Here is a 268,153-nt window from a genome sequence, read left to right on the forward strand (position 1 = left end):
ACAATGGTCAGTTTGCGCTCCTTCATGGTCGAGGTTGGTTCGAACATGTACTAAACAGGTCATAGTCGGTTTAGTGTCGATTTGGTCGAAAAATCGACTATAACTAACCGATGCTCACCCTTGGTTGTTTAAGAAGAATTTTTGTTTCATAATGGAATATGAGGAATGTTAATATTCTTGTACAAGTTAAATGAAATGGTTAGGTCACTCCGGGTCTTTTTTACTTGCTCTTATAATCATTTTCACCCTTGATATGATTGGTTATATATATGTGTGGTTGTTTGTATCTAAACATTGATACTTCATTAAATAATATCTACCAAGCCTTTTATTCACCACATTAGATTTCCTTTTAGAGAACAAATATTATGTATCCTAGTGTCTCTGTCGAAAGGCTTGTATTTGTTGTCGATGAGCTAAACCACTTAAATAAAGCGGAGGTCCAACCTATTCTAAAATAATCACTCTATGAGTTGGATGCCTACTTATAATATATGCGGTACAAATTTAGACATCAAAACAATAATAACTAAAGTATGTTGGTAGGTTTGAAAATGAGTATGAAATCCAACGCGAATAATAAATGAGGTGGTAAGAGTATGAACACTACAAATTTGGTAACATATTCAATCTAAACTCATAAACTTGTATGAATTCATGATATGTTTTGTATATTTTCTTAAAAACCTAATAAGTTGACTTTTTGTTCGGTTCAATAGTGTGGGGTGGAGATTAAATTATTGATAGTTGAGATGATAATTAATATCTATTCACATAACTACGTCTAGATTGGTAATCTCACAAACTGCTTACTAGTTATATACACTTATGTTTTTTTTTACCTAATAGGCATAAGTATAAAATACATAAATTTAAGATTCGATACGAACTTGGTAACGTGACTTGAACAAAGCTCAACACAAATTTGGTAACGTGACTTGAACAAAGCTCAACACAGTTTCAGTTTAATTTGTATAATTTTTTGTAATTCCAATTTTTATTCCACTATATAGTCAACTTCATAAATAATGGTTCTCATGGTTAACATTTTATAATTTTTTTGCTCGTATATGATAGTTTGTTTTGTCGTTAATACGTAATGATTAGGGTGCATCTAGCACATATATATACACTTTTTTATTAAATGAGTAGGACACAATTTAGAGACTTAGATCAATTGAGAAAGGAGTCCATACCAACAAAAACCATCGCATTGAAATTTCTAATTGAAGCAAGATAGAATTAAATTAAAGAAAACTTATAAACTATTAAAAAAACTAAAATTGAAATTATGTCCAAATATTGAAAACTAAAAGTGTAATCTAACTCAAATATTTGAGTTGGATGGAAGGTAAAAATTTTCTAATCATAGATTAGTATTATTTCTACCGGTTATTTGACATGTCATTAAATAATTTATTAATTTTAAAAATATTTATTATGTGAACTTTAGACAAATTTTAATAGCTGCTTAGGTAACCAACAATAAATAAATAGTGGTGTTTGTAGAAAATTTTCATACTATCGTAGTACTAGAAATTAAATTTATTTGTGAAATTTAAGGTCCTCACCTAGACATTTGTGACAACTAGCAACGATCTCTATGTTTTACTACTTTTTAATATTTCTTATTATAATTTCCTTTGTCTTGACATTTGATGGAAATTCATGATTCACTAATTATAATGTTTTACTGTTGAGACAATTGAATAAAATAATTTAATAACGTAAAATAAAATGTTAACGTTTGTATTTATACTTTAAATTTGATTATGATGTCCTTTTGATAAAATTTAATCGATTATTTCAAAAGAAAAAATAACTAAAAGCATAAATTAAAAGACTAAAATAGTTGCATTTTAACGACTAAAACGAACTAAAAGTAAAAACAACATTTAAACAATAACATTTTTTGTTTACAAAAATACAATTGAGGTTTCCTATATTTTTTTCCTTTAAATCTAAATATGCATAAATTAGCTTGGAATCTTTATTTTTAACTAGTAATGTTTGAATTGTTTTTGTGGAAAAAAAGGTTACACTTCAATTGATAAACAAACGTATTATACGTATTATGAATATGTTGATATAAATGGTAAATCTAATGAGGTAGATATTGATATTAAATATCGATGACTAATTTAAACCTCTTCTATAAGACTAATTTAAATCTCTTCTATAAATATTTGCAAAGAACAATGTATCATCTATTTAATCTAACATGAATAGAAATACTAATAACTACATTCGTAACTTAGTTCAGAGAGAAATTTTCATGAATTGATATCTTATCGACAAATTATAAAATTAAAATTTTGATATCAACAAAAATTATTAACAAGTAATAAGAACAGAGTAAAGAATGGACATAAATTCTGGTACAACCCGAAGCCTTGTCGATTGTTTTGTCTCGAATTTTGGTTGCAAGGGCAATGAATGATGCATCTCAATGAAACAGAGAGAGAGAGCGAAAATGGAGGATCGTGTGGGGCAGTGCCGCGTGGAAGGCCATTGCCAAAGCTGGGGAAGCAAGAAAAGGATCGAATCACCATTTCCCACATGTCAGGTCAACAGAATGGATTTTCAAACGAACAAAAAAGTCGTCAGCTTTGTTAATTTCTTGAGGTCCCATTCTCCTCTTCTTTCTTTTCAACAAATTTTACCTCCTACTCACATCACAAAACGGAATTTCAGATAACATTGACAGAAAAATTTTCTGATTTTTTGGAAGAAAATCATCAGGAGAAACTGAAAAGAAAAGGGGAATATATGGAGAATCATGAGGAGGTTGAAGGTGAGGAAGAATATGAAGTGGGACCCAATACCGTGGAGGAAGAAGAAATTGGATTTGTGGGTTCGAGCTTGACTTTGGAGAAGGTTGCTGCAGCCAAACAGTATATTGAGAATCATTACAAGGCTCAAAGAAAGCACATTCAAGAACGCAAAGAGAGGTTTGAAATCTCCCTTGTAAATCTGTTTCTTCTATGATCGCCTTCTTATTTGTTTCTTTATTTGTATTTGCACGTATTTGGAAGTAATTAATCAGGCTTGTCATGTTCAAAATCAATCCAAACATGCCTTAATTGGTCAAAATTAATTTAATATTCAATTTTATGCTTTTAAATGTAATTTCCATGTCATGTAAATTGGTTTCGAAGGATTAAGAATGTGTTCCGAAATGATTTTGAAAATGACAAAAGTGATTTTCGTCATTTTAGAATCGCTCTCAAAACACGCCCTCAGAGAACTTGGATTTGAAGTTTTCTTTTAACACAACACCTGCAATGGTTTTATGAGTGGATGTTCATTTTCTGTGATATCGTTTTTTTTCTTCATGTTTCTCACATTTGATACATTTTGGGAGATGGGTTCTGGATGGCTATTTCTCGTATTGGTTCTTCGTCGTTGTTATGGTTATTATGTGGCAGCTACGAAATTAATGTCTTCCAAATTAACTTTCTATATAAATTATGTGTTACTTATTGCATAATAGTTATAGATTAGAAGATAGAGGTGTATAATTGTGGAAAAGTTAAAGGAAGAAGAAGCTTTTAGCTTTTGACTTTATTCCTTTTCAGGTGTATGGGATCCATTTGTAGTGCACTTTCTTCTTTTGTTTTGTACAGTTGCATTTTTTCATTTGCTCTTAATAAAAGGTGAAACATTATGTGATCCTTTTAGTATCCGAAGTGCATGTCACTTGATTTTTCAAGAAACAGGAACTGCATTTTAGTATGTTCTTCATGTGTTGTGGAACTAGCAGAAGATATACTATGTGTTTATGCAATTTATGGTACTTGAAAGAGTGTCTTTCTTCCTCCCTTAGCCCTTCAAAGGATGAATGCTGGTAGATGCTAGATGCTAGAATAAGTTGATGAATTGATAGCTTGATTATAGTAATCGAGCATTTTTGTTTACCAACACCAATTTGGTTTTTGGTTTTTGAAAATTATGCCTATTTCCTCTTAATTCCTTGTCATTGTTTTCATATTTTTTAAGTAAAAGAGTTGAAGTTTTAGCTAAATTCCAAAATCAATTTTTTTTTTTATTTTCAATCAAAATTTGGCTTTGTTTTTTAAAACATTGATAAAAAGCAGATAGCAAATCGGAGATGGAAGTAGTGTTTATAGACTTAAAGTTTAAAAACAAAAAACTAAAATCCATAAACCAAATAGTTATCAAACGGGGCCTAAGTGATATCTAGAATTGTTTGTATTTTTCTTCTTGCTTCCTATTCATTTATGCAATTGAAAAGTGTTTGCTTGGTGGTAGAGGCCCTTAAACTCAACTGAGTGGGAATGAAATGTTTGAACCATCAAATATTATAGGTTCAGACTATGATCTACAAATTTCTACCTAATAAACATGGGTTCTATAATTCTGGCACATAAGTTGTCTTGTTTCTTCTCTTATTCATTTGAGAGTGTTTTGACTTTTACTTGCTGTCCACATTGTTCTTGACCTCTCAAGTTGGTCAAGTCCAAGGCCAGAGTGCGATCTAACGGGTTCATGAAAAGTTTGGGATCTAACATGTGTCTCACCTTTGGCGCATAAACTCAGTAAAATGTATGATATTTTGTTAAGCTCTCATTTTTTCTGTTGCCTGCTTGACATATTGTTCCAGCGAAAATGATTTCGGAATTTATACTTGGATCCATGTAGGTTGTTGATTACGTTGGGGACTAAATTATGGATTTTGTAATAGATGAGGCATGTTTCTCTTAACTTATTATCATATTTGTAGGCGCTCCGTGCTTGAAAAGAGGTTGGCATCTTCAGATGTCTCAGAAGAAGAACAAATTAATCTATTGAAGGATTTGGAACGCACAGAGACTCAATACATACGACTGAAAAGGCATAAAATTTGTGTTGAGGATTTCGACCTTTTGACAATTATTGGGCGAGGTGCTTTCGGGGAGGTTGGAAGTAGAAATTATTAATTGTGGCATATAATTAGGACAATTTCTTGTAAAGATTCCAAATGCTTTCTCTGTTCTATCTTATTACTATACATTTATGTTAATATCTCTTGAGAACTAAAATGATTTATCTGATTGGATTAAGACTACACAAACAAAATATGCCCACAAGTTGTTTGCTATGAATTTTTTAGTCAAACATGTTACGTTTTTTCCAGATTTTCCATTTAAGTTTTACTTTCCTTCTGGGAGTTAACATAGTTTAATGTATATTCAGTATTATTTTACAGGTCAGACTTTGTCGGGAAAAGAAAACAGGGAACATATATGCCATGAAGAAGTTGAGAAAATCAGAAATGCTCAGCAGAGGACAGGTAAGATCTGACTTGTATATTGTAGTTTCAACTTCTAAATGTTTTTTAACTCTATGAAATACCTCCATTAAAAAATTTTCTTCCCATGTTTTGGTGAATGCTTTTTCTAATAAATGTTAGAAAATTCCATAGATGAGAATAAAGTTTAACAAAGCAGAAATTGATTTTTCTTCCTCCTTTGTTATTCTCTCCTTTTTTGGTAAATATACCAGTTTCCTTTGTTAAAGAGAAAATTTAAATTAGATATTCGGAATGATTGAGTCAAGGTATCGACAATTTTCTACTATTAGATATGGTCTGTGGGGTTTCATCAATTTCCGAGGAGCCTTCCATCTTTGAAGAGAGATGAAGTGGAATCATTTTCATGCTGCTCTTTTTTTCAGTGTGTTTTGTGTCCTATAGTTCTGTTCCTGTCGATGTAGACTTCATTTTTCTTTTCTACAGAAACACAATTCTGGCCCAAAGTACCTCTTTTGGAATGCTTAAAAATAATGCAAATAGGCATTGGCCTACATTTGATAAGCATTCATACTGGCAATTAGAATCTGTAGAAAGTATACTATAATAAAATAAGTTGCTTCGAACTCCCATCTGATCACCAATCATAATCATTATTGTCCTTAATTTCTTTTGTATAACTTGTTGTGGTGAACATGCTTCTGGAAAGGACGATCCCTTTCTCTTGATTTTGAAAACTTGTTCAATTTCAGAATGGCTATCTGCACCATTGTGGAAAAGATGTCAAGTTACATGCTTTTTCAAGAGCAATGTTGTTGGCTATTCAATTATGGAACATTATAGCTTTTGTGCTATGAGAACAATCGGTTTACCTTCTCTCACTTGTCAGTTATTTACAACATAGGTTGAACATGTCAGAGCTGAAAGGAATTTACTTGCAGAAGTTGCGAGTCACTGCATTGTGAAACTCTATTATTCCTTCCAAGATGCCGAATACTTGTATCTGATCATGGAGTATCTTCCAGGAGGTGACATGATGACTTTACTGATAAGGGAGGAAACTTTGACGGAAACTGTGGCCAGATTTTATGTCGCCCAAAGTGTTTTGGCTATAGAGTCAATTCATAAACATAACTACGTCCACAGGTTGGTTCATTATGCTGGTGCACATTCACTGATGAACTCGATTGCATCTATTATACCTTCAAGTCATTATGCATTTCTGAATAGATGCACAATTTTTTATATATTATAGATGTGTGTGGGGTTATGTGTTTTTACACAACTTTATAATGTGCTTTATGCGTAGTTCATCTAAATTTTCAGAGACATAAAACCTGATAACCTTCTACTGGACAAAAGGGGTCATATGAAACTTTCTGATTTTGGTCTTTGCAAGCCTCTTGACTGCACAAATCTATCTGCTATAAATGAAAATGAAGTCCTTGATGATGAAAACTTGAACGACACAGTGGATATGGATGAGAGCTTTCCAGGTAAAAAAAACGGGAGGCGCTGGAAGAGCCCCCTTGAACAACTTCAGCATTGGCAGATTAACAGAAGGAAACTGGTATAAGAAAAACTCTCTTCATGTTCAAGAACTGTGCAGTCCCATAGATATTTGGTGTTTTTTTACTTCCTTTTCAGTAACATAAGCTAATCTTTTAATTAACAAGCTCTAACTTTAGAGAAAGGAGAACCCCAAGTGGTAAGGTCCTAGCGGGCAACTCGTTTAGTTTTAAGAAACTAATAATACTCCTGTTTTATTTATTTATTTTGATTGTCAGCACCTTGATATCTATTTATATTTTCAAATTTGACCATAAAAATTTGTTAGAGAACGGAGATAGAGAAAAAGTAGCATTTATCTTCACATATTATATTTCATGGTCCTTTGTAATCATCTTACAGTTCTATATTTTTGTCTATTAATGGTAGGCATTTTCCACGGTCGGCACTCCAGATTACATAGCTCCTGAAGTATTGTTAAAAAAAGGATACGGTGTGGAATGCGACTGGTAAGTTAATCCAATTTGACTGCTTGACATTTTCCAATGAAATTCTCCAACAGTAGTCATTATATTGAATTTCCAGCTAATGTCCAAGAGAAATGACTAGATGAAAATGTAAAGATGAGTGAGATAAGAGTTGATTACTTTCTTTTCGTGCCAGTATGAGCATAGTTCAAGTGACATGAACTTGTACTATCAACCTCAATGTCTAAGATTCAATCTTTTTGCCACACATAATATCAAACAACAACAATAACAATAAGTTACTCTCTCTTCCTTGTGCCAAACATCATCAGAATGTTAGACAATTTCTGTCCAATTAAGTTAGCCAAATTCTTTGTATTCAATTAAAATATGGTTGTCCAGTGGAAATTCTCAATTATGATAATCTTGTCATTGAATGAGGTTTGTTTGCTTCATTGGTCCCTATACCTATACCTTATTGCGTATTCATTTTTTCTTGGGAAGAATAATAATTGCTTTTGCTTCAATGTCGTCATCAGAACGAATTCTTATACATATCCTGGTTGCAGGTGGTCTCTTGGTGCAATAATGTATGAAATGCTTGTTGGTTATCCACCATTTTATTCTGATGATCCAGTGACAACATGCCGAAAGGTCTGATCTAAATTACATTTGTGGACTTGTTTATGAAAAGGACATCTGGCTTTCCTTTTGCTTTTTTCTTTGAATAGTGTGACCACTCCAGCTATTCATTTGGGCTCTATTCGTGCGCTTATAGCTGATGATTCTTTCTAATTAGAAACTAGCAATATTTAATTAAACCAGTGAAGGATTCAAAGGAGGAAGAGAAAAGTTAGCCCATGGTAAAAGGAAGTTACCAAAAATCCCTTCCTATTAGTACATATAGTTTATAGCTATCATGCTAAGTGGTCTATTCTTTACGTTTCATTTTCCTTCTATCTCGTGGTTCAAATTAAATTAATGCTTGTGCAAGACCCTAGTTATGGCTATATTAGGATTATTAGTATGGTTATTAGTAAGAGACATGTTATTAGTAAATAGTTAGTAAGTTTGTTAGGACAAGGTTATAAATAGATGGAGTGGGTTTGGAGCAAGGAGTGAAGAATTCTGTGGGATTTTCTTTGGGAAATTTGGGACAGACTACCCCTCTTGAAAGTCTAGGTTATCTTGTTACCTTGTTACTTTTCTTATAATATTACAAGATATTTCCATATATTTCCATACTTGAGTGTTCTTGATGCATTAGGTATCCTAACAGCTTGCTATTGAATTTTGTTATATCAGATTGTGCATTGGAAAAATCACTTAAAATTCCCTGATGAGATAAGATTATCACCTGAAGCAAAAGATATGATCAGTAGGCTGCTTTGCGATGCTGAGAATAGGCTCGGTTCTGGAGGTGCAGACCAAATCAAGGTCAGCATATAGTAGTTTCCCCAAATTAAATATACGCTGATGGTTTATTCTTATTGTTCTATATATTGACAAACAAACATATTAGACTCATCCTTGGTTCAAAGATACCGATTGGGACAAACTCTATGACATAGATGCAGCGTTTAAGCCCGAGGTCAATGGGGAACTTGATACTCAGAATTTTATGCAATTCGATGAGGTGAGGTCAAGATAATCTTCTTTTCTTTAAATCTCACTCCATGGATCCATTATTGTTTCATGGTGACTGACTTTTAATTGTATGAACATTCCTCTAAGGATTGGACATGGTTTCTAAAAGATAGCCATTTGAGTCAAACAAGAGGTTCTTGATCCAAATCTCCAAATTGTGTTGTACCTGCGTTTTAAAACACATGTAATTAATATATTTACATGAACTCATTTTGGGACTCTTTGATAATAAAGAAAGTGAACATACTATATATATGTTACAAGATATACAACTTACAATAAGTCACTAGTCCCCTAAGAAGCATGGGTACAAATATGAGACATGGACATGACACAACATATTTTTTTAAAAAAAATTAGGACACAGACACATGAAGGGCATGTTTTTGAAATATATGTCATTTTTATATCAAAAGAAAATTCAAAATAAATGGGCTAATGCATTTATATGCTTAAAAAGTTAATTTGATTTATTTCAGCCTTAAAATTTATTATTAGTCATATATGTGCCTTTTCAGTCCTACTTAACTAGCGTTCTATAAATGTCTATAATATTTGTTGCACTAACAAGTGTTTGATAGTTGTCTAAACAGTGTCCAGCACGAACAAGCCAAGCAAACTAAAGTGTCTATGCTTCTTAGAGACACTTACCATAGTAATCTAGTTCCATTCAACTCATAATTGACAACTATTTCATTCAAGAAATTTCATGCAGTTTTTGTAAATAATGTGCTTTGGATTATACTATGATCAGGATAGGAAATAATCTCTCACATACACACAAATACAATAAAAATAAAAAGGAACAAAATAGATCAATTATGCACTTAGATTGTTAGCAATAACTCTCTCTCCTCACCTAGATTTCTAGATCCTGACAGTGGTTCTGCTGTGTCATAGGTTGATCCACCGCCAACTAGATCTGGATCTGGACCAATAAGGAAGGTACACAATTTATTATCTTGAGCATTAACGGATGCAAGTAATAAAAAAATGCACCTTTCTACATGAAGAGCATCTTCCATTATTAAGTTAACAGCGTACATCAGTCATCTTAAAATTTATGTTATTTTGCACCATTGCTTTGAATGAAATATTATAAATCTATCTAGTATTTACTCTTCATTTCAATTACTGCTGTTTACATTACTTAGTTGTTTTGAACTTTTGATAAAATCATAAAAGTATTTGATATCTTATTGTCTCCACTGACCTTTTGTTAGATGTTGTTGACTCCCAAAGATCTCAGTTTTGTTGGTTATACATACAAAAATTTTGAAGCCGTCAAAGGGCTACACCATTCATTTGGTAAGAGATCTATGTCTTTCCCGATTTGATTCTTGATTGAATCATCTTCCTCCCACGCCTCATCATGTAACATGTGTAACAACCTGTGCTACGTGATGTGCTTATGCTACTGTGCATTTCTCTAGTTCGGCCATGGATTTAGCCTAATCCTTCCAATTGATGATCACTTTTAGGGTTATTTCTGCGTCCTAACCTCTCTTAGATGTATTATATATGCCAGCATTTCTCTTTCAACAGGCTAGAGCTTAAATGCTTTTACGCAGACAAAAAATGGATCTTGCATACTTACTGCAGTGTGCAAAATTGTTAAAGTAATTTACCATTTGAAAACTATTTGCTTATCAAGTTGTCTCATAATATGAGTTGGGTGTCTGGATTCCATGAGCGAATTCAAAAAGTTGGATCTAACTCAGTTGAAGTAATGAGTTGCATTACTTTGATTACTCTTCATGTTTTTTGAATGAATCTCATCGAATGTATCCCAAACATATTCGTAAGCGGCAGAATTCAATGCCGCATATCAAATTTTACTCTCATTACTTTCTAAGTAGATATCCTCTTCTGTCACTTTCTGCAAAGCTCATAGGTTTACGTCGTATCACCTGGACTCGAGTATTGTTAATAAATGTCCCCCATATATCAACAGTTAGTTTTGCCCTCTTCTCACTTTAACTACTTGATTCTTCTATCTGTTGAACAGTGACAAATTCTTACATGAAAATATAAATATGCACATGCTTACCTGTATAATTTGATGTTTTCTATGATAATGGTTTGAGTTGAGGAAACATGCCAGGACCTTTTCTGACATTCTTGTCTGTCCAATTCCTATTTCAGATGTGAAGTCAAACACTGCCCCCATTCGAACGTCGTCTGTAGACTCAACTAAAAGTAAGAGATTTGATCAAACTATACTTGTCAATTCGAACTCGAGCTTTGAAGTTGTTTTGCAATAAGCTTCTTACGGACATGAACATCTTGTACAGGTGACTCGGCATTGGATAACTACACAACCACCTACTCAAGAGATGACATGGAAGCCATATTGGCATCATCCGGGGATGCTTTGTCACAGTAAAAATATTAAAGAGGCCATCTGAAGAAGATAATGGCTTATACTTAAAAGCACCTGTTTATTTCTTCAGTGGCAAAGGAATTTCAAAGTTCCAAATTGTTTTGCAAAGTTCATGTACAGATTTTTTGGTTTAGGAACTCAAGATCTCCCCCTCCAAATGGCTGCTTTGGAGCGTGTGAGATTTTGAGTTTTTTGTTCCTGAGGCCTTGACTGCCTAGGTTGGCTGATAAAAACTAGCCTTCTCTTGTGGCCGTTTCTTGGGCCTTTTTTTTTTTTTTTTTTTTGCCTCGTTCTTCTCTCCCTTTGTATTTGAGAAATTGTATTGCTGCATTAACAATCCATAAAGCTTTTGGTGTCTCATGTATCATTTTCATTTTTTTCGCAAGTTGTTCATAATATCCCCATCTGTTTTTGGGAGACAGGTTCGCTTTTATTTGCGATAAGTTGAATGTATAATCTTGTTCCTGATGTATACATCATTTTTCCCTTATAACTCTTTTTTTTTTTCGGTCACCTTCTAGTATTCTTTTTGAGTATTAAAAGAAAAGATCCTTTAAAGAGATAAAATGCTCTTACATAGTCTTGTGATATTGACAGAAAAAACAAACAAAAAACGTAGACAATAGAGAATCGATAAAAAGATTTACGTGATTCATTAGCAATATGTTAGAGATACATCCACCTTGCCGAGGAAGGGAACAATAAAAATAAATTAAGTTACGGGTTCTGAGAGGTGCATATGAGTTAGAGACTTTATATAGTTCATTCCTCTAAAATCTATAGCAAAAATCGTAAATAATATAAACACAAATACAATTTAAGTTTCAGGCAACTAGGATGTGTCGTCCCTAGACTACAACTAAGTACTTGGTCATTTAGAGCACTAGATAATAAATCTAAGATATTTTAATTGGTAGAATAATGATGTAATCGTATATTCTTTGTATCTTACCTTTGCGACCAATATGCGGGTCAATCAATCGTAACTCAAACACTAATGTACCCGCGACTCCTATATATATTATGAGTTTCATCCTATATTACGTGTGTGGATGGTACTTAAATGTCAAATGTTTAAATAGAGGAGTGACAAAGGTTGAAGAACTAAAGTGAAATAGATATTACAAAGTAAACAAAACAAAAAGGGAAAGTAAATGTTTAAATAATATGTAGTAAGCCATATTTGCGGCTACAGCTCCAATTCTAGTATGCTTCCAGATATTGACTTTTATTAAGATAACTAAATTGAAAGTTTATTGTTTTTTCTTCCTATAATATTTATGAAACATTCATACCATGAACGATGAGACCAATTGACCTTGTAGTAAGTTGTCAACACTATATTTGTTTTTCACTTTCTACACCACATAACTTTATTTTTCTAAGGAGAAATTAAACTAATACATTTTTCTAAACTGCTAGGGACCGTAAAAATATTAGCTACAAATTGGATCTCATAGGTACAACTTGGGAATGAAAAAAATAAGACTACAATACCATTTTGGTATGTTTTCTTAGAGTGGTTCAAATTAGTTCTAGTACTTTCACTTGTTTACTTTTAATAAACCATAAGTTTAGTCATTTGTACGAGTGAATATGGACCAAATGAAATAGTTGACGTTTAGAAAGAACAAAGTTGGAAAGAAGCATGATATTGGTTGAAAGTGACAACTAAAAACCATTGTAATTCTAGTAAAAAGAGTTGGTTTGAGCTAGATCCAAACCAATATCCCAACGGGTATATTTTACACATACCCCAATCCAAAGAAATACTTTAAGTCTATGATATAACTAAAGAAAGACGCTCGACCGAGGTTGACTCTAGCCAAACATGAAATTGGGCACTTGATATGGGTAAGCTAATTATCTTAAGGTGACTCAAAAACCTTAGAGAACACCCTATGTCAACTTTTTCTATAAATACAAAATCTTAACTTCATACCTTGTAAACAGAGTCACTCTAAAACTCTTTTTGACTTTCACACTCTCTTAACTCTCTGACTTAAGCATCAAAGTGTATGTGACAAGCACCACACCAGTGTACAAGTTTCATCTTTTGCGGGTCACGTTATTCTCCTCTTCAAACAAATTCATTATCGGTGTCATGTGAATGTCAAATATGTTTGCCGATGTGGCATCGATAGTCCCTACATTTTTTAACAAAATTAATTAAATAAAAACAACATGGCCATGCAAAAAAAAAAAAAAGCAAAAAAAAAATACAATATCTCACCATGTATCAAGATTTATTAGTAAAAATGCTAATATTGCAATAAAGTTTTTTTCTTTTAAAAATCAACCACAAACTACCCAGATTAAACTTAAGAATTACCAAATGTGCAACAACTAAAATTAGACTTAAAACCGAGCAATTTCAAAATATAGGGACCAAAATGTTATTGAAAAAAAAAAACCTATATATGTAACATAAGTTCCATACATTAGATTTCTTAATCTTTGTATGACCACCCCCCTATATATCATTGAAGCATAAATTAATCAAAATTATTAAAGAACAACTAAAACCATAGAAATATATAAAGTGAACTATATAAAGTAAGTAATAATTAATGTAACATGTTTGGTTTAATATGAATTAATCACAAAACAAAAAACGATGGACAAAAATAAAAACATGTGATGTACACTTGATGATTATTATTATTATTATAAAGTACTAATTTTCATAGTTCCGGTTCAAAGCCGGTTCAACCGGGTCGAACCACGAACTTCCCAAAATACTCGACTCCCAAAACCAAATTTAATTTATAGGCCAAATAGTAGCATGGGCATATTCGTAATTTAGCACTGCCAATTTTCATTGCCGATCAAAGCAATGAGCTTCCTCCTCCATGGCTTCGCATGAAGTGAACAACCTTCAATCTGGAGCTTCAACTCGTAAATGAAAAAATAGAATAAAATAAAATAAAATTTTTGTTCGTTTAAATTTTTTGATTTTTTTTTCCTTTTTTGTATTTCACTACTATCCGATTCTGTTGGAATTTTCCAAACCTTTGAATGTCTTGGATCGTAGTAGCTCGAGCTCAGCACGAATATCAACGATTAATTTCGGATTGAAAGTTGAGGTAGATTCATTTTTTTTTTTTTAGTTTAATTTTTAAAAATTTTAATCGAATTGAATTGTTGTATTTTTGTTGTACATTTGTTAGTATTTCCGGTTGTTTGAAGTTGGATTTGAGGTGTTTTACGTATCTCGAGAATTTAGCTTCTAGGGTTCTTTCTTTCAAATGCGTGGTTTTCTGTTTATTTCTCGTTGGGTAGTTATTAAATAAAGTGTAATTAACATAAGGTCAACGAAGTAGAAGGGAAACATTCTTTAATTATTTTTGGTGCTTCGAGCTGGAAATACTTTTGTAGCGGAATCAAGATGGGTATGTCAGTTGGTTATCTTTCCAGAAATGAAATGTAGAAATCTCCTAAAGTTAAAGATATTTTAAAGTTGGAAATTTTTATTTGCTTGTTTTCTTTAGACATAGATTTTAGTCCATTTGTATTACAATTTGTGGATTTTGGATCTTGGAGACTCTTCAAGTGATTGGAACGTTGTTGAACTGTGTTGGGGTGGTGTTAATCATTAGGCTAGCCATATGTGTATTGAAATGAATTGGTTGATCCAACTGCGTGTTTTTTTTAGATTTCTCTACTACGGTGGCCTCAAATGGTTGGTAACTTTGTTTTTTTGACCCCGAAACTATTATGCTAGCTCTTAAAGTCAATCTTTTTTTAATACTATTTCCTTTTGATTATAGTCCATTTGTCTTAGTTTGCGTTATTGCTGGTATAATCGCATGATACTGGTTTGATGAAGCTGCAACTATGTCTATGCTGGATTTTCACTTCTAGGATTTTTAAAGAGTGGTGTCTATGGGCAACCGAAGTACAACACAACTAGTTAAGGTATTGTTAGAAGTTTGAATTTTCACTCACTTATGTTATTGAACTTACAGAGTAGTGTCTTTGAGGTTATTTTTATTCATTGGAGGGGAGAGGTATATGCACTTGCACATGATCAATTGCTGTAGATCGAGTGCATTGAATTTCTGCAACTGTATCTTTAGAAAAGTTGAGTTTCTTGTATATTTTTTCATCTTACAAATATTTAAGATTCCTGACTGGAACTTATGTGCATGTTTTACATGAATGAAACATAGATGGGATTTGGATTCTAAAGACCGTCAGTGTGTGGGATAAATGCGTTCTGTCTTAAATGTTTTGCAATTTGATCATGCTTGCATTTGTTTTTTACTTAAAACAGATAGTTTCAATTCTAAAAAATGGTTTCACACTTCAATGTCAGTATCCTCACGTTGGGTGGTGGGGGGTTATTATACACCAGTTCATTAGATATTTTGTTGAGATAGTTTTATCTTACTATTCTATGTTAGTTGGAACTCTTGGCCTTAAGAGGACTCAAGCAGTTGAGTGAAGAGACAATCTTTAGTTTCTGACCCACAGCTTGTGTTCCTCAAATTGAGATAATCATTCAATGGGATTCCAGAGCTGTGCTGCTTGGTCAAGTATGTTTTCCTGTATTTATGTACTGAACTGCTAGTAATTTTTATTCCTCTGAATATTAAGGCAGGAATTCTGCCCTTATCTTCTTTCTTATTAATTTTTTTCCCTTACAATCTCGAATAGGTAAACGATCCTTTTGTTTCAAAGTATGAGTCCAAAACTCCTTGCTGTGTGTTACTTTGCTTGCTATGGCATGGATGATGCACGGACTTTAACCTGATGGTGATGTCTAGCAAGTTTGAATTCACTTCAAGTAGCCCAGATAGACCATTACACTCTAGTGGGCAACGTGGAGCCCACATGGCCGTTCCACTGGACAGATCTGGTAGCTTTCGTGAGTTGGAGAATCCAAATTTATCTACTCTTCCAAATATGTCAAGAAGTGCTTCTGCTGTTTCACAAGGGGAAGTTTTAAATTTCTTGCAATGCTTGCATTTTGGTCGAAAGTTGGTTGCTACAGATGAAAAGTCTAATCGTCAAGGGGACTTTAGCAGACAGTTACAACTTGCTCTTAGTATGTCACCGGATGATTCTCCATCTAGTTCTTCAAAAGGTAAATTGCCATCTGTGATGCCAGAAGAAATCAAGCGGATGAAGGTTAGCCTACGTGAGTGCTCTATCAAAGCCAGGTAACTCTTAATAAACTTTGTATTTTGAATCAAATTTGTCCAATTTATTTGTCAGATCCTTTGATTTTTTTTATTTTCTTCAGGGAACGCTTAAAACTTTTCAATGAAGCCTTATCTGTATTTAATAAGTTCTTCCCAAGTGTACCATCAAAAAAGAGATCCCGGTTAGAAGGTTATAACAATGAGCGGTCCAATTTCATTTTATCTGGTGAGCGGTCAGCTAGGGGGCAAGCTGGTAAGTTAGGAAATCAGAGTCATGCAATCCCTGGTGTTTTTGAGCATGAGATGCAGAAATCTGAAGAACGAATAAAAAATGCTTTGACGAATAAACGCACAAGAACTTCATTGGTGGATGCAAGGGGGGTTTGTACCTTAGACCTCTTACATATTTATGTGCTATTATGGCATTTTATTCACTATTTTGACCATTTTCTGTTATGTATGTGTATACTTTTCGTGGTTCATTACAATGGTTTCTTTGTAGTTGTCCTAATTTTCTTGCGTTTTTATGTTTGACGAATCTTTGATACCCATATATTTCTTTCTTAAATCTTATGTCATACTTCTCTTGGTTACTAGTAGATTTTCACAATTTTATTCTTATGTTGTAGTTATCCATGCATTTGTGCTGAAATTTATGTGAAATTTAGCTCCTTTTCTGTTTCTTGACAGTCTTCTTGGTTTCATAATCTACAGATGGATGTTCGTAATAATCCTCCTGTGAGACCATCTGGAGCTGCAGATAGGGAAAGAGATGCACTAAGGCTTGCTAATAGTGGTGCTGTTCCAGGTGAAGATAGGAGTTTATCAATTGGCGTCGATGGTTGGGAGAAGTCAAAAATGAAGAAAAAGCGATCTGTAATAAAGCCAGATGCCTCTTCAAGCAGTCAATCGACAAAACCAGTGGATAGCTATGATGAAGTTAAACAACAATTGCAGCAAAGACCTGTCTCTGATGCTCGATCGCGAATAAATAAAGATAACCATGGGTTTAGGTATGACTTATTATGTCTTGTGAACAGCCCTCTAATAGTCACCATTGGACCCCTTGTGGCATAATGACTTATATTTGTGTATCAATTTGATGACTAAATTTTTGGTAAAACAGTTGAATTAGTTATGGTCTATAACACATTTAGTCATATACTCAGATTAATATCTGTGATATTTCTGATGAAATCATTGATGATGAAATAAGCATGCAAATCCTTGCCACTTATATTTTACTTTATACTATGGTTCTATGGTTGAATCTTGCATAGTCAAGAATTGCCTCACAAAGAGTGATAATTATAATGTGGTTTTTATAGGCCAGGGGTTGCTAATGGAGCTTCTGCTGTTGGAAAATCTGATGGTGTTGCCCAACAAAATAGCTTGGGTATTCGTTCATCCATGTCCAGGAGTGACTTGGACGGCAATTCCCTTGTCAATGACAGGAGAGATAATTCTATTGGTTCAGACAAAGAAAGAGTGAACCTTCGGGGTGTTAATAAGTATATCTCTTCCTTGCTGCAAATACTCAAATATTTTCATTTTATATGTGGTCAAAGCCATCGATTGCATGCTACATTTTTCCCTTTTCACATGCACTTTCCTTCTGTTGGATTCTTGGATCTTAGTTGGTTTAATCTCTTTTCCAAGCATTATTACAAATTTGAGATTTGAAATGTCCTTCACCTCCGTTCCCTCTATTTTGATCATGTACTTGCAAATTTTCCATTTGTCAATTGGTAGGTCAAATGTCCGGGACGAATTTGTTTCAACTAGTCCTACATCAAATGCTAAAGTTAATCCATCTGTTCGAGCTCCACGGTCCAGTTCAGGCATCGCTCCAAAATTTTCTCCAATTGTTCATAGAGCAGTTGCTTCTAATGATTGGGATATGTCAAATTGCACAAATAAGTCTATTTCTGCTGTTGGTGTGAGCAATCGGAAACGTATGATATCAATGCGGTCCTCATCCCCTCCAGTTTCCCATTGGGCAAGCCACAGACCACAGAAGATCTCCCGCTCTGCAAGGAGGACCAATCTGGGTCCGATAGTTTCAAGCAATGATGACAACCCTTTGGATAGCACATCTGATGTTGTGGGCAATGATACTGGCTTGGGATTTGGTAGACGCATGTCTAGTAGTTCTCCACAGCAGGTGAAAATAAAAGGTGAACCATTATCCTCAGCTGCTCAATCTGAAAGCGAGGAATCTGGGGCTGTTGAAATCAAATCTAGAGAAAAGACACGAAAGTCGGAAGATTTAGACGATAAATCTGAACAAGGTGTTCAAAAGGTACCTGCTTTAGTTCTGCCTACTAGGAAGAATAAGTCGGTTGATGAAGATATTGGAGATGGGGTTCGGAGACAAGGAAGGACTGGCCGTGCTTTTACTTCCACTAGATCTCTCATGCCAATAACAGTTGAGAAGATTGATGTTGTAGGAACTGCAAAACAGCTTAGAAGTGCCAGACTTGGATTTGATAAAGTTGAAAGGTTAGACATATTTTCCATACATAGCTTGAACCCCATTTCAGGATTTCATTTAGTTTCAAAATTCTCTCTATTTTTCAAATTCCACTCAGCAAGGCAGGTCGTCCACCTACTAGGAAATTTACTGATCGCAAGGCATATAAACGTCAAAAGCATTCAGCAATGAATGTGGGGACAGATTTTCTTGGTAATTGCACTTCAGCTTTGAACAGCAACTTCAGCGTTAGTATGAGAATTATTCCCTCATATCTGCCTTTGTCTAATCATGTTCTGGTTGACTGTTCTTAGTTGGATCAGATCATGGGCATGAAGAACTATTGGCTGCTGCTAATGCTGTTACAAATCCTGGTTTGTTCTTAGATTGCATACAAACATGTTTCTCTACAGATGTCAAATGTGTTTCTTTTTTTCCCTTTTTCTTTTAAATAAGGAACTGAATGTTAAATGCTATTTTATCTTTGTGTTGCATATGCTAATCACACTGCTGCATCAGGCCGCACTTTTTTCAGCCCATTTTGGAGACAGATGGAGCAATTCTTTCGTTTTATATCTGAAGCAGATATTACACACTTAAGAAAACAAGTATGATCTACTTTTTCTATCTACCATTACTTTTCTTTTCTCGCTCTACCGCTTTATTTTAATCCAGCAGATACTGCAAAGATGGTTATTTTCCCCTTGAAGTGCCATGAATATATATTATATTACTGCATCTTGAAATAAGTAAAAGATAGAGGGAGAGACACGCTCACAGTTCAGTTTCATTTCAGGTTATTGAGCTGAAGCTTATAAGCAAAACTTTTGTTTTAATGGATTGCATAATCTTCCCAAAATATGAGGCTTCATTTGAAATTTGCGCTGTTTCTTGTCATCCAGCTGTAGTGTTCTATTTCATCTGACCTCCGATTGTTTTAAATTTTAATTACCTTGACATGCTTGGTTTCTATGAAGAAATCATTTCTTTGATTGCCGTCTGAGTTAGTTTTTCTTTTAACTACTGTAGTTTATTTCAAAACTATCCTAACTATTTTCTTATTAAAAAAACGAAACAAAACAAAACTATCCTAATATTTCTAAGTTTCTGATCGGTTTCTCTTTCAGGGTGACCTTGAAGGTGCTGCATCACGGCCAAAAATTGTCTCAGACAAGAACGCTTACAACATTAGTCAGGATAATTTTGAGCACATTGAAAAGGAAGCAAGCAAAGTTCCTTTAGAACATATAATTCAAGAGTCGAAAGATCATACTGTAATTCCTTTATACCAGAGACTCTTGGCCTCGTTAATTCCAGAGGAGGTGGCTGACAACGAAAGTGAAGACACCCAGTTTGATAGATACAGAATGCCCGAGTTAGATGAACATTATAAGCCAAACAAATTGAGTCATGAAATTTCACCTAGTTCTCAGTTTTCTGGGCATTCTGCTAATGATGATTATAACATGAGAAGAGGATCCGGATCAGATCAATATATGCCTGAAACAGATAGACAGGGCATTCCAAATTCTGTGAGGAATTCCCTAAATGGCTTGATCTCCAATCAAGCTTTGATGCCTGGAATGGCCTGTTCAGAGTTTCAGTATGATGACATGCCGTTAAATGAGAAACTTCTCTTGGAGATTCAAAGTATTGGAATCTTCCCAGATTCGGTGGTACATACACATTCAACTTATTGATTTTCCAGTATCTGAAGTGGTTTTGTTTCATATGTGAATGAACAATTAATATTTAACCACTTGGTGAAATTTTCTAACCCAAATGTTAAAAATGGACTTGCGATTCTAATAAATATTATGGAACTGCCAAATGTCTTAGAAGTATCGATGCTCGACATAAATGGATATGGCTCTTGGTATAAATATCACATTCTTTTTATTCTATTGTAAGCCATTTATTAAGTTTTGGCTTCTGCTCATACTTTCTGCAAGTTCCATTCTCCGTTTTATCCCTTGTAATTATAATAAGTTGAAATGATTGTCTGTGTTTTTTCAGCCTGAAATGTTACAGATAGAGGAGGAGGAGATCACTAACGACATACGTCAGTTGGAAGAGAAGAAGAATGAGTTGGTATGACTTTACTCAGTTAGTTAAAACTTGCAAATTGTAACAATTCTTGCTACATTAGTATCTATATACTTGTCATGGCTTGGTACCTGCCTTTTGTTTTTAATTCTCATCTCATTGTATTAAAATATCTCACATTACAATGTATTCTTTTCTGAGCAATTTCTGGTTTCATTCATTCATGCAAATAGGTTTCAAGAAAGAACTCTTTGCTCCACAAACTGTTGCAGTCTGCCCTGGGCACAAAGCAGCTTCAAGAAAAGTATAGTTTTCTCTTTGGACTATTTAATGCGTAGTAGCATTTTAACTTCCATCAAATCTTCTGCATATTCAAGGTGTTAAAAAATCTTTTAAATCCCTACAGAGAGTTTGAAAGGCTTGCCATGGATAAACTTGTTGCAATGGCCTACGAGAAGTATATGGTATTCTTCCCTCTCAACTTTATATGTTAGCTTTTCAAACTCGACTTTTTCTAGGAGTTTCACTTTTACTCCATTGTTTTAATTAAGCACCTGAAACCATATATGAAATATGCTAACCTTTTATAGTTAGACAATGGTTTCAGATAACTGATGAAGATGAAATAGAAAATGGAGAAAGCAGTTTTTTTATTCCACATACCGGTTCTGTTTTTTCCCCTAGAACACGAACTATTATCTGGTTTTATTATTTTAGTTTTTTAGCAGAAGTATGAGATGGAAATTTTGATTTTTATTGGCAGTTCTTATTTTTTAATTATAGCTTGTTTCATTTAGAATGAGCGGTTTTTTCAACTTTACTGATACACAAGCCCATTACGCTCTGAAATGTTGTATATTTTGTTTACCTCTCTGTATGAAAATATGAGTTACAAAATTCTTTGGTGAACAGGCTTGCAAAGCTTCTAATGCGTCTAGTGGAAAGAATTCCAATAACAAAATGGCAAAGCAAGCTGCCTTGGCATTTGTTAAGAGAACATTGAACCGATGTCATAAATTTGAGGACACAGGAAAGAGCTTCTTCAGTGAGCCTTCATTTAGAGAGATGTATTCTTCCTGGTCTGTCAATCCCAATGGTGAAAGACAATCAGATCCTGTGGAGGGTGAGTCAGAGAAATCATATGCCTCCATTCAATCTCTGGATGCCAGAGTCTCAGGTGTCTACTAAGATGCGTTATAGTAATTTGTGAATTATGTTCATAATCCTGTGATATCTTTGACATGAACCTCTTTTGCCATTCTGATTTTTTTTTTATTTGATATATTGTTTCCATTATTTTCTTGTATATTGTGTGTGTGTTTTGGAGTAACATATTGTGTGCAAAATTGATTTAGCAGAAGTCATCTATAAAATCATCTCTCTTCTGCAGCTTTGGCAGGCTCACAGAATAGCCCTTCACACTTTAGTCAGAATCTGGAAAACCACGATGTTACCTCTGGCAATGTGCTTCCACCTGCTAATCACCAAGCTGAGAGAACAACCGGAAGAGAAGAATTATGGTCAAACAGGGTGAAAAAGAGAGAACTGTTGCTTGATGATGTCGGTAATGCAGGTGCCCCATCAGTCATTGGGAGTTGTATTTCAAGCAGTGCAAAAGGGAAGAGGAGTGAAAGGGATAGAGATGGTAAAGGGCATAACAGAGAGGTGTCATCTAGAAATGGAACTAAAATTGGTAGGCCAGGATTATCAAATACTAAAGGGGAAAGAAAAACTAAGACAAAGCCTAAGCACAAAACTGCCCAGTTATCAATTTCTGTTAATGGCCTTCTAGGCAAGATGACAGAGCAGCCAAAATCGACATTGTCTCCTCTACCAAAATCAAGTACTTCAAATGTTGGTTCAAAAGAAAAAGATCAATTTGGCTTGGATGGACTTGATGACCCCGACTCAATAGATTTATCTAATCTTCAATTACCAGGAATGGATGTATTAGGTGTTCCTGATGATCTTGATGGCCAGGGTCAGGATCTGGGTTCATGGTTAAATATTGATGAGGATGGTTTACAAGATCAAGACTTCATGGGCCTTGAGATTCCAATGGATGACCTCTCAGATTTAAATATGATGGTTTGAAGTTTGTCCTCCTTGTATAGTCTTCAAGTCTTGTTTATTAATACTTTACAAACTAAAGGGAAATCCTACGTAAAGAGTGACTGGTAGTTGCATAGTTATTGGCTACCGATCCAAATTAGGTTACTAGATTCTTTGAGGCTCCTCTTCAAGTTATTTCAAGTAAATCTTTCGGATGTTTGGAATTTTGCTCCTGTATTTAGTTGGTGACTTTGACTGTAAAGATAGTCTTGTTCAAGCTACAAGTTAGTATAGTCATAGTGATATTTAGGGTACACAGTATCCTTCATGTAGCTTTTTGATCAGAGAATGATACCTCTTGTACATAAGTTCATATTTGAAATAAATCAGCCTTTTATTCTACAAGGGTCTGGAAATTGTTTGTAAACTTTATTTCCTAATTTATTGTAGTACATAATTCTTTTAGCATAGTTAATCTCAACTGCTGCATATCGTTCCGCGATACAGAATGTCTGTGTGCATAGAACTTTATGTGTAATTTTCTATTCGCATTGGATCTCCTTGTTCCTTGAATGGTAAGATGTTTTGGGGACAAAGTAGATACATTCGGCTATTCCTCTGAATCTGTGCTGTAGCAGATGTCATGATAGATACTGCTATACATATGGGAAATGACCATCAAGATCTGCTTGGGAACATTAGGTAAGTTTTGAAGTTGCAATTTACAAATTGAATATTTCGGATGTTATTACTTTCACTAGGAGATCGTCATTAATGATCTGGGTTTACTAGTGTATTATTATCCTTAACGATCTTAGGCATTCAGAAGTAACGGAGCCTCTCCATCATGGTATGGAGGATTCTAGCATTAGAATGGAAAGGAGTATTAACTAATCGCAGACTTCTAGAGAGCTTGCTTCGGTAAGACAAAATTTCATTTCCCGGTTTATGTTTAAAAGGATTTTCTTTTTAAATTCATAATGTTGCATTTACAATCCATATAAAGTGTATATTTCCAGGAGAACCATGAAAAAGACAGTTATAAATTAATCTGTTACAAGACATATTTGTAATTTCTCTCATGTTTATTTTCAAATTTAAGGGGTATTTGAGAGTTTCAACGTTGCAATACATTACTTGAGTTTTTCTAGATAATTTTTTATGTACTGGGATTATGGACGGAGTCCTTGTTGCATTTCTATAGCTTGATGGGTGTTGCTGATGGGTGTTGTTGCAGATCCTTCAATCCATTCACTTAGGGAACTGCTTCACACTTTCCATAGCTTGATGTTACCAAAGAGAATCCATTTGCCTGGTAACTACAAAAGCTTGAGGTATAAACAGAACTGAAAGGAGGGAGGGAGGGAGAGAAGAGAGAAAGAGAGAGAGATGTAGAAGGGACACTGATAGCCTTTCGTTTCTTTTCTTTCTTTTCTCTTCTCTTCTTCTTTTTTCTTCTAATTAGTATGCGTGTTTCTCTTGCTGCAGATCTCCAATTCATTCGGCTAAGACACTGATTTCAATTTTCCATACTTTGAGGTAATACCAAACGAAATATACATTCCTAGTCACTACAATAGCTTGAATGAAGTAAATAAAATTGAAAAACTAGGATGTTAGTTTATCATTTTCATCCAGGTCCTTTAAGCTCAAAACTGGGAATTTGTTCTTGGTTAGTTGAAGTGTTGATTGGTCTGCTGCCACCTCTGGATTTCTTTTACAAGCATCTATTCTTCCTCTGTTAGAAAAGAAAAAACAGTTAAAAGTGTTGTCAATACTGATCATTGTTATTTTTAGAGGAAATGCCGCAGACACATGAAAGTTCGATTACATGCAGCCAATGAGATTTGAAAATAACTGTTTAGCCATCAAATTGTAGTCCAGGAAAATAACTCGTCCAAATCCAAGGAAAGAACAACAGTCGGTTCCTCTGATATGTAGTAACCTAGGGATTATTTTCTTAGACTGCCTTTGGCTCTTTACTTCACTTTGGCCAGTTATTTTTTTTTCTTTTACCATAAAACTATTTGTAGACTGCGATATTTACAAAGAAATTGTAATCAATGGACACCATCAGGAGTGTGAACTTTGTTAAGACTTCATACCAGAACTTTGAGAATTCCTTCCTGTAAATTCGTTATTCTTTCCTTAAATGATCACTTCCATGGAAAATTAGTGTCAGATTGCAACCCCATCTCAGCCACGGAGGATCTGAAATCAAAGGAGGGGGACAGGCTAGCAGCAGACAAATGGCAGCTCGCCATCATGAAGCTGTGGTGCCGTGGATGTTGGATGATTCTTACAAGTGCAATATGGATGCAGCAATCATCTATTAGAAACTCACAGGAACCCAATGTCACAATGGAGAATTTTTTAACCTCAAATGGGCAATGTTAATCTTGGAAGACGATGGTAGGAACTCACAGGAAGGCGATGTTAGCCTTCAGAGAAAAGTCAGTCTCCAGATTTGGGAGTGGTAACTTCTTTGATTGTTTAGAAATTGCTTTGACAAATTTTCAACATGCTACAACCTTTCTTTGATGTCCTGCTAGATAAGCAACAAATGGATGATAGGTGGTCTCCTCACAAATAAAAAATGCAACCAAATGGCCCATAATCTGGCAAGCCATCTTAGAACATCAACAGAACTAGTGTGGATCGAAGACGATTCCCTTAGATGCATTCTGCCGTCAACCTTTATGTTTCTTTTTCTCATGTGATCTTAAGTTTTTTTTCTCCAAGCTTTCTGTACAATTAGTATGATATTAGAAAAGGATATTATACGTAATTAACTAGTAGTGTGTTGATTATATATAGGGTTCAGTTGTGGACTTTAGAAGGTGAATCATTCTGGTGAGAGTTTATATCGTAGGACTTTGAAAGAGAGGCCTGTCGAAAGGCTACTGATATATTGTAATTTTTGTTCTAACGACAAACATTCAAACATAATTGCAATAATGGTATGAAATTACTAAAGGGTGATAAGAAACTTTCGTAATGTTCCACTGTGCTATAAGAAGAAGATTCCGTTCCTTTGAAATAAGCTGAAAGTGAATGTTGTTTATTTCGTGCAATCCAAATTCTCTTATATTGCGTACTTGTGTTCTTTCTCTTGTCCAGTGATTCCTAATAAAGAAATTTTATGAACTTGATGGTTATGGCCATCCTAATAATCTTTAGAAGCTACATGAGCAAATTTAACTTGAGATAACAATACAAGACAGAAACTTGAGATAACAATATGTATTTATTTTCCTTTGATTCTTCAAATTTTACATGAGTAGCGGTAGAATTGGATTACAAAATGTTACAAGAAATGGCCACGATTTGAAATCTCTTTACACAACATGATATCCCGTTTAGCATTCTGAACCATCCACAAGAAGGATCAGAACCATCCAAATTCGTGACCAGCATAGGAACAACTATATCATCCAGTTTTGATTGAAACCTCTTTCATTAAGACACAAACTGAAGTAAAACAAGCAGCATTCATGAGAAACCGAGATCCCAGCATATTCCTCGTCCATCCTTGCAAGCAGCAAACAAATAAGATTCCAATGTACGAGCCAGAGACGATCAACTGTCGAGAAAATGATGCATTATAAGCACAAACACCAGTTAATAGGTAAAAGCTTGAATGAGAAAGGAGACAGAAGGGCGTGTGTGGGATATCCTAGACAATATCAGAACTTCCAGCTTTCATTAGTTCTAGGTATTTCAATTGGCCATGAGTGTTGGAACCATTGACCATAGCATAATATTTTTACCCAACATTTCAATATTTCATTATTCAAGTAAAATGATGGTCAGAAATTTCACCATAGCATAGACATAGATTTCCATTTCTACGGACTTTCTGTAGATCTGATCTTTTAAATTAACCTACCATACAAGTATGAAACAGGATTCATCTAAAGCCCTTAAGCCGCTTGTCCTTGTGCGTTCTTATATGGCCTAAAGGTCAGGAGTTTGATCTTCATCTTGCTATACATAGTCAAATGCAGCCAACTTTAAGTCTATTGTCCCAAAGAAAGCTGGCGTACTTAATTTACTCATATTAAATATGCACACAGTCATACAAAGCTATGCTAGCGAACTGACAAAGCTGAAAGCAGAAGAATCTCTAACTACCAAAGGAGATAAACAGTGGGTTAAAAATAAAATAAAAATTTATAAACGAGCCATATAAGGGAAAACATAGTTTAAGATGCATGTTTAGCATGCAAATAATGAAGACAGAAATTTCCACTTCATTACACTTAATGATAGCTTCGGTTGCAAGAAATGATCACCTCAATCACGTAATTCAAAACAGAATTCAAAAAGATATCAAGAGGAAGCTTTAAAAGAGACTAGTTTTTTCTTTCGTTCTTTTGAAAGGTAAACTTAAAAGGGATGTAGTTCCTAACTTACCAGATAAAATTTAGAAAGTTGCAAGTGGAGATCCTGCATCATTGAAGTAAGATGATAGGTCAATATCCCTATCTTCATACATCTTGATGAAAGGATGTTCCTGAAAGTCGCACAAAAAGTGAAGACAAAATTCAGATTTATTTTTTCTATTGTGCTGACATCTTGCTTATCAATATGTAGAAAGGAAGAATTATATACCAAAAGTTCACGTGCTGACAGTCTATTCTTTGGGTCTGTTTGCACACTGATATTCATAAAGATTATGGGTTTCTGAGTCAGAAATCTAATAATGTAAAAACACATGAAATAAGCTTAGAGTATAAGAAGATACCTACTTACAGTTACAGATAGAAGTTCCTACTTAAAGTACATATAATGATTGTCATAATCTCAGGAAAAAAGACTTGGAAAAGTTGGGTCCATACCATGCAGAAATGAATGAACAGAATTCAGGAGTAAATTGGTCGGCTGGAGCAGAAGGAGGTTCGCCTTCAACAATGGCTTCCATAAGCTCATAAAAATTAACCCATCCTTCATCTTGCCCAGGTGGAGAATAAGGAAATTTTCCGGTTGCACACTCAAGTAATATCAGACCCAGGCTCCAAATGTCACTTTTATTGTCATATCCCTCTCCCACAATTCTCTCTGGCTATAAACGACAATGCATAGAGACACCAGTCAGTTATACACATAGGTATGGAAGGAAAAACGTACAGCTTTACCAGAAAAGATAAAGGAAAGACAGAGCCAGAAAATTGTATTTATCCAAATATTTTGAGAATTGATACTCACGGACATATAGTTATACGTGCCAACAAAAGTATTAGCCTCTTGATATGTGTTTTCCATAATTGCACTCACACCAAAGTCAGTAATCTTGACTTCCCCTCTATGGTTTATTAATAAATTTGAAGGCTTTAAGTCCCTATGGATGATGTGTCTTTCATGGTGAAGGTAAGACAACCCCTTCAGCACCTGAATGGAAGGAGAAAAGGGTTTAAAAAGGAAATCTACTATTATCTCCTAAAATTGAAAAATAAATTAATTACAAGAGAATTCTCCAAATCCAAGCAAAAACTTATGCTACCAACCTGCTTACAAAGGGCAGCAAGATATGGCTCTTGAATTTTTTTAACCTTTTTTAAAAAATCTGCTAAAGATCCTCCATCCATGTACTCTAGGATGATATATATTGATCCATTATCATAAAAAGATTGGTAACAGACAACAATATAAGGGCACTGCGCTGATTGATTGATTTTCAGTTCTTGTGCAATCTGCTTGCGGTGAGACTCTTCAATTTTCATCTGAATTACCTGAAAGAGTAGACGAACTGATTTGATATTTGGTACGGTATGAAATATTTTTTTTTACTAATTAATGCAGATAGTTTCTACTTTTTTTTCTTGATTCTAAGATTTCTAATGGGTAGTGTACGAATAGGAATGTGAAACAGCTGGTGAATGAAAAATATATCTTCTTCTTTTTATTTATTATTAACCATCTTTTCAGTTCACAAGAAAATAAGCTAAGAAATTCTATCCACTAAAATCCTCTCATTTCGATAAAGAAATCAACTAATGATGTAGTTGTAAAGAAATTTAAAAACCTTATATGTTAGTTTCAGAAAACTGCAAAGACAAGTGAGGGGGAATAGTTGTTCATAAATCATAGACCTTCAATATAATGATGATTAAGATGCTCTAACCACTTTTTGAAGCATCAAATATAAAGTATATAAATCATAGAAGTCAGAGATGGACAATTTCAAAAGTTGTGCAGTACCTTCAATGCAAAAAACTGAGCAGTCCATTTGTGCTGAACTAATTGCACAGTACCACCATTTCCTTTTCCAATGACTTTAATAATGTCTATGTCTGCTAAACTCAACTGATCATCTGTAGGCTTAATCGGAGGTGGCTGAACACATAGGTAGAAGGAAAACAAGTTAGTAGCCTAATATACACAAGATAGTTCACAAGGCAAAATATCAACCACTTTTTCACTTTGTTCCCTATGTGTGAAAAAACAAACAAGTTCAGCATAGGAATCTCACGTACTATATACCTCAATCAATTCGCCGGAATCTCGATGATAACCACCTAGTTCTTAATATTCAAAAATAAAGATTACAAACACTACTTCCACTTATGAGTTTCTTTATTTTGTCATCTACTCCCTTGAAAAGTTATCCAATCCAAGTTTTTGAAAACTAAAGAAAAAAATGTAGGTTGTGATTTTGTTTATTTGGAACTTGGCTAAGAATCTAAATGATTATTAAAGAGAAATGAAAACCATAGTAAAGAAATGATAAAGAAACAAGCACAATTTTCAAAAATAGAACCTAAAAATGAAATCGATATCACACAGAGATTTAGTTAACTAGGAGTTAGTAACAAATGAACAAATGAAACCCATAGTGAAGTGAGCACAGTACATCAAGCATATTTTAAGGATTCGTAATTCCATACTTCACTGCAGAATACTTTAAGCAACTCAACAGAAACCAAACAAATACTTAATATGTAGCAAGAAAACCCATACTTGAAAAGTTAACGAGCTAAAACCCAAATTCCCTCAATCATAACATTGAAAACCACCGCACATTATAGTTCTCTAAAGTTACACTAAGCTGCAAAACTAAGAACTCTTACTGCTTCAACTTCGCTTTGAGAAACAATCCGAACCCCATCTCTGTTTACAAGCAGATCACCATCTTTAAACGTACCACTCTGCGTTCTACACAAGAAAAATAAACCCAGATTCCAGATTCATCAGAAATTTTCACTTCCATACACACAATCACAAACACACAGACAGAGAAAGATTACAGGAACGTCGCTATGGATTGCTCTTCTTTAGGAAGATTGAGCTTGAGGTTGAGGTTGTTGCTGAAGCCTCCCTTCCTCATTGATGGCTGATCTCTTCCAGACTACAACCGTGTGTGGAATTGAAGCTTTTTGCGATGATTCTATGATTTGTAGAGAGAGAGAGAATTCCACAGAAATGTCAAGAATTTCTTTATATATGTGAATTTATCTAGTGTTTAAGCAGTTGTTGAGAATGAAATTGATAGATTTTACAAAAAAAATCCAAACTCAAAAACCCTAATTTCACCATTTTTGTCACACTAAGAGCTGATTTAAACTTTTAAAAGAAAAAAAAAAATACGGCTGTTCTTGGTTGGATTGGATTGGCGGATGCGGGACCGTTTACCTTTCTTCTTTTGAATCTTTGACTTTTCTTTGTTCTTTGATTTTTCTTACAAAATTCCAACTTTTCAAACAACCAATATTGGAAAATCCAATTTAAATATGGCTCAACTACATTAATACCATATCATAATTCAACTATACCTAAATTGTATGAACCTAATAATGTTAGGATTTAGAAGAAATAAATATAAAATATTGATGTAAGAGTAACCATTTAGAAAACGACACATATGTAGTTATTATATAGTCGTAGATTATAATAGTTTGTGTTTTTGTGAGATAAATTATTTTAGTTTGAAAAAAAATAATAATAAATTCATCCATTTGATGGCAGATGTAGAAATTTTGTCGACATTCAATGAAACCAATCTAAAAAATTGTAAAAACTTACCTAAATCTAAAGCAAATTGAGAGACCAATTTATCACCCAATCAACTAATTATCAAAATCAGTTTATTTATATATATATATATATATATATATATATATATATATATATATATATATATATAATATATATTAATCAGATGGTTTGGGACTCCGTTATTACGTTGTAGTAAAAAAAAAGTGCAATTTAGACGTGGTGAAAAAAATTGCTATTTTTACGTGGAAAGCCCATACATAAGCCCAAATTTAAAATGGGCTGGGCTGGAAGTGTCTTAAAGGGTTGGTGAAAATATGAGTGTTTTTTAGAAAATTTTAGCACAATTTACAAAACCACCCTCGTGAAAATGGTAAAAATGAAATTATCAATCTGCATAAATATATGGGGTTTTTCTTTAAAAAATATATATATACACTTTGTGGAAGAAAATCTATTAAAAGTTAAAAAATTCATTACATTTTATTTAGATTATTGAGTTTTTAAGCTCAATAGTTCAGTAATTGAGGTTTGCACGTAGTTGTAGACATCGAGTATAATTAAGATGTAAATGTAATTTAACTCAAACTTTATAGATCAAAGATGTAGATTTCTGAATTTTTACTAATGAAAAAATTAAGAACTTTTATTGATATAACAATCCTAGGACTTTTTGGATAGTTCGTTTAGTATCTAAGTAATTAATAATTGTTTGTGCTTTTTTTATTTTACAAAAGAAAAGTAGCTAAGTTCTTTAGATATTTGAAATCACAAATGTATTGCATTACAAATATTCATCTTTAGTAATCATGTTTGATTTTTAGGAATGTTTTTTCAAATGTACGAGAATAGTTAGATAGTTGTATTTGACACGTACTAATTTTGCCAATGCAACTATTCATCAATTTAATATATTTTGATTGAATATTAATTTTTACTAATTTTATTTTTTTCTTTTAAATTAATGTATTGGTAGTTATATATATATATATATATATACAAATTCTATCAAATATTATAAAACATGATATTATATAATATTTTGTAAATATTTTAATTTATTTAACTATATTTGGAGATGTAATTATTAGATTGGTTATTAGGTCAAATTATCAAATTAATTTGATTAAAGAATCAATTTATCTTCCTTTCATATAATTGATTTCAATCAATGAGCAAAGTAAAGTAACTCCATTATTCTGTTAAAATAAAAATAATAAAATCCCAACTTATTTATTTTTAAAATAAAAATGAACTAAATAGGAAAAAGAAAAAAAAAAAAAAAAAGAAGGGGGGGGGGGGGGGGGGTGTCCTGTCCAACGCTCTTTGGTTAGATAGAGAATTGGAGGTGGGACCCGTTGTGGGGGGCCTACAGCGTTTCGTACTGGTGTCAGTTGTTCGACCTTTTTCCACGCTGTCACCTCTTTCCTTTACAAACAACAAATCTAATCCACGCCTTAGATGTCCACGTGTAGAAACACGTATGGTTTGGATTCTGTGGATTAGAGCGTGAGGGTCAGTCGCTAGTGATGTATGATATGATACGGTTCCGTTCCCCGCTACCCTTCAAAATATATCTTTTCTTTCTATAAAACAACCCCTTCATTTCCTTTTTTTTCTTTTTCTTTTTAATTTTTAAATCCTTTATATATATATTTAGATGATAATTAATTAATGGCCCCAAATTCCTTCTTCCATTTAAGGATTTTGTTTTGGCCTTTTTTTTTTTTTTTTCTCTAACATACTTTAAAAATCCCCTTTATATAACTTATTATGATTCACTTTACAATATTATTATGATATAGTTGCTTAACCGAATTTTTGGGTTTTTTCTTCTTCACATTTACAAAATTTTAGGTTTTTTTTTTCTTTTCTTTTCTAATATTGCAAATTTAAGAAAAGATTATTGAACCAATTATAATTTATGGCAATTTTAGAATTAATATTAAGTGCATAATAATATTTTTTTAATTTGCAAACGTAATAAAATCTATTTGCAATTACAAATATTTGCATTTTTTTAAAAATGTTGATATATATATATATATATATATATATATATATATATATATATATATATATACTGTAACTTTGAATCTACTTGTTGTAGTTGCAACGGTCTGTTTCAAATCTAACCAAACGAAACATAATATTTACAAAATATAGCAAAATTTTATATTTTATAAATGATAGACGTTGATAGACTTATATATATATATATATATATATATATATATATATATATATATATATATATATATATATGTCTAAACGTCTATTAGTGATATTGATAGAAATATATTAATATTTATTTTATATATAAATATATTAACCATCATGGGTTGATCCACTAGTAAACAGACATAGTCTCAGTATTTAACTAAGGAGTCAGTTTAATTCAGGTGGCCACCTACCTAAAAATTAATTTCTTATTTGTTTCTTTCTAGCTCGAATACTCTCTATATATATATTTATATATATATTGAAAAAACGAAATAAGGATCTTTACCAACTATTAATTAAAATATTTGTAAAAAAACAAATTGAATAATCACAAGACATAAGAAGTCAAAACAACAACAAAGAAAACGTGTAGATTATTTCTTGTCTCAAATTAACAAATTAATCTATGTTTTAAAATAATTTGTTATATTAAGCACTAAGTTATTACAAATTTACTACAAAAAAAAAATCAAATTAGGTTTTCATTCCTAAGGAATGAAATGACCCTTCGGTTTATCTATAGACAAAAAAACAACAATCCATAGAAAGTTTGTTTCGGCTGGCAAGCATGATTTTTATTTTTATTTTTTAATAAATAAATAATTGTATTTTAAATAATATTAAATAACAAATTGTGTTGATATAAAGTTGCTTTTTCTCACTTGAAAATTAATTTGAAGGCCATAAAGCATTCAATTAGACGTTAACCAATTGTCTAAAACCATTTATATTATTTACTTGTTAATTTAATATATATATAAAAGTTGCCTTTGCATTTGAGGAGAAAATGCTACCATACATCTTTTCCACTCATCTTCAGTTACACTTTAAACTATTGTATCAATTAATACTAATTTTAATTAAACTTCTTAAAAACACAATAATCTATTCATCTTAACAAACATGTGTTTTTTCACTATAAGTTTATAATTTATAAACATTAGCTATTTATTAATGAATCTCTTGATTTTACTTTTTGTTTTGTTTTGTTTAATAAGTCATTGAATTATTATGTATATTAGATCTAGAATTGAAAAATAATCTCAAATATATATTTTATTTAGGAAAGTTTATGAATCAAAATTATATCGAAAGATCAAGCATAGATGTGCGATAGAACCACAATTATTTATCAACACAATTTTACATATCACGAAAAAAAAGTCATAGATTTTTTTTCTAATATACGGAATTATATAATCAGATATTTAATTTCAAGATCAATAATACTACGCTCGAATTAATATTTTGGATAACGATAAAAAGTAATTTAACATTACCATGTAGGCAATTATGGGTGTAAGAATAACCCCAACAACCCGAACTACTTGATCCATATTATATGGGTTGGGTTGGGTTAGTTTAAATGTATACCGAGTTGGGTTGAAAACTTTGGTTTTTTCGAGTTGGTGGTTAAAAAATTCGGGTTAACCCAACCCAACACGACTTAAGAATATATTTATTTATTTATATATATTTATTTTATTATTTATTTAATATTTATGAATAATGTTTGGAATGTTAAATTTTTATGAATGTTTGAAACTATGAATTTATAGATGTTTGAATTTTTGGATGTGAGTGTTTATCGATGTCATACAACAAATTTAAACCATACAAACATTAAGAATGAAAAAATAAACAATACAATTCGACAACCTAACTCAACCCTACTCATATTTTAAGGATTGGATTGAGAATATAATTCGAGTTATTCGGGTTGGGTTAACTCAAAAATATGGGTTGGGTTGAGTCAACCCAACCCATTCACACCCTTATAGACAACGTCCACTCCACTTTTTATGCCCACAGGATAAAGGGATTTTTAATAAATCTTAAATTTAAAACTTAAAACTAATATTTAGAAATTAATTAAAGAAATGCAATAATTTTCACACAAAGACAGTATAATAATAAAATTGTTAATGGAAAACATTATTTTATTCAAATTTTACAATAAATTAATATGAGATGCTAAATTTAAAATCGACTGAAAATATAAAATTAAAATTATATACTTATAAATATAAAGATTAAACTTAGATGCTAGGAGCTCAGCTTAACTACACCTATTTGTATGGAGAACAATAGGTCTCATATTCAAATTCCCTCCCTCCCAATTATCTTACACCTTTTAAAAAAAAATTAAAATTAGATAAATTATAAAATTTATGGAGATGTTTGGGACAATAACTATTTAATAATACAATAAACATCTCTTTTATAATAAATAAATTTAAAAGTCATTTGCTAACATCAACTACTATTTGATATTGTTTTTATCCTTTTATATTTATTGATGTTTTATTATTTACTATCGTATTTACTATTTATTTCTTAAATACATATTACTATAACACAAACTAAAATAATTTATAATCCAACTCACTCCATACGGCAAACGTTCTTTAAAAGAATCAAACTTACAAAAAAAATTATATGAAAATATCTGAAACTATTATTTTTACAGAAAGAAAATTAGAAACTTATATAAATATAGCAAAAAAAAATTAAAACTATTTAGAAACGTTAACAAAATCATTAAATTATTTTATTTATTATTATTATTATTGGCTGGATTTTAGAAATAGGTTAATAGAATTTGTCAATATATAATTTGAGGTAAATTTGTTAGGGACAGATATGGTTGATTTAATTTCTTAGTTAATAACAAAAACAAATAAAATATAGAGTGGTGTTTTGGTGACGTGGCAAAAGCGACGTGGATTTTGATTTGGGATTCAAATTCGAATGATTTCCCCCACGCTCCCTCCTTTGCTCCTGTTTGGATACTCGAATAATGTACCCCTACTCCCACTTTTTCATTCTACACGTGGCCTTTTACGTGGGCGGGTAGGGCCCGCCCCCTTTTATAGCCTCTCTTTTTAGTCCGCTGTAATCGATCAAAACAACCCTCCCTTCACTTTATCCAATACATTTTCATCATTCTCTTTAATTTCAATACTAATTTACCATTTTTCTCTCACTTTCTTTTCCATCCCTATTTGTTCTATAACCAAATGTTTGAGCATTCCTAATGTAATGCGATGTACTTAAAAAAAAATTATATCTAAATCCACTGTTTTAAACTCAAATGGTTATTAAAAGCTTATTTTGTTTGTATTGTTTTTAATTAAATCCTATTTTTCATTGTTTTCACTTTTTACGATTACATTTTTGTTCAAACCTATTTAGATTATTGCATAAATATTTTATTAAGAGGCTAAACAAAATTAGTAAATTGATAGAAACTTTAACATTTTTTTCTTAAAAAAATTTATCTAAAATACTATTTATAAAAATTATAAAGATTTTTATGGATCATATTTCCTATTACAGTATAATGTCTAGTGACTTGAGGATTATAATTCATAAATGTCATGTTCGATGTTGACATTATTTTAAAATTTAAGTTAAATTTATTAATAATTTACTATTACGAATTAAGTTTTGAAGTTTGTGGATGCGACATAATGAAATTTGGTATTTTAAAAGTTTGTTGAAATCTAGAGTTTAGAATTCTATTAGATATAATATTTAAATTTATATTTAATAGATCAAATAATTCAAAAAATAAATAATAATAATATATTAAATGTAAAATTCAAAACTAAACTTGAATTAATTACATCATTGAAACAAACCTAAATTTTATATATTTCATTTATATAATCCATACACTAAATTAATTGTTTTTCAACTTTAAAACTTAAATATAAGTAAATCAATTTACGTATCCATTCTATTTCGTTTAATCACACTTGTAATTTTATCGATTGTTATTTATCTACTCTAAATAAATAAATAAAGGTATTTATTTTCGATATATTTCCATTTTTTTTTTCCCTAAAGAACCTTCTTTTATTATAAAGAAAAACAGCAAAACAAATTTAAATATTAAATAAAAAAGAATCATAATCACATATACACGCAACCACAAAATAATTGATTTAATCATAGATGTTTTTATCAAGAGACATGAAATTTCTGTCACATTCACTAAGCATGCATATTAATTTTTTATTATTATCTATTCATATATATATATATAGAAAATAAAAGAAGAAAGAAAACCATTTACGTAAAATACTCCCAATTAATTAATCAATATATTAAATTAGAAACCTTCTAATGAATTATTGCCCCAAATAGTGGGATTACATATTCTACATTTCCCTACACTCTCACCTAACCAAAACTTTGTCCTAACCCATTTATATATATATATATATTTGTTTCATTTTTTATTTTGAACCAATTTAAAATAAGAAAGAAATATCTTTTAGTGGTTAGGTTTTGGATTTTTTTCAATGTATTTCTCTCTCCCTATATATAAACATCTTAAACTTCCATTTGATAGTGTGCGTTAATTAATTTAAAACAACTATATTATAAAATTTTAGAATTAATTTAAAATCATCGTACATAATGCATTATGTAATTTGCTATAGTTTATCGAAAATAATTGAGTTTATTATGCTATATTTAAAAATAACCTTTTAATTTAACAATGTTGAAAATGGTAAAACTTAACCGATTAGAAGTATTTTTAAATAAATTAATAGACGTTGTTATTGAAGATAAGAAATGAGTATTATAAAAAAATTTAGTTGAAAACTTAAAATTTTTAAATATAGAATCGAGATTGAAATAAAGCTAAATCTTAATATATTGGAAAAGAAATGTTGGAACAAAATTAGGAATCAAAGAAGTTTAATATATTGAAAATGAAGATTAAGAATTCAACAAAGATTAGACCCAAAACAAAAAGAATTATCTTTTAAAAAGAAATTAATAATAATAAAATAAATAAATAAAAGAAGTAGAGTGGAAGTCCCAATTTTGTGCTAACATATAATTTGTGTTCTTTCGCATTACCTTCTTCTTCAAAATCACAGCTCAACAAAGCTGTTCCATGGAGCCAAACAGCGACCCACCACCATTCTGGTCGCCGTCGCCACCCATCCGCCGCCCTAGATCCTATTCTCCACCCTTCATTTCTTTGCCGCTTTTGATTATCCTCTTACCCACGCTAGCTTTGATTCTCTTGTTCTTTGCTATCCGTCCGCTTCTTTCACTCACCAATCAAGTTTACAAACCTACTTCCGTGAAGAAAAGCTGGGATTCCTTCAATGTTTTCCTTGTTCTCGTTGCGATTATCTGCGGCATTTTCGCTAGACGAAACGACGACGTACCGACTACCGCCGATGCAGATAGCCGTGGTTCTGATCAAAGGACGGTTGTTGACACTGGTGGAGTTAAGGTGAACGGAGACTCGGAGTTGTCGCAGGAGTGGTTTGGATTTTCGGAGAGGAGATTTTCTGATCCGATGGGGAGAGCGCCGGTGACGACGAGGTTGAGGAGGAATAGCTCTTATCCAGATCTGCGGCAGGAATCGCTATGGGAGAATGGTAACGATGGTATCAATCAGTTCCGATTCTTTGATGATTTTGAAATAAATAAGTATCGTTCGCGATCCTTCGTGTATCGAACGCGAGGAAATGAAAGAGAAGAATCTCCGGCGGAGATTAAGGTTATTCCGGTTGATTCGTTTGTGGCGAATTCCTCGCCGGCGCCTGAGAAGATAAAGTCTCAGTCTCCCAATCCTCCGCCTCCACCACCGCCGCCACTGCCGGTAACTCAGAGGAAACCGAGACGGACGTATCAGAATATTCAGAAAAAGGAGGAAATTCCAGAGAATAAAGCTGAATTCACGCCGCCGCCTCCACCGCCACTTCCGCCGCGAGCAGTTATCCCACCGTCGCCGGTTCGTGTTAGATTGGAGGAGAAATTTGGAAAGAGTGTACGAAAGAAAACGAATGTTAAGAAAGAAATAGCAATGGCGTTGGCTTCACTGTATAGGAAGAGAAAGAGAAAACAAAAAACTAAAGATGCCTACGACGTCGACCGACGATCTCCAACCGAACAACGACCACCGCCGCCGCCCCCACCTCCGCCTCCTTCCTTCTTCCGCATATTCAAAAAATCAAGCAAAAACAAGAGAGTTCACTCCGAATCTCCCCCACCGCCGCCTCCGCCACCACCGCCTGCCCCATTATCATCCCGTTCGACAAAGAGGAAAATCCAGATCCCGCTTCCACCTTCACCACCGCCACCACCACCATCACAGCAGCGAAACTCCACCACTAATCGCCGACCACCTCTACCAACGAGCGTCCGTAATTCCTACATCGAAAACCAAAGCATTAACAGCCGAACAAAGAGTCCCATACGAACTATTCCACCGCCGCCGCCCCCTCCTCCTTCGTTCAAAACGACGACGGACGTGAAATCCACAGTTGGAAGCGACACTGTCGGGTCACGAAGCTCCGAAACCTCCCGTTGCGGATCTCCGGATCCGGAAAACGTCAATTCGCCGGCCAGCAGCGGGGCCGGAGTGGGGCCGGTGTTCTGTCCTAGCCCGGACGTTAACGTAAAAGCTGCAAATTTCATTGCGAGGTTGAGAGATGAATGGAGGTTGGAGAAGATGAATTCGGTTAGAGAGAAAGAAAGATTGGGCCAAGGCCCAAATTATGAGATAACAACGGGCCTTGGCCCAAATGTTTAAGATTTGGGCTCTGATTGTGGTTTTTTTGTTCATCTCTCAGAGCAAAAAAAAGAAGAAAAAAAAGGTGTGTATATTTTGGGTGAGTGTTATATTACAAATTATTATAAGGTAATATGGGGATTTTATACTTCTAATTGGGTTTACTTCTAAAAAAAGAAAATTTATATATAATAGGGTTAGGTTCAAAATTCTAATTGTGTTTGACTGATTTGTGTTTCTAATGTAGAGCTTGATTCTTGGAGAGTGAGAAAGATATATATATATATATATATATATATATATATATATATATATATATATGTATGTATGTATGTATGTATGTATCCACACATATGGTTATTAAACTTTGGATTTTGTTATAAGTATCATTCGGTTTCATTCTTCAATTATTGTGTATCATATCCATCTGTTTTTACTAATCGAGAAAATTGGATTTAAAAGGTACCAATAAGTTTATGAATAGAGCTAAGTTTGAGTGTATTTGAACTGATGAGGCATATAGTTGATACTTAAGAAATGTTCGATCTAGTAGAGACGAGTTCACTAGTTAAATTTAGTGTGAAAAATATTTTGATGATGATTTAAAAAAAAAAATGATATTTAGAGGTTCGGCGTACAACAAATAGTTTAAAATTTTTTTGAAGGTTATTGCCTGGTGAATTGAATTGTGGGCTCAAGTGTAATTGTGGTCGAGATTATAACTGACTAAGAGATTTGAGATTTATACATATATCACCACATATTATTGAACTAAACAGTGAAAGACAATTAGTTGCATAAAAAACTTTAGAGATAGAAGACAGTATCCAAACTTTACTTTATAGGTAAGAAAAAAAACCCAAAATGAGAATCGGAAGTAAATGATCTTTGAGGAGAGATGTCCCAGAGAAAAGCCAAGGTCCAAGTGTGTAAGGTGAGCCTTGATCGACTAGAGCTACAGGGATCAACTCGAACCCACTCGAGAGGACTAGCATGATGAAGGCAAGCCTAACTTTAATACGTAGAGAAGACGAGGTAATCAAGCCTATGAGTGAACATTTACTTAATCGAACAAACTAGTTTAACTAACTAAGGGTTAACTTCAAAGAGTATTGAGTGCCACATCGAGAGGCTAAAAACTCTACGTAAAATCTATATTTCAAATAGAACGGCCTTAGTTATAGCTATATCAACAAAATCCATAGTCTAACTTAACATCAAATCACACCTAGCATATATTTTATTATTTGAAGGTAATAAATGTTCTTCCGCTATTTATTAAAACTGTACGTATTAAGTCAATTTACTGATGTCAAATTTACATTTCAATCGACTATATCACTTATGCTATGATTCTATTTCTCTTTATCTAAATAAAGTATCTATTAGGTCTCAAAACTTATAATTTTATACCTTCTATATCTAAGTTCCCAATTGTATGTGAAAATAATTGACTTGTTAGATGATATTAAAGATACAAATGTTAAGCATAAAATTCAAATGTAACCTTAAATTTTATGAAGTAGTTATTGAACCAAAAGTGGAAAAAGAAAGTAAAATAGTAATCATTGAAAATCAAAAGTAATAAGCCCTAATAATGCCCCCTTCAAAAGAATACTCACTATTTAAAAAAGCAAACAAAAAAGTGAATCAGTTTAATAGAGTTATCTTGAAAAATCGTCGATACATCGATGCTTACATTCATATATACTTTATGCACATGTTGAATTAACAAATGGACAATTATAATTATTCACAAACAGTTTCTAAAGAAAATTCTAAAGTCTAAATTGATTCGGTTATGAAATTTTGAGTTTAATTGATAACATTACAAACCTCACTCAATATTTATACAAACCAATAGAGAGTATGCGTGAATACATTCATGACAACTCAAAGTTATCCAAAAGCCACCGTAAACTTTTATTTGTAAAAGTTGAGTCTCAAAACTTATATATCCGCTAAAATTAAACTCTCAAACTTACAATAATCGTACAAATGAAGTTGTCAAAATGATAACCATTTAACCCTCAAACTTATACAATTATTTACAATATCTTCCGTTACGTAAACTGAATCATATATGGACCAATTTTAACACTTAAAAATAAGTCCAAATATTCAATTATAGCAAAACAAACTAAAATATCAATATATCTGCATTAGACACAGAATAATTAATTATGATATTTTGCTATATTTATAAATATTGTCATTTAAAATTAGAATTTGTTTCTCTAACATTAAAAAAAGAAAAAGAAAAGAAAAGAATCCGTACAGCGACGTCGTTTCATTGTTCTTTTTCCACACTTGAGAATAGAGATGGTAACTATCCGACGTGCGCTAGGGCTCACTGTGAAAACACTGACCAAATGAAACTCGCCGGTCTCAAATCCGTTGAAAACGCTCACGAAGAGTCCGTATGGGCGGTCACTTGGGTTCCGGCCACCGACAATCGTCCTTCTCTCCTCCTCACCGGCTCCCTTGACGAGACTGTCAAGCTATGGAAGTCCGATGAGCTCGACTTGGAACGCACCAACACTGGCCACTGCCTCGGCGTCGTCTCTGTTGCTGCTCATCCTTCCGGTTTCATTGCTGCCTCTGCTTCCCTCGATAGTTTTGTTCGTGTATTTGAAGTCGATTCCAACTCCACTATCGCCACTCTTGAGGCTCCTCCTTCTGAAGTCTGGCAAATGCGCTTCAATCCCGAGGTACTTCTTCCGAATTCCTTTCTTCAACTGTTCTGATCTATGAATTTGAGAGATTGTTTGTTTTGTCGTTCACGGATTAATACTCAACTTACTTGACTTTCCATTAGAGGATTTCGCAATCTACGTAACCTGATTACTGAGATGAAAGTCCTTTATTGCTATAATCTTTCAATTGATTTTACATTTGCTTGTGTCATTAAGTGCTCTGAACATTCTGTAATTATTAAGATCTTTTAATTTTTTACGAGGAAGAAAGCTTCCTGAACTCATCTTTACCTTACCAACCAATTGAATCATTTTGTCCTACTTTAAGGTGTTCATGGATATGTGGTAAAAGAAAATTCATTATCCATGATTTTGTATATAAATCACTTTCTTGGACAGACGTTTTCTTTTGTTATGGGTCTTTCTTGGTACAAGATGGCTGATTCAGTTGATTATTGGATATCGGTTTGTTCATTAACTCGGTTCTTGAATGAAGGAAACGTCTGTTGATGATTGTGTTTTGGTGAAGTATAGCTGTTCATTGTTCATTCTTTGTCCCACTAGTATAGCTTTATTAATTTCACTTGGATCCAATGGTTCACTTCACTTTAATTGAAATTTTACTGGAAAGGTAGTTTATGGAATTTGATGAGTTCAATTGCATGTTGGTATTCCATATTGCTGATGATGATATCGGTTAACAAAATACCAAAAAAATTGCATGTTGGTATGCAAATTAATGGTCGGTATTGACTCCCGAGTTATGAATCATAACATGTAGTTATCAATTCTTTCTATATGCAAATTCGCCCTTCAAATCGAAATTAAAAAGCCATTGGTAATTGCGACACTCGATAGAGGGTATGTTTTTGATAGATATTTATTTGTTGACTGAAAATAATATTGATAGCCAAAATGAGCATAATACAACTTTCATCCAGATATGACTAAAAGGTTTGACTAAGAGGCTTGTGGTTCAAATACCCTGCAACATTTTTCTTTTTTCACTTAAAAAGAGAAGAAAAAAAGTCTGAAGTATTTTGTTCTTTAATAACTTTTGCACTTCCAAGCTATGTGTGAGCCTTGTATACATATTTTATCATGTCAGACACGTGTTTAGAGTGTGTGTAGATGTAGTTCTGTCTGATACCGACACTTGCCTTCCTAGGTTGAGGACATATATAATTCTGATGGTTTTCGAACTCCTATAGCTGTTAAAATTTCCAATCCATTCTCTGATATATACTTAAAATCGTGGCTCCAGTGACCTTGTCCTTGTTTTCCTGAACATTTTTTGATGTCATGTACGAAATCTTGCACTGTTTTAACTTTATGCAAACTTGTTCTCTCTTCGAACATAACAACTTCGTCCTGTATGACTAGATGAACTCAACAATCTAAATCAAAGAAATAATGTTTCATTTAAATTCAATCAAAAGAAAATTCACAAAACTCGTTTAATCTTGGCTCATGTCATGCCTAAACTTAACAGTAACCTTTGCATCAGGGTACCATGTTAGCAGTTGCTGGTGGAGGTAGCGCATCAATTAAGCTTTGGGACACAAACACATGGAAACTGGCTGCAACTCTATCAATTCCTCGTCCAGAAGGCCCTAAGCCCACCGATAAAACTGCTAGCAAGAAGTTTGTACTTTCAGTAGCATGGAGCATTGACGGGAGAAGACTCGCTTGTGGTTCAATGGACGGGACCATTTCAATCTTTGATGTAGCTCGTGCGAAGTTTCTACACCACTTGGAAGGCCACTTCATGCCAGTGAGATCCCTCGTGTATTCACCTGTGGAGCCACGCCTACTCTTTTCTGCCTCTGATGATGCTCATGTCCACATGTATGACGCAGAGGGTAAAACTCTAATTGGAGCGATGTCAGGCCATTCAAGTTGGGTATTGAGCGTTGATGCAAGCCCTGATGGCGCTGCTGTTGCTACCGGTTCAAGCGACAGAACCGTTAGGCTTTGGGATCTCAACATGAGGACTGCTGTTCAGACAATGACTAACCATAGTGATCAGGTCTGGGGGGTTGCATTTCGACCACCTGGTGGGGTTGGTGTGCGATCTGGTCGACTTGCTAGTGTGTCTGATGACAAGAGTATCTCCTTGTATGACTATTCTTGAATCAGACCGGACGGCAAGAGCTATTTGTGGTTTTTTAGAAAGATCTTGAGCTGTTGCCAAGACTATTCGTTTTACTTCTTCATAAAGCTACTTGTCCTTTTAGTTGTTATAACAAGGAACGATTCAATGACAGTATTGTGTTGTGAACTTATAACCAATGTTCGTTTGCTATGTAGATTTGGAATCAAGGATAATAGACCCCAATTTTTTATTAGAGGAAAAGAAGAGCAACAGAACCTACAAAACCCAGAAATGGAATTGAAAGCAATAATCTACAAAGTTAATACACTTTAGACTTTGGAGCCTTATTTAGTAAATAATCTTTGAGTACATCCATGACACTTCCAAAATCAGCCTTCACTTGAACAGGTGGGTTAGCAAATTGGCAAGCCATGTCTGGGATTTCCTTGGAATGATAATCAATTTTGGATTGTGCAAACTTCAGACCATGAGCAGTACTCACCACCACCGTCCGATCAGTCGGTCCGATGATCCCTTTGTTTCTCAGCTTGATTAAAGCAGTTAGTGCAACCCCAGTGTGAGGACAAATGAACATCCCAGTAGAATCAGCTTGTGCCATTGCGTCCATAAGTTCCTCCTCGGTTGCTTCCTCAACAATGCCATTTGAATTCTGCAATGCGTAAACAGCTCGGTCTATAGAAACCGGATCTCCAATCTGAATGGCGGAAGCAAAAGTTGAACTTGCTTTCACAGCCTTGAAATCTTTCCAACCAGATTTGTAATGTAAATACAAAGGATTTGCATTGGCTGCTTGAGCACAAACAAGCCTTGGAATTCTATCAACGAGGCCAAGTTCTTGACACATCTTGAAACCTTTGTAAAATGCATAAATGTTGCCAAGATTCCCTCCAGGAACAATCACCCATTCAGGTACTCCCCAATCAAATTGTTGTAGAATTTCAATAGCTGCTGTTTTTTGTCCTTCAAGTCTCAAACTATTCAAAGAATTAGCTAAATAAATTGGCAATTCTGCTGTAACTTCTCTTATTAACTTCATACAGCCATCAAAATCTGTGTCTATACTCAACACAAAAGCTCCATTAGCAATGGGTTGAACAAGCTGTGCCATGGAAATCTTATTTGCTGGAAGGAAGACAATGGAAGGAATCCCTGCAGAAGCGCAGTAAGCCGATAATGCAGCCGATGTATCGCCGGTCGATGCACAACCGACTCCGACGACAGGACGTTTCAATTTCCTTAACCGATTCACTTGGCTAACCAAAACAGTCATACCCAAATCCTTGAAACTTCCAGTATGGCTAATCCCACAATGTTTCACCCATAAATCATTCATACCCAGAAACTGTTTGCCAAAACGCTCAGCCCAAAACAAGTTTGAGTTACCTTCGAAAGCGCTGACGATATCGTCAGGGTCGATCTCCGGCAACACCCATTCCTTCTTACTCCAAACGCCGGAACCATAAGGCCACGTAGTTTTCCCCACGCGCGAATCGAAGAGGTTTCGCCAATAGGCGCCGTCATATTTCTTCAATGCCTCCATGTCGTGTTGAATGTCGAGTAACCCACCAGATCGGCTTCGGTAAACGATCTCGTCGAGAGAGTAGCACTCAGTGGAGTCGGGGCCAGCGTTAAAAGGGACGTACTTGGCCGAGAAGTTGCTCCGATCTTCTCCGGAGGCTGCACGGTGGCGACGGGCTTCATCTTTGATGTTCTCGTCGGCAGAACGGCGGTTCTTGAGAGTGGACAATGGGGGAGAGCCGTTAGTGGGTGGAGAGGGGGAGGAATCAGAGGTAGCTTTAGGGATTCTGAGAATGGGGTTGCGGAATTTTGGGGTGGATTGAAGCTTGGGGTTGCGAGAAGGGAAAGAAATGGTGGGGTTGAAGAGGGAGGAGGTAGCCATTGTTGGGAGTGAAGGTTTTTGGGTGAAGATGGAGGAGGCAGCGGTGGCGGCGGTGATGGCTTTCTTCTTGTATAATGGTTGGAAGAGAAACAAACAGGGCTTCTTTGATTATTATAACCTCCACTTTCTTCTAACCTACTGATTTTAGGGGAAAGAGAATTAATATATTCAATTATTAGTTATTGTTTTTACATCATAAATGGCATACAAAAGACTGAAAATAATCAAAATGTTTAAGAAAGTTGTGAAGAAAATAACATAACATGACTGTCTATACCTTTATCTTAGATATTTATCAGCACATTTTGTTGTATTTATAAACAGAGAAAATTATATTTTTTAGTATATCCATTGACTTATTGAATATTGACTATATACATTTTTATTCTCCAAGAATCACAAGAATAAGTTCCTTGGATTTTTAAGTTTTCAAAATGTGCCTTTTTTAATTTATGAGTTTTTTAAAAAGAGCGTTTGCAAAAGTAGCAAAATTTTATAATAATGTCTCATGTCACTACATTCTTAAATTGTAAAAGTTGCAAATTTAAAAGTCATATGATAGCATTTGATAGGTATTTGATATATTTAATTACTTGTCGTATTTGTGATATTGACAAAAAATGTGTTATGGACTGTTTCTTTCTTAAAAATTTTTGTCATATAATGCAATTTCTCTTTTTAAGATATGTTTAAAAGTTATTTTTTTAGAAAAGGTATTGAAAGTGAGAAAACTGTTGAAAATATAACAAAATATCCGATTCTATCAACGATAGACACTGATTGACATGAACAAAGATACTAATAGAAGTCTATCAATGTCTATTAAATAGATTGATAGATAAGGATAGAAGTGAATGTATATCATTGATAGAATATGAAAGTTTGTTATATTTTGTAAATATTTTGATTTATTACACTATATTTGAAAATGTCTCAATTTTTTTTAGAAATAATTATTTGATATTTAAAATTTGAAAATTAACAATTTCAAAAAGGATGCCATTGGTAGAAATGATTATTCTAGTTTAAAACGCCGCCATATAGTTATTTAAAATAAAAGTATAAAGTAAATCAAGAGACTTTTTAAACCTATTTATAAGAACGTAAGGATTAAAAAGATACATTTTCAAAATGCAGGGACCAATTGAATTTGTTTTTAACATATACTAAAGAGGTACATTTTTAAAATTCAATAACTAAATGCACATATTCTTCGAAACTTGAGAACTATAAAAGTAGTTTTCTCCCGTAAAATATTTTCAAAAACCCATTTAAAACAATTTTCTTCAAATAAAAAAAAAGTCATTAAAATTATAGATGTTTTATAATATTTGTTTTACCAATAAAAAAGGAACGGTTCGATTTTCTCAACTCACATGTTTCAAAAGAAAATTACATATATAAATTTTGATGTCGCCGATGTTTCTTCAAGCCCATATAGTTATTGAATGTTCATATTGCAATAACTAATATCATAGATTCTTAGACCAATGAGTGAGAAAACAAAATCCACATTCAAATCCTTAATATATTTTGTGTGGATTAATACCACTTTTCACACTTTGCTTGCAAATTTGGAATTGTGTAATATTCAAACAAATCAATTCAATCCAATTCAATTTAAATATTGCATGATTATATTTAATTCAGTTCATAACTCAACTACGTAACTACCCATTCAATATATAAACAAAATTATATTTGCACCCACCAAATTGAGTACTCAATTTGAATCTAGATAAAAATTGTCTGATAGATTCGAACTAAAAAAACTCTAGGAATCTAAGGTTTTTCTTTTCCTGCATTGATTCAACTTATAGTAGATATGTTTTGTTTAAAGTAACGTAGAGGCGGAGAATCGAACTTACATTCCTAAGACGAAGATTATGTCAACGATTGTTGAGCTAAATTCGTTTTGGCTCCTGCCATATGCATGTATTAGATTAAGAACAATAATAATATCTATTTAGAAAACAATCGGACAACAAAAACTTGAACACAACCAATGAAATAGAAAATAGAGTTGTTGTGGGACCCGAGTTTTATTAGAAGGGTTATTTTGGAAATAAGAAGCTAAGTAGAGGATTTTGAAGAAAGAAGGTTTTGTGAAATTAGGCGTTTGATGATTTTGACATTGAATTAAGACGACAAAAGGAGAAAGAGAAGGTGAAGCAAGATTAAGTAGGAGGTTTGAGGTTAAACACGAGCTAAAGTTAGGCGTTGAGAGGTAGAAAAATAATTTTCCTAATTGTACTTGATGGGCTACGTGTAAGAGTTTAAGTTAAGTATGTGGTTTGAAAAGTTATTAAACTTACACAAGTAACACTTTAAGTAGGAGCCGACAAATTTATGAAAATTTAAGGATGACTAATTTTAGAGAGGAGGAGGGTAAAGTTAAAATTCCTAAGAATTACTCCGTTGAAAAGAAGAAATACCACATGAGAAGAAAAGATATGAAATTAGTGTTTGTGAGTGATTTTCTCAAAGTGTTTTTAGATTTCTAAAGCTTTCTGACAGTAATGATTATAAAAGAATGATTTTAAAAAGAAATGTTATCTTATGTTAAATGATTACATTGAATGCTATGTTTGTTTGTAAACCATTAGTCGTATTTCTATTAATGAGATAACTATTACATGCACGAGGAGTAAAGGTAGCTATGTAGAAAAGAACTACATGGTGAAATGAAGCTGGCTAATGCATAAAAGGAGCGTATTGAACCTAGTGGCTTGAACAACAGGAAAAGAACCAATGAATTCTCCAAAGGATATTGTTGATGAAAAAGACAACACAGTAGTCTATACGTGGGAATGGTTTACAATCCTGGCGAAAGGAATGTGGGGGACTAGTGTGTGTTTATGATTTATCGAAATGAGGCGTTGATGCCTATTTGATGAAAAGTTTTAAACGCTTTGTATGCCAAAGTTTTCTAAAAGTATCACTCACTAAATTTTTGACTTATGTTTTAAGTTTTTCCTTATCAGGTGATTAGACGATGTTAAGGCCAAGTAAGGAAAGATACGATGGGTTACTATGCGTGGAAGCTGAGGAAGTGATCTAAGTGCTTTTACTTTGTAATTTCTATAATTAGAAAGATTTTTTGTATATAAATGCCTTGTACTAAAAGGACCGCATCTCATTTTTATGGGAGCTAGATAAGGCGTTTAAGTCTAATTGTTTAGCTCTTGTACTAAGGAAGCAATAAAAGTTATAGAATGCTTGGTTTAAGTAATAAGAAATGGTTAGTTTATCAGTAATATTTGAAGTGTAATAATTTTTCCGCTACTTGTTAACGTTTAAATTTAAGTTTAAGTAGAAGGACTTAAGTGAGCGTTGGAGTTTCAACTTGAGGTATCATGGCTGCCTAAGTCGCGTTGCGTAACACATAGCGAGGTTCAAATTGTGTACAGGACGGAGCGTGATAGCTGTATTCGGTGACAACTACATAAATTGGATTGTAATTTAAACAATTGTTTGAGATGTGTTTCATGATATATTTATAAATCATAAAACTAGTTGTAACAAAATATCAAGTTGAATATAAACCATGGTTAATTATTCTGTGCAAAATAGAACAAAACAACCAAAACAGCAAATCATAAGCAAAGAGTAGACTTCCCCATGAAAGGAATGTCTTCAAGCCAAACAACATAATAATCTTTTAGCATGGACAACTGAATCATGGGCAACAAAGTTGTTATTGCGGTTAACCAATAGAAAGCCAATAGCAAAAGTGCTGCAAAACAACAAAGATGAAAGTCACGAATATAATCAACAAACACTCGAGCCTCATTCTCATATCATAATTTTTCTACCAGCAGTAATTTCCAAACGATAAGTACCTCATCGTTGATTAATTTATGAACATGCTTAAGCATACGATTCACAACATTACAGATAATTTAAATTTAACTACAAATGAACTGAGTTCGTAACATGAAATACTATATTTATCAATGATTTTATTAATATACTTCCACAATATAAAATTTTCAAATTCGAACCGTAAATAGATTAAAAACATAACTTAAAAAACAAACCATGATTCCAAATTTTACTGTATTTGAATAAATTTAGAAAGCATAAAATAGACACGTCTTTTTACTTGACATAATATTTTAGGTAAGAAAAGTCCATTTGAGATTGAATAGATCGATGAAGAATGACCTAAATTTCTCCTTAAAAAGAATATTGGATAGGAGAATGTTTGTATGCAATAGGAAGAAAGGGAGAAAAAGAAAGAGACTTTAGAAGAAAAAAAATGTGACTAAAATTATTACCAACCATATCTTATACTTAACCTTCCCGAGTATCAAGGTGACAACCAATGATTATTAGGCATCACATTGGAGTGACGTCAAATATTCCCTTTCCATCCCAATTCCTTTCTATTTTAATTTGTCTTTCAAATAATTTAATTTTTCAAAAATATATTTTCAAATATTTAATTTATTTATAGATATAGCAAATTTTTAATTTTTTATTTATATTAAACTACGATAAATTTAAATAGATATCTGTCACTTTTTTGGGTCTATCACGAACTATCATCAGTATAAAGTAAGTTTTTGTTATATTTGTGAATATTTTCTAACAATTTTTTCAAAAGTTAAAACTGTAAATTTGGTTGAATTGCTCAAGAAAAGTTAGAATTTTGTTAAGTCTTATGGTTTGATAAACTATTATAAACGATCCTTACTATAGGGATTGTTTATGGACGAATTATCGTAAAATATAAATATAAAAATCCTAAAAGTTTTGTCAAATAAAAAATGGTTAAATTCTAACTTTCTAAAGTTGTAATCATGGGTTGACAAAAATTATGAACTTACTTAGTTCAAATGTTTTTATATTAATGCAATTTTTATAGACAATATATTTGATTTGTTACAATTCAACCATGTAAGTATAGGTAAAATTGAGTATGTTTTACGTAGATAATGCAGTGTTACTATATTAGAGGTCGGTGATTTGATCCCTTACCTATATTTTGATCGAAAAAAAACACATAAAATATGAAAAATTCAACATGGTTTTGAAAGAAATGCATTTACTTAGATATTTAATAATTACATCATCTGATTTCCATTGTAGTACATTGAAATATATCATACTTCTTTTACACCATCATCGCTATCCATCGAGATGAAATAGTAAAAATTTCACGTCTTATATTATTATTATTTGAGTTTTATAAATTATTATTATTTGAGTTTTATAAATTATGGATAAGGGGATTTGAATCATAAATCCCTTGATTTTTGTTACATGCAGATGTCAATTGAACTGAGTTGTTGTTGGATATAATATATTTATTACATTGAACCTAACGAAATATATTTGAATGTGTGCATTAAAATACAACATGTATCGCAGCCACACAAGTTGCTGAAGTACATTAAATATATGTATATTAGATGATAGAATGCTAATAGTTACAACACAATTAGATAAATATCTCTAAGCTCATAAATTAAAGTATACACATTTTCGTATACTGTATATTTAGGGTTTGTTTGGTCGAAACTTCAATGACGTGGAGTGAAATGTTATGAACTACTTCATGTTTGAGACTAAAATTGCTCTGGTGATTTCAACTATTATGATCTACAATTAGCAAAAATATTATTGTTTTAAATTTTATTTTATCATGGTGTTTACTATTGGTTACAATGTTTTTTTTGTTTCCTACGCATCATTTATTTTCCTATGTCCATACTAAAATAGTTTGCACCATAAACCGTCTTTATAAATATAGACTAAAATAATATACACCATACCATTATAACTTAACTATTATAATCTACTGACTATAATAACAAACCCAAAACCACAATATCGAGTGTGTTTGGCCAGGCCAATTGAGAAGTAGAAATTTGGAAGTATGAGTTGTGAATTTCACTCGTTATTTGGCCCAAGAAGTTGGTAAATCACATCACTAAAAACTATTAAAATATATTATACAACTTTTTGCATTATGGTCTCTAGGAATTCACAACTTCTTATTTTCGCTATTTTACTCCTTATCCCCAAATACCCATTAGAATTTCAGACTCCACTGATCCATGTGAAATGATTTAACACTGTACATCATGCAATTGAGTTATTAACAAAAACATAAAGATTCATACTCTTATAGTCATCACTTATGAGTTGGAATTATAAACAATTTATTTATTGTTAGTTTTTTTTTTTGTAGAAGTAAGTATTCTCACACTTACCCTACTCAAAATTTTCTCTATATCTCGTCAACGTTCAACTTTTTTTGTTTGTTTAATACACATTCAATATCGAACTTTGGTTACATTCCTAATATTTCCATCATCACATCCAAATTGCTATATTTATAAGGAAATAACCAACTATTGGTATTTGATTGATTGAAAATTTATTAAGGAAATAACTGTGCAATATAACAAGTAGGAGTGATTATCAATTAGTTGGAGTTGTTTTTCTTTGACAAAACCACCACCAAACTGATCATAGTCAGTTTAGTAAATACTTAAACCAACCTCGACATCAACGAGTAAAGTTAGTCGAACAGAATGGGTCAACAATTAAAAATACTTTTTCTATTATGCTCAGCCCTAGTAACAAGGGAAGGCATCAAGGAAGGTTATTGATAACTTGAGAGGGTAAAACGACTAATAGTTGGAAAGTAAAAGTAAAATAAAAAAATAGAATGGCAAATGTCGTAAATAAAAGTGAAGAAAGGGGCAAAGACCATAGGGCCCTTGATTAGCTCTCTAATGTCGGATTAAGAGCATAATTATGAGTAATTGAGACATACAGTATGTGGAGACCACGAATGTTGAACCAGCGCCAGCTGAGCTCTCACAATTTCACAACACAACCCCAACGAAAGTTATACCCAAAAATAAAAAACAACAAAATTTTTTAACTTTTAGAGAGAGAACTTAGAGAGAGACCCTCTTCACCAGAGAAGCTGCTTCAACCTTTTTTGCCTTCGTTTATAAACAATCTCATCTCAACTTTTCTACAGAGAGAAAGGAGGAAGAAGAAGAAGCTTTGAAAATAGGGGTAACTCACGAAAAAATTAGAAAGAAAACAAGGAAAAAACAACTTCCTTGTAGGCAGCTTTGTTTGGCTTTATTTTTTTCCTTCAAAGTTGCCAATTCAATCTTCTGTATTTCTTTTGTCAATATTTGGTCTTCCTGTTTCTTATCCATCAGCGGTTTCAATCCGATCTAACTCGGTTCCGTTTCTCTAGGATTAGTTTGCAGCTGAGGAAGATCTTTTGAGGGGTTTTTATTGATACCCTTTTGTGAACTTCAGCTTTGGTGGCGTTGTTTTTGGCTATTTCAGCTGTTGAAGCTTTGTGGGTACTTGTTTGTTTGCTCCGATCTGGGTCGCCGAGTCTTTTGTTCCTTTTGACTCTTTTCTTAATTGGATGAGTTAACGCGGAAGATCTCTGTTTACAATCACCATGGTAACTTCAATGGAATTTTTTATATTTGTTTTGTTTACATTGTAATTTGATGGATTTATTCGGCTCCATGACCATTTTGACTTCATTTCTTTGTATGTGGGTTGGATAGCTTGCTATATTTAGCTGTTCCGACAATTAAGTTGAATTTGGAATTTGAAGTCCTACTATTGGGTAGGATTTTCAATGGAATGTGGTTTTAACGCCATTTTTCTTCTTCATTTGAGCTCAAACTATATTGCCAATTCATGTTGGTCTTATTTCCATTTTTCCGGACCATGGGTAGCACCGGCGGGTTTAGTATAGGTTCGGGGGCTCAAGCCCCCTCAACTTTATCGTCCTTATGTAATATATATAAAGCAAACTAATTTATTTATAATACTTATCCGTAGCTTAGTGGTTACTTTGCCTATTAGCCCCATTTTCGACCCAATTTCATATCTCACTATGTAATTTATTTTATTATCCAGATTTTTCTTTTTTTTCCCAAATTACAACTCTTGATTTCCACCCAAGAAATAAAGCCCTGTCAATAAATTTTCTGGGTAGGAATGGTTGTAATTTTTATATGGAATACCTCTGGAAATAAACTGAACTGGAGAATGGAAGCAAGCCCAACCTGTTTATTAGCCAATTCGACCAAAGAAATTGTTGGTTCAGTGCATATTTAGATATTATACTTCAGATTGGCCTGTAGTTTCCTCCCTTGGTTCTATGTACAAACAGAGTTTCCCTTGTTAGGCGTTTGTTGGTGGATGACATGTACATGGAGTCATGCGTTTTACCCTTTAGTTTTTATTAGAAGGTGCATGCGCTTAAATACAGTCATTTTAAAGTTAGTAAGATACCAGTGGAAAAGTATGAATGATTGCACAAATGCTTATGAGAGGGAAACTTGAAAAAAAATTGTCGTGGTACTAGCATGGATATTTTTGAATTTAGTAAGGATTTATCATGGCAGTGAATCAAATAATAGTTTGTGTTTTGGTTGACTTCTAGCAATCATTTAGTTCTCTCCTCCTTGCCTTTTTATGTCAAATGATGGACAATCCGTCTAAGATACGGAGTAGGGGCGTAAATGGGTTGGGTTGGGTTGTGTTAGGGAGACTTTTTGGACCAACCCAAATTTTCGGTTGGTAAAATTGAGAACCCAAATAGTCCAAATAAAATCTTCAACCCAACCCAACCCAATCCTCAAAATCCGGGTTGGGTTGGGTTATGAGGTTATTTATTTATTTATTTTTAAGTATATTATTTATTAAGTTAAAATAAAATTTTCTACCACCAATTAACTAAAATTTCATAAAAGTCAAATGAAACTCAAATGTTAAATATCAAAATTCAACATATCTATTACAAACTTAAAAAAAACTTCATAATAATATGTATGAATTATAATATTTATAAGTTGTAATATATATTTTAATAATATAAAAAATTCGGATTGGGTTGGGTCACCCGGATTTTTAAAAAATGTATCCTGAACCCAACCCAAAGTAAAAACTAACCCAAACCAACCCTTACAATTTAGGTTGGGTAGTCCGGGATATTTGAACACTCCTAGTATGGAGTGATTGCTTTGGAGTTAAGTTCTTGAGGCATGAATTGATAATTGATTCATATCAGTTGATCTTGAGTAACGTAAGTACAATACTCTGTTAGTGGTCACAAATGGTTTTGAAACTTGGCCTTTTTGTTGTATAACCTATTCATTTTGTTAAGTTAGAATGTGTTCCAACTCTATAATATCATTTATCATCTACTACAATTGCTATTACAGTTCTTCCTGGTGATGTTTCTATTCATTATTATGATCGTCACCTGTATGCCCTGTTCTATCATTAAACTTATGATTACTTAGACATTTAGAGGGGGTTCTGCGGGATTGATCTTTTTTGTATGCTCTTCTGCAAAAAGAAGAAAGATTCCTTAGACATCACTCCTTGTTTCTTATGTAGTGTGAATGCATGTGTCATTCATAAGATTCATCAGAAGTATTGAAAAAGTGAAAAATTAGAAAAGAGGAGGAAATAGCCAAGAGAGGGTACTTCAGTTGGTATCTACTATCTCTCAAAGAAGCACTATAGTTGCAGCAAGAGTACTTTAAATGGAAGTGAGCAAATGAACAATATCCCAAAATTCTGACCAATCTTTCTCCCAATTCAAAGAAAATTCTTGAGTTCCCCTCTCCAAATTTTGAACATAGATAGACTACCCAAGACCTGAAGATTGTAACTAGTCAATGCTGTAAGGTAGCTAGTCAATGCACAAATTAAAATTTCTGTAGAAGCACCTAGCCATGCCAAACTCTTTGGATAACCTCGTGTCCCCTTTCAGTATACTGACGAGAAATAAATTTCTTCTATTTCCTGAATGCCCCCATTTCAATTGGAAAAATGAAGAACTTTCACTATACAACCAAATGTAGCAACCAAAAATCTGAGATATGAGAAGTCCCCTTGCTACTTCTAAATGTGTGTTAGAATCTAAGGATCTGCTGAGTCTCCTTGCTATCTTATAAATCCTTTGCACAAATATGGCACTGCATGCATATAACTTAAACTAGGAATTTGTTTTGAAATCGGTTAGGGGTGTTTCAGCTACCTATATCAAGAATCTACATAGAAACTCAAATTTTGTTTGGTATTCCAGTCTTCCGTATGGCTCCAAGCCATTGGTTTGTCAAGAATGCATTTGAATTCTTTGCATTTATAGTCTAGTTCTCCTTTTCTGTGTATTCCTTTCGTGAAATCCATCTTATTCAGTTTCATGCTCCATATAGTTCTGTTGATTATATTTGGATGAAGTAAAAATTTATGTTTAATATAGTTTTTTGAATTGCGTATGTTTATTGAATTGCATGTTACTAATCTTGGAACACTAACACTTCCTTTTGCTGCTTCTCTTTAAATAGAGTGGACCAGTTAACATCATTGTAGGTTCGCATGTCTGGATCGAAGATCCAAAACTAGCTTGGATTGACGGTGAAGTTTTCCGCATCAATGGCGAGGAAGTTCATGTTCGGACTACCAATGGGAAAACAGTGAGTCAGGCACTCAGCATATGAATCATTTCCATGCCAGTGTGTCTTTTCAGATGATGCATGCCATGAATTAAAATTTTAGTTTCAATATTAAATTTAATGAATAATAGTTAATCTCATCTGCGGCATCTTACCAGGAAGTTTAAACGTGAATAGACGACCATTGACTTATATGCATTTGATCTGTTCTCCATTACTTTTCCTCGACATGATGATTTCCTAGATAAAATAATAAATGATTTTGATGCATCGTAGTCAGTAGTCACACTAGTACCATTGAACTGAATCCAACTGATACTTGACTATTAATTGCAGGCTGTTGCCAATATATCAAAGATATTCCCCAAGGATACTGAAGCACCTGCTGCAGGTGTCGATGACATGACAAAGCTTTCATACTTGCATGAGCCTGGAGTTCTGAGCAACTTGGCAACCAGATATGAACTCAATGAAATATATGTAGGAAACTGTAATCTTTTCTTCTTGTGCATGCAGTAAGAATACTTTCAGATGTTAGATATTTGAATTAATTGCATATTATACCTCTGACTTCCCTGCAGACATACACTGGAAATATACTTATTGCAATAAATCCATTCCAAAGGCTACCTCATCTTTATGATACTCACATGATGGAGCAATACAAAGGAGCTGGATTTGGAGAACTGAGTCCTCATGTCTTTGCAGTTGCTGAAGTGGCATACAGGTAATCTTTGGAGGGGGAGGGAGGTGGGATAACAGGAAGACATGATTTATTTTAATTTTTGAGTAGGTTAAGTAACAATTCAATAGATTTGGTATTCTTTAGGCTTTGGTTGTTGCAAGGCCTATGATTTCTTGGTCTAGTTGTACTTTAGTGGGCAGACTAGTGCTGCCATGTAAGTATTTCACGCTGTCATTCTTTATAAACCACGACACCACGTTAAGTTGAATTGAAAAAAAGAGCAAAAGAATGAAATTTGGACAAAAACTTCTGTTCATTCGTAAAGCTATTATTAACACATACACATCTTATGTTCTTTAATGTCTTGTAAAAGTCGTCATATTTATGGAATGTAATTCTTGGTATATGTTAGCAAGGTTTTTTAAGTTAAACATTTGATCGTGCAGGAGAATTTTTTTATTTAGAGTAAAAATGCTGTTAACCATGTGTTTCCTCTGCCATTTTGGCTTCACTAGCTTCTTCTATCCATTACAGAGCAATGATTAATGAAGGAAAAAGCAATTCAATTCTAGTTAGTGGAGAAAGTGGTGCTGGTAAGACTGAGACCACGAAGATGCTCATGCGGTATCTTGCATACCTTGGAGGTCGGTCTGGAGTGGAAGGGCGAACTGTTGAACAACAAGTCCTAGAAGTATGATAAGGATCTTTTTATTATAATTTTAAGCATGCCAAAGTTTATATTTACTATGCAGTATAGAGATCTACTTGCATTCCATAACTCAAGCCTGTGATGATTATTATTCCTTTTCATTTCCTCCCAGTCCAATCCAGTCCTTGAAGCATTTGGCAATGCAAAAACTGTTAGGAACAACAATTCAAGGTGAGTGGTTCTAAACGGAAAAATGTGTTTGAATCTATTGAGTTGGATGTAAAGTTAAGATGTGGTCTTGCTGAGAAAACAAATAGGAATATCACGAGAAATAATTATCTTCACAGATGATAGCAAATTAATTTTGGGACCTCTATGAAATCATTCACTTTTCAATTCTCACATTTGGTTTCTAGCAAGGTTCATGTTCATGATATATGAAATTATAATTGTCTACTTCTCACAAGTCCAATGATTTGTGAGAAAAGGAAAACAAAACTTTATAATCATTCCAATGATTATTGGTAGTTGGTTTTAACCAAGCCTTGAAACTCCATATATCTTCACTGCTTCATTATCACTGAATGTTCTCATGCAAGGGACAAATGCTCTTAAATGCTAGCTACTTAATTAACTTGCTCAAGAAGTTTATCCGATAGTTGGTAATTGTGGTTTGAAATGCAGTCGTTTTGGTAAATTTGTTGAGATCCAATTTGATAAGAGTGGGAGAATATCTGGGGCAGCTGTCCGAACTTATTTGCTTGAAAGGTCTCGAGTATGTCAGATCTCGGATCCTGAGAGAAATTATCATTGCTTTTACCTTCTCTGTGCAGCTCCTCCTGAGGTACAATTATCAACTTTAAAATTGTAAATCATTCACATATAATGGACTGATTTGTTAGTAGTGATGGTAGCTTATATACCTGATTCTAATCAATGCATTGACAAAAATCAGGAAAGGGAGAAGTATAAGTTAGCAGACCCTAAATCGTTCCACTACTTAAATCAATCTAAATGCTTTGAGTTGGATGGAGTGAACGATGCCCATGAATATCTTGCAACCAGAAGGGCTATGGATGTAGTTGGAATCAGCGAGGAGGAGCAGGTTGATTTTCAGTAATTTTTTGTGTTGTTGTGGTGCATCATGTTGCGTCAGAATTTTGATAACGAGTAATTCATTTCAGGAAGCAATTTTTAGGGTTGTAGCTGCAATTTTACATCTTGGAAATATCGAATTTGCAAAGGGAGAGGAGATAGATTCTTCAGTCATTAAGGATGACAAATCCAGATTCCATCTTAATACTACTGCCGAACTGCTTAAGTATGTTTTCTGAAGCTTCTACTTAAGTTGATTTAGTCATTATTAATACTTCAAAAGCTATCAATTTCTAAATGTTTAATTTAGGTGTGATGCAAAGAGTTTGGAAGACGCACTGATTCAACGTGTCATGGTAACGCCAGAAGAGGTTATAACTCGAACTCTTGATCCTGTGGCTGCTGTGGGTAGTAGGGATGCCTTGGCTAAAACAATTTATTCACGACTCTTTGATTGGTAATGTCTCTTGTCTCGAGGTTTGGTTTGAATCCTTGGGTCCTTCCTTCCTCTTACACATTTTTTTCTGCCTCGTTTCTTATTCTCTGTCTATTCTTTAGTCCATATGGACGATCGGTCAACCTAGAAAGATCTTTCAAAGTTTTTCTGTAAATGTATTAAATGCTTCTTCATTCTTTGTGAACCTTTCCTGTAGGCTTGTGGAGAAGATCAACAATTCAATTGGGCAAGACCCAAATTCTAAATCATTGATTGGAGTTTTGGATATTTATGGATTTGAGAGTTTTAAATTCAACAGGTAATGGTCACAAGCGAATTCTTGAGTTAAATCATATATATTTACTAGCCATTGATTAATATTTTTTTTATTTAATAGTTTTGAACAGTTCTGCATCAATTTCACAAATGAAAAACTGCAGCAACATTTCAATCAGGTTGGTTGACTTGGATCTGTAAGCTTCACTTTAAGACAATTTTTACTTACTAGCCTGATTGAAGTTCTGGTTGATTGTGTATATGCAGCATGTTTTCAAAATGGAGCAGGAGGAATATACCAAAGAGCAAATCAATTGGAGTTATATTGAGTTTGTTGATAACCAGGACGTGTTGGATCTGATTGAAAAGGTTTTGAGCTCTTCTTCCCCCACCCACCCCACTGTTATTTATCATTTTGCAGCTATTCTGATCATGCATCTCAGATCTTAATATTTATGCGAACTTATGTTTTGATGTGAACGAGATTTTTAATAAAGCACTCATTTTAGTCGGCATTGACGTTTTTGTGGTGTTTGCATCCAGTTAAGGGAATAAAGCACTCATCTCTTTTATTTGCCAAGTACAAGATTTAAGTAATTAAAATATAGTTCTTTATTCACAGAAACCGGGAGGAATTATTGCACTTCTGGACGAGGCCTGGTATGGCAGCTAATATTTGATCAGTATAACTTTTCAATGTTTCATTTACTCAAAATATTTTTGATTCTTCCTTCCATTCTCACGTTCCTTTTTTATTTTTTGCTCCAATCAGCATGTTTCCTAAATCTACACATGAAACATTTGCTCAGAAGTTATACCAGACTTTCAAGAACAACAAGCGCTTCATTAAGCCTAAGCTATCGCGTACTAGTTTTACAATATCTCATTATGCTGGAGAGGTGAAATATATTAAGCTTGTTTCTTAGTTTCTTATGCTCCAGGCTCAAATGCACCCCCTCTCAATTTTTTCTTTAAAAAAACTGCTTCAGGTGACTTATTTGGCAGATCTATTTTTGGACAAAAACAAAGACTATGTGGTAGCAGAACATCAGGCCCTCTTAACAGCTTCAAAATGCTCCTTTGCGAGAGCTTTATTTCCTCCTCAACCAGAGGAAACAGCAAAATCCTCAAAATTTTCTTCCATTGGTTCACGTTTTAAAGTAAGTTTTTCTTCTTTATTTTAATATTTTTTTTCCTTTTCTAACTTGAAATTCATGTTATGTTGTGGGTTAGGTATAGTTTGACAAAGTATTAATGCTTTCACTTTCTTAATTACGCAGTTACAACTTCAATCCTTAATGGAGACCTTAAATTCAACAGAACCTCACTACATCAGATGTGTAAAGCCAAATAATGTTCTCAAGCCTGCTATTTTTGAGAATTCAAATGTTATCCAGCAATTGCGTTGTGGTGTGAGTATACAGTGTCGAATTGGCTTTGTTGTGCACCTATACTATATCTGGTCTTATCATTTCATAAAAATTAGCAATGGTTTATCATAGCCTTTTTGTTAAGTTTATGTGGTTATTCCATACAATTTAGGGTGTCCTCGAAGCAATTAGGATCAGCTGTGCTGGATATCCTACCAGAAGAACATTTTATGAGTTCCTCCTACGTTTTGGGGTTCTTGCACCAGAAGTTCTGGATGGAAAGTAAGTTAACTTACCGCCCTATGTAACATATTTCTCTCTTAACAAAATTAAAGAAAAATGAGGGGTTGAAATAGGAGAGGAGAGACAAGTTTAAGTATTCTTTGTGCCCTGGCAGTCTGATATTACTACCATATGTGCAGCTATGACGACAAGGTAGCCTGCCAGATGATCTTGGATAAAATGGGTCTGAAAGGTTATCAGGTGATTTCATTATTGCTGTAAACTTGTATTTTTTAAGGTCCTTGGCCATTGCTCTGGTTGGATTTGAAGCCCATATCTCCAACACTACACCACACCCCCATACCTTTTATGAGATTACTTCTTGAAATCCAATGGGATTGATAGATTAAAGCAGTTGATTCAAATTATTTTGATAGCTACAAATGCTCACATCTTTTGCTTATTTCAAATGATTGCTTCATTAATCAATCCCTCTTGCTGCAGCTGTTATGAGTTTTAGTTGGGTGATTGTTGAGTGGGGTTTGTTAATGTGCAATACGGAAAACCTCTTTCTTGTATTGTGTTTAACATTACATACTTTTTCTCAAACTTTGAGTCTAATGTCTAAGGTCCCAGATGCCTTCATTGGGATTGATAATTGTACTTGTTTGATAATCATGATCTCACTTGAAAGCTCCTGAATGCGTTCTAGTTTCTGAAGGTTTTGCGTATCTCCAAGATTAATTTATCGGTTCACTTGGTTGGGCAGATTGGTAAGACAAAAATATTCCTGAGGGCTGGGCAGATGGCTTCTCTGGATGCAAAGAGAACAGAGGTGCTTAGCAACGCTGCCAGAACTATTCAGATGCAAATTAGAACGTTTATTGCACGCAAGGAGTTTGTTGCATTACGTAAAGCTGCTATACATGTGCAATCATTTTCTCGAGGTACTTTCTTGGACTGTCTCAGAAATACCGCATGCTCATTTCTTCTGTCTTTTTTTATTTTTAAAATATTTTTTAACATAGCAAGAAATCATGAAATTGTTATGAGTCCGTAGAGACATGATGAAACATTTGGCTTACATCATTCACGGTCTCAGAATCTCATGTTCTCATTTTTATAAATTGTTTGATCACTTGTTACCTGTGTTCCTAGAAGTATGCGTATTGCGGTTGTCTGGAGTCTTAAGATATCTATGTTGGGATGTAATTGGGTTCTTGTTTTGTATTATTGTGATATTTTGTTTTTGTGTTGTGAAAAATGAGAGTCCGAATCACTTTTTGGTTAATTGCTCCTCTTCCGGAAGTTCTTGGGAGAAACTCTTGTTGATCTTCTGCCTTAGTTCATGATGCCTTCCTTTTCAGATAAGTTCTTTCAGATTGACCTCACTTTTTCCATGAAGAACTGCTATTCTTCTGTGGCCGAGTTTATGCACGACGGTAGGGGAAATGTTGGAAGATGTTTGTGAGAAGGAGTTGATCTAATGTTCCTTGATGGGACTTCCCCATTTGATAATTGTGGTTTGCTAGAAGGAGATAGTCCAATAGATCTCTAACCCTTTCAAGGGCCGTGTATCTAGCTATATATATACTTTTTGGGATAGTGTAACCATTCATTGATATATCAAAGTACGATACTAGAGAAGGTCATATTAAGAGATTATTACAAAAAAACACCTCCACTGATTAGTAAGGGTGTTAAGATTATAGTTACAATGAGGAGATAACTTGCTCCAAGTGATAGTAAAAAAGTGGATTCAATAAAGAAGTTGTTCCATTAAGATTATGATTATTAGTATACTTGTTTGTTTCCTACATCAAAAAGAAGTCGCTTTATTATCTCAAAGATTTTTTTTTTAAAAAAAGTCACCTTCTTCGATCTGAAAAGTTATATTTTCCCTCTCACTGTAAAAACATTAATTAATCCCCTTGGTTTGAGATTTATGAAGTTAGTTTTTTCCTATTAAAAATCTAATGTGTGTTTGTTTCAAATTATGATTAGGTGTTTTGGCTCGAAAACTATTTGAGCAGTTGCGACGGGAAGCAGCAGCTTTAAAGATCCAGAAGTGTTTCAAGCGATATATTGCCAGGAAATCATACTTAGATTTGCTCTCATCTGCAATCAAATTGCAAACAGGTTTAAGGGCAATGAAGGCTCGTGATGAATTCAGATTCAGAAAGCGTACCAAGGCAGCAATTATCATTCAGGTGCTGTTTCTTGTTTGTTTTAGAGTAATTATATGAACATATAAAATCTAAAACATCTAAGATTTGTAATTGAGAACTATGTTCATTCTGCAACATTAAGTTTATCAAATCAGTTTGTAGTACCTAGGTGTTGATCGGATTCTGATTTCTTTTGGTTGACTTGCAGGCACGTTTGCGTTGTCACATGGCGCATTCTTACTATACGAGACTCCAAAAGGCTGCACTATACACACAGTGTGGTTGGAGGCGACGAGTTGCACGGAAGGAGCTAAGAAAACTGAAAATGGTTCAAATACACTGTTTATTCTGACTTTGTTTTATATTTAAGACAACTTTTGAATCAAAGGAAGTTGTGGGAGGAATAAATCAAGGCACTCATATATGCTTTCTGTGCACTTAGGCTGCAAGGGAAACTGGTGCACTCAAAGAAGCAAAAGACAAATTAGAAAAACGTGTAGAAGAACTCACCTGGCGCTTACAACTTGAGAAGCGGATGAGGGTATTTTCTTGATTACTTTCTTTCGTTCAATGTAATGTGTGGATCTGAGTTGGGGAAACAAAATGCTCTACATTGTTCTGCAGAAATTGATATATTTCTTTTTCCCTACTGAATTGTAGACTGATCTGGAAGAGGAGAAAGCCCAAGAAATTGCCAAATTACAAGATACTTTACATAGCATGCAATTACAAGTTGAAGAAGCAAATGCTCAAGTTATCAAAGAGCGAGAGGCTGCTCAGAAAGCTATTGAAGAAGCACCTCCAGTTGTCAAGGAAACTCCAGTTTTTGTCGAGGACACTGAAAAAATCAATTCCTTAATGGCTGAGGTGGAGAGTCTGAAGGTAGGTTTCAACCATTTAGCCAATCTATACATTTTACTCGAGTTGCAAGTCTATATAATGCATGTAGGCAGGAATAACAAGGCCAAAGTATTGGAGAATAATCTGCATGAAAACCTTTTCATGCCCTCTAAGTATATCTTTTCAACAAAATAGCTCTAACTATTCTTGATTGCTAGAGGAAAATCTAAAATGAATTTGGATTGTGAAATTGGCCATTCTTTAATAGATTTGAAGCTAAAAAGTAATGGTTGTCCTGGTTTAGCAAATATTTTTTTTGGCAATAAGGGGGATCAGAGGGTCTGGGGTTGGTCATTGATTATTGGTAAATTTCTCTGTATTTCTTGCTGTTCTTTATGGTCGCCAAATGGTAAAGCTTCTCACGTTTTTTCTTAAATCATGAGAATGATCTAACCCCAGAGATTTACAGGCTTCGCTGCTCTCAGAGAAAACGTCGGCTGAAGAAGCTAGAAAAGCTTGTACTGATGCTGAAGCCAAAAATGTGGAGCTGACTAAAAGACTTCAAGATGCAGAACAGAAGGTGGATCAGCTTCAGGAGTCGGTCCAGAGGTTCGTAAGAGTGGTTAAATCTTTGTGTCGGTTGTTTATTTTTCATCAAATTGAATTTCTTCAAGTTATTGTGCTACTTTAATATAGCTGGCTCGACCTATTCCTTTCTCTGGGGGTGTCAAGTTCAGATTATGTTATTTCTTCTCTTGAATTTGTTGGATCTTCTGACAACATTTCTTATCACACCGTTGAAGATTATACCAATCTTTGTAATTTTGGTTCAGTTTTTTTTATTGTCTCAATGATTCCCTCTTGTGTCTAATTGTTTCTTGAACAATTATATTTTCGTTCCATTTTCTTTCATGCGTGCCCGTTGTTTGAAAAATTCAAGTTTCTTGCTTGCTTAAAAGTTTTGTAAGTCAGGTTACAAATACATGCTTTGAAAGTCAATAAATGAAACTTTATTCTCTGCATTAGGCTTGAAGAGAAGCTTTCAAATTCAGAATCGGAGAACCAGGTACTTCGTCAACAAGCCCTGACGATGTCGCCAACAGGAAAAGCTTTATCTGCAAGACCCAAGTCAATGATTATTCAGGTATAGTGTGATATTCATATGATACTCTGGTCTTTTAAATAAAATATTATTTCTGAGAAATCCCACCAAATTTTTGTTGAAATTTCAGAGGACACCAGAGAACGGAAATATTCCACATGGAGAGGCCAAAGTATCATTGGTAAGGAAAATTAACTTTTATAGAACAAAAGAACATTTCTAGTATAGAGAAATTTTATATCTTAAATTCTACATTCAATGTATCAGGATACAACTCTTGCATTATCAACTGTACGTGAGCCCGAATCAGAGGAAAAACCACAGAAATCACTTAATGAGAAACAGCAGGTAAGAAAGGCATCTCACTGTAATTTAGACGAAGCAGAAAAAACTGGGAGCTTTATGCAAACTTGATTCTCCTTTGTGTTTGAGAGTAACTTGTCTGTCTTTTGTGATGCATTATGATGTTCAGGAGAACCAGGATCTGCTAGTGAAGTGCATATCTCAAGATTTGGGATTTTCTGGAGGCAAACCAGTTGCTGCTTGTGTCATCTATAAATGTCTTCTTCACTGGAGGTCGTTTGAAGTTGAAAGAACTGGCATATTTGATCGAATCATTCAAACAATAGCTTCATCCATAGAGGTGAGATGCTGTGTTTGCTTCTGCAACTGGTACATTAAGTTGCCAGTTTGTATTAGTAGTTCTTTCCGGTGATGGAAATAAATGAATGTCATCTACATATTATTGACACTTGTGGCTTTAACTCTACTGAAGGTCCCGGACAACAATGATGTATTAACTTATTGGTTATCTAATACATCCACTTTATTGTTGCTGCTTCAACACACTCTCAAAGCTAGTGGAGCTGCTAGCTTGACTCCTCAAAGGAGGAGAACTACTTCAGCTTCTCTTTTTGGAAGGATGTCTCAAGTATGACTCTAACTATGTTCCTTCAGGCCTTTATGTTTTATTGTTATTTCTTCTTAATCGTCTTTCTTGTCCTCACTGCACCTTATAGGGATTAAGGGCATCTCCACAAAGTGGTGGACTATCGTTTCTTAATGGTCGGGGGCTTGGTAGATTGGACGATTTTCGGCAGGTTGAGGCAAAGTATCCAGCACTGTTGTTTAAGCAGCAGCTTACAGCATTTTTGGAGAAAATATATGGAATGATAAGAGACAACTTGAAGAAAGAGATCTCGCCCTTACTTGGACTATGTATTCAGGTAATTGTCAAATCTTATCGTTCTTCTAACTGTTTATAAAAAGTGTTGGAATGCCTTGAATCCCTTATATGACGCTCCAGATGACTAAGCACGGGTCTCGCTTGTCCCTAGGGTTTAAAGGAATACATTATATAAACTCTAACTTTATTGATGCCTCTAAATTTGTAGTCCGATATTGTCTCTCTAATAATAAATTGCTTTCTCTTTTGTCGTGGACATAACTAACTTTTTGTTAGTAAACCATGTAAATTTCAGTTTGGTTTCTTTACTCTTTATGTTTTGTTTGTTGATTTTATAATAAAAAGATGAAAGAAACTTCAAACTACTGTCATAACGTTATGTTAACAAGCGAAGCTCCTTTTGTTATCATATCTTCAAAGATTACTTCTTTCATGGTTATGGTTCTTTGGAGCAATTTTGTTTCCTTTCCCAACATTTCATTTGTATCGACTGTTTTTTCAGTTGCTGTTTTGATTGTTTTTCCGTCTTATTTGGAGTTTGTTAAACTCTTGGTTCTCATTTAGTCTCATTTCATTATATTAATGAACTAGCTCGTTTCTTGTTTTAAAAAAAGTTATCAATGATGAGACTTTCCTCCTAAGTAGTGAGAACTAAGCAGCTACATTTAATTCAATTAGGCTCCTCGGACATCCCGGGCAAGCTTAGTGAAAGGACGCTCCCAAGCAAATGCCATGGCTCAGCAAGCCTTGATTGCACATTGGCAAAGCATTGTGAAAAGCTTAAACAATTATTTGAAGATCATGAAAGCAAACTATGTGAGTTCTGAGTTTAGCGTTATATACTAATAATTCATCATCTTTATAGCAAGTAGAACTGTGATCTTACGCCGGTTTTGACAGGTTCCTCCATTCTTGGTCCGTAAAATTTTCACTCAGATATTCTCATTTATTAATGTCCAACTATTTAACAGGTAGTTATTCAACCTCAACATTTTGTAATTGGATTGGCTATCTTTCAGGCCAGTTAAATTTTCTATTTTCACATCAGAAAGTTTAAGGCGTCAATTAATTCTTTTTGCAGCCTTCTTTTGCGACGCGAGTGTTGTTCATTCAGCAATGGCGAGTATGTGAAAGCTGGCTTGTCTGAATTGGAACAGTGGTGTTCGGGAGCAACCGAGGAAGTAAGTAATCACAAAGCGAAATTGATTTCAATAATTTATGTGCCCTTTCTAACGCCCTTCTCCTGTACAGTATGCAGGGTCTGCCTGGGATGAGTTAAAGCACATTAGGCAGGCTGTTGGATTCCTTGTATGTTTATTTAAATAAATCTCAATTCTTCAATAATCTACAATTTTGCCAAATTTATTTGAACTCTTTTCCTTTTCAGGTTATTCATCAAAAGCCCAAAAAGACATTGAATGAGATAACAAAAGACCTATGTCCTGTTAGTGCTTTGCTTCCCTTTTCTCTTGTTTTCAAATTATTTCAGCCTTGACTTTCATTGCTTACATATTTTCCATATGTTTATACACTGCTTCTCAGGTGCTTAGCATACAACAGTTATATAGGATCAGTACAATGTACTGGGATGACAAATATGGCACGCATAGTGTATCTTCAGAAGTATGTTAACTTGATGGAATTGGTTCTAATCAGTTCTCTCTTAGCTTTTGAATTACCGCTTTTTCGAATACTACCGATTCTCAGATCGCTGTACCTCAAAATTCTCTTTATTCTGACACCCTTCTTCATAGTGCAGGTTATTTCGAGTATGCGAATTTTGATGACTGAAGACTCCAACAATGCTATCAGCTCATTCCTGTTAGATGATGACTCTAGGTACAATCTTCATTCAAATTGCCACTCCCATTTAATCTCTATGGTCTGATAAGTTTCTTTATTATCAGTGTTTTAAAAAGCTCACCCAGATTAAAAAAGAAAAAATTCTGAGCCTAAATACAAGTCTTCTTGTGTTTGCTTTCTCATTTTTATGTTGCACTTTTATGTATGGTGCAACTCACAGGAAAAGGCCCATATTCTTTACGTTTTGCACTTAAGACCCAGAAGATTGTTGCCCTTTATCGTGCCTTGGGATTACAGAAATGCTGATTGTTATGATCGCTTTTTTGTTAATGCAGTATACCATTTTCTGTGGACGATATCTCCAAATCCATGAAACAAGTAGATGTAACAGATATAGATCCTCCACCGCTGATACGAGAAAACTCTGGGTTTGGGTTTTTGCTTCAACGTGCAGAGTAGTGCCCTATGTGTTCATGGATCATGGCTTATGAGGGTGAAAATCTTGTCTCTGCACTAGGAAGACAAACTGCAGGTCAAGTCTCTGTGCATATACTTAATTGTTTTGTCACCATTCCATGTGTATAGTTATATTAAATTCCATCCTCCCAGCGACCGAGTTCGAATGGTCATCTTGGTTGAATTCGTTTCGCCTCTCGTGTTATATCAACACTGGGAGGGTCTTCGTCCAGATTCAAAGGCATGTCACTGAGCGTGATCATGTGCTTCATGGATCGAACAAAGAAGTCTAGAAAACGATCACCGTTGCAGTGGTCTTTCTTATATTCATTTGGTTTTTTCTCCTAAGGTTCTTATAGTCTTTGGGTGTATGGCTGTTTTTTAGGCCTCTTTTTTGGGTTAGATTGTGGAAGCAATTTGTATTTAGTGTGATGTAATTTTTTATTTTTTTTAAGAAATAGGAACAAAAATGATAATGCATCTCTTCATTGTATTTTTTTTTCTCTTCTCATTTTCCTTTTTTGGGGTTTTTAGTACAGTATTATTTTGTGATATTGTTGCTCATATGTCTTAGAACTTTTAGGCACCATGAATAAAAAGCTAGCAATTATTACCATATTATTATTCAAATGATTTGAGGTTAATTTGTTTCCATTTAACAACCATTTTTTATATGGTTTTGCTATTAGAAGATGATAATTTCAGTGGAGTGATATCAGAAGAAACGTAATAAAGCAATGGTTATCTGAAAAAGTAGTTTCCATTTGATTATGTTTGTAAATAGTTAGGTCTGCTTTCAAATCCATAATCAAAGAATGCGATGAGCAAATGGCGTAGTTTGATCGTCTTTAAAATTTACATGTGATTCATTAGTCGATATCAATATGAATATGAATTATGAACAAGTCAGATATCGTTAGGAATTATGAATGAGTTTGTGATTGCAGTCCATTTTGCAATTACATCATTTTTAAATTACAAAGTTTTTCTAAATTTTAAGAAGTTCTAATATATTTTGAGTTTTGGTTAAACTCTATATTTATTTTTAAAAAAATTAAATTAATTAAAAAGGAGGATTGTTAAAATATTCAAACTAAATTGAAATAAGTTTTTAGAAGTTTCGTTGATTTTGCTTCGTCACTATTTTAAAATATGTATCGATTTGAAAATAGCTTTCTTACTTTTAATTTTAAAACTAAAAGTTGAAGGCTAAGTTGCTCCAAATAATTAAAATTTCAAATTTAACAATTGTGTATAAGTATGAAGGACTAAATCAATTTGGTTTCAGAAGGCTCAAAATCTTAAATATCAATTTTCTCTAGGGCTCAACTTTTAAATATCAATTGCTCCAAATAAATCTAATTTATAGCATAGGTCAAATTCTGAAATATCATGAAGAAGAAAATCAAAGAGCAATGACACAAACACAAAATGAAAGTAAACAAATATTCTCATTGATAGAAAAAATAAAAAGGTATCGACATACACAAACCTTACCAAAGTTTGCGATGGGTATGTATGGATTAAACAAATGAAACGAATGGAGAAATCTTAAAACGTTTAAAGTAAAACCTATTTTTCACACCCATTTCCAATGTCTATGAAATGGAAAAACACAAATTAAAAGAAAAAGAACTACTTCATCTCTCTCCTAAAAACACCACTTTGATTATGAAAGCTGTAATACAATACTTACAACAGTCATGGATCAAAATCGATATATATATATAATTAGAGCCAACAGCCTAACATGTTTGAGAGAAAGATCAAACCGGGTACAGCTGCTGATTACGACTGCAATGGCTCGCTCGAATTGATGTCACCTCCGTTTTCGTCTGCGGGAACTGAAGGATGATGATTTTGATCGTCTTGAAGCGGTCGTATCTCTGTTTTCTTCTTCTCTTTCTGAATCACCTGCCGTGGCATGACCTCTAACAGAAAGCTCCCTCCATTCCAGACCGCGGCTGAAACCTTTAGCAACTGGAAAACTACATGCAACCGATAGGATAGGAAGATCGGAACGGCTAATGCCATTGTCAATACCGTAAATATTCCCTGGAATAAGATGTACATGAATAGACGATTCTGATCTCCAAGTAAACCACTTAATTTCCACCATACATTGTTTGTTTTTTGTGCCCTTTTAGATAGTTCCCTAGAAAGAAACCACAAAAGGAGGGTGTTAGCTTGAGTTAAAAAGAAATGCAAATGCTTTTGCTGTTGATGCAATTGATTTTTAGTCACATAGGGAAAACCTGTATGAAGTCATGACTTCGGGATCTCGTAAGAACCGTTGACGACGCAACACATTGACAATCAGAAAGTAAAGAATCTGCCAAAGAGTGTAAGCAACCAAGGGAACTAGAAATAGCCATGTCCATAAGTATGACTTGTCCTCTACATAGGGCCATGAAGCCCGGCGGGAAGTTCCTTCGGGATGCATGGCTTCAAATGTTGCCTCGTTCCACCATCGAATGGTGAAGAAAACCAAACCTGGAAGAGCAACATCGAGCATATCATTAAGTTGTAACACATGGCTCTAGAGTACCAGTTCATGGGTGAAGTACAGCATTCCAATCCAACCCGGAAACAGAATTGTTATCAAACAAGGGCTCGATTTAAATGGTTAATGGTACTACAAACAGAGCATAATCTGTTGTGGTTTTAATATTGGAGTATTCAAGCTACAAGTGGATCCTTCACAGCATTGGAAGCATACTTCCATCTAGCTTGTACCTAGGCTTGTGCTCAATTATTGCATAACTTGTGAAGCTATGTTTCAAAAATCTGAAAATATCTCTTGCAAGATGAAGGATTACCACAAATTGAAGTTCAAGTAATTAAATCATGAATGTAGATTACATTTGATTTCATCAATCGAAAAATAAGATTTCCGAAGTTGACAGAAGCAGGTGAATGCTCAGTGCACCCCCAATTACTATATTTTTTAGCAACTTCTTCAGCTATCAATAAGATTCCTTTAATTAATTTTTCTTCACAGGTGACTTTTACGGAAAAATGTTGGTAAAAAAGAACAAGAAACTCACCAGGAATTAGATGTATAAGAACGCTAACTATTTTGTCAAAAGAACTAAAAACCAAGCTACAACGCCAAACTATGATCGCCCAAGCTAATGGTCCCTACAGCAATAGTTGGAATGTCAAAATGGAAGTACATGAAAAAAATTCCCAGTCAGATTACAAAATTGCGCAATACTAACCTCTGCAAATGAGAAGCAAATCATGAAAAGTTTTTCATTTTTTGGATACAGAAGAAGGTCAACAATGAAAATCGTGTTTGCATAATAGCAAAAATCCTGAGTAAGGAATATAAATATGTTAGCTCTTCAGCATGAAAGGCTTCCTGATGAAATACAATAAAAGTGATAGCAGCTATCCAAGCATATGTATCTTAGGTAAGTTGGAAATTTATGAAATGGGTTGTGATTAAAAAAAACCAAAGGAAGAGTTCCAATGGACATTTATCTACCGAGATGCACCTATCCCCCTATGAGTTCTCCCATTACACACAAAAAACGAATTAAAATATTTAAAGAAAGATGTAAGAAGAATTTGTCACATGACAATAAATCGAAGAATTTAATGAAATGCACAAAGTTAGGTGTGGCTTGAGATGCACTGAAATACTTTTATATCTATTGACAAACAGTATAACCTCGAGAGATTTGAAAATCGACCAACTCTAATTCTCAAACAAGACCTGCCTCCTCATAATTCCACCAAACCTGCTGCGGAAATTGCTTTACTCGAATCACATTTAAACTATCGAATACACGAAACTTTCAAACATCTCCTTCCATCCAACCACGGTTCAAGTCGATGACATCTTCTCGATGGATTTTAAACATATATGAAAGCCCACTAAATGATGTATCTCTTTCTATGGTTGCTGAATACCCAGCTTCTAGACTCTACATCCAAGAAAATGCCATTATCCAAACCCAGCAACAACAATAGGCGATTTAAATTATCTGAAGTCTCAACTAGAGAAGGATTTTATACATTTTATGTTGTATGAGAATCACGTTTACAAATTGAAGGGAAATGAAAAAACAAGAAAAGATGCAAAGCTTACCAAGAGGTAGTAATGCCATTTCTTGAACCGATAGTATATCCAACGAAGAGGAACAAAGGTAACATAAAAGAAACAATATACATATGGAATATCCTGAGGTCCTGATCAGAAAAAATGGCGAAAAAAAGGAAAATCAATCCAATATTGCAAAAAGTAAAAGCATCGCAATCCATTGATTCAGATGATTCAACTCACTCGCTCCTAAGATGAAGCAGAATCCTCCGAAACCAAGAACTCCAAGCAGGTGCGTAACCTAAACAAGTTGGAAAAAAAAACCAACCGCCTCACAAACTCAGATTTAAATGCAATAGAATCATTCTCGTGATGGCGGTAAATGGAAATTCAACAGCATCAAACCATCTAATCGACTCGATTCGGCACTACGGTGAGAGACAAACCTTATTGATGAATCGTTCGTGTTCTTCGGCCTGCTTAGCGATCTTTACCGCCTGTTTAGATAGAATCTCTTTTGTTTGAACTGCTTGTTTCGATAACATCTCTTTCGTTTGCGCCATTTTCTACAAATCGAATCAACAAATTGCAAAACTTAGAGAAAAAGACAAAAAAAGAAAAGAAAAAAGAATGAAATCAAATCAAAACAAAACAAAACACACCTTGGATCGGTCCTTCAGCGTCTGTTTAACCTGTTGATACGAGTCTCCATCTATATCCTCCATGTGATCTTCGTTCTGCGCCATTTTTGCTATCATACAACACGGATTTCAGAACTCGGAAAGATGAATTTACAGAACGGAATTTGAAGGAATAAAAAATGAAACGACCAAGAAAAACTAGTTTGACAAAGATTTTGTTCTTCGTGTAATTTTCTTAAAAAATTTAATATCGTTGAATTGAATTCCAAATTAAAAGACTTATGTATAGAATCAAAGAACTCGTGAATTTCCTTTTTCTCACATTTCTAGAAGCTACGGATTCATTTGGACTCACGTAAATTAAAATCGAAGCATGGGATTCCAAGATGGTTCTACACAAATTTATTTTTCTTGTTTATCATTCCATCTCTATACCAAATTTCTAACATTTCTATAGTTTGATTTAATTTTGTCTCGTTTAAATTTTGTCAAAAGATTGAATAGAATAGATATGTTTAGTTTATTTTTTCAAAGATTTATTTAGATTTGACAAAACGATATTTAAAAAAAAAAATTTGTAAGGAATGAAAAGAAATTAAAACGTAAAAAAAGAGAGAAAAAAAAAACTATCTATAGGACAAACTTGAAATATTTAAAAAGTATACCAACTTTATTAATGCGATAAATATTTTAATAATTTGTTATATTTAATTTATTAAAATATTCAACACATTTAAAATATTAGAAATGAAAAATATTATTTGTTATATTTATATATATATATATATATATATATATATATATATTCATTCCTTTTGTTTAAAATGGCGTAATATTTAGAGAAATATAGAAACTTTCTTAATCTATTTGTAGTAGAGACTAATAGACACTAACGGACATTTGTTAATATCTATTAACATTTATGAATAATGGATGATAATAATTTATCATCGTATAATAACGATATTTATTATATTTATAAGTATTTTAGTCTATTTAAAAATAAATAAAAAGTATATTAGGTAATGAGATTGACAATAAAACCTAAACAAAAGTGTGGTTTAAAAAGAAAAGAAGGACTAATTTTATGAATTTAATATGATTTATGTGGTTAGCAAAGCTCTATTATATGTTTTCTCAAAAAAGAAAGAAAAACTTTATTTTATGATGCATTGATTCTTTGTCAAAAATGTTCTAAAGTGATAAAAATTATAATTTTATTAATTAAGCATGCCTATAATATTACATCAATATAAAAAGTTATATGTTAGATATCGGAATCTATTGTTTTTTTTTCACTATTTTCTATAAATGATTTTCGGATAGATTTTTTAAAAAAAAAATATAACAAATCGATAAAGTATTTATATTAGATAGAAAAATTTTAAAAACGGAAAAAATCAATAATGAAAAATACCAAAAATACCCCAATCAATATGCGATTAATCTTCTTCTAAACAATCTTGTACTTCAATCTAAACTGATACTTTACTAACGTTTAGCTCATGACACAAGATCGTGTGTTCTTTTTTAACAATGAAAAAAAGTTTCAAATTTGATCGTGTTGACCATGACAAACGATCGTGTTGACCATGAAGAACGACCGTGTTGATTATGGTAAACGTTCGTGTAGTCTAATGTAAATAATCATTAAACTTCAAGTCTAACGATTGTATTGACTATACTAAACGACCGTATTTATCATGCTAAACGATCGTGTTAACTATCATAAGCGATCGTTTAAATCATGTCAACACGATTGTGTAGATCATTTTAAACGATGGGAAAAAGGATTCAAATTTAAATGATCACGTTGACTATAGTAAATGATCGTATTGACAATGATAAACGATCGTTTAGATCATATCAAAATGATAACTAGACGATCTTGATATTTCGATATTATTGAATAGGAGAAAGATTATGTAGCTTCAAAGAATCTTGCCAAAAACGGTGAAGATGGAATAAGAGATTTAAACAGAAAAACGAATCGTTTAAAAATAGAAGAAAAATATATGGAAGAGGAGACGAGGAAATCTGGAAAAGAAAATGAATAAATCGCAAAGAAGAAAAAAAAAAATAAGTGACGAATCGTACGTAGCATTCAAAGACAAATCTGGAATTTATAAAAATATTCTACCGACTTCATGAGTTTTTGCCGGCTGTAATTATTTGTTGGTTTTGTTACATTTATGAAAATTGACTCTTTTTTTTTTTTTTTTTCTAGATATGGTAGTGGATGTAAAGTTTAATTTGAACCAAGGTTTAGAGGAGATTGGAAGACTAATTTACTTTTGAGTCAACTAATGATATTGATACAATGTTTTATATATAAAGAGCACAAAATTGAGGAAGGCTTGAGTAATCATGAATGACTAGACCTACGCTAAATCTGCCGGTAATCCTTAAATTTGAAAATGTTATACTTTTAGTTTTAAAATTTGAGTTTCATTTAAATTTATGCAATATATTTCAAATTTTACATTTCCAACTCAATTTATTTGACTACATATTCATTTTTCATATTCGATGCTAATATTTGTTAATTAAATTTTTTTCGATAAATTATGAAAATAGTAAAATAGACAAAATACTTATTCTTCGTAAAAACGATAGAATCTTTATTTCTGTATTATTTTTCAAAAAATCCTAATTTTTTAATTAGAAATTATAATAAGTTAAATTACATTAGTTTTTAATCACTATAAAAAATTTACTTCATAATTATTTTATCTTAAATTAATTAATAAACATTAAGGTTAAAAACTGAAATGAGTATTAAAATAAATAAAAAGTTAAAAGAGTAAAGGTAAAAAAGAGAGAATAAAATAAAATTCAAACTTCAAACATATAAAATGATAATATTTTAAAAATTAAATACTAAATTCAAAATAAATTCAAAATTGAAGAAGTAAGATTTTCCTTTTTTTCACTAACGAAATATTTAATAGCAAAAGGAACCTTGATGTTGATGTTTATGCTTCACGGAGTGAGCACCATGTGGATACATTGATGACGTAAATGTCTCCTGATTGGTCGATAATTGTGCGCAAGTACACGTGTCAGATTTAGATACAAATGTCGTTAGAAATCTCTTCACCCACTCATTTCTCGCCACGTATTTCCTACGTGGCCGTATATGAAAAAAAGGGAATACGATGCCGTATTTGAATTGGATTTCATAGAGGAAAAGTTAAAATTTTTGTTTTTGTAATAAATTGAGAACACAAAAAAATATATATATTAAAATAAATATAATATAATATATAAAAATAAAATAAATAAATTATAAAACCACAAATTTTCATAATTTTCCAAAAAATTAATTTTAAAGTTCATTTTAAATTACAAAAACATTCAACCACCTTTTTTGTTTCACAAATTTTCCATATACTTCAAACAAACATTCATTATATTTGTTTATTTTTATATAATTTCACTTTTAAAAATCCAACATATTATTATTCAATAAACTTTTAAATTCTTTTGAAAAATATTTTTTAATACTTTACAAAAGTGTGAAATTTTCATGTATGAGAGATTAACAAAAAAAAATATATATATATATAGCGTAATTAATTTATAAATCAAATGTGAATCCTTTTATTATTATTAATTTTAATTAATTATTAAATATAAATAAATTTCCATCAATTTTTTTACTATTAATATTTTATGATATCTTAACTGTATTTTAGGAATGTTTTAATTAATTTATATTAATTTCTAAAATATAGGAGAGTCGTAAAAAAATGATAAAGTAGATGAAATATTTTCGTTCAAAGAAAAATCAAGAGTAGTGAGTTTTTGTAATGATTCTTTTAACATAAATTATGAGCAGACTTTATATTTATTAGATGACCAAATTTAAAGTCATCGTGTTAGTTAAATTGATAAATATGTAGTAGATATAGAAGTCTCAACATGGAGAAACTTTTTTCCTTATATTCTTTAAGTTTAGTTTTGTGTTCCAAATCACTTTTTGTTGTTTTATGGTAAATTTATTTTTAATTTTTTTTATAATATAATTAATGATGAAATTTATTCTCTTCTACTAACTTTTGAATTAATTATACTCTAAGTTTAATGGAACTAAAGTAATTAAAATATGCAAGAGGTGAAAAGTTGGAATAAAATGGTTTTTCATCTACATTTTAAAAATTAATTAAAAGTTAAATATCTTATAAAATCATTCACATCTCTCAATCTCCCACTTATTCATATTTTCTTCTCTCATACTAATTATTTTGTATCTTTTTCAACATTTCAAATTATTTTTCTTTTTCAAATATTTGGGTATAAATATCTGATTCTTTTTCTTTTCTATTCATGTTCACAAGTCACTAAAAAAAGCTGTAGGCGTCAAGAAAAAAAATTCAAATTATGTTTTTTATTCTCTTCTCATTTTCTTTTTCTTAATTTTAGTTTGTTATCTATTTTTTATGTTTATGTATATTTCTTTATTTATAGATTTTTGCGATGCCTGGAAGCAAGCAATCGACCCAACAAAAAAGATACATAGAAATTGATGAGGATTCAAAGATGAAGAATGTAAAAGTGGAAAACTAAAGAAATAACGGTCTGAAGCGTCATTTCCAATTTTGCAAAAAATAACAAAGTTGCAAAGATGCCAAAGAACTAGGTTTTTCAATTTTTTATTACTGCTTTGTAATTAAGTATGATTTTGATGTAAAGATGTAGGATGTGCTTACTGCTTACCACTATAGTATATTTTGAATCTTATAATTGAAGAATTGAAGTGAAAAAATTGTCTTCTCTATTTGTATTATTTCAATAATATATTTTTATTTAAATTTAATTATTTATTTTCGAAACAATAACTAATTATAATTTTTGGAAAATTTTCTAAATAATTATACTTCTTGAATAGGGTAGGAATACATAAAATATATAGAATTAGAACAAAATGTTCAAATAATAATCAAGTCAATGTCGATATTCAATCCAATCCATTTAAACATTCGAGATGTAGTTGATATACATATATAAAAAAAAAAAAAAAAAAAAAAAAAAAAAAAAAAAAAAACCTACTCACTGATCTAAAGTATGATTGAATGGATTGTTTCATACTCATACTATCAAATTCTTTATATCTTTTATCTCATTTGATTTATACACATATATATAACAAGTCGAGAGAAAGAAGTCTCTCAAGAATGAAGCTGAAAACAAAAAATCATGAGTAAATAAATATAGCTTCATACTATTTGTGTAATTAATTACTATCTTTTTATTTAGTCAAATAAAATTAAAAATTAACGTGCCTAGCACATGTTACCAACTAGTAACCAATAAAACTTTGTTAAATTTATCCTATAAATCTTTTATGCCGACTCAAAAACATGATCAATACATTTGAATCAATAAACCCAAAAATGATTTTCTTATTTTTTTCCTCCAAAACTCAACTCTCTCATATTCACTCCCCGACCTCCCCGCTCTTTATTTTTATTTATTTATTTATCCAAATTGGTATCTTAAAGAAAATGACAAGAAAATTGAGTCCAAAAATAATAATAATAACTAGCATATTGGTGTTAACATCCGTGAGACAAGGTGAAATAGACAAAATAATAATAATGATAATAAAATAAAATAAGAACAATTCATATAAAAAAAAACTTTACGAAATTGTAGATAAATGTTCTCACAATAAGTGTACTCAACCAATATGAAGAATCTAAAACACAATCATTCAATTATAGAAGCCACCTTATTCTAATGCTTAAAGAGTTAAAAGAATTTTAACGACATGAACAAGAATAAGGTTTTTTTAAAAAAAGTTGAGATTAAAACAGTCGTTTATAAAAGTTTAAGAACTAAAATAGAACAAAAAAAAAATAAAGTTTTGGAACTGAAATAAGATTTAGGTTAATTTAAACCTAAGATATAAATTGTATTACAATTTTTCAGAAATCTTAATTTATAATTTTTTTTTATACAAGTTGAAAACAAAATGAATTTAAGAATAACATAAGTGGAACCGAATAACAAAATCAACTCATGGGACGATTTTAAAACCACACAATCAAGAAATCAAAATGTTGAGCACGAGAAGCTAAAACATGAATGACAAAGTTACATTTACGATTAACTCAAAGAAATCTCTCCATTGAACCCATTTAAATGGAGCTCCCGAAGAGAATTTTCGAAATCCTAAGCTCGTTTGCAAAGTTAGAAATTCAAACTAAAAGGTTTCGAAAAAAACTTTGGTGTCTGTTTCGATCTAAATAAGAGAAAAATAACAACTTTATGAATCATAGTAATTAAACACTATAATAATTAACCTCGACGAGATCCATAAAACCTTACGGATATTAACATTATTAATAGGATATTGAAAATTAGTTAAAAAGCCTAATACTTGATCTTATTCTTCATACAATTTCCTCATCTAATCTCTAAAATTTGCCCTAATTCTTCAAACACTCCATCAAAACATTTCCAAGCTTCCCTTCATCAATGGCTTCCACCACTTTCTCAATATCTTCTCCAGGGCTAATCTTCTTTGCTCCACTCAACAGTTGAGTCCCCAATTCATTTCTCACGAATCGGTAGATCGGGTAAGTGCTGCATTTCTTGATTCTATTTTCAATTTCGAAATCACCATTCTCGAATCTCCCTCTTGCATTTTCAACGTCTTTTTCCAATTTCGCCTTTAATTCCTCAAGAAACTCCGGAATTTGCTTGAATATGGCAATCCCTGTTTCGTTTCTGTTATCTTTTTTGTCTGTTGCAACTCCTTTCAATGCTTTCTCAACTAAAACTTCTAGTAACTTTGGGATTAAGGTGTAGGATGTGTTGGTGGGATCGTCGATGTAGGAGAAGACTTCCTCGCGCTCGATTACTTGCAAGAGATCTTTCTCGCAAAATCTTGATTCCAGAAGAGAACCATATTCTGCCATGTAGAGTGTTTTTCGGATGGTTTGTAGAAGGGCATTTTTCACTACCTCCCTCATATTTTCTTCGTATTGTCTTAAATCGATTGCTTGGCAAAGCGCTACCATGTATGTTGCAGACATGAGCTTTAGTATTTCAATGGCTTCAGCGGATTTTCTGGCTGAGATTAGACCTAGAGAGTTTACATCTTGATTGTGTTGTTCTGCACTTTGGACATGGGTTGTGACAGGATTTGCTAAGTATTGGAGCTCAGAGCAATAAGCGGCCATGGCGATTTCCGCCCCTTTGAAGCCGTAGTCCAAGCTAGGATTTGGTCCGCCGCTCAAATTAGATGGTAATCCGTTATTGTAATGATGACATACGAGTTCAGAGAATTGGGCAAACATTAGCTTTCCAATTGCAGCGATGGCGATTCGAAGATTATCCATGGAGACTCCAATTGGGGTCCCCTGAAAGTTTCCTCCATGTACAGCTACATCTCGACTAACATCAATTAATGGGTTATCATTCACAGAGTTGATTTCCCTTTCGATTGAATGAGTTGCCATTCGAATGACTTCAATTTGGGGTCCGAGCCATTGTGGAGAGGTTCGAAGTGCATAACGATCTTGTTTTGGCTTTGTCAATGGATCATTTTCAATGCAGATTTTTGCTTCTTTCATGAAATCGCTTTGGTTCAAGAGGAACTCCATGACTGCAGCGGATTCAATCTGGCCAGGGTGGTGCTTAAGCTTATGGGTTAACGGGTCTGTAAATTCTGGCTTCCCAAGCATGGCTTCACAGAACAAAGCAGAGAGAACACTGGCTAAAAGAGCCAAAATGTTGGCGTCGTAGCAAACCGTAGCAGCAACAGCTGACCCAACAGCAGTTCCATTGACTAGAGCTAAACCTTCCTTTGCTTGAAGCTCAAATGGGCCTGCAATTCCAGCTCGTTTGAGAGCTTCAATGGCACTAATCTCATCACCTTCAATGGTAGTAACCTTGGAATTATGCCTTCCAGTGACAACGCCAGCAATATAAGACAGAGGAACAAGATCTCCAGAAGCAGTAATCGTCCCTCTCAAAGGCAACTTTGGGATCAAATTCCAATTCATCAACTTCACTACAGCTTCCAGAATTTCCCAACGAATCCCTGAGTAGCCTTGCATCAATGTGTTTGTTCTAACAAGCATCGCTGCCTTCGAGTAGCTAGATGGAAGGTTCTCCTTTCCAATGACACCAGCATTGAGGAATCTAATAAGCTCTGTTTGGAGGTCGGATATTTTGGTCGTACGGCGATGAGAGGTGGCACCAAAGCCAGTGGTAACTCCATATATATCGATTCCACTCGATACTTTCTCAGCAACCCATTTTGCACTTTTGGCCACACGATCATGTGCCACAGATTCATTCATGATGACTTTGACATTGCTTCGACGAGCAATGGCGGTTACCTGAGCGACAGTAAGCTTGGTGCCTTCAACGTCAACAGTTTGAGCCTCTTGAAACTCTGATAACATGCAACAAACCTCCTCAAAATGGGTGCGGCTGAGAGCGTTGGCAGCTTTGACCCAATGGTCGGAGGTCGAAACGGAGGAAGCCGATTTTGATAGAGGAACAAAACCGGTTTTGGAGCGAGCTGAAGAGCAGAGAAATTGAGAGTTGGCCATTAGGAAGAAGAAGAAACTTCGGAAAGAAAGGAGAGTGATTGGATTGTGTAGAGTTCTAAGATTGTTGGATGAGTTTTGTGGGATTTGGAAGAAGAAATTGGACATGAATTTATAGCAAATTTTAATGGTTTGATTTCTAATTTCTTGCTGAAGTTGAAGCTGAAATTCTGAGGAAATTACACAAAACAGAAGCTTCTACTTCCCTTTCATGAAAAATCATCTCTTTTTTTTTTCTCTCTTTCAAAACATTTTGTTTTTTCTTTTGTATTTTACATTCTAGTTTCTTAGTCTTTTTTCATGGACAAATGAGCATTGACTGATGGTGAGATCTCTCTCTATTACAAGACTCCTTGCTTTTTCGTTATTATTAACATAATTATCTAATTTTAGGTTGTGCACACACACACACATTAAGCACTTAAAAGAACCCAAATAATAGAACAACTAAGTTGAACTGTTCTTTCTTTTTTTTCTTCTGAAATAGAGTTGAATTAAGGTTTTGAAAAAGAATAAAGCTTAGTTAATATCAAAGGTCTTATGCTGGTTGTTTTATGTTCAAGAATTAAAATATTTATTGATTTTTCGATATATTTGTAAATTTAAAGGTTCGATATTGATAAGTATCTATGAATATCTTTCCAAAAAAATGCTGATAAAATACAAAATCTATCGATTATTTAGTCTAATATAAGAATACTAATAAAAATCTACAGCTTAGTCTCATTAATTATTAATCTAAATAAAATTTCATAAATTTTGTAACTTAGATATTTTTCGTATATCCATAAAATTAAAATAAAATCTCTCTGTAGCCTTAAAAAAAACATCTCTCTTGCCTTATAAAAAACTTTTTTCTTATAACGTACATATCAATATATATATATATATATATATATATATTTTGACATACACTTTTTTAAAAAATCAGTAATTAGAAAATGCAGTTTTTTTTTTTAAATTGACAAAATAGTTAAGTATAATAAATTTTGTGTTTTAGTAATTTTTGATGTGATACTTAAATGCTCTTTCTTTTTCTATTTTTGGAACTTCCGTTTTTTCCCTTTATTTTATTTATTAATTACTTTTTGGTTACACTTAAAAAGTCTTTCTTTTTCTATTTTTGGAACTTCTGTTTTTTTCCCTCTATTTTATTTATTAATTACTTTTTGGTTACACCAACTTTTGATGAACAATGGCTTTTCAAACTCAGAGTTTGAGATTGACATATTTTTCTAAAAAAAAAAAGGAAAAAGAGAAAAAGAAGTTTGAGATTGGACGTAAGGCAATGGTATAGACATAGTGGGGAGATTTATATCATAATTATTTAAATGTTAGTTACATATGAATCTTCCCTTCACATTTACTTTTAGAAAAATAAAAATATTTTGGTCCTTTCAAATTCTATGGAACAGGAAATTACACTGAATATTCTGCTGTTTTTCTTTTCAATTTCAAAGAAATTTTGAAAAATATGGTTTTCTTTTGTGTGAACAAAAAAAAAATAAAATAATAATAATAATAATAAAAAAAAAAAAGCAGAAAGGAAGGAAGGAAGGAAGGAAGGAAGGAAGAAATTAGACTGTTGAAAATAAAATGTTTTTAAGTCATACCTTATAACAAAATTATTATCGTAATCAATCAAACTTCTAAAATATTTATAAAATATAACAAAATTTTAGATTCTATAATACATAATTTAGATCGATAGAATTTACTAGAATTTAGAAATATTTTGGTTTATCTTACTGTATTTAAGAATTACTCTTTAATGCACCTTAAGTATTCTTAATTTAAAAAAAAAACGTTTTTTTTTTTATTAAATACTATGATGATTTTGAAAACAAAAAAGTCATGTCAATTAACATTAAACTAAACTTGCTATGGCAATCAGTAAGTGAGTTGAATTAGGTTCATTTTGACTTACACTAAGTAGCATTATACTTAATAATTGTAAATATATTATTACAATATGTTTATAGGTCAAATAAATTAAAACTATTTTCTCTTTCGATATATACCTACATGATAACAATATGTAGTTTTCTTAGTATAATTAGAGGTGGAGATTTGAACCACATATCTTTTGGTCCTTTTAACGTATGTTGTTGTAAGTTGAGCTAAACCTTTTGACAAATTGTTTATTGTTGCGTTTTGTTATCTTTTTATCATTTTCACCCTAAGTTTTTTACTTTGCATAAGATTTATTAATTTTATTTAACTAATTTCGATAAAAATTAATGTTTGATACTAACATTTATTTTAACCTCAACCAAATAAATATCTTATTTCAAGTTTGATAACTATTTCACTTTTAGTATTGAATTTTTGAAATTTAAGTTTATAAATAATATTTAAATCTCTAAACTTCTTTTATTGTTTTTAATGTTCGATTAACCAAATCCATACCAAAATCTTTACAATTTCTCTTTAATTTCAAACCTATAATCTTTGTTTTTTTTAAAAAAAAAAAAAAGGGAAAAAGAAAAAAATAGAACAAAGAACAATGTCATTGTGGAGACCCACTTAATAATAATTATAATTTTAAAAATTAAGTTATTTAAAAGTAGGTAAGCAATTTCTTGTTCTTCCCCATTGCATTTCTAAACTTATCCCTTTCATATTCAACAAACTCTTGATTTTAATTCAAAGGTAAATTATAAAGAAATATCTCAAACTTTTTTTTTTTTTTTAAAATATATTTGGATTAGAAATTCTTTATAATTTTATACAAAAATTTGTACGTAGCAACTTCGAACAAAAACTTTGGATCACCGTATAAATTTAAATCTCGATTTCTATTTGAAATTCTAAAAAACTTCTAGCTACCTCAAAGATATATTTGATTTAAAGCAAATATCGGTTTACCCCATTAAATTTTGTAATTGTATCAATTTAAACCTCAAACTAATAATTGTATAATTTAAACCGTAAACTTTCATAAACATATCAATTTAAACCTTGAATTCTCAAATTTCATAAGTGTATCCAAGTAAAACATAATAGATAGTTTAAATCGATACACTTATATAAACTAAAGATCTAAATTGATACATTTGTAAAAGTTTAGAGTCTAAATTGATACAAATCCCAAAGCGTAACGTTAAAGGGTATAAATTAATATTTGTTATATATATATATATATATATATATATAATTTTAATTAAACAGTAAAATTCAAGGAATTTATTATAAGTGAGACTATTAAAAACCAAATTCAAAATAACTTTGATTATAAAATGGATAATATATGAAACTAATATATAGTACAATAATAATTAAGATGCTAAAATTGTCATCAAATAACAAGTGGTTGTAATGTTTTGCAATTTTGTTATGACTTTTGAGGCAATGAAATGACCACACAATATGGAAAGGAAAAAACTCTCTTGGCCCATGCAATCATTTCAAATCAATCCCTAATACTTCAACTTCAACCCAACAAAAGTTTATATATATATATATATATATATATATATATATGTTCATTTTTGGGAAGTTAAAAGCTCAAATCTTCCTATCTAATTAACAATAAATAACAAAATAATAATCATAACACATCATAAAAAGTTAAGTCTCAAAGTGAGTTGTTTATATATATATATATATATATATATATATATATATATATATTTATATATTTAAGTTTGTAAGGTTTTGGTCTAATTTTAATTATTTGATTTGTAGGTCTATGATTTGTGAATAAATTAATCTTAAACATCCACATCATGGAAATAAATAATAATAATAAAAATTAAGTTGCTTTGAGCAAAACAAGAACGAGAATATGGAAAAAATATACCTTCTTTTTAGTTTTTCTTTCAATCGTCTATCTGTTTGTGTCATTAGATTCTTAAAATGTTACGTATTTTAAGTGATTTTTGTCTTTAGGTTTTTGAATGTTACATATTAATCTTTAAATTTTGAGTTTTGTTTTTATTTGGTGGGTTTTTGGAAAACTTGTTCTTATGACGTTCATTTTTTTTTCTTTTTTTTTTTTTTTATCATTACTCACCTTTTTCTAGGGGTTGTTAATTAGTGTTGATGTTTATCGGTTAAATTTTAAAAAATATATGATTAAAGTTTGTTAGTTTTCATTAATTTTTCATCACTAATAAAGTTAATTTTTATAATTTCACCTCATGAGTATTTTAAATTAATTAATCAACGCCAAAAGACGAAAATAGGCATCGTTGAAAAGTGAGGCATTCATAAACCATACAATGCTAAAACCTAGAGACAATATAAACTAATGTTTTGGAATCCATATATTAAATGTGTAATTACAACCTTTCCAAACCTATAAAATATATTAGTTTATATAAAGTGAAAATAAGATTTAAAATTTAGAGATAAAAGAGTTTTTCTTGTTTAGAAAAATACATGTGGTGACAACTGACTATGGCAGCTCGATCACCGACAAAATCCCCGAATACCTCTTCCATCGTTGTTCCAACGGACCGCATCGTTCCGAACTTTCGATTTCTTTATTTTTGGTACTCTCCCTAAACTTACACTCTTTATTCATCATTACAAATTGCTTTACCTCATCTATTACTAAGGCATCTCTCAGAGAAATTATAAACACTATAAAAATAAATAAATAAAAATATATACATGAAATTAAAATAACAATAAAATATTTCCTTTGAGTATAGGTTTGTGTGGCTTAAAATCTTAAATTAAATTAATATCATTTATTTCAGAAGTACCTATATACTTTTTAAATTACACTACTATTATTCAAAACTATCCTTAAAATAATTCTTTTTTCAAATTTTCAATTGCTTAAAATTGTATGATAATGAATTAAACAATGTGCTGATGATCCAAACTTTTCGTTACAGATCATTGTTGCATCATTCGTATGAAATTATGTCCAAAATTCTAGAGAATTTATACTCTAACGACAATATATTTTTGAAATGTTTATAAAATTTTAGATAAATGTAAGAAACATTTTTTTTTAAGAAGAAATAGCAAAGTTCCAAGAGTATTCTTTTTAATTATATAACTTGACCTAATTTTTATCTCTGCTAATAATTTATTGTTTATTTTGGAGCAATATCCGCAAGCTTTTCTCACTCTAACGTTTAAAGAATAAAAGCAAACAAATTACAACCGATAAATATAATGATATTTATTTTCTTCAAAACTCGTTACTGTTCAGTGATTGATTCGAAAATAAAGTTTAATTATATATCATCTAACATAGAGAAAAAGGTATTTTATTAATAGAACGACACCTATTGGACCGAGATTTGTCCAAAAAAGGGAGAGCAAAGAAGATAAACCAAGCATCACTTTGGCACGGCAACGGAAAACAACCAAACTTACGCGGAGTTAATATGTATGAAGTTAGTAAATTTGTGTTTGGGATATAGAGTTGTAAGATGGAGTTTCTCGATACATACTAAAATTAGAGAGAAAAATGATAAAAGAAATTTCTACGACTTATTAAACTAGCAATTCTCGTTACATAAAATTATATAATGGTGAAGAATAGAGATGAAATAAAAATTTTCAATAAAGAGAAATATAGAAATAGTTCGAAGAGTTACCAAACAAAAGTCCAAACTTAAATAGTGTTTATTGTTGAAGTCAAGTTATTTAGGTCAAAAGATAGACAACCAAATACATTATTTCTGAAAAATAAAAAATGAGCAAGGAATTTAGTTGAACCCTACCAAACAAATGAGTTGTTTGTTTGTATAATCTAATGTATTTCAAAACTTTAAAATCGTTAAATTAAGAAGTATAATGTCTATAATTACTTCTGTCCCTTTTGCATATATTTTCCAACCAGATTCTAACTGTAAAATAGAAAAAGAAGGCTCTCAAACTAAGTCCAAACGAAGTAGGAGCAAACATTAAAAACTGAAAAACCAAACCGATTGAACCAAAATCGATTTGTGTGGACTTGAAAAATGTCCAAATCGAAAACTTCAAAAAATTATTTCAAAGAATGAAACTGAACGACTTTTACTCCTCGGCAACTAACGTTAGTTCGAACATTTACTAAACCAACCATACTCGGTTTAGTCCCAAATCCAAGTGAGTGATTGAATCCCTACTTCCAAAAAAATAATAATTAACACCTGCTTGCAGCTGATTCCAAATGCATAATATAAGAAAAAAGACAAAAACAAAAAAAGAAATTAGCCTGGGCTTTTTCTTTCTTCTTGTTGCCTTTCAAATTATCATACAACTAAATTAGTTGGAGTTCTTTTTTTTTTTTTGGTGTGAAACCGAAGTGTTCGAAATCCAAATAGTACATACCAAAGGGCACTCTCACTCTGACTCTCTGCCATATATATGAAGCCTAAAATCAAAAAACCCAAAAAAAAACCTCTCCAAGTGAATATTTGATTAACACTACTACTAACTACTACAGCACATTCAATTTGCTTGCTCTCATAAATCTCTAACTGCACCCAACTTTGTTACAGAAGAGAAAGAGAGCTTCCTGTAGTTCCTGAATGATATGCCACAGATCAATTTGGAGAAGGAAGACCAAATCAATATAATTTCAAAAACCCCACTTCCCACCAACTCATCATCTATCTATCTACTGCCATAACCTGAAACCAACACAGCAACACAAAGGATAAATATCCTCAGCTTCATCAAGGAGAAATGAAAAAGCAACGTCTATTAACACAAGAGCTTAATAAAAATGTAATGGCAAATCCAAGGCTCTAATCTATGGACGAATGGCAAAAAACGACAGTACACATTCAACACAAGGAACTTATCCACTACTCAACTCAAATCCTATTTTCTATCTAAGAAGCATGGACAATCTCCATTTTAGGTCGTGTGTCCATGTTGGACACGCAAATTTTCGTGCTCTATTTTTATTTATTTATTTTTAGTTTCAAACATGTGGAGACACGTTTAGGATACTTCCTGGACATGCTTGAGAATTTTTTTAAAGAGAAATGGTCCAATTTAAAGCTCAAATCAATTATATGCTGAACTAAGATTTTTGAGAGAGAGAGAAACCATCTTTTTAACCAAAGATTAGCATAAACATAAAAAATTGAAGTTAGAAAAACTTAAATGATTCATCACCTATAAATGTTAATTAACTTGACATTTTATGTTTTTTAGGGGGGTGCACTTAGTATTTTATGTTAAATTTATATATATCCTAAAAAGTAATAATAGAAAAAGAGAGTATCCCCAATGTGTTCGTGTCCTAGTTTTTTTTATACATATAAAAAAAATTGGCATATTGGTTTGCTGTATTGTGTCTGTCTGTGCTTCTTAGCCTATACTTTGGGTGTTGGCTTTTCCATCTTTAACTAATCTAATTCGTGTGATTTATAACTATTCCTATCCTGACTTTATATCATTCTATGTGTCCTATTTGAATGATCTATCAAACCACTACAGTGACTACACAGTTTAATAAGAACTGTGGGGAAAGGAGTTCCATCATTAGTTATGTAGAAAAACTCGTGCAACAAACTCTATATTTGAAATCTTTGTCTCTTAAACAAGAAATTATCAAACCTTTATCGTCTCCTGATGATTCACTTTCTCTATTCTCTGGCACATTCTGATCGATGAATTGCTGAATTGTTCTCCAATAATGATCGCCGCCAGCTAGCCAAGTGTCCATATGCATGCCAGAGGGGAAGTCGACGAAGAGACAACGGTTGTTATGAGCAGCTGCTTTGGCATACAGCATCTGCATGTGGACTGGGGGAACCATCTCATCTTGTAATCCAGATAAGAAAAGAATTGGCTGCTTAATCTGCAGAGATGGTTTCAAAAATAGCAACTTACAGTTACAACCAAAACAAGTAAACAGTGTCGAAAAGAATGATAGTTTGAACTGTTAAGCCCCACCTTGCCAACTACATCAATGGTGCTCCATGGAGAACGCACAAGAAAATTGAGAACCTTGGGACCTTTTGATCCAGGGCCTCCAATAAACCACTTTAGAAAGGGTAGCAAAACTCCAGCCATATCCAAAATTGAAGTAAAAGTATTTTCTAATATTAGTGCAGCAACCTGTAGTTCAGAATATGGTAAACTACTTACAAAATGCAGAATAAAAAGCACAAAAGAGCTTGAAGAAGATCAACGCATCTTAATGTAGTTTATGACAGTAAAAAATTGACAGTGACACTGAACAAAGAACACTTTGATTCGAAAAAGTCGACTAAATCTCTAGGAAACTTTATCACGATCGATAGAGGCTATACAAGCAGCTGTCATTAGGCAAACCATAGCCCTCCAAACAATACCTTGTCAGGGTTATTTTTGGTAAGAACCGCTCCAACTGCACCCCCAAGTGACCTTCCAAACACTATTATCCTAGACGTGTCAATGTCGGTCCTTTGAGAAAGATGATCCAATGCAGCCTACTCAAGTGAAATAAGAGCATAATGTTTTCAATTACACTTGTTGTAAAAAGAAATAACATTTGAAAAGAGAACAAGTGTAATCACACAAAGCGGCTCTGTAAATCTATAGAAAAAAGATAAATAGATTCCTATGAAGATGTCAAAAAAATTGTTATTGGTTCTATCATAGCATCGTCGGTCACCGCTCTTGAGCTATCGACGATGTGGCATTGAACCGATGTTGGACTAAATAAATAAATAAAACCAAAGCACACCTGAGCATCTCTAGTAATTCCATGCTGAGAAGGATAACCATCACTTGCTCCATAACTGCTTGAGGTCAAATGGCAACAGTGATCATTCCATTAAAGTAGCAGCAGTATATGTATATCAATGAACATATTTGCTGCTGGAATATATTAAAAGGTATACTTGCACTTGCCACATTTAAGTAAAATACATACCCTCTATATGAAAGCATGAAAACATTGCACTGTAACCTCTGTATCATAATGCGGACCATTTCAAGACGATGGGCGATATCTAGAGCAGGAAGTCAAGGTAAAAAAATAGGAATCCATCCCGAAAAGCCATCAGCATAACCAATATACACTAGACTATTTTTTTTATTACCAAATATATACAGCTAAGAGTAGAGATTTCAGACATCCATCATGAATGAAATTCTAATCATGCTGTTTAAAAAATGCTACAACATGTAGTTCACAATAATTTCCTCATATCTAATTTTCACAAAGATGGCGATGACAATCAGGATACTTCCAGCATTTTCTTGGAAAAAAAGGATGGTAGGACCTGCAAGACAGCAATACCACAAAGTAAGCCTTGAAAAGCTACCCCCACATTAAGGTAAATATGTAAACACAAAGAGGGAACAGAAAAGTAAGCAGTATGAATTAAGCTGTTGATGGGTGAAAAACAGACAAATATACGGTTAAAATAACCAGGAAGAAAAATATATGAAAGAAGAATATCCCTATAAATAATAAAACAATTGATAACAAGGATGTATGAGAAAATCCACTTTAGGAGTTATAACTAATAAAACAATTAACGAGAGTCGAAAGATTTTAGAATCTGCAAGGGAAAATCTCTATTTCTTAATTCAAAGTAAGCCCCAATCATCTAGGAAGTCCTTTAAAAAAAATTAGGTGACTGTGAATCTGGATTCCTCTCTAGAAGCATTTCATTACAATCTTGATATGCCACCACCACAAATATAACAACAAAAAGGACCTCATAAACAATGTTATCTATCTTCAGTTTTTCTGATACCCCTTTTGAATCAGCATTTTTATCATTTCAACCTTCAACAGGAAATATTAAACTTCACCATTGTCCATTTAAATCCAGTATGTGATATCCAGCAACGTGAATACTAAATTCCATATACATCCAATACATTGCTCTCTAACATTTAAAAGAACTTTTACATGCCCAGGCACAAATACCCATCGCGAGATTCCTGAAACAAGTACACCACCATCTTAACGCAATGCCCATGTCCCAAATATCTACATTCTCAATCATCCTCAATTTCCCTTCACTTTTAAGCTAAGTTTATATTCCACAGATTTGATCAGCTAAGCATTCAAATTTACTCACAAAGAAATGATTAATCGACCATCCCAATAAACCTAATCATCAATCTCCTCCCTCCATTATACACCACTCTCTTCAGAAAGAGAAACATGAAACAAATTCATCTCGATAACTAATCAAACAATCCAACCATAAAACAAAACTAAGATCCGCCAGTTCCAGGACCAGAAATTAGCTCAGAGTCGCAACATAAATAAATAAAAAAAAAAAAAAATCAGAACATACCCACATCACCTAAACCCTACCAGCAAAATCCATCATAATTCAATCAAGAAAATTCTCAAAAAGAGAAGAATCAAACCTCGGCAATCGGGGAAGAGTTTAATGAACCACGAGTGAAGCCGGACTCCATCAGAAGATCGAAGCCAAACATCCTCATAAACAAGGCGAAGCCGAGATGGTGTAATCGCATAAGATTTAGTAAGTCCAGGAAGAGCCGGCACATAAACCAATCTCTCTTGAAAAGCGACCAGCAACGCCATTCCTGCGACCACCAAACCTCCAACGCCATAAAGCAACGCACTCACATAAGAAACCATACTCGATCTCTCCCGTTGCCGTCGTTTTCCACCGATTTGAGAATTGAAAATTGAAAATTGAAAACTGAAAATTCAGGGTCGGTGGGAAATGGGGAAATTCATGAGATTTTGAAGAAGAAAGAAGATGTAAGACCTGAAAAGATGAATTGGGTTTGAAAGTTCAGAGGAAAACTAAAGTTGGGACGGTGTTGGATTTGCCATTGAAGGGTTATACAGTGAGTGCCTGTTCGTGTTCTTCGTACAGTGACATCGGCAAGCAGTGGTTATGGACTCTATGGCTATGGCTATGGCGCTACTTCTAATCTCTTTTCCTTAGCAAAAAAAAAAAAAAAAAAAAAGAAAAAGAAAAGGAGAAATGATTTTCGATTATGAAATATGATTCAAAGTCTTTTTTTTTTCTTTTTTTTTTTTTATAATGGAGGACTCATTTTAAATTGGAAGATTGTCTAAAACAACAATTAAAATAATTTCATGGTTACTTAAAATATAGAAGCCATCCATAATTTTATAAACACTAACTTAAAAAATACATTTTTATAATTAAATTTAAATTATGATTTTACTTTTATTTTATCATAATATTTTAATTCAATATTCGGTCACTCCGTGTGTAATTAGCAAATATTTTTTATTTTATTTTGGCTCGCAGAGATAAAAGATTTACGTAAGTCACGAAATTTATTGATTTTATTTACATTAAGAATTAGGTTGTTTCTATTCTCAAATTAAGATAATATTATTAGGAAAACTTTTATAAATAAAAAAAAAAAAAGCATAAAGCTAGCAATTTTTTAAATATTTTAGATTTGCTTTTATTTGTTTCTTTCTTTTTTTACAATTTTTTTATCGTCTTTCTCCCTTACTCTCATATTTTAAGTAGTTTAGATTTGGTTAAATCTGATTTTTTTCTAAACTCTTTTAAAATAGATATTAGATTAGATTAACTAAATCTAAAAGATTGTGTATAAAAATTTTGAAAATGATTACGTAACTAACCAAATCTAAACGATCTTTAACCAAATTAAATGATATAATTGAAAAAAAAATATAAACAATAGTGTACAAAATAATAGCCAAATCTAAACGTATACAAAATATAATAAGCCTGTTACCAAATATATTAGGCACATTATTGATTGAGTATTTTCGCTAGCGGACGTGTGAGGTTGTTTTTAGAATTATTTAAATATTCTGTCGCTTTGTTATATTTTTTAAAAGAACCCATATTATTATTCATATAACAAAATAGATAAACTTTTTTTTTTACCGGCATTTATAAAAGAAGAGAATATTTATGGATATTTAGCATCAATTTATAGATATGTCGACATATTGATAGATATTTACATCTTTGATCACAACTAGCAAGCACCCTTTTATTAAAATCTCGATGGTTGATCTCAATTTAAAATGACTGAGACAAGCTATTTCAATGAATCTTCTAAAAGTATGCTAATTGTAAAATATGAAAAGATTTTAAGGTTAATTATGACAATTTCTTATTTTAATTTTTAAAAGGGTGCTAATTCTGAATGGTAATCAATATCAAATTCTTTCTTAAAGACCGAAGGTTCAATCTTCATCTCCATTATTACTATACTATAAAAAATATGAAAACTTATTACAATCACATATAGCTTTTATACGACTCACACCCAAACCAAACAATACAAAAAGGAGCAAGAGTGTTTCTTAAACTATTTAAAACCAAAGACATGAACTCCCTTTACAGTCCTCGAAGACGACTTTCTCAAACTTTTCTATTGTGAAATAATTACCCTGTTGATATTTTTGCCAAAACTCAATTGATGTAACTTTCTAAATAGTTGTTTTATGTTTTTTTAAAAAATCGAGACTTTCTAGTATTGTACTAAAATACGATCGTAAATTTTAACATCTTAGAATTTGTTTTAAATCGTTGATTATAAAGTGTTGATCTAATATTAAATTTACCTTATCGTCTATTATTCATATTGTTAGGTTAATTGTTGATTTAACAACTTGTATATGTTCGTTTTCTTAAGTTGAACAACGATCAGAAGTAAAAATCCAGACTTTTAACCTAATCAACAATATGTTTTACTCCGTTGAACTATGTTTATATCGATTAATATATCAATTAAATGGTAGTTAAAAAGGTACTAGGGGAAGGTAACCATTAATTATTTTCCACTCATGTTATTTGAAACTTTTTAAAAATTAATAAAGAAAATAATGTTCTTTAAACTTTTTCTTTTGGGTCAAAATGGTAAAAAGTTATTCCTTAGAACATCAATGGGTTCCACAAAGTGTTAATGTGAAATAAGTTTTCTTCTTTCATTACCATATTATTGTACTTTTGAGTACTAAAAAAAAGACCCATTTTGAAATAACTTTTCCCTTTATACTTCAAAATAATAAATAAAAATGGCAAAATTAATGTCAAATTACAGATTCACTTTTTCAACTTTTAATATTCAACTTGTAATTTTATGTTTAATAAATGTATGAATTAAAAAAAATGGTAAATAGGTTTGTCGGGTAAAAAGTCATTTGGTTTTAGTTTTAAATTTTTTGAAATAAATTAAAACTTATGAATATATTTTTAGATTTATCAGATTAGTACTCGATTCCACTTGAATAATCTTATCTTATAGGTATAAAATGTACCTAATCGACGTGTCCCAACACACCTAAAATTGATACATCTATAACTAATTATCTTCAATTAGAGACGGCCTTGTCTCGTGGGCATATAAATAGTATCTGTTCAAAAATTTCTCAATAAATAGTTAGAATATAATGCAAATGAACCAATTCATTGTAACCACCTCCTCTCAATATTTGACTTTAGCGAACAACTATAATTGTAATACCTATTGATTTATAACAACCTCTACTCGATTAGTTGCACTTCGTGGGCATAAGTTGAATCTTTTTTTGTTTTTCTCAATGAACGCATCAGTCAATGTGTAATCATCTCCAATCGGACAGTCGAGTCCTATGAGTAAAATTCACATATTTGACTTTTATAAACAAACATCTAGAATGGACAAAAATTCATGGACGACCTCCTTGGTTCGAGAAGTTGTATCATGTTGGCATAAGTCATACATATTTGACTTTCATAAAGGACATATTGAATCAATTCATCAATTAATGTACAATATTCACCTTTGGTTCAACATGCCTTGAGGGCTTATTGCCCTTATTTGACTTTTTCTACATACACTTAAACTTAATGCACCAATCATGTGTAACCACCACTAATTTGAGTTCTAGATTTTTATATGGTGTTGTCTACTTTATTTTTTTCAAAAATTCAAATGTTTCTTAAAAAAAAATTATGAGAACCAAGGTAAGAAATTTGGGGGAGAAAAACATAAATTTTAGGGGAAAATAAAAAATAAAAGACAAGACTTAAATGGTGAATCATTTTGGGTTTAAAATATATAAAGGTTAAAAAATTTGAGAGGCTAAAAAAAGTACTAAACTTGAAGGGGTAAAAATATAATTTTAGATTAAAGAAAAGCAAATGAATAGGATATGATTATGTTTATATATATATATATTTATTTTACTATTTATGTAAAGTTAGAGTATCACCAATAATAAAATAAATAATTGATGGTCTTTTATTCCCATAAAAATAGAAGAATTTTCACCTTTTGATCTGTCTCTTGAGACAACCAAGCAAGCAATGGAATAAAAAAAAAAATTCAAGAGAAAATAGAAATTAATGAAGAATCAAAAAGAAAAAAGAAAGAAAAAAAGAAAGAACATGTGAAGAAAGTAATTGGTTATCATGCTAGTGGACCTTTATATCAAAGAATTAGCTGGTCAAGCCTAAAAGCCACCTAAACCATAGACCAAACTCTAAAATTACAAAATTGACCAAATGTGTAAACTTGGAAAGACACGACGATATAAGAAAGAATAGGGGTTAATTGGGTAATTAGTTATTAATTCGATTATTATCTCACTTGTAATAAAAGTCTATAAAAAGGAGTATTATCTTATTGTACGAAGTATATTATCATTCTCATAAAAGATATAAAATCTTGATTATGTGAGGTTTCTCTTCTTTTGAATATTTAGGCTCCATCAATTTGTTATCAGACTAACCATCTAGATCGACGTTGATTGTTGTCGGTGGAAGACTGGAAAACTCTTGTTAACATCGATCATGAGAGGGAGTTTTGAGTATTGTGCTTGTTTTCCAACCAACACATATCTAATTAAGGGAATAATTGATTAAAATTTCAAGAAAGAAAGAAGACATCGAAGATTTTCCAAGAATATATGTACTATTACCGATCAATTTGGAAGATGTCCAAGAGAAAATTAAACGGTTGGTACAAGCAAGAAAATCAATTTTACTTCAAAAAAACAATGTTGGAATTCTTATTCAAGTGATTCAAAAGAAGAATTTCAACCTACCAATTTTGGTTATGCTCGATTTTCTCAAAAAACCTATCATTGTCCACACATTAAAACTTTGATTTTATTGACCCTAGTGACATTTTAAGGCACTTTGGAACAATTCTTCTTATTGATAAACACTATTTTCTTACAACAACATTAAAAATAAGTTTAAAGAAAGCAAACCAACGATCCAATCAGACCCATTTTTCGTTAGATGAATTAAAAAATCTTCAAGAATCATCGAGAATGAATTTTTACAACTTAAGAAGAATGTTCAAAACTCAAAATTACTCTTTTGGTTATAAAATACGATCAAGAAAGATTGATTCAAGGAAATCAATGGATAAGTCCTATACTTACTAGGAGACTTAAGCATATTCAAGAATCCAACAAAATGGCTACTTTGATCCCATACCCTTGAAATTAAGAAAACAACCAAAGAAATCCAATGTTCATGGAAGAAAATGAATCAACCTATTGAAGAGTATGAGAAATAATCAACTTTGTATTAAAAAACAAAGGAATCTCAATTAGAAACTTTTCACACAGAAAATCTTGAAGATGAATTTGGAGAAAGTCTTGTTTACCCATGTAGTTGAATAGAAAATAAAAAAGAAGAATTTGACTCGAGAAAAATCTAGCAAAGAAAAAGGAGAAGAGGTATTGAACATCAAAACTCTAAAGGTTGAGGCGAAAATCAAAGAATCGAACAAGAACAACACACCAATTGTGTTGTTAATTGATTACCCGCAAAGAACTCAAAGCAAGTAATCCTATGGTTAAAGTTTACAATGAACTCAATAGAAACTTCTCTTTTGGGTTTATGGCCGATCAAAAACTTCTATCTTTTGGTAGCATTAGCTATTTTAAATTTTTTATCTTGAATTTATCCTTTTGATCTTATTATTTTTGTTCAAAATATACAGGGTTGATTTGACCATACGTCCTTAAATAAGTTTTTAATACTTAGAATTGTTTCTGAAGGGATAGGATGATGCAGGAAGAAGAGGAGGTTAATCGAATAATTAATTATTTTTCTAAGTCATTTCTTACCACCATTCGTAATAAATAAAAAAATTCAGGAATCGGTCCTTACAAAAATCATGACCGTTAAATAGATAAAAAATAAACTTGATTTAAAAGAATAACAAAAAAAAAAAATTTAAGTTAACAAATTCAAAATTTAAAAATAGGTACAAACACAACAGTAATTTAATTTTCTTAAAAAAATAATGCAAGAGAGGGCAATAATTAATGTTCCCATTAAACAAAATTCAAAAATGGTTAATTGGTGATTTTTTTTTAAAAAAATATTATTATTTAATAAAAATGATAAAAATAGTGAAAAAGGAAAATATTTTAGAAAATAGGTGTCTCCCTTCATAATTTCTTGCCCAAGTTTACTTTGGATTGCTATGAAAATCTAAAAATTTTATTATGTTTTAAAGAAGATTAACATAGTGTTTTTTTTATCTTATGGTTCCATTTCTTGCTACAAATAGGTGTATATGAGTGGCAAGTACACAATTTTCACACTTATTTTTATTAATATTTTTTACTTTACCTTTTATTAGTATTCTTTTCATTTATTTAAAAAATCAAATATTCTTTTAGAATTAATCCTTAATTTTGGTCTATACATGTATTTTTAAAAAAATTCAATACATAGATTGTGTTTGTTTGGAGATAGGAATACATGGTATTTTTCTAGGTTATCTTTGATTTCTAATGTGGTGTTCAAGTAACCAAGTTCAATGCAGAATGTATTTCCTCTCTAACAAATTCTTCCTCTTAGTTTTCAACTATACCAATTTTTCTTTCTAAAGTGGAAAGCTATGATAACATAGTTTTGTGACTCACTCATATTTACTTTTTTTTGTTCTTCTGGTATATTTTTTTAAAAAATATTTAACACCTTTTTCTTCTCTTTCGAGGTTGAAAGAAATTTTAAACCTTGAAAGTGATTTATTTTTAACGGATTAGCCTTAAATCCTAAATGGCTTGGAGTGATTAAACCTGGTTTGACTTAAGTATTTTGTATAATTTATAATTTATGTTGTTGTAAAAAATAATGTTTATCATTGTTTAAATTTTCTATATAGTTTTCATATTTTCTCCTGTGAATTATATTTTTATTGTGTGATTCCATATAAGCATGGTTGAAAATGGATTTATCTTATTCATCCATAATATTTTGGAAGTATTTAGTCAATCTTATAGTCCACACAAATGTGACTCGTTTGATCCTTTGGTTTTAGAATTGAATTGTATTGGGCCAGGTCTGGCCCGCCTAACGAAGAGGGTTAAATGGGGTAAATTTAATTTAATGATAAAATTATTTTAAATTTATTATGAATTAGCAGGAAAAGAGATTAAACCTGTGGTCACTAATATGTTAAGCACTCGGTCTTTTTTGTATTCCACTAGACACAATAATCATTTTATAGCTAATTTGATTTTAAATTAATGATAAATAACTTTAATGATATTGAGGTTGTTTTAAAACATTTTATCTAGCCATTTCATGAATTAGTGAAACCCAAGCTTAGAAACTAAATACATGAATCATAGATTAGGATTAGTGTGGCCGGTGCAGAGCAAAAGTTTGCTACCAGTAAAAGAATGTCAAAGAAAGAAAAGAGTGAACAAAATTAAATGCTTGTGAGCTTAAGAGCAATAAAAAAATTGCATATAAAAGCTCACAAAAAAAAGTCGTAGGATTTCCTTTGTGATCCGTTAGGGTTTCTGATTTTAGTGGGATAAACGCCTAGAATTTCTTAGTTAGCTTTGATATCTTGAGGGAGGACTGAGTCATCATTCTTTCCGTTCCAAAGTAGACGGAAAATAAACATGGGATATTTTTAATCGTTTGAAAGCATGTATACTTAGTTGTCAAACCTTGAGTTTGCTAAAACATATGCGTAAAGAATTATGCAACGAAGATATTGTCGTTATTAAAGTTCGGAAATAAAAATGGTTGAAAATGGGTGTTTACCTAGATTCGCTTTGACAAAAAAAATATTTGTAGTTTATCCTAGATAGATGCAAGCACGTGTGGAACCAAGAGAGTGGAGCTAATTTCTAGAATAAAACCTTCAAATAAATAATTTGTGGAAAATCAATAAGGATCAAGAATTAAAGAAATTTTTCAATTGGAACTCATTCATAGGTTGAAACTCAATAAGAAAAAATAAAGAATGAACTTAGAATCTATTCTTATCATTAAATCAAAATAATTAAAAATTAAATCATGCTTAATTAAGAGGGGTTCTCGATTCAAGATTTGGAAGAATTTTGATCAACACAGGAAAAGAGATGATTTCCATAGTAAATTAAAAATGAATTCCTTTACGATTTTGACAAATCAAGAATTAATTGTGTGCTAAAAAATATACTGAAAAATGACAAGAAAAGGGAAATTAAAGAAAAATTTCGCTTCGATGGACGGAAATTTGGATAACATAGATTAGGTACTTTAATTACTTTTATCTTTTATCTAATATAATAGGTCTATGGTCCTAATATTAAGTTATTTGATACACATGATGGTTATTTAATTTATATCAATTTCATCCATTCCTACCACTTGCTTTAATCACGTAAAACTTCTCTCTCTCAAATAATTAGATTCTACTATTTTTCTTACTAAATTTTGGTTGGAATTTCTATGGATCTGTTAATTTTTTAATTCCATGAGAATTTTTGTTCTTCTAATTGCTTAATTCTTTAAATTTCTTGCATATTGAATTTTTGTTATTAATCTTGATCAAGTTAATTGCATGAATTCCTCTTTAATTAGAAAACCCTAAAACTTAATGCAATTGATAGAATTGTGGAAGATGCAATGGTGGAAGCATGATTATTATGAATTAATTAACCAATAACTTAATTTAGCAATTGCATTTTGATTCATATAGATTAGTGGCAATCACACTTCATTTTTCCTATTCAATGATTGAGCTTTGTCTTTTAATTATGGAAGAAAACCCCTTAAAATTGTTAATACAAGTGTAATCCTTCTCTAGTAGCAATTGAATTTACTTTATTGCATGTTAACACAAATAAAATTATACTTACATGATGATTTTTTTTCGTATGTTCTTGAAAATTACTAATCATTTCTATTGCTAAGTTTAAATATTTTTGTCGATAGTTTTCTTTGGGTTCAATTACAACTTATCCTTACTACCCTAACTCTATTAAAGTTGGATTTACAAGCTAATACAATTAAAAGTAGGATTTACAAATAACTCGTAAGATTTGCTTGGTAGCTATAACTCTTCCTTACTCTCAAATGCAATTTTTCTAAATTTTATACATATTATTATATCAATTTCAACTCTTTGCATACCACGTGCATCACACACTTTTCTAATAAAAACTTATTAACTTGGAATTTTGTCAAAATCTCAATCACCTCGTTTTTGCTGTTTCTACCCATATTTATCATTTACAGATAAAAAGTGTAACCGCAACTATCACCACATCTTAGATGTCTTTTTCCGATTTTTTTCAAAATAAACATGATACATACACACATATATATATATCCATGTTCAATAGGCCATAACTCAACAGGCCAATTTTTGGTTCAAAGATTATGGGCCGAATCTTTATTTGGGCCCAATAAGAAAGCCCAAGAAGAAATAAGATGAAGTTGGTGGAGCCCGCCATTCCAAGTAAAATATTTGGATATTTTCTTAATTTTTAATTTTAGTTTTCTTTTAATATTCTCTTTTACAATACCGCGTAAAGGAAGTTTCTGAGGAGACCAGAAGAGAAGAAGGATTCGGAGAATCCTTTTCCACAACCCACCTTAAAGAAATTTCATTCAATCAATTCATACACAAACCAAAATTCATTGATCCGATCGTCCCTCTATTGAAATTTTGATTCATTCCTTTCACTTCGGATTTTTTTTTCTACAATTCGATCGCCCGCAATGAGTTTTCTCTTCGGCAAGCGCAAGACTCCCGCCGGTAATTGCTCTCCGATCACTATTTTTCTCTCTTCCCATGACTTTTCAGTTCCATTTGCTTTGAATTTCTTATAATCCGCTTCTTTCTGACTGAACCTTTTTATTGTGTTGCATTTAGTAGTTGTGGTAATTTGTTTCAATTCGTGGAGTTTATGGTTTAATTTGTAGTTGATCATAGCCTCTACGAGATTGGAGTTCTTAATTTTACCTACTATTGGAAGTTCATTTTCCAATCTGTTTATTGTTTTCCGATGCTGGTACAGTGTGAACTGTTTATACGATCTGCTGATTCCTCTTATTTTTGTGGTTTGATTTCTAGATATTGAACCTTACTTGATTTCGAATTATTGATTGTCTTTTGAGAAATGGTTTTTTAATGCACGTGTTCTAAGCCAACTGCATTATTTAATTGCAGATTTGGTATATCTAACTATGGTTTATAATTAGAATTTAGTTCTGCAGTTTGATAAGATTTTCCAATCCGGCTTCGATGCTGAGGCATTAAAAGTAATAAATCACTTTTAGTGTTTGAACTCTTTGAATTAGCAGCAAATTAATCTGATTTATAAAGGTTGGGGTATTGAGTTCATATCTGAATATTGTTATTTCTTTTTCTCCTTGTTGAGTTAAATATGAAATCGAGCTCACATGTAAGGAGTTCTAAGAATTAACATGGAAACACAAACATCACAGTTTAATAGTTAAAGACTCTCTAGCGTAGATTTGTATCATTAAACTATTAATTATAGTAGTCAATCTCATAACATCTGATGTTGTATACATTATTGACAATCCAGAACTTCTCCGGGAAAATAAGAGGATGTTGGACAAATCGATCAGAGAAATCGATAGGGAGAGACAAGGTCTTCAAACACAAGAGAAGAAACTCATTGCAGAGATTAAGAAAAGTGCCAAGCAAGGGCAAATGGTGTGTATTGTTTAATTTTCCTATCTATAGTTCATATTTTCTTTTGTGAGATTCCATTCTTATTTTGGTTCCTTTCTTTTACTGAATGAAATTCTCTAAAGTTGGGCAGTTGGTTCGTCATGGTTGGAAGGCGAATATTTCATTAATCAATAATATTTGGAAGGAATTATCTTAAACAGAGCATATATCATCTGACTTTTGTCATTCAACTTGTATCTCGTTAGGTTGATGATATAATATTGAATTTACATTCACTCATCAGCTTGAGTTTTTGGGTTTATCGATGATTTAACAATTTTATTAGCTTGTCTTCTCTCTCTATGACAATAAGTGTCATTTGGTGGTGTATGTCATATTTGGAAGTGTCAAAGATGAAAAAAACGAAGGGAAAGACATTATTAACGCACTTCAAATGCTCCACAATTTTTGTTTCTAGAATTACATCCCAATCTGATATGATGTGTTACTGTTGTAGGGAGCTGTGAAAGTGATGGCAAAAGATCTAGTAAGGACCAGGCACCAGATTGAAAAATTCTACAAGCTTAAATCACAACTTCAGGGTGTATCTCTTAGAATTCAGGTACAATTTATGCCATGACTTGGTCTTTTCCATTTGTGCATCTCATATTTTGTACAACATTTTACATATTAGTTCTTAATAACTCAACATTTTTGTTTAATCCACCTTTTTAGACTTTGAAATCAACTCAAGCAATGGGAGAAGCAATGAAAGGAGTGACAAAGGCAATGGGACAAATGAATCGACAGATGAACTTACCATCCCTGCAGAAGATTATGCAAGAATTTATGAAACAGAATGAAAAAATGGAACTGATGACTGAAGTGATGGAAGATGCCATTGATGATGCTTTGGAAGGAGATGAAGAAGAGGAAGAAACAGAAGAATTGGTCAGCCAAGTTCTTGATGAGATAGGAATTGACATGAACCAAGAGGTAACTTTTATCTTTGAAAAAAAAAACCCTGTGCAAGTATCAACCTTACTTGAAATGGATAACTGATCTAACCATTTTTGTATTCGAACTCACAGCTCGTAAATGCACCGTCAACTGCTGTTGCTGCACCAGCGGCAAAGACGAAGGTTGCACAAGCAGAAGCAACGGGGAATGATGATGGTGGAATTGACAGCGATCTTCAAGCCAGGCTAGACAATTTAAGGAGAATGTAAATGTAAGATCTTCATTTCTTGTTTTATATCGATACCCTCCAACCTGACTACAGCTAGGAGAGACCATTTATGCCACTGCCATAGACCTAATGCCATGATTTCCAACCTTGTTTTGGATATATGAAAGAAATGGGAATGATCGATGTTCAAGCATAACTTTCTGACTGTATATACATTATACATATATTGGTTTCTTTTTATATGTTTACAACATGGAAATAGTTAGTTAGTTTGACTCTATTGTATTCGGTTTCAATTTGATTCTTACATTCCGTAAGGTACAACATCATGATCGATTTCAATTTAGTCCTTATATATATATTTTCTTTTAAGGTTTCTATGTATATTTGTAGTTTATATTAAATCCTTCCGTATAAGGTAGAGGTGCTTTTTCGAAGCTTTTAAGTTTTAGGAATGTCGATAAATATTAATTTAATGTAAACAAGGAAAGATTGAAGTGTTTCATATGAATTTAAGTGGTTGTTGTTAGGTAAGTAGGATCTTTCGTGAGTTTTTTTTTTTTTTCTCCATTAATAAAATTTTAGATAAAATTTTAGACCAAATTTTGGTTGCACTAATGTCAAATGATCTAAATTAAGAAACTTAACTTTTTGTCTACGTCATATTGCACCAACCAACTTTAAATTCTCTTTAAAGCTCGTTAACGATCGTGAGTTTGTATCTATCACAAATTAATTAAACTTCGAACACAATTTTAAGGTGCATCACGATTATTAAAATTTTACGATTTTATAGGACTTTTCTTGAACATGTAATTCTTAATAAAAAATTTAACATTAGTCGTTGTTTTGTGATGTAAGTAAAATATTTAGTCGGGTCATTTCAATCCTAGCAAAACTAAATTTGTATCGTAAAAAGATTTAATATTTCATTACATAGCATATAATGGAGGAACATAGTTACCACAAATTGTGATTGGGGTGTACTCTTTCTCAAATATTCGAAATGGGGTCTACTTAATAACTATACCCCATTTAAAACACCTTCCAACTTTTTCACAAATTCTTCATTATCCTCATCCTTTGAATTGAACCACCCAACAAACATCATCATCACAAAACAAAAGAATCAGAATTTTCCAAATCCAACCACCTATTTCAAAATTATTATCAACATCTTCGGTTTCAAACCTCCAACAACACATGACCTGAATTCTCGTCTTGCTCCGCCGTGGTGGTTTCGTGTCGGCTCACCCCCGGCACCGCCACCGGAGCACGGCAGAGCGGGCAATCGGAGTGAGAATAAAGCCACATATCTATACAAGAAGCATGAAACGTATGCGTACATCTCGGCAATTTCTTAACCTCTTCACCATCCTCAAACGCCGACAAACAAACTGCACATTCATTCCCATTCCCTTCTTCCGCTGTCGCCGTCGCCGCCGCCACCTTCTTGAACTTGAAACTGCTCAAGGAGCTCTGGAAGCTACGGCTTGAATTCATCATCTCCTCATAACTTACAGCCATCCGCCGGCGGTGGCGGCTGTCAGAGCACCACTTGATAACGATGAAATTGTAGAGAACTAAGACAATCGCGGCCGTTCCGACAACGACAAGGCCATAATACAACATGGGTAAGCTTGATTTTGCAGGATGAGGGGTAGAAGTAGAAGAATCACTCATTTTTGGATTCTGAAATTGGAGAAGAAACAGAGGATTTTGTGGGTATTTTTAGGAAGAAGAAGAAGAAGAAGAAGAAGAAGAATTATCATAATTGATTGAAATTGATAATAAGATGATGTTTTTAGAGTCAAAGATGGAAGAATTTTTATGTTTAATTCATTGAAGTAGATAAACTGTAGAGCTTTCAAAGAATGAAGACAAAACAGAGTACAATCAGGACAGAGAAACAAATATGGATGAAAAGGAACAAATTTGTTGATAAGAAGAAAACATTTATTTTATTTTTTTTCTATCCAATTTGTTTTATTTTATTATTTTTTATAATTGAATTGTTCTATGAGAAAAAAAAATTAGTCTCAAAAGGACAAGGGATAAAGATAGTATCAAAGTTTTGTAGACATGCTCATATATTTGCACATTTCTATATGTTTGACACCAATTGATAGAGTGAATCAATATTTTAAAAAATATATGAAACATACCAAATAAAACATCAAAAATGTCAGTAATTTACATTATTTTCATCGTATGGTTGAAAGTTACATGAAATATATATATATATAAAAAAAAGAAACTAAACAACAAAATGTTATTAATATAAAAGACAATGTTTAAGCACAATATTATGCAACCTCATTTTTATTGATTAGAAAGTAACAATTCAATTAAAAAATTATGCAATTAGAAAGAAAATTACCTACAGGGACAATGAAAATGTATTCAAATATAAATAATAATAGATATTTAAACTCAAGTTTATTATTTATTATTTATTTTATAATTTTTTTGGAAATGTCATATTATTATTATTTTAAAATAAGATCTCACATTTTATTGATATTTTACACCAAATTTACATCAAATTAAGACTTGAATATGTGAGATTAATTAGGCATATTAATTGAGATTTGAAAGTCTCATTAATAAAAGAGATTTTGTATTTACTTGTGGAGTATAAAGTGGGTTTTTGCTTCAAATTTAATTCAATGGGAAGTACGACATGTCGTATTCGGCGTTCACACTCCATTAGAAGAAGAGAAGTCAACGTGACGTGTCGTTTGGTGGAAGACGACATGACCGGCCAGCATTATTTCAGATCAATTTGGTCCTATTTTAATTTATAATTATTGCAAGAGGTTGATTCTTGGATTGTTCTTTATATCACTAATTGCAACATACTTGAATGAGATAACGTATAAGTTTGTTGGCGTACAAAACTCCTATGCAATTCTCAAATCACTACTTCAATTCATTCGATTTGAAAGTAAATCGACTAAACTGTTGTATACTAAAGTAAATTGTGATAAAATCAAAGTGTTTTAGATAAAATGTACTTATGGTTTTCGACGTTCGAAGTTGGTGTCTATTTAGTTTTTTTTCAAAATCAACGTCTTAGTTTTTGAAGGCCACAAGGGTTTAAAGGGTTTAGAGTGTTTTTTTTTTCACTATTAGTTGACTAACATTAAAATATTTGTTAAATATCATCGATCTAGTTTGGTAATGACCCACCCTCTTTTGGCCAACCTTTTGTTGTTTTTGCAACAAAAATCCAAAATGTTGAAAAACTAAACATTCGATTAATCTAAATTGATCTATTAGTTTGATTTGGATGTTTAAGATACAATTGGATTTATTAGATTGTATTAAAATAAAACCGAAAATCATTGGTTCAGATCGATTTTCTATTGAAAAACTCAATCAAAACCAAATCGAGCCGAGGATATATATACCTTTAAAATAAAATATACACCAATTATTACTTTTTTTTATCTATTTTATTATTTTGGATGAATAATTATTATTTTTACTATTTTAATAATTCATCTATGTTTGTTATTTAGAAAATAAATGACAATATTATCTAAAAGAAAGAAAAAAAAGACAACAGAATTGAATGATCCAAAAAAGAAAAACACAGCCAAATTTTAATATGATAAAAGGAAAAAAAAAAAGAGAGAGAAAGAAGGAAAAAAAATGAAAAAACATAATTGGAACCGAAACCAAATTCCAAACCCATATTGATCTAATCCGATAAAGAATGGAACTATTGGTTTTGTCTTTTTATTGGTCATTGGTTTGGATTTCTATTCCAAACCAATCAAATTGGATTAGCCCTTGATTGACCTTGAAACCGAACTACTAACATTCCTAGATGTTATTGTATCGTACAACACCCGAGTGAATAATGGCCAAATTAAAGAAATAGATCACAGATCGAAAGTAAAAGTTTAAGGGTATTATTATAAATAAAAACTAATGCTTCCTATACATATAATAGTAAAAGTATGTTTGAACTATTTTTTAAAAAAATGATTAAAGTTATTTATAAAATTTATGAAAATTCAAATCAATAAATTTTAAAACGACTTCCACGACATCAATTATTATATTTTAGTTCACCAAAGTTTAACTTCAAACTAATAAAAAAGAACTGATTTTTATCAAAGCAAAAACAAAATTTTAACATGGGAAATTTTTAAAATAGTAAGGTGAACTAAAATATTTACTAAATTGGTAGACTTTTGTCGGTGTCTATAAGTGGTGTCGAATCTAAAATTTTACTATATTTTGTAAGTATTTTCAGCATCTTGTCATTTGTAATAATTTACCTTTTAACATGGTTAGTGAATATAAGATGACCTAATAAGTCAGATGTACAGAAATAATATTTTAATCATAAATATATAATCTTATATTTTTCTTGTTACCATATTGCAAGACTCCGACGTTATACAAAATTTAGGACAAATATCCATTTACACCCCAGGGTGTTTATCAATCTAAACCATAAACTACTAATTGCAGCAATTCAATCCCTCCATATATCAATTAAAATCATAAATTAATAACGATGTCGATTTAAACCTTAAATTTTCATATATATATATATATATATATATATATATATATATATATATATATATATATATATATATATATATATATATATATATATATATATATATATATATATATATATATATATATATATATATATCAATTTAAACATTTAACTTTTATAAGAGTGTTTTAAATATAACGAAGGGTTTAAATTAATACATATATAAAAATTCTTGATATATCGTAAAAGTTTAAAATTTAAATGAATATAATTATTAATTTGGGTTAAAATTGACTCGAAGTGGTAATTATAATGGATAACAATTTTTAGAATAATTATTAAGTATGAAGTAATAGTTTTAAAAAATTACTAAGATAGCAAAATCTATAGGTGATAGATTTCTATCGTTGATAGACTCTTATTGTTTATCAGTGATAGATCAACATTTGCTACATGATTTATCAGTAATAGACTCCTATTATTGATAAATTTTGACAGAGTTTGTCATATTTGTATTTTTTTTTTTAAATGTTGCTATATTTAAATATTTTGAATATAATTGCTACACTTGTAACTATCCATCGAAAGGATAGTTGGAAATATAACAATTATATTCAAAATAATTAAGTATTTAGCAATATTTTAAAGAAATTGCAAATATAGCAAAATCTGTCAAAATAATAGGAGTCTATCGCTGATAGACTATGTAGCAAATATTGGTTTATTACTGATAAACCATAAGAGTCTATCAACGATAGGAGTCACTGATAAACCATAAGAGTTTATTAACGATAGAGTCATAGACTTTACTATATTTGCAATTTTTTAAAAATATTGCTATGTACTCGATGATTATTCTAAAAATTGTTACCTATTATGATTTCCTTCCCTTTGTTACTTTTAAAAGGAGAGAGAAAGGGCGTGGGCTTGTGAGAAGACATATTTGGGCCAAATGGGCTTGATTTGGGCCTATAAATAGTTTGCAAAACTAGAAGGTGGAAAAATTAGGATATTCAACTAAATAATCAAACAACCTTATAAAATTAAAAAAAAGAAACAAAGTAATTAAACCAACACAGTTAACTATGATTGGATAAAAATATAATAATAAAACAATTATATAATAATTTTGCATATAAACCTAATTACACAAAACCAACAATTTAACAGATTTACCTTCCCTTTTTTACCTCACTATAAAAACCTTTAAATTCTTTTTATATTTCATTCTCAATTCATTTCACTTTCCACATAAATTCACTAAATCTGCTCTTCTCCACCAAAAAAAAAAAATTACTGCCATCCAACACAAGGTAAAAAAAAAAAACTTTCATTTTATTATTTTTCTATTTATTTCTCTTTATACTTTTATGATAATTTTATTCATTTTTTTAGTTATGGGCTTTAAACATATTTAATTCATTAATTACTATCCCTTTTTTTTTTTTTATGGGGAAGGGAATATTTCTTTTCTATGATGGATTGAGTATAGGTTTGAAGAAAATATACTTATTTGAATAAATTAATTGCACAAAATTATTATAAGGAAATCCTATGTGTTTTGACTTTTTTTTAACTTGTAAAATTAAAATTAAAATTTTTGAAGTTGTGTATAAATTATTAATTTGATTTAGTAGGTTTCACATCATAATTTTGCTTATTTCCGATAATTACTTGTATTACTTTTTATTTTAAGCTAATTAACATATAAACAAAGTCACTTTCAAATATATATATAGATATAAATTGAAACAGCATGCATAGCTCACATATATTTGCAAATTAAGAGATTGGAAAGATGAACGAATAGATTTTTACCCTAATGTTATTCTCGGAGAAATTCATTTTTTATTTGTCACTTCAACCTCATTTAAGAAGTCGTGTGTGAGTGAAAGAGAATGTTTGTCTATTTTCGTACTAATAGAAAAAAAAAATTGTTTTTTACAATATTTCCTAACTTGATTTTTCATCCAATCCATGCTTGCAACTTTCTAAGCTATTATAATTCACAAACTATAGTAATTAATAGTAATACTGATGGGTACAAAATTTATAGATATAATGAGGTTATATCAACATTTAAAAGAAACTACAAATAGAAAAAAGTCTATTAGCGATGGATCATCAACAATATGAGTGTCTTCTTTAGCTAATGGGATCTACTATGTTTGTAATTTTTTTTTTAAATATTACAAATATTTTAAATATTTATTCTTATTGCTATATTTGCAAGTGTTGAATTGTCCCATAACAATAATAATTTTTAAGAAAATTTGTCAAATATAGAAAAAGAGAACAAATACTTAGACTTCATACAAAAATGAAGTTTAATGATTTTGGTTTTTTATAAATAGTTTGCATTTATTTATGTGTATTTTTAAAAAAAATGAAATTACAAAAGTGTAGAGTTTTTATTATTTTTATTTTTTGGGAAGCGTAATTTAAATAAAAGTTAAACCCGCGAAAAAGCAAATGGAAACTCGCCGTCGCCGTCGCCGTCGCCAGTGCTCAGCTCTACTTCGGTAGCTTTCTGTTCTTCATTTTTTTTCATCACCTTCACTATCTTCTTCTAATTCTAATTTGGATATTCTAAGATTTCGATTTGTTCTTTTGTTTCTTTTTCACTTTAAGTTTCTAACCTGAAACCAGTGGAAAGTGGCCACTCTTATTGACTTTCTTTTGCTTTTCTCGAGAAACCATTGCATAGTCATAATCTAAGTGCTTCTTCTAGCCAGTTTTGAATTCTCTTTCATGCTTTTCAATGGCGTCCAGCCATGTATATATATCTCTTGCATTTAAGCCTTTGATTTTACTGAATTTCGTTTATGGTCTGAAATTGAACCTAGAATGTTGTTTTTCGGTTTTTTTAGGCTTTTTGGATTGCATTGTCTGTTATGTTAGTAAGAAGTTAATTAAGAGGTGTAAAAGCAGAAAATGGCGGATAAGAAAGGAATGGAACAGCTTGTTTTACGGATTTTGGAAGGTGAAGAAGGGGTTCATGGAAGTAGTAAAGATCTTAATAAACCCTCTGTTGGTTCTTTTCCTGATTTTGACCTAAAAGAAACTCGGAGTTTTAGGTGCACGATTCCACGATCCTTGGTTGGGAGTTCTCCTTCACATGAGATTTCCAGAATGACTCCTCTTAAACCTCCAAAAATTCCAGGCGAAACGGTGACACGGCGTGCATCATTTGCTTGTTCGTCATTTTCGAAGCCGAAATCGAGGCTTATAGAACCTCCTTGTCCCGATGGTGAAAGTTTAGCAGAAGAAAAAGCTCTAGCAAAATCTTCACTGTATGGCTCTCCTAAGGTGGATTCTCCAGCTAAGATAACCGCTGTGACTAGTCCTAAAGAAGCTTTGAAGGCGACCCCGATAACTCCGAAAACACCGTTGATTGGAACTACTGGGAATGAGGAGGAAGATGATGAAGAAGTTTACAAAACTGCAGAACTGAAAGTGAAAGAAAAATCTGAAAAGAGATTGAAGAAAACAGTTATAGTGGAATGGGTTGCATTTTTGTGCTTAACAGGGTGTTTGATTGCTAGCTTAACTATAGACACGTTGGTGACCAAAGAGATTTGGGGATTAGGACTGTGGAAATGGTGTGTGCTTGTATTAGTTATTTTCTGTGGTCGTTTGTTTTCGCAATGGTTTATCAATTGTCTGGTTTTCTTGATTGAAAGAAACTTTCTACTTAAAAGAAAGGTTCTTTATTTTGTCTATGGGCTGAAGAAGAGTGTCATAATTTTTATTTGGCTGGCTTTGGTTCTTCTAGCCTGGGGTCTATTATTTGATCAAAGCAGCAAGAGATCTAAGAAAGGCAACGAGATTCTGAATTACGTTACACGAGCTCTTGGTGCTTCTCTAATTGGAGCAGGACTATGGCTGGTTAAAACTTTGTTGGTGAAGATACTCGCTGCTTCTTTTCAATGCACTAGATTCTTTGATCGGATTCAAGAATCGATCTTCCATCAATATATACTACGCATCCTATCAGGACCTCCGCTCATGGAGATGGCTGGGAGGGTCGGGAGAGCGGCAAGCACAGGACAGTTGAGTTTCAAGCATTTGAAGCAAGAAAGTGATGATGGGAATGAAGGGAAGGAAGAGGTTATCGATGTAGATAAACTCAAAAAGATGAAGCAAGAAAAAATCTCTGCTTGGACCATGAGAGGGCTAATCAATGTTATAAGGGGTTCAGGATTGTCCACCATCTCTAATACAATAGAGAATTTTAAAGAGGAAGAGGTTGAGCAAAAGGATAAGGAGATTAACAGTGAATGGGAAGCAAGGGCTGCAGCTTACCAAATTTTCCGAAACGTTGCAAAACCGGGTAGCAAGTAAGAATTTTACCTTTTGAAAGATCTTGAATTTCACACTTCTTGATATTTGGAGAAATTTGTTAACGATGCTTTTAATCTTGTTCCCATGGTTAGGTATATTGATGAAGAGGACCTCTTTCGTTTTATGAGTAAGGAGGAAATTGATAATGTGCTGCCGTTGTTTGAAGGAGGAGCAGAAACTGGGAAGATAAAGCGAAAAACCCTGAAGAATTGGCTGGTAACTTTTTAGCATTTTCTTTCGAAGTGAAATTCTAAGCAAACCTCTTACAAACTTGTGCCTTAGAAATGTATTTTTGATGTTGCAGGTGAATGTTTATGTCGAACGCAAGTCGTTAGCTCACTCATTGAATGACACCAAGACTGCCATAGAGGAGCTAAACAAGCTTGCTTCTGCAGTTGTACTGATTGTGATTATCATTGAATGGCTACTTCTCATGGGTTTCTTAACTACACAAGTACTCGTCTTCATTTCATCACAGATTCTATTGGTGGTTTTCATGTTCGGTAATACTGCCAGAACTGTATTTGAAGCCATCATATTCGTATTCGTGATGCATCCATTCGATGTTGGGGATCGTTGTGTCGTAGATGGTGTCCAGGTAACTTTCATTTAATTCACAACGTTTTTGGTTTCTATGGAAGCAATCTTACCTGGTTTAACTCTAACCCATGCAGATGGTTGTTGAAGAAATGAACATTTTGACCACAATCTTCTTGAGATATGATAATGAGAAGATCTTCTATCCAAATTCTGTTCTAGCCACCAAACCCATTAGTAACTACTACAGGAGCCCCGAAATGAGCGACTCGATCGATTTTTCCGTCGACTTTTCCACCTCAATAGAAAGCATTGGAGCTCTAAAAGCAAGAATAAAGACGTAAGTTCGTTCCGTTCAGTTTCTATATGTTTGTTGGTAATAAACTACAATCGAAAGCATTGAGTTTGACATATCATTTCAAATGTATATATTGCTCAGATACTTAGAAAGCAAACCGCAGTTCTGGCGACCGAACTACAGTGTCGTTGTGAAAGAAATCGAGAATGTCAACAAAATGAAACTAGCTCTATGTGTTAATCACACCATAAACTTTCAGAACTACGGCGACAAGAGCAATCGTAGATCGGATTTGGTGTTGGAGCTGAAGAAAATTTTCGAAGATCTGGGTATCAAATACCATTTGTTACCTCAAGCAGTTCAGCTCAACTATGCGAGTTCAGCAGCTGGTGGGGTTCCACTTCCACCCTCTCAAAGATGAAGGTGCGAAAGGTCATTTCTTGAGTTTTGCTCATTTTCTTACAAAACTCTCAAATACAAAAACAATGTCTATTCTCATGAATGGCTTTGAAGTTTGAATCTTTGATAGGAAGGGAACAAGTTTTGAGGGTCTAGAGTAAGGCAAAAAGAAATTAATTGTAAAATATTGATTAGTTGTTTTCAACAAATTTTGAATTTTATTTATGGAAATTGTAAGAGAATTGACTATTGAAATTTTACAAAAATTTCTTCTTACATGGAGGACATTTTTAAATATCGTAAAAACATAGATAAAACTAAAAATTTTGTAAATATTTTTAACAATTTTTTTCTTTTTTTTACGATAGTTTTAGTTTGAATTTGTTTTGTATTATCATAAACAACAAAAAGCTTAGAAAAATGATTTTATTTAGTTTTTACAACTTCAAATCTTTAATTTAATTTTGATTTAGATTATTTTTAAAAGTTCATACAGACATGAAGTTTAGAATTAATTAAGAATTTTACTAGACAAAAAATTTTAATTGATGTATGATATAATAATTAATGAATTTTGAATATGTAAGTGTTATATTACACAATAATGAAAGTTGAGAACTTTTATGGGTACTCTTCAAATTTCAAAAACCAATAAACAAATAAAAAGTTTAGTAGTCGAACTTTTAATTTAACTTAACAAGATCCAATTATAAATTTAATCCCTAAAATTTTATATGTCTAATTACTTTCTAAACAGTAAATTTAACTCTTAGATTCTTACTCTTCCAATTTTGAAAACCTATTAAATATGCAATCCCTCCAATTAGGAAAAAGTTGGAATTTAGCTATGGCTTATAATAAGAATTGTTTTTATGAATTAGGTCAAAGTTTCATAAATAGTCCCTAACAGAGATTTCAGATTTTATCAAATTACAAAATTATTTTTGAAGTTTAATCAAATTATATTACTAAATTCTAATCTAAAATCCATCTACAAATTAAAATACAATATAATATTACTCCATTTTTAGGCTTCCCAAATCTACACTGCAAATACAGCTTTCCAAAAGCTTGACTTCCTAAACATGCACCCTAAATACGGTTTTTTTTTAAGAGACTTGGCATTTTCAGGTTTAATATTCCAAATTTGCACGTCTAATGACCCCCTAAGATTTTCATTACATCCGATAACCAAATCGTAAACACTACACCAAATTTGCATCTTAACCAAAGCATTTTTTGATAGATTAGTGCATGAAGCATAAGCAATCTGCACAGTGATCGGTTGAAGTCAATTTTCTAACCGAACTATCATCAAACTGACTCTGATTAGTTTTGTAAATTAGATGTTAAAACCAACCTCTCCCATCATCGGCCAGTGGTGGATTAGTTTTATTGTTTAATTTCTTATAAAAATATTGTCCAGCCGTAGGAAGGGAAGGAACGAACAGTAACGTAGAGACTATGGAGGCCCAAAAGAAGGCCCAAAATTATAAGAAGACCCTACCGGAGGATTTGAAAGGAGATGATGATTGGACCAATAAGATAACCTTATCCACCAATAAAGCATTCAGAACTTGCCACGTCAGACCAACATCAAGATTTCAACCTCACCAAAAATCCCCAATTTCCACCGCTTCTACTTCTCACTGGCCCACTCCCAATTCCCAAAAATCCCCTAATCCCCAATTCACATCTTCCTCAATTTTCCACAAAATCCTCAATTCCCTTCACCTCCATCCATTTCATCCCATCAATGGCTTCCACTTCCGCTGTTTCAATGGCCTTACCATTCACCCACGCCACCCACAAACCACTCTCCAACGACGCTTTCTTCAACCCATTGCCTTCTTTTAAGTCCCGCAAGCCCATCGCTGCTGCTCCCATTTCCAACGGAAGGATCGTCGCCGTTCGATCGTCGTTGAAGGAGAAGGCTGTTGCTGGAATCACGGCTGCTGCTCTGGCCGCGTCGATGGTGATCCCAGAGGTTGCCGAGGCTGCCGGATCCGGAGTGTCGCCTTCGTTGAAGAACTTCTTGCTAAGTATTGCGGCAGGCGGAGCGGTGGTGGTGGCGATATTTGGGGCGGTCATCGGCGTCGCGAACTTTGACCCGGTGAAGCGAAGCTGAGTGGAAATGTGAAGTAAAAGAAAAAAAAAAAGAAAGTAAATTGTAATTTTTGTGTCTTTCGTTTATTTAATCGTTGTGTTTGTGGCAATGTATGGATTTTTTAGCTGTAAACCTTTTTCATTCAACTCTAAATTTCTTCATCAATCTCTTCATTTATGCCCAAATGAATCTTTATTCATCTCCTCAAATCACAAGATTTTTAATTAATTATTTATCAATCCTTATACCCTGAACTTAAAATTTATGTTTAAATAAAAAAAGGTAAGTTATTTTAAATCACAAGAGTTTTTATAGCAAAATATAATCGTATCAACATCTTTTTTTTTCTTTTTCTTGGGGTGAAGGGATAGTTATAAGTTTCTGTGTTGTGCATTTTAAGTATTCATTCTACTTAATAGTTTCTATTCTAATGAGACTCAAATAATAAATTTAGAAGGGGCATTTTAAATCTAAAAAAGTCTGTCCACCAATTGAAAGTTGGAGATTTAAATTTGACTATAAATTTGCTTTATGGCTCAACAAACAAGAATATTGATAGGTTATAGAACGATTTAGGGACTAGTTAGGCATCTTTTCAACCCATGAAAGCATATAAACATCACAATAACTTAAGTTTAATATCTAATATCTTGTGATTGTGGTATCTAGACATAAACTCGAGTCCATAAGACAAGGAAGAACTGTGGCTTGAGAGAATAAGGATTTGTTACAAACATTTTCCTTTTATCATCGATCAATAATTCCAGTTCAAACATGTACAAAGAGATGGTCATTAAACAACTTGTTTGCAGAATTTTTTTTTTAAAAAAAAATCCATGAGAAATCGAAAAAATAACAGAGAAAGCCAAGTCACCAAGACTGAAACACAAGGGCCGTAGTTGTACAATCTATGAAACAGAACCATTTAGAGCAAGATCGTTATAGAGACACAACAAACTGCAACTTACCATGTTCATCACTGGCCATCTTATTCAACAAAGTGAACTCCGCCCACCTCCAACCTCCCATCATTCAACATATGCATGCCATTATTTTCTTTTCTTTTTTTCATGTGTACACTACCTAAGAAAAACCGCCGATGTCAAAAACGTTTCTGACACCGATTGAATCAAAAAGCTTCACACACTCCACCATCCCTTCTTCGATACTCCCCAATCCTCTCAGCCCTAACCATCTCACCAACGTGAACTTGTTATGTAATATGTTTATATGCATGATATATATTAAATTTCTTTTACTAAATAATCAGTATCTGTGCTTCCTAGCACACTAGGCATCATGTTGCACGATCACCACGAAATCTGTTTCGCTTTTCTAGGCCACCACATAGTAGGGAACAATGAGAAATTCATAATCAGTAGAGCCTGTACACGGTCAACTTCCATTCAAATTTCAATATTGACCGAGAAGGACCAAGAAAAACTATTCCCACGGATACTCCAAAAGGAGCTAATTGTGAAAGATGAAAGCTTTTTAGTTCACTTCTGACAATTTCCAAATAAAGCAACTAACAAACTTGGTAAGAAAATAACATCAAGGGTGGAGACATAGGCATTTGAAGAAATATATTTGTGACAACTTCTACTAGAAAGAGGTACAACCTTTCAAAATGTAGAAGCATCACAGTGGATGTTGTCATCTTCCGACACAAAAATTGGTATACAAAACAACCTATTTGCTTTATGGATGACTGGAACATATCAACTAGTCAAAACATGATTATTCACTCATTCAAAAAAGAGAAAAAAACTCAAAGTAGCAATAATCAAATTTTCAAACAGAGACATCTGAAATGTGTCGACAACCTCTACTTGAAAAAATGGAGGGAATTTCCAGGTCTTCAAAATGAATAGAGGATTGCCTAATTCATATCGTCATCTTCCGACACAAATTTGGTATAGAAATATCCTATTTGCTTTATAGATGACAGAAAAAATATTGCCTCGTCGTTGAAAAAGAGAATGATCGATCTAATCAATGAGAAAGATAACCATGTTTGTTATCAATCACCTGTACACTTGATGTAGTAAAAAGTCAGACAAGGATGAAGAAATTTGTATCCTCCTTGTGTTACAAAGTCAAAACAGTTTCACAAAGAATAATGGTATGGAGGAACTTCATTTCGTCATCCTCAGACACAGAGTTGATACAAGATAACCAACCTGCTGTAAAGATGACAAATATTGAAACAAAAATGAATCAGTATAAGGGAACAATCCTTCTATAATACTCCATTTTAATCTCAAACCCTCTTGCTAACAAGAAAAGAACAACCATTGAAGCAAAATATATCACAGAATATTCAATCAATGAAAATAAATCACTACTCCATCAAACAGACGGACAAATAAACCAATCTGATCGATTTACCCAATCAAATCCAATGAGCATTTGAAAAACTCACGGAATCAAGCTTTACAACAACTGTAATTGACGAATCAGCAACATCAGAGCAAACCAAAGACGAAGAATTAACGTCTACAGATCACTGTAATAACTCAAAATCATGAAATTAAAAAAGATACAAACAATTGAACTATGAATAAAGATTAAGAACTAAAGAACGGTAGGAGAAATGAGAGCATCGTTCATCATGAAGTTGGAGGAAGGAATGTTCTTGAACTTCTGAAACCCTAATTTGGGTGCCGTAGGGTTCTTTGGCGAAAATTGGGATCTTATAGGAATTAGGAAACAACGACTGAGGTTATTTTTAGGGTTTTCATTCTTTCTTTTTTTTATTGTTAGAAAAATAACCCAATTCTCGAGAGTTTTTGAAAAATACCTTTTAATTTAAAGATGGCTTAAAAAAATTTAAAACAAATCCATATTAAAAAAATTAATCATTTTTATATAATTTCTAAGTTATTGAATTAAAATTTCGATCGAATATTTCTGTGTTTCTTAAGATTTGATATCAACGTAAAATAATTATGAAATATAAAATTAAGCATAAAATGGCGCTATTTTGTAGTTTATCAAATAACGTTAAAAAGAAAAGAAAAAATTCTTATCGTTGTTTTAATATATTGTGAGGGTCATAAATCTCAAAATAGAAATAACATATATATATATATATATATATATATATATATATATATATATGAAAAAAGACAAAAAGAAAAAAAAAAGAATATTGGTAGATATAATACAATAAATTTTTGTTGTTAATATAGCAAAATTTAAGTTCATGCCAGTAAAAATAGATCATATCGCCGATAAAAGATATGTTTTAGTTTATATATTTTTAACATATTCATTTTAGGTTTAATTTTAAACAACTAATTTATTATATTAAATTAATTTTTATTATTTATTGTCATTATTAAAATAAATTTAAAAAAATAGTCAAGGTAAGCCTCTAATCTAAAAATTTATGAACAAAATAGAAACTTAAATTAAAATTTCTACCTACCACAAACTTAAAATCCAAACATAAAATTGTAACATTTTAAAATTTAAAAAACGTTATTATTAGGGGTTTGTTCAAAACAATCATTTATTTTATTATTTTCAAATATAACAAAATTGATCAAAATAACTAAAATATCTAAAAAATATCACATTCTATCTTCGATGAAACTAATCTATCATGTCTATCACAAATAGATGGTAATATTTAATTATATTTTGTAAATTTTTTTAGAAACTCTTTTATTTAAAATAATTGTCATTATCATTTTGTTTAATGTTATTTTCAAAAATAGAAAAAATGAAATAAAATATTTTAAAATATAACAAAATCTATCAAACTACTCTAATCTATCAGTAATAAACTCATGTCTACACTACAATGTTGACATTCACACCCAATTATTCCTTAATAATAATCTTCACCCAATCGATCTAAGACCTATTTTATCTCGATCTTCGAATGTCATTTCGAAGAATATGTGAAAATTTAGGGTGTGTTTGGTACAAGGATTTTGGAAGTAGAAGTATGGAGTTATAAACTACATTTCTTGTTTGGTCTAAGAAGTTAGTGGATCACGCTACTAAAAAAACGTCAAATTTATACATTATCAACTTCTTACGTAGTGGATTCTAGTAGTTTTGAATCTTTAAAATTCATAATTTTTATACATGGCTATGTCACTCGCACCTCAAACACTGTTTTAGGGACTGCTTAAGTAATTAGTTTAAAATTAAAAATATTCGATTGATTAGGTTAGATTTGTTGTTGATCGGTAATACATCCCTCTATCTCTCTATTCTCACTTTAAAATCTCATATTTTTCTTCCAAACCCTTTTTGTTTTTTTAAGTTGTGAAAAACTTTAAAATGTATGGCAGGTGAATTATGAATTGCATATGTGGTGATTTTTCTTTTTTTAATATTAGAAAGTGTCTTAAGAAATGATTTATTTGTTATAATTATTTTATTTAACAAAAAAAGTGTATGAAATTATATATAAAAAAAAAAAAACTTTAAAATTATGTTGCTTATTGGAACGTAACATTTTAAGATAACGTTTTTAGATAAATGTAAAAAAACAAAAATAAAAAAATAAAAGATGAAATTGCTCAATAAATGTAAAAAATGGAAATCGAGTCTAGATGTCACGATTGAATTCTTTGATAAATACGAGAAGTAGAAAAAAATACGAGAACATTTAGTTTTTCAATGAATGTACAAATTTCAATAGCAATAAGTTTTTTAGTACTATTGGTCATTAGAGTACCATACTCCCTATGTCCGCATCATAAAATTTCCTTTGCAAATATTTGTGAACCTCATGTATTTATGTTAGTGATTTTTTCCCTATTTTCTTAAAAGTGCGTTAGCTTAGCATTATATGACACACAACAAGTGGAGATAGTATAACAAACTTTTACTTATCGAAATTGAGTTGTTTACATCAACTTAAGAAGTTAGTGGGTCAAACAGCCTCTCATTAATTTGCATTTTTGATTTATGGAATAAAAAGACTAACTTGATATGATAGGACAATCGTTTGTTGTTTCGGCTATTTATTAATGGTGTGTGAGTTTATTAAATTATTGACTGTGGTAGTGATTTCAAATTTAATTTTAAATGTTTCATTTATTTTAATTACAATAGTGGGTGAGGATTCAAACCTCTAAGCTTCCTCTAATTCTAATACATGCGATGCGTTGTTTGAGTCACGTTCAATTCGATTTAAAAGTTTCAATTGGATATCATGTAATTTTAGGTAACACTCTTACAAATAAAAATATTTTTATCAATTAAACCCATAAATTAATTATCCTATAAATTAAAATTGTAAACATTTTTTTAATTAAATAAGAGATATGAAACCGAAGAATTATATGACAAATTAAAAATCGCATGTATGTGAATTACAAATGAACAAGCAACCCAAAACAAATGTCAGTTGCAATTATATACTTAAACATGCAAGTGTTAATATCAAACTCTCCAACTTTACACAATTGTGGAATTTGTACTCAAATACATTTTAACGGTAAGAACCAAATCCTCAAACTTATAAATCGTTAACATTAGGTTCTCAATATTTGCAAAGTTGTAGAAATTGACCTTTAAACATTATTCATTTAAAAAACAATTAATTAATTATATATATAAATCATGTGAAATCGTTTTTAGACTATTTTCAAATATATCAAACTTAACCTAAACATTTACAAAATATAGCAAAATGTGATGAACCGCGATAGAACAAGATGGACTATCACGTATACCTATCTTTATCATAATAGACACAGATAGTAGTCTATCAAAATAAATTATGATATTTTATTTTATTTGTAAATATTTTTAGAAGTTTTATCATTTAAAATAATTTTTTCTTTTTTTACGATTTAGCTTGATATTTTTAATACACTACCTAACGAAAATTAAAAACAAACATTTATAGGGAAAATAATAGAGACCTTTTGAAGCTTAGCAATTAAATATCTTTGAAAGCATGGTCAAGCTTTTATTTATAAGTTGTTGGAAAAAAAAAACACAGGGACTAAAAAAAGTAATAATAATTAAACAAAAATAGACTTTAAATTAAGTAGGACCCACAAATTCAAGTTTCAAGAAATGGTCGAATACTAAATAATATTTGAAAATTCGAATTACAGATGTATTGGTCACTAAAACATACTGTATGTCAATTGAATTATGACTAATTTAATAATAAAATTTCAATTAAACCTAAAGTTCAACGAGCGAGGAAAATAACATTATGTATTGATCATTGACTAGTCATTTTGACACGTGGAAATAATGTAAAAGATAAAAATGGAAACTTTAACAAAATGAGTCAAAGTTAGCTTAGCAATGCTATTTGATATAAATCTTCTTTCTTTAAAGTTAAAGGTTTAGTTCTCTATTCCAACAATTACATTTTTAGATATCTTTTTTTGTGAAACTATGAAAACCAAATACAAAATAACATAGAGTCAAATAGTCGTAGAATGAGATAACTTTTCTTCAAAATTTTAATAAACGAAGAAAGAAAAAAAATCCACAAAAAAAATGTATAAAAATGATTGATTTTGACCTAACCTTATTTAATCATATCAATTTAAACCTTAAATTTATAGAACTATAAGCAATTTAAATGCTAATCCATTTACTAATTTTATTTCTAACCAAAACAACCAAATGTAAATTTTTTTCATAAACTCATAAAAAGAAAAAAAAACTTTTTTCCTTTTATATACAAGGAAGCTCACTTTCACCAATATACAATAACATTTCAAAATTTCATAAATTATAATAGAAAAAATAGCTCTATTTTTCTCTAAGAAAAATCATCCCGTCAATAATTTTAAGTATTTTATAATTCATTAAACTTGACAACTAAATATTTTTTTAAAATATTTATAAAATATAACAAAACTTCCTGATAGAAGTAGATAATAATAAAATATTTAATTTTATCGATACCTATCCGAATTTTGTTATATTTATAAGAAAAAGTAATTTAGTATATCAAATTGGACCCACCATAACTCTTGTTGTAAAATTAAAAAAGAAAAGAGAGAGAAGATGTTGGTATGAAAGGCACGTGGGTGGATTATTGTTGTTATTATTATTATATTCCAACAACCATAGTATATGAACTCAAATAATTATGCTTTCTACCACTTCATAATTTCATATTACCCCTTTTTCAAAACCCAACAAATTTTCAATCTCTTTCCCAACCACTTTTCATGGAAACACTTTTTTCTTTTTTTTTTTAATTTAAATTTTGTAATTCCTTTTATTACCATTTTATCTTAAAAGGAAACTTCAACAATGATGGAGTTCATTTCAATTATTTTCCAAAAGGGGTATTGGTAGTAGAAAATGGGAAAAACAAAATTTGATTGATTTTAGTTAGTTCCATTGGTCTAGTTGTTTTAAGTATAAAAACATAATAGTAAATATTATCAATTATGACTTTGTTCGATTTTTCGTCTCAAGTTCATAATTGCTCTTGTCGAATGTCTGAATGAGGTCAATTCTCGAAACGCTCAATTCATGATTGTCTTTAGATAAATATCATGTATAGTTGCACAAGTTTAAGGCACCAATTACATATTTCAAAAGTTTACCCGTGGATCTTAATTTTTTAACTTAAAATAAAAAGAAAAAAAACACACACATACATTACTAGTCTCGAGTTGTTTTCATTTGTTATTTTATTTTTAAACGGTTACTCTTTTAAGTTTTTAGTTTGATTTCAATTTAACCCTAAACTTCAAGATATTACAATAATCTATTAAGAAATTTGATTTTCGTTCAATTTGGTACTTAGATTCCAAATTTTTGTCTTTAGCAATAATGCCTATTGGTAAATTTAAGAAGAATTTAAATTAATTAGAATTTAAATCAATTAATTAAGTTTCATTGTTTTTTTTTCTTGTCACTATTTAAAATTCAAATTCACTTTATAGTTTTTCTTAAATCTAAAAGTCATTATGTTAATAAAAATTTAAAATTAAAAGTGCAATATCTTCAAACTTAGGAATAAAATCAAAACAAAACTTAAATCTCAAAACTAAATCGTAACATTTTCAAACTTAGAAACCAAATAAAAACTAGACTGAATTAGATATATGTATATGTTTGTGTGCACGCGTATATATATATATTAAAAATTATGTTTTTAAAAACTAAAAAGCATCCAACTTCTTGGGGTTTGTTGGGCATAAACTTAAGTACATCTAATATCATAGTCAAAAAGCATAGTTAGATCTCTCAACTATACAACTAACTATACACTCAATAATTTCAATGAAAAAACCCAAAATCAAGTTTATATGAAATGGGCCCACTAGAAAAGAAAGGAAAAGTTCAATAAAAAAGATAAGAAGGAAAAGAGATGGTTGAGGAATCAAATCATCATCAAACAAGACTTATAGGACATAACTTGTTTTTCTTTTTTTCTTTCTTTCTTTTTTTTTGAAGAATATACCTTTTATAAGTTGAGAGAAGGAAAAAAAAAGTGTGGAATTTGAACTCCTGTTCCTAACCAACGTTTAAATGTCGATTCTGATGGAATATTTTTTTAGAAAAATATTATTAGTGTCATTTTGATGCTTACTTTTTGTGGTTCGTCGATTTTTCTATTCCTCATATTCACACCTTTGAAATATCGACCATGTCCTAACCCACAAAACATGTCCTTGTTTTGGTACTTTGTCTTCTAGTTAAGAATGGCTGTTTTCACATCTCTTTCTTATCTCTTTAAATCTTAGTATTTTGTTTGAACTCCCTAAGGAATACTATAATTTGCAAAGCAGAACCCAACCAAGAAACAGTAACTGATAACATAGAATGAAATGCAAAATATTTCCATATCTAAATCCAAAACAAAACAAAACCCAAAAGAAAAAAGGGTCAAAAAGCCAATCATCCTTTATCTCAGATTCTGTTTGGTTGGTGTGTGATGGAGAACAACCAAACAGAAACTAAGCTAAAAGCTGTTATTTTTATCATCAGTTTCTTTTTCAATTCCCACAGCAATTCTGTAGTAAACACAGTTCATCACAATCATGGATAGTAAAAATCATTTAACAGTAAAACTTTCTGAGCAGAAAGCAACAGCAGAGATTTGAAGTTCTTGGCTTTTCATAGAAGAAGACCCAAAACAGTAACCTATAAGCTGAACTAATGGCTATGGCTATGAATGTTGAGGGAAATTTGGGGAAGAAAGCTAAAAGCCAGATGAGATTTTGGCCCGAAAAATGTTGAAGAGAGAAGTTTTGTGAAAAGGGCATCTTATAAAAGCTTCATTAGAAACATAAACGTTGAAATATGCTTTTAATGATTTAAAATATGAAAATTTGCATTTAAAGGCGTAAAACAATTTTGAGTGATTAAAGACTTTGTTTGAGAGTGATTAATTTTTTAAAAATAGAAATGTTTCATCAATAAATGAAATTCGAACCTAAAGGTAATTACAAAAGTGATTCTAACAAATTTAACGTGTACTCAATGTTCTGAAAAGTAGTTTCAAAAGTTAAGCAACTCAAAATTATTATGTTCTCATCAAACACATATAAGAAACTAAAATAGGAAAGAAAGTGCTACAAATCAACTCAAAGAATCTTTAAAGTACAGGGAATAAAAGTTGGAACCAAGACCAGAAATCAGATGAGAATTTGATGCTTAATTTTGTCAAGTAGATCCACAGTTAGGCAGAAAAGCAATTAAATACAGAATCAGGACAATTATTTTCTCTAAGCAATGCAGGAGAGGGATGATAATGACGATAATGACGACGACGATGATCAAGAACTAAGTAAAAACTAGATAGCTAAATCATACAAGAAAGTTACAGAGAATCTATTTGATATACTAGCCTTTTTGTTTTTGACAGAGATGAGAAAATATGTTTGTTCTTCCTCCTCCTCCTCTCCCACCATGCCAAAGAATGGAGAAGATGAATTTTTGTTGATTTAAGCAGCCCTATTTCTCTTCTGACCTGCTTTTCCATCTGATTTCAAAGCGCCACTTGAATCACCTTCTGAAGAAACTTCCATGGATCTGGTGAATGAACATGATAGATCAGCATATAAGTCAACAACCCTCCTGATATTGTTGTTTAATTCTCTGATCAGACCCACATTTCTGTTAAGATTGTCCGGGATTTTTGACTCGTGATTCTGGTTTATCTCACTAATAAGCAGCTTGTTTTGATCCAATATGTTTTGAACTTGAACGAAATTCTTCTGAAATGTTTGTAAAATCTTGCTATCAATCTGTGGACTACTCCCAAGCCCCGAAAATGTATCACCCTCCATTCTTTTACAGATCAGAATTCTATCAAATCACAACCTTCTCTGCATCAGAACATGGAAGAACAAGGAGAAAAAGAAGAAGAAGAAGAAGAAGAAGAAGAAGAAGAATATCATGAGAAAGAGATAATGACAGTTCATTGGAATGTAATTCATGAATTTCTGTTTTAACTAAGAATCCATAAATGTGAAGAAACATGTGGTACTTTTTTATGATATTTGCTTTTTTTTTCCTGTTAATTTGAAATGTAACCACATGAGACAAGAACTGTAGAAAGAAATCATGATAACCACAGTCCAGTTTTGAAACAGAGGAATCAGATAACAAAGATGGAGGGTTTTAAATTTTAATTATATGGTTTTCTTTTTTAAAATTGATTTATGATGAGATTGAGAAAAAGCAGAAGCATTTCCATAAAAGGGAACCTTTTTTAATGTGCTCAGAGAAAACCCAACTAAGGCTCAGAGTTCTAAACAACAGATATCCCAAAGACCCAAAAAAAATCAGTCAATGATGCAGAAATATGAACCCATGAGGAGAGCACCTCAATAGAGACAGCATTATTGATCCACTCAATTATATATTCAACCTATAAACTCATCAACATATTAAAATAATCAAAATCCCAATTGACATACAACAAAAATCTTGAGACTAGGAAGGATTCTAGCCTCCAAATTCCCAAACCCATATCATATAAACTCCAATTTCAAACCCCCCCCCCCCCCCCCCCCCCCAACAATCACAAATCCATCTCCAACCCAACAAACCCATTTGAACAAAATCCATAACCCATAAGCCAAAATCTTCAAATTACAACACCAATTCCAAAAAATCTCAACAAATCAGTTCTTATTTCTCACAACAACAACAACAACAACAGGCATATAAAATCAAAATCAATGTCTCAGAGAACGCATAATCAGTCTGAAAAGGGAAACTCACAAGTCATCTACAAACAAGAAAGAAGTGAAATAATAGATTGATTATGATTTGTGATTCCTTTTTTACTGCTAAAATAGAGATTCGGAAAGATTGAAATAGTTAGTACCTCGAAAATCTGGAACATTATATTGGGAGAGAAGAAGAGATACAGGGATAGAAATGAGAAGAACTCAGAAAAGAAGAGATTTCCCAAAGGCAAAAAAATAAAGGATGAAAAACAAAATCAAGAAATACCCAGAAATCTAAAAAGAAAAAAGAAATAGAAAAAATAAAAAAAGGATCGCCGCTTCAATCGAATCTCCCAAACAGGCCCCTACCCTCTGAATCCTTGAGAATTACAACAGAGAGAGGATTTTAGAGAGAGAAACTGAAAGAGGGAAAGTGAGAGAAATAGAAAGAGGGAGGAATATATAGGATTTGACAGTCACGCTCTAACCCCTTCATATACAAAAATTAAAAAGATAAAAAAAAAATTTAAAAAAAATTGAAACTTTCTTCTTTCTATATATTATAATAATGTAGATCCACCTGTTGAGAAATTATTGTAAATTTGTGGCGATTATTTTGCGTCGTTGGATGTACAAAAGAGTTCGTAGAAGAAAGCATAATGTGGTAACTTAACAACAATATATATACACCTCAAACTCAAGCTGAATATAGCTCAACTATTTTTGTACAATAATATTAAATATTTTTAACATGGTTTATTTATTTATTTATTTATTTATTGTAAATTCAAAACAATGGGTGAGTTTAATCATTTAAAAAGGATTAAGGTGAAGATAGGTATAGGTATATTAAAAATAATAATTATAAGAAAAGATGAGAATTAAATTGAGAGAAGGAAAGAGTCAAATGATAAATTAATTTGAAATGATGATGAGATGTATGTTTAAAATGAAAATTGAATATGATATAACAAAATCTAATAATTTATCTTAAAGAAAAAAAAAATAAATAAAGTGAGATGTTGGAATAAAAGGCTAAAATAAAATAAAAATGAACTCAAAAGGAAAAGAAAAGAAAAATCTATCTCTCCACCGTTGTATTTTATTTTATTTGAAAAAAGAAAAGAAAAGAAAAAAGAAGAAGAAGAGAAGAGAAAAGAAAAGAAAAGAAAAGAAAAAATGTTTATTATTGGAATATTGATTCGGGGGGCTGCAATCGGGTGTGTTTCGCTGAGATGCAAATCTGGGATTGTTTCTGGGGGTGTCCACGTGGAATTAAATGTGGACAATGGTATATAAATTAAAAGAATAATAATAAAACAAAAACAAAGGGGGAAAAATAATAATAATAATAATAATAATAATAAGAAAAAAAAGGGGAGTCTCTGACCAAGCAGGATGTGGGGTCCACCGTAAAAAGAGTTTCGAAAGAAAGAAAGCAGTTCAGAAAAATAAATGAAAAGAGAAAAAATTGGTTTCGCATGTAATTTTCTTGGAGTTTGTATTTCTGATTTTTTATTTTTTTTATTTGTTTATTTGTTGTCTAATTGATTTTTAAATAATTGTTTTTTTTATTAATTTAAATGGATGGGAGAGGGAGAGTATATATCTATATATATATATATATATATATATATATATGTAATTAATTGTTCGATGGGACGTGTCCATTTATTTTTTTTCCCTTTTCTCTCCTCTTAAATTTCAAAATTTTATAATTTGGATTCATTAATTCTTTTAGGTTATTTTAAAAATAGGAAATTGTTGTGGAGGTAAAAAATATATATTTATAAAATATAGAAGAAAAAATTAAATCAATGGTAGATAATGGATAATTTTTGATATATTAGGTAAATGATTTTAATATTTGTAAATATAGTTTGTCATTTTATCATCTTTATATAAATTTCTTTGATTTTTCAAAACAATAAAACATGTTTATCGTTTTAGATCTCGTTTCCTAGTTTCATTTGGTATTGTTTGAGACAAAGTTTTAGTTATTATAGTTTTTGTTTTGGGCGTAGATTATTTTTATATGTTTGATGTCGACATTTTTTGAGTTTGAGAAGAAAATAGTAAATACGGTAGTAAGTAGTGAAAAACACGATGAAGGTAAAGTAGCAAATAACATAGCAAAATGTGGGTTTTGAGATATTGTTGAATATAGTTAATTAAGAATTACAAACTAATATTTACGGAAACAAATAGATGGTTGTTAAAGTATTATATAGTTTTTGTCCCATACAAGTCTTTATATTTTAAAATGATTTAAATATTATTTCGGTTTATATACTTTTAGTTTTGGTTTATTTTAGTCCATATACTATTAAGATGTCCATTTTTCTGTTATCATACTTTCAACTTTGATTCATTTTAGTCTTTGAAATTTAAAATGTTCATTTCAGTCAATATACTTTTAAAAAACAACCATCTTGGTCTCTTCACATTTCGTTTTTAAAGAATTAAAACTATCCCATATTGAAAATACAAAAATCAAATTAAACCAAATATAAAGTGTAAAAGATCAAAAAAAATATTTTGAAAATAGTATAAAATTAAAGTAAAGTGACCAAAATAGTATTTAAACCTTCAAAATATTACAATTTTAGTTCTTAAAGCCTTAAAGGGAGTGTTTGAAGCATGACATTGGTTATTATAGTCTTAGATTATAGTTTGTATTTGAAGTGTAGATTGTTTTAATTTGGGTTATAATAATATGTATTACGATGTAAATTATTTTAGTTTAAGAAAAAAATATTAAAGAACATTATAATAAAAGTAAAAACAAAATAAACAAAAAATAGTAAAAACGGTAACGAACGGCAAGAGGTGGTTGGATCTCTATGGGGTGTTAGCTCTAAGAACGGCCAAAAATATCATTTAAATATGTTACAATCTAGAGGATTGACATATCTCTTTTTTGGATGTGATACCAAGGTTTCGATTCATTTGGAAAAGAGCTCAGGAGACCATGCAAATGGTAGAATTAATGACTTTACTTTGATATATTCGATTTTAAACCTAAAGGAGACTAACAGTCTTAAGGTAGTTCTTCCTCCAAACACCGCTAAGTGTTTGCACCAACGAGTTGAGAACCGAACTCCACTTCTTGTTTAGCTCAAATAGTCGATTCACTTTTTTAACTATCACCGAAGCAAGTTCACTTTCATTTGTTAATACATAAAACAAATTAAATTATCCTTAAAAAAAAAAGAATAGGATTGTAGAATAATTTTTATATTTAAAAATAATAACGGCATATTTTTGACCAATTAATTAATCAACTACGAGTTTAAATCCATAAGAATGATAAACTAATGTTTTCTTTTAATTAATAATCAAGTGGATTAGACTTAGATTGTAACGACGCTAATCATGCTTTTATCTTCAACCAACCCTAAAAGTTGTTTCCTGGAAATTATTTAACACTTAATTAACTTTACTTCTAGATTCCTTCCCAACTACAAAGTCCCATTTTTATTTATTAAATTAAAAATTAAAAATTCATCCTAAACACGTAAGTTCAACTCAACTCAACTGACACCTATATGTACCCATATGTAAGAAGTCTTCATAGAGTAATTATAATTACAAATGTCACAAATAATTATATCAATTTCTATAGGTTGAATCTGTATTTTGAGGTTTATGGGAAAAAAAAAAAGTTAAAAATGTGTGTATTATTAAAAGGGCATTCATGGTGTGACAAATTTAAAACATAAAATAATGGTATGGTATTATATCTTATTATTCTACAAGTTGCTAAAGGTGCATTTTATTACTACAATTTTTGTTCTTGGTTCCTTTGTTTCTTTTATAAATTTTAAAAACAATGTTTGTTTGGTAGTAATTTATTATTATTTTTATTTATTTATTTACTTGCAAATATTTTTTAAAAATATTATTACTTATTAAATATAATTTTTAATATTTGCATATTTACATATGGACAAAAGCTTAAAACATATACCAAAATTAGAGTATGAGAACAAAAAATAGATCTTAAAAAAAATGTAAGAATCAAAATAGAAAAATATTGTTAAATGATAAAACTGCCGATAGTATTAAAATATAACAAAAATTTAGAATCTATCAGTGATATTGATAAACATTAATAGAAGGGTATTGGATTCTAAAATTTTGCTACATTCAACTTCTTTTATTATATTTGAAAGCAACTTAATCGAAATTAAGGTATAAACGAACCGTTACACCTTTTGCCTCATTACAATTATTTAATTTGAAGTACGTTACACAATGAAAAATGTACTTTTTCTGGGTATGATCTAAACCATATCATGTTTTAATTATTACTATAATTTTTTTTATTAACCGTTAGAAATATTATTCATTGTGTAATCATTTCAAACTAAATAGTTACAATGATGAAAAACGATGTAACTGTTTGTTTATACGTTTTTTTAACCATTAGATATTAATGTTTTGTATTTATTTATAGTCTAAATAACATTTACATTAATGGATATACTACTTCGACGTATAAAAGCTTCAACTGGAACGATCGTACTGAATGAAAGATCATAATTTTCTATTTGAGAAATATATCTATGGTTAGATTATATCACGAACGATGTCATATATATACATATATAACTATTGTAGATTCTTGTTGATGCAAAGAGAAGATCAAAAGAAGAAAAGGACAAGGAGAGAAAATCAACAAAAAGAATAAGGAATTAGAATATAAATAAGAGTATATAGGAGAAATTTAATTGCATCACGCCAAGCATTTTTTTTCTCCCCATTAACATATATATACACAAAATATATTCCTTCTTTGACCTATCCATTCTAGTTTTCCCTAAATTTTCCTAAATGCCCTTCATCTTACATTAATTTCCACACAAGTCCTTTTTATTCATAAATTTTAAATTGGGAAAGGACAAAAAAATAAAAAAGAAAAAAAAACACCTTTAGTAAGGTCCCATGTCTGAGTTTGGTTTATAGGTTTTACTATGTTTAGTAATTTTGAGTTCGATTTCGATTTATTGTTTCACTTCGATGTTTAGGATTTCAAAATTTTTACTTTTAACGTCAGTTCTTTTATTGAATATTCACTTTGCATCTTTGGTAGTCGTGAATGTACTTTAGTTAATTTAGAAGATTTGTAATTAATAAAGTTTTGCTAATTTTCATAACGAGGGGAATTAAGTTTAGAATCTCAATTTGTACTTATTTTAAATTAGTTGATGGAGTTTAAAATAAAAGAATAAAAATGAGTATTAAGTTAAATTTTGAGATTAAAAATATAAATCTTAAAAACATAAAGATAAAAAATGAAACAAAACTCAAATCTCAAAGAAGAAATTGCATTTTAAAATTAAGTTAATAGACACTCATTTCACTTCTAACTTTCTTCTTTTGATATCTATATTCTATTAATGATTTAAAAAACCAAACCAAAATTTGAAAACAACAAGAATTAATTTTCAAAATGTTAGTTAATTTGAAATTTGATTAAAAATTCAATGATTGTATTTGAGAAACATATAAATCATTGTAAGACACCGGAAGAAATATGCTTAATTTAAAAAAATAATGAAATGATCGGCAAACAATATCTAAATTAATTTTTTTCAAAAAAGTCCCAACTAAAAAGGTAAAAGAAAAGGAATAATAATTTTCAAAAGCCAAACTTTAAATTCCGTTTGACAACTATTTCATTTCTTGTAATTTTTTTTCCTCATTCATATAATAGATTTATGCCATTTTTTAAGCATGAGTAAAATGATCGAATTATTAATCAAGTTTTAAAAACAATAACAAATATTTAAAAACCATTTTTTTTAATTTTCAAACTTTGACTTAATTTTTTAAACTATTAATGAAGAGTACATGTCAATGAAAGAAATTTGAAGGCAGATACAAAAGAACGTAAGTTATAAATTTTGAAACTCATATTTATTTTTTCTCCTCAAGAAAAGGAAAGAAAAAGAAGATTTATATATATATATATATATATATATATATATATATATATATATATTGAACAAAGAAAATCAAATTGAAAAGTAGCCAAACGTACTTTCCTATTATTGACAGCAACAATCTATTTGTAACATTACATTTCAAATTTCATTATTGCAACAAAGTCTTCCTTGAAGACAAATATACTCATATTTAAATCTCATATATATGTCCAATATTACCCACTCCTTTTCCACATCTTTAAAAGTATTTTATGAAAACAACACTTTATTACTCAGAATTTAAAATTTTATTTAATAGAATTCAAAATTTTGCTATATTTTCGAAGGATCCACACCAAAGGTCGGTATTATCAAATACAAATGGCTTATTATTAATTTCTAGAAAGGACGATATGCTAATGAGAATCGATGAGTAAGATGATTAATAATTGACCTTTGGTTTTCCTAAAGAGGCAGTGATGAAATGTTTTGGTCAAATTACAAATATGTTAGAGACAAAATGTATGTGATTCAAATAATGTTATTGTATTAAAAAAAATATATATGAAAAGTTTTGCAATTAATATATATATTTTAATACATAAGTTTCTTTTAAGAAAATGAATTTTGACCCATTGCTTGCTCGATCAAATCAATTTGGTTAAGATTTTAACCATGAAATTCTGCTAAATCATAGAAATAATTTTAATCAAAAAACAAAAACAATATGAAAATTGTTAACTCATTAAATTCAATAAAACAAATTTCTAGACAAGACCAACACACAGATAAACCATTGAATAACATTTTCAAAATTCATAAACTAAAAAGAAAAAAAAATCTCTCTAAATTTTTTCTCTAGAAAGAAATTATCAAAAGTATCAATTTCACATGTATTATAATTCATTAAATGCATGAGAATAAGCAGAAACTTATTAGAGGATTAAAATAAATTACAGCACAATTGTTTAAGTTTAAGATCAAAATTGATGAAATTTATTGTTTATAATTCAAATGGATAACATGTTCATGGTAAAAAATTAAACATTTTCCCCATTTTATTATTATTATTATTATTATTCTAATTATTTGAGTATTTATAATTTTTACAAAGTGTACAAATGTCAATATCTTGCAGGCCAAGCCCAGATGACAAGTTTATTGTTCATAAGTGGCCCAATATTTCAACTACAAAAGGTGGCCTTTTAACACCTTGTTCCACAAGCAAAAAAAATCAAAAATTTCAACACCCCTAATAATTTAATAGATCTTTTTATCACAAACTTTAGCTCTAAAAGATGACAATTTTGACCATTTAGGAATATAAAATCCAATTGAAATGATGTAACAACAGCAAAGTCTTGTCTAAGATTCAAGGTCTTTCTTCTTTTTTTTTTTTGTTTGTTTAGAAACAAAAATGGAATACTCTGTGTTCTATTCTTTGGCACTTTGTTTGGTTGTTTTTGGAGTGGCAAAAGCTTTTCATTCTATCTGGTGGAAACCGAAATTAGTGGAAAGACACTTGAAAAGACAAGGAATTAGAGGGAATGCCTACAAGCCTTTGGTTGGTGATGCCAAAGAATATGTGAGGATGATCACTGAAGCATGGTCCACTCCTATGAATCTAGATCATCAAATTGTTCAACGTGTCGACCCATTCACAGCAGTGAATGCTAAAAAATATGGTACGTTGCATAGTGTTGTCTTCGTTATATCTTGTTTTGGAGTAAGTCTTGATTATTTGTCATTTGTGTGTAGGGAAGATATCTATGTGTTGGTTTGGGACAAGTCCGAGATTGATAGTAAAGGACCCCGAGATGATGAAAGAAGTACTAATGAATAAGGTGGGTAGTTTTGAGAAGCCACCACTGAGTCCACTTATTTTGAAGCTGACGAGAGGATTAACTACTCTTAAAGGGAAGGAATGGGCTAAACACAAGAGGATCATCAACCCTGCTTTTCATCTTGAAAGGCTCAAGGTATATACTCTGATTTTTTTTTTTCATAGTTATATAATTTATATGTTTGGTTCCAAAATTTAAAAAAGTCATGCAACTCCTTGGAACTTCTAATTTTGTCTTATAGATCATTGATTTATGAGACACTATTTAAACTTCTGATTTTGTCTTGTAGATCGTTGATTTATGAGACATTATTCTACACAAAATTAAAGTTTATTGACTCATCAGACACTATATGGAAAGCTTAAACACTTCTTTGGGCTTTTTTACTCAAACTTGTAACTTAACCGAGCAAATGTTCTGAAATGGTTTTGAACAACATTTTAAATAGTGTAAAAGGTTTAAACACTACTTTAGTCCATGTACCTTGGTTCATTTTGATCCCTGTAGTTTTGGTTCATATGCTTTTAAAATGTTCATTTGGGTTCTTGTACTTCAAAAAATGATCATTTTGATCTTCTCATTTTCATTTTTACTTGGTTCTTACAAGATTAAAATGGTCGCTGTTTGCATTTTCAAGGATCAAAATGAACATTTTGATAGTACAAGTACTAAATGAACCGAAGTTGTAAGTATATGAACTAAAAAGAACATTTTAAAATTAAGTGAACTAAATTGAACCAAACTTAAAAGTATAAGGACCAAAATAGTATTCAAACCATCACAAATAACTTATCAGTAATCTGTGTAGGAAGTTGAGAGAATACTAATAAATGTTTTGTTGACGAAGAGAATGATGCCAGCCTTTAATATAAGTTGTAGCAACATGATAGAGGACTGGAAGGAAAAGGCTGCTAATCAAGACAGTGTTGAAGTGGATGTGTGGCCTGAACTTCAGAGACTAACTGGAGATGTTATATCAAGGGCTGCCTTTGGCTCCAACTTTGAAGAAGGGAAGAAGATCTTCGAACATCTCAAACAACTCACTCTTCTTACTCTAGAAGCTATGCAGACAATGTACCTTCCTGGTTTCAGGTCCAATTTCTATCTTTCATAAATTTTACTTCCCTAACCATCTATTCTTTTCATGTCTTTTCAATGGCTGGGTTAAGAATGATCAGTGATTCCACTTGAGTAGGATTGCAAATGTACGTAATTGAAACTTCCTTACGTAAACTTGGGGTGAGAATGTTTAACTTTTTTGGTGTTCAGTTTTGAAAATAAGTCGTTTTGAAAAACAAATTGGAGTATTTGACAACCACTCAGAATAACTTTTGAAACACTTCCAAAGTTTGTTTTAACCGTTTTTATTGGAGTTTAAATAAAAATGATTTTTCTAAAAAGCGCTAGTAAATCCAAAGAGACTCCTGTTCGATAAGAATTTGTGTTTTAGGTTTCTTTTTACATAAAACTTGTGTGCTTACAAGTTTGTTTTGTAATCCATGAGGTACTATTTCTTTCATGCATCCAAAATTCCAAACATGTTGGAGACAGAAGAAGAGATAGGAATTTATCGAACAGGAGTACATGGATGAGAAGGGCTAGAAAAACCTTGAACTCAATTCCTTCTGTGATCAATATGGGTCCAGTTGAAATTCTTGGAGAGTTAAATAGATGTATTTAGAATATTTACCATTTTCTGAAGCTCAATCTATTCCTGACTGAACTACAGAGCCAAGAGAAATCATAAACCCGAATGGAATAGGAGTTGTCCCATCCATGAATAAATATTTTGTCTAGGCAGAAGACCAAAAAGAAAAAAGCAGTTTACAAATGAAGATAACTGGATTTGATTGAGTATGGAAGCCAAATTTTACAATATCAAAAAGATTTGAAGCTAAATTGTTGTGAAATCCAACCTTCAAGATGAAATTGTGGTTTTGTGTATATGCAGATTTATTCCAACAGCAAAGAATAGGAAGAGAGAGAAGCTGAACAAGGAGATCAAAACCATGATAGGGAGTTTAATTCTAAGAAAAGAAAATTCCATGAGCAACCAGGAAGACAATGTTGATGACTTGTTAAGCCTGCTCTTGCAGTCAAAGAAGAAAGAAAATCAACAAGAAGGAGATGAACTGACAATTGAAGAAGTGGTGGAGGAATGCAAGCAGTTCTACCTTGCAGGGCAGGAAACAACAGCAAGCTTGCTAATATGGACAGTCATTGTCTTGGCCATGCACTCAGACTGGCAAGAAAAGGCTAGGCAGGAGGTCTTGCAAATTTGTGGGAAGAATGAACCAAGTTTTGAATCTTTAAACCACTTCAAGATTGTGAGTTTTCATTCCACAGTTAGCAATCTTTATCTACCTATTGGTACAAGCTTTCTATATTTTTTCAAAGATCTAAAAGAAAAGGGTTTTGATTTACTAAACAATTCTCTGCAGGTTACCATGATACTCTATGAAGTCCTGAGGTTATACCCACCAGTTATTGGTCAATATCAACATACTTATGCAGAAGTAAAGATAGGTGAAGTTTTAATACCAGCTGGGATTGATGTTACTTTACCTACACTGCTTATTCACCACGATCCTGAGTACTGGGGAGAAGATGCAGAACAGTTCAAACCAGAGAGATTCGCTGCAGGAGTTTCGAAGGCAAGCAAAGATCAGTTGGCTTTCTTTCCCTTTGGCTGGGGACCTAGGACCTGCATTGGACAAAACTTTGCCATGTTAGAGGCTAAGGTCGCATTGGCTATGATTCTACAGAATTTCTCTTTTCAGCTTTCACCTTCTTATGCACATGCTCCCCATACTGTCATGACTCTTCAACCACAGCATGGAGCTCAGCTGATACTTCACCAACTATAGATTGTATGCTACTGAAGTATCATCTTTGAGGGATGAATAAAATGTTTAACATTTCACAAGCAGAAGAACTTCTGCAAATCACCTAGCCTGTTTTGTGCTATGTTTCCCTTTAGAAAGAATTGGTTTAAGAATCTACTAGTCAAATGATTTCTTTGTAAATATGTTGTTTTCATTTTAATGAAGAATCGTGCAAAGTGAGAATTTTTTTGTGCCCAGTTAATCATCTCACCTTGGAGACTATGTCAACCTCAAAAGATAAGAAGGTAACCCATTATGTAGATCTCACTCACCTGAGTTGACATTTGAAATATATTTGACAATGAATGCTAACTGACGTAACAATGACCACGGAATCACGCTGAGCAAGTGATAATACTAAGAAGCAATAGAAAAGGAGAACTGCAAAATATTTCAATAGAATGAGATTTATTGCTCCTGTCAAAATTGAAATTCATATCATTGATCTACTTGATCGAATGACAATTGTTCATAATAAAAAAATCTAGGCACTTGGGGGTAAACAAGTGATAAAATAGTCACTCTTCTGTTTTTCCTGAACCAGTGCAATCTTTTTCTGGTGCTATTCTCTGTTGTTCTATTCTATCCTCTCAAGGTTTTGATGAAGAATATTACTCTCGTCCATTTCTATTTCTCTACACATTGATGTCTATGAAAAAATCTCGCCATCTGAGAATAATTATAAATCCTCAATATTCCTTAACATTGAGTCCACGTCTGGTGTTAAAATGGCACGCTTGCTAAGCTCCCCAACGATGCAGCAATGCTTCCCTTCCATATTGATAGCTGCAACTTCTTGTGCAAAGCCACAATCCATTCCAGAAGAAACCTGTCCGGATTTTAGAACAGGTGTGAGAAGAAACACAAAATCTGAACAGATTTCATCTAAAAATAGCCCTTAAATAAATAAGAGATTCCTATTAACATAAACAGTAAATATTTTCATCAAGTAAAGAATTTAAAATGCTGGGGCAGAGAGTTCATGCTTCTAATATAAAATATTTCAACTCAAGAGATCATTCAAGTTGATAAAAGAGTAAATAACGAAAAACTTGGCATGCTCATGTTTATGGGAGAAAACAATAAATAAATAAATAAATAAACTCACATCATATATGATATCTCCAAGCTTTAACTTGACAGCACCACTCCTATACACAAGCAGTTTACCCATGGAGCCAGAAGGTAACTCATTCATAGAGCAGGTTTTTTGTCGAGTTTGTGAGGCGCTATTTTGTTCTGAGACATTGCCTGACCCCATGTTTTCTACTGTAGAAGATTGCTTTATCATAGGCACCATAGGTGGTAATTGTAAAAAGAAGACATCTGTCTCCGGGTTCTCCTCCTGCCAAACAACCATTAAACACAAAATTGGAAACAAGAGGCTCTGGATATACCATCAACAGGATACATTGACTAACCAATAGACCAAGATTCATTGCTGCAGTTGTTGTATTTTCATCATACGTGAAGTTTTCTGAAGCCTCACCAAATTCTTCCTCGTTTAGAGAATCTATGGAGCAATGCATAAAACTTAGAGCAAATAATTGAAGAAGAATGCAGAAGATGCTGGTACAGTTTTCATGGATACAGGTATAGTTGTCACCGTTAAAACTGTACTCCAGTGATAAGAAGTATTCAAATAACACATGTAGAGGATAAAGTGCATTTCAGAACAATCCAGTTGTCCACTGCAATATTTTCCTTACAAATTCAGTACATAAGATGAACTTACAAAGATACCTGGATTTCCCGAATAAGGTCTCCGCAGAGGAAGAGTTACAGGATAATAACTGTAATAATCCTGGAGTAAAATGAAAATAGAATTACCAAATTGACATACTAATGAAGAAGGCACATGCAAATAGGAATTGAAGAGGAAAATAATTACTGACCCATGGTTCTACATACTCCTTGCTTGTACTAGCCGGAAGAGTTCCATCTGCATAATCATCTTTCAGTTTAGCGCCATTGAAAGCCTCTCACCAGCAGTAAATCAAGCAATTACACCTAGCGTAGATTTTAGTAGTTTTGGTAGCCTACCTTCATTTCTTGGTCTATTTCCAGCTTTTGAAACACCATATGATCTTAGGGTGCTCGATGAACCTCCAGAACCAAACGCAACTTGTGTAGGTGCCGCTGCATATTAATATAACAGGCATGCAAATGAAACGGAGGCATGTTAAAAGAACTAAAAATCTCTAGTCATTGTGCTAGTAAATTCCAATTAGATGTAGGGTTCATTAACAGATGGGAGTTCAGCATATTTCCCCGATGTAAATGTACTAGGTAGTACAATTAGCACAAGACCACGTGATGCATAATTAATATGGGGAGTCATATTATCAGAACTCCATGGATCATTCTACAAATTCATCATTACACTCATGATGTGGCTAGTAAACTTAATATGTGGTCAATTTTGGCTAGACACATGATAAAAATTCCTAATATAGAACTGTTTTGCTCCATGCACATGGTTGATGGTTCTAATGTCAAGAAAATTAAAAGATATTACAAGTTTCTGCTCCCTCAATTTTTCACAATTGGAAAACTGCCCTCAAAATCTTCTTAAGAGATTCAGATGATCTTATAGATCTCTGTTTTGAGGAAGGATACTATGTAACAGTAAAGTAACCTAAGATATTCATATATTAAGACATAATTTCAATCATGCATATACAAATAGATAAATAAAGAGTTACACACAACCCTAAATATAAATATATCAATCCAAAAAACAAATTTGTATATCATGACTAATAAATGAAAAAAGGAATACAAAAATTGATAGTCAACTATGATCATTCAATGAGGAAAAGAAGCATGATCAAGAACAAGTACTGCATGAATAATCTTTCACGTCCAATCTCAAACAATCGAAAGATTAAAAATTAAAATTTTAAATCATCTACTAAATAAATAAAATCAGAAGGTTCAAAACCAGAACAAAAGTTAATTATGAAGAATGACTAGTTTATGGAAGTTGGAACTTGCCTTTTCTCCCAACTCTTTGCTTTGCCCTTTGGGTGCTTTCCTGCAATAAGGAAACAAGAAATTGAAGAGACAAACAGAGAACAAGGGTGTATAACAACTGGATATTCTATTCGCTCAATAATAAATGAAACAGAAAATAAATGAAAGCGGACATACATTGAAGCGTTTTAGTAAATCCCTGGCTTGAGCAGCATCATTGTCCTCTGCCATTTCTCTACATAAAACAAACATACATTTTGACTGTAGCAGAAAGTTGGAACAATTGAAGGTGCTGCAATATTTGAAAGTGATGTGCTTACGCTTTGACTTCAGGTTTTGGTACACGGCGGATAGGTGCTTTTGGAGCAAATTTCAACTGCAGCAGCCCATTCCATCGGTATTGGATGAAAATAAAAATTTAAAAGTCTTCAAACAAAGTAGATAGATGAGATAACCAGAACAAACCTTCCTTGGAGGAGCTGTCTTGTTTTTGGGTGGATCTTGCTCCATGTTTATTAATTCTCAAATGTGCGCCCAAATCTGAAAAAGAAAAAATAATGAACTGTTACTAATAATTGTCAAATGTGCAAGTCTTACCATGTCCAGAAAAGGATGGCATATAAAAGGTTAACCCAATGAGGCACTTGAGGGGGGCACATGTTGAAAATCCCATATTGTAAAGATGACGATCCCTCACAATCTTTAAACATACATGGACTACTTTTCCATTTTTCATTGGTTTTGAGATGAAATCTCATAAGAAGGTTGATGTTACAATCCCAAATGGCACTTGAAATTAGAACCATGAATTTCACCATGTCAGTCCTACCCTTTTAAGTCGATAAAGTTTACTTTCAGCAAATTGTTCGCTTCAATCAGAAGATTCGAGCGTACTAGGAAAACATTCCACAACCATATTTTTGAGCTAGAATATAGAAATCCACTCCATAAAAACAACGAGAATATTGACCAGGCAGTGAAGTCCATCCACATGATCTGTCCAAATATTGGGAGCATAAACATAACTTCTTTTTCTTCAATTAAGACTTAAGATGTTGAACCCGAAAACCATATTCACATTAACCGACTTGGATAAAACAACAAACAAACATTCTCATAATCCAGCATGCAGCAGGTTTCGAAGGATCCAACAAAGCTGAACAATGTTCCAATCAAACAACAAGATAGCATACTCCACCAGAGGCAAAACTGCCAAGTTGTCTTAGCCTTAGTATCTTGGACGCATCAAATGCAGCAAACAGATACTAATTGACAAAGGCAGTTATCATCAGATCACAAAGTAGAGGCCACATTCATATTATAAATGGAACAAACGACTTCCCGAGAAGCAGAGCAGTAGTGAGCGAGAAATCGAATAGGATATTGAACTTTAACGATCAAATGCCAGAATCAATACAAAAGATAAAGCAAAAACGACCGGTGATAGCGTGATTTGATGCCAATATACGTGCAGATAAACAGAAGAAGAAGAATAAAAACGACGGCAGAAGCTTTTACCCGTTCTGTTCTGAGAATGAATGAGTAGCACCGGAACTTCCAGTTTTACGTGACCGGAGGGTGGCCGCTTACGGGAAAAATAACTTATATAGTATCTTGGGGTGGAAACGAGCCTGGGTTGGACCGGGTTTGTCTAAACCGGTCAGTTCAGACCCGGTTGAGTTTGATTTCTTGTTTTTGTTTTTTCCAAAATTAAATTATGCCCCAAATTTCTTTATTTGTAAAAATACTTTAAAAAACCAAGTCAAGTTTTATAAAAGAAAAGTAGCTTTTGAGAATTTATTTTAAATTTGGATAATAATTCAATCATTATATTTGAGAAATATAGAAAAAAATAACAGTTGCCAAACAAAGCAAACAAAAAATTTCAAATATTACAAGATAAACTATGATATTTATAAATATAGCAAACTCTTAAAATTGACATAATTGTCTTTTGCTATATATTTAATTTGTCTATTAGATCGATAGATTTAAAAATTTGTTATATTCAACAATTTTATTATTTAAAATAAATTCCTTGAAAAAACTAGCTACTTCTAAAATTAAAATGTAATTACAACTTTTCAAAATTGGGCATAATAGGTAGATAAATAAATGTAATCAAAATCCTCGATTGAAAATGTATATAGAAAAACGTGGTTATAAAAAGTAAAAAAAAATGAGACCAACAATCCTAAATTCATACTAAAATAGTTTGCATCCGAGCGTTGGCGAGCCGACTAACATACTTTCCAACCTTTTTTTGTAAAAACTTTGAAGGCACACAAATATTTTTGAATGAAATCATGCTTAGCAACTCTAGTAACATGGGAAAACAAACTATGAAAAGTAGAAGTTCAACGACGAGATGTACAAACAGAAAAAAAAAAAAAAAAGCATAAGATGTACAAACATAAAAAGAAAAGCATGTTCTCTTAAAGACCGAGCCACGACATTACCATATGTAGGATAACAATGCTAGCTCCCTAACATCGTGAGAACTCAAAAAAGAAGCCACAACAACATATTTGACATCAACGTGAAATAATACATGCCATCACGATAAAAAAAGAAAAAAACTTTTTTTTTATGCTTTAAATGTGTTGATTTTGGGCTAATTGATACTTTATTTGATCAATATAACTTTTAATTCTCTCTCAACATTTAATTGCTTTGTGTAAAAATTCACCAACTTTTACATTGACTATTTATGAAATTTTTATATTTTAGTAGAGGCACATTCAAATTTCTATATTTTATAGTTGGAATTAATCGTGTATTGTCTAATCATTCATGCTAAAAATACATAACAATACGTTCTTAATTTGAAAAAAAATCAGTTTTCCTATGATGTAAATGAAAAAGGAAGTCCCAAAGCATTTTTTTTTTATTTTATATCTTTAAACTTATGTTTGGTAACATCTATCGTGTCAACTATCATTAGTTGTTTTAGTATAAAATATAAGACGTGTTTGAATTATATTTTAAAATGTTTAAATTTGAAAATAAATCATTTTCAACGAAACTGTGGTGTCTGATAACTTTTCAAAATGTATTTTTTAAAAACGAGATTGAAAAATAATATATTTTAAAGAAAACACTCAAAACAAAAATTTAAGAAAATATGTTTTTTTAACAAAATTAGGTATACAAACACTTAAAAATATCAAATATATAAGTGTTAAAAAGAAATGTATTATCGACAAACATTTTTTTCCATAGATAATCCAAACACACTCATAGTCTCAATAACTAACTAAAAATCAATTTCCTACTAATTAGGTGAGCTCTTCCGTGAGATTAGTTGAGTTGCAGGTAAGCTGGTATATACACCACCGATATATTAAAACAAATTTTTTTTATAATTTTATTGAAAATAAATAGGTTTGAGATATCTAAGCACGATCAATTGCGTATGCATCTTAAAACACACAATAATTAAAATTTAGAAGAAATGTTATTGGAAATGTCAAAAGTCTCAAAAGTGTAGAAAAATATAACAAAATTTCAAATTTGTTAAATAATATAACGATAGACTTGTTATTAATATCACTAATAGATACTTAATATGCAAATATAGTTATATTTTGTGTCTATTTTGATTAAGTTTTGTTATATTTGAAGATAATTTTAAAATGATATTGTTGAGCAATAAATTTTGGCCAATTAAATTCCGTCAAGTCATCACAGTAAACATGGTGATAATCATAATTCGATTGGGTTTGGATAATTAAGTTTTCTCGTACCGACCTAATTAAGCCCTGAATATAAATTAGGCCAAAAAATAATAGACCAAGTTCGTCAACCAAGTGGGCCCGGGAACGAACCCAACAAGCAAATGGGCACAAACCAGAGTGCCAGGTGGGCTCAAGCCCAAGCCCAAACCCAACAAGCAAATGGGTCAAGTCTAAGTGCAACCGACAGATAGGCCCAAGCCCAACAAGCAAACTGGCCCAAGCCCACCTAAAGCCCATAAAATTTATCTATAAATAGAGACTGGACCTTTAATCGAAGTTATGAAGAATTGAAGACTCAAGTTATCTTCTGAAAGATCGAAGACTTTGAATATCAAACTTTCATTGAATTATATCAAACTTTCGTTGAATTATATAAAACTTTCCTTGAATTCTATAAAACTTTCCTTGAATTCTATAGGACTTTCCTTGAAGAATTCTATAGGACTTTCCTTGAATTCTAGAGGATTGAAGCTTGAATTGACTTGTTACAACTTCTCAAATATCGAAGACCACGAAGTTTTAAATTTTATTTTTTTGTATTCGAGAGAAATAATCAGAATAAATATTAGAGATTGTATTTTTTTTGTATTCGAGAGAAAGAATCATAGTAAATATTAGAGATTGTATCCACAACACCATATATCAATCAATATTCAATTTCACGAATTAAATTTCTCCTAAAATCTCGTGTGAATATAGAAAAAATGATAGTTTTTTTTGTCAAGTATGCTATATTTAAAAATTATATTTTAAAGGATAACTATCGATTTATTTAGCATTCAGTGATAGATCAAGATTTGTTACTACATGCTTCGTTAGTAGTGATAGACTTTAACATTTGCTATATTTACATTTTTTTTTTAATATTATTATATACTTAGTTATTTTAAATATAATTGATATATTTACAATTATATGTATAGAATATTTAAACGCAAATATTAATTATACCATACATTTAAATTTCAAACCTTTCGTATCGTAAAAAAACAATATCCGTGATTCAAACGACCTTTTTAGGGTCGAAAGAAATAGCTTCATACTCTCAATATTTGGTTTATTTTGTAAATAAGAATAATGGATAGAGTTATTTTTCAGAATAACGCTAAAAGGAAAAAACACCGAAATGCGAACTTGCCCTTCTCCTCCTCTTTATTCTTCTTCTCCTTCTTCAATTTCTATTGATTTACATTTCTCGTTGCTCCGGTAGAAGAGAGACGGTCAAAAGCTCGACGTTTTCCGGTGAACGATCCTCGGCTTTGCTTCCTCTCCTCCGACTGCTTTGCCTTTTCGTTTTGAAGGATAGAGCATGGCTTGTGTGTACATACCGGTACAGAACTCGGAGGAGGAGGTCAGGGTAGCTCTCGATCAACTCCCTAGGGACGCTTCCGACATTCTCGACATACTTAAAGCGGAGCAAGCGCCGTTAGATCTTTGGCTAATCATCGCGGTTCGTTCTACTCTCTATAACTACAATGCGACGTATCTCGATTTCAGCTCCTCTCATTTGGTCATCTTGTGTGACGCCCAATCATGTACTCAGAATTGGGTTTGTTTTTTTGTTACGAATACCTATCTTGAAGCTTTTGAGTGATATGCGTAATGAGTGAAGTTGATGTAGTATTGTGATTGTGTCTTACTAATAATTACTAACCTTCGAGGCGGCGACCGAATTCTATATGTGTTCATGCTCTTTTTCTTTTTTGAGATATTTTAATGTAAGGAGCTTCTTTTAAGCTGTTGACTATGCGAGTGGAACTGAAACCATCTTGTTTTTGAACTTCAATTTCGGTATGGATGTAAAGATTGATTGATGGAGTGCTTTGGATTTACAATTGAGTAACAGTGCAAACTAGATTTTCATAAGATACGATTTCACTAACTTAGTATGCAAAACAGATTGTGATTATATAATAAAGGACTTAGAGGAACTGAGTCTAATCCATGGTAGCCACCTATCTTCTTCTTCATTTTTTGTATTTTATATTAATTTTTATAATTTAATTGATAAAGTAAAATTAGAAAAGGACAAGCATGTAGATTACAAAGACCCATTGGAGTGAGAAGTAAGAAAAGTAAGACTGCAATCACTTTGGGTTGAGTTTACACCAAAAAAAATAGCAATGTAAGTAAGATGTGAAAGAAAGGAAGAGAATTTCATAGCTTTCTCTTCAAAGATGGATAGGTTTCATTCAAGCCAAATGTGCCAAAAGAAAGCTTTAAAGTGGAAAGTCCATAGGACATCTTTTTCCTTTATGAATGGGTGACCAACGATGAGTGAGTGTATAAGGATAAGAGGGTCATTGGAGAAGACCATGTGATAGTTGAATGCCTCCAAAATATTTGATAAAAATGCACGATCACATTCACAAGTGATGAAGAGCACAAGAACTGGATTCTTGACCTTGTTTATATTCATTAGGGGCTATTCTTTGTAACACACCTTCGAAGGGTGAGTTTTCTCCTTGTGGTATCTCCCAGTCCATTTTGCCGGGAGGCTTTGATTTTTTAATTTTAAGGTCACTCAGGCCAAGCCCCCTTCAATTATAGGAAGTTTAATCTTCCACCACTTCAAAGGGTGTAAGATTTGAAGAGCACAAGAACTGTATTTCTTTTCCACACAAAATTTCCATAAAGCTTTTCAAGATTATCCGCAACTTTGGATGAAATCTTAAAAAGGGAGAAATAGATCATGGGAAGATTTTGTTTGACCTAGTTGGTTGTGTCAGAGTTAATTGTCCCCCTTTTGAGTTATGTGTACCACCTCGACCTTTAAATCCTCTCTACTTTTTCAGCAAAAGATTCCCAAAATGGCACCAAGAATGGCTTTCCAGTTTCCATTGAGAGGGAAGATCAAATATGTAGAGGGCCCCCAGCAACCTTGTATCCAAAGTCAAAACAATCTAACAAGTATCCAATTTTGATTTCACGTGGTTTATACCAAGATTTGAGGCATCTTCAAAGGTGTGAATGGTATTTACTAGAAGAGATACCTTGTATTTTCTTAGAGAGGAGAAAAGAATCTTGTCATTGGCAGACTGCAATTGATCGATGGATAGGCCCTTACTCCCAATTCTAAAACCCTCGACAACACTATTTTCAGCCTCTTGAGATAGTGTCCTTTTTAGACAACTAATAACCAGAATAAATAGAAAGGGGATAGAGGGTCACCTTGATGAAGACCTCTTGTGTCGCTGATTTTTCATCTTGGTCTAACATTAACTATAGTGGAAACATTTGCCAGGGAGATACAACATTTGATCCACTTCCTCCATTTGTGCCTAAAACCTTTGACAGTCATCAAGCTATCAAGGAAATTTCAGTTGACTGTTTTAAAAGGCTTTTCAACGTTGAGCTTTATAACCATAACTTCTCATTTGTTTTGCGCACGTCACAATCAACCTCTTTTTAGCACCTTAGTACTTTCCTTAGCACCAAAATGCAAGAGAGTTAAGTAGAATGTTTTGTGAGATTAGTTGAGTTATGCACAAGTAGGGTCATATGCTTATAAATATAAAGAAAATTTGGTGACTTGTGAGCTTGGAGACGAGCTTAGCTCTGGGTGATACAATGTGTAGAACCATTTTCTATTCAAATAAAATATTTCTTTTTGGCCAAGGGTTATTCTTGATTTGATGTTATCTTCTTGGGCGACATATCAGAGGGCTTACTACAAATGCAGAAGGGTTAGGGAAGATGTTCTCTGAGGTTAGTTGAGGTACGCACAAGCTAACTTGTACACTCATAAATATAAAAAATCTCGGTGACTTGCGAGCTTGGAGATGAGCTTAGCTCTTCATGGTACAATGTCTAGAAACATTTCCTATTCAAATATGTGTATGTATATATATATATATGTATGTATGTATGTATGTATACATGCATACATACTTATATGTATATATCATATATATGCCAAAGGTTATTCTAGATATGATGTAGTCTTCTTAGCCGACACATCAGAGTGTTTACTACAAACTTCATGTCCGAGGTTTTCTATGACCACTTGAATCTGTTATGCATGTTTTGTGGATATCTGTTTGTCTAGTTTTTCTGGCTTTCTTCATGTGCGACCTTGGCCTTATTTTTGTCTTGGAATATAGATGGTTGATTACACTATTATTGAGAACACCGACAAGCATTGGCCTTGTATCAATATCATTAGTTGGCCTAGTGGTATATTGTTCTTTGAGCCCCCTATAGACCTAATTTCAAGCCCCAAATTTTACATATTTTTTAGACTATTTTTACTAAACTATAAATCCCCCGTCAGCAAAATTTCTGCATCCGCCACGGATTGAGAAGGTGCTTCTAAATTTTGCTTTCTATGAGATATTATTTAGTTATTTTGTCCAGCTAGTTCTTTTTCCTTTTTCTTCTTTCTTTCTTTTTAAAATGAAGCTTGGCTTGGGAGAAGCAATAAAATTTTTAGATAGGCGGAGAGGTTGTGTGTCAAGGTCTTGGAGGTAGTTTGGTTTAATTCTCCTTTCTATTTCATAAAAAAATTGCTTCTATGTAGGCATCGAGCACTATGCCTTTCAGTAACTATCAGTTTAGTTACGACCTTACTTGAACAGGATCTATTCTAGGTTGTATATCTGTGTCCTTGAGTTCTAAGTAACTATGAGTTTAGTTTGATTTTATTGGAATGAAGGTCTTTTTTGTAGTTTGTTGGAAGTCTCCCTTTTTTTGGTGGGTTGGTTTTTGTATGCCCTTGGCTCCTTGTACATTCTTTCTTTTCTTTCAATGTAAGCTCAATTCATTACCAAGGAAAAAAAATCACTTGAATCTGCAGCCTAGGCGATGTTATACACTTTACACTTCTAGATTGTTCATTGGGTTCAGTTCCATATTTATTAAGTGGTGGGTTCTTTTTCCCAAGCATTTAATTTTTATTTAAAACCAATGCCCATCATTTTCTCCACCTCTGGTTTGTGCTGTCCCAACGATGATTGGCTACAATGAGACAATTGCTATTTCAAGATCAATTATAACGACCATCAAACTTAGATGTCCATGCCTTTTGTGACAAACTATTCTTTTCAAATATGTTATTTCTGAGTATATATTCCTTGTGGTTGCTTTTAGCATGTATTACATTACATCCATGTCTGAGTTTCCATGTATAATTTTGTTTACACGCTCCAGAGGGAATACTTCAAGCAAGGAAAACTAGAACAATTCCGCCAAATTCTGGAGGAAGGGTCCAGTCCAGGTATTGGCTTCTTTTCAAATGTTAGACTTTTGGTTTTTTTTTTTTTTTTTATTTCTAGTAACTGTAATGCTTTAATCAGTTGAGGCTACTTTGAGCAGAACAAAGAAGCTCACAGCCTAAAAGTTTTCTAATCTTAACTCAACATTTGTAATTTTGTTATTGTTGCAGAAATTGATGAATACTATGCTGATGTTAGATATGAAAGAATTGCAATCTTAAATGCCTTGGGTGCTTACTACAGCTATCTTGGAAAAATTGAGACAAAACAACGAGAAAAAGAAGAACATTTCATTTTGGCTACACAATATTACAACAAAGCATCCAGAATTGATATGCATGAACCTTCAACTTGGGTTGGAAAAGGTAAACTCTTCTAGTTAAAATTTTGTTTTAAGTTTAATCATATGCTATGACATTGAAATTAAACTCAAATGTTAACCTTTTGCTATCTGTTTTAAGCTGCTTGTGATCTTCCTTTGATTTTTCTTTTCAATGATTATTGGAAGCATGCTTGGAACTATAATGCCTGAAATGTTCACAGGTCAGCTTTTATTGACCAAAGGGGAAGTAGAACAGGCATTTGCTGCATTCAAGATTGTTTTAGATGGAGATCGTGACAATGTTCCTGCCCTTCTAGGACAAGTACGTGCAAAATCTTTCACCTGACTCATCAGTTAACTGGTCTTTGGTAACTCTAGATCATGGAAAAGGAGTCACCTAGAAGATGATAACCTTTTTCATCCCTTGATTATAAATTATTTTTTTCAATAGTCCCCAAAAGACAATTTTTACTTTTATTTCAGCGCTAATTTTTTATACATTCCCTTGTATGTGGAATGCATTTGCATGCCTATTTTATCTGATATTTGAAAATAGTTAAATGTTAATTGCCTTAGAATATGCTGTACTAGATCTTATGAACCTTTTCAAAGTTTGCAACTCTCATTGAATTTATCTATTCTATCTTATGTACCTGATGGGTCATGTGCTTCACCCTCGTCTCAGCAATGTGGTGTAAAATTGTTTTTGCTGCTTCATACTTAAGTTTGCCAGAACCATCATGGGTTGACCTAGTGGTAAAAAGGGCAATATGTAACTAAGAGGTCATGGGTTCGATCTATGGTGGCCACACCTGCCTAGGAATTAATTTTCTACGGGTTTTTTTACACCAAAATGTGTATGGTCATGCGGGTTGTCCCGTGAGATTAGTCGAGGTGCGCGTAAGCTTGCTCGGACACTCATGGGTATAAAAAAAAGAAAAATTTAAGTTTGCCAGTCACTTAGTTAAGGTCTGATCCAATTCTTAAAACAAGACTGAAGGAATATGTTTTTGTTGATCTCTCCCCTTAACAACTTCGGCATATCTTCAGGCATGTGTTGAATTCAACCGTGGACATTATTCTGAATCATTAGAGCTATACAAGGTTAGTTGCCTTACATGTCTACACATTAAGTGAATTTTAATCCACTTTGTAATCTTTTCTGCTCAGTAGGGGCCAACTTGCCCGCTTCGTTGATTACTTAGGAAGGTACAATTATCTCAAACCAATTTGATGATGCCTTTGGTCTTATAACCTCAATTTTCAACAGAGGGCCTTGCAAGTGTATCCTGATTGCCCTGCTGCTGTAAGACTTGGCATAGGCCTTTGCCGCTACCAATTGAAACAATATGGAAAAGCTCAGCAAGCATTTGAGAGAGTGTTACAGGCTAGTGATATTAACTTTTTTGATCATCATTTAAAGTAATGTGAAGGTACCTTCTTGAAGTTGATATTGGCTTAATATTTCTTAATTTTACACTTGCAGTTGGATCCAGAAAATGTTGAGGCTCTTGTTGCTCTAGCAATCATTGATCTGAACACGAATGAAGGTAGGTTTCATCATGCTTCCTTTCCTTTTCATGGAAATTATTTTTAACAGGTCATATTTTCTGATACGTTTGAGTAATTCCATTGTGGTGTATATCCACCATGGCAGCTGGTCGAATCAGAAATGGAATGGAAAAGATGCAGAGGGCATTTGAAATATACCCTTTTTGTGCAATGGCTCTGAATTACTTGGCTAATCACTTTTTCTTTACTGGTCAACACTTTTTGGTGGAGCAATTGACTGAAACTGCACTTGCCATTACCAACCATGGACCTACAAAGTCTCATTCTTTTTATAATCTTGCTCGATCTTACCACAGCAAGGTATGATAGCCTTCTTGATCTCATAACGTTAAGAGGGAGAAGACTGCTATACTGATGGCAAATGTCTGTAGGGAGACTATGAAAAAGCTGGCTTGTACTACATGGCATCTGCTAAGGAAGCTAATAAACCCCGCGAGTTTGTATTTCCTTATTATGGTAAGTTTGTTTTCCAATTCTTTTCTTTCTGCCTTTGGCTTCATGATATATCTCTTTTTGGATTGTTTGAGATTTTGGGAACATTAGGATTGTTTGAGTTTCCTTTTTGGGAATGTTAGGATTGTTTGAGTTTAGTAATGCCAAATCTTTTTAATATTTTCTTCAGACCATTTCCTCCTCTTCCTTGCAAACTTTTAGGTTCTGTAACAGTCCACTGTTTTTGAAGCTCTAATCTATTAGCTATCTTGACAACTGTTTAAACAAGGGTGCGTAGGCAATGAGTTCTCCATTCTTTGAAGTAGCAAAAAGATTTGTACCAGTAAAACACATATTTCTCTACAACATTTTTTTGCAAAAGCTTTGATTCTTAACATTTCAACGATCTTATTATTCATAACACTTTATTTTTCAATGTGTAATAAACTATTTATATTTTCTATTGTGGGCACTTCATGCCCCCAGTCCCAAGGCTTTTGCACTGTTGTAATCATAACCCTGAAGTGTACTCTTTAGATGACTAGGTTTGCTTCTTGTTTGAAGTACTTATTTTCTATTTTCCCTTGTATTTAGTTTACTAAAGATGTACTTAGAAATTATGGCCTTTTCAATTGCATAGGGTTGGTTGATATAAGGGAGTTTTATTGAAGTGATACCGGCATCAATAGCTTGCCTAATGTTACCATGTTGATTTGTGGTTAAATTCATTAGTTCTGGTATTTTGTTTATTTGGTAGGTTTGGGTCAGGTTCAACTGAAGATGGGAGATCTTAGAAGTGCATTATCAAATTTTGAGAAGGTTTTGGAGGTTTATCCTGACAACTGTGAGACATTGAAAGTGAGTTGAATCAAAAAGACATTTAGATATGTGTTTAGTTACTTGCATGCCCTAGGTTTTTGAATTTCTAGCCTTCAATACTTTGTTCCATTAGTTGAGTTAATGTTTTTGATGTAGGTACTCGGTCATATTTATGTTCAGCTTGGACAGGCTGAGAAGGCCCAGGAGTCTTTAAGGAAAGCTACAAAAATTGATCCACGTGATGCACAGGTAGATCTTTAGTTGGGGGAATCAAGAGGCTTTATCATGTTTTGATGTTGCAAGTTGGCATCTCCCACTCTTAATGTTGGACTTGTTTATTTGATTCCCGATTATTTCTTTCTAAGTTTTGGTGGCATTTCACGGTTGATCATATTATTTGACTAATGATTATCAGATTACTTGTCTTACTTGAAAGCATTAGCAAGAATTGCTTTAGTAAGGATGATAGTTGATTTGGAGCTTTGTCTTCCTAGTAAGGTTGATAGTTGGATGTTGGAAGGGCTCAACACTAGAGATTTTAGTCCGAAAGGAAACATCTTGTGGAGATGTGCTACCCGATCCCTTTTGTGGTGCATTTGGAACGAGAGGAATAGTAGAATATTTGAAGACAACTATAATTCTTTTGATTCTTTTTGGACTGTGTTGCAACACCTAGCTTTTTGGTGGAGTACGAATTACACCGAACACTTTTGTAATTACAGCCTTTCTATGATTTTCAACAATTGGAAGACCCTTATTCTTTAGTTTCTTTTGGGAAGGGCCCTCTTGTCCCTTGCCCTTAGGTTGTTCTCATTTGTTCTATGAATATATATGTTTCTTATTGAACAAAAGAATTGCTTTTGTAACTAACAAATTTTCTATAATCTATCAGCTGAAATGATGGCAATAAATAATTAGGTCCAGTGGACATTAGGCCGGGTGGCACATTCAACATTAAAATTTAAACTTCCTGAAGTTTTTATTTTGTTTGCTTAGGAGATTTTTCTTCTAATTATTTATATATATATATTTTGGGGGGGGGGGGGGGGATAAAGCTGTATGTCGCATCACACCCGTTCTCCAGTTATTTTTCTGTTCAGTTTCTTTACAAAAAATTGGAACTGGAATATTTTGTTCTACATTTTAAGTTATTGTGACTACTGTTTAGTTTTATCTATGTAATGTAATGTGGAATTAAATTGCATGGCAGGCTTTCTTAGATCTCGGAGAATTGCTGATTTCAACTGATGAAGGCGCTGCTTTGGATGCCTTCAAAACTGTAAGGACTTTTATTTATTTATTTATTTTGCAATTAGATTCTTCATATGATTGACAATTACTTCCTAACCTCTTATTTCTTATTGCCTTTAATCTAATGATTTGTTTTGGGGTTGAGTATTATAACAGGCTAGCATTTTGTTAAGAAAGGGAGGTCAAGAAGTCCCAATTGAAGTGCTCAACAATCTTGGGGTTCTTCACTTTGAAAGAGAAGAGTTTGAGGTGGGCATGGTTTGATGTTGAGTTTATAATTGATTGCATTGAAAATCATTCAACGTCAAGTTATGAAGTGCTTCCTCTTCAATTTACTTTCTTACTTCCTATTCTTGTCAGCTTGCTGAGCGAATTTTCAAGGAGGCTTTAGGTGATGGAATTTGGCTAGATTTTATTGATGGTAAAGTGAGATGCCCTGCTATTGAAGCAAGTGCGTCTGTTCTTCAATACAAGAACGTGGAATTATTTTATCAACTGGAGAGGGAAGGCCGTGCAATTGTACTACCATGGAAGAAAGTCACAAGTCTATTTAACCTTGCTCGATTACTAGAGCAATTGCATAGAATTGAAGTTTCAAGTGTACTCTACAGGTTGATTTTGTTTAAGGTATGTGCTAGTGCTATATTAGTAGCTCTTTGGTGGTTCAATATTGCACTTCGCTTTTAACATCTGGTTTCCTTGTTACAGTATCCAGACTATGTAGACGCTTATTTGAGGCTTGCATCCATTGCAAAAGCTAGAAATTATGTTCAATTAAGCATTGAATTGGTCTGTTAACTCTTCTGGCATATCTACTTCTATTTCTGTCTTGAAATTAATATTTTATTGTCAATAATGTGCTCCTTTCATAGGTTAATGATGCTCTGAAGGTGAATGACAAGTGCTCAAATGCCTTGTCTATGCTAGGTGAGCTTGAGTTAAAAAATGATGACTGGGTTAGGGCAAAAGAAACTTTCCGAGCTGCCGGTGAAGCTACCGATGGAAAGGATTCTTATGCCACTCTTTCTCTGGTGAGTTACTTTTCGTTGTGCACATTTATTTTAGTTGTCAAATATTACTATCTTGTTTCTAAGAAAGGACTTCCAATGTGCCATGTTTCTGGGAGTCGCGTATTTGCATCCCACATTGTATTGGGTTATATAAAGCTCCTAGAGTGTTATTGGTGTTTTCGAGTTACTTTTACCATTGTCCTCTTTATTTTCCATTGAAACATCATTATAATTTTCCTTGTTTTTTCTTTTAACATTGGCCAGGGGAACTGGAACTACTTTGCTGCTCTTCGAAATGAGAAAAGAAATCCCAAGTTGGAGGCTACTCATTTGGAAAAATCCAAGGAACTATATACGAGGGTATCTTTTCAATTCTCTGTCTTCCCTTTTATCCTCCATCTGGCTCTTTATTTTGTTAATCAAGTCCAAATGGTTTATTCATTATCCATGTATGGTCGAATGTTTCTGATTAAGTTTAAACTACTTTGATCATCAAAGTTGACGGAATGAAGTTCACTCATCTTACATTATTAACTGGAACCTTTATGATTAAAGGACACCTTTATTGTGCTTGTTTTGGACGATGATGAATGTATTCCTTTCTATTAAAAGGAGTGTTTGCTCCATTTGCCTTCTAGAGAGAAAGGCCATTTTTTGTGGCTTGCTGGTGTGTGCAGGGTGGTTTGGGATATTTGGGTGGAGAGGAATGGTTGAGTGTTTAGAGAGAGGGAAAGTGACCCTTGTGAGGTTTAGTCTTTGACAAGATTTCATGTCTTCGTTTGGGCTTCTGTTTTGAAGCTTTTTTGTAATTATACTCTAGGAAACATTTCCCTTGCTTGGAACTCCTTTTAGTTGGGGTGTTTTGGTGGGCTGCTTGTTTTTTTGTATTCTTTCATTTTTTTCTCAATGAAAGCCATTGTTTCACTAAAAAATAATAATAAAATAAAATAGGTGAAGTTCTAAAACATTTTTTTTTTTGCTGTATGTGAGGGTTTTTTTTTTATTCAATGCCTTAGTTTGAAGGGATAAAGAACAAATATTTGTGGACTCCAATATTGTAACTCAGTGGTGCCTTTGTGCAATATTTTCCTCATTGCAATTTCGGATTCCAGTATTTGATCGTGCAGTTTAATGGTCGGTATTTGGTCTTTAATTGAGCAGGTTCTGGTACAACATCCAGCTAATTTGTATGCTGCTAATGGCGCTGGGGTAATCTTGGCTGAAAAAGGTCAATTTGATGTTTCAAAAGATATTTTCACACAAGTGAGCACTCGTATTATTATTTCATACTAGAACCTTATAGGACCTGTATGTTTTAAAATTATGGCCATTAGCACCTATTGCTAACTTTTTAGCTGGTGTAGGTTCAAGAAGCTGCAAGTGGCAACATTTTTGTTCAGATGCCAGATGTGTGGATCAATTTGGCACATGTCTATTTTGCTCAAGGAAATTTTTCATTAGCTGTTAAAATGGTATGCATTTATACCTTGTTCACTTAGTTGAATTGTAGGTGTCCTGTCCCCATCTTACTAATGAAAAATCCTTGTCATTATTATATCCATGAATCAATGCCTAATGTTATCTTGCAGTATCAAAATTGCTTGCGGAAGTTTTATTACAATACGGATTATCAAATTCTTCTATATCTAGCTCGTACGTATTATGAAGCTGAGCAGTGGCAAGACTGCAAAAAGACTCTACTAAGAGCTATCCACTTGGCACCTTCAAATTACACTTTAAGATTTGATGCTGGTGTAGCAATGCAGAAGTTTTCAGCTTCAACACTACAAAAGACAAAAAGGACAGCAGATGAGGTGTTTTCTCTATATTTTGGCTTAAATTTTTATTGCTGTTGCATATCTATGGAGGATTTTTTTATCTTGATAAGGAGGTCTGAATTCATTAATAAGTTATCCTGGAAATATGCTCGTCATCCCTCAAGTTTTTGCTTTGTTCTGAGATGCTATATTATTAATAAGTTATCCTGGAAATATTTATCTTGATAAGGAGCTCCTATTGTCTAAGGTATAATTAAGTTGTAAAGCCATGTAAATTATGAATTTGTCAACTGTAAAGGGTTACAAATTATGTTACTCCATTATGCTGCCTTAATCTTTGACCCCTCATGTTCACTCCTTTTGCCTGGCTGTTGCATTATTTCATATTTTTTGGCCCTATTGAAATGTATTAGGTTCGCTCAACGGTAGCGGAGCTGGAAAATGCTGTTCGTGTTTTTAGTCAGTTATCTGCTGCTTCCAACCTCCACTTTCATGGCTTTGATGAGAAGAAGATTGATACTCATGTTGGTTATTGTAAGCACTTACTGGAGGCTGCAGGAGTTCACCTCAAAGCGGCAGAACATGAAGAGCAGCAGATCCGTCAAAGACAAGAACTTGCACGCCAGGTTGCATTGGCAGAGGATGCCCGTCGTAAGGCAGATGAGCAAAGGAAATTTCAAGTGCGAATTGTTCTACTTCATTAGTTATATTCATTTCTTTTTCAAAAACATATTTATTTATTGTGAATGATGAATTTTTGTCTGATATAACTATAACAGTTGGAGAGGAGAAAACTGGAAGATGAGGAAAAAAGGATGATGCAACAGGAGCAGCATTTTAAACGTGTGAAGGTAGTTGTTTTGTATTATATTGTTCCTTTGATTCTTTGATGTATATTATTAGAGAACTTAAGAGTTTGAAAAGGAATTTATTTTGAGTAACTGCATTGTATTAGTAAGCGAAGGTATTGAAGGAATTGCTTTAAAAAAACTCTTCATTTATTTATACATCATGGCAGGCAGGAGTTTATGTTTCAATGTTCAAACACAGTTTAGTAGTTTAGAGGGAAAGTTGAAGCATTTCACCTTTTCTATGGTGTAATATTTTAGAAAAATTCCTTCTATTTATTTTGATGCATAATTCGCATTAGAGCACTGCTCTATGGTTTAGTTTGCATATATGCACTACACTTGGGTAGTTCTGAGTAATGCTACACCTTTTGTCAAAAGAAGTGGATGTGATATTCTGTTGCATATTATTTGGATGACTATTTTAACCTTTAGTGCTTTTATTTCAAATGATGTTTTTCCTTCTTGGGTGATTAAGATATTTAACTGGAAACTCAAAGCTTAAAAGTATCTCATCTAAACTTTCTCCAGGAGCAATGGAAGAGCACCACACCTGCTAAACGAAGAGAGAGGTCAGAGATTGATGATGATGAAGCTGGTAATAGTGAGAAGAGGAGAAGGAAAGGAGGAAAGAGGAGAAAGAAGGACAGGAAGGGGAAATCGCATTATGAGACAGAGGAGGCCGACAATGATATGATGGATGATCAAGAACTATACAATGAAGACAATAATATAGGTTATAGGGAGTCGAGGAGCCAAGTGAATGATCAGGTCGATGATTTTGAAGGGAATGATCAGGATGCTCTTGCTGAAGCTGGGCTCGAAGATTCTGACGCTGAGGATGAAGCGGTAATATCTACTTACTACCCCTAGAGAAAATATTAGCATCTCTGACCCTTGACACCGCCTCTTCCTGCTGCACCTATTTTTTCTTTAAATTATTTTGCGTCTAGGTTGGGGCAATAATGGTGTCTGATATTATTTGCTATGAAGTTTTAATAAAAATGGTGTTCTAGGTATTTGTTGGATTAGTTTGGTTTGAGTCATTTAGTAAATTTTGGCTTTTGAAATTGCAGGGTGCACCTTCGTCCAATGCTGCCAGACGAAGAGCCACATGGTCAGATTCTGAAGAGGATGAGCCTATAGATACACAGCGAGAGTCAAGACTTCAAAGAGAAAACTCCGCAGGACTTGAGGATAGTGATGGAGAAATCAGATGAGATGGCAATAATTTAAACTGGATGCGATCATTGACTCTCAAACTTGGTTCAGGAGTTTAATAGATAACCCAATTGGGTCCTACCAGCTGCCCTTAAAGTTAAGGTGAACGGCAGCAACTTGACGGATCATTACAGCTGCATTGGCTGCTTCTGCTGCCTAGCATCCAAGGCACCAATGTCTTGACTAAGCCATTTGTGATGTTACGGTCAAAAGAAAAGTAAATTTTAGAAGATCTCTTTCTCCCTTGATGTGCACCTCAACTTAGTGAATTTGTTCTGTATTTATGTAGTTAGTGGTTCTATAAGAACTGGAAATTAGATAGAGAGATGGACCGACGACTTGCATTCTGGACTAACACGTGTAGAGTAATGAAATTGTATTTCTTGTTTATTATTGTAATATTTACCGTTGGTTAATTAGTAGAAAAAAGAGATGGATTTTGTTTTTCTGTAACAGGTTATTAAAGATTTTCGAAGGTTGCCTTGACTCCCAACTTAAATCTTTATTTATTTGCTAATAAATGCAACTGAAGCCAATCTTATCTTAGCCTTATTGTTGGAGACTTCAGGGAAGCGTCGTTTTATGTGCCGACAACACCAGCTCTGCTGCCACTCTGAATTTTCATTATATCGATGTCAGGTTAGTGGAAGAATTGATAAAACCATTTTTTACTTTTCCTTGCAATGCTTTACAAAATATATTTTGTTTAAATGTGGAAACGTTCCTATTTGTATGTTAAGAATTGATGATGGACAGTAAAACTACTGACATTGAAAGTTGCAACTGTTATAATTTTGGTACCTTCATTTTTCCTCTTTCTAACCAGCAGATTGCCTGTATCTTTCCCTACTTTATGCAATTTAGTAGTTGCTGGGACAAGGCTGGGACAAGTGTAACAAAAGGGATTTTGGGGAAGTTGAATTTGATATCATCTTCCCTTCAATTGATTTAATCAGTTTAGGCAGATTATTCCCACTTTTGTTCCCTTTTAGGGTAAACAAAAGTTGAATTAGCATGCTTTAGATGTACGTATTGATCCATTCTGTCCATATAAATGGAATTAGATTTGATTCCCATGGCCTAGCAACATTGTCCTGATCAAAAACATCCTACGTAAGAAGTGATGCAGAAAAGTCAACAAGTACACAAAAAAAAGATGGAACATTCGTTTAATAAACAACCCATGGCCCAATTCAACCACACCCTACATAAGAAAAAAGAAGGGGTGAAAACTCAGCAGGGAAGTACATCCCTGGGAATAAAACAAAATTCAAATAGGAACAGCTGGGGTCACCCTGGAGAGATCAAGCACAGGAACAAAATAACTTTAGAGAAAGAAAAAGATCAAAGAAAAAAAAAATTGGGAGTTTGGGTTTAGGTTTCACTAGGGGTTTTTGGATCTGAAAATGGGGAAGTCGTTGGAAGCTGTGGGAATGGAAATTGAGAGCCGAGTGGTGGAAACTGAGCTAGTATTTGATGGTTTATCAGCAAAATCAAGCCATGATCCTCTGTCTTTTGGAGGCCATTCATCGAAGAATCGATGAACAGTCTTCTGTGATTCGTCTCTCTTTTGTTGCTTCAAAGGTTCTGTGACGCTCTGATGAAGCTGATAAAATGAGGATTGATCACTCTGCAAAGAGGAGCTGTTGTTCGGTTTTGGGTATAGAGAAGAAGAACTCATCGTTAGTGGTGTCAGTTGCAGTGAACTAGCTATGGATGAAGCAGAGAAATCAGCTCTCCCAGTAGCTTCAGATGGTTCTTGTGAGAAGAAAACTTTCTCATCCACTTCCTCTTTTAGCCCATAAGTGTACCTACTTCTGTGTAATAACAGAAGATGGACAAAAGTCAGAATCTCAATATAATATTAAAACTTCAACCCCAAAGAGAAGAATATTCAATATTCTACAAACCTGTAATCTGGGTTTTTGTCGGAGTAAGAGCCAGGTTCAAGAAGCAAGAGGGTATTGGTGTCTTTGATTGATATACCATTCCCATTATTAGGAGTTGAAGATATTTGATGAGCAGGGAAGGGGCGATAGGAGAGTAAGGATGAGTTGCTGTTTAAGGAAGAAAATGTTGGATTTGAGAGGTGGTTTATTTCGTTTGTTGCTGTTGTCTTCAAAACATCCACAGGCTTTCTTGAACGATTTTTCCCTCTATGCATGTGTCTCTCACAGTATTTTGAATCTGGATATGCCTCTTTTGAACATCTCCATTTTTTCCCATCAGTTCTTCTACACCTCCCTGGCTCTGGGTCTATCTTCCTCCCCAAACTCATCTGCAAATAGTTCCATCCAACTGCATGAAACAAAAATACTTCAGAGAGAGAAAGAGAGAGAGAAAGAATAAAGAGAGGGTTGCTGATTTACCAGGTTGAGGATGGTGTGGGAAGAGCTTAGAAGTGAAAGGAGAGTCCAAAGCACTTCTTTTAATACTGAAGAGGAGTTCAGGAGGTATAGGAATGCCAGAAACCATGTATTTGAAGATGAGAGCTTGATGTTCAAGCTCTTGCCACTGAGCTGATGTGAAGGGAAACATACTTCTGGCGCTCATACTTAAAATAGATTTAAAAAAAAGAAAAAAAGAAAAAAAAGAAAAACCAAGAACCTCAAAGCGCAAGCAAGATGATGAAACCAAGCAGAGTATGGGAAAGCTTCTCTGTTTAGGTTATTACTAGAGCCCTCTGAGTATTGCTTAGTATATTTATTTCAGAGACCATTTGAGTTTGCAGAATCTTCACCCATGGATAAACTGATGGTTCTGATTACAGTCCTGCATGCCCACCTCTCTCTCTCTCTCCTCTCTCTTTCTTTCTTATTGTCTGTTCAAGTGTTCATATTATGACTGCATCTCTCTGTAACTTCTGGTTGTGGAGGGAAACTGGCTTTTCTTTCTTTTCTTTTTTTTTTCCTCTTATATTTGCAGCTCTTGTCTCTGACATCTCTACAGAAACCCACAAACTAAAGCAGGGGGAAATAAATAACAGTGTAAATACAGATTTAAGAGAATTTATTATAAAATGTGACACAAAAGAGTTGGTGTCAGAAGCCAATGCCTTAGAAGAAGAGAGAAAAAGAAAAGAAAAAAAAAAACACATATATAAAAATATTGTTTGTACGGTTTGAGCTTTTACTGTCTGCTTCCATCTCTCTCTCTCTTTTTACTTTTTTTCAGAATTTTGCAGACTTCTCCTTCTTAGCAAACCCCCACTTACAATTTGACCTTTTTTGCTATTTTGGAAATTTATAAAAATGAGTGATTCAGCAGGGCAGAGGCTCAGGGTCAGGGAAGGGTCTTTTAAGTTTCTGATTTAAAGAGAGAAAAAAAGAAAGAAAAAAAAAAAAAAAACAGAAACACACTCTTTCTCTTTTTATCCTTTTCCTTTCTGTGTTTCAGACTTGATACTGAAATCGCTTTGTTTTTTGTTTCTCTATTGCTTTCTTTTTACTGTTCTGTGCTTCCCTTCTACTTTACAGTTTACTACACATAAGTATTGTATTAGCTTTTTGGCTTTGCTGCTTCTGCCTCTGCTGCTCTATCTCGTCTCTTTTAACACGTTATCACTTCATAACATGCTCTCTTTATTTTTCTATTAGGTGATTATGGATTCTTTTCCTTCCTTATTTTGCCTCTTTTTACATTGCCAAACACTTTGGGAGATATTTGGTTTACCATTTTCATAACTTTGTAGTTTTGTGTAAACGAATAGAGCATAAAGACTCCGGCCTACTCTTTATTCCAAACATAGACTATTATAACCTACAAATTATATAATAACCATGGACATAAAACCAATTCCGTCTCCTTAGTTTGCCAACCAAACACATTAAATATAGGTCCAGCTCCACAAATCTAGACTAGGCAAACTCAACTCTTGAAGTGGATCTTTTACAAGATCTAGAACTCCTGAAGTGGTTGGTCCAAAGTAAATGTAACCATTTAATACATCTAAACACTTACTTTTAAATGTGACTCAATTATTCATGAACTATTGAGTATGGAATATATAAAAACAAAAAAACAAACATCATAGTGATAGGAGATTTAACAACTTACATTTAAAACTTAATCTAAAGTTTTTAGATTAAGAAGATAGAAGTATCATCATATGAAGTGGTGAGTGGTTGAGATCAAATGGGAAGAAGCAGATTCAACAGCAATGATAGAGAAGGAAAAGTGAAAAAGAGAAAGGAAAGTGGATTTAGATTAGGTTTTGTTTGAATTTGTCGAAAGTGAGAATCTAAGGAGCGTTGGAATGTGTGTCGAATTGAGACCAGGAAGGAAGTGAGATGATAGAAACATTAAAACGGTAGGAAAAAGGATTAAGTTGAGAACTACAAAACCGAACGGAAGTGTTTGGAGGGAATTGTAAACTCTCTAAGATTCACTATGTAAGAAATTAATAAGGTATAAAAATGATGTCTTTTTGTAGTGAGATTTATAAACTCTTCGAATCAAACAAGGAGTGAAGTTTACCACTCTCTCCTTAACCAAACACATCGAATGAATTTAGTATAACAAACTAAACCCAAAACGTTCAATCCAAACATGAACTCTTATTACATTACATTACAGACTTATTTCATTATGTACGTAACGCTTGTGTTACAAGTTTGGCAGCTATAGAGACAATAGTGTTTTGATGCACAGTTGGTATCTGAATCTGAATGAATGGCAGGTTATTCAACTTCAACCCACATGCATAGCTTTTCAGGGTACAAATAAAAAAGGACCCCACTCTCTGCTTTGAACAGAATTACTTTTCTTGTTAAAAACAACCTCCCTTTCTCTATTTTATTTTTTTCCCATTTCCTTTCCAACTCACCATCTCTCTTTGTGGGATTTTTTTTTTGTAATTATCCTTCACAACATATCTTTCTAAGTATATATCATTTCTTGAACTTTATCAAGTTTAAAGGAGTGTTTTAAGAGTTCCGATGTTGGTCGATGGGGTCGGGTTAGAAGTAATTTTTTTTTATTCAACTCAACAGTTTTGGAGTGTGAGTTTATTTAATCTAAATAACCTTTGTTAAATAATGATCTTAACTTAACTGTCCATCATGGAATATTTAGATTTGGATTGAGTTTGTTTGGTTAATTGAGTCATTATTTAATGTGTTTTAGAAATATGTAAAATGTTTTTACGTGCCATTGTCTTTTAATGATTTTGTTCAATAGAATGTGAATAATTTGTCATTTTTTTTTTTTTGAAAAAAATTCCATATTGTTATTATTATTGTTTTCATATATTGACTTAAGATTAGTAACTCAAATTGTATTTATATTATGAAAATTTTCTTTCCAAAGTGTTAAAAATAAAAATTATTTTGGAAAGACTCTCTTTAGTCTCTGGATTTTGATGAATATGTGCATTTGGTTATTGGGTTTTAAAAATGTACTTTTTTTAGTTCGATTATAAGAATAGATCCATTTGGTTCTTGAATTTTGAAAAGTAGGTTTAAAAATTCCTTTAAATAGTTTTATACTTTTATTTTAAAATAACTATATGACATTTTAAATGAGAAGAATATTTTTTCAAAAATCATACCTTTTATAAAACCACTTTTTTTTTAATTTTAAATATCATGTAGTCATTTTTAAACATTAAACATAAATATTTTTAGAAACTTATAAACTTATTTTTTAAAACTTAGAGACTATAAAGATATATTTTGAAAATTCAAGAACCAAATGACTCTATTCTTATAAACTTAAAGACTAAAAAGGTTATTAAAATTTAGAGGCCAAAAGCACAACTTGAAAATTTAGAAGGTAGTTTTCTCTGGTACTTTTAATTAGTTATTCGAGAATATATAATCCGAAAACAAATCATGAAATTATGCAAAATTGAACTAGTTATATATAATTGTTTTAATGTGCATATATAATTGTTTTGAAAATAAATATAAAAGATGTACTTCTAAAAATTAACTATAAGTTTGGGTGATTACAGGTGAATTCATTAATTAACAAACCCTATCGAGTTTTTATTCATTGAGAACTAACCCATCATTGATTTGAGTTGATCGAATTTTCGAGTCATTGTATTTTTTAAGTATCTTCCGATTGGAGCAAAGAGTTAAGCTGCTAAATCTAAAGAGTTGTTTAGTTGTGAGATTTACATTATCACGTGTACATAAAATTAACGTATTTTAGTTGTGGATTTTCAGACTCTTTTTGACCAAAGAGTACTCCTTTGAAATATGTCTAAGTTCATTAAATCGTTAACTTTTTGCCTACTAAGTCTTTGATATTCTTAGCCTTTTAAAAGATTTTCAAAAGTATTTGATATAAGATTGAATATTTGAGTTTAAACAAAATCCCAACCCTTCAATTATGTGTCGATTGAATCATTGAAATTTTAAGATGACTACAAATACGTCAATAGAGAATTCTTTATAAATGCATGTTTGTATCAGACATAGAATTAAACGTACAAAGACTAAACACAAACTTGAAACTACCTATCCAAATTTGTGGTAACTGAACTTTGTTATCATTACTGTCATCATTTTCTCCAATGCCTATAAATATAAAAAGACAGAAATTTGATGTTTTGCTTAAAGAAAAAGAAAAAGACATTGAAGTTATGATGATATTAACTAACAATTGATTATGTTAAGTGGTTAATTAATTACATTGTTTAACCATTTCTAACTATTTGCTGAATACAATTAAATATTATATTAGCACAATTTTTTTTTAAAACTCTATTCAACTTCCGGACTTCTTAAACATACGGTTCAATTATACTCGAAATAAACTCGAGTCTAATCTAAACGATCGGTTTGAAAATATAATTTGTTTTCAAATTATAATTTCAAAGTTTGTAATTAAACTAGAATAAAAGTTTTATTAACCAATCATAACATTTTCTATCAATTTTTATATAATCAGGATTTCAAGACTTCTATCGATATAATATTCCGAGCACTAGTCAGTTATTGTCATTTTTTTTCTTCAGTTCATTTGTACAAACAACAATGTTGAGAATTTTGACTAGAGGGACTTACAATACTTTAAAAAAACATTCATTTTCAGTTATAAACACTTTAAAAAGTCAATCCAAACATGTACGTTTTTTTAGTAGAAAGCTTAGAGAAAAATAAATATTTTTAAAGCAACAACAATAAAAATATATTAGAGTTGTATGACATATTTTCAGTAGCAAATTTAAAAATTGAATCTCAATCTAAAATATCGTTCAAAATGTATTCATTTTATATAATATAATGATAACTTATACCACTAATTGTAGCTTTAGGTTGTAGCCATACCATTAGTATATGAACATAAACCATGAGCTCTCTGCATAAAGTAACTTTATGCTTAAAAAAGAGTTTAAAAATAATCTTATACCTTGATAAATTTCTTTGGTATTTTCTTGAGTTTGAAAATGACTAATTTAAAAACAAATTATATAAATATCTTCCTATTTCTTTTTTATTTTTATTTCTTACGATAATTTTCTCAACAGAAAAGTTAAAACGATTCCAAAATCAAAACCTCTCCGTGAAACAAATCAAAACGATAAATAGTCAAACTATTAACACACATTCAACTATGAATGCACAACTTTGTTGAAGCATTTTGAGCCCTAAAATCTATTGGATGCTTTCGTTTATTATCTTTATACTTATTATAGACCATATAACTTTTGTGAAGTGTGCAATTTTATTTATTTATTTTTGAATAAAAAATGTCAAAGATTTAAAAAAAAAAAGAGCAAGAGAGTATTGGAGAAAGAGGGGATAAATATAGAAATTAGACGATACTAACGGTTGTTCATGTAGTAAGAAAAATATTGTGGTTTTTTCAAAAAAAAAAAAAAAAAACGACTCACAAATTATTTACACTCCATAGAACAAAATCATCATTAGAAGACAAAATTTATTATATTTGATCTTTATATGAAATGTAAATATTTTGTCAAATGTTATATTTTTGGCAAATTTTCAAAAATAAATTTTAATTTTGAACTTTTAAAGTTTTTAGGGTATTTTTGAAACTTTTTGAGTATTCAAGAGTTTTTTTTTTTTTTTTTGACATAAAACATTAACAATTTTCATCCAAACCCAACGAAAAATATTCTTAAACTTATTTTTGAAAAGTTTGAGTATTTTTATAAAATTTTAAAATTAAAGAATATTCTTTACGTTAAATAAAAAATTTAAAGGTATAAAAAATATGTGATTTTGCCTAATTAATTTATATTAAGATGGTTATTAGTTCTTAAATCATTTATTATAATAAAGCTCCAATAACTATATATCTAAAACATTTTATAAAGTTAAAAATAAATAAGCCTCCAATTTTTGTATTGGTCAGGATGGCCGAGTGGTCTAAGGCGCCAGACTCAAGTTCTGGTCTTCGTGAGAGGGCGTGGGTTCAAATCCCACTTCTGACAATCCTTTTTATAAAGTATTATCTCTTTTGGTATATGAATATACATTCCTTTTATATTTTGTTCAAAAATATTTACAAGACCTTTTCTTTTAAGACAAAACCAATCGAAAGAAATTGCATAAGACTAGAAATAGAACAATATCTCATAAAACTAACACATATAAAGTAGAATATCCTCCCACATAATTACGAGAACACCTTACATGATTGAATTGACGCATCCTTTCATCCTTATTAACTCCATAATCTTCTTGTCAAGTTAACCTCACGCCCTATGAATAATCGAATTACAAATATTGAGTTTTATGACACTTCTCAAATAAAAAACATCACAATAACATTCTATTAACCATATGAAAGTTATAAAGAGTGTTAAAGTATTGCAGAGAGAAGGGAAGAAGGAAGAGTATAATATAATCAATTTATAGTGGTTCAACTATAAAAGTCTACATCCACTTTAATCACTATATTATTAAGATATCACAGATGAAGATGGAAGAACTCAAACTATACATGTTACCTTATATGGGCATCCACTGTCTCTCTCAACTAAAAGTCATTTGAAGAAGAAAAAAGCTTCAAACAACAACTCCTCCAAAAACCTTCTATGAATTCTCAGGTCTATCTCAAATACCCTTAATGCCTTATTCTTCTACCTCAAACATCGTATATCTTCCCCTTTTATAAAAGGAAATGATAGGGTCACAAAAATGCTTTCTCTATGAGCTTCACTTTGTGAGCCAATAACCAAATTTATTATTCTTGCCACATGATTTGATGTCACCTACTTCTAAACGAGATCTTGTACCAAATTATCTAAACAATCTTGTATCAATCTATTAGTGAAAGTGGTATATCTCTTTTATTTTAGATAGACAACTGATCGTTTAGATATTGGTACACAATTGTTTAAATCTTGTACCAATATTGTTTAGATCTTGTACCAAGAAGAAAAAAGAAGATGAGAGATGAAGAATAAGGAAAAAGTTCTAGAAGAGAAAATGAAGAACTCACGAACAAGAAGAATGGAGAATATGAAAAACGAGAAGTAATAATATGAAAAAACTAATAATATGAAAAAGAGAAGAATAAATCGTAAAAAGAAGAAAAAGAAGTAAGTGAAGAATGGTCCCACAAGATTCAAAACGAATAAAATGGGTAAATATGAAATTTATGAATAAACAATTGTTGCTTCATGGGCTTTAATTTTTTGGTAAACGAGCCTGTAAGTTCTTTTTAAGTTTTGTTACATTTATGTAAATCATCTTAATATATATAAGGTTAAGACGATCACCAAGTGATCCAAATAACCTAGACTCAAGTATTGGTCCTCGCAAGAGCCCATTTGACAATTATTTATTTATTTTAAGAAAATGCATATAATATCTCACGTAAATAAAAATTAAATTTATATGAAGTTTCTAAAACATTTTTGAAAATTAACTATAATAAAGCTTTATTTTTGTATATGGTCAGGATGACCGAGTGGTCTAAGGCGCCAGACTCAAGTTCTGGTCCTCGTAAGAGGGCGTGGGTTCAAATCCCACTTCTGACAACTCTTCTTCTAACAAAGCTAACTAGAAAAGAATATGAATCTGTAGACTCTTTTTATTTTTATTTATGGATCTTTTCACTATTGGATTAGCGACATGATTATGAAAATACCTTAGATGATTGAATTGACACACCTTTTCGTCCGTATTAACTTCATAATCTCCTCTAGTTAATCACCCACCTTGTGAATAATCGAATTACAAATGTTGAGTTTTATGATAGTTGTCAAACTAGAAACGACATTACAATAACATTCTACTAACCATAAGAAAGTTATAAAGAGTGTTAAACTAGTGCAGAGAGAAGGGAAGAAGGAAGAGTACAACATAATCTATTGGTTCAATTATAAAAGTCTACATCCACTCTAGTCACTATTATTAGGATATTAGTAGCTCAGTACACAGTAGAGTTAGGTATATGAGATAATTAATTAGATGAATATGGAAGAATTCATAATATACATGTTATCTTATCTGAGCAACCATTGTCTCAACTAAAAATCATTCAAAGAAGAAAAAAAGTTTCAAACAACAACTCCTCCAAAAACCTTCTATGAATTCTCACGTCTTTCTCAAATACCCTTAATGCCTTATTCTTCTACCTCAAACACAATATATCTTCCCCTTTTATAGAAAGAAATGATAGGGTCACAAAAACACATTCTTTATACACTTCACTTTGTGAGCCAATAACCAAATTCGTTATTTTTACCGCAAAATCTGATGTCACCTACTTCTACAAGACTACTAAAAAGAAATTAATTATCACAATTTACAATAAATAAGCTATTAGATTAAGCAACGATGAGAGAGAAAGTCCAAACATAAAACAATAACCTCCAACCTCTCAACAATAGTCCATGCCTCCACTATCAATGAACCAAGCTCTCCACAAATGTATCGACAATCCACACCACAAAGTGACCCATCCATCATCTCGTAGACCCAACCCAAAGCCCCCCACCCTCCTTTTTGCTTCCAAAGGAGGAATCCAACTAGAAGTCCCTCTAACCCCCTTGAACTCATCTTAGCAAGTGTTAGCCACAACCCTCAATAAATATCAAACTAAATAGATGTAAAAAGAAAAAAACAATTATTGATGAACTTTTTATTTATTTTATTTATTTTTTTCCAAAATGGGAAAATAATGAAATACACGTGGAATTTAAATACGCGTGGGAAAGGCAAAGCCACCAAGCCGTCCATTTAATTTAACAAATGCAATAAACATGTGACCGTATGCTTCTTCATAATTCAAACATCTTTTCAAACCCTAAACTTTTGACTCGGACCCACCAACCCCCACCCAATCCAACGGTGAATGCTCCTTCACAGACCTGCCTAACTCTACTCCCGGATGAACCCGATCCTTTTCCCCCCTCCCTTCGCCGACCAATCGCATCAAGCGTTTCATTTCCACTTACAAATTCCTTCATCATAATTTCCCCCCCATTCTATAAATGCGGAATCTCCAATAATAAACAATATCTGATCGGAACTCATCGAAAATGGCTGAATCTCCCGCTGGAAATGGAAGCGCTACACTATTCTCTCCCTTCAGGATGGGCAAGTTCGATCTCTCTCACAGGTTTGTTCTGTTTTAGCTCTGATTTCGGTTTAATTTCTAAGATAAAGAGTTCGCAACAGAGTTTGATCTTTTTGTTAGGGTTAATTGTAATGATTTGTTTGTTGCAGAGTGGTTCTGGCGCCGATGACGAGATGTAGAGCTTTGGATGGAATTCCGGGGGCAGCGCTGGCCGAGTATTACTCTCAGAGGTCCACCGACGGAGGATTTCTGATCAGCGAAGGAACTTCCATCTCCGCCACTGCTGCTGGGTAATTTTCGAAATTCTTTTTTCTCGTAGGGCTATTTCGGTAAATTTGGTATGGAAGTAATTATTATTATAACAAAGTGGTGGGGTTCATTGGTTGAGTTAGTGTTCTTTTTTGGGGTTGATATGTAATTACAAGGAATCTGTGAGGGTGTTGGAATGGTTGAGGAAATATTGTGGAATGAAAATGTGATTGTGAAGTGTGAAATCGGTAAAGAAGAAGGTTTAGTTTGAGAGTGGTGGAAGTGAAGTTAGTGAAAAAGAAATAAATTTGATATTACAAATGGAATTTAAACATAGGTTATAGGTTTTAGATTATATTGCATCACAACTTTATTCCATCGTGGGGTCCAAACAATAAGAAAGTAATGTTGTGCTGTGTAGCATAAGTTGATATAGAAAAATAAAATCATTTCACATTTTACACGTCATTTAGTAATGTCTTATTAAATTATGGAGTAACATGTAGAATGAAAATTATTGGAAAAGTTAATTCTTTTTTTTTAGTTCTTAATTATGAAGATTTTTTTTTTAATTTAATAATTTAGTATGAAAATTATGAAAATGATTTGTTGATAGACTTTGTTTACTTTGGAATTTTATAATATTTTTTTTAGAATTTTATGTTTAAACTTAAAATTTTAGTTTTTATTTTGAGGATCGATAAATTTGGTGTAAAAATTAGATCGATGAGACCTTTTTTTAAATCTTTTTAAAGTTTAATGGTATTTATGAAAGTTATGGGCATTTTTTTTTCTAATTTTGTTGCTTCTTTAAACTAATAATTTTTTTTATCTCTTTAATTAATCAATGCATGAGTATTTTTGTCTATATTATTAGTATATGTATTCAAAAGGAACTAAAATATTTACAAATTCTATAAATTATAGATGCTGATATAAGTTTATCGGTGTTTATGATCGATAAAATATAAAATTTTTGTTATACTTGTAAATATTTTCACTAAATTTTCATATTTTTTAATGTGATATAAATACCATGGAAATTTCATTCAAAATATTTTATAAAATAAGCTAAGAATATTATGAATTTGTATCTGCAAGCTATTTCTTTTACATTTTAAAAACCATTTTGGAGTGGTACTTTATATTACAATTTTAATATTATTATCTAAATTTTGATAATTCTTTTTTCATAACTTTTTAGTGTATCCTTTTCTTTCCTAAACATTGAAAAGAGAAATTGTTATGAATAACAATTTTTTTTTTTCTTCCTTTTAATATTTTGCTGCAGAACGTAGTTGTGAATTGTCATTTGTGTATAGTTAATATCAGAAGCCTTACAGCATTTATTAATGTATACAGTAATGCAAATAGTCTCTTCAATTTATTGATGTCTATTTACACTTTTATTTTTATATATTATTTATATACACACACACTTGAACAAATAAAAATGATCTGGAAGGGCACTTGGCATTAAAAACCTTTTAGTTTTAAAATTCTTTTCCAAGCTTAAATTTAGACCATTAAAATAGCTATTTTCAAATATAAAAAAATATTTATAAAATATAGATATTTGAAAATATTTTTATTTTTTTGGACGTCTTATTATAGAAAATAATTTTCTTTATTAAACCCCATATTATTATTGTTTAGGAAATTTTATAATTCACAATTACGAATTTATGTGAGTTTTTTAATACAATAATAGATATCTAATCTAATCTAATTAATTAATAATTAAATATTAATTATTACTCCTAATAATTTTTAATGAATGGTTAAATATAAATATTTATTTGGATTTGTAAATTTTAACTTATACATTTGTTTAACATATTTGATATATATTTTTTGTAAAATAAGATTTATGTTTACTACTTGATACTATGTTAAATATTTAATACAGTTTATTATTTTAAATATTTTTTAGTAAAATAATTATAAGTAACAAAATTACTAAAACTATTTACAAAATATAGTAATATTTCTGATTCTATTAATGAGACAAGGTAATAGACTTCTATAAGTTTTTATCAAAATCACGATAGTTTTTTCTTAAATTTTACTATATTTTATAAATATTCTGGTTCATTTTGTTATATTTAAAAATATTTTTAATTTATATTTAATTATCGATATGCCTTTTAATTATTGTGTAATGTTAAAAACTAATTAATTATTTTTATTTGAATGGATTAATTAACTAATTAGTTTAACTATTTATTTGATAATATTTATATTTTTTTCTATCCATAACAAGTCCCCTCTGTAAAATCGGTAAAACAAATATATACATTGACATTAATTTTCTTGTATATATAAACATACATATTATTTATGTACGTATCTAAATTTCAAATATTGAATATCCATACCTATAAAACGATATATAAGTCGGACTTATTTATTTATTTATTATTTTTTTTATGATGATTCTAAAATGAAACTCACTTTCAAGAGAGGGCTAACCAAACATTGGAACAATTTATTTTAAACATCTTTTGCGATTCTTTTTCCAAAATTAATCTAGTTCTCAGTGAGTCTTAGCCTCTTAGAAAATGAGTTCAATCCATGGTGAATTATTAAGTGAAATTAGTTGAGATGTTCCCAAGCAACCTAAACATCCATGAATAATAATAATATTAAAAAGAAATACTCAAAAGGTACGAAGTGAACTTGGCAGTTTTACGATTCTTGGTAATTATTTTCTTTCGAACTGAACTTGGCAGATTTCCACATGTTCCTGGAATTTACACTGACGAACAAGTGGAAGCATGGAAACCAGTGGTGGATGCTGTTCATGCCAAAGGCAGCATTATTTTCTGTCAACTCTGGCATGTTGGCCGTGCTTCACACCAAGGTACGAAGTATGATTCGGCAAGGACAGGTTTATATTCAATTATATATCATTTTTGTACGAGAAAGAAATTTTGAAGTCAATAAGTTCCAGCATTTATTTGTATAACTTGAGTTGGACATGGATATGCTAACTAAACTAAAATCTTTTGTCTCCTTATCTTTTCTAATTTTGATGATTCTGAATGAACTTGTAGTTTATCAACCTGGTGGGATGCCACCAATTTCATCCACAAGCAAGCCCATATCGAAGAGGTGGAGAATCTTGCTTCCAGATGGCTCTTATGGCACATATCCAAGCCCACGGGCACTTGGAACCTACGAGATCGAGGCCGTGGTCGAGCACTATCGACACGCTGCATTGAATGCCATTCGAGCAGGTAATTAGATTATAAACACTATTCTCATCTGTAACTTAATCTGCTGATTGAGATGAATCCTGATTTTGCATTCTGCAACATTCTTTTTTGAATCTCATATTAGTAAATAATAGTAGTTGCAAGTTGGAAACCTGCAAATTACCCGGAAAGAAAAAGTCTTGCAATTTAACAATCTTGAGATATACTTTGATTGTTAACTTGATGTTTATGTTATGAACAATAGGCTTTGATGGGATTGAGATCCATTCGGCCCATGGCTACCTCCTTGACCAATTCTTAAAAGATGGTATAAATGATAGAACCGACGGATACGGTGGATCTCTCACGAACCGGTCTCGGTTCTTATTGAAGGTAGTTCAAGCAGTGGTTTCTGCCATCGGATCATATCGTGTTGGCGTTAGAATTTCGCCTGCCATTGATCACCTCGACGCAATGGATTCCAATCCTCTCAAGCTTGGACTACACGTCGTGGATCAACTCAACAAACTCCAACAACAAGTTGGTGGAAAGCTGAGTTATCTCCATGTAACTCAGCCAAGGTACACAGCCTATGGCCAAACCGAGTCAGGCAGGCCGGGAAGTGAAGACGAGGAAGCTGAGTTTATGAGGACATTGAGAAGAGCTTATGAAGGAACATTCATTTGCAGCGGCGGGTTCACTCGGGAACTAGGAATGGAAGCGATCGAGAATGGAGATGCCGACTTAGTGTCGTATGGTCGCCTTTTCATTGCCAACCCTGACTTGGCTTTGAGATTTAAGTTCAATGCACCACTGAACAAGTACGTTAGGAAGACTTTCTATACACAAGATCCTGTGGTTGGCTACACAGATTACCCTTTTCTTGAAAGTGCAAGTGGTGAAAATAGGGCTCTTTCTCGGCTTTGATGGGACTCTTTTGAGTATAACATTATTGCTTATTGTAACCTTTTTGTTGGGTAATGCCTAATTGCATATATAGTCATAATAATAGTATTTGTTTTGCTAATTATGTAAAATAATTCTCTATTTTAATGTCATAAGAAAATAGATTTATCATGTATGGAAGTGTTGCTAGCTACTTAAAATGGATAAAAAGATTAGTTTAAGACCTAGTGCCTTGGTCTAGGTCACTTGAGTTGTTAGATACCATATTCAAGCCTTAAACTACCTACATTACATCTCTTGTAGAAATAAATTTCATTGCAAACTTTCAATTTTTTTGAATTATAGTTCTTTTTTTGTTTGACAACCTTTGATAGACTTTCTTCTATAAATTATTAAAAAAATATTTTCCGAGTATTTAATGAACCAAAGAACACTTAAATGAAAAAAAAAAAAAAAAACAACATTGAAAATTTATTTAGCAGAAAATTGATCAAAATTAAGGGTTAAAAAATAACTAAGTCCTCGTATTGCTAATTTTTTTTTCTTGACATGAATATTTTTAGAGTGTTTGGGATAAAGAGTGAGTTATTACAGGTTCTATGTTATTATAGTTTGATCAAATTATTTTAGTTTGGGTTGAACACGATAAACGTCAAATAGGAAAAATCGTAGTAAATATTAAATTTATAATTCTAAATAATTTTTGGGCAGCAAACTACCAAAACAATGAATAAATAGGGTTCATGTTGACATCAAACACCCCAAAGCATTGTGACTCTCCTTCAGGTTTTTGATTTTCATTGAATAAACTTTGTATGAAACCTTCAAGATAAACATTTGGCTTCCTTGGAGTTCCCTTGCCAGAGGAAATATGACTCTTAAATTTGTTGTTGTACTGCTTGGCAATATCGAGTGTTTCAATTTCATGATTGTCTCCGCAAGTTGGCCACCCAGTTTCTCCAACTACAAGAGTCACTTCTCCAATCGTTTCTTTTTCGATAGCTGCATAAAATGCATCCATCATTGCATCGAACAAGTTGGAATATTTCAACTCTCCGTCTTCAACTACTGGCTTTGTCTCCTTTAATGCTGCGTAGTTCAAACTCATACCGCCATTGGACTTATATTGTCGATGCGGGAATACGCTAACCATCAAAGCTGAGCCTTCTTCTGCTAAGAATTTGAGTATGCCTCTCATGTTCTCCCTTACGGTTGGGTTGAATACGCCGGAGGATGGCGGGTCTTGAGAGACCAATGCAGCATTGTACCTGTCAACAATACCAATAAAATTACTTTTCAATGATACAATATTAAATTTGCTTTCACTCCTCAGCTTAAGAAAAACTTATTGTATTAACTTTAGTCCTCTCGAAGAGTTTTCTCAAATGAGGGATGAACTTCTCTTATTTGGCCATGAATTTGATTTAACATACCTCAACTTACTGTATCAACTTTTGGGTTAGTTGGTGATCATTTAATATATCTATTGACTTAACCTTTTGAACTTATGACGTTAGTTTAGCCGTACCCGACCAATGTAGTAAGCTTCACTTGTCCAAAATAGTTTGCATTGAGGAGATCTTGAAGGGACATCATGACTGGCAATATGAAATTGTCAAGGCCAGGGACGGCCTTGTCCCCAACAATGATGTAATTGATTTTGAAATCGTCAACAAAGGGTTTAATGTAAGTATTAAACCACTCTTCTACAAGAGCTTTATTTGTGGCCATATCCGTTAGCATGTCATTTGGTACACTAAAAGAGAGATCAATATTCGAACCACGAAACGCAGTCAAAACATCCACGGTTGGTATATCTAATCTGATCCGACGAATGTTGTATTTTTCGCAGAGATGCACCACCTTCCATGGTGGAGGCAAGTTGTTGCCACTAAGACCGTAGTAGGCGCCGAGAAGAACATCGTGTGCTCTGACCAAGCTAGTGGGCATTAATATCGATGCCATTAAGAAGACAATTATTTGGACAAGTTTCGCCATTTTTTTTTTTAAGAATGTTCTAAAGAAAATTTTACAAAGAAACAACACAAGAAAAGGGGTTTTTAAAATGTTGGCACAAAAGGAAAAGAATGTCAATCTCTCCATGTTTCTCTCGTTCAAATAGAGGAATAAACTTATCTGATAAACGTGTTTGTTTAAAAATAGAACCTTTGAAGACCACTCATTTGATCCATGGTTAAAATCTATCTTAAAAAAAGGAGGTGTTAGTTTGATTTTTATACTTCCTTCTGCATGCATTTTATTTCGTTTGATAATAATTTTGATTATACTTCGATGGTTTTAAAATTTATGTTTCGTTTTCTTCAATTTGTTGTTATTTAAGATTATGGTTTTCATCTTTCTTAGAAAAGAAACTTCATTTCTTAGTCAAATTCTAATGACAAGAACTACTTCTTAAACAAATGAGAGAAAATAATTCTTTTTCGAAAGAAAAAAATGAAATAATTCTATTTGGTTTAACTTTTCAAATGTTTAGTTTTGAAAATATGTCTTTTTGATAAAAGTTCAAGTATTTAATAACCATTTTAAATAACCTAAGAAAAACTTTAAGTTATCAAAAGAGATCAAATAATTTTTTTTAAAAAAACACTTTTTTTTCTTTAGTCAATCCAAACAAACTAGTTGGATATACAAATTTCGCTTTTAAGGAATGAAAGGATTAAAAAAATCCTATTGATTAAGCTTTCTCCAAACCTCGAGGTAAAAGAAAAATGAAAAAAAAAATGTTCGAATGGAACGACCCCTCCGTCACCTGATAAGAGTGTTTATATATACTATATATTCAATAACCTATTAGTTTAAGTTTTTTTTTTTCTTTTTTGGATTTACAGCTGAGTTTGGACATGATGACCACTAAACTTTAATAGCTTCGATATTATAGTTTCATATCAAAACTATTTGACAATTACATGATTCTATTTCTATAAAGATTATGAAACTTCTCTATCTTTTCAATGTTCAGCGGCTCCTCAACAAGCACGTAAACTCGATGATATTCTTTATCTCAAAAGCTTTTTAGACAAACAAACTCAAACACATTTTGGTCATCAATTATATATATATACACTAATCTTACGTGATGTTGATATATAACACCAACGAATGCAAGTAATAAGAGCATCAATTATTCTCCCATTCAATCTTAACAGGCAATACTAAAATTAAAAACAACCGTTTGCAAAACTAACAAAAAAAAAAAGTATGATAATAGAATCCATGTCACTGCATTTTCTAAATTGCAAAAGTAGCAAATTTAAGAGTGAATAGTTCTCCGATAACTCTCTGATAACCATTTGATATCATTGATTATTTGTTATATTTGCCATATTCGCAAAAAAAGATTACTATGAACTGTTTTTTTCTAAACTTTTTTTGTTATATGATACAATTTTCCAATTAAAAATTGGTAAGTTGTGTTTGAATTTTCGGTTTGGTTCTCGATATTTGACATTTTATCATTTCCATCCAAATTTTTATTTTTACTTCTACTTTGTATTTGAAGTGATCCATTTTAATACTTTGAAGTTAAAAGTTGAGTCTATAAAGACATTTTTTTCTCTACACTTTTCGAAATAAAAATCATACACGCCCTAAGAATATACATATACCATAATATAGTTAAAAAAAATACATAATGAAGAGTATATTTTTTAACGATATCTCTATCTCATTGGTTCGATTCGATTTTGATTATATTGGGGTTTTCAATTAAAAAAGAGAAACCATTTTAAACCAATACTTTTCGGTTAATTAATTTAAAAAACAAATCAATAGGTTCAATGTTGTATTAATCAAACACATTTGAATAACTAGGCCGTGTGGAATCAACATTGAACATGCCATAAAATCGTGACTCACCTTCAGGCTTTTCATTCTCGTTGAATAAACTTCTGATGAATCCTTCAATATAAATATTTGGCTTCATTGGTGTCCCCTTCCCAGAGGTAATATGATTCTTAAATTTTTTATTGTATGTAAGTGCAAGCGATGGGTTCGCAGCATAATTCCCATTGGTCGGCCACCCGGTTTCCCCAATTGCAATGGCGACATTTCCGACATTTGCCTTATCGATTGCGGCATAAAAGGCATCCACCATTTCATCAAAAATGTTGTTATATGTTAAGTCCCCATCAATTCGTATGGAGGAGTTTTGTTCTGTTTGGGAAGTGAATGTTGCATAACCCAAAGTAATATTATTAGTGTACCCCGAGTAAGCATATGCTTGATAGGGATATAAGCTAAGCATCAGAGGCGAGCCTTGTCCCCGTAAGAAGTGAAGGATTCCTCTCATGCTCTCAAAAATGTTTGGGTCAAAAACGCCAGTAGATGGAGGGGTTTGGACCCCCAAAGCGGTTAAGCCAACCATCGTGGTGATTTTCACTTGTCCGAGGTAATGACGATTGAGGAGATCTTGAAGGGATTTCATGACGGGCAATATATAGTCCTCCAGTCCGGGTATGGCATTGTCACCAACAACGATGTAGTTGATGGTTAAATCGTTGATGAATGGTGATGTAGTTGACAAACCACTCCTCCACTGCCGTGTGATTGGTCGCCATGTTTGTTATCAACTCGCCTGGTACGCTAAAAGAGACTTCGATATCTGTGCCACGAAACTCTTCGATAATATTGAGATTTGGTTCATTAAACCGAATGCGACGAATGTTGTATTCTTGACAGAGTTGCACCACCTTCCATGGTGGTGGGAGGTTGTTAGCCTCAGATCCATAGTATGCACCGAGAAGAATGGTGTATCCTCCGACGACAATGGATGACATGGCTACCATGAACAATAGGGCAATCACATGGGAATTATGCTTTGCCATTTTTTGTTTCAAATTTGATGATTGATTGATTCAATGTCCAATTTCTATATATATATAAGAGATTACAAAGGCATGTTCGTTTATAACCATTGCTGCTGGCAAAAAAATTTAGATAAATACCGTTTTCAATTCGTTGCATGTATATGATAAATGAGAGGTGAATTTACATCGAAAAATAATTTGTTATTTTAGTAAATATGAACTTTCGGATCATATATCAATTTAAAATCTATATTAACAATGGTATCAATTTAAACTTTTTTATTTTAGAGTTTTTTTTAGTTTTTGTTTTTATTCTCCTTTATTATAATTGGAGGGTTTAAATTGATATAATTATAAAAATTTAGGTACTAGTTTGATTTAAATATTAATTAATTTGAGGTTTAAATAGATATGACTCCAAAAGTTTGGGTTTAAAGTGATATTTTTAACGTTTTTAATCATTAATATCTTTAACTAATGCCAACCCTTTGGTTTTTCTACTACAATAAATATAAACATATGTTTTCAACAAAATTGTTTGTATTCCATTGGATGGATAACAATTTTGATTTATTTCAAACATTGTACTTTGTTTCTCAGTCACTTATGTCCTTTTATGTATAGTAAACAACGCGTGCGATGCACGTAAAAACCATATGCGAAAAAGTTATAGTTTTAACTTAACTTTATAAAATTAGAATAGTCATTTCAATATTTTCATATTTATATCCTTTTTATATTCACATCGTAATGAGTGGAAAATGAATAATAAATTTAGAAATATTATAATAATATATCTCAAAATTTATAATAGCTTTAATAAAAAAAATTAAATGTAAAAAAAACATGAGCAATATTTCCATGGTTACATTAAAAAAGATTCTCAATATTACATAATTTAAACATAAAGAACATAGACATATCTACATGTCAACTATGAAGTTGGTGATTCAAGTTTCTTCAATTTCTGTTGTATACTAAAAATAAACCTATAAATGAAAGAATATACACAAGCATACTTCTGTATAGAAAATAGACTAAATAAAAAAAATTAAAAGAGAATAGAAAAGCATAGTTTGATTTGCTTTTCTTTTCACCCCTTGCATTTTGTTGTAACTTGTGAATATAAATGAGAAAAAAAGAGAAATATTTATACCCAAAGATTTGAAAAGAAAGAATTTGAAATGTTGAAAGAGATACAAAATAATTAATATGAAATAAGAGAATGTGAATAGTTGGGAGATAGAAGATTAAATGATAGAGAGGAATGTGAACGAATTTGGATAAATTTAAATAACATAATTAATTGGAGAGGAAATTTTAAACTTTTGAGAAAAGTTATAACAAGGAGATGAAAAGTTAAGTAAACGAAAATTCTATTTGTTGAATGTGAAAATAGTCATAAACATCAAAACTATGTGAATGACAAAATTGTTGCATCGTATTTCTTCTTTTCTTTTTTTTATGTGATTTCTTTCCAAATCTAAACGACCCTATACAAAAAATAGCAAAATCTAAAAGATTAGAGTAGCCAAATGTAATCGATTATGTAAAAAAAAAGTAAACGATTGCGTAAAAGAAATCGTATATAAAGAATCTTGAAAAAAATCATTTAAATCGGAGTAGCTAGCCAAATGTAAACATCGTGTAAAAAAAAAGTAAACGATCGAATAAAAAAAATAAAAGATCTAAAGAATCTTGAAAAAAAATCATTTAGATTGGAGTAACGAAATGTAAACGATAATGTAAATGATCGTGTAAAAAAAAGTAAACGATCGTAGCGTAGAAATCTAAACGATTCTGTACCAAAAGAATTAAAAAATTGTATACCAAATTTTGAAGAAAAAAATCGTTTAACGACGTGTAACTAAATTTAAACGTAACCAAATTAAACGATCGTGTAACAAAATTAAACGATTACAAATATGTTAAACGTGTTGTTGACGACGTGGTTGAATTTTAGTATTTTATACGATGGAACTTTGAACTTTTTCCGTTTTCGAAATTATTCACAGTTTAAATACTTTGCCGCTTTATTATATTTTTGAAAAAACTTTTTTTCAAAATATATAATTTGAATAAGGTACAAATTGGAAGGACAAACGTAATATTTTAATTTTAAAATGAGAAGTTCGATTTTTGCCACCCAATGTATCAGTTAGAGTTCGAACTTTACATGTACAAATAATATTTCATTTAACTTGAAAGGTGTCATAAATTATAACAAAAATATTTAAATCATAATTTTAATGGTAATTTTAAATACTTTGGACTAACTATTTGATTTAATTTTTGTTTCTAAAATTTTATCTTATACAATGGTACCTATAAACATTCTTATTTTATTATCTACCTTTTGTTGTTAAAAAAAAAAAGAAAAAAAATTCAAGTTGGGTGTAATTTGGAATCGAAAGGCTAATATACTTAGACATAAAATAAAAATAGAAACAAAATCAAGAAAATAGGAAGGTTTTTAGGTAAAGAATAGTAAGCTACGCTCAAATCCTAAATTAAAATGGACATAAAATGTGCCTTTGGGAGATAGATTATTAGTTCATTTAATGTGTTAGCATTCGTGTCCCATGCATGCCCAACCCAAAGCAATATATGTCCACTACAACTGTTGCCCATTGTTTACATGATCATGCTAAAAGAAGAGCTCATCGATCGAGATATTGATACATGGTATAAATAGATCTAATACAACGATTTGATCTCGAGGCACTAATATATCAAGAAGGAAAGGATTTGATCTCGAGGCACTAAGAAATTAATGAAAATCTAAAATAAAATAGAAAATATGTCAAGAGAGGAAGGATTTGATGTGTAGACACTAATATATAACCTTGTAGAACCTCAATTACTGATTAGGGGTGACCAATAATCGGAATGGGAATGGCCAAACTGATCTCGTCTACCATTAACAACAAAACCGACCGACAGAGATTTCGATCTTGGTCGGCTTTTTGTTTTTTTCTCCAACTTTTTGCTAGTTAATTAATAAAAACATAAAAAATTAGACTATATACTACCGAAATAAAATCATTCCTATTAGATTTTGGTAGATTTTAACAAGACTAATAAATTGAAAATTTCTAAAAAGTAAATAAATAAAAAAACAATAAAATTAATCGCAAATTCGCTTCACCATACAAATAAAATTATCTATGTATATTTATATATTTTGAATAAACATTAGAAAAAAAGGGTTCGGTCGGTCGGTTGGGGTCTTTCCCTTCTGAACCAAACCGACCAACATTTAGTCAATTTTTTTACAATAAAATCAAAATCGATCGACACTGTCCCTTTGTCTAATTGACTGACCTCGATTCGACTAGTCATTTCGACTTTTTGGCCTACTATGCTCACCCCTAATTACTGATGGCAACAAAGCTTCCCAAATATCATGGTTTTGATCATTTACAATAAATTATTATATTATATATTAATATTTTTATTATAAAATATCTAAATACATAAAGGAAATGAGGGTTTTCAAAAATAATAAAAAAATATAAACTATTTACATTCTAGGAAAAAAAAAGACTACTAAAGAATAAAATCTTATTATTTCATCATAAAGTAAATAGTTTCTCTATTTTGCTATTAAATTTTTTATAATTCTCCTAAAAAAAGAAAAAAAATCGAACCTCCTTTTAAGTCAAGTAAAACATTAAATAAGTTGAGAAAAATGAGAAAAAGAAAAAAAAAGTAGAACCAGACTTACTTATTTAATGTTAGTTTTGAACTTTTTACCTCAATAAGGTCGATCTTGATGTTGATTTTCATGGAAATCGACCCCCACTCGATTAATACTTATCCCTATATATACATATATACATGCATACACACGTACCTTGGTAATTTTGACACAATAACCATCTGAACTTTAATAGCTTTGGTTTCATCTCAAAAACTCTACATTTTTCAACATCTGCTTCTCAACAAGCACATACACTCGGACGATATTCTCATCTCCCAAAAGATTATTAGATACACAAACTAACATATATTGGTCACCAATTATACTAACCTTACGTGAAGTTGATATACAACACCCAATGAGTATAAGTAATGCTTCAAATCTTAAAAAATAATACTAAAATTAAAAATCGGTCCTTTATGTTTGAATTTTCGGTTTGGTTATCGATATTTGACATTTTATCATTTTCATCCAAATTTTGGGTTTTTGATTGAGTTTTTCAATAAAGAACAGTTCTGAATTGGTTTTGATCTCCAAATACAAATCTATGTTCAATTTTATATTAAAACACAGGTGAATAAATAGGTGTGGAATCAACATTGAACATGCCATAAAATCGTGACTCACCTTCAGGCTTTTCATTCTCGTTGAATAAACTTCTGATGAATCCTTCAATATAAATATTTGGCTTCATTGGTGTCCCCTTCCCGGAGGAAATATGATTCTTAAAATTTCTATTGTATGTAGCTGCAAGGCTTGGGCTTCCACCATAATTCCCATTGGTCGGCCAACCAGTTTCCCCAATTACAATGGGGACATCTCCGACATTTGCCTTATCGATTGCTGCATAGAAAGTATCCACCATTTCATCAAAGAGGTTGTTATAACTTAAGTCCCCATAAGTTCGTATCGGGGGGTTTTTTTCTAATTGGGAATTGAAGTTTGCATAACCCAAACTTATATTATTACTGTTCCCCGTATAAGCATATTCTTGATAGGGATATAAGCTAAGCATCAAAGGCGACCCTTGTCCATGTAAGAACTGAAGGATTCCTCTCATGTTCTCTAAAACGTTTGGGTCAAAAGTGCCACTAGATGGAGGGGTTTGGACCCCCAAAGCGGCTAAGCCAACCAATGTGGTGATTTTCACTTGTCCGAGGTAACGACCATTGAGGAGAACTTGAAGGGATTTCATGACAGGCAATATGTTGTCGTCTAGTCCAGGTATGGCCTTGTCACCAACAATGATGTAGTTGATGGTGAAATCGCCGATAAATGGTGCGACGTAGTTGACAAACCACTCCTCCACCGCCGTGTGATTGGTCGCCATGTTTGTTATCAACTCGCCCGTTACGCTAAAAGAGAGTTCGATATCTTTGCCACGAAACGCATCGATAATATCGAAATTTGGTTCACTGAACCGAATGCGACGAATGTTGTATTTTTGACAGAGTTGCACCACCTTCTCTGGTGGTGGGAGGTTGTTACCCTCAGTTCCATAGTATGCACCAAGAAGAACGTCGTATGCTCGGACGACAATGGATGACATGGCTACCATGAAATACAATAGGGCAATCACATGGGAATTATGCTTTGCCATTTTTTTTTTTCAATGTGATGATTGATTGAAAGCCCAATTTCTATATACAAGAGATTAAGAAGGCATGTCTGTTTGTAAACTTGCTGGGAAAAAAATTTAGATAATTACCATTTTAGTTTGTTGCATGTATATCATAAATGAGAGGTGAATTTACTGCAAAACAAAAATAATTGGTTTCTTTTTTTTTAGCAAATATCAATTTGAACCATTAACTTTTACCCGATCATATTAATTTAAAATCCATATACTAATAATTGTATTAATTTTAGAATTTTTTCTTTCTATTTTTCCGCTTCTCCTCTATTACAATGGAGGGTTAATTGGATACAATTATAAAAGTTAAAGATTTAGATCGATACAAATATGAAAGCTTATGAACTAATTTGATATAAATATTAATTTGAGGTTATACAATTATTAGTTTAAAATTTAAATAAATTCAATTTTAAAAAATTAAGTTTAAATTGGTATTTTTTTTTAATTTCTTTTCCTCATTTAACAATGTCTTTAACTAATTCCTAACACCCCATAATTTTTCTCCCCTACAATAATGACAACAAGAACTACGAGCATATATGTTTTCAACAAAATTGGGATATTTTTGTATGAAAATGGGAATGATTTTAACTATTGGAAAATTTTTCATAAATATAATAAGACTAAAATATTTATGTATGTGGAACAAATGCAATAAAGTTAGTCATTTTTTCTTTTTCTTCGTTCAAAATCGAGTACTAAATATAAATTTGAAAAAAAATGTCATTTACATAAATATAAATTTGTTTGGTTTGGTTTTGATTGAGCTTTTGAATAAAGAACCGTTCCGAACCAATACGTTTTTATTTTCTCCAAATACAAATCTCGATAAATAGGTGTGGAATTTATATTAAAACACAGGCGAATAAATAGGTGTGGAATCAACATTGAACATACCATAAAATCGTGACTCCCCTTCAGGTTTTTCATTCTCGTTGAATAAACTTTTGATGAATCCTTCAATATAAATATTTGGCTTCATTGGTGTCCCCTTCCCAGAGCTAATATGATTCTTAAAGTTTATATTGTATGTAGCTGCAAGCTTTGGGCTTGCACCATCATTCCCACCGTTGGTCGGCCACCCTGTTTCCCCAATTGCAATGGCGACATGTCCGACACTTGCCTTATCGATTGCGGCATAGAAAGCATCCACCACTTCATCAAACAGATTGTTATAACTTAAGTTCCCATCAATTCGTATTGGGGGATTTTGTTCTAATTGGGGAGTGAATGTTGCATAACCCAAACTTATATTATTATAAGCATATGCTTCATAGGGATTTAAACTAAGCATCAAAGGCGACCCTTGTCCCCATAAGAACTGAAGGATTCCTCTCATGTTCTCAAAAACGTTTGGGTCAAAAGCGCCACTAGAGGGAGGGGCTTTAACCCCCAAAGCGGATAATCCAACCAACGTGGTGATTTTCACTTGTCCGAGGAAACGACGATTGAGGAGATCTTGAAGGGATTTCATGACAGGCAATATGCTGTCGTCTAGTCCAGGTACGGCCTTGTCACCAACAACGATGTAGTTGATGGTTAAATCGTCGATGAATGGTGCAATGTAGTTGGCAAACCACTCCTCCACTGCCGTGTGATTGGTCGCCATGTTTGTTATCAACCCGTTCGATACGCCAAAAGAGACTTCGATATTCGTGCCACGAAACGATTCGATAACATCGAGATTTGGTTCATCAATCCGAATGCGACGAATGTTGTATTTTTCACAGAGTTGCATCACCTTCCATGGTGTTGGGAGGTTGTTACTCTCAAGTCCATAATATGCACCAAGAAGAACGTTGTATGCTCCGAGGACAATGGATGACATGTCTACCATGAACAATAGAGCAATCACATGGGAATTATGCTTTGCCATTTTTTTTCTGATGTGATGATTGATTGAAAGTTCAATTTTTGTATATAAGAGATTATGGAGGCATGTTTATTTGTAAACTTTCTGGGCAAAAAATTTAGATAACTACCATTTTCGTTTGTTGCATGCATATTATGAATGAGGTGAATTTACTGCAAAATAATAATAATAATAATAATTTATTTCTTTTTTAGCAAATATCAATTTGAACTATTAACTTTTCCGTCATATCATTTAATATCTATATACTTACAATTGTATCAATTTAGAGTTTTTTCTTTCTATTTTTTATTGGAGGGTTTTAGTGGATACAATTATAAATGTTAAAGATTTGGATCGATACAAATATAAAAGCTTAGGAACCAATTTGATATAAATATTAATTTGAGGTTATATACAATTATTAGTTTAAGATTTAAATAGATACCATTAAGAAATTCGAGTTTAAATTGATTTTTTTTTTTAATTTCTTTTCATCATTTAACAATATCTTTAACTAATTGTTAGCACCCCGTCAATTTTCTCCCCTCGATAATAACAATATAATAAGCATATATGTTTTCTACAAAATTGGAGTATTTTTGTATGAAAATGGGAATGATTTTAACTATTAGATTTTTTTTAAAAGAAAATTGTTTGTATTCCATTGGAAAGTAATTTTGATTTATTTAGAACATTGAATTTTGTTTCTTAGTCACTTATGTCGTTTTATGTATATAAAAACAAGGAAAATTTTCATAAATATAAGGTAAAATATTTACAGCTTGTAACAAATCACAAGAAGTTAGCCATTTTTTAAATATTTGATGTTTTTTTTTCATTATTTGATTCATGATCATGTATCAAATATAAATATAAAAGATCTATTTTTTTCAAAATATTATTTGATTGTTTAAGATCCTGTAATAAATATAAAAGACTTGAAAAAAAACGTCGTAGCCAAATCTAAAGGATCGTGTACAAAAAGTAGTCAAATTTAAACAATTGTGTACAAAGAATCTTAGAAAAATTGTTTAGATTGTGATAGTCAAATCTAAACGATCACCAAAATAATCTTTAAAAAAATCGTTTAGTCAAATCTAAACAATCTTATACCAAAGAATTTTGAAAAAATAAACGATATAAACAAATCTAAAGGATCGTGCATCAAAAGAATCTTGAAAAAAATCGTTTAGCTAGATCTAAACGATCATGTACTAAATCTTAAAAGAAAAATCATTCATATTTGGCTAAAGAAATCTAAACGATCAAATCTAAATGAATTGTTCAATATAATAAATATTTGGTCGCTTTGCTGTATTTTTTAAAAGATCCTTACAAGAATTAATCAACAATACTTCCTTTTTAGTTGAATATTTACAAATAATATTTCATTTAGTTTGAAGGTGTCATAAATTATAACAAAAATATTTAAATAATAATTTTAAATACTCAATTTGGATTCACTTTTCTTATTTTATTATATCTACCTTTTATTGTCAAAGAAAATTTAAGTTGGGTGTAATTTGGAATCCAAGGCTATACTTAGACATAAAATAAAAATAGAAACAAAATCAAGAAAATAGCAAGGTTTAGGTAAAGAATAGTGAGTTATGCTCAAATCCTAAATTAAAATGGACATAAGATGTTCTAGGGGAGATAGATTATTAGTTCATTTCAATTTTCAAATTAATGTGTGTTCAGGCATCCATGTCCCATGTCCCATGTCCCATGTATGTCTGATCCAAAAAGGAAAAACTTTTCGATTGAGATATAGATTCACGATATAGATACGATCTAATACGATTAGTTAATTCATGAAAAACAAGATACAAATATATATGTCAAATTAATAGAATAAATCAATTTAATCCTTCAACGATAAAGGAAGTTGAGTTTAGAGAAGGATGTTGATGAATAACTTTACACGAAGAAGAACAATGATTTTAGGGTACATTTCTTTTAATTTTTTAATTTGTTTAAATATTTATTTTTCATTTGGTTCGCTAGTAACTAATTATAATATTTTTATGAAATTAAGTGAACGTACCATGTGATTCATCCCAAATAGATATAAAAAAAATTGATTGGCATATCCCTTTACATATGTGGAAGGGATAATACATGTATTTGATTTTTTTTTAAAGTTAGATACTTCATTTCATGTATTCGTCACCTTATGAACATATATATTAATATCAAATATGTATTTGATAATAATTATTTGCACCGTGGAATATTTGTACTTCATAGTTGAACAACCAAAGCGACGTTATGTTGCATCTAGCAAACCTAGCAAGAGTAGTGTGGTGGACTAAAATCGATGGTGTAGATTGCACCGAGGAGTGGAGGTCGACGCTAAGCGCATCACTAAAGACTAAGCGATGGGGACAATTAGAAGATAATTAATATATCTTAGTAATGGTCATTGATTTGGCCTAAAAATATCTTTTCCGCTCCATCACCCAAGAATCAACTTGTTGTGGCACTTCAATGGAGGTACGCTTAGTAGGAAGAAAGCCTGCAACATAAAAGTATGTTAATAATAGGCCGAGTCGTGGATCTCACTCTTTTTAAGATGTTTCGCGACTCTATTCTAATGCAATTAATAGATTTCACATGTCCCATCGTCTCTAGGATAAAACAACCTCTAATCTCGTGGATATGAACTACACTTGGAACAATACTGGAATCCCACTCAATAGATACTTGTATTCTAAAACGAACTAAAGACTAATATAATGGGAGAAAAAAAGAATGGAAGTTGAGAGAGGTAGTAGAGATTAGAGCCGAGAGATAGTAGAGATTGAGAGGTGGAGAGAATTTTTGTTATTGTGTTTAAAATGAGAGGTGGGATGGTATTTGTATAGTAGATGAGGGAGCTTGCAACAGTCAATTAATTTATCACAAAAGATGTCCACCCGTTAGTCCTTTTATGTCAGCCAAAAGTGTAACTGTGTTCAACAGTTTTGAGCGGTTCACGATATTAATTCACATCAGTTGCTACAGCAATGTAGGAATGCCAACTTGGAATAAAATAATAATATAAAACTTTCTTTCTCAAAATTTTCATTTAATATAACTAAAGACTCAAAAGATGAGGAGATAGTTGAGGGAGACTCGTGATCTTTGATTACAAAGAAATTAACGAAAATCTAGGACAAAATAGAAAGATATCCTGAAAATTAATGGGGAGAAAGGATTTGATCTCGAGGCACAAATATAACTTGTAGAACCGATTCTTAATTAATGATTAGAGGTGATCAACGATGGTTAGCAGTCGATTTTCCGATCAAACCGACTCTGACCGACCATAAGTGGTATGGAAATGGCCAAACCAACCCAGACCCGACATTCCCATCAAAATCGATTGATCAAGTTTTCAATAGTTTTGGTTGGTTTTCTATTTTTTTTCCTCCCTCTCCCACTTTTTGCTAGTTAATCAATAAAAACATACAAATTAGATTGTAAGTATACTACCAAAATAAAATCATTCCCAATTTTGGTAGTAAATAAATAATATGTGACATATTTTTTAAATATATTAAATGAATTTAACAAGATTAATAAATCGAAAATTTTCAAAAAGTAAATAAATAAAAATTAATAAAATTAATTGCAAATTCACTTCACCCTAAAAATAAATTTACTTATATATAGAGAGAATAAACATTAAAGAAATAAAAGAGTTCGGTTGGTAGGTCGAGTCTCGCCCTTTCAAACAAAACTAACTTACATTTAATTTAGTCGATTTTTTTTACAATAAAACATTGTCCCTTCCCTCTGACCGACCGACTTTAGTTCGTTCTGTAAGATCCGTAGTTAAGATACACTACAAGAAATCGAGATTTTTCCGACGTCGAAAAACGTCGGGGGAAGTGAAAAATATGTCGGGAAAGGATCTCTCGACGCAGTCCTTGGCGTCGGAACAAACGTCGGGGAAAGTAAGTCGGGATAGGCTTTCCCGACGCGTGTTGTCACGCGTCGGGAAAGCCTCTCCCGACGCCGTCTTTCTCAATGCAAACCACGACGTCGGAAAAGCCTCGTTTTCTTTTCCGATGCCATGTACTGCGTCGGGAAAGCCTCCCCCGATAGGTTTTACCGTGCAGCTTGTTAAGGAACCATTTTGTCGACACTATACTGAAAGCTCGAGAAAAGCACTTGAAAAGGTTCGTTAAACTTGAGATTTTTCATGTTTGTCCAATGTTAGGCCAACCCTATGATGCACAGACGCACACATATTCATTCAATGAAAGTTGTTTCAATAAAAAAAATATTCATTTAAGATATATTTGTTTTGAAAGTCATTGACTGATTTAGCTACAGGGTGACAAACGGGATCCTGAAAAAGTGAGAATAGAGAGAGAAGAACTTGAAAGATAGAAAAGAGAAGGTTGGCGGCGAGCTACGGACGGAGGAAGGCTGAAGCTGAAGTTGCAGTCGCGACGATGGACGGCGACGACGGACGGCAATGAAGATGGAAGGGACGACGGCGAGCTACGAACAGCGACGGTTTCTCTCTTCTCCGAACCCTTTCCCTTTCGTTTTCAGTTCTGTGTAAAACAGAAACAAAATAAATAAGTAGGGGATCTCCCGACGCCGTAAGTGTGCGTCGGGAAAACCTAGGCCTTGGGAATACCCCTTATTTCCCACGTGAGGCTTTTCCCGACGCACTCCTTATGGTGTCGGGAAAACCGAGGCCTTTTCCGACGCACTACTTGCCTTTCCCGACACACACTTATGGCGTCGGGAAAACCTAGGCCTTTCCCGACGCCCTACTTGCCTTTCCCGACACACACTTACGGCGTCGGGAAAACCCCTTATTTCCCGACGTCTTGTACCCGATGCATGAATTGTGCGTCGGAAAAACCTCTTATTCCCGACGTCTTACTTTGTGCGTCGAGAATAGCTTTTTCTCCCGACGTCTTACTTTATGCGTCGGGAGAACCTCTTATTTCCGATGTCTTTTATGGCGACGTCTTTTTTGGCGTCGGGAAAAGTCCGATTTCTTGTAGTGATAAGAAGTAAAAATTTGACTAAGTATTCTGGAACACGCATTCTGGGGTGATCTAAGAGGTTGGTTACTCTGCGACAAAGGTTATTCGACAAGACTTTTGAAAGGTTAGGCGATTAGAGTTGTTTGCGAAATGGAACTTGGCGAGAAGAATTAAGGAAACTTCTCAGAAATTTCCTAAATTTACTTAATGGACCACGTGTAATGTTTAAGTTAATGATTAAGTTAAATCTACAAGTGTACCATTAAAAAGCCGGAGATAGCAATTTACCAAGAGTTTAAAGATGACTAAGCTCGTTTAAACAGTAATATAAATAGAGGATGAGATCAAAATTTTAAGGATTATCGTAAGAAAAAGGATAAGTGTTTTCAACAAAATTGGGATATTTTTGTATGAAAATGGGAATGATTTTAACTATTAGAATTTCTAAAAAAATTTAAAAAAAAATTGTTTGTATTCCATTGGATAGTAATTCTGATTTTTTTAAAACATGTTATTTTGTTTCTTGGTCACTTATGTCCTTTTATGCATATAAACATAAGGAAAATCTTCATAAATATAACAAACCAATTAAACATTGACGGCTCGTGTAACAAAGTTCGAAGTTAAACATTTTAAAAATACTTCAGGTTTGTCCTTTTCTTTTATCATCTTTCTTTCCTTCTTCATTTGCGATTTGATTTTTTTCTTCTTTCTATAGTCTTTCATCTTTTCCTTTTACTGTTTTTTTTAAACTGTTATTTGGTTGTTCAAGATTGTGTACTAAATATAAAAGACTTGAAAAAAGCGTCGTTTAGGTTTGGGTAGCAACGATGGTGTATAAAAAAAATAAACGATCATGTAACAACAAAAGAATCTTTACAAAATCGTTTAGCCAAATCTAAACGATCGTGTACCAAAGAATCTTAAAAAAATAAACCGTGTAAACAAATCTAAATGATCATTTAACAAAAAAATCTTAAAAAAATCGTTTTACCCATATTTAAACGATAAACGATCAAATCTAAACATTTAAATCTAATTGATAGTGTAACTAAATCTAAACGATCGTGTACCGAGAATGTTGAAAAAATAAATCGTTTAGATTTATCCAAATCTAAATGATCGTATACCAAACAATAGCCAAATCGTATCTAAACTATCCTATACCAAATATATTACGCACGTTGTTGACATTTTTAATATTTTCCATTGTAGGCATGCGGGTTTTAGTTCTATCAATTCAGTTAATTAATAACAAAGTGTATATATATTTTGAATAATATTATAAATGCACTCAAAGATGAAAAATATTTGAGTGCATCTCAGGTTGTATTCATTTCATATAGCTCACTCAAGTGTTTAATATTACAAGTTGTAACACACACATGGGAAACTTTTCTTTTATACATATACATATATTTTTCCTTAATTTCTTTCCCTTTGTGGTTGAAGGTCGAGACATACAGAAATCGAGTTGCACCTAAATATTACTCCTTAAGAGGTATGAACAATCGTCAATATATCCTAACGGAGAAAAACCAATGTCAATCATCACCACCGCAATAGACAAGTAAAACTTTCGAAGTAGATTAGATCAAGTCTATCACACAAGCACGTACGATGTATCATTTCATACCTACTTGACTAATGGAAAGAGTAAATCGTGTATCTTATAAAGATTGTGAATCGGGGATAATATTATAAATGCATATCCCCGCAAGATGCATGATATTTCTCTGGCTTCACTATTATTCTTGAGTCAAATTAATCCGACCAATTCTTTACTCATATCTACAAAAGTATCATATTCTCTCTTGTTCACATTATAGGTTTGCCTTCGTAAATTTTTGTGAACCTCACATTTTTTGGAATTTATGTCTTAAAACTCATAGTTTGTAAATTAATCATATTTCAATAAAATGGTTATTGATGAATTATTAGTAAAATAGAATACTATAATCTTAAATCCAATAAATAACTAAGGTCTCGAGGCTATCTTATAGACTTAAACTTCTTGTAGAGACATAAATATGGATTAAGTTCGAGTTCATAATTAACCTTATACAATCTATAATATTCTATTTTAGTTAACATTTTTATATGTCAAGTGTAAAAATACCTTTTTATTTCCCTCCTTTCATCTCCCCAAGAAAACCTTCAATCTCTCCAACTCCACGCGTTTCGACCGTCAATCAATCCTCTCCATCTCCACCGGCTGACCACACAAAGACTTCACCCTATTTATAAAAGTACATTGACGTGACACACAATAAATTGAGGCAGTGTGAAAATGTTCTATATACGATAGTATCGAAAACCTTTTTATTTAAACCTTAGAACCGTTCTGAAATATACACTCTACTGTAGATTAACTGTATATTTTATAAAGATAGTAAGAACCATCTAGCTAGACCCAAGAAAAACAAAGAAAGTAAATATTAATGATGTGAGGACAAAAGATAAATCATCCAAATTTAAGCACATCCAATGGGAGGCAGTAAAACAAAGTAACCAATCAGATAGGGAACCTTTCTCCTCCACTCAAAGCTTTGCAATGACTTCAAATTCAAATGAGATGATTGGGTGTTGCCAAATACAGAGAGCTAGCTGTTATTATGTCTTCTTTCGCCCCTTCCACAATTCTATCTCCTTTTCCTTACCTTCCTCATGTGACTATGAAATTGGACCCACTTTGGATTTTCTCTTTTCCAAAATCTTTTGGGGTCTTTTTTTCCAATCTCTCTGCTGGATAAAATTCACTATTTTTAACCCTTTAAACAGATATCTCCATTTACGTTTTCTCGAAATTATTCGAAGAGACAGTTTTGCGTTGTTAGATGTATGCATCAAATAATGTAAATAAAACCCACGAATTCATATCTATTAAGTATTTAGGAATACGTGTATTTATGAGAGCAGCACTAAAATCTATCAGTAAGTTATAAGGTTTTGAATCTTGATAACTTTAATTTATCCAAGTATCTATTGAAATGAAACTTATATTTTATGGTAAATATACTAAGACTTTGTTTGGAGAGCAAATATAGCTTCTAAAATAATCGACATTGATAACTAATCAACCCTAATTAACCAGGAAGTTGTTTTTCAATACAACGATTATGGAGATGAAAGAATCGAACTTCCCACTTTTAAGATGGAAAAAAGTAAAGGTCATGTCAACTACAATTGAACTAAACTCACATTAGCTTGTTACTGAAGTTGGTTAATTTTACAAGAATCTACTTTTAAAAGTCGATAGGGAATATGTTAATTAAGAAATTGATTTTAACAACTTTATTACATCAATAATTCATATAAAATTACACCGCATGATATTCTTATGGTAATCACTTTTAGCTCTCTAAAAACAACTTTTCCAAACACATCCCTAATTATTTTTACGGATAAAACCACATTTTATATATATAAAAAAAAAAAAAAGAATAAATAAAATGTTCTTTCCCCTTAACTAATCCCAATCCTTTTTTTAGTCAATCATTAAATTTGTAGACTTAATTATTATAATCATGAAAGCTGAACATTCTCTGAAAAATTGAGTACTTTATCTGAAATATTTCTTGAATATTGCAAGAAAGGTAAATTTGAGTTTTTATTGGTAAAAAAAGAGAGAGATATTTTTGGGTGTAAGATATTTTTCCCCTCCTTTAAATGATTTTGACAGCATACAAAAAGAAACTTTTTGTTGTCTTTTCAATGGAAAATCAGAGGGCATTCACATGCTTCACAGCTCAATTTTTTGTCCAAATCTTAACCACACCCCTTTCAACTTCACACAAAATGTTGCATGAGAATGGGATACCCTATTGCCATTGTTATCCTTATAATTTTACATACCCTCTCTTTACTTACTTGCTTCTATATAAATCCCCTCTCCAACCCCTAATTTGCTTCAACTAAACACATACTCAGATTACTATTATTATATATTTATGGCTAAGAAGATGATGGTTCTTCCTCTTTTCTTCGCCTTCTCCTTCCTTGCAGCCTCCCTTTCCGACGCTCTTGTTCAAGACTTTTGCGTCGCCGACCTCAAGTCTCCTGATACCCCTTCTGGCTTCCCTTGCAAGAAGGCATCCCTTGTCACAGAAAAAGACTTTGTTTATTCGGGTCTTGGTGTTGCTGGTAATTATTAATGTTAAACTATATGTTTATATATCAAAGCTACAAACTTAAATAATTTGGAATAATATAGGTAATATTATATGCAATGTATACTTTATCATTTATTCATATTCTAATCTTTTGTTTTGTTTTTTCTTTTTTTATTTAGTCATGAGATTGAGAATTGACAAATGGTGAACAATTAGTCAACGACATCAAAAAAAAAAAAAAAAAAAAAATTGTTTGAGAGTGATTATTATATAAGATATTTTTAAGTCAAAATTCAGAAGTGCTTTTGGTAACAAATCCAAAAGTTCCTAAAAAGTACTTTTCAACTAATTTCTAGAAAAAGCAATTGGCTAAAAGGGCTTTTATGCCTTTTGTCAAAAGGTATTTTTAAGATCTCTTTCCAAAGTACTAGATATGATAGTTGTGCAAAAGAGAATACCGAACAGAAAATAGCAAAGGGTGAGTATGGTAAACAAAAAAAATCGACTGAATTGAAGATTTTAAAAATTTCAAAGATTTAAACAGATTGATCGACCGACTAACCGTTGATTTGTACTCTTTTATGGTTGGAGTCAATTTGAACATTTACTAAACCGATTATAGTCGATTCGAGGTCAGTTTAGTCGAAAAATTAATCTAACTCCAACCTCAAAAGCATATTCCAAATTGAGAAGAGGGAAATGATACTAAAGTAGGTAAGAACTTTGACCACATTGATGTAATGTTAAACTCCTATTTAGTTCAGATATTTTAACTAATAAATATACTAAATACTGTTTTTAATCATTTATTCATATTCTTTTTAACAGGTAACACTTCAAACCTCATTAAGGCTGCAGTGACTCCCGCCTTCACTGCCCAATTCCCGGGTGTGAATGGCCTTGGAATCTCTCTAGCTCGCCTCGACATAGCAGTAGGCGGAGTGATACCAATGCACACTCACCCTGCCGGATCCGAAATTCTGCTCGTGGTCGAAGGCACGATCTGTGCCGGGTTTGTTTCGTCGGCGAATACTGTATACTTCAAAACATTGAACAAAGGTGACATTATGGTATTCCCTCAAGGACTGCTGCACTTTCAAATAAACTCTGGCAAAAACACTGCTCTTGGGTTTGTCAGCTTCAGTAGCCCTAACCCTGGGCTACAAATTTTGGATTTCGCCTTGTTTGGCAATGAGTTGCCAACTGATATCGTCGCAAAAACAACATTCTTGGATGCTGTTACTATCAAGAAGTTGAAGGGTGTTTTGGGTGGAAGTGGCTAAGAGATTTTAAGAATGAGATCATTGGTTTTTTTTAGAGTTTGGTTTTTCTTGTTAAGGTTGTTTTATGTGTGTTTGTTCGTGTAATTTGGGGGTATGTGTTTGTAGTTTTTTGAGTTTTGAAAGGTTAACTGTCCACTCAATCATCATATCATGTGTGTGGTGATTGTATGATGTGTATGGTGTAGTTTCTAAGGTTATATTATCCATTCAAGTTTTCTTACCCTATTTTTTTTAGAATAAGATAAGTAACAAGTAATTTCGTTTGTTCAATTTTAATTTCTGCCTCTTAATTTATTTAAAACAAAGTACACATTTCATGTATGATTTCCTGACTTAAATGTTAGTTTTTTTTTTTAATTAACATTTACATGCATATATATGCGTTGGAGGTATCGACAAATTGCTAATAAAGGAAGCCAAAAAAACAAGGGCAAAATTGCTTGTATTATTTTAATAGTTTATAATATGAAACCGACCAATCATCAAATTATTAATTAGATTTTATTCAATAATTACTTTGATGTAATTTTAATATTTTTATTTTTATTTTTCCTTGTCATGACGTTTTAAGTAGGTGTAATGTTGTCCTTTTATGTATTAAGATTTTTATTGGGGGCTATTTAAACTATGAATCATATCTACATTTCTGCTTGTTTGTCCAGTTTAGCAAGAGGGCTTCTTGAATTTACGATTCTTATTTTGAGTTACACACCAGGTAGGATTGATCATTCTATCTTTGTGTGGAATTTTTGTTCTTGGTAGAATTTTGTTCTTGTCTAAGATATTTGATCTTAAGCACAATCCGTATTTTAACCTGAATCTTAAAGTGGAAATCAAATTGATTTGGGGTTTTTAGTGATCGGGAATTAAGGTTTTTGTTCTCAAAAGGGTTTCTTATTCTAATTGCTAAGGATTTTATATAAGTTTACCTACTATCGAGTTAGAAATTTTAGAATTATTTTGAAGATCGACCAACATCCAATAAATTTACAAATTTAGAAGGAAGATATAGGTAATTTAACTTCAAAACTTCCCGTTTATAATGAGTGAAATATTTAGGTTAATTTTCATAAATATAACAAAACATCAAAATATTTATGATCGTGTAACAAAATCAAAAAGTCTAAGAAGCCAGCCATCTTTTTAAATATTCAGGTTTCTCGTTACTTTCCATCTTATTATTTCTTCTCTTCTTCTACCATTTTTCTTTTCCTTTCTATCTTCTTTCTCCTCTTCTTCTCTAATTTTTCCTTTATATTTTTTTGAAATCATGATCTTTATTTTCAATTCATCATAGATTTTGTATTAGTTTTTTTCAAAGTGTTATTCGGTTGAAGACCATGTACCAAATATAAATGATTTTGAAGAAAAATAGTTGGGATATTGGTACACTCATATTTCATACCAAATATAAAAGATCTTTGGGTACAATTTAGCTTACCCAAATCTAAACAATGGCGAACCAAATATAGGAATAATCTACCAAATATAAAAATATTAAAAAAAGATTGTTGAAAAAAATAGTTGGGTCATGTAACCCAATCAAAATAAATATAAAAGAATCTTGTTGAAAAAAAAAAAATCTTATTATAGCCAAATCTAAAAATATTGGTACACTATTTTATGTAGTCAAATCTAGGTCGTGTGTACCTAATATAAAAATAATTGAAAAAAAATTGTTGAGATATTTATTTGGTACAAACTTGAAAAAAAATGGTTGGCACACGTTTAGATTTGGGTACTCGTCCTATACCAAAAATATATTAGGCTTGGAGGCTTGGTCAATTAATCACGTGTTAACTGAGTCACGTCATTTTTTATACTTTTCATTGTAGGCTTGGGGGCTCTTTTTTTTTAAAAAAAATTATTCATAAATATTTTGACGGTTTGTTATATTTTTGAAAAAGTTTCCAAATATTTATTTATTTATTTTACAATACTTGGGCGGAGAAATTAAGCATTTGACGATGGCATTGATAATACAAAGCCTTTTGATTATAGTTAGAGGAAGTTAACAATAAGCTTGGTTTGGTTCAAATGTGTTTTAACTTATCATATTTCAACTACTTAATGTAATATATAAGAAACATTGGGAGAGTATTTGATCTCTAACATCTAAGTCATTTAAGATCAAAAGGAATGGAATGAGAAATAATAGTTTAAATTAAATTTTAACTACATATATAATTAACAAAATTTATTTACCAAATAATTATCCTTTTTGTCTCCTTTTTCAAAAAGAGAAAGGAGTGCAATTTGGTCGATTTCACCGCGTCCACCCAATACGACGGAGCTTTGAAAAGGGTCTTGAAAATTAACGAAATTACAATCGCTACCGCGCGTGCCGCCGGCGAGAATACCGAACTCTGCCATTGCGAAGACGGCGGCGATAATTCGGCCTCAAGTTTTCTTATTGGAGTATTCCGCCATTATGGTGGCGGATAAAGGATAATCGCCGCCGATGCTGAAGCCGAGCCAGAATTGGAAGAAACAGAGTGTGGTGATGACGGGCCGAAGGATTATGCCGGAAGTTATGGATGGTCAACTTGTTGCATTCATGAGAGGAGGATGGGGCTACTTTTTCATTCATTTTAGGGTTTTTTTAAAACTAAATGGCATCAAAATTGTCCAGAAGTCTGCCTTTAAAATGAGATCCCAATAATCTTTTAACCTCCCAAATTTTGTCCTATTTTTCTTTTGTAATTTTCCAATAGCAATAGCTTAAATTCAATCCAACATAGGTGTAATTCAACTCGGCATAAGCATATATTTCAATTAATTAATCTAAGGTATTAACTCTGATCAAACGGTCAAAAATCGTTGAGCGGAAGGTTTGAAATTCATTGGAGAAGAAGGAAGCCAATTTCGGGTCAAATTTTGGGTTATTAGTATAAATTTTCCACTTATATAAAACTTTATTTAAAACAAAAAAAAAAAAAAAAGGTCAAAATATGACGTGGACGACGAGATAGAGGCGTTTGGCGGGAAAGCGCAACTGTCCCGAAAGAAGCGTGAAGGAGAAGCTTCTAGTCTTCTTCCTAATACAAAAAACCTAACCAAGAAAACCACTTCTCCGTCGCTCCGATTTTCTCCGGCGCCACTGCCGCTTACAGTATTTTGATCACTAATTCTTCCTCCTCCGCCACACTATTCTTCTTTATGACGGTTCTCAGGTCTCGTGAGGTTATCTCTCCGCCGCCCACTCCCAAATCCCTAAAATCCCCTTCCGATACTTCCCACCATTCCTCTACGCCTTCTCAACATCATGAAATCCAACCCCTTCACTCTCCTACCTATCCTTCCCCTGTTTCCACTGCGCTTTCCTCCGATGGCCTGTCCAGTCCTGGAGTTTCTCGGAGGCGGAGTTTCCGACTTGCTGCCAAAGGGCTTAGTCCTGAGCATTGTGATGTTGATCGCGTTCGTGATAATTCCCCTGGAACGTTGATGGAATCGGAAATGATTGATAATCGAGACTTGGGTCTGGCCTCGGATGGTAAGTTGGTGGCACGTTCAATTTGTGATGAACTTGAGGGTTTTGGGGTTAATGAGGGGACCGAGGGCTTGGATGAATTTACAGGGTCGAAGAGCGACGAGGTTAATGTAAATGGTAAGAGAAAATTGAACCCCACTATGGATTCGCCTGCTGGGGAATGGGTTGATGAAAGTTCTTGGAGGAAAGAGTGTCTCAGTTTACGTTGGGGGAAGAGAAAGACGATGAAACAAGGGACTCGTTTAAAGGGTAGGGACAATGTTGCAATTGATCCGAATGGAATTGGAGGAATTTTGATGAAAGAGCTAAATGAAGAGTGCTCTAGAATTGAAGAGAATGATTGTACTAATAGTAGGAATAGATTCAGCCGAAAAGAAAAGGGAAAATGGATTGTTGATGACCGAAATTCAAATAGAAACGATACGGCTGTATTACATTCTGAGCCAAACGATGAGTTAAGTGATAATCTAGTTAAGCATCAAAATTATCGGTTTGTTCGTGACAGACTGAAGGGAGTAGTAATTGAAGAAAATACAACAAATTTGTCTGGTGCAAGTTACTATGATGGAGGGGATATGGATGCTAATGGCCACACAGCAATTGAAGGAGATGCTTCGGAACACAATGTTGAAGGGAGATTGATTGCAGAAGCTCTATTGTCTTTATCTGCAGATTTTATGATGGATTCAAACTCGAGATATAAAGATATTTCCATAGAAGGTGAGACTTCCGGCCCTGCACATCTGGTACATGATGGCCCTCAGAGCAATGATAGACAAGAGATGGAGTCTAGTTCGGAAGAGATAGCTCCTTTTGATTTGTACTTAAGAAGAAGAACAGCTATTGGGTTTGCTCGTTATAATGGGGGAAATGACGGATCGCAGAATGTTGAGGCTGAAAGTGAAGATGATATTAAAGATTGGCCCGGACCATTCTCTACTGCAATGAAGATTGCCAGTGACCGAGCTAATGGTGTACGAGTACGAGTTACAAAATCTTTAGAGGAGAATGACCCTGCACCAGTTAAATGGATCCCTAAAAAGAGAGCGTGTTGTAGACGGTCCCAGTCTTTGCCTCCCTCGTTGGGAGATTTGTGCGTAAGGGTTCTTGCTGAAAATGCTGATGCAATTTCTTCATTGGATTTTGTTCCAGATACCTTCAGGCATAAGCTTAGTCGGCTACTCTGTGATTCTCGAAAAATGGACAGTCGTTTTCTGAATCTTCTTCTCTGTGGTTCCCCAACTGAAGTCTGTATAAGGGACTGCTCTTGGCTGAGTGAAGAGGAGTTTGTGCAATCTTTTCAAGGGTGTGACACTAGTAAATTAATCGTACGTATAGTTTTCAGCATTAAATTAATTAATGACCCAACCTTAAAAATTCTAATGAAAGAACTATAAATTTTGCTGCCTTTTTTCCATTATTTTACATGTGGCAATTAATCACGAGACAGAGAACATGATGTATATACTGCTGCATTGGGGAAAATTCTGCTTCCTAGTATCTTATCTTGGAAGAGAAAACCTCTCTTCGCCACTCTTTAGTTTTTTTCAAAAAAGTAAACTTGAATATTTAATCGTATATATGGTGTTCTTCTTCCTGCCAGTCAGTTGGACTTGGAAACTTGTGTTATGGAGGAATGGAATTTGTTTTTTAATACTATCTCCGTTTCTTTGGCTGAATCATGCACGGCTTAAACTTGCGGCTTATTGCGTAGTTCTTGTTCTTGCATTCTATTTCATGTAAATGACATGTCCTGTTTCTTTGAACCAGGCACTCCAGCTTTACCAATGTGGACGTAGTATCTTTGATATTGTTCTATTATCTACGTTAGCTCGGTCATCAAATAGCTTACCTGCCCTTAAGTCATTGTCCCTAACTGGTGCATGTTCTCTTTCTGATGTTGGTGTCGCTGCACTTGTATGTTCTGCTCCTGCATTGCAGTCTCTAAATCTGAGCCAGTGCTCCTTTCTCACCTTCTCAAGTATAGACTCTATAGCCAATTCTTTGGGATCAACTCTGAGGGAGTTGTATTTGGATGATTGCCTAAAAATCGATCCAATGCTAATGCTTCCTGCAATGAATAAGCTTCAACATTTGGAAGTGCTATCATTAGCTGGAATGGAAGATGTTTGTGACAAGTTCATTCAAGAATTCCTGACAGCTGGGGGACGTAATCTGAAGGAACTCATTTTAACCGATTGTGTGTATGTTCCTTGGACATATATCTCTATGAATTACTGTTATCAATACCGTTATGTTACGTCATTTTGTTTTTATCTTTGAACACGGCTTTCTTTATTGGGTGCAGGAAATTGACCAATAAATCCATAAAAGCCATCTCAGAAACTTGCTCTGCCCTACGTGCTATAGACCTTATGAATCTGTCAAAGCTAACGGATTATGCTTTATGCTGTCTTGCAAGTGGTTGCCAGGCTCTTCAAAAGTTAAAGCTTTCCCGAAATCTATTCAGGTTCTAGCTAGAGTTCTCTTAAGATACTTAGTTCTTCACTGCTTTCATTTCTTGTGAGTTCAGAAGAAGTCAACCTCACCATATTGATATTATTTTGGTGCTACAGTAATTGGTTAGATTAAAACAATCCTTCCACTTTTGCTCTTCTAGCAATTTATAACAGTTGTTGTGTCAATTTATCTGTTTGTTCTGACATTTCCTATTTCTCATGAAACTAATTTGGAATTATAACCCAGAAACTAAATATAACCTTTAATATGCTACGATCCTTGCTCTATAAGATGGTTATTGACGGGAAGTATTGTTTAAAGGTTTTTCACTGTCGCATTTTTAAAGTGTTACAGAGAAGATTACAAATAAATTGTGTGTTACTTCCAATCAGTAAGTGTTATTTACATAGTAACTTTCTAATGTTTGGTTCAGTCTGAGTTTAGATGTATATGGGAAGCAAATTGTTTCGGTTTGAGTTTAGTTAAGACGAGTATCAGAAAGTAAACAATATCTAGAACAATTCCCATTCAAAAGTGTTTCACTGTGCATGAGGTGTTAGAACTTAACATCTTCATTATTTGGCTGATCAATTCTATATCGTTTGTTCTTGACAGTGATGAGGCTGTTGCTGCATTTGTGGAGATGTCAAGAGAGAATTTAAAAGAACTTTCACTGAACAGTGTCAAGAAGGTGCATATTTACCTCCTTTTCTCTAATTTGCATTGTTCTTTTTCCTGGAACGAACAGATATAGCCGAGCAAATCAAGCCTAGAATGCCCCTCCCTTTGCTGGGTCATTCTTGATCAATTTAGACTAGAACCAATGGTTTTAAGTTGAGTTAATGGAAGATGTTGGCTTTCCTTGTTGGTTTGTGCAGGTTAGCCGCTGCACTGCAATTTCGCTTGCCTGTTTCTGTAAGAATTTGGTTAGTCTCGACGTATCTTGGTGTCGAAAACTGACTGATGAGGCGCTAGGCTTGATTGTTGATAATTGCCCATCTCTAAGAGAGCTCAAACTCTTTGGATGTACTCAGGTATGTTTCTTTGTTTGAACCCTCCACTTGTGCTAGGTTTTACAACATGAAGAAGAAAGTGATTGGTTGTCCTTTTTTTTCCTCTTAGCACCGGGAATTTCTAAAGCTGCTACATAACATTTAAGACGTGACTTGGTTTAACAGGTAACAGATGTATTTCTCGATGGGCACTCAAATCCAAATTTAGAGATCATTGGACTGAAGCTGACTCCGGTTTGGCAAATCGAGCCTCACATCCCTTGCGAAGGTTCAAGTTATCGTTCATCTGTGCCATCTTCGAGTTAATTTCGATGGATTGGTTTTAGCTCGAATCATTTTGGTGCTCTTCATATTCAATCCAGTAGTGATCAGTGCAAGCATTTTTTGTTTTTTGTTACTGAACGCTTGGCTATGAACTGTAAATGCTAGTTAGTCCTTTTTTTGTAGAAACATTGTATATAGAGGCATTACACAAGAATGGTAGAATTGACTTTTACTTTCACACAACAAATTTTATTGCGCTCATACTTTTTGTGAGTTTCAATTGTCGATACAAGGACCTTTTATAAAATGAATATCAACATCAATGTGCATTGTTTAGCTTCTCTGTGTTAAGACATAGAAGGTAAGTTTGTTCTTCTACCAACTGTGAACTTGCTATTTCGACCACCTGAAAATTGTAATATATGTCTATGTGTGAGCTCCACGAAGTGAAACAGAACGAAACGGAGGAGATGAAGGAGCTTTAAATCCGGGAAGAAGGTGTTACCTCGAAGCCTATCTTTTGGTACAATGCTTGGGCGGGTGTGTTGTTTCTATGTACATGGACGTATACCTGTTTGATACCTGCTATAAAAATCTTATTAGAAACCATATATGCAAGCATTTGCTATAAATTTCTTCTTTTTTTGAATTATACCCCTGGATTTTGCTGTTAAAACTGCAAACTTCAACATATTGCCAGCAATACCCTGACGACGTGCTGCTTTCAATACACATAGGTTTGAAATGTATGCATATTTATTTGGTATCTCTTTGTTGATGCTGCATACATGACTCTTCTCTCTTTCCTGCGTATCAAAAATGGTTCCTTAGGCAAAGGGAAGAAGGGAGAAAGATGAGAACTAAGTAGATAATAGTAACATAAATTCAGGTTCGACCCCTGGAAAACTTTCGCCATGCATCAAATGCCTCAAGCACAGATCAAGAGTTGCTACTACACTTTTAATCACTGTACGTTTTATATGCTTCTGCTCCTTCCTTACCTGAGAAAGTTCAGAACGGGACTTTAAAGCCAATTCCACCAGCATAATCGTAAAAAGTTCACGATTTCAAAAGGAAATTTTCACACCGTAACAATGCATGTACATGTCTGTCCATATTGCCCACCACATTTCTTTTTTATAGCATTGAACTCCTGCAAACATTCAATGGATACATATATAGAATGTAAGGGTATGAATCAATTCATCTACAGCTCACCATTCTACCAACAAATTAAAACAAATCTACCCATTCTCCCTACCTGTTCTGCAAATTTCCTTTTGAAGCTATCAACATATCTGTGTTAAAGCAGAGCTACAATCAGTTGTATCCATTATCCAATCCATCATCATCTCTCTCACATCTTTCCCTAGAATTCCCATTGTTCTATACATAACTAACTTATAAGCTGTGAACTTTCAAACTATTTGTTATCATCAACAGCTACTTGATTAACTATTCTGTTTAACATTTCATGGAATATGGAGTTATTATAACCTTATCCTTTACAGCTTTTGGTTTCTTCTGCCAACATAAAAAAAGGAGTGGCTGAGAAGATAAGGTTTCTTTACCGGTCATTTTGTCGATTTTCCCAATGACTTTCAGCCCGAAGCCATGCCGCTGTCTACAACAAACAAACATCGCCACTCATTCTTATGGTCCAACGAATATGCTTTTGCGATACTGAGATCAAAGATTTCTTCCAATGTACAAAAGATCAAATCACTTACCCACAATTCTTCATCAATCACAGCCTCCCTTGCTACGAATTGACCAAACTCTAATCTTCTTTGGTGAACCAAATCTTCATCGTCCGGTGGCGGCCGGTCGAACTGTAACCCGTTCGACGCCAATGGTTTCGACTTTGGCTGCAACAGTGGCGTTGAAATCTGAATAGAAACTTCTTCCTTCTTCATCGTTTGATGTGATTTATAATCCATTGTCCTGCATCAAACTCAACAAATTATAAACAAATTTGTTAAAAGAATTCAAAAACAGCGAATAAATAGAAACCTTATCCAATTAAAACAACGACTATAGAAAGGTGAACAAGAAATCGGTGCCGGAATCAAACCGAAGGAAGAGAAGAAAGAACAGAGTCAAAATGAACTTACATATTCCACGAAGCAAAGGCGAAGGTTCTAGGAAATTTGAGATGATTCCGGCATCCATCTTGGACAGATCCCAAGAACTCCGGCCGATAAATTGAGATTGCCGCCGACATTGAAACTAATAACAAATTCTTTACCCTCCGAACAGAACAAAAGAAGAAACCGGAAAGGGCAATAACAATCCCCCTTGTTCTTCACAAAAGAAAATCGTCAGAAAAACAAATTGAAGGTAAAAAGAAGCAAAACACATCGAAAATCAAGGAAGAAGACGATCGGAGATCCCGAATCCGCCCTAACGCCGGCACTGGGCTGCGTTCGCGGTGGAAGACGAAGAAGAATCGGCCTCTTTGGCTCTTCCCTCAATTTTCTTTCTTTTTTTCTATTTCGCGGAATTTCGTTTTCGAAAGTTATTATTATAAGCGATCCTTTCATATTTCGCCACGTGTCGATTTGAGGTGACGTGGCAGAATTGTTTTCTTCGTATTTTATCCATAAAATAAAAAAAAAAAGAAAACTAATTAATTTTACTCTACAAATTTCCCTCTCTATTTTAATTTCAAATCGTTTATTTATTTATTTATTTTTAAGATAATAACTTAGTTACAAAATTTGTACCACCGATCTCGTAGTTATTAATATATACATGTCAATTAAGTTAAGTTCTTTTCAACGATTTGTTTTACTTATGTTTTTCATTTATGAATTTTTATTTAACCAACAAATTTAAGAGGTTATCGAGTTTTAATTTTTTTAATTATGGTATTAATTTTTTCCAACATTTTTTTTATATTTGCCTGGATTGAATCATAAAACTAAAAAAAGAAAAAAAAACAATAAGGTGTTAATATTACATAAATAATAACAATGTTAAATTAGGAAGTGTTTATTTTTAATTTAAGAAATTTTTCTAGCAAAATAAAAAAATAATAATAATAATAATAATTTCTTGATTTTTTTTGTACTAAAAAATATATTCCAGCGTTTTGTTACTTAAAATAATTTATCTTATAATTCTTTCATATATATTATTTTTATCGATATTTTTTAATAAACAACTCTATCATAACCACTGACGGATTTATATAGGACTAATGAGAACACTCTCAATTTTTGTATTTTAATATTTATTTTGAGGTATATTACGATATATATTAAATAATGTTTTATTTTAAATAAATTATGGTTTAGTATAGTGGTTGTCCCCACTCTCACAACTTGTATTGCAAATATTTTTTTAAATTTTTTTAACGTGTTCACTATATAAAATTTATGGATCCGCCACTGTTCATAACATTGAGACCTCAATATCTACGTTAATATTTTTAAAATTTATAAATTTAGAAGATAAATATGGAAGAAAATTTTAAAATAAAATACTTATAGATACCGCAATGTCACTACGTTTCTTTTTATAGTTACAAAAAGTCATTAGTAATCGTATAAATATTTGAAAGACTTGACCAAAACTATAAGACTAGATTGAACCCGAATAGATGTTAGTAACAAAATTGACCATCAAATTTATACTTTTAACATAAAATCAAAAAACCATTTTATTAAAAGCATCTATGAAGTGGAGAGAAAACTATCAATTTCAATTATTTATGGAATAATTAAGATTTAAAAAAAAAAAAACCTTCTACTTTTAGTATTTATTTAATGGAATAATTAAGGTTGAAATGAATATAATAAATGTGTGTATATATATATATATATGAGAGTAGTACAAAACTCCATTATTGTAAGATGAAATATAAAAGTACAATGAATCCATTTAATTTGCTTTTGTGGATAAAACCAGCGATTATAGCTGTTTTTAGGCAGCAGCCATGTGAGTCGACCTTAATACTAATTTGAAATATAATATATATATATATATATATATATATATATATATATATATATATATATATATATATATATATATATATATGTATGTATGTATGTATGTATATGTAATAAAAAATTCTGAAAATATCCACTTGTAACCTAAAGTTTAGGTGACTCTCGGTTACATTTCGATTGGGAAAAGGTTGCATAAAATTTTGATTAAACTTTCATAAAAATTTGATAATTTCTTTTAAGAATCATCGATGTATTTATTTTAATTGTCCATTTTAAGAAAAAAAAAAGGCTTTTGAAAAAGTCTACATATTTGAAAATCTTTATATCAATGATTTTCAAAAGCAAGTGAACTAAAAGGTATAGATTGATGGCCTTAAAAATAATTCAGAGGATTGGCTCAAAATTGTAAGCTTCATGAAATATTGGTCAAATATAAATCGATAAAGTTAAAAGAATTTAAAGCTTAAATTAATACAATTATTAGTTCAAGGTTTTAACTAATACAACTCCTAAAGTTTAAAATTACAAATACGGAGTTGAATAAAGGTTAGCTAGCGTTTGCGATTGGCTTCGCACACCTCTTTACCTTAATAATAATTCAAAAAAACAAGTTTCTCATTTATAGTTTAGTCGGTAGACTTTTTCGATTATGTTTATTTGGTATCTAAGTTTACAATATATATGTGTATGCACACACATTAGAATATTGAAAATATTTACGATAAATATAAATATAAATAGTAGTCTATGTGTGATAGACCAATATATTATTATACATGTAAATATTTTAATTCATTTTGTTATGTTTGACGTATGATGTCCACGCCAACCAACATTAATCATATTATGTATGATGAATTCATTTACTTGGTCGGAACAAATGTGTAACAGAAGTATCCATCTTCCACAAGATTCCTCACCTTGATTGATTTTCAAATTTACAACTAAAATGAACTAAAAAAAACATGAGAAATTAGAAGAGAGAAAGAGAGAGACCTCCAAAATCAACTTGTAAAAGTTGTCATCCTGAGAAAGTAAACTGGCAAATTTTTCATCTTTTAGAAGCTTTGAATTATACAGCTGCTATACTTTTCACCTTCTCAACTTCACAATGGGGGTGATGTTCAAGATTCATCACTGTGTGTGACAATGGCCTCTATTCTATCAAGTGAGGCTTCCAATCTTCCCGAGTTCATGTTAAACAACGGTTCACCAGTGCCTAGGGCCCTGTCGAAAACAACGCAAATATTACGGTAACCAGCTGAGAATTTCTATGACAATCTGAGCTCTAGGGTGATGATGATTTATAGCAATTACCCTGTAATTTCAGGAAGAACATAATCTGCCCTCCATCCGAAGCGGAAATCCAATCCTGGAAACGGGCTAATAGATGACTTGTTTCGTATGCGAGATACACCGTCTCCACCTAAACAAGTGGTTAGCTTCCATTTCCAACCAGTGGCGTGCATCTGAAAATTATGTCCAATACCAACCTGCACTTATATTTTGAGAAACAGAAAACAGAATTGGATGTCATCAACATTACAGATTGAAAACCACACACTTTCTTCTTTTTTAGGTAACACAATGGAGTGTACGAAATCATATATAATCTCCTTTTAGCTATAGTATATGAAGGGCTCTGGCTCTGTTGCCTTATAACAAGTGAGTTAGAAACTTAGAAGTTTAGTACCTGAAGATTTAGAAACTTGGTAACAGGAATCTTTTTGGAAAGAAGACGTATATCTTGACGAATTGGCTCATAGATAAACTTCCAACGCTGGTTCGGATATAATGGCTTCAGAACAAGCTTGGCTTCATATTCATTACATGGAGCATTGTAGAACTGAACCAAACAATCAATGCCAATCCATTAAATCTGAGTACATAAATCGACACAAACCGTGCTAACAAGAGTTTCAAAGAATGTAATAAGCAGGAGTGTATAATCCTCTTATAGTTATAATACAATCTATGATTTCATAGACCTTGATAACCATCAAGTTCCAATGTTGCAAAATGGCCCTTGAATCACACAAATACTCACAATAGCATCGAGAGCTTAACCACAGAAAAATGCTATACAACCTCACAAAGACAAAACTACTAAACTCAACTCATATTTATCATCATCAATACAAGCATAGTCTAGTGGATAAGCTACAGTTAGAATGCCTTGAAACCTATTTTATTTACGATTTTGGTCCTAAGGTTTAGAAGAGTTTGCTATAGATTTAATACTTCTAAATCTACTGGCACATCTAAATCTTTATTATTTAATATTTCTATCAAATAATAATCAAATCTCTCCCTCCACTTATGGAAGTAACTAACACATTTTTAGTAAACCACGTAGATTTTTTTTCTTTGACCGCCGATGTCACAACATATACCAACTGCCATCTTAAAAGTCGATAATTCAATACTCCACCCCTTAATTATTGAACTCTAAAAGAAGAAGGAAACTAATGTTCATCACTCAAATTCTTCACTCAGCTCCAAACGCCAACCAAACTGTAAAAATGACCTTCCTTTAGAAGCAACGAGATGTAGAAGCACGCAAGGAATACATGAGACTCTATCAATTCAACTTGGTATCAATTAGCACCAGTGAACTAACTATTCACTTTTCACTTTCATTTTTCTTTTTGCTTTACAAAGGAAACTGAAACTTCCTAAGTTCATTCTAATTGTCTAAAATTAAATTATCTTGAACCCAGATGTTCAACTAAATTTCTCCAAACAACAAATTAATATGACTGATATGGATGATTGGCATTTCTATACTACTTATACAGCTACTTCCATAAAACAAACTACAGCGAAGCCTTGAAAATGCAGCCCAAAGAAGCAAGAACTACCCACCAAAGCCACAATTAGAAGTATAGATATAAATAATCTTCAAATCATCAGAATTGTGAAAGATAGACCATAATTTGCGGGGGAATTACAATTCAATTTTAATGAAATTCCTAAAACCATCTATAGCTGTAAAAGTACCTCCAAATTGACACCAACTCGAAAGCCCTGCAACTCTTTACGAAACTTCAAGAACAATTCCGAGGGCATCAAATTGATACTACAAAGGTCTTCCCAGGAAGTGGGTTCGTCACCACTTGATCCGGAATCCATAGTTAAGCAATTATAGCTGAAAATTAAACAGAAATCAAGGAAACCGGAACCGTTTTCAGTGAAATTCACCCACCAAAAACCCCTTTAAACCCGGCAAGAAAAAAAGAAAAAAAGATTTGATTTTGAGAGGAAAAGGGAATTGAGAGCCTTGAAACGAAACCAAAAATGGGAAATTCTTGGTTTACGCATAAATGTATAGAACTAGAAGAAGAGCAGCGAGTTGGGGAATGCGATTAAAGGGAGGGGCTGAATTTTGAGTTCTTGTTCAGATAGGAAGGATGAGGAAGTTTTTGTTAACTTTTTATTTTAGAGAAATTTGCATGATAGAAAAGAAAAGAATTTAATAGATTTTTCATTTTTGAAGTTACCGTCTTTCTTTATGAAAATAGTCAAAAAATAATAATAATAATAAAAAATAAATAAATAAAACATTTCACTAAATATTTACATTGACTTCATTGGTTTTAGACTAAACTGAGTATAATGAAATTTGTTTTTTTTTTTTTTTTTTATGGTTTTAGACCTGTGGTTTTGTTTACTCTTTTTATATTTTTTAGTATGGGGTTTTTGTAGTTTAAGGATTATAAATTTAGTTAGGACATTATTTTAGTTTCTACAGTTAAGTTGTTTGTTGAATTTTAGTTGATTTAGTTATTGAAAGTTTTGTTTTTTATTATCATAATGAATTAAATAATAATGATAAATTTTAGGTTAAAATATCATTTTACTCTTAAAGTTTGTTCAATTTTAATTTATGTGATTTTCAATTTTCAATTTTCATCGCGAATTTTCAATAAATTTTACGTTTAGTTCTCTACTATTAGTTTATGGTAGATTTTTCATTACTTTTTTATTTTTTATTAATATTTTCACTATAATTATTTAAATATAATGTGGTTTTTTCATAAAAATTATTGTGATTATTTATTTAATTTCAATAAAAATTGACATCGAGAGATTAAATTTAAGATTAACTAAAAGTACAATAACTAAAATTGAACTTTGAAAAATATAATAACTAACACTAAACGTTGAAAAATACACTAATTAAAATTGAACAGATTTCAAAATATAAGAACCAAACGATAATTGTAACCTAATTTTTGTTTAAAAAATTAGAATATGTAAATATATTTCCAAATTTTATCGTGTAACAATGATCGATAATAAAAGATTTATGAAAAAAATTTAACAATAAACTAAGTACTAAATTTGAATTTTATTAAAAGTAGAGGACCTAGAACTAAACAAGCCCTAAAGTATAGGACTAAAGGGATATTTTAATTTATAAATTATTATGTCTACCTGTACACTAAAATTACAAGAGTTTTAGGTAGGGGTGATCATCGGTTGGTCGAAGTCTGTTTTTTTTTATAAAACCAACTCTGAATCGACTATGGTCGGTTTAGTAAAGTGTCAAACCGACCTCGACATTAATGTATAAGTGTCGGCCCAATTTAACACTTAAAAACAATTTTTGAAAATTATTGATTTAAAACTTTTCAAAACTGACCCCGATCGATCCCTCTCGTTTTTCGACCGATCGACTTTGATTTGTTCGATTAGCTTGGTTTTCCAGTCTATCATACCCACTCCTAGTCTTAGGATGAGTTTGGGGTTGATCATACGAGAGTTGGAATTGATTTTAAAAGATTCTCAACACTATATTTCTGTTTGCTAAAATAATTTTTTATTAAATCTCTACCGATTAAAATTACTTTTACAATCCCGTTCATTTCACGTAAATTTTAAATCAGGTTCCTACCGACTTTTTAAATTTCTATAAAACGTCCCTTCATTTTTAAATGATAAATTTATGTACATACCAAAAAATTGAAATTATTTACAAAATACATAAAAAAAAAACTTAAATAAATCAACAAACAATCGAATAGGTTTTGTTATTTTTTAAATTGTTTTAATTCTTTTTTCTATATTTAAAAATATTTTGTTTAGATTTGTTTAATGAATATTCAATATTCAATTTTATCGTTCATAATCATCATTTTTTATATAACACAAACAACTATTGATTTTAATTCATACCATATTGATTTTTTAAAAAGAAATTTAAAAAATTTTCTATAATACCTAACAATTAATTATTTCGATAAAGTATGATATCCTGAGGATATTTTTAAAAATATCAAAATGAAATTTTTTTATAAAAATGTTTATAAAATATAGTAAAATTTCATATTCTATCAATTCTATCAATGTCTATCAACATCTATCATTGATAATATATGAAATGTTGTTATATTTTTAAAATATTTTCAACAATTTTATCATTTATAATAATTTTTCCTTTGAATAATTATTTAAAAAATTATAAACTATTACTTTAGAATATATTTTTTATGGTAGGTTTATTTAATTATTATTTGCACACAAAAAGATATAATATTTATATACCAACATCGTAGCAGTGAACTCTTTTTATATATATATAAAATTTACCAAACATTAATATGCTTGATTGTATAGTTGATTTTTCTAAAAATACAATAGTCAAAGCATTATTTTAAAAACTATAACAATCACAAATTATAATACATGTTTTTAGCTTTTATTTACAACCATTGTGTAAAAGAAGAAATCTAACTCGAATAATCAAGATCAGTTTTAAGGAATTATCTTTTCCTTTCATTTTTTTTTTCAATTTTTGTTTTTATTGCATATTAACCTTTTTTGGGAGAAAGATTGAAGTTTTAATCAAATTTAAAAAACAAAGACCATTCCTTGAAACTACGTTTTCTAGTATCAAAACTTGACTTTAGTTTTTAGAACACTGATAGAAGGTAAGCAATAATAAGACACTCACATGCACATTAACAAAACATATAACGTTCATTTTTTGTGATGGTGATTTTAAAAAGAATCATCTTCCTAACCAAATCACTTTTTCTTTATTTAAAAAATAACTAAAACCAAAGATCTCGACCATAGAAGAAAAGAAAGAATTAGAAAAAGTAGAAGAAACTTGCTTTTTCGATCTATGTAAAAACTAAAAGAAACATAAGCAATCTCATGTACATGAGACTTGAAAAATCAAAATTAAAAACTTTACATTTAGCCTCAATGATGAAAATTAACAAGATTTCAAAGAAATCCACCCACATTCAACAAAATACGATTTATACATCTTAAAAATTACCTTAGCCTCTATTTACTTATTTAGTCTAATTGTTTAATGTTATGTTATTGATATTATTATATAAAATATACTACAACTTTAATTATTTATTGGTAAACATAATGGATATGTTTAAATTTAATTTTTCAATTAAACGGTATGTGTGAATTATTTTATTTATATTTAATAGTTTTTTACGTTAAAATTTAAGTAATTTATCTTCAAATTCAAATTGATAATTTAATGATATAAAATAAAAATTAAATCAAATCAAGTAATATATTTTCATCCTAATATATATTATACCTTATAACTATTGCATAGTCTCTCCATATATGGTTCTTAAAGTATATATACCTCCCAAAGAAAATATAACTAATATATACTATTTAATTCCAATAGAAAAATAAAATAAGATCAAGTAATATATATATTTTCTATCAAATATATATATATACGTATGTGTGGTTAATTATTAAATTAAATAATTATATCTAGAAAAAAAAAAACTAATAATCAAAATACGTCAATATAAGGCAAGGGGTTATCATTGAAACAAACTCAACATGAGAATCTCATTTTTTTTGTAACCTTTTTCTTCAAATATCAATTACTTTCCATATTTGAAAATACAAAAATAAAAACAATTCAAACATTATCTTCTTAAATTGTTAGTGATCTAAGACGTGGGCGGAGCCACTGCCGATGGTGGCGGTGAAGGAGGCGGAGGCGGCGGAGACGAACGCTGCTTCGGGATGAATTTTCGAGCCCATATATGTTTCCCATTGATAGTAAATTTCATTCTTGGTTGTCCTCTAAGAATGAGATCAATAGTAGAAGGGAATTTGAAAACAATTCTAGCAAATAAAGCTTGTTCATTAGCCTCTACTTCTTGCATTTGAAAATTTTCAATGCAATCTCCGTAATTTGTATTGAAAAATTCTCTAACTTCCCATTCGTGTACTGGATAACCCTTTGAAAATGTTACAAACATTGCTCTTTCTTCCGGTGGTACCTTAAATTTTAAAATTATATATATACCATTAATAATAAAAAAAAATTAAAATACGGTCTAGTTGGTCATTAATTAATTTTGAGTTTGGGTAGATTTAGGTTTAACATCATGTTATAAAATGTATAATTAACCAATTGGCAAAGATTGAAGTAGCTAGGTAGGAACATAATGACTATTGAAACAAAACTCGAGATTTAGAAGACCAAAAATATATATATATATTTTTTTAAAATTTAAGTTATAATTCATCCACTAGGGTTAGAGTCTAAATCTGTTTGGATTGATTTTATAGAGAGTTTTATTTAAAATGTTTATAGAAACCTATGAGTACCTGCGTTTGCAAATCTCCTACTCCTGACGGAGGTGGGGGAGGAGCGGTGACGGCGGCTGCAGCGGTGGAGATTTGTCTGTGACTAATAGCTTGAATCATAATATCTTTCATGGCTCTGAAACAAACCTCATTCCGGATTTTAGCCACTCCTTCAAAGGCAGTATGACGGTTAGCATAAAGAAACTGAAGAGAGATTTCTTTCTTCATGAAATTTTGAGTTAGAGGAATGTTGTTATTGTACTCGTCGGAGGGCGGCGGTGGAGGATGGTCTGAGACAATGCAAGCTAGAGCAGTGAGGGCTTCTTCAGCGAGCTCGTTGATGAGAAGGATAGGCAAGCGAAGCAATCGGAAAACGACGTGGCGAAAACCGACTCGTTCGAGCCAAAGCCAAAAGGCCATTATTTGAAGAGATTCAATGGGGTCACGGCCAATGCTAATGGCAAGAATTGTGTAAAGTTGTCTATCAATTTTGTGGAATAAATTGAATTCTTCTTGAGAAACAAACGTGGAAGATGAAGGAGAACAAGGAGATGTTGAAGAGGAAGAAGCCATTGAATTTCTCACCATTTAATCTTAATTTTGAATTTTTCATGTTTGGTTTTGGATTATATATTTGATTCTTATAAATAATAATAATAATAATAATAATAATAATAATAATAATAAGGATAAAAGATATAGTAAATCTTACCATTTATATAATTTTCGACTAATTAATTAATCCAATTCTTCACGCAAAATCATAAAATAAAAGTAAATATAAAATCACACTATCTTTTAATATATATATATATATATATGAGTTTTATTAGTTCGAAAATATGATTCTCATATGCTATTAGACCAAAAATAAGGAAATAATAATATGAGTTTTATTTTTATAAGGACGATATAAAATTAGGCGTTAATTTTGATAAATCTCGAAGCAAATAATCTTTAGGATGTATTTGGATTACCTATTAAAAATGTTTAAATTTGAAAAGATCATTTAAAAAAAATTGAGGAATTTTGTAATTATTCAAAATATATTCTTAAAAATAATTTATTTTAAAAAAACATTCATAACCAAATTTTGAATAAATAGATTTTCAAACAAAATTATATATATAAATATTCCTAAAAAGATCCATGTATTTAGAGTGTTTAAAAGAATTAAAATATATTTTTTAAATAAAACATTTTTTTCATAAACAATCTAAACGCAATCTTAATCTAAGTTTTAGATAGAATTTACTAATAGAACTTTTGAATTAGATTCATCAATATTTAATTTCTACCATAGTATCTCAAAGACTTTTGATTTTTTTAAAAAAATTATGAATATATAATTAAAAAGTTTTATTAGACGTAAAATTTAATTGATTATATACCGTAAATCAATTCATTTTTTAGATTTAAATGAAAATGCGATCAAAGTCTGAGATCGGTTAAACAATGAGCTAATTAAGCACATGGTACGAGATTTTTCAACTTTTCGAGTGAAATGAAAAAAAAAAAAAGAAAAGCAAATTTACATATGAATAGACACAAAATTGTTCAAAATTTAAAACATAAGTATCGAACAATAAACTTAAATGAATAATACAATATATACCTTTGCCCAAAAGAAAAAGATTAAATGATTAATTAAGAAAAATCCTCGTAGTTTGAAATAACTAAGAATACTAATTAAACCCTAATTTATCCTTTTATATAACAAACAAAACCCCCATTTAATTTTAATATATAAATTTTTCTTCTTCTAAGGATAATGAAATTAATTACAATATATTAACAATATGATTAATAGATTGGTTACATTAATTAAGAACATGTAGGAACATACTTAACAAAAAAAAAAGGGGGTAAAATTAAACATATAATCATATGCATTTAGAGTGAACACATAACCAAATATGATCATATAAATTTAAACAAATACATATATGAAAAAAAATAAAGTTACTGTGGGGTAAGAATTTTGTTTTGTTTATGAATTTGGAATGCAGGAAGGTATGATTTTAATGGAAATAATGACAGGCATTTAATGTCATTTTAAGTAATTTTGGCTTTTATAGGGAATGTTTGATAAATGTTGAAAATAATTATATGGTAAGTATAGTTGAGATATCATTATTATTGGAACAGGATTTTGAGGACTTTTTCAAAGTTACCTAAAAAAATATGTGAAAGTTCTTTAAAAAAAAACTTAGGACTGACCCCTAGAAATTGTTATAAAAGGAATCAATTTGATGCAACCAACTTTTAATTTGATGGTTACCAACCCTAGTTGACTACATATTTTCATCAAATTTTTGTAGCTTCATTGTGTGGATCAATTGATTATCAAAACCTTTGAAAGCAGAGTCCATTTGGGTTCAATAAAGTTGGAAAATTACACTTTGAGGGTTCTACAAACTCTATCAATTGAACGATCGAAAATTTTGATTTTACTAAAGTGTCAATTTGGTTTGGTTTAAAGTTATAAAGATACTCGACTATTTTTTTTTTTTTTAGATTTTAGAATCAATAATAAAATCTTAAATCGAATAAAACCGTTTTATATAAAGAAATTTTGGTTCACATAGATATATATTATAAAATCAAAATTATTAAATTTTGGGTTTGGACCAGGGAAGAAATCGATGTTTTGGGACAACTTTTTTTAAAGAAATTATTTGGTTGTTTTTCGTCTTTACCATTTGTTCATTCGGTTTTCAAAACTAACATCAATATATTTGAAATCAGTTTCTATGTAGTTTTAAAGATGGGGAATTGTTTTAAACAACATGAAAAATGAAACTATTTACAAAATATAACAAAATTTTCAAATAGATTATAAAGAGTCAGATGAATTTTGCTATTTTTTTAAAATGCGTTGGTCTAGACTGTTGATGTCGTGACTATACTTTTTATATATGTAGATTTAAGAGAAATTACTGTAAATGACAAAACTACTTAAAATATTTACAAAATATGATAATTTCTAAATTATATCAATGATAGATATTGATAGATAAGGACAAATTTATATCTATTTCTATTAATGTTATTAGAGTATATCAATATAATTACTAGACACTGATAAAAGTGTATAAATGTTTATCATTGATAAAATCTACAATTTTGCTATATTTTTAAAAATATTTTAATTCTTTTTAGTATATTTGAAAATACCTCTTATTTTAAATGATCTAAATATATCTATTTTAGCATTAAGGACCAATTAAAAATCAAATTTAAACTTTTTAGAGACCAATTAGAAATCAAATTTCAAACATAAAAGAAATGTAAATCTATAATCATTCATTTAATTGAATAAAAGCTAAACTTGAATATGAAATACTAAAAGCATATTAGTTTTGAAAACTGGATGACAAATTACAAACTTAAATGGAAATTTGGGACAAAAATGTATTTCAATGCCATTGTTACAAATAACAAAAAAAAAAAAAAAAAAAAATCCTACAAAATATAGTAAAAAAGATTAAATAAATTTATAAAATGATTTTTTTTTTCATTCTAGTTAGTGCTATGTCTATGGTCAAAATGATCTTACTCATTCAAAATATTGTTGCGATATTGATAGTTATAAAAAATAAAAATTATATTTAAAATAATTAAATATATAATAATATTTTAAAAAAAATTGTAAATATAACAAAAGGATAGAGTTTACTATATTTATAAGACTTTGTTACATCTATAAATTTTAAAAGTATTACTGTATGGTTGATAATTATTCTAAAAATTGCAATCGTAATAAGAAAAATACTGCAAAAGGTTTATTAGCCCATACATGAGCTTGGGCTCACATACACTTACATTTAATTGGGACGATCCAAACCCAAGTCCAAGCCCACGGCGACTGAGCTTCTTCCTCGGTGCGGCGGCCAAGCTCATTTCTGTGCTTTCGAGTTGCTCTAAGCCGCCACTGAACGGCGGAGGACAGCGAAAGTTCACTTCGAGAAATGGCAGACGGCAAAAGAATCCAAACCTTTGAGGATTTCTTCAAAGTCCACGGTTTGCTCCTCACTGCCTCTGGACTTCCCCAGTCTCTTCATCGTCAACTGTTTCAGAAACTGACCTCGGAGACCTTTGACGGCGGCTCTCACTTCCAGGTCGAACCGTTTGAGGATGGACGCTGTAGACGCCTCGTCCTCTCCTCTGACTTCATGGCCAAGGAATCGCACGTCTTCCTCGTCGACCATGCCTGGACTTTCCGTCTCTCCGACGCTTACAAGCAGGTTATGTTCTTATACTGAATTTGTTAAGGTTTCTGAAGTGAGTTAATCTTGTTAACTTGGAAATGCTTGTGTGAGGACAGTTGTTGGAAGTGCCTGGATTGGCTGAGAGAATGGCGTCCTTGATGTGTGTGGATATTGATTTGAATTTGGATGAGGAAGATGAAGATCATTCAAAATCAAATGTTGATGATGATGATGCTAAACAGAGTGTTTGGGAGCTAATAGAGAGTGAAATACGTGGTGCCATAGAAAAAGGAAATGACTCTGTTAGATGGTTGGAGCTTGAGAATCTTCAAATTGATGATGATACACTCTTGTCCCTCGATTTGCCAACAAAGTTTCCGGTAATTTTATCATTTGAGCAAACAATTTGACGTCATATGTTACCATCGAAGACTGATGTAAACTCAATGTTGAAATGGTTATATTGTGTTGATTATAATTGGAATGTTAATGACTTCCTTTGAATATTATAAGAAATTAGAATATGAAATCTAGATTATGATGTTAGTATTTTCGAGGAGAATGTGAAGCATTTCCAAATATACTAAAATACTCTAATATGTGAGTTGTATTGAAATTATTAGATATATGATATTGCATTCTGAATATTTCAACATTGTATTTAAACTAATGTTGGAAAGGGGTACAACATTCTCCTAATATCACTCTCTAGTATCAAAGCTATATGGATATTTGCATATAAGTATGTGGAAGATGTCAGTATTTCATTTCTCAATCAGTTCTGTTCACTCACTAGTTTTAAAAGTGTTATATTTCTTATGATTTAGGATTTACTTGCTCTTAGCTTGACTGGAAACAAGCTTAAAGATGTAGATACGGTTGCTCGGGAAGTTGTGAAGTTTAAACATCTTAGAGCACTTTGGTTGAATGATAATCCAGTTGCGGAAAATTGGTATGTTAGATGTGTCTAGTGATGACTAATACTTTTGTGTCTTCATGCTTAAATTAATGAGTGTCCTGTAGAAGTTTTCTGAACTCTTCCTTTTCAGTGATGCGAGCCTGCAGCAGAGAGTTCTTGAAGGATCCCCAAATTTAGAAATCTACAACTCACGATTTACTCTTAACTTTTCCAAGTGGGCACTGGGATTTTGTGGAGATATGTATGGGAAGGATAATCCTGGCAGTATTTACCCATCTGATCACACATTGCAATGCTTGACAAGTCTAGACCTTTCAAGTAGATGCATTCACAATTTAATCAACAAGGTGCGAATTTTACAACTGTTTTGATTAGCATGTTATAATCTTGAAGGAAATAGAAACTCTTAAGCACTGACTTTGTTTTCGTCAAAGGGATAATAGAAGGTTACACCAACGTTTATGGAATTTGAATGTATCGGCTATGACCATTTGTTAATTTCACATAGTTTGATGGTTTTCATAGTTATCCTTCTCAGGCCTTTTCACCCGTTGAGCTGCCATCTCTTTCCTACTTGAATCTTAGGGGAAACCCCTTGGAACAGAATTCTGTTGGTGACTTGTTGAAAATCCTGAAGGAATTTCCTTGCTTAAGTTCTTTGGAGGTATTTTGTCAAAATTAGCCTATCTGCCATGGAACCCTGCTTGAAATGTCTGTTTCTAAAGACCTATTAATCTGCACTGTTATTTTTCATGCAGGTAGATATTCCCGGTCCTCTTGGAGAGAAGGCTTCAGACATAATTGAATCTCTCCCTAATCTAAGTAATCTGAATGGCATTGATGTGGAAAAAATATTGAGTTCTGGAAAGCATATGATTGATTCAATGCTTCTCCCACGTCTCCCTGAGTGGGCTCCTGAGGAGACTCTCCCTGATCGCGTTATAAATGCGATGTGGCAATATTTGATGACTTACAGACTAGCTGACGAGGAAAAGATTGATGAAACCTCCGTTTGGTATGCAGTTTATCAATTAGGTTTACGTTACTCTGCTGTTTATCAATTTGGTTTAAGTTACTCTTCCAGCTTTTACAGAATGTACGTTATTTAATCTTTTATCTCAAGCTCTTTGCAGGTACGTGATGGATGAACTAGGTTCAGCTTTGCGGCATAGCGATGAGCCAAATTTCAGAGTGGCTCCATTCCTCTTCATGCCAGAGGGAAATCTGACGTCAGCCATAAGGTTTCTTTATTTCCTTTTTTCCTTTTCATTGTATAAGAGCATGCTCTCTTTATGTAATATTGTACCTTTTTGAAAAATGATTCTTTAATTTTTGTCCTCCAGCTTTACCATACTATGGCCAATCCACAATGTTCAGAAAGGTGATGAATGCACTCGTGATTATCTGTTTGGCATTGGGGAGGACAAACAACGGTCTGCTAGACTTACGGCTTGGTTTCACACCCCACAAAACTATTTTGTGCATGTACTTTCCTACTTTTGAATCTCTAATTCACACTACTATTAAAGCTCTGACAGGGCACCGCTAGTTTGATTCTAATCTAGAGAAATTATATCAGGAGTATGAGAAACACATCAAGAATCTGCAGTCGAAGGTGTTAACTTCACCCATTTCTCAAACCACCTCAAAAACTGAAGAACTACGTCAGAGTAAAGGAGGCACTTTACGTGTTTACACTGACAATCCTCAAGTTGAAGAATTCTTAAACCGCCCGGAATTTACAATTAGTATGTACTGCAACTTTTTTCAATTATGGCAGAATACATTATTATGTAGCTCTACTAATTTAGATTGAACTAAAGTAACTTCCAACAAAATCAATCGCATCAGGAGTATGGTTATTTAAGTTTTTCTTCCCTTTCTATAATCAATTATTAGTTAGAAATTAAATTCAGTTTTGATACGAGAATTGTACTTCACTTGATATGTTGATCTGTTTCTTAGATGGTCATAAATTTCGTTGTACAATTTATTTGCTTCCAGCTAGTGATCCAAAAGAGGCCGATATCATATGGACAAGTATGCAGATTGATGAGGATACAAGGAAGGCTACTGGGATAACAGATAAGCAATACGTAAACCAATTTCCTTTTGAAGCTTGTCTTGTCATGAAACATCATTTGGCTGAGACGATTGAGAAGGTAAATATTGAAACCAACTCATATGGCATATATAATATATATGTGCGTGTGTGTATATATTTTTATTTCTATTTCTTTCTGCCAAATGCTAAAACATAGAAATTTCACTTTTCCAAAAGGCTCATGGATGTCCTGAGTGGTTGCAGCCTACTTACAATCTTGAGACACATTTATCTCAACTTATTGGCGATTATTTTGTGCGTAAAAGGGACGGATTAAATAATTTATGGATACTGAAACCATGGAATATGGCACGGACTATAGATACTACAGTCACCGACAACCTATCTGCCATTATCCGTCTCATGGAAACTGGCCCTAAGATATGTCAAAAGTATATTGAGCATCCTGCTCTGTTTAATGGGAAGAAGTTTGATCTTCGTTATATTGTTCTTGTACGTAGTATGAAGCCTTTGGAAATCTTCCTCGCGGATTCTTTCTGGGTATGTAAATTCTTGTTAATTTCATCTTTCTTGAAACTTTGTTGAAGTTCATACTCAATCCCTTCCCCTCTCTTCAGGTTCGATTGGCGAATAACCCATACTCTTTAGAGAAGCAGAGTCTCTTTGAATATGAAACTCACTTCACGGTTATGGTATGTTCTAATTGTACCATCATTCATGACGAAAATTGTGTTGTTTTATTCCGCTGTCAGCAGAGGATCGAATCAATTACAATGCTGTTTCATTTTAGACCACTTACATAAACTCATATGCTTTACTTGCAGAACTACCGGGGAAGATTAAATCATAAAAATATAGCAGACTTTGTCAGGGAATTTGAGCAAGAGCACAATGGTATGCAAGCTCATAATTTTTCTTACTTTCCTTTCACGTTACAATAATCTCTTTCAATTAGCTAATCCTTTATACTATGATGAGAATATGGCAGTTAAGTGGTTGGATATCCACTCGAGAGTGACAAGTATGATCCGATCAGTTTTCGAGTCGGCTGCAGTGGTTCACCCCGAGATGCATAGTCCATTCTCTAGAGCCATGTATGGTCTGGATGTGATGCTTGATTCTTCTTTTCAACCAAAGCTATTGGAGGTTTGTACTAATACTATATCTTTACATTATCTAGGATTCCTTTTCATCATCATATCAAATGATTATTTATGGTAGAGGTGCAATTGGAAACCTAATAAAAACTGCTTAAACCGACTCAAACCTTTATTGGTTTGGGTTGGAACCAAGTCAGTTTGGCAGTTTTGCTTTCTGAATAAGGAAAACCGAATACTTTCCATTGGTTTTGGATTTCACATTAGGTTAGACCAAATATACTTGAACCAACCAAACAATTTGTACTAAAAAAAATGAAATATGTTATCATCGAAGGAGTCAAGACAACGCAAACGATAAACTGCTAAACTGAATCTATCGAACCCTTGATTAATCGATTCAAGGGTTTAGTTATGCATCTTTAGCGATTGACTTTGATTTTTGATAACCCTTTATATATTTTTTTGATTCAGCTTCTACGGAGCTGAATTGTGGGTTAATCAATTCTAGGGTTTTAGTTATGTATCATTAGAGTGATTCAATAAAGTGAACAATTGTAGGGTTTTAGTTATTTATCTTTAGTGATTCAATAGCGATTCACTTTGATTCTCTATAGTTTTTTATATATTTTGCAATTCAGATTATATTCAAACTCGCAAACCGAAGTGATCTCACCCCCTATGCCATGATTTATAATTAATTTTCCTTTCATTTAAACTCTGGAATGTTGATCCCCATTTGTTTAGGTGACTTACTGCCCGGATTGCACCCGAGCATGCAAGTACGACGTGGAAAATGTCTTTGGAGGTGGGGTTATAGAAGGTCGAGAATTTTACAACTATATTTTTGGTTGTCTTTTCTTAAATGAAACTACTCATGTCACTCCATTGTAATCAAACCACATTTCAATTTTGTAACAATAGGTACTACTTACTGCGAGTTTTTACTTATTAGTTATCCTCTTTTGAGGTTTGTATCGTTATTTTTTTATTTTGGGTTTTGGGTTTTGGGTTTTGGGTTATGATGCAATCAAATTGATAATTTGGTAGTATATCAAAGAGAGCTTCCGATTGTGTTCCAAATTTATCTTCTGCTTGAATGCTTATGACTATTAAGAATTGGCGATTGTAAAAATTCGTAACTCAGTTTTGGTCACATGGAAGTGAGAAAAATTTGAAACATTCACATTGGAGTAATTTGTAAGCAATGCATAATTATCGCTAGATTAGAGTGAAAGAACACCCAAACTAAGGAGTAAACTTTTTAATATTTCAATCATGTTTTTGTCCGAGTATCACAATAAATAGCATTTTTAAAAAATTACAAGTATAACAAAATCAATCGATAATGTTAACAAAATCATTTGCTGATAGATCTTATCCATATTCTTCTCTATCACTATTGGACTCCAAAAACTGGATTGAAATTTTTTATATTTTTACTAATGGATTAGATATTTGCAATTGTCCCTATTTACTCCATTTTAATAAAAAGAGAGAGCAAAGAGCAAAAAACATCGAGAGAGTGGGAGAAAATATAGAGATACTGATGAAGGAAAAAAAAAAAAAAAAAACTAATTCCAAAGAAGCGAGATCCCAACCTGCATACACAATATATCATTTTGATCATTTTACATTGATAGGACATAATATCAATTTGGCCTTCTAAGATTAGTCATTCTATGGAGTTTCCTGTAGATGTGTGTAGTAAGTATGTAATTTAATTCAAAAGAAACGATGTACAACAATTTTTTGGTCATTTCGGGTATATGAGGAATCAAAAGAGATCGGAGTTTCTAGTGAAGCGTCCAAAAGACAAGGGGGGAGAGAATGAAAATAGATGAGTCCTAAAGGCTTTAAAAAGAAAGGAGTAGAAAAGAATTAAAGAAAAAAAAACGAACCTTCGCGTACCTTTACAACAGCTACTGCCCGTATTTGGTCAAATACTGGAAGGCCATGGTGCTAGAGGAAAATGGGTCAAATCTGCTGTGCTCAGATTCAAGAGAGTAAATTTAGGCTATTCAGAGGCTGCATTTCCGTTGCGATTTTGAGATTCAACTGATATTTTTTGTTGTGGTTTGGAATAGGCATCAACTCCTTTGCCCCTCTGATGTTTCGGACGCATGTGGTTGCTTTTTCAGTGTTGAAATCCTCTTTTGTAGTTCAATATTTGACATACGCTCAGCTTCCAGCGCTCTCTCGAGCTTTCACACAACGATAAAAGGTCATGCTTTTAGTGAAAATGTTGAGTGGTTCCATGTGCATATTTGAAAGTGATTTCAAAATTGTTAAAATTATTTTCATCAGATTCAAAGTCACTCTAAAACAAGTAATTTAAATTTTCATACCATCAAAATTGGTTTTGATGATTAAAAATATGTTTTAGAGCAATTCTAAAAATGACAAGTGTTAAAATCACTCCCAAACATGTCCTAGTTTCAGCAAATAGAAAAGGCAGCAATACCTTTGCGGCCCGTGTACTCCATTCTCCTAGAATAGCTCTCAGTCTTTCATTTTCTTCTACATACTATTCAAGGATAGTCAATGTGAAAGAAAAGTTGGAGTAAGCAAGGTGTTAAAAGAGCATCTGTGAGGACGTTGGTTTGAATAAAACGTACCTGCTTGTTGGTGGTGAGTAATTTCTGAATCTCGGTATCCCTCTCAGCTATAACGGATCGAGCAAGCCTAAGTTCTGATGTCACCTGATTCATCTGCAACATATAATTCATATTATTATGGAAATTTTGATTGTATGTGTGATCAATGTAGTTCGTAAGTTTTACAAGATATCAGGCTCCAAGCACCATCTTTCTAATAGAGTGGTGTTACTCGTTGGATGTGGCGGGTCTCCTTTCTTTTTTCCACGATCGACTTTCTTTTCTCCACGATCAACGTTTGTTTCGAGGGAAAGGGCTTTTAGGTTTTAGAACCCAGATTCTTCCACGGGCTTCTCTTGCAATAGTTTAGTTTGTTGTCTATGCTTTCCTCAACCCAAACTACCTTCGCTTCACTTTAGAAGGTTAGTCCCTACACAGATAATTTTTTTGGTTGCAAGTTTTACATGAGAGGGCCAATACTATGGATCGTGTTCATGACATTCTTCCATTGTGTGCTCCCGAAATGTTGAATCCTTTGTATGCTCAGAAAAAGGACTGCATTATTTGTTGTGCGGCTGTTAGTTTGTTCAGACTCTTGATATGATCAAGGAGGTGCTCCTCAGTTCACCTTTCCAAGAGAGAAGAAAATTTTGAGGAATTTCTTTTTCGACCATCCAGTGGGCTGTGGAACATGCAGCTCGAAAGAAGCAAGACCTTTTAGATGGGAGAGGTCATTAAATGGTTAGAAAGGCAGTGAGGTTTAATGCATCCTTGTAGATGATTGTAGATGACAGTCACTAGGCCAATTATGATCTCGGTTCAATTTAGTTAAGTCGGTGTCCCTTTATGTTAGGTGTTTTAGGGATTCTCTTTTGCTTTACTTGTTTTGTTGCCCTTCATTTTCACACAATGAAAGGTCGGTTACTTTTTTTTAACAAACAAATAAACAGAAAACCAAAAAAAAAAAAACAAACAAAAAAAAGGGAAAAAAAGGAAAAAGAAACAATATCTCAAGGTCATAAAAGCATATCCACAGGAGTGACCATAAGACAGAGACGGTAGAACCAAAAATCTTCAAAAACATGAATTCACATCCTAGTGGTTAGGGATGACTATCTTATGACATTAAATTGAGATGCACATAAGTTAAATGTTAGTCAAAATCCAATCAAACATATTCACAGTACTGTATGTAAGACGTACCTCAGCCGAAAGTGTCCTCAATTCCTGATCACGAGCAGCTAGCATATGGGCAAGATCAACCTGAAAAGGCGACATTGGTAACTAAGTTATTTTCATTCAATAATATTACACTCCTTGACCCTTCATCGTTGACTACCTATCATGTGAGATAATTTTCATTTTCACATACTCAAATGAAGTAGATAATAAAACCAGGAGTACTACAAAAAAGGATAATAACACCAGGACCAGGAGCTTCAACATCCAATGATTATATTATCTAAAAAATGTATTCCACACAAACTCCAAATTGAAAAGATGCAGTCCAATATTCAGAAATTATAAACCATCCAAAACTACCCATGAGCAAAGGTTAGGTAGATTGAGTTTTTAATCCTGGACAATGGAATTTATCTTCGATCAATCAATGCTTTTACTTTTTCCAAAACATACTCCAAGGTGCTCCCGCTTGACACACTATATACCCTGTAATGATTTTATTACGTCCTTATAACAACAAACATATATTCTTAGAACAAAACAGTCTCCCAACTTGTTTATGTTCTGCTTTTTTTTTTACAAAGTGGCGTATCAGATATGTCTGTGCTTCTTAACTTCTCACACATGAATGAAATCTTGCAAATCAGTACAAACGTTATACAAGTATTATACATATAAATCCGAAAGAGCATCATACATCAAATTAAAATGATCACCTGAGGCGTGCTTCCATCACTGGACCGTTCATATTTACTTAAGCACTCTTGCAACCGAAGAATCTGAGGTGACCGGAAATGAAGGTTACAGAAAATTGGTACTAAATATCTATATCTACTATAGCAATTGATCTAGCTCCTTCCAAGTTCAAATAGGAATAGAGGAAACAGCATGACTAAATGAAGGTTGTGTACCAAACCAAGAATGTATATGAAGTTAATTTATATACCTCCTCATTCAGAAAATGAAGGTTCTCTCGCTGATATTGCAACAGAGCCATTTGCTGATCAGAAAGTCGACCAACATCATGATACCTGTTCCATCAAAGAATTCTTAAATCTTAAATCATGTGAATAAATCAACGTGTCCATCTGAAGGCACACAAGTTTTGTAGGACCGATAAACTGCAAGTGATTACACTAGAACATTTGGATATTGAAAGTCAACCAATAGAGAGCATCATACAAAAGATCTAGGCAGGCTTAAAGTTTAGTCGCACAGAACCTTTTGTTCTTGAACCTCAGCTTCATTCTTTGCTTTTTCATTGCAAATCTAATTCTTGCCACTCTTTTGCAGAGAAAGACACGACTTAACATTATAAAAACAAATTTATCACACAAAAGCAGAAAAGATTACGAATGTTAGCTTGATATTTACAGAATTTCAAAATATAATATTGGGGAATTTCTACGTCAATAACTACCAAACAAATATTCTGTTCATTAACCTTTAATCTTAGCTTTTTCATTTTTCATCTTTATTTTTTTTAACTTCATTAATGCAGATCTAAATTTTGCAACCCTTTTATGGAGAAACAAATCAAATATTTACATTGAGAAAGACAACTTTATCAAAGAAGAATAAGAAGAAATTCCAAAGGCCTTTGATTTTTCGTCGTCCTCTCACTAATTGTGAATCCTTGGATATGGTGGACCTTCTTTCACTATCTCCATTTAGAGAGGTTTAGAGGGTTTTCATGGAGAGTAGGATGTTCAGGTTTCAGCTCCTAATCTGTTTGATGATTTACAGTGTCACACTTTTTTCTTCATTCTAAAGGGGATCTTCTCCCACTCAGGAAACCTCAGTTTTCTTTCCTCTCTTTGGAAGGTGGAAACTTTTAACAAAGTGACACTGTTTGCTTGACAAGTTTTAAACGGTAGAGTGAGCACCAAACTTTTTTGTAGTTATTAACTCAGTGTTATTCTTGTAGAATGAAGTTTCTACATAGAAAGAAAGGGAGAAAAACAGATGGAGAAGTTTTGTTTTTGTTTTTGTCTTTACATAGAGAAAGGAAAAGTTGTGGATTTCAGTTTGATATCATTTGGAGTGAAATGTAACTTTCCAAAAAAAAAAAAAATCAATCAATTAGAATCAAATAAATATGGTGAAAACATATTTGAACAAAGAAATATCTAAGACAGTGACCACCTAGCCTCTTGATACAGACTAAAAAATGGCGTATTGTGATAAGTTTAATAACAAACCTTAGATCTTCCAAAGAACTTGATTGCTGAAGTGGAGAATACAATGACTTCAAAACATCAGGCTGAGAATTTAATGAATTGTACTTTTGTACATAGCCTGCATTGCATGCAATATTATTCACAATGTTTTTGGGGAACATAAAACAAAAAGATGAATAAATACAAGGAAATATGATTCAAAGACCGGAAATATGCGGTTCAGAAAAGCTTTAAGAATCAGTTATGTTTCAGTCTACTGGAAGAAGCTTGTGAATTGTGAGCAACACAATACAGTACTCAATGCAGCCATCTAAATACAATAATACGTTACCCTTCCGATTACAAATCCACAGTTTCTAGAATCACAATGAAAACAACGTGCTGGCCCAAGTAATTGAGTAAAACACAATAAATGGTTCAATAATAGAGTCCAATATTTAAAAGAACAAAACGATTCTAATCAATAAACGAAAACACAAGGTATCCACCAACACTGGACGAGATCCCATCGCGTGAATACAAAAAACTTACTGATATATATAATCATAAATGATCCAGCACACACCGCTTCAATTAACATAATCAACCTGCAGATACAAAAGGTGCATGAAGCACCAGATTAAGTCGGTAATGTAAGCTACGTTAAGTCAGTAATGGATTCAGCATGTGCACTAGGGAGTAAACTTTGAAGGGTAGAAGCTTTTAACAGTACTATCCATATGCAACAAAATGAAAATAAGGAATAAAATGACATGCACGTTCAGAATCTATAGTTCCTAATGCAACCTACAGAAAAAGAAAAAGGAAAATTAATGTAGGCCATTTGACAATTTCAGTCAGAATATGATAATAATGGAACATCCAACCTTCCTTGGGTAAAGAAGACAGGTGGAAAGCCCCTAATTACAAAATAGATAATAGATCTCCTCATCCATGGCTCCATGCCATGTATTACATAGCATATAGCAAAGCCCAGGCTTATTCCACGGGATGCAACCAAGTAAAAAAAATATAACTAGAGCATCACTAGGTGATCAGATAAATGATCAAAATAAGAAGAGATCAGTACTGGATGACAAAGATGAAGGGAACTGGGGAAGAATGGAACAAAGGAAAAACAGCAAATTGGAAAAACTATTAGACTCAACATTCACATGTGGTATAATCTATCTACCTTAAAATTATGGGGATCGAAAGTGCACTGATTTGAGGTTCCCATACCATGACAAGTAAAAGGGCAGCAGTTCCTGATATTGAACAAGTATGTAAAATTGGGACCATAATTGCAGAAAAAGGTAAAAAGGTTTCATTGCCAACTGGCATATAGCAACAGCACTTAAATGTGAAGATCTAAAAAGACTGGGTTAACAAAACTATCTAACATACCATATGCAGTAACTGCAAAAGGTAGACGAACAATATGCTTTAACTTCTGGCTAAAGCTATAATAACCCTACAAATAAAAAAGAGAGACAACCCATTTAATTGCATCATAAACTACTGAACATGAAATGCAACCACCAGACTGAAAAGAAATTTATTGATCTAAATACAGAATTCATTCAAGAAAAATCACTAAAAGTCAAGGAGATAGTTGTACAAGCTATAGAACAAATTTTGTCCAAGTAAATCTCATTTCTTTCAAGAAAATCCATTGCAATGGAAAGACCTAATCTAACAAGATTGCAAACGTACAATCGAAAGAAAGCAATGAGTCATGGCTCATAAAAACATCTTATTTCATCACCATAAAAACCAATACTTTTAGTTCATATCAAGTTCAATCTCTAAGTTTCTGACATCTTCAATCTCTTCAAACTTGCAATGGATAGAGGAAGCAAAAAAGGGCCTTCCATATAAAAACTATTTAGAAACTTCATCTAACAAAATATAAAGTACCTGCAAACGAATTTTGTGGACTTGGTATACTAGATATTGCTGAAAGATACCTGAGATAACAGAGAGTGGTTTAATTTCTAACAAGTACAAAGATCATTCCCTAGTGATACATCTTTGGTAGAATTATTCAGCTAAGCCTTTTGATATGTCAAGATGAGTAAAGTTGTGCTTAAATGATCGAGTTCAAGAGTTTGAAATTCTAAGAACGAACTGAATTAAAATTTCTAACCATGCAATGAAGAAAAGTGGACTGACTACTCATGTAGCAGATAATAAAATTCTCCAGTACCTTACTGGCCAGAAGACAATTGATTTCTATTGATCTTAATAACCATAGCTCTGGAGTTTAATAGAGTACCTGTGAGCATCAAGAGAACGACATGACAACTGCAGAGCAATGGTTCAACCAAGTGCTTTATAGGATGAAAAATCCATGGCGCTCCAATAGCCAGAGCAGCATAGCCTACCTAAATACGAGAGAAGTTATATAGTAAGCCAGCCAAGTCAAGAACTACCAAACTTTTCCAAAACTAGCATTAAAACTGGATTGTGGTTCATCTTAGATAGAGAGTATACTTGCCAAAACAAAACAATAAATTATGCTTCCAACAGTTCTTGCAGGCTTCCGATGACCAAATAACGGTGCCTCATGCAGTATGTCAAGAAACCTGTACCAGTCCAACTAAGAAACTAATCAACATCGAAGGAAGCTACAGAGTACAAAACGTTGATGCAAGTCAATCCAACATTTATCATTCGGATTCGTACTGAAATCACGAAAACTTCAGAGGAATAACTAGAATTGAAAATTCAAAAAAAATAAAAAGAAAGAAATGGCGAAGTACGTAAACAAAAAATCGAACAATTGCAACGAAGAGAATGAATGGAATCAAAATTATGAAATATGTAGGAAATTTCACATCGCGTTGTCTTCAGATGATGTTGCGCGCGAAGAGGCGTGCCTCTCCGCTGCCATGTTTGAAATGAAGACGCTTAAACGGAGATGAAAGACGAATTAGATGGTGAAGTGTGAGGGTTGAAGCCTTCCGAAACCGTCAATTTGGGCTCTCCGATTCCTATGATCGGTGATTCTCCGGAGAGAGAGTAATTGCAGCATAGGAGTCTTTTTGTCGGAGGGGAATGAGAATAATAAACGTATTATTGGAATTTTAATTTCTTAACCCGTAAATAATATATTTACATATAGCAAAATATACGACGGTGAAAATAATATTTTAAATTAAAAAATAATTAAAAAAATGGTTAAAAATAGAACATTAATATCCTTTATAAAAAATCAAATGTAATAATTTTTTTTCCTAATTTTGTTTTTAGAATGTAAATAGTTTGTTAATTTTTTCTACTTTACCTTAAAAAAACTGTCACCTTTTTTTCATTTTTTTATCTATTCTCTCGAACTTCGTTCCCTCGTTTGCTTTCTTTCAGCTTGAGAATCCTTTTTTTTTTGTTGTCTTTGCTTACATATTTGTGGGTAAAATTATGACTCTCACTTGAGAGTATCAAAACTTTTAAAGAGTAAGTTTCCTTTCTTTCTTTATAATAATCTAGGTTTAATTTTAAAAAACAAAATACTACAGTCTATTTGTGTGTCTATCGTGGTCTATTGGTTATTATAGATAAATTGTGATATCTTGTTATATTAAACTTCTTTTAATACAGAAGTAGGTTTTAATGAACAATATAGTTAGTTTGAACAATGAGTTGACTATAGAAGGGAAGTTTCGAGATGTAAAGAACTCAATGTATCAGAAAATTCAACTTGTTTCTCTCTTGATTTTGTCCATATGAAACTAAATACCTTTCGGTTTTCAAATGAAGCCCTGTCTTTGATTTTCCACTAAAATCTAAATTATGTTATGCGAAATTAAGTTGTGTTTGATTTAGTAAATACTAAATATAACATTTATGTTTTTTTTTTAATAAGAAAGAGAGAATGTGATGTAAGAAGACTAAAGGTTAATTAGGTAATATTTTAGGTTAATTCCTTTTTTACCTGCAATTATAATAAAACTCCGTAGATAGAAGCTTTCTCCAATTATATGAAACACATAATTCATTCTAATAAAAGATCCACGATCTTGATTTTATAAGGATTTTTAGTTAATTGTCTGCATGCCTCTTTCTTTACATATGGATGTAGACTTCTTTAGTGTTAGTTTGGTGTGTTCATCTAAAACACTTTGAAAATTACTTTTTCACTTTCAGTTTTATAAAATATATTTATTATATATTTCGAAACTAAATTTCTAGACTGCCATTATTGGTGTTGGACACAAATCTTCAAATTGAAATCCAATAATAGGAAATATTACAATAAAAAATATTGTTAAATTATCTAACTTTTAAAAAATTATGATAATCAAAACAAAATTATATAATATATATTTAGGAAAGTTATCAAAATTAACCAATTTCACAAAATATTTACACATTTTGTCTTTAATACTTTTCATCCCCTTTTAGGGTAATTATAATAGGTAGCAATTTTTAGAATAATTATTAAGTATGTAGCAATATTTTAAAAAAATTGCAAATATAGCAAAATCTATCAGTGATACACTTCTATCGTTGATAGACTCTTATGGTTTATCAGTGATAGACCAACATTTGCTACATGGTCTATCGGTGATAGACTCCTATCATTGATATATTTTGACAGATTTTGCTATATTTGCAATTTTTTTAAAATGTTGCTAGATAATTAATTATTTTGAATATAATTGCTAAATTTGCAACTATCCCTTTCTTTTAGTAAGGGTAAATAATTTTTTTTAATTATTTTTTGAAAAAACTTCGTATATTTATTTACATCCCCTCTATTATAATTTTTTTAATAATTAAAATTTCAGGATATCACAGACATACTCAAGAGATCCATGTGAGTTTAATAGTTACAAATGTCTATTTGTGACATTTGTGTTCGAATAGAATTATAATGACATTTTAGTTTCTATAATTTGAGATTTGATATGGTGGTTCAATTTTAATCTTTTATAATATTCAGTAAAAGAGCATTTTAAAATGTATTAAAATGAACAAAAATATTTACAAAATATAAAAAAGACCTCTTTTTTTATTTATTACATCTCAAAACACATCAATTTCTATCCATGTCACAAAATTTAAAACTTTGTTATATTTTGTAAATACTTTCAACAATTTTATCATTTAAATTTTTTTCTTCAATAAATTTTAATTTTAATTTTTCAATATTAATTTTTATTATTGGTTTTCATTCAAGTTTATTTGATTATGTTTTAAAATTGTATAGTAAAATATTTAATAGATAACAAAGAAAAGTTTTTTAAGGTTCGTCGATAAACAAACATTTGGCAACTAAAATAAAGATTTATTGAAATTATATGAACTAAAATTAGACAATTGTAAATACAAAGAATAGAGTAAACAAACTTCAAAACATAAGAAGTATTTTAACTTTGAACATGATAGATCGAAGTTTAGTAATGTAATGATATAACCAAATCAAGAAGAAGATATCGATAAGTTTTATGGTAAGATTTTCATACGAATGACTCATTCTCAACCCCTAATGATTAACGACCTATCATTCACAAACCAACAAAATAGAAAATACATACGTACTATAAGTATTGCATTAGGGATGATCATATCTATCGTAACCCTAATACAATAACCACGTCAGTTACGAACTTAGGGGGAGAAGAAAGTTATTTTTATTGAGAGGTTCTAATATCTAAACTGCGGAGAACATGAAAATATAGAAATTATTAGAGGAGCTGTCAACAAATTTACATAACCTCAACAGAGCTACCAGCGAAGTACATTATAAAAGCTTATCCAAGTATCTCTCAATATGCAAATTTACAAACACAAGTACATTACCTTACAGTCTTTCATTAAATGATCAACTACAACAATATGTATCTTTAATTTGCACATCATTCTATCCACCATAACCGTACCTTAAAGAAGCTTTGCCATTCTCGTACTCTAAGCAACAATGGGGTATGAAGCACAAGTTGCAACACCTGAAAAGCCCAGATGTCTTTATCAGTGTGGAGAAAGAAAGAAATCTAGGCCATATAAATGAAACATCACAATTTAATGGTGGAAATATGTTTGAATGGATAGATATGTCCGAGTGGGAAATATTTTTGAGTATAGGTGTACGTAGACCACGTGTATGAAAAATCATGATCTAATGGGTGGAGATTTGTTTGGATGGACAGTCACGTCTATTGTCTTATTACAACTTACAATTAGTCGAGCCAAAATGGTTGTATGAGTGAGTAGTATATTATTTCATGCACAAGTATGATTTAGACCACTGATATGAAACATCATGATCTCATGATGAAAGTATGTTTGGACGGGCAGCCAATCCCTTTACCATCTAAAAATTTTATAAATTCCTATTTTTTCCTTTTTCTCCAAATAGTTAAGCTTACAATCATTCCAAACAATGCAATAAGCACAAGACAATAAATTTCACATGAATTGTGTCATAGGCATGACAAGTTACGATAATTGAACACATTTTGTACTCTAGTGCTGTGTGAAGAAAACTTACCACACATGTTCTTGCCCATCTCCATCTTGAAGTAGCCATCGTCACCCCAGTTTCCTCCCCATGAATTCTTTATAAGCCAGTATGGGATACCATCTTCGACACCATAACCAACTGCAAGCACAGCGTGGTTTACATCCTGCCAATGAAACCAATATTTGTCAGACATCATGATCTTATCACGTTACCATGCCACTAGCAGACTGAAGATGTAAAACTTTTTACAAGGCCAAAAGGTGTTGATGCTAACCATAGGGGTACTGCCGCATGAGTTACTGGTGTAAACTCCTTTTGAATACAAGCGAAAACCGCTAACCACCTCAAATGCTACGCTTACAGGTCGAACAAAAGCAACTGCATGTTTCAATTCATCTTCAGCGCCCTGCATATATAATCCCCCAACAATTAGAAGATGAAACGGATTTTGGATACTTCAAGATCACAATCAGGAGTTAAATACGGCAATCTACCAAGAAGAATCAAAAAGAAAGGTAAAGGAGTTAGTTCTTGGGTCTTACAAGAGTGATGTTCACAGAATCAATAACTTGTACTCCAACATTCTCAGAGACGAATTTGCATTTGCCGTCTTTTCCAGTGTAAGGATATGCTGCTTCAGTGTCAAGGCCACCATTGTACTTAATGTACTCAAAAGCTTGGGAAGGCAGTCCACCATTGCAGCCAAAGTTGTTAAAAGCACCTGCACAATCCACAAGCTGCTGCTCGGACAGGGAGACACCCTTTCCATGTGCTTGTGCATAGGCCGCTTCAAGCGCTCCAGTTGTACTGCAACAGCAAAAGAGAAAGGGAAAAAGAAAACACTGTGAATAAACATTGAATAGCAGAGAGCAAGTAGAGAAGATAGAGCTAACCTGAATGTCCAGCAAGAACCACAGTGGCCTTGATCTTTAACAGGACTAACTATGCCATCTTTCCTCCAGTCTTTCTGCAAAACGGGCGTAGGAAGGTTGTAAACAAAGTCTCAGAATCACAAAATTGTTTGAATGACTGTACTTCAAGCTCAACCCGATTCGAACATAGTTGGTAGCAAAACGTAGGCTTTTAAATGAATATCAAAGTTTCATCTGATCAATTGTATGAAGGTGAAATTAGAGTGTTCCATGGTAAGTAGCTCATGATTCGACAAAATAAGGCCTTAAAAGAGAGATAGAGCAAGCGCTCACTCCTTTTCAGGGAAACTCTTTCATCTGCTCAACCATCCTTTTATTATCTAAAAAATACTAAACCAATCTTTTAAATTAGTTTTAAATGACTTTTTCAGCAATAAGACAGATGAATGCGTTTGATTTTGTCCTTCACAAATTGGTGATACAAGATTGGATGAAAAGTGGAAGAAGTGGAACCAAGAACAGGAGGGAAGTTCATCATAGATTCAAACAAAAAAAATAAATAATCAAAATTTGTCTCTAGTTTGCAAAAAAATGGAAAATTGGTATATGCAATAAACTGGCATGTAAACGTGTGCCCTTCTTTTGTTCCACGAATGAAAGAGCATAGATTGGTTATGACAAGATAAATGATAAATGATAAATGACATTGCAGGAATACCATGTTAATTCACAAATCTAACTCAAAAGCTTAAGTTGATTGGTTACGGTTACTAAGTAACTTATTGATGTTACACTACAGAGTTTAGTCAGACTAATCTAAAATCATTTGGGTCAGAATTCAATTGACGCCGACACTCTCCAGTTCGTTCAAAAAAAATATCAGGAAAATGAGGATTCTAGTTGTCACGAGTAAACGTAATGTACCGATTCAGGAGGAACAGCATCAGTAAGCTTGTGACTTCCTTTCGTGGTAGCAGAGCAGTTTTGAGCAGCTCCTAGCCTATGTTTTTTGAACTCTTCCCACGTCCAATCCGCAAATTCTGCAGAAATTAAGAATACAAACACCGCCATCGTTCAACATCATCATCGATTCTAGATTATTCAATGAATCAGTAGAATCAAATCAAGCAATTCTCATAATCCCACAATTCAAAATCACACGACTTACGATTAACACCAAGCTTATAAGAAAGGCCTTGTTTATTAGTCGATTTGATCAGTTCCAAACTCTCCAAGAAAATCCCAAATCGGCGTTTCATCTCCTCCGCCGTCTCGTACTTCTTCCCATACCTGAAACAACAATCCACAACTAAGAGTTCAGTACAAAACCCAGATAGCGATACGATTAGAAATCAATAATAATAATAATAAAAAAGAACGAACCGGTGAGCGAATCGAGCGAATCGGAGAGCGTGAGGAACTTGACCGAGGACACGAACAACCTCTAATTCCAATTCACGAAGACGGTCAGAGACCATACGAATGGGATTGGAATCATCGAAAACAGATCCGGCAACTGCACAGGAAAGTAGCAAAAGAACAGAGGAAACAAAGAACAGCCGTGAAGCCATTGTTGCAGATTCTTACTCTCTCACTGTTCTTCTTCTCCACGGAATTTGGAAAGAAGACGAAACCCAATGGGATGAGATCAGATTAATCGATGGCAATGTGATCGGACCAATCTGTAGCATTTCCTTATTATAAAAACATATTTGTTATAAAAAATATTTTATTGTTATTATTTCTTTTTTGGGTTCGAAACTATCTCATGCTTACATTGACAATGACATAAATATAATTTTGGGTTTTTTCTTCAAATATAGTAAAATATTAATTTTATCGATAAATTATTTATCACTACTGAATAAAACGTTGCTTGTATTTATAAATATTTTCAATAATTTTATCATTTAAAATAATTATCGTAAAATATTTTATGTACAAGTGTATTTGAAATATGTTTTGAGTAATAATTATTTTAGTTTGAAAATTATGGGATGTAAGTTCAAATTTTCATAATTGTAGATGGTGATTAATATTTTATCTACTATGACATGTTTAAATTGCATATATTGATTTTAGTAGTTTCATTAAAATATAGGAAATGTTTAGGACAAAATGTAGATTATAGTTGAGTTATAATTGTTTGTGTTGATGTATAAATTATTTTAGTTTAAGTTATAATAGTTAAATACAAAGAAAACTATAAATGTAAAATACAAAGAAAACTATAAATGTAAAATACTAAATACGATATTAAATGAGAAATTTTGAAATAGTATTTCAACACTTAAATTGAGTTATTTTAAAATAAATATAATTAATTAGTTTTTGTATTTAGTTATTAAAAATTAAATCTAAAACTATGGTAATTTAATTAATAAACACTAGAGTTCGAGTATTTAGAAACAAATCAAAGTAAAACATACGTAACTATATGGAAACAAAAAGAAACACAAATATCAAATATTAAACTATAACATTTAGAAATCTATTGATTAAATAAAAAAAAGATCAAAATAAAAAACTAAAAATATAACATTTCGAAATCTAGACCCAATATAAAAATTAAGGGGTTGTATCAATTTAAATCACAAACCGATAATTATATCGATTTAAGTACATAATTCTTATAAATGTATTAATTTAAAATTTTCCAACGTGAGACTTATAACTTCTTCAATTAAGCATTTCTCTCAATTAAGATTTTAAAAAATTGTCAATATAAATTACAATCTTCCATTAAATATAATTGATGCATCAATAATTTTTAAATATAATTTAAATAAAGATTTTGATTTATTTATCGCAACTTAGAAATTGAACTAAAAAGTTAAAGACTCGATTGATAACCATTTTGTTTTTTGTATTATAAAATGATGTCCGTGTGATGTTTTTTAAATACAATAATTGACTTCTGAGTTAAATTCTAAAAAGAAATGATTTGAAAAATATATATAAATGAATACATTAATCAAAGTTAATTTTATACAAAATCTAAGGGTGAGTTTTATTTTGAGTATAAAGAAAAACAAAATGTGATTAATGACAACAATAATTGAATAGGGAAGATAAAGTCAAAGACGTGGAACTATAAGTGGAGAAACAGCAAATGAAAAGGTGCCACGTATTAGAAGAGAGAGAGAAATATTCGTTGGGAGTCTTTTTCAAGTTGGCGCACTTGATGACGTGGACGAAATGTCTTCAAGTTTAGTATGAGATATTTTAATACCCTCTTTTGGATTTTTATGACTTTTATTTTCTACAAAAGATATTTTATGTCCAAAAGATCCGGGGTTTGCTTGCCCCATGTATGGGAGAGAGATGTATGGATGATTTAACCCCTTTCGTGTTATGTTATATCTAGTATTAAAACATTTTTCGTAGTTTTGATAACTATTTTAATTTGTTTTCGATTGATTTGACAATTATTTAAATTTATGTATATTTTATCTAGTTTTTTCATTATGATTGTTTTGTCACCGGTGAATTACTATAAGAAAATATGTATTTTTTGATGCACAATATGGACGTCGAGAGAAAAGGCTTTTCTCGACACTATAGAAGCACTGTCGAGAAAGGTTGACAATCCTAACGCGACATAAGGCGACGTCGGTATAAGGTAATTTAATAAAAATTTACAAACTTTTCCCGATGCTGTTATGCATAACAGTGTCGGGAGAAGTTTATAATTTTTTTAATATATTTAACTTCTCCCGACACCGTTGTGTATGGCGTCGAGAGAAGTTTATGATTTTTTTAAAAAAAATTATTTAACTTCTCCTAATGCCATTATGCATGCGTGAGGCATTCCCATTCAAATACCATTTTCTAATTTGTAAAATAGATCTGTGTTACTCGAAAATGAAGGAAAGGAAGACTAAAAACAAGGGAGACGAATGAAGGGTTTGAAGACCGAAAAAGGAGGAAGAAGGTCCACCGTCGCTCACCGCCCACCGTCCGTTGCTTGCTATTGCCGTCGACTCTTGAGTTGTCGTTCGTCTCTCGCCGGTAAGTGTTTGTTTTTTATTTTTTATTTGTTTTGGTTTGAGGTTGAGAAAAAAAGATTAAAATATATGTGTTAGTTTGGGTTTCTTTTGGGTTGCAGTTAGTTTTCTTTTAATTTTCCATTGATTTTCCATTTTGGGTTTCTTCTAGGTGTAGTATTTCTTTTTTAAGAATAGAAGATCTTCGAAAGCACAAAATAAGGCATCAAGAGAAGTCAAGGATCTCCCTACGCTACATTTTGTGCGTCGGGAGATCCTCTCCTGACTTATTTTTCCTAACTTCAATCCTGACGCGAATTTATGTGTCGAGAAATCCTTTTCCGATGCTTTTTCATATATCTCTCGACGCTTTTGTGCATCGGGAAATCTCCATTTTCTTGTAGTAAATCTACGTAAGGACCAGTGGGACACGCCTCAAATTATTGATTTTTGTATTTTAATATTTATTTTGAAGTCTCATTTTACATTATATAACATGTCTTTTAAACCAATGTTGGTTAGTATAGTGGTTGTCCCATACTCTTTCAAACTCAAATTGTGGTTTTTGTTCTTTCCACGGATCCATGTGGGGGTAAATATAAATAATAGTACCAATAAATGCATTGTAATGAACAAAATGTATGTGACATTTTGTGTTCGAATTCCATTTAAAGGCATGCTTTAAAAAAATCTTAAAATTGTAAAATTTTGAAGCTTAGAGATCGAATGGAAACAAAAGCGAAACATTTTGTAACCTATATATGCAATTCGACTTAATTTGATCAGTTTTCACATATAAAAATTAAATTTTTTTGTTCCATTTAGCTTGATCACTAAATCAAAGGTGGTGGTTAACCACAGGATCACTGAAGCTGGTGTCTAAAAGTTGACTTAACTTCCAACCTTTGAAACAAATACCCTTAGGGTTAAAGAATACTAACGGCGTGCCGATTATTTTAAGTCCTAATCTTAATCCTCAACTAAAGCTAAATCTTGCCCAAACAAGAAGTGGACTATTAAAGCTCACTTCACTCCACTCTAAGCCTCAACCCATGCTCTTAATAGTTGACTCTCTCCTATGGACTTTCGAAGCTTTGTTTCTCATGTTTCCGTGGGTCTTGATGAAGAATATATTCCTATTATTGTGTAATATGAGGTCAAGATCTCACATGGAACAAGGTCCAGTATGAACTACTTTTGTATGAATAAAGGCATGAGAAGAAGAGAAACTTCAACTACAACCAAAATAACTAGAGGAAACCATACCAACCATCATTCCAACAACAACACAAATTAAGGAGGAAATTCGAAGAGGAAGAAATAGGTATTTACCCTACCCACCATTCAACAAACCCACCTCTCATGGGATAAAGTTCTAGTCAAGGTAGCCAATCTTTTCTTTGACTATGGATAAGGTACAATCAAATCAAGAATACAAAACGAGAGACCGAACATTCGAAGAAGAATCCCCAACCCATCACCAACCCTTCGATTCACTAGCAATTGTTGTATAATGAGGAAAATGTAAAATAAGTTGTAAAAAAAATGTAAAACAATTCTAAATATTTATACACATACATTTATTTAGTGAAAATTTAACCGTTTTCCAAAATTTTAGGAAGGCAGTGACGTGGATGCTGTGGGGCCCAACCGTTAAATTCACAAGAAAAATATCTATTGAAGAAATGAGGTGTGGGCCCTATCAACTCTGACAATGACAATGACGTGGAACTATCAACTATGCAACTATTTTGTTTTCATCAAACTATGTGTTGTATTCCTCACATAAAAACAAAAGAAAAAAAAGTTATCTACGTCAATATTACCATTTTTTAAAATAAGTTTTTAAAAACATTTTTAAATATAGTATAATAAACTAAAATATAACAAAAATTTTAAACTCTATGGTAAAATCTAAAATTTTATTATATTTTTTTTATATATTTTTCAAATTTACTACTTTTATATTTTTCTTCTTTCATTCTTTCTTTTTGGGTTGATTTATGTTTAAATTGATATTTGATTAATCAAACTTTACTTTCAAAATCAACAATTTCATCAAATTACATCTTAAATTTGGATAAAGGTTAGATTCTTTACCCATTATTTTAATTTTTTTTACCTTTCGAGATTTGGCACATGGTTGAATTTCATGCATTTTTATTGGTAAATTTAAAATTTTGGTTGAATTTACTACTTATTTTATTGGTAAATTTAAAATTTTGGTTGAATTTACTACTTATTTTATTCAAATTTAGTTATTCCTAAAACTTTTACAAATGTAATCCTTTAGTCGGACTAAACTAAGGTTTGTCTTTGTCACAATTTAATCCTATACTTTTAGCTTCCTAACAATTATTAGGATATTTAATGTATTAGGAATGTCAAAGGTATTGTTTATTTTATGTTGGTCTTGTGTATTTTCTATATTCAAATTTATGCCATTCTCATTGGCATATTTATTGAAGACATTTATCTCAATCTCTTTATTTTCTCTCAAAAGTCAAATTTAGTCTTTATACTTAATAAACTTATAATGATTTAGTCCTTATGGTAAAAATTAATATCAAGATTTAATAAAATTTATCGTATAAATAAATTGATAAACTAATTTGAGACTCAATTTCTTTTATAAATTACAAAGTCTACATAAAAAAAATAAAGAGAAGGGACATTAATTTTGATGAACACAAACATAAACTAAATTGTTATATACTCAAGTTCATATACTAAATTATCCCAAAATTAAGAATACAAAAACAAAATTATTATTATGTTTGTGAAAGTTTAGGAATTAAAAGGTTTTTAAAATTTTTAGATTGTAATGCCAATTTTATTTTCCTCGAGATGAGAGAATTGGAAAGAGATAAGTCAATGATAATAGAGACATCTTGGAATCTATCTCGTCCCTCTCCTTCTATGTCAAACTCTATGATACTCGAATGTTTTGGTTTCATTGAATGTGAATAAAAACAATTAGAGAAAAAGATCAATCATGGTTGGTCCTACATATTCTTTTTTCAAATAGTTAATTAAAAGTGTTAAAATATCCGACCACTCTAAGAAAATCTGACAACCTAACTCAAATGGATTGAGTTAGGAAAAATCCTCGATTCGTATTTTAAAAAGAATCTGAACAAATTAAAGTGGTTCTAACATATAATACAAACTTCAACCACGATGTTCTATTATGATAAATGGCAAATACAATAACCTAATATCACAAACACTAGTTTTTTTATTAATTATTAAAATGATATTTTGTAAGCAAATTGATAAATATCAATTTATATCGTCCTAAACTTTTAGTAAGCTTGCATCAATTATACCATAAACTAATGATTGTATCAATTTAAATCTTAAATTTTTATAAATGTATGAATTTAAACCCTTCGTTATGTTTTGTTTGGACATATTTAAAAAAATTAAATTGATATATTAAAAAAAAATTTAAGATTTAAATCGATACAATTATTAGTTTTGAATCTAAATTGAAATACGTTGAAAAGAAAAGGTTTAAAAGAAAAAAAGAAGCCTATGGGCATATCACATGGAAAGGATGCAATAAGGCCCAAAAGCCCATTTAAAAGAAAAGGTTAAAAAGAAAACAGAAGCCTTAAAATCATATTTCCCTTTGGTGTTATTCTCTTCCCCCACCCTATAACTATCCCTCCTCTAGTGATGTGTGTATGTGTGTCTATCACCTGCCCAAAATTAAAATAATAAAAAACAAAGACGAAAATATTTATGTGTTGATTAAGATATCGTGTCTAGACATATCAATGTCAAATACGTATCTAATACTAACACTTCCCCAAGAGTTAGGTGTCCTAAAAGGTAGACACATGGATATAAATATCATAGGATATAGAGATATACAAATTTATAGAAAACTAAGATATTATACTAATTATTTGTTGAAGGAAGATTGTTTTAAACACTTCCCCAAGAGTTATGATTTAGATTGTGAGAGAGAATAATGCATATTTTAATTACCTTACATTGTTTTTCTTTTTCTTTTAACTTTTACTTTTCCTATTTCTATTTCTATTTCTATTTCTATTATTATTTATTAATTTTAATATTTTAATTTATTTGATGAATAGATTCAATAATTTGCTTTGGATAAAAATTTCTCTAAACTAGATTGTGGGTTTGAGTTTTTCTTAGTACTTTGACTTAAATTAAATTTTTTAAAAAAGACTCAACCACGTATTTCCTTTCATGTATTTGAAAGCGGATACACGAATCTCAAAAATAATATATATTTGGAAAAATTTTGAGGAAAAATGATTTTAAAAGATGCACTTTTACTTTTAATTTTTTTAAATAAAAACAAATGTGTTTTATATAAAAAAAAGTGTTTTTAGACAAAAGTTTGTTTGATTTGTTATATTAAATAAACATTTTTTATTAGTTTTAAATTATAATAAAAATTTTGTTCGTGGAGGTGATGACTGGAGTTGGCCGAGATAGTAATCAGAGTGGCTCACGATAATCACTAGAAAACACTGTTGGAAGTTGATCATCAGTGGCGACATGAAACATTCACTAATGATGGTAGTTAAAGGTGGCTCAATGGTGATCATCGAAAAATAATGATCAAATGTTGGCCAACAACTGTTTTTTTGCGAGAACAGTTGTAAAAAAAATAGTTGTTGGAAATTGGCATTAGGCGTAGTAAAAAACGATGGTTGGCGATGGTAGATGATAATCACTGAAAAACAGTAAAGGAAAGTTGGTTGGCGATAATCATCGAAAAAAGGGTGATAGAAGGTTAGCGGACGATGGTCACTAAAAAACAGGTAGGTCAACGACAATCAATGATGGTAAGTGGTTGGCTAGCAACAATCTCCAAAAAAACAGTCACCAAAAGTTTGCTCAATGACAACTGCTGGAAAGTAGTTGTCAGAGGTGTGATAGAAGCGGTTGGGGGAAAAACCATAGACAAAAATTGGTTATTAAAAGTGTCATGAAAAAATGGTCGAAGGTTCACCAGTAACAGTCGTTGGTGAAAACATTTATCAAAGGTTGGCCGACGAGGATCGCTAGAGGTGGTGACCTAAGTTTTTCATACAAATTAATGAGATTAACCATTAAACACTCAAAATTCATTTTTCTAAAAGTTGGTTATAAGTATTTGTCCTAAACTACATTATTTTATCAAGCTCATTTTTTCAAAAACCATTTTAAAGTGATCGCAAAATACGTTAACCTCTTTTAAAACAACTTTCTTTAAAAAGAAAATTGAATTACTTACAAATACAATCCAGATGCACCTTGAATCACATATCACATATCGAACTCATATTTACCATGATTGTATGCACAATTAGAAAAACCTTTCCCTTTACCTTTTATGGTTTGGAGAGAGTAACGATTAACGGTATGAGGAAGGCACGAAAGTGCTGTCTTGATTTTGAAATACAAGGCTTTCTTCCAAAGCTATTGCGCGTAATGAAATAAACAACACAAAGATTATAAAATTTATATTATAAAATTGTTAGTATCTATTATTTATAGATTATAAAATTTTGCTATATTTTGTAAATATTTTTTTTTCATTATGCTATATTTGAAAATGTCTTTAAATTAGATCATAGACCAACTAAATGTTAACATATTCTAAATTTAAATGTAAGGTTCACCCTTTTATATATATATATATATATAATATTGAGATCTAACAACCATTATCGTTTTAAGTTTTTATATTCTCTCGAACTTTATGAACCCTCACATTTACTCTGTTTTGTCCATCAACTTTTAAGATATATGTTTTGTTCCACACAGTTTTAAAAACAAAATAACCGTTTTTTAGTTTTTTTTTTTGTTATTATTATTATTCTTAACAAATATCAACAACACACCTTATATTTTAGCATATTAACATGAGCATATAATTTCAAGTCATATATAGGCTAAAAGAAATTCATTCCATGAGTTGATCGATATTGGTAAATTATAGTAAATGACTAAATCGAATTATTTTTTTTCTAAAAGTCTAAAAAACTAACATAGAAACCAATTTTCCTATAATGAAATAAATTAACTTGAAAGATTTAGAAAGAAAAATAGTATTTGATCAATTAACCCAACACTAATTACCTAAGTAATATAGAAACCCAAAAATTCTAGATGGGTTTCAAAAGAGTTGGAAAATTACACATTTCTTCTTTTTTTTTTTTTGGATAAACTTGTTTCCCAAGTAGGGTTTTCTTTATTCATTGATAACTAAAAAAATATAATAATATGTCATAGATATCATAATTAATTTTGGGGTTAGGCTAAGTCTTAGCCTTAAAAATATAAAAATATATAAATTATTCAAATATTGAATCAAAATTTTCTTCCAAAAAAAAAAAATTCAAATTCTAGAATAATGTTTTCTAAGATGATATAATATTATACTAATTTTGGGTCAAAACTAACGTGTTTAATTTTCAAATATTTGAAGCTCTTCTTTCGTTTGGTGAAAATCCATGACGAGGGTGAAGTAGTTGCCATTATTTCTTAATTCTTTTTTTTTGTAATTTATTTCCCATTATATTATAATTATAATCATTATATAAGAATGTTTTTAATCGTCGTAATCCTACTTATTTATAAATATAGCAAAATTTTAATTTTTATCGAGGATAGATTGCGATAAGCACACCTATTGTTAATAGAAAGTAAAATTTTGTTATATTTGTAAATATTCTTTTAATAATTTTGTCATTTAAAATGAATTTTTTTAACTTATATTAACGTGAGTGTTTTATTGTTGGATGATTCAAAATTCTAGTTAGAAATTTTAGACCAATTGAATTTTGTTACATCATGTATAAAATGATTTTTTTTTAAAAAAATATGTTTTAATATAAGGTCCATATGCTTGCTTGGTTTACATTAGATAATGTGTGAATAAGCATATATATATCTTATAACAACTTATTTATTAAAGTATTTAGTTTATGTTTGCTTATTATTAGATAATATAGCTTAATTAATTGAAAGATTATATATATTAGGTGTGTACAAGTGTGGAAATCAACATTATTTATATATAATTATCTAACTAATGTGCTTTAATTTATTAACAACCATTTGGTTTTCATATATACATATATAAGTAATTTTGTTTATTGTGAAGTAGGAATTAGGGAAAAATAGGAATTAACTTTAGATTGTCAATAAACTATAAGAATAAAAATATGAAAAATACTTACCGTATCTCGAACATCATATATCTTTCTACGTCTTACCAAATTATGTCATGTGACAATTTTTCTTTTAATTTTTTAGAATATTTTAATATTTTTTTATGTGAGTGGTGAGAAGGTCGAATGCACAAAAATAAGTGATGTCAGAATGTGCATCCAAGTATTATATATTCTAGAATTAATAAGAAATTATTACGTAAATTAAGAAAAATATATAAAATATACAATATTCAAATACATAAAATGTTCAGATTTTTATCAAATATTGTCGGTGAAAGCTTTAAAAAATATTTAATAATCATAGAACTTTTGTATCTAACAAGAGTCTAAAAAGAAATATATTGAATCTCAAACTTAATTTGACATTCCATAGGACCAACTAGAAAACTAGATTACCTGATTATAGAGGTCAATTCATAGGAACGATCTTAGAACTTGAGAAGGCTAACCTACGAAGGTAAAAATTATGCCTAAATATTGCACTTTAACACATACCTAAGTTACTAGTGAAACGAAATCGAAACAATTTATAACGATTAAGTAACAACTTTAATAATGACATGATAAGAAATTAATTAGTCAATAGCATCATTATGACGACTCATGACATTTAAAGGACACTGGAATACATCTCAAATTTTATACTCTATAGCTCTCTAAAAGAATATTAATTAGATCATCAAAGTATCGTTGATCATAAAAAATACTACTACACGGTTTCGAGATTTTTCTTAAAACACATTTGTTTGATTCCTTTAAAAAATGACAATAAAATTGACAACCCATTATATCATTTAAAGTTTAATTTAGTTGTAGGGTTTGTAAAATGCTTATCACATGTAGATAAATGGGCATAAAGCTATCAAAATCTCTCTCTTGAAGAAAGAGACAAGAAAGTCAATTTTGCAATTAAAGTTTTAAGGTTTGGTATATAATCAAATAATTTGATGTCACTAAAAAAGGAAAGAAAGTGAATGCAAAAATACAATTGGAGGTTTCTCTCCACCAATCAATAAAGAATAATTATAATAGAATAGAACTATTTGCAATCATGGCAAAGTAAGATAACCCAAAGGCCATTATTGGGAAAATATACTATTTTTTTAAAGCTTATCCCTAACTCTCTATATAATATAATAGTAATTAATTCAACCTTATATACTTTCTTTAATTAATAGATATTATTGCTCAAACATATCCAACAAATGATTTGATTTACCATCTAAATTTAGGAGTAAGAAAAATAATAAAATATAACGATCGTGTAATCATTTCAATCTAATTAAACTTTAGACTTAAACAAGTATAATGATTTTTACCTTTAATTCAGTTTTCACTAATCTACTGAGAGGGTTTCTAACAAATAAGAAGACAAGGTAATTGAGTGAGAACCAGTTGGCCGCCTGCCTCACTCTCAACGATCTCGACATAGATCAACCAAGCCTTTGTGATCGTTTGGTTCGCCTGAACCTCATAGATTGAGATCAAGGCCAATGAATCTCCTAAGAGTATCTGACCTGAATCAAACCTCTATTATGGAACAAAATCCTTAGTAGTTCAAGTCCAACCCTATAGTGTTTGATTTTCAAACGGAAGAGGAAGTAGATTCACAACCCTAAAGGGATAAGAAAGAGAGACGAACTCTATTATATATAAATAAATCTAAACAACCTTGCAAAAGATAAGCTCAACTCCTTCCTATTAAACTACTTGCTCTAACCTTTAGGTTGAGATCTAACTTAAACATCGAAATATATTGTGATAAGCCCCACATAAATATATTATTTTTCAAGTAACCATTTCTCGAAAAATATAAATTTACCATTGACAACATGTGATATGTGAGTTCACATGAATCTTACAATTAATAAAAAGTAAGAACTAAAACCGAACAAACAATAAGATAAGAAGACCAAAACAATATTTTAACCTAAAAATCTTATATAAATAGTTATAATATCAACGTACATCATATGCATTATGCATCATTGATCATATATACATTCATAGATAGTATACATTCATATATATATATATATATATCTATATATATTTATATTTGCTATGGTGTATAGAAAGAAACGGGAAGATTCGTGATGAAATAGGGTTAATTTAATTTGTGTAAGAAAATGATGAAAAATGCCAACAGTCAGCACTGGGATCAATTGACAAGGTCGTAATAGTAAATGACAAAGAAAGAAAGAAAAAAGCCCTATTGACTTTCTTTACGGCCGGGCTATCGTACGACGTGTCGGCCCCACACACCTACTCCCCATCCTATCATTTGACCAAAATACCCTCCAACTCCTTCTTTTATTATTTATTGTTTTTTTTTTTTTTAATGTGAAAACTGAACTCTATTAAATCACAACCACATGACGACAAGTCGATTTTGCTTTCTTTTTGTAAAACCTTTTTTTGTTTGTTTGTTTTTCTTTTTCCCCTTTTCTTCTTAATTTCACACCGATTTTTCTTTTTTCTTTTTTCTTTTTCTTGTCGCTTGGGGCTGAACTAAAACTTCCTCTTCAAGTTTGGACTTAAAAACAATAAAGTTAAAACAAACCAGGGATCGAAAACAAGATTAATATAATAATAATGATGTGTTTTTCTTTTTTTTTTAAAGGTTATGCATATGATATTCGATGCTTTTTATTATGATCTTGGTAACTTTTTTTTTTTCTTTCTTTTTTTGCATTATACTTTATCAATCTCAATAAACTATATACTTAAAAAGATTACATGTTTTAGTCACTTTTTCTTTTCTTTAAAATTACAACATGAGTTTAAAAAATGGTTTGTATGTTTGTCTATATCAAACTTTAATTCTTTTCAAAGGATTTACGAGGGCGATGACGTTTAATGGAAACCCAACGGTGGGTCGAAGTGATTGTGTTGGTTTACATTAACTTTAATTATTTCAAGGGAATTCAGGAAGCAAATGAACCAGTAGAAAGTTAGATAGTACAGTGGTTGAAGATGAAGGGAGGAGGAGTGTCACCTCATGAGTTGTTTACTTACATTATCTTGTTCTCATTGCATGCATGTTGATTGTCACCTTCAACATTCTATTAAATCAACTAACGTTCAAACAGGGATCAAAAAGCATTATAGTATTTTACATTGAATTTTAGTAAAATGTTAAAAGTACAATTATCTCACATATATAAAAGGATCAAGAAGATGATAAACTCCAATAACAATAAAAAAAAGTTTATGTCTTTACTTTCTAATCAGTTGTGTGAGTGGTATGTTGAATTATGCTTTAAGAGAGTGCTCTTTATAACTGCTATTGAGAATATCTCTCCATGAACGTACAAAATAGAAACTTTCTAGTTCGTAATTTTTTTTTTTTAATTTGAATTTTTTTCGTTCAACCCTCCCAATTTAATTGCTTTCTATGTTAATTTTTCAACAATTTACTCTTATGGTTGGAATACATCTATTATCATTCATAATAATTCAAAAGTTATCAAAACCCTAAACCTCATTTCCATCTTTTTTGGTAGTAGTTAAATTTTGTCTTAGGTATGTCCTTTTTTTTCTTTCTTTCTTTTTTTAATAAATGTTATGAAGATAGAGTTAATTATTACATTTTAAATTTTGTATAAGAGTGAGATAAAGAGTGACGTATATCCAAATTCAATTAATAATAATAATAATAATAATAATAGATAGTAATAATTTTAAAATAGAGTTAGGAGGAAAAAATATATAATTAGGAATTCCAAATATAATTAAGAAAAGATTAATGATGTATGATTAAAGAGAAGGAGAAACAGAAAAGACGACCAATTGGCCGATGTTTTCGAATGATTCTCAACAACTACAAATGTAGGACCCACCACTTTCATATCTTAAAAAAGGTCAACTTTAGATGTAAGTATGTATAAGCCAAGGATCACGATCTTCCTAAAAATCCGCATTTATTTATTTTTCTAAAAGAAAGTAAGCATCATGGACGGTGATGATTGTGGTTGCATTTTCCTAATAATAGATTCGAGTTTAGGATAACTATTGATTTTTATAATTATAAAGGGAGTTTCTAGAAGAAGAGAATAGAAAGACAAAGTATTGCAATCTCACCAACTTTCTTTTTTTTTTTTTAAATTAATTTTGTTAGTTTGATATTTTGACAGAGTTATTATTTCTGACCAAATCACTATGGATATGCATTTTTATCTTGTTTCCAATGTTGGGGTTTTTTCTCCCCTTTTTGGGATTTAACCTAATCCTTTCTTTTCTCTTTTTAAATCTATACAATGTGAAATTGAAATATTAAATTCATTTTCAATTTCTTTTCCTCTTTTTTTTTTTTTTTTGGGGTCAATTGGAGAACGGTTGAGGAAATCATATGTTCAAATTCTTGGAAGATTATTTTATATTTTGATTTTCATTTGTATATTGCAAGCTCTTGAGTGAACTAGAGCAGATTAGAAGCCCGAACGAGGAGGCACTCAACCCCACGTAGCGGTTGTTTCGGAATCAGAATCTGTGGATTCAGTATCTCTTTAGGCAGTTGATCTCGTCTTAGTTGTCCTTGCCTATATTAGATGATGTAATATTAATTTTGTCTTTAATATCAATCGACTTTACCCTTTTGGATTAATCTGTTGGATTTTGGCAAAATGTTAGAATTGCGGTTTGTACCATTTTTCGGTTAAGTTGAAGAATGAGGATGAGTTTCAAGCCTATAAAAGGAGCATATGCCCTCTTAGTTTTAAGCTTTGAGAGAGTCGTTTTTGCGTGATTGGGCATCGAAGAAGAGAAGATTGTCTAATTAATATGATTGCAACATTTTCTTATATGATGGATTTATTTCTTATGGGTAAGAATTTTTAATTAGATTTTATAATGTGGATGGAGATAGGAATTTTTTTTCATGTGTGAAAACATTGATAATGTCTTTGATCATTGTTTAGTTATACTTAAGTTAGCTGCCTAACAAGTAATTGAAATTCCAGTTCATTAACAACATTCACGATCGAAGTCTCAAAATGAATATTATTTAACGAGTTAGGATATGAATTTTTATAACTTTATTGATCGTTATAAAATAATTCTTTTTAGAAAAATATATCATCTTCATTTTGTTTTACAGAAAAGATATAGAGAAAAGAAAAAAAGGGACAAAAAAACCATAGCACATACATCTGTCAGCATGAATTTTCTTCCATATGACCACCAAAAAAAGAGTTTCTCTATCTTCCTTTTTGCATTATTCTCTCTTATTTGTCAAACAATTGATGATGATAAAAGGAAAAAGAAAAAAGATAATTCAGTTTGTTGGTAAGTATTTTCCAAAAAGAAAACTCATTTTGAAAATAAAAATTCAATAAAAATACGTTAATTTTTAAAATATTTTCAAACATAGCAAAATGAATTAAAATATTTACAAAATATGAAAAACTGTATGAGATAATCAAATAAACTTTTAGTTAAGTCTAAAGTAAATAACTGTTTTAACGGAGGGACAACAGAAGAGAATAACACAAGTAACTTTGGTAACCCAGTTCGGTCAATGTTGCCTACGTCTGGGGAGCTGTGCACAATCCTGATGAATAATATTATTATAATTCACACAGAGTCAACAATATACATCAATATAGCAAATGCTTTCTGATCAACTATATGACTATCTTAACAAGCTTAATAGCTTAAGACTCCAAGCTCCCCTAAATGTATGAGTGAATCCTCTTGACGACATCTTTATACTCCTCCTGAGTTTAAGGTGACCACTTTGATCACAATTTCGTCTTTTTCATTACTGATTAGAAGAATCATCACAGATCAGCACGTCGAGACCATAGATAGATAACACACTACCTTTTTCCGCTCATAGTTATTGCAATACAGATTCGACTAACAGCTCCAAAAGCTTTCTTTGTTCGTCAGTCGTACCACAACCCACAAGTTTCATAGTGTATATACATATTTCCTCAAAGATAATCTAAAAAAGATAATAATATAAGAGTCCTAAAATTAAAGAGAATCTTTTTTTTTATTAGATAACTTATAAATAAAGGACGATCTCATAAAATCTTTTTGACAAAATCCTAACAAAATATAGTAAAATTTTAAATTCAATCCATGTCTATTAGTGACGAGCTATAAATTAATAAAAGTTTATCACTATCTATCATTACTAGAATATAAAGTTTTGTTCTATTTTCTAAATATTCTCATCCATCTATCACTTACAATAATTTTTTTATTCTTTTATATAGCTAAAGTAAGTATAACTCAATAATTGAAGTGAACTTCTAAAATTCGGTATACAAATTTACTTCCTTTAAAAATATTATGTCATGTTTGCGTTACATTATATTTTATTAGCATTACAAAACAAATATGGTCTAAAAATTTAAAATAATAAGCTCTAATAATTGTTTTTTTTTTTTTTGAAAAAAAGAATAATAATCAACTCTAATTAGACAAGATTGGAAAAAGAAATGAAAACATAGAGGAAAGTTCTAATTTTGATAATCTCTCAAGATATTATGTAGATTTTCAAAGCAGACAAAATCAAACAATAATTTAAATTCCTTTCTCCTCCCTTTCCATTTTCCTTCCAAAAACACATTAAAATAAAATAAATAATTTTTGTATGAGAAAATGCAAGAAAGTCAAAGGGGGGTAGCGATGTCAATTTGGCTTTGAAAAACCAACTTTTGTAGACTTGTGACCATTCCACCCTCCAATTTCTTCCTCAAACACTACCTTTTCTTTTTTCAACTCTTCTATGCATACATCTATAATAATATATATATATATATATATATATATATATATATATATTAAAATATAACTTAATTAACATAAAAATGTACTTTTCATCGAAAAATCAAAGTGAAATATTCAAATATCTCACTCTCTATATTCTTTAATTAAGTTTGTTTATTTACTGCATGATAAATTATGATATGACAATATTCGTTTTTAAATATAGAAAAATGAGTTAACTTATTTACACATTTAACAAGATAGAGTGCTACAACGATATTTTATTATATTTAAAAATATTTTTGATAATTTTATCATTTAATATAATTACTTATTAAACAAGTATACACACATATATATAGCTACATTGTACTCATATATCCATGTATCACCTTCTATGACAAAAGAAAATTATTAAAAAAATAAAAAACTTCTCACAGTGAACCATACAAAATAAGTTTATTTAGAGACATTTTTTAATATAGAACAAAAACATTTACAAAATATAACAAAATTTTAGATATTATTAACTATAGATACCGTAGAATTCTATCTATGTCTTTAAATATTTATATATTTTGTAAATACTTTTAGTAGTTTTATCATTTACAATAATTTTTTATCAATTCAAATATTTTTCGTTTTTTAAAATATTAAAACAAAATCTTTTAACTTAACAAATATTAACAAAAATTTGTATATATATATATATATATATATATATATATATATAAATAATTATGTACTCGGTATTGTGGAATCATTCTAAAAAGAAACAAAAAAGTAAGGGTTTTTTTTCTTGGCCAATTGAAGAAGTTGCATCCCCATTTCTCTCTTCTGTTTAAATTCTCCCTCTTCTCTTTCTTTTTTCTTTAAATACCAACAAACCCCATTTCCCCATTTTCTTCAAAATTCCCTCATCTAATCTCATCACATCTCATCTCATCTCATCTTCTTCCCACCAAATCAAATCAAACCAAAAGAAAAAAGAGAAAAAAAAGTTTAATTCTTTGGTTTGTTTTGTAAACTCCAACACTCAAATTCCAAACCCCACCTTTTCAGTTGTTCATAATAACATTATTATTGTACCGATTAATGACGATGAAGAAGAAAATTTCTTGGAGGTCATTTCTTCCACCGATCTGCGGGGGCGAGTTGCCGGCAAAGGCGACCAAGAAGGTGGCGGCGAAACAGAGTTCTTTCACTAGAATTTCTCAGCTTGATCTAAGCAATCCCAATTCTCTTCTTTCTGAAGATCTTTCCATATCTTTGGCTGGCTCTAACATTCATATGTTCACTTTGGGAGAGATTAAGGTCATGACACAAACTTTTTCCACCGGTAGTTTCATCGGAGAAGGTGGGTTCGGACCCGTGTATAAAGGATTCATCGATGATAAGCTCCGTCCCGGCCTCAAGGCTCAGCCTGTCGCCGTCAAGCTCTTGGACTTGGATGGCACTCAGGGCCATCGCGAGTGGTTGGTAAGTCTTAAATATAAAGAAAAGTAAATTTTGGCTCTGATATATAATATGTTATAAATATATATATATATATATATATATATATATATATATATATATATATATATAATTCTGGAATCTTATTTTTGATTTTTTTGGTTCTTGTAGACGGAAGTGATATTTCTGGGACAACTACGACATCCTCATTTGGTGAAATTGATTGGATATTGCTGTGAAGACGAGCATAGGGTGTTGGTGTATGAGTACATGCCAAGAGGAAGCTTAGAGAACCAACTCTTTCGAAGTAAGTAGTTCTCGATCAATTTTAGTCGTTGTATTTTATTTCTCCAATTTTAGTTCATCTATATCCTTTAGTAATTTTTATAGATCTTAAAATTAATTTTGAAAAGTATATGAACTAATACCAAACATATAAAGATTAAAAGGATATTTTAATCATTTTTTATTCTTTTTAGTTGAATTTATGAATGGATTGTTGATTATTTTTTTGTTGGGCAGGATTTTCAGTGTCATTATCATGGTCAACAAGAATGAAAATAGCCTTAGGAGCAGCCAAGGGATTAGCCTTTCTTCATGGAGCTGAAAAACCAGTGATTTATAGAGATTTCAAAGCTTCTAACATTTTGTTAGATTCTGATTACAATGCAAAGCTTTCAGATTTTGGTTTGGCTAAAGATGGACCTGATGGAGATGATACACATGTCTCCACCCGAGTCATGGGTACTGAAGGCTACGCTGCTCCCGAATATGTTATGACTGGTAAGTTTGATCGATCGAAGTTCGAACATACCGTAATTAAATATCATAGGGTATAGATAGATATTGTGGTTATTGAGAGCATTGAAGTTTTTAGTAATTTAGTGGGAAGTTTACTAACATTAAGTTGTTTCTTTTGTCAGGTCATTTGACGGCAATGAGTGATGTGTACAGTTTCGGAGTAGTACTTTTGGAGTTGTTGACTGGACGACGATCGCTCGACAAGACTCGACCGCACCGTGAACAAAATTTGGTCGAGTATGCCCGTCCGATGTTGATGGACAACCGAAAGCTTTCCCGGATCATGGACATGAGACTGGAAGGACAATACTCGGAGACCGGAGCGAGAAAAGCGGCAGCATTGGCGTACCAATGTCTGAGCCACCGCCCAAAGCAGAGACCGACGATGAACGAAGTGGTGAAAATCTTGGAGCCACTTAAGGACTACCAAGACATGCCCATTGGAACCTTTGTTTTCGAGATGCCGGATTCTTCTCCGGTGTCATCAAACGGCCACCATAGACAAAATCATGGACACCGACATTCTAGATCGCCAAATTCGCCATTGACAGAAAATGGGGCGAGCAATGGGAACCGACGACCGACAAGCTCACCATTGCACCCGAGAAGCGGCGGCCGAAGACCATAGGGCCGTTGGATTTGGTATACACTCCTTGTAAATGATCAAATATGTAGATAGAAATTCATTGGACATACTTGCAAGTTGCAATAGAAGCTGTGGGTAATTTCAATTGTCATAATATTTTTTTTTTCTTTCAATGATTTTGATTTTGATTTTCTTTTTATATTATATATATACACACAACAAAATATTTGATATTTTACTTTGTTGGGTATTTTGAATGAAATTCAAATTAAATTGCATATTTTATTTTTTTAATTACTCGGTACTTCTAAAGTATATTCTTGTATCAATTTTAGTTTCAAACTTTTAAAAAGTACTTTGTGTGTATAATGTATATATATGTCCTCGAAAATTTAGTTTTATATGTATGTGGTCAATATGATATGTTTAATATATTCTAAAATACACAAACCTACTAAGCCCACGAGAAGCTATGAAATTACGGTTGTTCTATTAGATAAATTTTTTAAAAGATGTATGAAACGTAAATTTGAATATGTATATATAAAGTTGTCGAATAATATTCTTTAATTTTATAAATTTTGTTATACGAGAAATAAGAATCTTATGAATTCATTATGGTGTGTACATACGGATCAAAGACCTCAAAAGATAGATCGCTTCTTATTTGTCTACGAGAGTTTTGAGTTCACGACTAAAAGCAATATCAATTTTATGCTTTTATTAACTTCTTATAACGAAGGGATCTAGAAGAGGTTGACAACTTCTTAGAATTTAACTTACCCTAAAACACTTTTTTGACCTTTTTTTTTTAAATCGTATAAATAAATTTTTTTTATGGAGTTGAAAGTTGTAATTTAATGTAAATATTTAAAGCGAAAGTTTGGGAGAAATAAAGAGAAAGGAGGAATTCAAATGAGACAACTCACCAACTATAGAAGATTTGTTTACCAAATTAAACAAAAAAATTCAACATTGTAGAATACAGCAACAACCACTTTTGGCCAAAAAATAATTGTATTATGAACTCTCCACTTTGGAATTACGAATAAGTAAACAAAATTTAAATTTTAAAAGCACGTTTTTTTTTTTTTTAACTTTGTGAAATTACAATTTAGCCTCCTAAAGTCATCTATCTATTTTGAAAAAGGAAGGGTATGTTCTTTTGGTCAAAGAGGAAGGTTCTTTCTCAATTTACTTCTCTAATCTATGTTCTACACATACAGACACACACACGTAGACGCACACACACGCACACGCACACGACACACACACGTACACGCACATGCATGCACACACAGACGCACACGTACACGCACACACACGCAGACGCACACGCACGCACATAATACAAGACTAAATCTTTAAACTTTAAATTTGTTAATTTTATAAAAGTTTAGGGACTAAAACACATTCAAAATTTTTCTTTTTCTATTTTAGTACAATAAACGAATAGGGATTTGAAGCTTAATTTATATAATCGTTGTACTAAAATAAATAGATGTATGAGACTTAAAACTCCAAACTCAAAGAAAAGATAAAGGCACGTGATCGCTCTTCTGGTGCATGCATGGATAATGGTTTTATAATCGGTAAAATTCACTCTTTTCATATGCTCAAAATCATTCGAAATATATCTTTAACCACTTAAAATTAATTTTATATTAAGTTTTACGTTTTTGAATATATATTTTATATCCCAAAATTAATTTTAAATAATTAAAAATATGTCAATTTTGAAAATATAAAAGTGATTTAAACACTTCACAATCACTCTAAAAATATGTCCAAATTAAAATAGGTGTTGATAGTGTTGTGGATGTGTTGTTTGAAGTTATAGTATTTTAGTAGTAAGTGCTTCACAAAAAGAAATATTTATAAAAGAATCAATTTGATATTTGCTTCTATCCTTTTTAAAAGTTATTCTTGAAGTGCTTTTCATCACACATCCAAATAAACATCATTCTAGTAGTGCTTTTAGCTTTTTTTTTTTTTTTTTTTTTTTTTTTTTTTTATATATTTTATTTAAAAAAATCAAAACACTTTATAATTGGAGAGAAAAAACACTTTTTGCTTTTTCTTGAACTCAAATACTACGATTCAAGTGTATGGTGTAAAGATTATTGTCTGTTATAGAAAATTTATTTTAAACCCAAATATTTATAAATATAGTAAGATATTACAATTTATTTATAATAGATCAAGATAGATTAATATTTTTTGTTTATCATGATACATATGGATCATCCGTCAAGAGTTCCCACATATCACCCGACGCATACCAACAAAGCATCGGGAGATACCCCTAGATGTGTCAACAAATTAGTTGCGTGTCGGGAGTTAATGTATCTCCTGACTCCACATCTATTGCGTTGGAGATACCTGAATCTCGCAATCTCCTGACACCTAGACTCTTGACGTTTGAATATGGTGTCGCGAGATCTACAATTTCTTGTAATGAGTAGTCAATCTTGGTTTATCCCAATTTATTCGTAGATAAACTATGATATTTTATTATATTTTATAAATATTTTAGTTCATTTTACTATATTTGAAAAATAGTTAGGGTTATACGACATTACTTCCTAATTTACTATCAATTGTTTTTTTTTATTTAAAATGAAACGAATATTTGTTCAGTTTAATTTTTCTATAGCAATTATTTTTCCTAATATCTTATCAAATAATCTAGAGTAAATTTCAAATTTCAATTAGTAATAAATATTAATAAACTTTTATCAATGTCTATGAGTGACATTGATAAATAATATCTATCAATAACTGTCATCGATAAATTCTAAATTTTTTTCATATTTTTATATTTTTATCAGTATTATCATTTGTAATGAATTTCAATTTTGTTGAGTGATGTTAATGATCTAGATGAGGATGATGTCACCATTTTATTTTATCAAATTTACATTGTATTTTTATTAGTTGATGATGTGACTAAAATGTAGCATGAGGTTTTTTTAAAACAAAGTTGGCAAAAGTCATAAGAGTTCTCATTAAGAACCACAAACTTTATTAAGAATAAAATGCATATCTTGAAGCCAATAATTATTATTAGACCTACACCAACATTTTTTACAATAACAATTATGAATTCAAAAAGTGAAAAAAGAAACACAAACTTTAAAGAGGCTTTGCACTTTGATTAATTACTAAATACTTTAGGATAGCCTACCATGTCCCATTAATCCAAGTTATTGAAATGATCAACTTTATTTGGTAACACAATTTATTATTATTATTATCTTTTTAGTTTTTAAAAAGTTAAAGTTGTAAACACATCTAATTTCTTATTTTGTAATTTATATTTTAAGAATTTATTTTTAGAATTTGGTCCGAGATTAACTGTTGTATTTAAAAAATATGCAAACCGAGAAAAAAAACTTAATTTAAAAAAATGGAAAAAGAAAAGTAAGATATTTTTCATGTGGTTCGAGGCTTAATGATATTCTCTTTTTTGTTGTAACTAATAATAATAACAACTACTAATGGACATTTTTTTAGGAATCAACTAATTTGACATTTAAAAATATGGTAGGATGTATATAAATAAAATAATAATTAAATTTAATGATAATTTTCGTAAATATAACAAAACATCAAACTATTTACGGTTCGTGTAACAAAGCTTATAAAGTTTGTCATTTTTTAAATATTCCAGATATGCCCTTCCGTCTTTCTTCTCTTCCTCGCTGCGATTTCTTTCGTCGACTTCCTCATTCTTTTTTTTTTCGCTGCGATTTCTTTCCATGTCTTTCTTCTTTTCTTTTTTTTACGTCATATAAATTTGGGTAACCAAATCTAAAGTACATAATCTTGAAAAAAATGATTTAGATTGGAGTAGCCAAATGTAATAAAAAAAAAAGTAAACGATCGTGTAAAAAAATAAATTATCGTGTAAACAAATCTAAACAATCGTGTACTAAAAGAATTAAAAAAAATCGTTTAGCCAAATTTAAACATATACCAAAATTTTAAAAAAATGTTTAGATTTGGGATCATTTAGAATTGAAAAAATAAATTATAGTCAAATCTAAACAACCAAATTTAAACGATCGTGTATCGCGTTATTGACGGGACATTTTTTGTATTTTCTACGGTGGGCCTGTGAGCGTTTTCTGTTTTCGAAATTATTCTATACAGTATAAATATATTGTCATTTTGTTATATTTTTTAAAAGAGCCCTAAATTTAACATCATTTTAGTATCTATACTTTAAATTTCTTCATTTCGTTTTAGTTTTGTATATGTTCGAATTGATATTCTAATTAATTTAGTCGTCGCGGGCTTAATAAGTTCTAAAATTAGTCATTTGAAATTACTTTTTATTGAAAATATTAAATAATAATAATAATAAAACGTTAGAAATCAAAATGGTGATTTAAAATTAATAAATCTATCAATTGTCTATAAATATCTAATTAAGAGAAAACTGTTATCAATGTGAGTTTAGGGTTTAAAATGGTAATTGTCATGACCTATTATCTTTAATGCCTAATTTATTTTATATGTTTTTCATAAAATTTCATACATATATTTAATATCTCTATTTATTTCGCCCCTCGTAATATTGTTATCTAAAAAACTTTAAAACACATCTAATATAGATTTTTTAATAACCTATAAAAGTTTGAGATTTTTCTGTTTGAAAAATGGACAACAAAAATATAGCTTACATATAACTTATAAATAAATATATTATTCATTACTATAAATTAACTAACATATATAAATATATTATTTAGGCTTAATAAATTTAAAATAATATCTTTATTATGTTATTTTAGATTTTTAATATAAATTATGATCATTAATTATCTCTATTATAATCCATTTATATTAATTATTAATTGTTTTTAGTAATTAATTTTAATTATTTTTAGTTATAATTAATTAATTAATATAAAAGTATATGAATTTAGGTTAAATTTAATTCATCCTAGCATATGATTAAGTAATAATTTAATTTACTTCATTGGATAATACAAATCTTTAAATTATAACATTAATTTTCCAACATATCTAATCATAAATACTAATTATCCAAGTCTTAGATATTTAATATATATCCCCATGAAACAACATCCACGATTAAAACGGTCTTTAATTGTTTGACCTGTCGACAAATCTTCTCATCATGTGCTTCACTATATTCTTTCCTCTTCCTAAATAGAACAAGATTGTTCCAAGTCTCGAATTCATAATACATATATGAAGTTTTAGCAACATTCTAGTCTCCTATGATTTGTCAAATAATGATTTAGGATCCAGATCTGGTCTTGTGAATAGCTCACCTATTAACAACCGTTGGATATGAATTTGAAAATTAACATATGCTTCTAAATTCTAATGATTGAGGTACACAATTTCAAATTACATTAATAGTTTCTTTTGTCCTACGTACAATTTTTAAATATTAGTTACTAGATACTTTGTGACGATATCTTCGAATAATTTATCGGGTTAGGTATATACATAACATCGAGGTCGTTTTCCAATTTTTCAATAGCAATTAGGTTATATATTCAAATACATTTTCACCTACCATATATGTGTGAAGTGCACACGTCCATCTAGAAGAAGTATTCAACTCAATATATCTTAGTGCAAACTTGATTGTTACGTCTTTTTCTTAATCATTTTTTCAAAAAAAATATTCTCTCCATTGTTAAATCTCAACCCTTTATTTGTTATCCAACGATCTAAATCAACTAACACACGTTATTGAATTCTTTAGTTAAATTAAATTCTTTTTTCTCTATGTTAAAGAAATCAAACATCGTCTTTTTCGTGCATATCTAAACATATATATTTTCTAAATCTTTTTACTTGCTCAACTTTAACGTTAATTATTAAAGATTTTTTTAGTTAAATAAAATTAGGAATTGAAATCGAATCAATTTTTGAGACGATAGCAGATGTCTCATTCGATTGAACTATACTCAAGCTAATTATAATTGAATTAATATATTTAACAAAACGTCTTATGGGCTATAAAAAGTTAATTATCACACTATAATTAACTATAAGAAAACATGGAATCTGTGACACTTAACAATTGTCGTTGCAACAACTTGTTGTAACGATTGTTTTTTAATTTTTGAATCAAACATATCAAGTGTTAAGAGCATCAGCAACACTTTCTAAAACTATCGTAATTAGTTTTAATGATACAATATTACTATCAACGATAAATAATTATTGCTTCAATTTCAAGCTGTCATTATTAAGTACTTATTGTGACAGATTATAATTGTCAATAATCAACTTAAGGATTTAGTTTTAAGTTTAGAGTTTCATATCATTTTATTTAAAATAAAATATTACAAATCTCTACTAAAATAAATAAATATCATACATTGATGATATTGAAGAACTGTCATAATAAGTAATATAATGTGTATATATATATATATATAATCCTTTAATTAGGGGATTTGTAATAATTAATTTTGGAATTTTAGGTGATGGGTCTCAATCAATCATAAGGGTGACCTTATGATAATCCCTCAAATACAGATATAAAATATGAACAATCTCTTTGCTCTTTTGACTTTGTTACTTCCCAAGAAGATTCCATGTCATTCAATCTCCATAAGTTTAATTGGTAGCTCCATCTTTTATATATTTATAACTATTTTTTAAACTTCAAGTAATATCAAATAGGTTCAGTTCAACTCCAATTTTGTCAAAGTCAATTTTTGTCCTTTTGATACCAAATTAATTAGTGTGAATTCTTAAAATATCTACAATAATGCCTATTTTGTAGTACATATTGTGAGGAAAAAGATGTAATCATCTCTTACATTTTGAAATTTACACGTTTAAATTAATTCACGAGTTAAACATACAATCTTATCTCGAACATATAAATGGTACATTGGTTTGTGATGATTATTCTATAAATATATCATATAAGTTGGATAAGATGGACAAGATTCTATAGAAAACAAACCATTTATTCCAATTGGAATTTCTTTGAAAGTTACACATATTCAAATTTCCTCTTTGGTGGGAAGTTGGATTTCAAAAGTGGAATATATATTTTCTTTATCTATCCAACAAGAACTCCAATAATTCAATTATTTGCAATTTGATTCTCAAACTTAATAATTTTAACATGCAATAGGATTTTTATATAATAAGTATTTAAAAAATAATTCTAAAAAAAGATACAAATCGAAAATGATATTAACTTTATTTGATCAATAAGCATGGATAGAAACTCCCAAGTTATGAACCTTGTGGAACAATCCAAATCGAGTCTATCTCTAAGTTCTTCTCATGCACTTTCATTCCTTCTTTACAGTCTCTGTGAGAAGACGGAACTTGAACATAGATACAACATGGCCTTTAGAAAGGGGCAAAGAGTGACTTGGTTGTCTGATACGTTATCACATAGATCAAGTGATCGGTTTTATGAGGTTGCAAATTCACTCAAAGACGTGGGAAAGTCAATTCTCTCAAAGATAGAAATATCGTCGAAGGGTTTATCAAAACTGTTAAGTTGGGAAAACCTACTAATTATTAAAGACCCAACAATAATGATAATTCAAATCAAGTTTATCGTTTCACGAACATTGGTAAACACAAATGACAACAATATTGTGCAACTCACAAGACAAAGAAATTATTAATTAGTAAACTCTCTACTTTGTAATTCAATAATTCTTATTATTATTTTATTGAGAAAGTTTGAATAAATAAATAATTAATTTGAAAATAAAAAGCGTGTTATCATTTTCAAGACTTATGAATTAGCCGCTATCCATGACTTGATTGACCAAAATGAAAAAAGAAAAAAAATGGAATTGATCAAAATGAAGAAAATGATTGGTTGTTCTATTTATATCCACTTGAAATTTTGTCCCCCCCCCCCCCCAAAAAAATCATTATTTATTATTTATTATTTATTTTTAATTGACTTGACAAATTATTTGTCATTCATTATTCCATGTTTTAATTTCCAATTATTAGTTACTATTGTTTTAGAGGACTCCATTTTTGTACAATCTAAACAAAAATGGTTTGTTTCTTTAAAACAAAGGTCAAATATGCCAACCATAGTTATAGCATATATGGGAATTAATTAAGCATTATTGTGCTTGAGGATTTCACGTTAATAAGGAGAGACATAAAAAAAAAATGAACTATATATATCTCTTTGATATTTATTTAATAATATGATCAGAATCAAAAATGGTGATCCGATGCAAAGAATGATGCTCAAGTAGTTACCGTCTAAAGAGGTATATGGAGGATACCATATTGAAAAGAAAACGAGAGGATATCATTATCTTTGTAAGATACATGAGCTATTTTTCTTATTGTCAATTAGTTATGAGAATGGATTGGATGCAAATTTATGATATGATTACCTCAAACAAATTTTAGGTTTTTGCATTTTGGGAATAAAAGAAAATTTGAGCGTAATCTTTCTATTTTGTAGATGATGAATCACCATTAACAACGAACACTTGGATAAGTGTAGAACCATATCCGTCAAACTCTCTAATGCTTAAGTCTATGTTTAAATGATCATAGTGGTATGTTAGAGGCTAAGTTAGAATAGTCTTGCATACCTCATTTGTGAGATTGGTCTATCTTATATCTTTTATCCATCCTTACTATTTTAGCGTTGCAGAGATGGAATTGTGAGAAAAGTAGCGAGAGGAGAAATACATGGCTCAACTTGTTTAGTACAAGTTAGTACCTAACTCGATAGCGATAGGCCAAGTGCTCTCCACAGACTTACCTATTTGAAGGTTCAACTACATGCATCTACATGTAAGAACCGATACTAAATTTAAGCCATGTAACGTAATCACAGGCAAAGCCATGTTGGGGTCAAGGGCATGTGCCCCCATCGATTTATCATTTTTTTCATTTTAATATAAAATTTAAATATTATTTAAAATATATAGTAAAGTCCTAAGTTGAAACATCAATAGACACATTGTTTTAGTTGGTATTAGTCTTGGGGTTAAACCCGACAGCACTGTTGAACAATTTTGAAAAACAAATATTTTTAAAATTTAAGATTTGTTTAGTAATTATTCTTTTTTTTTTTTTTTTTTTTTAGTTTTTGAGAAGTAAGAGATATAAACACCATTAGACATGTAACTACTTTTACTATTGTTATTTACTCTATCAT

The 268,153-nt window shown here is 31.6% G+C and overlaps 33 protein-coding genes, 2 long non-coding RNA genes and 3 other non-coding genes across 79 annotated transcripts; 18 read left to right on the forward strand and 20 right to left on the reverse strand.

Annotated features, from left to right (window-relative positions):
* Positions 1 to 2,393: 2,393 nt before the first annotated feature.
* LOC103492344 (uncharacterized) lies at positions 2,394 to 11,668 on the forward strand. 6 transcript variants are annotated; one of them, XM_017045449.2, is made up of 14 exons: positions 2,394 to 2,625; positions 2,743 to 2,951; positions 4,745 to 4,919; positions 5,210 to 5,293; positions 6,156 to 6,397; positions 6,578 to 6,821; positions 7,190 to 7,269; positions 7,797 to 7,881; positions 8,533 to 8,664; positions 8,750 to 8,863; positions 9,775 to 9,819; positions 10,098 to 10,182; positions 11,020 to 11,073; positions 11,169 to 11,665. In XM_017045449.2, exons 2-14 carry the CDS (start codon positions 2,770 to 2,772, stop codon positions 11,258 to 11,260), a joined length of 1,614 nt encoding a protein of 537 aa, XP_016900938.2. In that variant the 5' UTR covers positions 2,394 to 2,625; positions 2,743 to 2,769; the 3' UTR covers positions 11,261 to 11,665. The 6 variants fall into 6 exon arrangements, with proteins under 6 accessions (XP_016900938.2, XP_050937308.1, XP_050937309.1 ...); XM_051081351.1 differs by having other exon boundaries at positions 2,395 to 2,625; positions 2,732 to 2,951; XM_051081352.1 differs by lacking the exon at positions 2,394 to 2,625 and having other exon boundaries at positions 2,635 to 2,951; positions 5,197 to 5,293; positions 6,277 to 6,397; positions 11,169 to 11,668.
* A 2,422-nt stretch (positions 11,669 to 14,090) lies between these two features.
* Positions 14,091 to 25,964, forward strand: LOC103492346 (uncharacterized). 17 transcript variants are annotated; one of them, XR_007818971.1, is made up of 22 exons: positions 14,093 to 14,343; positions 15,028 to 15,175; positions 15,664 to 15,795; positions 15,917 to 16,422; positions 16,506 to 16,785; positions 17,119 to 17,417; positions 17,733 to 17,915; positions 18,157 to 18,906; positions 18,996 to 19,090; positions 19,192 to 19,251; positions 19,397 to 19,485; positions 20,005 to 20,553; positions 20,894 to 20,968; positions 21,157 to 21,227; positions 21,330 to 21,387; positions 21,836 to 22,100; positions 22,314 to 23,293; positions 23,556 to 23,677; positions 23,794 to 23,896; positions 24,213 to 24,309; positions 24,464 to 24,514; positions 25,152 to 25,964. XR_007818971.1 is itself a non-coding variant. In XM_008452673.3 (17 exons), exons 4-17 carry the CDS (start codon positions 16,013 to 16,015, stop codon positions 23,015 to 23,017), a joined length of 3,834 nt encoding a protein of 1,277 aa, XP_008450895.1. In that variant the 5' UTR covers positions 14,091 to 14,343; positions 15,028 to 15,175; positions 15,664 to 15,795; positions 15,917 to 16,012; the 3' UTR covers positions 23,018 to 23,380. The 17 variants fall into 17 exon arrangements, 3 of the variants coding, with proteins under 3 accessions (XP_008450895.1, XP_050937313.1, XP_008450889.1); XR_007818970.1 differs by lacking the exon at positions 23,556 to 23,677 and having other exon boundaries at positions 25,152 to 25,451; positions 25,528 to 25,964; XR_007818975.1 differs by lacking the exon at positions 23,556 to 23,677 and having other exon boundaries at positions 25,152 to 25,428; positions 25,528 to 25,964.
* A 239-nt stretch (positions 25,965 to 26,203) lies between these two features.
* On the reverse strand, positions 26,204 to 30,565 carry LOC103492345 (mitogen-activated protein kinase kinase 2). 2 transcript variants are annotated; one of them, XM_008452662.3, is made up of 9 exons: positions 30,223 to 30,565; positions 30,046 to 30,130; positions 29,177 to 29,311; positions 28,483 to 28,707; positions 28,184 to 28,366; positions 27,817 to 28,040; positions 27,590 to 27,635; positions 27,392 to 27,491; positions 26,204 to 26,558 (listed from the first exon to the last, which is right to left on the reverse strand). In XM_008452662.3, the coding sequence occupies exons 1-8, from the start codon at positions 30,300 to 30,302 to the stop codon at positions 27,402 to 27,404; spliced, it is 1,068 nt and encodes a 355-aa protein (XP_008450884.3). In that variant the 5' UTR covers positions 30,303 to 30,565; the 3' UTR covers positions 26,204 to 26,558; positions 27,392 to 27,401. The 2 variants fall into 2 exon arrangements, with proteins under 2 accessions (XP_008450884.3, XP_050937314.1); XM_051081357.1 differs by lacking the exons at positions 26,204 to 26,558; positions 27,392 to 27,491 and having other exon boundaries at positions 27,602 to 27,674; positions 30,223 to 30,525.
* Positions 30,566 to 38,105: 7,540 nt separating this feature from the next.
* LOC103492531 (uncharacterized) lies at positions 38,106 to 39,758 on the forward strand. Its single transcript, XM_008452932.3, has one exon. It carries the CDS (start codon positions 38,106 to 38,108, stop codon positions 39,756 to 39,758), a length of 1,653 nt encoding a protein of 550 aa, XP_008451154.2.
* A 2,287-nt stretch (positions 39,759 to 42,045) lies between these two features.
* Positions 42,046 to 44,755, forward strand: LOC103492347 (WD repeat-containing protein VIP3). Its single transcript, XM_008452674.3, has 2 exons — positions 42,046 to 42,448; positions 43,941 to 44,755. The coding sequence occupies exons 1-2, from the start codon at positions 42,110 to 42,112 to the stop codon at positions 44,565 to 44,567; spliced, it is 966 nt and encodes a 321-aa protein (XP_008450896.1). The 5' UTR covers positions 42,046 to 42,109; the 3' UTR covers positions 44,568 to 44,755.
* On the reverse strand, positions 44,745 to 46,641 carry LOC103492532 (threonine synthase, chloroplastic). The gene has a single exon (XM_008452933.3). The coding sequence runs from the start codon at positions 46,447 to 46,449 to the stop codon at positions 44,848 to 44,850; it is 1,602 nt and encodes a 533-aa protein (XP_008451155.3). The 5' UTR covers positions 46,450 to 46,641; the 3' UTR covers positions 44,745 to 44,847.
* Positions 46,642 to 53,317: 6,676 nt separating this feature from the next.
* LOC103492348 (myosin-17-like) lies at positions 53,318 to 69,822 on the forward strand. Of its 2 annotated transcripts, none has more exons than XM_008452676.3 (40): positions 53,318 to 53,490; positions 53,681 to 53,899; positions 56,811 to 56,939; positions 57,255 to 57,398; positions 57,500 to 57,645; positions 58,138 to 58,294; positions 58,425 to 58,483; positions 58,937 to 59,096; positions 59,208 to 59,357; positions 59,437 to 59,573; positions 59,658 to 59,804; positions 60,001 to 60,102; positions 60,181 to 60,238; positions 60,327 to 60,428; positions 60,682 to 60,719; positions 60,832 to 60,958; positions 61,049 to 61,219; positions 61,340 to 61,471; positions 61,602 to 61,711; positions 61,852 to 61,912; positions 62,421 to 62,598; positions 63,656 to 63,861; positions 64,028 to 64,147; positions 64,262 to 64,360; positions 64,480 to 64,701; positions 65,129 to 65,268; positions 65,686 to 65,803; positions 65,892 to 65,942; positions 66,029 to 66,109; positions 66,234 to 66,404; positions 66,537 to 66,692; positions 66,781 to 66,987; positions 67,626 to 67,763; positions 67,848 to 67,918; positions 68,029 to 68,128; positions 68,199 to 68,255; positions 68,335 to 68,391; positions 68,490 to 68,570; positions 68,707 to 68,786; positions 69,086 to 69,822. In XM_008452676.3, exons 2-40 carry the CDS (start codon positions 53,897 to 53,899, stop codon positions 69,207 to 69,209), a joined length of 4,590 nt encoding a protein of 1,529 aa, XP_008450898.1. In that variant the 5' UTR covers positions 53,318 to 53,490; positions 53,681 to 53,896; the 3' UTR covers positions 69,210 to 69,822. The 2 variants fall into 2 exon arrangements, with proteins under 2 accessions (XP_008450898.1, XP_050937315.1); XM_051081358.1 differs by lacking the exon at positions 53,318 to 53,490 and adding an exon at positions 53,522 to 53,539.
* Positions 69,823 to 70,638: 816 nt separating this feature from the next.
* LOC103492350 (glycerophosphocholine acyltransferase 1) lies at positions 70,639 to 74,371 on the reverse strand. 3 transcript variants are annotated; one of them, XM_051081359.1, is made up of 9 exons: positions 74,251 to 74,371; positions 73,917 to 74,005; positions 73,701 to 73,820; positions 73,498 to 73,555; positions 73,303 to 73,403; positions 72,428 to 72,523; positions 72,254 to 72,347; positions 71,462 to 71,699; positions 70,639 to 71,361 (listed from the first exon to the last, which is right to left on the reverse strand). In XM_051081359.1, the coding sequence occupies exons 2-9, from the start codon at positions 73,998 to 74,000 to the stop codon at positions 70,995 to 70,997; spliced, it is 1,158 nt and encodes a 385-aa protein (XP_050937316.1). In that variant the 5' UTR covers positions 74,001 to 74,005; positions 74,251 to 74,371; the 3' UTR covers positions 70,639 to 70,994. The 3 variants fall into 3 exon arrangements, with proteins under 3 accessions (XP_050937316.1, XP_008450899.2, XP_050937317.1); XM_008452677.3 differs by having other exon boundaries at positions 74,218 to 74,346; XM_051081360.1 differs by having other exon boundaries at positions 73,917 to 74,252.
* Positions 74,372 to 80,165: 5,794 nt separating this feature from the next.
* LOC103492351 (phenylalanine ammonia-lyase-like) lies at positions 80,166 to 82,807 on the reverse strand. The gene has a single exon (XM_008452678.3). It carries the CDS (start codon positions 82,568 to 82,570, stop codon positions 80,330 to 80,332), a length of 2,241 nt encoding a protein of 746 aa, XP_008450900.1. The 5' UTR covers positions 82,571 to 82,807; the 3' UTR covers positions 80,166 to 80,329.
* A 5,803-nt stretch (positions 82,808 to 88,610) lies between these two features.
* Positions 88,611 to 93,303, reverse strand: LOC103492352 (alpha/beta hydrolase domain-containing protein WAV2). The gene is made up of 8 exons (XM_008452679.3): positions 92,744 to 93,303; positions 91,600 to 91,635; positions 91,284 to 91,362; positions 91,095 to 91,149; positions 90,721 to 90,837; positions 90,320 to 90,484; positions 89,981 to 90,224; positions 88,611 to 89,043 (listed from the first exon to the last, which is right to left on the reverse strand). The coding sequence occupies exons 1-8, from the start codon at positions 92,979 to 92,981 to the stop codon at positions 89,027 to 89,029; spliced, it is 951 nt and encodes a 316-aa protein (XP_008450901.1). The 5' UTR covers positions 92,982 to 93,303; the 3' UTR covers positions 88,611 to 89,026.
* LOC127148349 (small nucleolar RNA snoR2/U65) lies at positions 90,913 to 91,056 on the reverse strand. Its single transcript, XR_007819224.1, has one exon. It is a non-coding gene; the product is annotated as a small nucleolar RNA snoR2/U65 (small nucleolar RNA).
* An 8,796-nt stretch (positions 93,304 to 102,099) lies between the features above and the next one.
* Positions 102,100 to 104,808, forward strand: LOC103492353 (vacuolar protein sorting-associated protein 2 homolog 1). The gene is made up of 5 exons (XM_008452681.3): positions 102,100 to 102,364; positions 103,161 to 103,291; positions 103,767 to 103,871; positions 103,985 to 104,245; positions 104,341 to 104,808. The coding sequence occupies exons 1-5, from the start codon at positions 102,328 to 102,330 to the stop codon at positions 104,476 to 104,478; spliced, it is 672 nt and encodes a 223-aa protein (XP_008450903.1). The 5' UTR covers positions 102,100 to 102,327; the 3' UTR covers positions 104,479 to 104,808.
* Positions 104,809 to 105,623: 815 nt separating this feature from the next.
* On the reverse strand, positions 105,624 to 106,121 carry LOC103492354 (RING-H2 finger protein ATL52-like). The gene has a single exon (XM_008452682.3). It carries the CDS (start codon positions 106,119 to 106,121, stop codon positions 105,624 to 105,626), a length of 498 nt encoding a protein of 165 aa, XP_008450904.1.
* Positions 106,122 to 111,397: 5,276 nt separating this feature from the next.
* On the forward strand, positions 111,398 to 114,780 carry LOC103492355 (mechanosensitive ion channel protein 10-like). Of its 2 annotated transcripts, XM_008452683.2 has the most exons (6): positions 111,398 to 111,485; positions 111,834 to 113,303; positions 113,400 to 113,523; positions 113,612 to 113,905; positions 113,982 to 114,184; positions 114,284 to 114,780. In XM_008452683.2, exons 2-6 carry the CDS (start codon positions 111,898 to 111,900, stop codon positions 114,561 to 114,563), a joined length of 2,307 nt encoding a protein of 768 aa, XP_008450905.1. In that variant the 5' UTR covers positions 111,398 to 111,485; positions 111,834 to 111,897; the 3' UTR covers positions 114,564 to 114,780. The 2 variants fall into 2 exon arrangements, with proteins under 2 accessions (XP_008450905.1, XP_050937318.1); XM_051081361.1 differs by lacking the exon at positions 111,398 to 111,485 and having other exon boundaries at positions 111,799 to 113,303.
* A 982-nt stretch (positions 114,781 to 115,762) lies between these two features.
* On the forward strand, positions 115,763 to 116,813 carry LOC103492356 (uncharacterized). The gene has a single exon (XM_008452685.3). It carries the CDS (start codon positions 116,298 to 116,300, stop codon positions 116,667 to 116,669), a length of 372 nt encoding a protein of 123 aa, XP_008450907.1. The 5' UTR covers positions 115,763 to 116,297; the 3' UTR covers positions 116,670 to 116,813.
* A 715-nt stretch (positions 116,814 to 117,528) lies between these two features.
* On the reverse strand, positions 117,529 to 119,385 carry LOC107991136 (uncharacterized). Its single transcript, XR_001763029.2, has 2 exons — positions 119,040 to 119,385; positions 117,529 to 118,834 (listed from the first exon to the last, which is right to left on the reverse strand). It is a non-coding gene; the product is annotated as an uncharacterized LOC107991136 (long non-coding RNA).
* A 6,859-nt stretch (positions 119,386 to 126,244) lies between these two features.
* LOC103492357 (protein ELF4-LIKE 4) lies at positions 126,245 to 128,247 on the reverse strand. Of its 3 annotated transcripts, none has more exons than XM_008452686.3 (2): positions 127,945 to 128,247; positions 126,245 to 126,937 (listed from the first exon to the last, which is right to left on the reverse strand). In XM_008452686.3, the coding sequence occupies exon 2, from the start codon at positions 126,896 to 126,898 to the stop codon at positions 126,554 to 126,556; it is 345 nt and encodes a 114-aa protein (XP_008450908.1). In that variant the 5' UTR covers positions 126,899 to 126,937; positions 127,945 to 128,247; the 3' UTR covers positions 126,245 to 126,553. The 3 variants fall into 3 exon arrangements, with proteins under 3 accessions (XP_008450908.1, XP_008450910.1, XP_008450909.1); XM_008452688.3 differs by having other exon boundaries at positions 126,245 to 126,917; positions 127,945 to 128,241; XM_008452687.3 differs by having other exon boundaries at positions 126,245 to 126,932; positions 127,945 to 128,240.
* Positions 128,248 to 135,019: 6,772 nt separating this feature from the next.
* Positions 135,020 to 138,642, forward strand: LOC103492359 (cytochrome P450 72A397-like). 2 transcript variants are annotated; one of them, XM_008452690.3, is made up of 5 exons: positions 135,020 to 135,401; positions 135,475 to 135,695; positions 136,408 to 136,652; positions 137,512 to 137,887; positions 138,002 to 138,642. In XM_008452690.3, the coding sequence occupies exons 1-5, from the start codon at positions 135,134 to 135,136 to the stop codon at positions 138,425 to 138,427; spliced, it is 1,536 nt and encodes a 511-aa protein (XP_008450912.1). In that variant the 5' UTR covers positions 135,020 to 135,133; the 3' UTR covers positions 138,428 to 138,642. The 2 variants fall into 2 exon arrangements, with proteins under 2 accessions (XP_008450912.1, XP_008450911.1); XM_008452689.3 differs by having other exon boundaries at positions 135,054 to 135,401; positions 136,369 to 136,652.
* Positions 138,643 to 138,836: 194 nt separating this feature from the next.
* On the reverse strand, positions 138,837 to 142,989 carry LOC103492360 (uncharacterized). The gene is made up of 11 exons (XM_008452691.3): positions 142,940 to 142,989; positions 141,887 to 141,961; positions 141,742 to 141,797; positions 141,599 to 141,656; positions 141,443 to 141,482; positions 140,489 to 140,584; positions 140,341 to 140,387; positions 140,189 to 140,249; positions 139,867 to 139,958; positions 139,554 to 139,790; positions 138,837 to 139,274 (listed from the first exon to the last, which is right to left on the reverse strand). Exons 2-11 carry the CDS (start codon positions 141,929 to 141,931, stop codon positions 139,125 to 139,127), a joined length of 882 nt encoding a protein of 293 aa, XP_008450913.1. The 5' UTR covers positions 141,932 to 141,961; positions 142,940 to 142,989; the 3' UTR covers positions 138,837 to 139,124.
* A 3,260-nt stretch (positions 142,990 to 146,249) lies between these two features.
* On the forward strand, positions 146,250 to 160,077 carry LOC103492361 (protein CTR9 homolog). Its single transcript, XM_008452692.3, has 24 exons — positions 146,250 to 146,608; positions 150,307 to 150,373; positions 150,542 to 150,736; positions 150,915 to 151,015; positions 151,744 to 151,797; positions 151,964 to 152,080; positions 152,180 to 152,243; positions 152,351 to 152,565; positions 152,637 to 152,721; positions 153,455 to 153,555; positions 153,673 to 153,765; positions 154,727 to 154,795; positions 154,924 to 155,016; positions 155,128 to 155,394; positions 155,476 to 155,556; positions 155,640 to 155,798; positions 156,042 to 156,137; positions 156,939 to 157,040; positions 157,142 to 157,249; positions 157,367 to 157,591; positions 157,969 to 158,235; positions 158,335 to 158,406; positions 158,935 to 159,252; positions 159,480 to 160,077. Exons 1-24 carry the CDS (start codon positions 146,468 to 146,470, stop codon positions 159,621 to 159,623), a joined length of 3,234 nt encoding a protein of 1,077 aa, XP_008450914.1. The 5' UTR covers positions 146,250 to 146,467; the 3' UTR covers positions 159,624 to 160,077.
* Positions 160,078 to 160,766: 689 nt separating this feature from the next.
* On the reverse strand, positions 160,767 to 162,968 carry LOC103492362 (growth-regulating factor 4). The gene is made up of 3 exons (XM_008452693.3): positions 161,994 to 162,968; positions 161,535 to 161,922; positions 160,767 to 161,441 (listed from the first exon to the last, which is right to left on the reverse strand). The coding sequence occupies exons 1-3, from the start codon at positions 162,175 to 162,177 to the stop codon at positions 161,009 to 161,011; spliced, it is 1,005 nt and encodes a 334-aa protein (XP_008450915.1). The 5' UTR covers positions 162,178 to 162,968; the 3' UTR covers positions 160,767 to 161,008.
* Positions 162,969 to 167,947: 4,979 nt separating this feature from the next.
* On the forward strand, positions 167,948 to 168,031 carry TRNAL-CAA (transfer RNA leucine (anticodon CAA)). The gene has a single exon. It is a non-coding gene; the product is annotated as a tRNA-Leu (tRNA).
* Positions 168,032 to 169,501: 1,470 nt separating this feature from the next.
* On the forward strand, positions 169,502 to 169,585 carry TRNAL-CAA (transfer RNA leucine (anticodon CAA)). The gene has a single exon. It is a non-coding gene; the product is annotated as a tRNA-Leu (tRNA).
* Positions 169,586 to 170,872: 1,287 nt separating this feature from the next.
* Positions 170,873 to 175,652, forward strand: LOC103492363 (12-oxophytodienoate reductase 3). Its single transcript, XM_008452694.2, has 5 exons — positions 170,873 to 171,171; positions 171,279 to 171,419; positions 174,111 to 174,241; positions 174,435 to 174,617; positions 174,841 to 175,652. The coding sequence occupies exons 1-5, from the start codon at positions 171,092 to 171,094 to the stop codon at positions 175,500 to 175,502; spliced, it is 1,197 nt and encodes a 398-aa protein (XP_008450916.1). The 5' UTR covers positions 170,873 to 171,091; the 3' UTR covers positions 175,503 to 175,652.
* Positions 175,653 to 176,025: 373 nt separating this feature from the next.
* Positions 176,026 to 177,553, reverse strand: LOC103492533 (probable glucan endo-1,3-beta-glucosidase BG5). Its single transcript, XM_008452934.2, has 2 exons — positions 177,010 to 177,553; positions 176,026 to 176,749 (listed from the first exon to the last, which is right to left on the reverse strand). The coding sequence occupies exons 1-2, from the start codon at positions 177,477 to 177,479 to the stop codon at positions 176,197 to 176,199; spliced, it is 1,023 nt and encodes a 340-aa protein (XP_008451156.1). The 5' UTR covers positions 177,480 to 177,553; the 3' UTR covers positions 176,026 to 176,196.
* Positions 177,554 to 179,286: 1,733 nt separating this feature from the next.
* On the reverse strand, positions 179,287 to 179,925 carry LOC103492534 (probable glucan endo-1,3-beta-glucosidase BG4). Its single transcript, XM_008452935.1, has one exon. The coding sequence runs from the start codon at positions 179,923 to 179,925 to the stop codon at positions 179,287 to 179,289; it is 639 nt and encodes a 212-aa protein (XP_008451157.1).
* A 2,924-nt stretch (positions 179,926 to 182,849) lies between these two features.
* Positions 182,850 to 185,710, reverse strand: LOC127148187 (probable glucan endo-1,3-beta-glucosidase BG4). The gene is made up of 2 exons (XM_051081363.1): positions 184,638 to 185,710; positions 182,850 to 183,296 (listed from the first exon to the last, which is right to left on the reverse strand). The coding sequence occupies exons 1-2, from the start codon at positions 185,608 to 185,610 to the stop codon at positions 183,175 to 183,177; spliced, it is 1,095 nt and encodes a 364-aa protein (XP_050937320.1). The 5' UTR covers positions 185,611 to 185,710; the 3' UTR covers positions 182,850 to 183,174.
* Positions 185,711 to 186,496: 786 nt separating this feature from the next.
* LOC127148157 (probable glucan endo-1,3-beta-glucosidase BG4) lies at positions 186,497 to 187,522 on the reverse strand. Its single transcript, XM_051081177.1, has one exon. The coding sequence runs from the start codon at positions 187,520 to 187,522 to the stop codon at positions 186,497 to 186,499; it is 1,026 nt and encodes a 341-aa protein (XP_050937134.1).
* An 8,813-nt stretch (positions 187,523 to 196,335) lies between these two features.
* LOC103492364 (auxin-binding protein ABP19a-like) lies at positions 196,336 to 198,160 on the forward strand. Its single transcript, XM_008452695.3, has 2 exons — positions 196,336 to 196,638; positions 197,436 to 198,160. Exons 1-2 carry the CDS (start codon positions 196,446 to 196,448, stop codon positions 197,888 to 197,890), a joined length of 648 nt encoding a protein of 215 aa, XP_008450917.1. The 5' UTR covers positions 196,336 to 196,445; the 3' UTR covers positions 197,891 to 198,160.
* Positions 198,161 to 200,864: 2,704 nt separating this feature from the next.
* On the forward strand, positions 200,865 to 205,397 carry LOC103492366 (uncharacterized). Its single transcript, XM_008452697.3, has 6 exons — positions 200,865 to 202,708; positions 203,151 to 203,584; positions 203,689 to 203,850; positions 204,456 to 204,531; positions 204,719 to 204,874; positions 205,019 to 205,397. Exons 1-6 carry the CDS (start codon positions 201,050 to 201,052, stop codon positions 205,157 to 205,159), a joined length of 2,628 nt encoding a protein of 875 aa, XP_008450919.1. The 5' UTR covers positions 200,865 to 201,049; the 3' UTR covers positions 205,160 to 205,397.
* On the reverse strand, positions 205,332 to 207,622 carry LOC103492365 (uncharacterized). Of its 2 annotated transcripts, none has more exons than XM_008452696.2 (9): positions 207,232 to 207,622; positions 206,848 to 207,061; positions 206,689 to 206,741; positions 206,379 to 206,415; positions 206,205 to 206,270; positions 206,014 to 206,118; positions 205,773 to 205,923; positions 205,623 to 205,699; positions 205,332 to 205,523 (listed from the first exon to the last, which is right to left on the reverse strand). In XM_008452696.2, the coding sequence occupies exons 1-9, from the start codon at positions 207,339 to 207,341 to the stop codon at positions 205,437 to 205,439; spliced, it is 900 nt and encodes a 299-aa protein (XP_008450918.1). In that variant the 5' UTR covers positions 207,342 to 207,622; the 3' UTR covers positions 205,332 to 205,436. The 2 variants fall into 2 exon arrangements, with proteins under 2 accessions (XP_008450918.1, XP_050937321.1); XM_051081364.1 differs by having other exon boundaries at positions 206,848 to 207,071.
* Positions 207,623 to 209,917: 2,295 nt separating this feature from the next.
* On the reverse strand, positions 209,918 to 212,544 carry LOC103492367 (uncharacterized). The gene is made up of 4 exons (XM_008452698.3): positions 212,074 to 212,544; positions 210,767 to 210,919; positions 210,391 to 210,566; positions 209,918 to 210,300 (listed from the first exon to the last, which is right to left on the reverse strand). The coding sequence occupies exons 1-4, from the start codon at positions 212,203 to 212,205 to the stop codon at positions 210,198 to 210,200; spliced, it is 564 nt and encodes a 187-aa protein (XP_008450920.1). The 5' UTR covers positions 212,206 to 212,544; the 3' UTR covers positions 209,918 to 210,197.
* A 3,476-nt stretch (positions 212,545 to 216,020) lies between these two features.
* LOC103492537 (uncharacterized) lies at positions 216,021 to 217,239 on the reverse strand. Its single transcript, XM_008452937.1, has 2 exons — positions 216,688 to 217,239; positions 216,021 to 216,356 (listed from the first exon to the last, which is right to left on the reverse strand). The coding sequence occupies exons 1-2, from the start codon at positions 217,237 to 217,239 to the stop codon at positions 216,021 to 216,023; spliced, it is 888 nt and encodes a 295-aa protein (XP_008451159.1).
* Positions 217,240 to 220,498: 3,259 nt separating this feature from the next.
* On the forward strand, positions 220,499 to 226,041 carry LOC103492368 (uncharacterized). The gene is made up of 15 exons (XM_008452701.3): positions 220,499 to 220,913; positions 220,994 to 221,257; positions 221,705 to 221,829; positions 221,927 to 222,143; positions 222,335 to 222,460; positions 222,555 to 222,811; positions 222,930 to 223,037; positions 223,140 to 223,281; positions 223,376 to 223,544; positions 223,801 to 223,958; positions 224,078 to 224,401; positions 224,479 to 224,553; positions 224,686 to 224,755; positions 224,850 to 225,007; positions 225,706 to 226,041. Exons 1-15 carry the CDS (start codon positions 220,638 to 220,640, stop codon positions 225,850 to 225,852), a joined length of 2,616 nt encoding a protein of 871 aa, XP_008450923.1. The 5' UTR covers positions 220,499 to 220,637; the 3' UTR covers positions 225,853 to 226,041.
* Positions 226,042 to 226,659: 618 nt separating this feature from the next.
* LOC103492369 (protein FIP1) lies at positions 226,660 to 233,979 on the reverse strand. Of its 9 annotated transcripts, none has more exons than XM_008452702.3 (14): positions 233,737 to 233,974; positions 233,397 to 233,484; positions 233,175 to 233,283; positions 232,817 to 232,866; positions 232,304 to 232,370; positions 232,092 to 232,164; positions 231,449 to 231,504; positions 230,939 to 231,035; positions 229,684 to 229,768; positions 229,454 to 229,516; positions 228,759 to 228,818; positions 227,577 to 227,669; positions 227,423 to 227,485; positions 226,660 to 227,162 (listed from the first exon to the last, which is right to left on the reverse strand). In XM_008452702.3, the coding sequence occupies exons 1-14, from the start codon at positions 233,790 to 233,792 to the stop codon at positions 227,049 to 227,051; spliced, it is 1,074 nt and encodes a 357-aa protein (XP_008450924.1). In that variant the 5' UTR covers positions 233,793 to 233,974; the 3' UTR covers positions 226,660 to 227,048. The 9 variants fall into 9 exon arrangements, 6 of the variants coding, with proteins under 6 accessions (XP_008450924.1, XP_050937322.1, XP_050937325.1 ...); XM_051081365.1 differs by having other exon boundaries at positions 233,175 to 233,279; positions 233,393 to 233,484; XM_051081368.1 differs by having other exon boundaries at positions 233,393 to 233,498; positions 233,737 to 233,973.
* A 2,537-nt stretch (positions 233,980 to 236,516) lies between these two features.
* LOC103492370 (thiol protease aleurain-like) lies at positions 236,517 to 239,990 on the reverse strand. 2 transcript variants are annotated; one of them, XM_008452704.3, is made up of 8 exons: positions 239,618 to 239,990; positions 239,403 to 239,524; positions 239,159 to 239,274; positions 238,256 to 238,329; positions 237,905 to 238,169; positions 237,637 to 237,768; positions 237,390 to 237,525; positions 236,517 to 236,847 (listed from the first exon to the last, which is right to left on the reverse strand). In XM_008452704.3, the coding sequence occupies exons 1-8, from the start codon at positions 239,803 to 239,805 to the stop codon at positions 236,810 to 236,812; spliced, it is 1,071 nt and encodes a 356-aa protein (XP_008450926.1). In that variant the 5' UTR covers positions 239,806 to 239,990; the 3' UTR covers positions 236,517 to 236,809. The 2 variants fall into 2 exon arrangements, with proteins under 2 accessions (XP_008450926.1, XP_050937327.1); XM_051081370.1 differs by having other exon boundaries at positions 237,393 to 237,525; positions 239,618 to 239,943.
* A 1,723-nt stretch (positions 239,991 to 241,713) lies between these two features.
* LOC127148188 (uncharacterized) lies at positions 241,714 to 244,079 on the forward strand. 3 transcript variants are annotated; one of them, XR_007818985.1, is made up of 3 exons: positions 241,714 to 241,856; positions 242,082 to 242,245; positions 242,393 to 244,079. It is a non-coding gene; the product is annotated as an uncharacterized LOC127148188 (long non-coding RNA). The 3 variants fall into 3 exon arrangements; XR_007818983.1 differs by having other exon boundaries at positions 242,105 to 242,245; XR_007818984.1 differs by having other exon boundaries at positions 242,105 to 242,245; positions 243,839 to 244,079.
* Positions 244,080 to 256,918: 12,839 nt separating this feature from the next.
* Positions 256,919 to 259,284, forward strand: LOC103492538 (serine/threonine-protein kinase RIPK). Its single transcript, XM_051081371.1, has 4 exons — positions 256,919 to 257,624; positions 257,772 to 257,907; positions 258,123 to 258,383; positions 258,524 to 259,284. Exons 1-4 carry the CDS (start codon positions 257,241 to 257,243, stop codon positions 259,027 to 259,029), a joined length of 1,287 nt encoding a protein of 428 aa, XP_050937328.1. The 5' UTR covers positions 256,919 to 257,240; the 3' UTR covers positions 259,030 to 259,284.
* Positions 259,285 to 268,153: the final 8,869 nt, after the last annotated feature.

This window comes from Cucumis melo, chromosome 2, assembly GCF_025177605.1.
Source record: "Cucumis melo cultivar AY chromosome 2, USDA_Cmelo_AY_1.0, whole genome shotgun sequence".
NCBI classification, from domain to species: domain Eukaryota; kingdom Viridiplantae; phylum Streptophyta; class Magnoliopsida; order Cucurbitales; family Cucurbitaceae; genus Cucumis; species Cucumis melo.

Excerpts from the sequence above, each read along its gene's own strand:
- LOC103492344 (XM_017045449.2), top strand. The coding sequence starts at position 2,770 with ATGGAGAATCATGAGGAGGTTGAAGGTGAGGAAGAATATGAAGTGGGA. Across the intron at positions 2,952-4,744 it reads ATTCAAGAACGCAAAGAGAG|GCGCTCCGTGCTTGAAAAGA; the intron begins GTTTGAAATCTC and ends TCATATTTGTAG. Across the intron at positions 6,822-7,189 it reads AGATTAACAGAAGGAAACTG|GCATTTTCCACGGTCGGCAC; the intron begins GTATAAGAAAAA and ends TATTAATGGTAG.
- LOC103492346 (XM_008452667.3), top strand. The coding sequence starts at position 16,013 with ATGGTGATGTCTAGCAAGTTTGAATTCACTTCAAGTAGCCCAGATAGA. Across the intron at positions 20,969-21,156 it reads AAGAGAAGAAGAATGAGTTG|GTTTCAAGAAAGAACTCTTT; the intron begins GTATGACTTTAC and ends TCATGCAAATAG. Across the intron at positions 21,388-21,835 it reads TGGCCTACGAGAAGTATATG|GCTTGCAAAGCTTCTAATGC; the intron begins GTATTCTTCCCT and ends TTTGGTGAACAG.
- LOC103492345 (XM_008452662.3), bottom strand. The coding sequence starts at position 30,302 with ATGAGGAAGGGAGGCTTCAGCAACAACCTCAACCTCAAGCTCAATCTT. Across the intron at positions 30,131-30,222 it reads CAATCCATAGCGACGTTCCT|AACGCAGAGTGGTACGTTTA; the intron begins GTAATCTTTCTC and ends TTTCTTGTGTAG. Across the intron at positions 28,708-29,176 it reads CTCAGTTTTTTGCATTGAAG|GTAATTCAGATGAAAATTGA; the intron begins GTACTGCACAAC and ends CTACTCTTTCAG.
- LOC103492531 (XM_008452932.3), top strand. The coding sequence starts at position 38,106 with ATGGAGCCAAACAGCGACCCACCACCATTCTGGTCGCCGTCGCCACCC.
- LOC103492347 (XM_008452674.3), top strand. The coding sequence starts at position 42,110 with ATGAAACTCGCCGGTCTCAAATCCGTTGAAAACGCTCACGAAGAGTCC. Across the intron at positions 42,449-43,940 it reads AAATGCGCTTCAATCCCGAG|GGTACCATGTTAGCAGTTGC; the intron begins GTACTTCTTCCG and ends CCTTTGCATCAG.
- LOC103492532 (XM_008452933.3), bottom strand. The coding sequence starts at position 46,449 with ATGGCTACCTCCTCCCTCTTCAACCCCACCATTTCTTTCCCTTCTCGC.
- LOC103492348 (XM_008452676.3), top strand. Across the intron at positions 62,599-63,655 it reads TGTGCAATCATTTTCTCGAG|GTGTTTTGGCTCGAAAACTA; the intron begins GTACTTTCTTGG and ends AATTATGATTAG. Across the intron at positions 68,256-68,334 it reads GGCAGGCTGTTGGATTCCTT|GTTATTCATCAAAAGCCCAA; the intron begins GTATGTTTATTT and ends TTTCCTTTTCAG.
- LOC103492350 (XM_051081360.1), bottom strand. The coding sequence starts at position 74,012 with ATGATAGCAAAAATGGCGCAGAACGAAGATCACATGGAGGATATAGAT. Across the intron at positions 72,524-73,302 it reads AATGGCATTACTACCTCTTG|GATTTTTGCTATTATGCAAA; the intron begins GTAAGCTTTGCA and ends TTCCTTACTCAG. Across the intron at positions 71,362-71,461 it reads GAAGTCATGACTTCATACAG|GGAACTATCTAAAAGGGCAC; the intron begins GTTTTCCCTATG and ends GTTTCTTTCTAG.
- LOC103492351 (XM_008452678.3), bottom strand. The coding sequence starts at position 82,570 with ATGTCCAATTTCTTCTTCCAAATCCCACAAAACTCATCCAACAATCTT.
- LOC103492352 (XM_008452679.3), bottom strand. The coding sequence starts at position 92,981 with ATGGTTTCTTATGTGAGTGCGTTGCTTTATGGCGTTGGAGGTTTGGTG. Across the intron at positions 91,363-91,599 it reads TTTCCAAGAAAATGCTGGAA|ATATCGCCCATCGTCTTGAA; the intron begins GTATCCTGATTG and ends TTCCTGCTCTAG. Across the intron at positions 90,485-90,720 it reads CCAAAAATAACCCTGACAAG|GTTGCTGCACTAATATTAGA; the intron begins GTATTGTTTGGA and ends TCTGAACTACAG.
- LOC103492353 (XM_008452681.3), top strand. The coding sequence starts at position 102,328 with ATGAGTTTTCTCTTCGGCAAGCGCAAGACTCCCGCCG. Across the intron at positions 102,365-103,160 it reads CAAGCGCAAGACTCCCGCCG|AACTTCTCCGGGAAAATAAG; the intron begins GTAATTGCTCTC and ends TTGACAATCCAG. Across the intron at positions 103,292-103,766 it reads GTGCCAAGCAAGGGCAAATG|GGAGCTGTGAAAGTGATGGC; the intron begins GTGTGTATTGTT and ends TTACTGTTGTAG.
- LOC103492354 (XM_008452682.3), bottom strand. The coding sequence starts at position 106,121 with ATGAGTGATTCTTCTACTTCTACCCCTCATCCTGCAAAATCAAGCTTA.
- LOC103492355 (XM_008452683.2), top strand. The coding sequence starts at position 111,898 with ATGGCGGATAAGAAAGGAATGGAACAGCTTGTTTTACGGATTTTGGAA. Across the intron at positions 113,524-113,611 it reads AAACCCTGAAGAATTGGCTG|GTGAATGTTTATGTCGAACG; the intron begins GTAACTTTTTAG and ends TTGATGTTGCAG. Across the intron at positions 114,185-114,283 it reads CTAAAAGCAAGAATAAAGAC|ATACTTAGAAAGCAAACCGC; the intron begins GTAAGTTCGTTC and ends TATATTGCTCAG.
- LOC103492356 (XM_008452685.3), top strand. The coding sequence starts at position 116,298 with ATGGCTTCCACTTCCGCTGTTTCAATGGCCTTACCATTCACCCACGCC.
- LOC103492357 (XM_008452686.3), bottom strand. The coding sequence starts at position 126,898 with ATGGAGGGTGATACATTTTCGGGGCTTGGGAGTAGTCCACAGATTGAT.
- LOC103492359 (XM_008452689.3), top strand. The coding sequence starts at position 135,134 with ATGGAATACTCTGTGTTCTATTCTTTGGCACTTTGTTTGGTTGTTTTT. Across the intron at positions 136,653-137,511 it reads ATGTACCTTCCTGGTTTCAG|ATTTATTCCAACAGCAAAGA; the intron begins GTCCAATTTCTA and ends GTGTATATGCAG. Across the intron at positions 137,888-138,001 it reads CTTTAAACCACTTCAAGATT|GTTACCATGATACTCTATGA; the intron begins GTGAGTTTTCAT and ends AATTCTCTGCAG.
- LOC103492360 (XM_008452691.3), bottom strand. The coding sequence starts at position 141,931 with ATGGAGCAAGATCCACCCAAAAACAAGACAGCTCCTCCAAGGAAG. Across the intron at positions 139,791-139,866 it reads CAATGAATCTTGGTCTATTG|GAGGAGAACCCGGAGACAGA; the intron begins GTTAGTCAATGT and ends GTTGTTTGGCAG. Across the intron at positions 139,275-139,553 it reads TTGGAGATATCATATATGAT|GTTTCTTCTGGAATGGATTG; the intron begins GTGAGTTTATTT and ends AAATCCGGACAG.
- LOC103492361 (XM_008452692.3), top strand. The coding sequence starts at position 146,468 with ATGGCTTGTGTGTACATACCGGTACAGAACTCGGAGGAGGAGGTCAGG. Across the intron at positions 154,796-154,923 it reads CTTTGGATGCCTTCAAAACT|GCTAGCATTTTGTTAAGAAA; the intron begins GTAAGGACTTTT and ends GTATTATAACAG. Across the intron at positions 158,407-158,934 it reads AGCATTTTAAACGTGTGAAG|GAGCAATGGAAGAGCACCAC; the intron begins GTAGTTGTTTTG and ends AACTTTCTCCAG.
- LOC103492362 (XM_008452693.3), bottom strand. The coding sequence starts at position 162,177 with ATGAGCGCCAGAAGTATGTTTCCCTTCACATCAGCTCAGTGGCAAGAG. Across the intron at positions 161,923-161,993 it reads CCCACACCATCCTCAACCTG|TTGGATGGAACTATTTGCAG; the intron begins GTAAATCAGCAA and ends TGTTTCATGCAG. Across the intron at positions 161,442-161,534 it reads GACAAAAACCCAGATTACAG|AAGTAGGTACACTTATGGGC; the intron begins GTTTGTAGAATA and ends GTTATTACACAG.
- LOC103492363 (XM_008452694.2), top strand. The coding sequence starts at position 171,092 with ATGGCTGAATCTCCCGCTGGAAATGGAAGCGCTACACTATTCTCTCCC. Across the intron at positions 171,172-171,278 it reads AAGTTCGATCTCTCTCACAG|AGTGGTTCTGGCGCCGATGA; the intron begins GTTTGTTCTGTT and ends TGTTTGTTGCAG. Across the intron at positions 174,618-174,840 it reads ATTGAATGCCATTCGAGCAG|GCTTTGATGGGATTGAGATC; the intron begins GTAATTAGATTA and ends TATGAACAATAG.
- LOC103492533 (XM_008452934.2), bottom strand. The coding sequence starts at position 177,479 with ATGGCGAAACTTGTCCAAATAATTGTCTTCTTAATGGCATCGATATTA. Across the intron at positions 176,750-177,009 it reads AAGCTTACTACATTGGTCGG|GTACAATGCTGCATTGGTCT; the intron begins GTACGGCTAAAC and ends TATTGTTGACAG.
- LOC103492534 (XM_008452935.1), bottom strand. The coding sequence starts at position 179,925 with ATGAAATCCCTTCAAGATCTCCTCAATCGTCATTACCTCGGACAAGTG.
- LOC127148187 (XM_051081363.1), bottom strand. The coding sequence starts at position 185,610 with ATGGCAAAGCATAATTCCCATGTGATTGCCCTATTGTATTTCATGGTA. Across the intron at positions 183,297-184,637 it reads CGAGAATGAAAAGCCTGAAG|CAAAAAGTTGGAGAAAAAAA; the intron begins GTGAGTCACGAT and ends TTAATTAACTAG.
- LOC127148157 (XM_051081177.1), bottom strand. The coding sequence starts at position 187,522 with ATGGCAAAGCATAATTCCCATGTGATTGCTCTATTGTTCATGGTAGAC.
- LOC103492364 (XM_008452695.3), top strand. The coding sequence starts at position 196,446 with ATGGCTAAGAAGATGATGGTTCTTCCTCTTTTCTTCGCCTTCTCCTTC. Across the intron at positions 196,639-197,435 it reads TTCGGGTCTTGGTGTTGCTG|GTAACACTTCAAACCTCATT; the intron begins GTAATTATTAAT and ends TCTTTTTAACAG.
- LOC103492366 (XM_008452697.3), top strand. The coding sequence starts at position 201,050 with ATGACGGTTCTCAGGTCTCGTGAGGTTATCTCTCCGCCGCCCACTCCC. Across the intron at positions 204,532-204,718 it reads CACTGAACAGTGTCAAGAAG|GTTAGCCGCTGCACTGCAAT; the intron begins GTGCATATTTAC and ends TGGTTTGTGCAG. Across the intron at positions 204,875-205,018 it reads AACTCTTTGGATGTACTCAG|GTAACAGATGTATTTCTCGA; the intron begins GTATGTTTCTTT and ends TTGGTTTAACAG.
- LOC103492365 (XM_008452696.2), bottom strand. The coding sequence starts at position 207,341 with ATGTCGGCGGCAATCTCAATTTATCGGCCGGAGTTCTTGGGATCTGTC. Across the intron at positions 206,119-206,204 it reads CATGTACATGCATTGTTACG|GTAAGGAAGGAGCAGAAGCA; the intron begins GTGTGAAAATTT and ends GAACTTTCTCAG. Across the intron at positions 205,700-205,772 it reads TTTAACAGCAAAATCCAGGG|GTATCAAACAGGTATACGTC; the intron begins GTATAATTCAAA and ends TTTTTATAGCAG.
- LOC103492367 (XM_008452698.3), bottom strand. The coding sequence starts at position 212,205 with ATGGATTCCGGATCAAGTGGTGACGAACCCACTTCCTGGGAAGACCTT. Across the intron at positions 210,567-210,766 it reads CCAAGTTTCTAAATCTTCAG|GTTGGTATTGGACATAATTT; the intron begins GTACTAAACTTC and ends ATATAAGTGCAG. Across the intron at positions 210,301-210,390 it reads GTTCTTCCTGAAATTACAGG|GGCCCTAGGCACTGGTGAAC; the intron begins GTAATTGCTATA and ends TGTTTTCGACAG.
- LOC103492537 (XM_008452937.1), bottom strand. The coding sequence starts at position 217,239 with ATGGCTTCTTCCTCTTCAACATCTCCTTGTTCTCCTTCATCTTCCACG. Across the intron at positions 216,357-216,687 it reads TAGGAGATTTGCAAACGCAG|GTACCACCGGAAGAAAGAGC; the intron begins GTACTCATAGGT and ends TTAAAATTTAAG.
- LOC103492368 (XM_008452701.3), top strand. The coding sequence starts at position 220,638 with ATGGCAGACGGCAAAAGAATCCAAACCTTTGAGGATTTCTTCAAAGTC. Across the intron at positions 223,545-223,800 it reads CCGCCCGGAATTTACAATTA|CTAGTGATCCAAAAGAGGCC; the intron begins GTATGTACTGCA and ends ATTTGCTTCCAG. Across the intron at positions 225,008-225,705 it reads TTCAACCAAAGCTATTGGAG|GTGACTTACTGCCCGGATTG; the intron begins GTTTGTACTAAT and ends CCATTTGTTTAG.
- LOC103492369 (XM_008452702.3), bottom strand. The coding sequence starts at position 233,792 with ATGGCAGCGGAGAGGCACGCCTCTTCGCGCGCAACATCATCTGAAGAC. Across the intron at positions 232,371-232,816 it reads TCCACAAAATTCGTTTGCAG|GGTTATTATAGCTTTAGCCA; the intron begins GTACTTTATATT and ends TTTTATTTGTAG. Across the intron at positions 231,505-232,091 it reads TCGATCCCCATAATTTTAAG|GTTGATTATGTTAATTGAAG; the intron begins GTAGATAGATTA and ends TTGTATCTGCAG.
- LOC103492370 (XM_008452704.3), bottom strand. The coding sequence starts at position 239,805 with ATGGCTTCACGGCTGTTCTTTGTTTCCTCTGTTCTTTTGCTACTTTCC. Across the intron at positions 238,170-238,255 it reads GGTTCTTGCTGGACATTCAG|TACAACTGGAGCGCTTGAAG; the intron begins GTTAGCTCTATC and ends TTGCTGTTGCAG. Across the intron at positions 237,769-237,904 it reads ATTCTGTGAACATCACTCTT|GGCGCTGAAGATGAATTGAA; the intron begins GTAAGACCCAAG and ends TTATATATGCAG.
- LOC103492538 (XM_051081371.1), top strand. The coding sequence starts at position 257,241 with ATGACGATGAAGAAGAAAATTTCTTGGAGGTCATTTCTTCCACCGATC. Across the intron at positions 257,625-257,771 it reads AGGGCCATCGCGAGTGGTTG|ACGGAAGTGATATTTCTGGG; the intron begins GTAAGTCTTAAA and ends TGGTTCTTGTAG. Across the intron at positions 258,384-258,523 it reads TCCCGAATATGTTATGACTG|GTCATTTGACGGCAATGAGT; the intron begins GTAAGTTTGATC and ends TTCTTTTGTCAG.